The 282266-nt window shown below is 41.4% G+C and overlaps 1 protein-coding gene across 10 annotated transcripts; it reads right to left on the bottom strand.

Annotated features, from left to right (window-relative positions):
- Positions 1-66185: 66185 nt before the first annotated feature.
- TGFBR3 (transforming growth factor beta receptor 3) lies at positions 66186-261366 on the bottom strand. 10 transcript variants are annotated; one of them, XM_057713136.1, is made up of 18 exons: positions 261198-261366; positions 244994-245042; positions 235774-235953; positions 178861-179045; positions 139235-139372; positions 115227-115410; positions 110695-110863; positions 108452-108599; positions 103491-103680; positions 101400-101737; positions 100836-100988; positions 98253-98393; positions 97922-98080; positions 93482-93781; positions 89822-89942; positions 82100-82141; positions 79589-79696; positions 66186-69579 (listed from the first exon to the last, which is right to left on the bottom strand). In XM_057713136.1, exons 3-18 carry the CDS (start codon positions 235859-235861, stop codon positions 69461-69463), a joined length of 2583 nt encoding a protein of 860 aa, XP_057569119.1. In that variant the 5' UTR covers positions 235862-235953; positions 244994-245042; positions 261198-261366; the 3' UTR covers positions 66186-69460. The 10 variants fall into 10 exon arrangements, with proteins under 10 accessions (XP_057569119.1, XP_057569103.1, XP_057569129.1 ...); XM_057713120.1 differs by lacking the exon at positions 261198-261366 and adding an exon at positions 260969-261101; XM_057713146.1 differs by lacking the exon at positions 261198-261366 and adding an exon at positions 247852-247956.
- Between the last annotated feature and the right edge of the window lie 20900 nt (positions 261367-282266).

Genomic DNA, 282266 nt, shown 5'->3' with positions numbered 1-282266 from the left:
TGAAAAAAGCTTCAAAAACACCCATCAAATTGCCTGTGGTTCATCACTGGCTGCCTGTTGGCTGCACATCACAGGTCAGGTTCCTGGGCTCCACAGCCAGGATCCTCTGTGATCCTGAGCTGCCCATCTAACCTCTCTGGAGTCAGCTCCCATCCCCTCTTCCATGCACTCCTTCTCCAGGGGCTCCCGAAGGCTATACCCAAAGGGGTCGAAGGGGCCCCACTGTGGTGGTCACAGTGGAGATGCTTCAGAAGACCAAGGTGACAAAAAAGCCTCATCAGACCATCCACCCAAGGTCAGCTGCAGAGAAACCCAGAAGACAGTGTCCTTGGCCACCCTGCGCCATACCTCCCCTGATCTTCAGCAGGCATTTGCCTCATCTCTCCTCTCCCTTGTTCTTGATCCCACTTTGCTGGGGTCAAAGCACTCTGATCACGCACGTTGTCTGTCGGGTTTGCTGAGTGCTCAACTCCCAGCAGTAGCAAAAGGCATAGATTTGTCTACACGAAGCCTGAAATGTGGCAGAGACCAGGCTGCCGGCAGATTGCCAAAGGCGACCTCCGATGAAGGTGTTATCGTCCCTATTTCTCAGATGTGGAAGCTGAAACTCAGGCTCAGTACTTTGCTTGAGATTATAGCTAGAAGGGGATGGAGCTGAGATTTCAACCCCAGTCTAATTCCAAAGACTGCTTTCTTCCATTATGCTAATTATATTGTGTTTACTATGGACTCAATACTCTTCTCAGCAAAGTGCTGAGAAGAGGTATACGAGGTATAACAACTCATTTATACCTCACAACATCTCTAAGAGGAAGTGACTGTTACCGCCATCTTTCAGAGGAGACTACTAAGGCCCAGAGAGGTTAAGTAACTTGCCTAATGTCACACAGCTAGTAAGTGGCAGAGACAGGATTCAGCCCGGCAGCCTGGCTGCCCAGTCTGAGCCCCTCACCCCTGTGAGCCACAGTCTCTCCAAGCTCCTGCCTCCTAGGTTGTCAACAACCAGCACTCCTTGAGCGCCTGTCATGGGCCAGCACGGCTTGAAGACACTGAGAGGAATGTAAAGGGATATGTGTCCTCGGACCCAAGGAGCTTGCAAAGTCCAACTAAGGTCGAGAGGGCATGCGGTCTTTACAAAGACATGCTAAGGGTCATGTCTACCCTGCATTTCCAGGTTTACTTCTAAAAGCTGTAACAGTTCTTTTTTGGAAATCTTTACAATGTACAGGCCTCTATTCTGTCAGGGGAGGCTGAGAAATAGCAAAAGCCTGCCTTTAGCTTTATCTCCTTAGATAGAGGAGAAATCTACAGTTATGTGAGATCTAAGCAGAGCCAGGCTTTTGATACTGTCCAGCTCTGCCTGCGGAGAAAGGCAGCAGCAGCCAGAGCCGAGGATGACCATGGAAGCTTGACCAGGCGCAGCTCAAGAGCAAATGAGAAAGCCAGGTGCCCCCTGCCTGTGCCCTAGTCTTCTGTAGGCAGCTAGAAGCCTTGGTCTAGACATCTATTTGGTGTCTTCAGTCCCTCTAGGCAGAGCTGGGGCTGGGGCAAGGGCTGGGAGCTGCTTGGGCCAGGGACTGGTTTCTGCATCTGTTCTCGCAGGGATTCTCTTGGTCCGCCCCTGGCTCGTAGTGCACGGTCAGTTAAGGATGCAAACTTTGGAGCCAGACATAGTGGGAATCAAGCTGCGAGGCCTGGGGCAAGTTCTGAATCCCCATGCCAGCAGTCCCCAACCTTTTTTGGCACCAGGGACTGGTTCTGTAGAAGACAATTTTTCCACAGACAGGGTGGGGAGGTGGGTGGATGGTTCAGGTGGTGATGTGGGTGATGGGACGCAGTGGGGCGAGGCAGATGAAGCTCCGCTCCCTCGACGCTTCCCTTCTGCTGTGCGGCCGGGTTCCTAACAGGCTGCAGACCAAGGCCCAGGGGCTGGGGACCCCTGCCCCTCGCCCATGGTTACTTTATCCATAAAATGGGCTAATGGCAGTCCCTCCTCATAGGACTCTTGTGAGGGTTAAACGCAACAGTCTTACAAAATACAGGGTCTGGCACGTAGCCAGTGCTCTGTAAATGTTAGCTATTAATAATAAAAGTCTAAATCCCAAGTCAACTGTTAACTCTTTTCTGAATCCTCCTGCCCTTCTCTACATCCTCCACCCCAATTAGTCTCTCCCGTCCCTGGGCTTGTACCGTACTTTTTATATATCTCTGCTATGACACTTATCACACTGGTGTGCAATTGTGTCTGTCTCCTCACCTAGACCATGAACTTTCATCTGAGGGCTGAGCCTTACCTGTGTTGCCCACACAGAGGCACTGTCAGTGTCGGCTGGAGTAGTTGATGAAACAGACACCTATCCTGTCTGACTTAATGACCCAACCGGCCTCCTCCCTACACTTTGGTCCCACAGTCCGTGACTGGAGGCCTGAATGGATGTGTCTGCTGGTCCAGGGAATGGTTCCCTGTGAAGACCCTCTTTGCTGCCACATGGGCCTACATCTAGCAGTGGGAGCCAGGTAAGGAAACAGATAGGAGCTCAAACCCTGAGCCAGGTTTCCAGGTCGGGTCAGCAGGAGATATATCCTTAGCCTTCTGACTGCTCAGCCTCCCTGAGTCCTCTGTATTGCAACACTTTCCTAAATTAGCTCCTGCATCTTTTTCTCTCCAATTTTTCCGGTATACCAGTGCTTCTCAACATTTAACATGCACACAAACCACCTGGAGATCTTGTTGGGATGAGGCCAAGGTGCTGCATTTCTAATAAGCTCCCGGGAGATGCAGGTGCTGCTGGTCCTCATTCAACGCTTGAGTAACAAGACTGTGCTCTCCTGCCAGAATAACCTTCCTAACGCAGAACTCTGATCATGTCACTTGAATGGATTTGAACAGATCTTTCACCCAAAGACATGGGAGAATGGCAAACAAATATGTGGAAATATGCTAAACAGCATTAGTCATTAGGGAAACGCAGGTTAAAACCACAATGAGATTCCACTACACACCTATTACAATGGCTAAAGATAAAAATTGCAATACCAAGTGCTGGTGAGGATGCAGAATAACTGGAACTTCCATACACTGCAGGGGAGGATGCAAAATCTTCCAGCTGCTTTGGAAAACAGTTTGGCAGTAGTTTTTTAAAAAATAAAGTTAAACATACACTTATAAACATTTATTTGAACTAGCAATCTTACTCTTATGTGCTTAGAAATTTGCCCAAGTGAATTGAAAACTTATGTTAATACAAAAACCTGTATATAAATGTTGTTAGTGGGTTTATTCCTAATCGCCTGAAACTGGAAATAACCCAGTGTCCATCAAGTGATGAAAGAAAGCACAAAGTGTAATACTACTGAGTGAAAGAAGGAAGAAATTGTTGACACACAAAAACATGGGACATTCTGGAAAAGGCAAAACTGTGGAGACAGACAACAGACCAGTGGCTGTGAGGGGCTAGAGTAGGGGAAGGATTGGCTGCAAAGAGACATCAGGAATTTTGTGGATGATGGGAATGTTCTACAGCTTGATTGCGGCTGTTTACATCACGACATACATTTGCAAAATTCACAATGATAAAAAGAACAAATTGTATGCATGTAAATTGTACTTCAAAAACAATGACAGCAACAGAAAACACTTCGTGACTCCCATTTGTCCAAGGAACTAAAGTCCAAACACCAGACCCCCTACCCTTTCTAACCATTTCCACTCTTCATTTTGTTAAATGCCAGCTAAATTGTGCTGTGTCCCACACATACCTTGGGTTTTGTTCTTCTCTCAGTCTGTCTCATCTCCTGGAACATTCCCTTCTTTTACAAAATAGGTAGGTAATAAACACTGAATGAATAAATGAATGAATTTTACCCATCATAGTCCTTGATTTCCCACTGACCAAAAATGGTGACATGGAAAGATAAACCTGCAACCCCGCGGCTTTCCGTCAGTGAGGCGCTCAGTCACTAGTAAGGGTTTTGTTCTACTCTGGTTGATTCTTTGGACACAGGCAAATCAAATAAAAAAGCCCCAAGGGTGCTCAAGAGGCAGCGGCAGCGAGCAGCTTGCAGCGTTGGAAAGGCCCTGCGCGGGCACGCATCCCACCCACTCAGGACGCTGCCAGCTCCCCGCCCCAGGTGAGGCGAGAGGCCAGTCCCGCTGACAGGAGCAGCTGTGGCGGTGTCACCCGCTGGCCGCGGTGATGGCGTCCGCTGTCCTCACTCACCGTGTAGCCGAAGGGCTCCTCACGTCCCCACGTCCGCTGCCTTCCTCTGGGGAAGGCGTCCTCCCTGGCAGGTCCGCCTTCCCAGCGCCGCCTCTCCCAGGGCCTCTCACCAGTTCATCAGTCTCACCACTCTTTCCCCACAGCCCCGGAGCACGGACAGACAGGAGGAACATACGGGGGGATGAATTCTAGGAGCTGACTCCATGGTTGCTAACACTGAGATGATAGTTTGGGGGTCCCAACCAAGAACCCCAACGCTGACCAAGTCCCTGCAATGAAGATGTCTTGAAGGATGTACACGTACACATACATATACACACAGGGGAGGAGGTGTTACCCTCCTGGTTGGGTCTTTGGCCACAAGCCCCCAAATCACCTCCTGGTGAGCTAAGAGGAGCCAAGTTTTTCACAGGCTGTAAGCAGGTCTGCAGCCTTAGTGAAAATCTGTCTGAGGGCAGCCAGCACCTTCACCCAAGCCCTCTAGACTTTAGCATTCTTGAGAAAAGGAAAGATAGATCAAAGACACAACGAGGGAGGCTGTGTGTCCCATTCAGGCTCCCTGACAACATGGCCTCGCTGCATCTGTGCTCGGTCCATGGTCCAAGCATCTCTTTCTCATGAGGGGGAGGTGAGGAGGGGCCTCCCCTGGGGTCCAATGATGATGACATGGAAAACAATGTTTAACCTGTAGCATGTACATAATCTTCCTGCCAGGGCCAATTACATAATTTGTGGGGCCTAATGCAAAATGAAAATATGAAGTCCCTTGTTTAAAAAGCAGGAGAAAAATCTTTAAAGGTACTAAAATATAGAGTTTTTCATTTCATCCATTGTCTCTATTTGCCATAGGGTTTTTTACATATTTTATATTTTATATAATGTTATTCTAAGTAAAGAAAAATTAACATTTTAAATTACTATCATGAATTTTACCATTTCTCCCTATATTGTCTAATACCTGTTTTAAGTACAAATATAAGAGCACTTAATTCATACGTAGAATCACTGAAATTATAGTTTTATTTCATAGTTTGTACGTAGCTATGTATTTCATTCTTCCCAGAACAATGGAGACACTGCACAAAACTAATGCAATCATTTTTATTTCACATCTTACTGTGTACACTCTATGTTGGTAGAGTGTTCTACCAACACTCTACCTTCAGCTTACCGATGAATAGGAACAACTGAAAAGAAAAAGAACCATGATTTGGCCCCTTTTTCTTTTCCCTTCTATGTCTCCCTCTTTCTTTTTCCTTCTATGTCTCCTTCTTTCCCTCTTCCCAACTTCTGGTAACGTCATTGTCCTGACCCGGCTGCCCTCTTGGCTTCTCAGGGTGGCTCTCCTGTGAGAAGGCTGATGTCTGCACAAAGGGCTCAGGCCTTGGATCTCCCCCCATCCCCACCCCAGAGCTGCAGGCCTTCCAGATGCCCCAGAGCCTCAGCACTAAGCCACGTTCGAAAATGAAATGTCCCCCTTCCTAATGCTGTCTCAGCTTTTATCATTAAAATAGCAGTAATAATAGTTAGCATGATTGAGCATTTAGTATACTGGACACAAAAAACCCACATAACTCGAGGGAGGGTGGGGGGGGCGTCAAGGGAGGGAGGGAATACGGGGATATGCGTGTAAAAACAGATGATTGAACTTGGTGTACCCCCCCCCAAAAAAAAACACCCCACATAACTGTACACAATCAGAACTGCTATGGCTCTCTGCCGCTCAGAGTCCTTGATGATAGACGTTTCTCTAGCGTCAGTGTGCAGCCCATCTCTCCAGAAAGCTCAAACATGAGTTCATCAGGCTGGGGCCATGGGGGTGAGGTAGGGAGGTGTGCAGAGGAGATACCAAGCCAGACCCCTGTTGTCTTCTCCATCTACGCAGGACACTAGTGCTCTTTTGAACTCCTTCCAGTCTCTGAAAGACTCACATGAAATCACCCCATGGGTCCTCCTTACCAGTCAGTAAGACACATTTCTAGAGGAGAAACAATTCAGGCTATAGTGGAGAGCCCAAGTACATGATCACACACACACACACACACACACACACACACACACACACACACGGTGCCCTAATTTGAATTTTAACACCCTTGGCAGAGGGGCATCGCCTACTTTACTGAGAATAATTTCCCTCTGTCCCCTCATGGCCCCTGAAGAACATTGCAGGCAATATGCAGGAACCAGCATCCCTGACCTCAGGTACTCTCTATTATATCATGAGGTTACACCTTCATTATAACACTTACCAGTATAATTTATTATTTACCTGCGTATCATCTCTCTCCCATCACCCTGGAATGTCAGCTCCACGAAAGCAGGGCCCTCATCTGCTATAACCCCAAAGCTCACAGTACACCCTCATTATGCATTAGATGAACACATGAATGAATGAATAAGTGGTATCTTTTGTTGCTTTTGCTACTTTAGCACCTGCACTGTCCACGTGCCCTCTAGGCTCCCAAAAGCCAAATGCTATACATCATTCTAAGGGTTAAATCCCCTCAGAAACCAAGACATCCAAAAGGGACGGGGCCTCATGCTTTGTCTCTTTGGGAGGGCAAAGAAAGGGGCTTTTATTATGTTGAGCATCTGGACAATGACCAGTGGGACTTTTGGCTGATGTGAGAGATGCCTGGGACCCCCTGAGGATAGCTGGCAGGAATCCCACACAGTCCCCCCCCAACCCATCACCACCAAGGCAAACTGGGCACCTTGCCATCCAGCCTTTTCCATATCTTTCAGGCTGAGTGGTACCATCTTGTGACTCCTTTCACCCTTCCAGCTCGCCCTTGGGAGTCATTTGGTTAGGGTATTAAGGTAAGGGTAAGCAGGACCCTTTGCCTCTAAGGGTATTAATATGGGTCAGCAGACCTTGGCCACCAGCAGGTGTTGGAGCTTGTCCCTGAATGTGGACTATGTGGTCTGGGCTTCAGACAAGAGGAGCAGCAAGGCAGAGGAGCAGACCCGCAGAGGCCTGGATGACCTGCAGAGTGGGTTAAGAGTGAGAGTTATGCTGCCTGATAACAAAGTGTATTGTTTTACTTTGTTGGTTGATTGAGGGCTAATCAGCTCAGGGCTGTGAAGGGAAGGTTGCAGCCGTGACCCTGGCCATCCTTGGCCTGTGGTCCTTGGGCCCAAACCACGTCATCAGCACTTCATTTCAGTGCACAGTTTGCGTGTGTTGGTAGAAGGTCCAGGGTCTTACCCCATGAGTTTCCAAAATTTACAATTTATGTGTCCTTTTTAAAAACACAATAACATTTTAAAAGTTAAAAATTAATACATAACCAATGGAGGAAAACATAAGAAAGATAATTACGCAAATATTAGTATATACGAGTTTAGTATTTTTCAGTATATATACATGTGTATATACCTATATAAAACATTGCTTTTTATTGGGTTTGTAGGGGGAGGGGTTCAAAATACAGTTCATACAGAATTTTAGTCTGTTGTTCTTTTTTTTTTTTTTTTTTTGGCCACACCGCACAGCTTGCAAGATCTCTGACCAGAGACTGAACCCCGGGCCCTATCAGTGAAAGCGCCAAATCCTAACCACTAGACCACCAGGGAATTCCCATAGAATTTTAGTCTGCTTTTCTTACTTAGCAAAATATAAGTACTTCTCTATGTCATTATTCTGATCTTAGTGGCTACAGATTGTCTCATTGTATGATGTACCATAATTTACCTTGTCATTTCCCGTACATGGACAATTACATTAACTCGTGATCTATTAATATAACAAAAGTACAGCAAAAAAATACTATGAGTCAAAAGTAGGCACATATATATGAAAGATGAGAAGCTACTTAAAAGCTGTGTTCTTGTTTCTAAAACTTGTGCCCTTCAGTATCCACCTCAGAACCTGCAGAATTTATATGTAAAACATCTATAAATTTATATATAAATATGCAAATAATGATAGCTTTGGAGATCATGGAACTAATGGGATCCTGTCTGCACTCAGCATTTGCTCCTCCACTTGAGAAGTTCCTGCAGGGAATGTCAGTGTGTGCTCTGCACAGACGGTCTACACTCTTGTTCTCAGTTACACTCAGCCAGATCTCAGCTGAATCTAAAAGCAGGTCTTCCAAGATGTGCATGGCTGAAGCTTGGAGTAGACTTTTGACTCAGGGCTTCAGAAGACATCTTGGTGCTAAATCACCCCCTGAGGGAAGGAGGTTTCCCATTCAAGGGCTGTGTCACCTGTGGGCGAGAACAGAACTTGCTACTCAGCTTGAAGATCTAGGGCTCAACTGTATCTGAGCACAAGGGACTGAAATCAGGAAAGACCCCTGGACTGAGGATCAGCTGAGTGCATACACCTACAGTGTGTGACTGAGAACCGTGTCCACTGTCTCCTGCAGGGAGGCCTCTGAGCTATGTAGACATCCCCCTTTAGCCCTAATCCCATGTACACCACCTACCCTTCTTCTCTCTTCTTTGGTTAATAAATTAAAAATTGGCTGAGAGGAGAGGGTGGTCAAGGACGTGACTCCCCACAAGGAGTCTTCACAAATGTGGCAATGTCACTATATTCTGGTTGGAACGTAGTAGCAAAATGCCAGTTCCTATTGCAAACTCTGGGATGAAAGTGAAAGCTTGGGTGGAAAGGTCTAGAACTCATGTCCGGCTCACAGGTGACAGCCCTTCGTGTGAAACACCCTTTCCTCGGGAAGGCTGGCGGTGGTGAGTTAGCACTGAGGTCTCTTCTGATACTCTGAGTCACTCTACTCCGGGAATCATGGGTGTGGACCAGACTGGGAACTCACTGGATCCTTTTCCGTGTTACTTGGACCCACCCTAAGCATCTGAGGGACCTGGCAGAGGCCCATGTCATCTGGACTAGGCCCCAGTTGCAGGCACATGGTAGACAAGCTTTAGACTTTCTCGATTGCCCACAAGGGAAACCCAGAGGCTTAAGAAACTCCAGAACCACCTTGGACTTGCTTCACTTTCTGGCCCTGCCAAACAGCCAAAAAATCAGAATGAATGAACAAATAAATCGTCACCTCCCTTCCTCTGCAAAAGCAGAACTTGACAGTGTCCCTCTGCCAGGGCAAGGTACTTAGGGAAGGCTAAGATGTCCAGAGAGTCCTGAGGACACCCACAGCAGAGAGACAACAGCCTGCAGTCAGCATCCTGAACCAGGATTTAGGAGACCACCTAAGCTCTGCCCATGGGAGCCCAGACAGCTGCATCTGTGTTCCTCAGTTTCCCTAGCTCAGCAAGGGGAAGAAGAGCCACAGCTCCCACACTTCATTTGTGAGACAATAAAGGCCTAAAACATTTTCACTGAAAAACTGTCATGTGTAACCCACAACCCCCTGCTGACTCTGGGGCTGGTGAGTAGCCTTTCCCAATGCAACTGTGGTTCCAGAACTTAATTTAATGCATGTGATAAGCAAAACCATATAAAAAAATTAAATCCCGTTTTTGTATTTTTGTGCAGGAGCTCAGAGAGAACTCATGGTGGGAAGCGTGAGCAGTATATCGATGAAAGGAGAGAGCTGAGCTCTTGAATGAGTCACTGGCCTTGGGCTATTGCAGAAAGAAGGGCAAGTATTTGAGATAAAACATCAAAAGCGTTCTCAACAGAAAAAATTTGCCTCTGCTGGTAAGTTTTTCATTAATTTATTGGCTCGCTCATAAGCGTATTTCGTATGCAGACCCTGCTACTCTTGCTTGAGGGGTGGGAGAAGAGAAGTAGAAAGCTGGATTTTGGAGGACTTGGCTGTGGCCCTGAAGGCCTTACATTAGAAAGGCAGTTAATGAGGCAGTGTAGCTGGTAAATGAGACAGGACATGAGGTGCCAGACTGCCTGGGTTCAAATCTGCCACTTACTGGCTCTGTGACACTGGGCCAGTTACTTAATCTCTCTGAACTTCAGTTTTCTCATTTATAAAACAGGAATAATGTTAGTAATTCTTTCATTAGGCTGTTGTGTGGAAAAAATGATCTAATGCCTGAAAAGTACTTAGAACAGACCCTGACACATAGTAAGCGCCCAAAACATTAGCAATTGTTATTTCCTAGAAAAGGAGTCTAAGGGGTGGTGTCATCATCCAATATTAGCAGATTATTCCATGCATCACAAAGTCATATTTAACATTTTCTTTTTCCTAATATACGTACATAATGGCATTACTTGCTCCACTTCTAACGTTTGTCACTTTCAGCCTCCATTGTTACCTGCAGACTGGGCCCTGACTTTCAACCCTCTGTCCTTAAGATCTTTGCCAACAAACAAAATCCTTCTTAAAAAAAAGATAAAAGGGCAAGACCCTGAAGTCTGGCACTATAGCAACCTCCTCCCAGGCTCTGAATTTAAACGGATTAGGGCGGGAGGTTTTGCATTCCTGTTGTGTTTGGTGAAGGTATATGGCAGGAAGTAAGCGGCAGCACCTGTTGTGGGATCCCAGCGCCTCAGAAGTCACTGTGCTCTGACTCCTTGGTGCTGTGCAAGTAAGCAGAATGGTCCCCTACCTCACGGTCACAGCACATTGCAAAGCACACCCCTGCCACCCAGGGCACCCACAGTCTCTTCCAAGCACCGTCTTGTTGCCAGACTGTTGGAGTGTCTGTCTTAGATATAAAGAGACAAAGCACATGGGCTTGGTTCAGGGTCCCCCCACTTCTCAGTGTGCTGTTGTTTGTGACCACATATGTGGGGCCACTCTTCCCCTGGGGGCATAGACATTGCAGCCCAGGAGCTCATCAGGAGAAGCTGCTCAGAGAGGCATCCTCCCTTATGGATGAGGGCCAGGAGGGAAGAGGGCAAGGGGCCAAAAAACTCCTTCCTTTGGAGATGTGAGGACTGCCTGTGCCAAGCTTCCTTCCTGCCCTCCTGGCCATACATCCCCTCCTCAACCTAAATCCCTATCCCCCTACAATGCAGAAATGAAGATGAAGGAAACAGAGGGAAAGTGGGACATCCCCGAGTAGCTCTTCCACAAAGTGTACCAAAGAGCCAAGCTGGGGTTCTTTGAGTTTGATGGGGCTGGTTAGTAGCAACGAAGATGTCCCAGCCCTGTGGGCCATGGCCAATGAAGCAGATCATAGGGACAGCCAGGTCAACTTTTCACGGAGTCTAACCTTGTCTGGTGATAGCATCCCAGACCCAGTCTGGAAATGAAGGACATAGTTGAGTGAGAAGTGGACTGAGTGTTTAACAGAAGCTCAGCATTGCCAGGCACGCTCGAACCCTCACAAGCAGGGCTCACCTCTGATATGCACGACCACCTGGTGCGTGTCCCTTCTAAAGCAACCTGACCTGGAGGAACATCACCAGGATCATCAAGTGTAAGCGTCTCTTATTTGAAAAACTCATATAAAAATATTAAGGCCTAGTCTGCTGGCTCTCACATTTAGAATAGTAATAGCTATTGTTTATGGAAGGCTTACTATGCATTAGATAATATCTAGCCATTTTGCATGTATTAGCTCATTTAATCATAAAAAACATCCTTGTTTTTTGTTGTTGTTGGTGGTGGTGGTTTTATTCCATTTTTATCCCCCTTTTTCAGATGACAAAATTGAAGATTCAAGAAATCAAGTAGGGAGTTCCCTGGCAGTCCAGTGATTAGGATTCTGGGCTTTCACTGCTGTGGCTCGAATTCAATCCCTGGTCGGGGAACTGAGATCCTATGAGCCGCATGGTGCTGCCAAAAGAAAAAGAAAAAAAAAGAAGAAATCAAATAATTTGTCCAAGTTTATCTAGTAAGTGGCAGAGAACGGATTTTAAACCAGGTCTGCTTGATTCCAAAACTCATGCTCTCTCTCCCCCAAGAGCCCCTCATGAACCACACAGTGGCCATGTCATTATAGTTCTGATAAGGACTGAATTCTAGGGACAAGAAGGAAACAACGGAAGGACCTGGATTCCTAAGCTTTTGACTCCAGTGACTCTGGTTCCCTTGTGGAAAGTTAATGTAGGGATGTCCAGTTACCAAAACCTGGGTCTAAAATCTGTCCTTCAGAATACCACCAGCCTCCAGCCTGGTGCTGATGAAACCACGGGCCCACCTGAGACATAGCTATGGCATAAACTCTAATCCTCTCCGCTGCCCTGTGCCCCTAGGACCAGGCTTCGAAGTTGGGCAGCCATGGTTTAGAACATGCTATCCCCCTGAGGGTAGCTCTTTCCGCTAAATCAGAGCACAGACAACGGCCACTGAAGGAAAACGTGCCGATTACATCCACAGTGATTTCAACTCTTACTCTCAGATGTTGGCTTCTCTGCCTTGGAGGATTTGACTAAGTTGAGTGGAAAGAATAACAAATATTTTTAGAGTACTTGATTCAGTTTACATGGAAAATTGCTGTTTTTTGTAGGTCAAAGCAGTCAAATATCAGCAACTTCATATGGTTCAACTTTACACAAATCTTGCTGATTGAATCAATCCATTAATCATCAGTTAACCCAACCAGCCAGACAGTGAACTGGAGAAACAAAACTAACTCGTGAAGCAATTATAGGACTAAAGTATGTAGTGATGGCATTGTACAAAGCAAAATTTACATATGTTACTGAGGTCACTGAGCTTCTAAGTGGCAGAGCCAGGTGGGTGGCAATGTCCTTCTAAATGCCTCAGATCCTCTAAGGTGGCCCAGCTGGCTCCTGATGGTGTCAGGAGAATGCCTGGGACTTAGATTGGCAGAGGAGAAGGGAAGGGGATTCTGGACAGGGGGAGTAGCATGGCACAGACACTGGGTCCAACACTCAGCATATCTGGGATCGTGAGAGAAAAGAACCTGATGGAGTAGAGGAAGCATCTAGGACAGTGCGGGTTGGAGAAAGAAAGTGGGGTCAAATTTTGGAGAGTCTTTAAAATAGGCAGGGGAGCTTCCATTTTTAAAATCATCAGTCCTAGTGCTGGGAGGAAACAAAAGAAATCATCTATCCTAGCCTGCAGATTTCAGACAGGAAAGATGCTACCTTCTTAATTTTATAAAATAAACAACTGAACCTCCGAGATTTTGTTAGAGATGGAGAGTGAGCTAGAATTATGATTTCTTGCTTCCTGTCTGTTGCTTGTGATGCCTCACCACACTGAACTTGACTTGCCCTTCAGATTAAAAAATAACTATTTTGCCTAACAAGCTGTCTTATTTATAGGCTGTTACTATTTAAAACTCTTTCGCATTTCTAAAGTGGTAACAAGGAATCATAGGTTCTTAAGGAGAATTTCTTGGCAGTGATATAATAAAAGTGTTTTAGGAAGATTTGCCTGTCAAAAGCACTCTAAATAGATCAGAAAAGAGGGAGAGACTGGAGTTAGGAAAAGGGACAAACCAGGGAGGCCTCAGAGATGCACTGGCTACGGGGCCTGGAGGAAAGTCAAGAATTATAGATGATGCCAGAAGAATGGTGATCCACTGACAGAACTGGGGAGGACCAGAATGAGAGCCAGCTCTGGATGGGGAAAGACGTTAGGTTTAGGGAAAGGAGGCTGATGTTTAGGAGGAAGTTGGAGATACAAGACTAGACATCTACGTGAGGTTGATCCTGGAAACAGAGATTTAGAAGTCATGCTGAGATAAAGATGGAAACTATGAAAATGGATGGGTTACCAAGGGTGAGAGTCTTGTGAGAAAACTCGAGGGCTATGGCTGAGATGGCAATTGGCCTCCAAAATCCATTTCCCTTACCATAGCATAGAGCTGTTGCTGGGGAAAGGGCTTCCCCGCCATGAACGATATTTTCCAACTCCCCTTGCATCTAGAAGTGGCCATATGACTAGTTCTCTCCCACAGAGAATGAGCAGAAGTCACTTCCAGGCCAAAGTCTTAAAGCAGATGCATGTTCTCCATTCTTGTTTTCCCTTTGGCTAGCGGGATGCAGGTAACATTGAGGGGGATGGTGGGGTCATAACTGGAAGGATCCTGGGTCCCTGGGTAGAGGAAATCCACCTGCCAATAAAAAAAGCCACTGTGGACTAAAACATGAGTGAGAAATAGACTTCTTTTGTGATTGGGCCATCATAATTTTTGAAAGTATTTGTTATCGAATGTTGACCTACAACAAGGGCTCTTAGAGAATGTCAGGTCGAAGGTGAATCACAGGGTAAAGGGGGTGGAGGAGCAGACTATTTAGCTAAAGAAACAAGAGGGGTGATTAGAGAAATACAAGAGCTCCCAAAGTACAGTATTACAGAAATCAAGGGAGGAGCAACCTCGAGCAGAAAAGACGTGCTCGGCAGTGTTAAATATCCCACGACAGGAGAAGAGGATTGATAATGAGGGCAAAAAACACTAGACCTAGCATTAAGGACACTGTTCACAACCTTCCAGAAACAAAACACAGACCTGGGCAGGCATTTCAGAGAAGACCCAAGACCACATGGTCAGTATTCTCTTTCTTTCCACTTGTTTTGCTGTTGGGCTTTTCTCTCCTGGCTCTGAAAGAGCTTGAACTTCAGAACATCCCCAAAGGACTATGCAGCACAGTCCAAAACCAATGGAAAAGTGACGTGAACTCTGCCATTATGTAATGCGGTGGAAGAGCCCCTCCGTTAGGCTGCTTTACCAGAACCAACTTCTGACACATCTGGGACTGCAAGCCCAATAGGACAAACAGGGGAGGAATTTTTGTTTGTAAGAGGAAAGGAAAAAAAGAATTCAGCCTTGACCCAGACTGACTGCAGTGTCTCCCTCGCCGGGGAAGCAGCAGGTGGGGATCCTCCTGTGCGTGTTGCAACCAGGGGCAGCACCTGCAGGTCGGAGGCAGCGGCCAGCGCGAGGCTGGAGCCAGCGCGGAGCAGGAGTGAAGGCGGGCCAGCCTCCAGCCCGCTTTCTGTATTTGGGGAGCCTTCAGGAAAACAGGCCAAATCATGCAGTCTGCTTTCCTCTGCCTTATTTAGTTATATTAGTTTAAATGAAGTACAAACAAACAAAACAAATCCCCAGTAACATTTAAAGAGGTTTTCTGCTCATCATGAGGTCAGCCTGAGCTTTGGAATCAGACCAGGGTTCAAATCTTGACGCCCCACATGATGCCAAGGATCGCCTGAGGGTGGAACGGAGGGGCTCCATCCATCTCCACCTGCCCCCAAGAGCCACCCCAGAGACAAAATAAAAGTAGCATCACGTATATCAGCCCTGTAAAAGGTGACTAAATGCATCATTAGAAAATGCAAGAGGCAAACGCAGCTTCCTGATATGTCTCCAGGTGCTCATTACAACCCGGTGGTTGCCCCTGAGCCCCTCTTAGAGCAAAACTCTGAGGCCTCCATGGGCTCCGTGAATGAACGTCCTCTTGCTCTCTGCAAGTTGTCTAGCCCCCGTGGTCTCAGGTCCTCTGTCCGGGAAGCGACCTCCCAGGGCCGTGGTGAGGACTGCATGAGATGACAGAGAAACCACCTGTTTGCTTCCACTCCCCTCTTTTCCTAACAGAAGCTTGGTCCCGGGCTGCTTCTGAAGCAGCCCTCGCTACTGTGTGCGCTGGGAGCTGTAGAGCACGGGAGAAAGTGGAACTTGCCTCTCCTGGGCCCTCGTTTGTCTGGATGGAGCCCAATACTCAGAGCAGCTGGGTTCTCACAGTTCAGTGCTTTCCTTGCAGGAGAAGCAAAGTCACTCATCCAGCTGAAAAGGCAGAAACCTCAAGGGCTAAACTCCAAAACCAAGATGATTAAAATATGCATCACAGTTTCACCCAACTTCCCACCCAATATCGGAATTTCTCCCAGAGCTTCCTCTGTTGGGTGATCAGCCAGGATCTTCTAGAAACAGCCAGGTGGTTCACAGCCTTCCTTGTAAGGTGTCCACTCCATCGCCAATCAACCTTATATTGAGCCAAATCCACTTTTTTTTTTTGGTAACTTCTTCCAACTGACCCTTGTTCTGCACTTTGGAGCAAACCAGAATAAATATAATCCCTTTTCTACATGACCACCATTGAAATATTTTACTGCAGTTATCAGGTCTCCCCCATTCCCTATCCATGTCTTCCCTTTTTCAAAGTTAACTACCTCCACTCACTCAACATGATACATAGACTTTTAGCATCCTATTTATTTACCTTTGAACTTGCTCTTATTCATCAAAGTGTAATAGGGAAGAACCTTGTGTATTCTATTACAAGTTAATCACTAAAGGGATGTTGCCTATAAGCTTAAATTATACATAATGGCCCAGCTCTGAGAACCCTGCCTCCCTGGTAATGAGCGTTAAGCTAAAATACCTTTGTTTAGTTCAATCCTGACCAGGCCCACCTATGAATGACTCTGGAGGCTGACTGGAACCAGGAAAGGTTTGACTTTCCCCTCTCCCCTTTTCGTATGAAAGAAGCCTGAATTCTATCTCAGGCAAGATAGTTCTTTGGGGCACGCGTCCAACATTTTCTTGGTTTGCTGGCTTTGCGAATAAAGTCACTATTCCTTGCCCCAGCAATTCGTCTCTCGATTTATTGTCTGTCATGTGGTGGGCAGTATGCAGCTAGACTCAGTAACAAAAGAAACTTTTGAGATTTTATCAACGGTAGGGGCCATAAATAAACCCAAAGCTCCCAGATGCAACTCAAACAAGGTAGAGTGTAATGAGAATACTGCCAACGTTGATCTATATATTAATACAGCCTTTTTTTTTCCTTTTTTTTAGCAGCCAAGTACATTATTGGCTCATATCCAGATTAGGTCAACTAAAACTATTGGTTTTTACTTCTGATATTAAACAGCTGCAGACTGACTGCCCTGGTAGAAACTTGCCTCAATTTCTTCTAACGTACCCATGAAACCACAGAAAGATAAAAATCCCATTTACCACTGAAAACTAAGACCAACAGAAAATCAGTTGCCAAAGTCTAGAAAGAATTTAAACTTAAAATTTTAAAATGAGCAGAGAAAACAATTGGCTATCAGTCTGGTTTTTTCCCCCAAGGAAAAGAGGATCTCTGACCATTTAAAAGAAGGCAGGATGAGGTTTTGTTCCTCCTGGCTGTTCACCTAATTAGAGACCTGGGGTCTATACCACAAGAAACCTGGCAGCTATCCCTTTACCACGTGGGTGTGACATTTCAAGTTGATATAATCATTTTTTGCCATCTCCATCTTTCAACATTCATTTAGAGACTGATTCTAGGAAGGGTACGAGGCTGGGGGTGTTGGATTCATTGCATTCTCAAAGGAACGATCATGAGAAATCAAATGCTGTACCTGATGATATGAAGAAGAAGTGTCCCAGTAGCAACACACAGGAAGGTATCAAAGACCCAGATGTGGAGGTAGAAACTCAGCTCAGCAGAACCATACTATAGGAATGCTAGCTAAATTATCAGAATTGGGCAGACACCCAATTCTCATCAACTCACAGATCTGAGACGATTCCATCACTACCCCAAAGTCCAATCAATAGGACCAAATAAAGCCTACACACCATGTCTGTGGGTGAATCTGAAACTAGCTCTTTCTCTTTTCATTCAAAAATGAGTAATCAGAAAAAGAAAAACTGTCATTGGAAACATGAAAAACCATTACACAGAAGAAGACCAGATGAAGAACATTCCTCTGAAAATGGCCTGCAGGGGAACTAGAAAACATTTTTAGAAAACTGTGTAATATCCTCAGAAAGATGCAAGAAGACATGGCTTCTAGGAAAGAGGAGCAGATAGTCACAAAGAGACAAAAGGCTGGGATGCAAAGACAAGAGTGAGGCAAACAGCAATGAGAGATAGGATGGGTAAATAAGAATATTAACAATACCAAAAAAATATTGTTTCATGTTAAATAATATAGCATGAAAGTATATATTGGAATGAGTAAAGAGCAGCACTAGCCCTGTGCAAAAGTAAATTAGTATTCTGGAGATCACACTTGAGACATTCTTCTCTAATATAGAGGAAAATGAGAATATAAAAATGGTGGGTGAGGAGATGGTAGACACAGAGGACAGAAAACATGATTCAATCTAACAAGCGTGATAAGAACAAGAGAAACTGAGATAAAGCAAAGACATAACTGAAAATTGCTTTCTTGTTATGAGAAATATTTGAATATGCAGACCGACAAGACATGATGTTCTAGGTAAAACTAAAGAAAAATGACCTATATCTAGATGCAACCTAAGCACATTTTTGAATTAAGAGAATAAAGAAAAGAACTTTTCAGGCACTCAGGTTAAAAAAAATAATAATTTACTTATAAAGGAGCAGAAACTAGTCTAATCTTTGACTTCTTTGCAGTGCTAACTACCAGAAAACAGTGCAACCATATGTATAAACTTTTGATGGATAAGTGAATTTTGTATCTAACCATGTTGTTATTGATTAATATAGGCGACAGAAAGACATGCTCAGATAGTCAAGGACTCAGAAAACAGATCAGCCCATGGTCTTTTCTTGGACATTATTTGAAGACATACACTGACCAACTGATGAAATAATCAAAATTAACAACACATACACAAAGGAGCCGGGCTTCCCTCACACCAGTTGGAACCATACTCAGGAATTCAGTAGTTGTGTGTGTTGTCTGGGACGTTGTGTAGCTTAGAAACTACTTAGCCTTTGTGAGAGACGTTGTTCACCACTACCCAACATCTTCCTTCCTTCCTCCTTCCCAATACCACCCCAATTTTGTTCATATCCATCTCCTTACATAGCCATGAGCTTGGAAGGAAGCTAGCCTCTCCCAGACACAGGGTGTGGACTGTGATTGGTCTACCTCCAGCCTATGATTGGTTCAGGTATGGACATACAACATAATCTTGGCCAATAAGACAGAACGGAAGTCTGTAGGTGGATAGTTCTAGGAAAGTTTCCCCACTCTTCAAAAGAGACACCTCATAGAAGACAGGTTCATCTTCCCTGCTCATTGCCATGTCTGGATGTGCCATGTCTGGGCACTGCTGTAGTCATCACACAGCCTTGAGAGGAGCTGGCCTGAGGACCATGCCAATGTATGTAGGATGGCAAAGTTGGGAGAGGAAAAGAACCTAGGTCCTTGCTGACATTATTGATTAGCCAAACCTGGGCCTGCAGTGTAATATGAAATGTATATATTATTTAATACAAATGAGCTAGATTTTTCTGTCAGAGTCAAAAAAGCAATCCAAGTGAAACAGCCCTGAAGTGTTAACTTAGCTATTCCTCTACTGCTCCCACTCCTCTCTCAATACCAAGAATCATGTTTCTTGAGCCATATCCTTTAACCTACAGTTCATATGGAATCTCTTGCCTTATTTGATGATCACTTATAACAATAACTGGTGCTGTTCTTGTCTAGATTTTTCTAACAATGGCTAAGCTTATTACATAATGAAGACCCTGTGCCAAGAAAATTACTAAACAAAAGGTCTTTTCTCTCCCTCTTCACAAAAGCAGCATTGCATAGAATGACATAATGAAGTTTTTCATTGCTGAAGAACTTGAGAAATGATTTTAATGCATCTTTAAGCCTCATGTTAAATGACCTAACTCACTGAATTTTTTTTTTTAATGAAGAAAGACAATAAATCATCCAGGGACAGACGTTATATATCATTAAATGCCTCTTCTTAAATTATATGATTTGTGAATATTCCTGTATTAAATGATACTTAAAAACCAGCATATATTATTATCTCAACCCAGTAAATGCATAGAAACTAAGAAAATAAATTGTTTATGATAATTCTCTCTGGATGTGGGGCATGGTTGATTATTATTTTCTTCTTTAAACTTACACAGGTACTTGTATTCACTTTTGTTGTATCTCTTCCTTGTTTTGTGAATATGTGACCTTCCTTCACCCAGGAAGCACATGGCAGTCCCTCACTTTCCTGAAAGGAGCCGAGTGGGCCCATTCCCCCTCCTCTCAGCTCTGCAGAACAAGTATATTTTCTTTCCCAATTCAGATTTCCCTGAATTAGATTTACATCTTCTAGCGCAAGCAAGATCTCCTACACAGAGGCTGCAGAGGACTCGTCTTCCTTTGGTGCCCTTGATGCATTCACCCATAGCTCGGAGGACTGTCCTGCCATAAACACCAAGGTCTGCATTTCACCTCTGCTCTAACTGCCTCTGATAACTAGTTTCTTGACATTCCGCTTTGGAATTCTTTTTCTGGCTTCTTTCCTGGATTACATCCTGACTAGAAACCCTTTATTGTTTGTGGTAAATTGAAGAGCAAAGAGAGGGGGGCATTTTCCAGGCCTTTCATCTTTAACCAAATGAAAGATTACCTTGCATTGGTAGCACTCAGAATGTAAAACACCTCAGGCAAGAACATTGGTCTAGCATACAACCTGTAGGTCAACTTGACTATTCAGTGATTGTGTTTACTTCTTACATCAACGTGGTCCCCAGGAAATTGCCATGGTGAATACCTATTAGTTCTCTCTATTCACTGTCTAGACCTCTTAAGAAAATGCTTTTAATTCTCTCCTGGTACATGTGTACCTGGAGGAAAGAGGGAATGGGCTTTGATCACCTCGTATTCTGGTTCCTTCAAGGGTCTCTCCTAACCCTCCTTCATGAGATGCTGAACACCATTTGACCCCAAGATTGGCAGGGCCACTCCACTTGGGCAGATTCTGACTGTAACAGGTATAAATAATCATTTGTTTTGAGGATGCCTATTTTGATGTGGAGAAACAGAGGTTTGACTCAAGCCAGTTCAAAAAAGGGGGAATCAACTTTTAAAGATAAACATGAAGCAAAAAGGGATCAGTAATGGCACAGGAATTCAAGGCCAGAAGCTATAGCATAGCTGGGCCCCCTGGGAAAAGGAACCAGGAACTGGAAATCTACAAGGAGCAGAGGCCACTTTCCTCAGACAGGGCATCTGCCTCTTTCTGAATGACTGCTCCATTCTCTTCCCTAAGCTGACCAGCTTCCTCTTGTTACCCATAACTTTGGAATGCCTATGGCTTTTCATGGCCACCTAGGACCGTACCTAATGGCAACTCTCGATATAGATATTTGGCTTTTGTCTTCACTATTCATTAGCTTAGTTTTACAATAGCTATAATTTTTTTAAGCTCTTTATTGGAATATAATTGCCTCACACTCTTGTACCTAATAGCTATAATTTAAATAGACAAGAGAGCTTCCCTGGTGGCACAGTGGTTAAGAATCCACCTGCCAATGCAGGGGACATGGGTTTGAGCCCTGGTCCAGGAAGATCCCACATGCTGCAGCGCTACTAAGCCCCTGTGCCACAACTACTGAGCCTGTGCTCTAGAGCCTGTGAGCCACAACTATTGAGCCCACGTGTCACAACTACGGAAGGCAGCACACCTAGAGCCCGTGCTCCTCAACAAGAGAAGCCACCATAACGAGAAGCCTGCACACCACTACAAAGAGTAGCCCCCGCTCTCCACAAACAGAGAAAGCCCGTGTGCAGCAATGAGGACCCAATGCAGCCAATAAATTACTTAATTAATTAAAATAAATAAATAAATAGACAGGAATAGAGAGAGAGTAGATCATGAAACCCCTAAAACTCATCATTCAGCTTGCGATTTTCAACATGTTGCTGAACTTCTGCCTGTCTCTCTTTTTCTTATTAGAATGCTTTAAAGCAAATCCCAGAAATCATTTCATTTCACTTCTAAATACTTTTATTGAATTTCCATATTTTAAGATATTTAGATATTTTCCCATCAAAAAGTAATCTGATTGGCCTAATCCCTCACCATACAACTGGACTGCCCACGGATTGGATGTCTTTGGGTTAGGTGACAACCCAGTCCAATCAAGAGTGACTGGGGAGGACTGCAGTCACTGACACAAAATGACTCTAATGCCTCTGCTCCATAGGTCAAGAGTGGGACAGTTTTAAGGGGATCAGGCATAGTACACGCTGTATAAGCGGATCAGGCATAGTACACGCGGTAAAACCTGCTTCAATCATCCTTGATCACAGATTCGTCCACCAGGGCCAGGATTATGGTGAGGCACGTGAAGTACCTGGGTTGGGCACAGAATTTAAAGGGAGCCAAAACACTTAGTAATCAAGATAAATGATATCTTAATGCAATGTTTTAAATGAGCAAAATAACTTTTAGAAAACCTACAATAAGCAAAATATTAAAATGTTAAATAAGGACAAGTTTGGCTCATAACAAGAGTAATGAACATCCTACACTGAATGACTGTCTTGTGTATTTCAGGTCCTCGAATTCATTAGAGCATTTACTCCTCCTAATGACCTCAGGAGGAAGGTATCATTAAATATCTTATTAAAATTCTTGATATCGAATTACATTTTCAATCTATTTTTAATAAAAAGCATTTATTGATAAAATTCAATGTAAGGAAACAGAAACTCAGTCAAGGCATATGCAAAAAAGTGACCATAGTTTCTGTTTTTAAAATGTCTTCTTTAATCTTCCTTTTTCCCGGTTTGCCCAGTTCAATGACCTAACTTGCTTAGAAAAATAACAAACCCTTTCCAAAAGAAACAACATTTAAATCAAAGAAAATCCTTACAACAACAGTGTTTTCAAACGTGATTGTTTTAAGGCTCTGATATTTCCGACAGGCTGAGTTTTTGGAACCTTGAATTGGGGTGCTTCATCACTCAGGGGACTCATCCTTCAGGGGATTTGTATAGCTGCATTTGGGAAGTTGCTGGGAGAGGTTATTTTGCCTTTGAACTGTGATACCTCTTTAACAAAAAGGAGGATTCCATTACTGTTATTTCCACTGGAACCTTCGTGACAGGCAGCTATTATTAATCATTTACTTAGTCTACAACTCTTCATTGGGTGCCAGCATGGTCCAAAGCACTATGCTTTGGACACAACTATGAAATAAGACAACCAAAATTCCTGCTGTTGTGGGACAAACATTTGATTTTTAGTATCATGGCAGCTCAGAGTGGTATCTGATTTAGGGCCTGATTTTACCATATTTAAAAGAAATAGACAATTTTGATTTGTACAATTATATGAAAAATTGGAAATACCTCAACTGGTTATAGTTTGAATGTACTGGAATATCCCCCCAATCAATAAAAATCCTTAGACCTATAGTGTCATTCTTCTAAATATTCTAGCTCATCCCCAAATAATGGTTTATTAATCCCACAGCTAAACATTCAGTGATTAGCAGGTTTGCTTGTGCTACATGGTTTGTGTGAATAGGGAAGTCATGATTTTCCCTTTCTTCTTCTAAACTGCCTTTCTGAAAACAATTCAAGAAAGCAATAAAGAGTTAGTGAATTCTGCCCTTCATGATTTTATCATCTAAATGCTTAAGGGTGGTTAATTTTATGACAATTTTAATCTCCTTTTCAAATTATTTCTGCCCATAAAATATTCCCATACATTATCTGATAACTCTCAGCTGCTCTATGGGCTGAGACCACTTTTTTGATAATGTCATGAGACTCCAGTGGTGGGAATCCCAATACGCAGAGATGCTGCCTCTAATTTTCCAGGTTGGTAAGATAATTCTTAGGAATTGTGTTCCAGCACTGCTAGAACAAACCTTCATTAAGACAGGTGATTTATTGGTTCCTTAGTTTACATTATTCCTTTTGAAATCTTACAAAGACATTTGTTTTCTTGACTAAAAATGTCTGAAGTTTCCATAGTTATACACTTTCTTTGCATTGAAATGCAATTGCAGCTACAATCAGGAATAAAAGAGGGCACATCACTACTGATCTTAGAGAACAAAAGAATTGTAAGGAAATACCATGAGCAACTGTATATCAACAAATTAGACAACTTAAATGAAATGGACAAATTCCTAGAAAGACACAGACTATAGAAACTGACTCAAGAACAAGTACAAAATCTGAATAGACCTATAACAAGTAAAGAGATTAAATTAGTATTAAAACTTCTGTTAAAGAAATGCTCAGCCTTAGGAAAAGAGGGAGAAAGGAATCAAAGCATACCACTACAAAATTTCATCAAATCACAAAGGAAGACAGTAAGAGAGAAAGAAAAGAACACAGGAAAACTATAAAACATCCAGAAAACAATTAACAAAATGACAACAGTAAATCCTTACCTATAAATAATTACTTTAAATGTAAATAGATTAAATTGTCCAGTCAAAAGACATAGAGTAGCTGGATGGATTAAAAAAAACAAGATCCAATAATATGCTGCCTGCAGAAAACTTGCTTTAGCTTTAAGGACATACATAGACTGAAAGTGTAGAGCTGATAAAAGATATTCCATGCAAATGGTAACTGAAAGAGAACAGGGGTGGCTATACTTATATCAGACAACTAGACTTTAAGTCAGAAACTGTCATGAGACAAATGAAGTTACTATATAATGATAAAGGGGTCAACTTATCAAGAGGATACAACAATTGTGTGTGTGTGTGTGTGTATATATATATATATATATATATATATGCACCCAACATCAGAATACCTAAATATATAAAGCAAATATTAACAGAAATACCTAAATATATAAAGCAAATATTAAAAGAGAAATAGATAGCAACACAGTAATAGTAGGGGACTTTAATATCTTCTGTTCAACAATGGATAGATCATCCAGACAGAAAATCAACAAGGAAATATTGGATTTGAACTGTACTTTAAACCAAATGGACCTAACAGACATAAAAGAACATTTCATCAAACACATTCTTTTTAAGCACACATGAAACAGTCTCCAGGATAAATCATATGTTAGGCCACAAAATAACTGTTAGCCAATTTAAAAAGACTGAAATCATACCAAATATCTTTTCTGACCACAATGGAATGAAATTAGAAGTCAATAATAAGAGGAAATGGAAAAGTCATAACCATGTGAAAATTAAACATTACACTTCTGAACAACCAATGGTCAAGGAAGAAACCAAGAGAGAAATATAAAAATATCTTGAGACAAATGAAAATGGAAACACAACATACCAAAACTTACAGGATGCAGCACAGTTCTAAGTGGGAAGTTTATAGCAATAAATGTCTACATTAAGAGGGGGAAAAGATCTCAAATAAACAGCCTAACTTTGCACCTCAAGGAACTAGAAAAAGAAGAGCAAACTAAACCTAAAGTTAGCATATGGAAGGAAATAATAAGATCAGAACAGAAATAAATGAAATAGGAAAAAACTCAATGAAAATTGTCACTCTTTGCAGATGACATGATATTATACATAGAAAACCCTAAAGACTCTACCAGAAAACTGCTAGCACTAATTGATGAGTTTAGTAAAGTAGCAGGATACAAAATTAATGCACAGAAATCTCTTGCATTCCTATACACTAACAAAGGAAGAGCAGAAAGAGAAATTAAGAAAACTCTCCCATTCACCATTGCAACCAAAAGAATAAAATACCTAGGAATAAACCTGCCTAAGGAGGCAAAAGATCTGTATGCAGAAAACTTTAAGACACTGATAAAAGAAATCAAAGACGACACAAACAGATGGAGGGATATACCATGTTCCTGGATTGGAAGAATTAACATCATGAAAATGACTGTACTACCCAAAGCAATTTACAGATTCAATGCAATCCCGATCAAATTACCAATGGCATTTTTCACAGAACTAGAGCAAGAAATCTTACGATTTGTATGGAAATGCAAAAGACCCCGAATAGCCAAAGCAATCTTGAGAAGGAAAAATGGAGTTGGTGGTATCAGGCTTCCTGACTTCAAACTACACTACAAGGCCATAGTGATCAAGACAGAATGGTACTGGCACAAAAATAGAAAGGAAGATCAATGGAATAGAATAGAGAACTCAGAAGTAAGCCCAAACACATATGGGCACCTTATCTTTGACAAAGGAGGCACGAATATACAATGGAAAAAGGACAGCCTCTTCAATAAGTGGTGCTGGGAAAATTGGACAGCTACATGTCAAAGAATGAAATTAGAACACTTCCTAACACCATACACAAAAATAAACTCCAAATGGATTAAAGACCTGCATGTAAGGCCAGACACTATCAAACTCCTAGAGGAAAACATAGGCAGAACACTCTATGACATCCATCAAAGCAAGATCATTTTGGACCCACCTCCTAGAATCATGGAAATAAAATCAAGAATAAACAAATGGGACCTCATGAAACTTAAAAGCTTTTGCACAGTGAAAGAAACCATAAACAAGACTAAAAGGCAACCCTCAGAATGGGAAAAAATAGTTGCCTATGAAACAACGGACAAAGGATTAATCTCCAAAATATACAAGCAGCTCATGCAGCTTGATACCAAAAAAGCAAATAACCCAATCCACAAATGGGCAGAAGACATAAAGAGACATTTCTCCAAAGAAGACATACAGATGGGCAACAAACACATGAAAAGATGCTCAACATCACTCATCATCAGAGAAATGCAAGTCAAAGCCACAATGAGGTATCACCTCACACCGATCAGAATGGCCATCATCACAAAATCTGGAAACAACAAATGTTGGAGAGGGTGTGGAGAAAAGGGAACTCTCCTGCACTGTTGGTGGGAATGTAAGTTGGTCCAGCCACTATGGAAAACAATTTGGAGATTCCTTAAAAAACTACAAATAGAACTACCATATGATCCAGTAATCCCACTACTGGGCATATACCCAAAGAAAACCATAATCCCAAAAGAAACATGTACCATAATGTTTATTGCAGCACTCTTTACAATAGCCAGGACATGGAAGCAACCTAAATCCTCATCAACAGATGAATGGATAAAGAAGATGTGGCATATATATACAATGGAATATTACTCAGCTATAAAAAGGAATGAGATGGAACTATATGTCATGAGGTGGATAGACCTAGAGTCTGTCATACAGAGTGAAGTAATTCAGAAAGAGAAAGATAAATATTGTATGCTAACTCACATATACGGAATCTAAAAATGGTACTGATGAACTCAGTGACAAGAACAAGGATGCAGATGCAGAGAATGGACTGGAGAACTCGAGCTTTGGGGGGGGCGGGGGGTGAAGGGCAAGCTGAGATGAAGTGAGAGAGTAGCACAGACATATATATACTACCAACTGTAAAATAGATAGCCAGTGGGAAGTTGTGGTATAACAAAGGGAGTTCAACTAGAGGATGGAAGATGCCTTAGAGGACTGGGACGGGGAGGGTGGGGGGGACTCAAGGGAGGGTGGGGGGGGGGGGTTGAGGGAGGGAGGGAATATGGAGATATGTGTATAAAAACAGATGATTGAACTTGGTGTACCCCCCCGAAAATAATAAATAAATAAATAAAATTAAAAAAAAAAACTCAATGAAAATGCGTTGGTTTTTTTTAAAAAAATAAAATAGATAAAACTTTAGCTATACTAAGAAAAAAAAAGACAAATTATAAGTGAAAGAGGAGACATTATAATCAATACCACAGAAATATAGAAGATCATGACTGCCATGAACATCTATACACCAACAAATTAGACAACATAAAAGAAATGGATAAATTCCTAGAAATATACAACCTCCCATTGAGGTTATAAAGACACTGAATAATGAAGAAATAGAAAATCTGAACAAGCCAATAATGAGTAAGAAGATTGAGTCAGTAATAAAAACCCAGCAAATGAAAGCCCAAGACCTGGTGGCTTCACTGATGATTTCTGCCAAACCATTGAACAAGAATTAATACCAATCCTTCTCAAACTTTTCCAAAAAGTTGAAGAGGAGGAAATACTTCCAAACTAGTTTTTATTGAATAGTTGGATTGTACTCAACTAAAAAGCTTCTACACAGCAAAGGAAACAATCTACAGTGTGAAGAGACAACCTACAGAATGGGAGAAAATATTTGCAAATCATACATCTGATAAGAGGTTAATATCCAAAATGTATAAAGGACTCAAAAAACTCATAGGGAGAAAACAAATAACCCAGTTTTAAAATAGTCAAAGGACCCCAAAAGATATTTTTCCAAAGAAGACATACAAATGTCCAACAGATATATGAAAAAGTGCTCAATATCACTATTCATCAGGCAAATGCAAATCAAAACCACACCTGTTAGAATGGCTATTATCAAACAGACAACAAATAACTAGTGTTGATGAGGATGTAGAGAAAAGGAAACCCTTATGCAGTATTGGTAAGAATGTAAATTTGTACGACCATTATGGAAAATGGTAAGCAGGTTTCTAAAAAATATTAAAAATAGAACTTCCATGTGATCCTGCGATTCCACTTTTGGGTATATAACCAAAAGAAATGAAACCAGGATCTTGAAGAGATATCCGCACTCCCATGTTCATTGCAGCACTATTCACAATGGCAAGATTTGGCAACAACCCAAGCATCCATTGATGAATGAATGGATAAACAAGATGTTATATGCATGTATATTTTTATAAATAAAATTTAACTGTGAGAAAGGAGGAAATGCTGCCATTACAACAACATGGATGAACTTGGAGGACATTATGCTTAGTGAAATGTCAGACAGATAAAGACAAATGCTATATGATCTCACTTACATGTGGAATCTTAAAAAGAAAAATGGAACTTATAGAAGCAGAGACTAAAAAGGTAGTTACCAGGGACTGGTTTTGGGGGGCGGGAATTGGGAGATGCTGGTTTAAAGGGTACAAAGTTGCAATCATGTAGGATGAATAATTCTAGCTCTAATGTACAGGCATGAGGACTATACTTAATATTGTATTGATCACTGGAAATAAGCAGAGAGAGTAATTTCAGGTCTGCTCATCACACCCACAAACAATGGCAGCTGTGAGATGATCTGTTAATTGCTTACCTGTAGTAATCATTTCACTAGGTTTTAGTATCAAATCACTATGTTTTATACCTTAAATGTATACAGTTTTCATTTTTTAAATATATAAATTAAAAAAAAAGAAAGAAAGCCAGATTAGCAAAGCTGAGTGATAGAGATGTAAGATAAAAGATGATGAGGTCAGAGGGTAAGGTGTTTTAGGAGAGTACAAAGGAAGAGTGGGGCATGTAGAGGCATGTAGAATTTTATAGATTGTTATAAGGATTATGGCTTTTCTTCTGAGCAGGAAGCAGAGCTATAAGAAGGTTTTGAGCAGATTAGTAAAATTACCTGATTTACATTTTAACAGACTGCAGGCGCTTCGCAGCAGGAAGACCAATGGTAAGGCTGTTGGAGTGGCCCAGGCTCAAGAGAGTAAAGTGGCTTAGAGTGGCAGCAGGTGGTGAGGAATGGTAAGCATCTGACATGTGAAGGAGGAACGGACAGAATTTGCTGACACATCCACTGGGACGTGTGAGAGAAAGAGGGAAGTCAATAAGGGAGAAATAAAAATGGGTTAATATAGGTAAAATGTTTACTTACCGTAGAGCCTGGTAAATAGAACTCAGTGAATCAATTTCAACTGTTATTATTTCCTGTTATGGGAGTCATGGAAGGTAATATATGGAACCTGTAAGTAGTATCTAGAATAAGGTGCTTATAAAGCTATTAAACTCTGAGAGAGAGGTCCCAACAGGAGACTGTGCTTCTCCCCAGGGCTGGGTGATGGGCAGGTAAGGAAGCTTTAAGCCTCAGAGATGAATTAAATGATTTATCCAGATCCTTGCTAAGGCTGTTGAGTGAGATCAATAAGTGGCCACACTCTCTGTTTCCAGGACTTAGAATCTTAGTTACTCACCCCCCACCCCTCGCCCCTGCCCCCGGCCACACTGCACGGCTTGTGGGATCTTAGTTCCCTAACCACGGACTGAACCTGGCCCCTTGGCAGTGAAATCACAGAGTCCTAACCACTGGACAACCAGAGAATTCCCCTTAGTTACTTTCTTGAGTACTGCTTTTGTAACATTTATTGTGTGCAAAAACAAACACATATTCAATGCAGCGAATTTAGAAAACATAAAGGAAAAGATTTTTAAACTACCTAGAAATAATATCACTCTAATAGTTTTCTCAGACATATACGTATTTTTAAATTAAAACTAGGGTCATACTATACATACTGTTTTGAAGCCTATTCATTTAACAATACATTGTTTCTTTGACAGTCCTCTTCCACAACATCATTTTCAGTGGCACATAATGAATACATTACAATCATCTATTACTTATTGTTCAATGTTTAGGCTATTTCTAATTTTTTGATATTAAAAGCAACCCTGTGGTGAACATCATTAACTATTTCTTTGCACAGCTCTAATTTCACAGAAGAGCTTCCTGGAAGTAGAGCTTCTGGGTCCAAGTGCATTCTTAGAGCTTTTGTTACATGTTGCTACCAACTTAATATTGATGGTTGGGGACACACATTTTTACAACTGAAGACCCCAGGCCTCCTCCTTGAGGAACATGGTAGAACAGAATTATGAACTTAAAAAAAATTTCAAGTCCAATCTTTATTTCCTATTCAAAGCTACGGAATGACTTTACCTGTCTATTTTTCAATGCCTCTGTTTCTCAGATGAAGCTATGGCACTTTGTTCAACGCAGTGAAAAACCCCTTAAAGATTATGACTTCCCAAAGCACATATTACCTAAACCAAAGAATCCTTAGAGATCAGGCTCTGTCCTTACAATCATCCTTCATCGGGAGAAGGAGGAACAAATCTCCTTTGTCTTCCAAACCATTTTCTCCTGTTTTGTTTTTAATCACATCTGGAACTTTACTGAATTGAGAATTGGGAACAAGGAACCAAAGAGTTCCAGAGCTCATTGTTGGGAAAAGCAACCTTCATCTACTGTCTGGCGTGAGTGGGCATTTCAGCCAGGAGGCCATGGGAGGAGGCCGAGGGCTCTGTCCTCTCAGCCACAAGAACTTGGCCTGGTGTTGAATAAAGTATGTGTTGAACTTGGAGCTGGTAGGCTAGGTTGAGCCAGCTGAGCCAGGGAGGATGTTCCTACCCTCACCGCAGGCGGGGGAAGGTGGCGTTGGGCTGCCTCCGAGGGGGTGCTAGGAACCAGGAGCGGTCAGAGCAAAGGGGGAAGCCAGGGGCAGTGGCGCCCCCCATAACTGTGGAACAGCCCTTCCTCAGATCTCTCCCCCCACTCCCCCCACCTTGGCTCTTAGACCCGAGTGAGTCAATATCATTGGGCATCCAACTCTTCTGCATTCAGCTGACGGAGCAGTCCTCGCAGAGACCACAGTTTCCTCATCGTGGTGGAACTGAGTCCGTTTACTTGGATGAAGCAGCACTGGAGTGCACCACTCGACTTTTCCCTTGTCCAACTCACAAGGCTTCCGAGGACTTGCTGGATAGCAGTGCTTTCCCAATATACAGGGTCATCCCAGAGCTTCTAGGCCATGAACTTCACAAAACCCTGAGCAGATTATCTGAGACTTGGGAAGAAAATCCCTGACCAAAACTCAGAACTCTCCAGGAAATCTCAATAAATTTGGATTCCCCTGGAAAATCTCCAAGCTCCTCCAAGGCACATGGTTTCACAGTACCCCGAAAGGACCCACAATTGCTTTTTTCTATGGAGCCCACAAAGGTGCCCAATTGCACGAGGTCACCTAGGCTAAGGGGTGCAGCAGGATGGCTCCTCTGATGGCAAAGCACCATCCTTCCCCAAAAAGTGCCCACTTTCCTCCCTCCCAGGTTCTCACATGGCCCACATTCCAGGATGGTGCTCCTCTAAGTACACCAGTGGCCCTGCATGTGACCTGAAGTCCCGTGGAAACGATAGCGACTGCAGAGACCCAAGGAGCCGCAGGCACATGTGTCATCATGATCTCAGAGATCCACCCCTCAGGCAGCTGGCTGGATGTCACAAAAATTAATTAAATACATTAAATTGACTGCTGGGGTGTTAACCCAGAGCAGGCACTGACATCCATCCCTCAGGCTTCGCAGGGCAGTGAGAGCTGATCTGAGTCATTGTACAACGGATCCCAGTGGAATCCAAGCGTAAACAGGGAGGCGCAGGTCTGGCCCACGCCCCTCTGAGTCAGAGCTGGCCTCCCTCCGAGGATCCCCCAAACCCGGCTGCCCCTCCTCCCTTGTGTGGGGCTCCCTCCCTGCAGCAGTTCACCCTCCTGCAGTAAAGGACAGAGGGATGCCTGCTGGAGAATCCCGGGGCTGAGGGAGGGGACAGCGGGTAGTCCTTGGGTGGTTTTAATGCCACACCTACATTTCTGAGTAGATGCATTTTTCTTTCTCCTGCTCCTTCCCTCCTCCTTTCTTTGCTTTTGCTTTGCTTTCTTTGCACACCTCCCAGCTGGGAAGTAGAAGTTGGCAATTCTCAATGACCATAGAGGCAGAGAAGGATAGAAAGTCTAGAAAGATAGGAACATCCCACGTATTATTTGGAAAGTATCTGCTATATCATATACATATACACTACCACATACACAGATATACACATCAGAAAAAATCATAGCTTGGTTTAACTTGTTGACCCTTTCTTTGTGGTTTACTTATCTTTTGAATTACGAGGTTGTGGGGGGGGGCGTCTATGGGCACAAACTGCATCCTCTTTTCTTCTCTTTGGAGCTTGGAGACACTAAAGTCCTGTGGGAGAGGCGAGTTTCAGGAAGCTGTGACTGTGATTAGTATGGACAGGGGGAGACAAGCTTTCAGACCTAAAGCCACATCCAATACTACCGTAATATTCTCAGTTGTGGGGAGGCAGCCGTAGAGCGTAGGGTTCAAAGCACCAGCCTTGTGGTCACACAGGCAGAGTTCAAAACTCAGCTCTGACATGTACACCCCACGGGGTCTCAGTGAGTTATTCAGCCTCTCTGAGGATAGTTCTATCACTCATAAAATAGGTGGTCCTGAGGACTGAACCAGCTAACGTGAGTAAACGTGATACATATCGTAAGTATGCAGTAAAGGATAGCTATTGTTCTGCAACTTACATTTTTAAAGCAAATCTGCTGGCTGTATTATTAAGACTTGCAACATGGTAAATTATGTTGTCTTTAAAATGTCTTCTTGTAAGTGAACTATTGGGTTTAAAAAAAAAAAAAAAACTTTGTTTTTTAATATAGAAAGACCCTCTAAGCCAAATACGTTCTTAGGTTAAGAATGTAAACCTCAATACAGGTATAATTTATTAATTTTCTCAGTTGATGATATTATGATTATCATCATGGAAGAAAATTAATACATCAAGTTCATCTATAATTTTAAAAAGAAAAAGGATCTAGAAAGAGTGGAAACACTTTCCTTACCTAGACTCTGGTCATTACCGTCTTAAGTTGACTCATTCCCGAAGGAGGACCCAAAAGATGAGACGTGAAAGGCAGCTGACCCAGAGCGACAGAGGGTGGGAAGCTGGGGGAAGGACTTCCATCTTGGAAAGGACCAAAACGAGAGCTTCCACGGAAGTAAAGATTCACACAGGAAAGGCCTGGAAACCCCACAGCTAAGTGCAGGGCTCCCACCGTGGTTCTTATCCCCCGATGGTGACTGATAACTCCCATTGTGTCCAGGCCTGGTGCTTCCGGGCAGGAAATCCCAGCCCCCACACCAGGATAAGGCCAGCCTGGGAGCAGGTCCTGTGGGGGCATCTCACTGCCACTTCCCACTCTCCTGACAGGGTCAGGTTCAGACTCCCTTTCCCAGGACCTCAGAGGTCCAAGAGGTCAGGACTGATGCAGGCTGGCATGGAATTCAGCCTCTTCCGTGTGGCGGTCAATCGTTAAAGCCAGGCCTAGGAGCTGGAGTGGGGTGCTGGCGGAGGGTAGAGCTGTGAGGAGGGTGAAGGATGAGGAGTGAGAGAGAAGACACGAATTTGAAGGTTCACAAGGTGGCTTATGTTTGGGGGACATACGGAGGTCAAGGGTCATGGTAGAAGGTGATCTGAGGGTTGAGATAGGAAGAAATATCTTTCCCCTGTATCTGGATTATTTTTCCTGTTTTTAACTATTCAATATATTTTGGTTAATTTGGCTAAAAAGAGGACGTAATAAATCTGAGTTTTCGCAAAATCTGCTTCTTTTCATGGTGCTACTGAGCCCTGGGAGGCCCAGCTGGAGCTCTTTCTGGGGTCCCTTTGGCATATCCTAGTCACACATTTGAACTAGAATCCCGAATAAGTAGGATCTAAAAGGCCTGACCTAGGCGTGCTCTGCCTATGCATTTTTAAAGATGGGATAAGAGAATTTGGGAGAACTTCTAATGATAAACTAACAATAAACTCATGCAGACTGTTCCAAATGCTTTAGCTAGAGTAATTCACTCAATCCTCATAACAACTCTTTGAGGTAGGAAGTAATCTCTTCTCCATTTTACACATATAGAAACTGTATCACAGATACGTAATTTCACCAAGGTCACACAGCTTATAAATGGTACAGATGGGATTTGAACACTGGCAGTCCAGCTCCACTGACCATGCTCTTACTAGCTACACTGTGTTGTCTTTCATTAAATTATAACTTCATATCTTAATTTTAAAACAAGAATCAAAATCTGATGATAGCTGTTTTTAAAAAAATCATGTTATTGCTTTTTTCTGAATATAAAATTATTGCAGAAAACTTGCAAAAAAATTTTAAACATCACAAAGAAGAAAATTAAAACCATCTATACTCCTGCCACACAGAAATAATTACTATTAAATATAAAAAATATAATTTTGTTATATTTTCTTTCAGACTTTTTTCTATGCATAAATATGTGTACATTATTGAGCTAATGCTCTACAGTCGTATTTTGTAACCTGTCGTTTCCCCTGAATAATGTATCAAGAATGTGTTTTATGCCATCTGGTGTTCTACCACTTGATTTTTAACAGCTGTTAAGTATTCCATCATTGTATCCCATGATTTATTTAACCAACTCTCCAATGCCATTGGACATTCAGTAATTACCTTTTCTTTCCACTTTAAAAAATACCTCTGTGATGATCCCATAATCACCAATTTTAAATATGTATTTTCATTCTGCTAAAACAAAGCGGGTTTGTTACCGTGACAAATGTCCAAGCAGTTCTCAGTTTTAACAGAAAGTTCTGAGAAGTTTGAGAGGTCATCTAAATGTAGCTTTCAGGTCTCCCTGACTTGGAGAGCACATTGATCCTAACTCAGGCCAAGGCAGCATGGAGTATTCATAAATTCAGCTGGTTAATATTTTAGGGGCACCTACTGTTTGCCAAGCACAATTTCAGGAGCAGGGGATTCAACCTCCAGGGCAATCATGGAGTTTTAAAGAGATAGACTAGGAGCCCAGGGTCCTGGCGTCAGACTGCTTGCTCTGGCCCCAAGAAGTCTAGCTGTGTGACTTTGGGCAAGTAACTTCATTACTCTGAACCTCAGCCTATTGGTCTGTGAAGGAAAAATAACAGTAGCTACACCTCAGGGATTTTTATGCACATTAATTGAGGTAATACTTGTGAGGTTTTCCTACAATGTCTGATACATACTAAGTGCTCCACCTATTATTATTAACTCTAACCCTGCTCTCCTGCTTTTACCGTTGAAGATTTTTTAACTAATTAATTAATTAATTAATTTATTGGCTGAGTTGGGTCTTTGTTGCGCGGGCTTTCTCTAGTTGCAGCAAGCGGGGGCTACTCTTCATTGCAGTGCGTGGGCTTCTCAGTGTGGTGGCTTCTCTTGTTGTGGAGCACAGGCTCTAGGCATGCGGGCTTCAGTAGTTGTGGCACATGGGCTTAGTTGCTCCGAGGCATGTGGGATCTTCCTGGACAAGGGATCGAACCCATGTCCCCTGAATTGGCAGGTGGATTCTTAAATCACTGTGCCACGAGGGAATTCCCACCATTGAAGATTTGTCCATCTGAAGCACTTGTCTCAATAATTCTAAACTTCTCTATTACCTACTGAAAAGAATTCATCTACTCTCCCACCAGCAGCCTAACTGAGGCAACTGTCTAACGTATTATCACTTGCGTGGTGCACACTGTCAAGGAAAAAGGAAACATGCAGTTAACAGATAAAAATACAGTTCAGCAGTTAGCCTTCCAAACTGCAGCAGATACTTGATTAGTCTTGAAACTTAGCATCAACAAAACACAATTGCTTAAAGTTTACTCTGGACAAAGAGATTTCCTTAGCAAGAGAAAATCCTGCCCAGTGCCTCATGTTCCTTAGAGTTCAGTTTACATTTGGAAACACTAAACCCTCCAGTTACTCTTCTACAAATTACATCTGCTGTGGCCCACACAGCAACTGTATCACTAACACTAAGTGAGGACGGCGAGAGGAGCACCCAATGCTTCATTCCAACCAGGGTATTTGCAATCTCTCTTGTGGTCAAGAGCTTAATGAGAATCCAGGACTGCAAAGCAAAAATGCACTGGGGCCAACATTGCAATGGTTGCTCTACCCTTTTTATTCCCTCCCTCTGCAAAAAAATCAGCATTGCATTCTCATTCCTGTAGGGTTACAAGACTAATCTTTTTTTTTTTTTTTTCTTTTTTCCTGTAACTTGTATTATTTAAATGGCAAAATACAATCCAATGCAGTGCTAGCTGGAGCAGAGATTTGCAAGGGCGGGGAGGGGGAGGTGAGGGGGGGTTGCCCTCATGCATGAAATCACAAGAGGCCTCAAATTAGCTTAAAAATCTTCCCAGCTATTTATCCCGTTTTTAAAAAATGCTGCAAATTGTGGGAAAATAAAGGTGACTCTCTGTAATCCCTGAAAATGGTGATTGTGCAGGAAATGTGACTTCGGGGGGAACCAAATTTAGGAATAATTGAAGGGGCTGCATAATCTAACAGGTGCAGGATCAAACTGGGTTTTCTGTTCCTTCATCCATTACCAAGAGTGTTCTAGAACTGGCTTTACACGTCACGTCTCGATCCTTTAGTTTTGTTTTTTGTAAGATGAGAATCACGCTACTAGGTAATCTCTAAAGTCCTGTATAAGGATCTATGAGATGATGATGATGATGATGATGATTTGGCTGCATTGGGTCTTCAATTCTGTGCATAGGCTTCCTCTAGTTGTGGGGAATGGGGGCTACTCTTCGTTGTGTGCACAGGCTTCTCAGTGTGGTGGCTGCTCTTGTTGTAGAGCACAGGCTCTAGGCGTGCAGGCTTCAGTAGTTGCGGTGCATGGGCTCAGTAGTTGTGGCTCTCAGGCTTAGTTGCTCTGCAGCATGTGGGATCTTCCCAGCCCAGGGACTGAACCCTTATCCCCTGCATTGGCAGGAGGATTCTTAACCACTGTACCACCAGGGAAATCCCTATAAGATATTTTTTAAAACATGTTTTGCACATTTATTAGAATTGGGAAGCCTGATAAATGTATTTATTAATACTGTGGATGGGCAAAGAGGGTGAACAGACAATTCATAAGAAAAGAAAACAAATAACTAATGAACATTTCCAAAGAAGGTTAAAGTTACTAGTAATCACAATTTTCCTCTTATCTGAATAAAAACTCTTCAAAAACAAGTTCACACTAAAGAGGTTTAAAAGAGTTTGGTGGCGAGTTGAGATAAACTTGCTTGCTTGAAAGATCATGGAGATAACAGTAAGCTCTAAATCAGGACCGGCCTAAGCAAGGTGGGGCCTGCTATCTCCCAGCCTGGCCCGCCCGCTCTTCCCTGTGTGGACTCCCCTGGTTTTGTTTGCCTGGAATCTGGCCCCTTCTGCTTTCAGCACTTCTTGGGCAACCACTCGTCCCTGACTTTCAGGCCATTTGTTTGGGGGATGCTGGCCAATCCCTGGTCACTCCAGTGGAACAATCCTGGGACTTTTGTCAGAATTATCAGGAAAGTAAGGTTTCTTTCTGCTGCCACTAATAGCTATGAGAAAATAGCAGAAAGTAGAAGGGTGATTGCCAGGAGCTGGGGAGAGAGGGAAAGGAAGAGCTGTGTGTAATGGAGGTAAATTTCCATTTTGCAAGATGTAAAACCTCTGGAGCTGTGCTGCACAACAACGCGGATAAACCCCACACAGCTGAAGTGTGCACGTCAAAATGGTTGAGATGGAAATGTCATGTGGTTTGTAACCATGATTAAATTTTTTTTAATAAGAAGGAAAAGAAGGAAGGAAGGGAAAAAAGAGAGAAAGAATGAAAGAAAAAGAAAGAAAGAGAGATAGACAGAAAAAAAGAAAGAGAAAGAAAGAGAGAAAGAAAGAAGAGAGAAATAAAGAAAAGAAAGAGAGAAAGAGAAAGACAGACAGGGAGGGAGGGAAGAAAAACATAGGCCAGGGGGTCCTATGCCCCATGAAAAGGGCCTAATTAAAAATTAATTCAAAACAGAGAGCAAAGCTGAGAAATCAACCTGATAACTTTGTATGATTTTTCTGGATCCCGTCATGCCTGAAGCTGCTCCTATACATGGACTTTTTATGTCATAATTATTTATTTTTTATTGAAATATACTTGATTTACATATATCATTATTATTATTGAAGTAATATATATACAAGGTTTTAAAAGACAAAGAATAATATAAGGTATATAAACAACACCACAAAAGTCCCACTAACTCCTCCCTGTCTCCTTTTTCTTCCTCTTAAGTATTTTCTGCTACATTGTACGCTATTTATGTCTGAATTTCTAACCAATAGGGTTATATGGCTACTTTTTAGGTCAATACTTTTATATGTTACCTATTGACTTTCTATACAGAAGATGAGAATTTGGCACTATTGTTTGTCACTATCCCTTAACCTACTTAACTCTACCAAAACAGATATGTTACAGTTTTTTGGTTAAATCACTAGTTAGTGATTACCTTTCTTTCCTTGACTGTTTTTTCTTCCTTCCTTCCTTCTTTCCTTCCTTCCTTCTTTCCTTCCTTCCTCCCCTCCCCCCTCCCTCCCTCTCCCTCTTTCTTTCACTCCTCTCTTTCTTTTCCTTCTTTCTTTCTTCCTTTCTTTCTTTCTTTCTTTTTCTTCTTTCTTTCTTTCTTTTTCTTTCTTCCTTTCACTGGGTCTTAGTTATGACATGCGGGATCTTTTAGTTGTGGCATGGGGGCTCTTACTTGCTGCATGTGGGCTCTAGTTCCCTGATTAAGGATTGAACCAGGGCCCCCTGCATTGGGAGCACAGAGTCCTGACCACTGGACCACCGTCCCTTTTATCATCTGTTTATTTTTCACTATCATAATTTCTTGCTACACTAACAAGAACATTGTAGAAACCCCTCAATTCAAACTTTCGTTTTCAGTTAAACATCTGATAGTGTTTCAGTTGCATTTTCTCGTAGAGACATTCCCTCCAGGAATCTTCCATTGCCTGCTGTAATCTGAACTAGTTAACTGCCAGGCCTTCTGTGAGATTCCCTGACTTTACTTCCAGCACGTCTTGTGGTAGACATGAAAACATGTTCCTTCTCCCCGAGCACAAAACTGATGCAATGTCAGCAGAAGTGATGCACGTCACTTACAGACCTGATCATAAAACCCTCTAAGGGACCCTCTTTCTTTCCCCCAGGGTAACATCGGAAGCTCGGTGGTAAAGGTGGCACAGACTTTGTCAGCTGAGCCCTGAATAACTTTGTGGAGTAGGAGTCTCACCTCATTCTGCTGACTTTTTACCACGGATTGGACTCATGAATGAGAAATAATTTTCTTATGCTGGAATTGTTCCTTCATATGGCATTCAGTTCTTATTTCAATAATGCAACATCATCTGCATCACTTTGAGGACACTGAAGGGTCTTTGTTGTTTTTAGTTTTCTTTTGCTTCCTGCATCGTCTCTGTTTCCTCTGAGTTCTTTTTGGCATCCATTTTGCAACTGTCTTTCATGTTGAGTTTTTCCCCAAATATATGAGTATGATCATTGACTTTCTGACTATATATGAAACCGAAGCATTAAAAATCTGATTAAAAGCTTTGGGACCATGGGTGAGGTTTATTGCCTGGTAATCTTCATTAGGGTGATAAGGTGGACTGGCTGGCTTTTTTATTTAAGAACTCCCACATCTCAGTATGGTAGGTCTTTTCTCCTGGGCTGGCCAATCTCCCTAGAGATGAATTTCCTGTCTAGACTCCTGCCTAGTCTCTATAAGCCTGACTGTTCAAGTTCTGTGAGCTAAGTGGGGGGAGGGGCTGGAGGGCTCACCATTCAAAATGTGGAATTCCCTGTTTTCTGAAGACTGTCTCCAACTCTTTCATTTTCAGGTGCCTCCCCTGCAAACCCTTGCCATATTTAGTGTCTCGGGGCCTGGAACCTCTCTGGTTAAAGCCCTCCCCACAGTAACTCTTCAGTCCTCTGCCAGGGTTGGAGAGAGGAGAGTGCCTCCTCATGTACATTTCGGAGCATATCTCTGTTTTCAGCCCGGCGCCTCCCCCTTGCCGTCAGAGGCCCCTGCATCATCAGTTCCTGAGCCTTTCCAGGGCACTATGGCATGAATGGGTTTGCCTCGCCTTTGAATCTCTTGGTAATGAGTGTTGGGGTGCACCACTCAGATGCTTCCTTTTTGATGGAGATACTCACTTCCCAGCAGCTCGAAGTATTTTCTGATGAAGGCTTACCGCTGAGCTCCTCCCCAGGAACTGGCCCTGGATGAAGGAGCCTTCCTTACCCAAGATCATCTCCCTTCCAGAGGCAGTCACATCCAATGACTGGTCCACAGAGGGGTACCAAGGCCCAAGCCCCTTGCTCCAATTTGGGACCACTCTGAAGAGCTTCCTGTGGGGTCGGTTAAAACTGCTGTGACCACATTCCAGTTCTACTTCTCTCTCTGCCCAGCCCTGGATCTTTCTCTCCCCCGCAGGTGTGGTTCCCAAGAGCTCTGCCCAAAAACCCTCCTGCATCAGATCTCCATCTCAGGGTCTGTTTCACAGGGAGCTCAGTCTAAGATCCCTTGTAGCTCTCTGACTCTCTTTTATATGATTTTCATATTCCAAATATTTATTGGCATTTCTCAACTGCTATTGCCTCCCCTCTTTGGCTTTGTGAGTTTATACATATTTTTGTCTCCTCTACTCTCATTTCAGTGATATTTTTATGGTATCTGGGATAAACACGTGTGTTCAATCTCGTGTGTTTAACCGGAAGTGTGAAAACTTATGCCTAAGACCATGGAACATATAATGAATCCCCCAGCTTAATATAGATCAAGTGAAAATTATTTAAAATTTTTGAGCTCCATTTGAGATGGATTATTAAGAAATAAGAAAGCATAGGGTAACTACAGATCCTAATCATCTGTGGAAAAGCTACAGAAGAGCCCCCCTGCTCTCCTGCCTCACCCCTCCCAGAAAATCCACACCCAGCTCTGAGCTAGCTCTCCCTCCTTCCTAGACATTTACACCAGCTGCTTTCTTGGCCAGGAATGTGCTCCCCTTCATTTCACTTGGCCAAATCCTCCTAGCCTCCCAGAGCCCAGTACAGAACACCATCAAGCCCCCTCACACAGCACCAGGTCAGGTACCTCCCTTGTGTATCCAAAGCACCTCACACTTACCTTTATAATAGCACTTAGTGCACCAGGATTATAATTGCCTGTGACTTTGAGCTCCTCGAGCCCAGAAACTATTTTTCATCTTTTTAGACCTAGTATCACACTATCTAACAGATAGTAGATACCCAATAGTGTGTATGGAATAAACAAGTAAATAAATGCATTGATAGATGGATGATTCAAATACACTCTCCCTGGGGGTCAGCCATGGAGGAGGGGAGCCCTCAGGCTTGGGGAGAAAAAAACTGTTCAATCATAAATGGGTTTTCCCTGTCCAGCCCTCACCCAAACTTTGGTGAAGCAAGGCCCAGAGATTCTGGAACAAGGGAATCAATCTAGCCAAGTGCTGATCTGGGTTGACAGAAAATGGAAGAAAACATACCAGATTAGCTGTTTTGGAGTACTAATCCAGAAAAGGCAGAAAGGGAGATGCCATACATAAAAATCATCATTACCAGCCTGAAGTTGCAAAAGTCTACAAAAAGGAACCTCCCTAAGTGTCTACACTATCAAGAGCACTACTACTAACACATATTTTAGGGGTTTTTAAAAATCTGTACATGTTTGAACTCATTTTATCTTCACAATAGTCATGAATTAGGTGCTTATTTATATTTTATAGATGAGGAAACCGAAGCACAGAAAATTTGCCTAAAGCCATTCAGGAAGTGCCAGTGCCAGGATTTGAATCCTAGCAGTCTCTTAACCACAAGACAAAAGCTCCCTCTCCTCCCCTTTCCCGGATCTCAACAATTCGGTCTCCTCCCCCAAGTTACTAGAAAGGAAATTCACCCTTTGGGATGGAATGGCAATATTCCTGCTTTGGCAGCATTCCCAGCTGCATTCAGTTTCATAGCTCAGGTGTAAAAAAGTTATAACAAAAGTTAAGGGAAGAAAGGGAGTTGGGCTGGAGAAAGATCCAGTGGGATGGTGCTTTTAGCCTCATCCCTCGAGAAATGAAATCTGAGAATCAGTGTAAAGGAAAAAAGGGAGAAAAAAGAATCCTTGGAGGGAAGGGCCAACTGGCTGTGCCTCACTGCAGAGCTGTCCCCTCCAGGTCTTGTCACAGGGACCTGGGGATCTGCTTCCAGATGATGGGCTTTGGTTTATGGACCCAGGAAGAAGGGGCCCACATGCAGCAGGGATCAAGCCAGAGCCAGTGACTCACCCCACACAGAGGCCCAGAGGTCCAGCACACATCACAAGATGCTGAGACACGTCTCAAACACTTGCCAGCTGAGTCCATCTGGAACATGAGTTCTGAGCACGAAAGAGCAGGAGCAGGGAGACGAGGGGAGGAGGCCTGAGTGTGCGGGTCGATGAGAGCTGACTCAGAGATGACTTCCAAGGCCAGCCGGGATGATCCCGCCACGTCTCGGACCAGTCCCAAAGTGCTGTGAGCGGTCATGAGCGTCGTGAGGCTGAACCTCGAGGCTAGTTTCCCAAGTGGGGAGGGAAAGCAGCGCCAGAGTCGCCCAGCTTCTCCCCATGCCCTCCCCTTAGGTCTCCTTACTCACGTCAGGGCTGTCTGTTTTCTCAGGACGGCCCCTCCCTTAACGTGGGAGGCAGAAGAAAGGGACTGCCTCCGAAGTCCCTGGGGCAGTCTCCTCACTGTTCCCCTGAATCCTTTCAAAGCTCGGCTATGAAATTGTTCCCACTTGATTAAGCAGAATGTTCACACTTGTAATTATTGAATTTGTGATGTGAAATAAATTATTTATTCCGTGTCTGTCTTACCCCCTGAGCAGTAAATTTCACCAGAGTCCATTTAGTCTTTTTCACCAGTACCTAGGAGAGTGCCTGGTGCACAGTTGGTGCTCAATACATATGTGATGATTGATAATATATTAACAAATAATAATAATGATGATGAGGGTAATAAGTGTATGGACGTATTCCAGCCCTTAGGGATTATTACGAACAAAACCCTCCCCACACCTCTTTGCAGGGACCAGCCTTCAGAGGCTCCAGATGCTCTATGCCCCCTCCCCCACTGACCCGGGCCTCCTTTCCCATTTGCAGAGCTGGCAGTTAAGGCTCCCCCAGGGAAGGACGGGGGCTGGAGCCCAGGTCACGTGGCTCGAGCCCCAGTTACAGCTCAGGTGTCAGGGCTGGGCGGGGGGCTGGAGTGGGAAGCCTGGATCTCTGGGAATCGTTTGGGGTCTGAACGACTCGGGTGAAGAACTTGAGAAGTAGAGGAATCAGCTTTTGAAAGGAAATGTCAGTAACTCCGGGGAAAAACAAGGAGAAGGGCGAGCTCCTTGGCTACGAGGAAGTATACTGGCTCCGAGTCAAACTGGCTCCCTTCCAGGTTTTTATTTCTGGTGTTTGGTGGTTAAATAAAAAAAGCTTATAAACTTAACTCCAGTTAGAAAAAAAATACAACTATTTCAAATATTGATCCCGGATAATCCCTTCAAACCCGGCCGGGAGACCACCCGGTATGAAGGGGGGGTGGGGTGGGGAGGCCCAGAGGGTGGGAACCGGGGTGGGAGAGTGCGCAAGCGAGGCTGGCGGCTGCCGGCCCGGCTTGCACATTCCTCACTGCGCCGGCGGTTTATTGGTCACCTCCCTCCCTCCCGGTGGATTTTAAGGACCAAGGGAAGAAAAAGTCAATTTGCAGGCATGTAGCCTCCAACAATGATTCTCAACCTTTCCGTGCTGCTCAGATCCTGACACTGAGGTGTGACACTTGGTGACTCTTCCTCTCTTGGCAGAAGTAATGTAAGAATATTTATTTCTGAAGTGGAAATGAATTTAAAATACTTTTAACGGATCAATGAAAATATGACAAATCCCAAATAGAAAAACTGGCAAGGGGATATGAACTGGCACTTCACAAAAGGAAAACAAACACCCAATAAACACCTGAAAAGGTGTTCACCCCCAATGTTGTCAAAGAAATGCAATCAAATCAATGAGGGACCATGTTGTGTCCTTCAGCTTGGAAAGGCTTGAAAGAAATAATGTCACTGGCAAATTTTAACTATTGGAAAACCGGAGAGAGTCAACTGGAAGATGCAGAACTGAGACCTTAGTCAAGTGACTGGTCACCACATTCCCATCAAAAAGTATGAATATACAGGCATAGCTTGGAGATATTGTGGGTTCAGTTCCAGACCACTGCAATAAAGTGAATAGCACAATAATGTGAGTCAGGAATTTTTTGCCTTCCCAGTGCATATAAAAGTTATGTTTACACTATACTATAGTCTATGAAGTGTGCAATAGCATTATGTCTTCAAAAACAATGTATACATTTTAATTAAAAAATACTTTATTGCTAAAAATGCTAACCATCATCTGAGCCTTCAGTGAGTCATAATATTTTTGCTGGTGGATGGTCTTGCCTCGATGTTGATGGCTGCTGACGGATCAGGGTGGTGGCTGCTGAAGGCTGGGGTGGCTGTGGCAATTTCTTAAAATAAGACAACAATGAAGTTTGCCACACAGACTGACTCTTCCTTTCACAAATGATTTCTCCGTAGCATGCAATCCTGTTTGATAGCATTTTACCCACAGAAGTTTTTTTCAGAATTGGAGTCAATCCTCTCAAAACTTGCTGCTGCTTTCTCATCTCAGTTTATGTAATATTCTAAATCTTTTGTTGTCATTTCAACCGTCTTCACAGCATCTTCACCAGGAAAAGATTCCACATCAAGAAACCACCTTAGACTTCCTAGGTGACGCCGTGGTTAAGAATCCACCTGCCAATGCAGGGGATACAGGTTCGAGCCCTGCTCTGGGAAGATCCCACATGCCGCGGAGCAGCTAAGCCCGTGCGCCACAACTATTGAAACCCACGCACTTAGAGCCTGTGCTCTGCAACAAGAGAAGCCACTACAATGAGCCCGTGCACCACAATGAAGAGTAGCCCCCGCTCGCAGAAACTAGAGAAAGCCCACATGCAGCAACAAAGACTCAACGCAGCCAATAAATAAATACATTTTTTTAAAAAAGAAACCACCTTCGCGCCTCCATAAGAAGCAACTCCTGATCTGTTAAAGTTTCACCATGAGAGGGCATCAATTCAGTCACATCTTCAGGCTCCACTTCTAATTCTAGGTCTCTTGCTATTTCCACCACATCTGCAGTTACTTCCTCCACTGAAGTCTTGAACCCCTCCAAGTCATCCATGAGGCTTGGAATCAACTTCTTTCAAATTCCTATGGATGTTGATATTTTGACCTCTTTCCATGAATCATAAATGTTCTTAATGGCATCTAGAATGGTGAATCCTCTCCAGAAGGTTTTCAATTTCCTTGGCCCAGCTCCATCACAGGAATCACTATCTATGGCAGGTATAGCTTTATGAAATGTATTTCTTAAATAATAAGATGTGAAAGTCGAAATAACTCCTTGATTCATGGGCTGCAGAATGGACGTTGTGTTAGCAGGCATGAAAACAACATTAATCTCATCGTACATCTCCAGCAGAGCTCTTTGTTGACCAGGTGTATTGTCAAAGAGCAGTAATATTTTGAAAGGAATTTATTTTCTGAGCAGTAGGTCTCAACAGTGGGAATTGAATATTCAGAAACCATGTTGTAAACAGATGTGCTTTCATTCAAGCTTTGTTGTTCCATTTAGAGAGCACAGGCAGAGTAGATTTAGCCTAATTCTTAAGGGCCCTAGGATTTTCAGAATGGTAAATGAGCACTGGCTTCAACTTCAATTCACCAGCTACATCAGCCCCAAACAAGAGATTCAGGCTGACCTGTGAAGATTTAAAGCTAGGCATTGACTGCTTCTCTTTAGCTCTGAAAGTCCTGGAGGCATCTTTTAATAGAAAACCATTTCATTTACATTGAAAATCTAGGAATTCTCTAGCAGTCCAGTGGTTAGGACTCTGTGTTCTCACTGCTGAGGGCCTGGGATCAATCCCTGGTCAGGGAACTGAGATTCCACAAGCCACGCAGTGTGGCCAAAAAAAAAAAAAAAGAGAAAAAAAGAAAAGAAAAGAAAATCTGTTGTTTAATGTAGCCACGTTCTTTAACGATCTTAGCTACATCTTCTGGATAACATGCTGCAGCTTCTACATCAGCACGTGCTGCCTCCCCCTGCACTTTTATGTTATGCAGATGGCTTTTCCTAAACCTCATGAACCAACCTCTGCTAGCTTCAAACTTTTCTTCTGCAGATTCCTCACCTTTCTCAGCCTTTGTGGAATTGAAGAGAGTTAGGGCCTTGCTCTGGATTAGGCTTTGGTTTAAGGAAATGTGACTGGTTTGATCTTCTATTCAGACCACTAAAAGTTTTCCCCATTATCAGCAAAATGGCTGTTGCACTTAATTATCATTCATGTGTTCACTGAAGTAGCACTTTTAATTTCCTTTAAGAACCTTTCCTTTGCATTCACAACTTGGTTAACTGGCACAAGAGGCCTAGCTTTCAGTCAGTCTTGGCTTTCAACATGCCTTCCTCACTAAGCTTAATTATTTCTAGCTTTTGATTTAAAGTGAGTGACATGCAACTCTTCCTTTCACCCTTAACACTTAGAGGCCGTTGTAGGGTTATTAATTAGCCTGATTTCAACATTGTTGTATCTCGAGGAATAGGGAGGCCCAACAGGGGAGGAAAATGGGGGGAAAGGCTGGTCGGTAGGCACTTAGAACACACACAACACATCGATTAAGTTCACCATCTTAAAAGGGCCTGGTTTCTTGGACTTGAAAACAATTACGATAGTAACACCAAAGGTCACTGATCACAGATCACCAAAACAAATATTATCATAATGAAAAAGTGTGCAATATTGCAAGAATTACCACAGTGTGACGCAGAGACACAAAGTGAGCAAATGCTGTTGGAAAAATGACACTGATAGACTTGCTCGAGGCAAGTTTGTTACAAACCTTCAATTTGTGAAAAACGCAGTATTTGCAAAACACAATAAAGCACAATGCAATAAATAGATGTATGCCTGTCCTTTCAGTCCTTATGTCCTTCACACTTGCTGTTGTTTTTACTTAGAAAATAAATATTCCTTCTCTCACCACCATGGGCAGCCGCCTCTTTCTTCAGGCTTGAGCTGAGGCCTACTTTAACCAGTCTAATTCAAGACACTCCTTATTCTTTATCCCACCAACATGTGCAGTTCCTTTATAGCATTTAACAAATGATTGCAATAGAGAGTTACATCATACGGGCAACACGGAAAGATGCCTACCTTTTATACCAGCATAAAGCAGTACTTGGCACAGAGGCTGGCATAAACCAGGAGGCAAGGCATATTTGCTGGATAAATAAGCACCCCTCCAGATGTTGGAGATATAAGAGAAAATAAGATAGAGTCCCTGCCCCCTGGAGCTGACATTATAGGGATTGGTTGGTTGGTTGGTTGATTGATTGATTGGATGATGTATGGATTGGTGAATGAAGAATAGGCTTGGGTAAGTCTTTCATGATAGTATTCTATAAGAATTGCCTACCTGGTTTTTGCCTCTTCCAGGGACCAGGGTTGGGTTTGAGTTCAATAAATATATTGGCTTGAAGTGGGGTCCAAGTATATTTATTTAACTTAAACCCTACCCTGGTCAGTACCCACAAGCTCAGCCCCAAAGCACTGCTGCATTCCAGGAAGCACAGTTCAATGAAAAAATTATTGAAAAGGACTTTTGTTTGTTCCTCATGTCTTGACCTTCAAGGGAGTCCAATTCATAACCCCTGCAGGACTTCTCATACTCTCTTTTGTCTACTCCAATTCCATCCAGCCCCACAAGAATCTAGATCAATCTAGATGTTTCTTTACCACCTTCCTCACTTCCCTTCTTTCCCAATCCCACCCCTAACACATTTCCATCTTCTCTCCCACCCCAGCTATTTATTAGGACTTAATCCTTTCAAAATCCTTTCCTCCCTTCAGCTCTCTGGTCTGGTCTCTTGTGTCTTCAGAACTTCTGAGCACAACTGTCTCCACCAAAGTCTGACTGAGGCATTCTCTTGGGAAGATGGGGGCAGGGCTAGAAGAGAAATGATCTGGAAATTACTGGAAGTTCTTTGATGGCCTGGGAGGGGGCAGGGGGAGAGGGGAGGAATCTTTCTATCCATCATCAATAAAATCCCTACATCCCCAACCTCTTCTTTGATCTCTCCCTTCACGACTTGCTATACCTGAAGGCTGGCTGCACACTGAGCACTCAGCCTCTCCTGGGCTGTCAGTCCTGCCACCGCCTGTTCCACAGAGCATCGGCCCTTACTCTTCTCTAAAAGCTTCAGCTCCGAAGCTCATGACTTCCGATGATACTCCCAACTAGCGTTCCTTCTTACAGCTGGGTCCCTCCACCTCATTTCTTTGTCCCACCCACCTCCCTCCCTCTCTCTCTCTCTCCCTGTCTGTCTCCCTCTCTCTCTCTTCCTCTCTCATTAGGCCAGTGATAAACCCTGGCTTTCTCATCTCCTCAGTCTCCAAATGTTGGAATGCTCTGGGGCTCAATTTCTCTGACCCCTTCTTTATCTATACTTCCTCCCTAGGTGATGTCATCCAATCCCATGCATGGTCTGTACATCCATAAGCTAATAACTCCCATGTTTATACCTCTCCAGACCTCTCCTGAATTCCAGACTCACATATCCAACCGCCTATTCACATCTCTATTTGAATGTCTTACAGACATCTCACTCTTAACAGAACTCTTGATTTCCTCATGTTAAAAAACAAGACAACAGACCGAAACTGGGGTTACTTATGCTAAGCCCCACATCACCAGACTGAGACTTCATTACAACTTCAGTGATCGCAGGAGTGGAATTTTAAACCAGTCAATCAGGAATCACCTGCTCAGCACTAGTTAGGTCATCTGCCTGCTAGACCCCTGCCATCCCCTAAAGTAACCCTACAATAACCAAGCTGCTCTCTTGCCTGGAATAACTTACTTGTTCCTGCTCCCTTCTGCCTGTAAAAGTCTTTCATTTCATACAGCTCCTCAGTTATTCTGTCTGCTGCATTGGATGCTTCTTGGTTCATGAATCACTGAATAAAGCCAATAAGATTCTTAAGATTTATTCAGTTAAATTTGTTTTTTTTTTTTAACACCCACAAAGCAGATTTCCTTACAGTTTTCTTCAGCTCAGTAAATGTATTCTCCTGTTGCTCAGTCTCAAAACCTTAGTCATCCCTTATTCCTCTCATTTTCTTACACTCTACATTCAACTTGTCAACAAATATTGTCCAGAATCCATCACTGCTCACCACTCTGCCACTCTCTCCCTAGTCAAGTCACAGGCTCTGTAGCAGACACCCAGCATCCCTCTCCTTCGTGCATTCTTGTCACTTTGGTAAGCACAGTGTCCTCGAGGCCCTTCTGAAGAACAGAGCTGTTGGGTTCTCTAGCCTTTTACGAGGTTGCCCCTCCTGCATGCCCACTGCTCTGAACCTTCTGGTCCTTTCTTCCACCATCTGCCACAGCAGTGTGACACTTCTACTTCACTTACTGTGGGACATGGCTTTCTCTGAGCAGCATGTTGGCACTATCTCCCAGAGTCCTTGCCGGGGTATTCAGTCCTGTATCATAGGAGAATGTTTTCCCATATCAATAAACTCTCTGTGGCAAGGGAGACTCGCGATGACCCCCACGGTCCCACTTCCGGTGCTCACACACTTGTGTAATCCCTTCCCTGGGGTGTGATCCGGACATGTGCTGAGATATGTGTGGTTACTTTACACACGGTGATGATATCTGTCTTGCTAGGAGACTCTCTCCTTAGCTGGCTTTGAAGAAGAAAGCGGCTGTGTTATAAGCTGTCCCAAGGATGGAACCACAGCAAAGAGCTGAGGCAGACAGCCAGGAAGAAACTGGGGCCCTCAGTCAGACAGTCAGAAACAACCTGAATCCTGCCAACAGCCACGTGAGCTTGGAACTGTATCCTTCCCCATTCGAGCTTTTGGATAAAATCTCAGCCCTGCCTGACACCTTGATTGCAGCCTTGCAGAAGACCCAGTTAAGCTATGCTAGAACTCCGGACCGATAGAAACTGTGAGAAAAATAAACGTGTATTGTTTTAAGCCACTAAGCTGGTGGAGTATTATCATGCAACAAGAGATAATATACTTTATCTTGTCCAACCTTCTGTTCTGCCCAGCACCGCCGCATCACCCCCTGCCTTGATCTAGCAGGCTCGGGACCCAGCCCCACCCACACTCTCTCAGTTTCTAGCAGTACCTACTGGCCAGGTCCTGAAGCTCTGTTCTTCCTTTAGCAGGCCCAGCACTTCCCCAGCTGGAATTTATTACAGCTTGACCCTCGTTATTAGTTTTAGCAATTGACTGCTACGTATTGCCAGAGGCTATGAATACGTCACCTACTACCAGTGATGGGGTCTTCATAGCCAACCTGCCAATGAATGAGTCCATTCCAAATCCCATTTTAGAGCCTGCTTCCTAAGACTAGTTTCTGTTCCAGCTGTCAGCTCAGGTACACTGAGAAACAGATGACAAGACTCTGAGATTTGCAGACAGGAGGTTAATTAAGGAGCCTTCTCGGGCCAAACATCTGTGAGGAGTGAGGGAGGCAGGATTGAGCAAAGGGAGAAGTTGAACTGCCATGTTGTTGTAACAAGGCTTTCAGCTGTACCTATAGGGAACCATACCCAGATGGCCCTTCAGAGTTGTTCTGTCTGGAGGCCAGGGGCCAGGACTTTATACCCTACCTCATCCAGTCTTTGAATGCAAGCTGCTCCCAGGGAAGGGGCATGACCTTGGGCAGGTGACTCTTGGCTGAGGGAAATTCCCTCAGAGGAAGTCAGCTGCGAGCTCAGGCACTAACAGACGCCACACCTGGGGGATGGGTACCCAGACCCGGAGGCACATTCCTGCAGCCCCTACTTTCTCCCTAGTGGTCCTCCTTAACTTGTTTCTGCCCTACCTCACACGTCTTCAGCCATCCCACACAGATACCAGTCTCTCATACCTTTAGGACAATTCTGTTGTTATCCCTGTGAAATCAGGCTTTGGTGTCCCTATGAGCTGGCAAAACAACCAGCTCCCGGGGTCACAAACTAATTATCATCTCAGAGCAGCTTGAGAAATGATTCCATCTGGATCCATAATGTTCAGGGCAAAGAACACGGGGGAAGGAGACACTGGGAAAAGAAAAAAAGCCCTCTTCTCTCCCTCAATGGGCTGCAGATGGCTGGGCCAGTACTTGAGCTCATGTAACCATCTCAGCTGGAGTTATTATCTCTGCTCTACAGAGGAAGAACCTGGGGATCGGAGACAATCAGTAACATGAGTGTTAGTGTCTTTGCAGTAACTGCTCCATCTCAGTCTACCTGTTGCATCCTCCTTACCCTGACCCTAAATACTGGAATAACTCACTTACTAGGGAGTCTCACCCTGTTCTATGGCTTTACATACCATCTTTATGTTGATTCTAAATTTGTATCTCCAGCTCAAAATGCTGCCCAGAACCCCAAGCATGAATAATTATTTGCCTTCTCAGCATCTCCACTTGGATAGGTAGACATGAACTTGATAGTTCAAAATAGAATTCTTGACCTTCTCTTCCAACTCTCACCACCCCCATTCCATCCATTCCTACCAAGAAATGGCACTGCTATTCTTCCAATTGCTCTGGTGTCATACTTGATTTTGTATTTTTCTCTCATACCCCACGTCCAATCCGTTAGCACATATTGTCAGATCTTCCTTTGAAATGTATGTAGAATCTGACCCCTTCTTGCCAACTTGCTGCTACCATCCTGGCCTAAACCTCCGGCAGCTCTCTTCAGTACTATTGCAAGAGGAATTTCACCGGTCTTCTCACCTGTTTCTTCTCTACAGCAGGAGTGATCCTTTAAAAATGTAAATCATCTCCTTCTGCAGTTCACGTTCCAATGCTTTCCTGTCTCATCCAGAATAAAATCCAAAGCCCTTGCATGGCCTACAAGCCTACCAGATCTGGTGCTCTCCAACCTCTGTCCTCGTCTCTTAGCTTCCTCTCCTTTACACCTCCCCCTTTCTTTATTTCGCTCTAGCCATTATGGCCCCCTTGCCCGTCCTCCGCACACCAGTGACGTTGCTCCGCCTCCGGCCTTTGCGTTTCTTGTTTTCTCATTGATGTTTACTCGGCTCCCCCTCCCCCTTCTTTCCTTTGGTCTCTGCTCAAGTCCGCTTTTTTTGGGTGCTGTCTCCCAATATCCAAAAGGCATTTCTTACCAGCCTAGCCCGTTCCATGACACACTCACCTTGCTCTATCTCTCTGTACAGTATTTGCTTATTTGATAGCCTCCCCTCATAAGTTCCCTGAAAGCGGATCTGCCGTTCACCGACGTGCCACCAGCACGTAGACTAGTACCCAACACACAGTGAGAACTCAATACATATTAGGTGTATGAATGAACAAATGGAGGAGTGAACGGCCATGGACGAGACCTGACCCAGCAAGCCCCTTTCCAGGTTCTTGGAAAATGTTCTGTGAAAACCCAAGGGGCAGCAGGTAACCACAGAAACTGGTACATCGGCTGCCTCTTTTGTGCTATCTAGGGATTTCCCATCCTATATTTGTTATTGTCTAATCATCTCATTCAAAATACAGTTCTAAAACCTCATGGTTTATACCCAAACCAACAGGGTTTGTGACACAGCACAACGAAACCCCTTCTTTCTTACCCATTTCCCAAACACACATTTATATTCACACCCATGCTTAGCCTTAGCAAACAAATTCCTCACAGAACACATTAAGCCAACCAAATATATTAAAAAATCTATTTACAAAAAGATTAGGAGGAGTTTATGCATTTCACAAAAGGATCCTTTGCTTTAGAAAAGGATTCACCACAGGAATCTTTTAAATAACTAGTTCACCAAATGATTTTAAAATAGGACTTGACTTCAAGCGTCTCCCATAGAAAAAAGAAAGAAGACTACACTGATCAAATACCTACTTATGTTCCAGTCACTGGGCTTGTCCCACTCGTCATTATTTTGTTTAATCCTGATACTCCGTGACTTAGTAGTTTACACCGGGTGTATATCTAGTTAGTACATCAGTTTGGTTGTATCTTTTGAGCTTCTCTGATCTTTATAAATCATCATATTCGTTCCTGAGAGAAAATATAAACATATATAGCACGCTGGGGTCATTTTGTTTGCTGGCAAATAGATTTTACACACCTTGAATGCACTGAAGGAGGTAACTTCCATTTCTAGCCGTTGTGATACTAGACTAGCCTCTCATTGTAAACAACTCTTAAAAGTGGCCAACATGTATAAAATAATTGCTCAGACATTAGACAGGACTGTGGTCCTCAAGAGAAGGAAAACAAATGAGATAAATCTCAATTGCCCTACCTTTCTTTCTGGAGGCTCTTTACCTAGGATGGTACAGAAAGGGGGCATGCAAACAGAGCACAGTCCTCTTGCTGAGCTGAAAAGACAGTGATCAGAGTTCAGGGCTACTGAGATGGATGGAATTTGTGGGGCAAAGCACTGAAGAGGAGGGATCTCTGCAGAGAAAGAACTCTAGACATCTGCTTAGGGGTCCCCATGAATCTTTGGCTGAATGTTAAATGGTTTTTGTCTGGGACAAGACTCCACAAGGCTGGATAAAGAACAATGATCAGGGAAAGAAAAAACCACTGGGGTGCTGTGAACTAAACAACTACTGAAACTCAAACAGGACTGGGAGACATTAAAGTTCCGACCAGCCAGATGGAGAGATATCACTGAATACCCCAGACAGTCAGTAAAGACCCAGGAGCAGAGACCCACATGAGTAAAGGCTACTTTAGGCTCACCCTAACAAGGCTTAAAAACAACTCTTAAAAAGACCAAATTGATCCACAAGTAAATTAACTGCCTGCTAGAACAAATTTCAACCCTCTATTAAAGAAGACAACAAAATCCAGAATTCAACAACATAGCATTCATAAAGTCCAACATCCAAAGATTACTAGACATCTAAAGAAGCAGGAAAATGTGAACCATAATGAGGAGATATATCAGTTAATGGAAACTGATATTCCCAGTGTTTTCCTTGCAACTAGGTAGAATATTTGCTTTTAGGAATTAGAACTTTGATTCAATAGGAAGGTAAGTGATGTTCTGGTTATTTTGTTTAAAAGTTGAAAATTATGATACTTTTTAGGATTTATGTCCATCTCAAATGGAAAAAAAAAGTAGAAAAAGAGTTTATACTGAGAGGGGTAAATTTCATCTCTTTGAAAATCACTCTTGGATGATATGAAGAATTTATAATTTCATAGAGTTAGCATACTGTAAGGGGCCACAGAGAGTATCCATTTCCTTACTTGAGAGAGGAGAAAACCAAAGCCCAGTGACTTGCTATGATGTAGGAGCTGGGTTATCACTGAGTCAGGTTAGCTTCCTAGGCCGATGCTTTTTCTATGTTGCTTCTAGAGCCATCTTGTTAATTTTAAAACTTCACAGTATTTATTACAGATCTGCTATTCTAGACACTGGACATATAGCCATCAACAATTTGGATAAGGTCCCTTTCTCGTGGAGCTCACATTCTAGTGTGAAAGGCATGCAACAAGCAAGAAAACAAAAATTCCAGATTGGGAGAAGTACTCAGAAGAAAATAAAAGCAGAAAAACATGATAGAGAGTGATTGGAGTGGGAGAGGTGCCTAATTTGGTTTGTGTGGTCAGAAAAGTCTTCTCTAAGGAGGGCATGTGCCCTGAGGCCTGAATGATAACAAAGAGCTAGCCATGTGAAACTCTAGAAGGAAATAATTCCAGACAGCAGGAATAGCAAGTGCAAAGGCTCTGTGGTGGGAATGAGCTTGGCATAACCAAAATAAGAGGGAGTAGGGAGGAGACTCAGGAATTACAGATTTGCATCCTGGACCTAATGCTGATTTACTGTACCACTTAGTTAAGTCTAAATGACCATTAAGACCCTATCAGGCTCGTAAATGTCCATCAACAGAAGAATGGATAAAAAAGATGTGGTGCGTATATACAATGGAATATTACTCAGCTGTAAAAAGGAACGAAACTGGGACATTTGTAGAGACATGAATGGACCTAGAGACTCTCATGCAGAGTGAAGTGAGTCAAAAAGAGAAAAACAAATATCGTATATTAACACATATGCAGACTATAGAAAAATGGTACAAATCAACCGGTTTTCAAGGCAGAGATAGAGACACAGATGTAGAGAACAACCATATGGACACCAAGTGTGGAAAGCAGGGAGGGTTGGGGGGAATGAATTGGGAGGTTTGGATTGCCATATATACATTACTAATAAGAAAAAAAATACCAGATTTTACACTCTAAATATAGGCAGTTTATTGTCTGTTAACTGTATCTCAATAAAAGTTCTTAAAAAAAAAAAAAAAAGACCCTATCAGGCTCTGATATGATTCTCTGATTTAGTGAGCATGTACAATGTGCCAGTAACAAGTGGATGCCATGCAGAAATTTAAGAAGTAAGATAAGGTCCTAGGTATGCTGCAATTAGAAAAGAACAGACTTTGAAATCAGCTGGCTTCACTTGGACTTGCATGTATAAACCACATGTTCTTGGGCAACTTCTTTGGGGGCTTATTAGAGTCTCAGCTTTACTCATAAAAGTGAATATAATGCTCATTAGCTCAGAGCGACCAGAAGGATGAAATGACATGTATAATAAAATCTGGCCCAGTGTTTGGCACATATTGATATAAAAAACAAAACAAACAAACCAAAAAACCACGTTATTTTCAATCTTCTTTCTAGGGGATATGTCAGGCAATGCACATTGTGAAGGCATGTGAAGATGCCTGGAGAGAGGATGAAAGGATTCAGTAATCACACAATCTGTCTGACATAGCTACTATGTGCCAGGCCCTGTTTTAAGCTCTGGGGATAGTGTGATGGGCAAGACAGACCTATTTCTCTTGAAGCTAACATTCTGAATGGGGAGAGACTGACAATAAACAAACTAAAATAAGGAGAAATACTAGTGAGAAATAAGAGTATGCAAAGAAACCTGAAGGATGTGATGTGGCAGAATGGGGTTGTCTACAGTAGACTGTGATCCAGGACAACCTTTCCCATCAATACTTCAGCAGAGCTCTCAGTAAGAAGGAGGACCAGTTGTGCAATGATCTGGGGAAGAGCATTCCAGGCAGAGGGACAGCAAATTTAAAGCCCTTCAGGCAAGAAAGAGATCATGGAACATCACAGTTGGAGCCTAGCAGATGGGAAGGAGATTTATATTAGCTGAGGTCAGAGATGAGGTCAGATCCCTGGGGCTTTAAATGCCAAAACAATCACAGATAAAGGACTAATCTCCCTAAAGAACACTTAGAAATTGAGAAAGTAAAGGATAACAACCCAATAGAAAAACAGGTGAAAAACAGAACAATTCACAGAAAGAGAACAATAAATGATCCATATATTGTGCTGGCAAAAAAGTTCATTCACGTTTTTCCATATGGGAAAACCCAAACGAACTTTTTGGCCAACCCAATACATATCAAAAAAATGCACAATTTCAATCATCATAAGAAAAATACAAATTAAAATTATATTGCCATACCATTTTTTACCCACCAGATTGACAAAAATACCCAAGTTGGATAATACGCTCGCCTTGTGCAGCTGTAAGAAAATAGGCATTGTTGACAAAAGTGTGAAATGGTGCAACTTCAGTAGAATATTGAAGTTTGGTAATATTTATTAGAAATATAAATGCATCTACTCTTTGGCCTGGTAATCGTACTTCTGGGACTTTATAATCGAAACCTGCCTGCATACAAATGGAAAAACCTACATATGAAGCTGTTCAGTGCAGCTTGTTTGTAACAGCAAGAGATAGAAACAAAGCACGTGTGCATTGAAAGGGGCAGGTTAAATAGATCATGGTATATTCCCATAGTAGAACCCTATATGGCTATAAAAAAAGAAAAAAAAAGGGAATGAGGAACTCTATATTCTGATATGGAAACAAAATGTATTAGGTGAGAAAAGCAAAAGTCAGAGCATGTATAGTGTGTTGCTATTGTGTAACAAAGAAGAAAATAAGAAGCAATTCTTGCTTGCATTTACTTTAAGAAATAGGACAAACTTGTAAACGTGGTTACCTATGGGGAGAATAGAATGGCTAGAAATAGGAGTAGAAATAAGACTTGCGAACATATACTGTTTTCTTACATCATTTAGATTTTCAAATCATGTAAATTGCATTTTTATTCAAAATTGTAAAAATAAAAAAAAGTTAAAGACAAAAATGAATAAGTAAGAAAACATACCGATTGAGCAAAGAAAAAAATAAAGGAATTTGAAACTTTTTCTAAGTGTAATAGGAAAAATTTGGAATTTATTCTAAGTGTGATGGGAAGTCGTAGAGCTTTAAACAGGGGCTCAGCAAGATTTAGTATATTTTGAAGAGAGTGCTCTAGCAGCCAAGTGGAGAACAAATTGTAGTGAGACCAGAAGGATGCAGAAGTCTGAGAGATGTGTTGGTTTCTGTTAGAGAACAGGATGACTTAGACCAGGATGAGGTGGTGTGGATGGGGAGAAATAGAATGTGTTTTGGAAGTAAAAAGTCAACAGAAGTTGCTGCTGATAGATCGGCTGTGAGGGAAGGGAGAAAATAAGAGTTTTGTGCCTTGAGCAATGGGTAGCATGATGGTGCTACTAGAGCTCTGAAGTGATAAAATAACTCACAAATGGGGCAGCTCATATGCGTCCATGGAGAAGGTTAGGTAATAGCAGAACCATGAAGGATGTTGGAATCCAAGGAGATGGTGAGAAGGCAATGTAGATGGCTAGGAGGGAATGGAGCAGGCCGGGGGCACAGGGCAGGGGGCAGGGGGTACAGGCTGGGGGGAGGGAGGGGGAAGGGGGAGGGGGGCCTCTCTCCTAACAGTTGCTTCTGGTTTTTCTCCACTGCAGCTCAGCTCAGACCCACGGGCATGAAATGACTTGAAACCAAATCCTCCATTTCCATTACATGCTTCTTTTAACTGCTTCCTACACTTCCTGTGACTGTCTCCTTGCAGAAACTGAAGAGTTTCTATCACACACATTGGCATTCTGAGAAGTATACTAAAAGGGGAAAATCAGCCAGTCACAATGGGGACTGTCTGGCTGGGTTAAAGATCTGTCGATTTTTCCTTTGCTGGCACAATAACTGAATTACCTTCTCTTGGAATGTAATTGTAAACTGTAAACTGAAATGAAATGGTGAAGAATGGTGGATTCCCCTGGAGTCCAGGTTAGACACTCCAACAGATGCTTCAACTTTTAAGACTAATTGATAGGCTAAGAATCTTTTTGTTTTCACCTCTCCACTCCATTTTAAAAAAAGACTTAATAACTAGACTCCTCAAATGGAGAGACTCCTCTGTGGATTCTGTGCTTATCTTGAAAGAGCAGTGGCTCCAGAAGTTTGTGTTTCTGAAAAAGAAGATACTTGAAGCCCTGGTTTCCAATTTTGGGTGTCTGTTATTACCTGGGCTGGGTATTAACACCAACAATCCATCTTTCTCTCTTCCTACCCTTGCCCTCCACCAAACAGAATCCATGTGTTTTTCCCCTTTTAAAATTCAGTATTATTTCAACACTCTCGTCAAGTGCACTGTGCTCTTTGGAGGAAATATGTCATACGCAGTTAATGAACCGGGACGAGTAACAGACTGGCAAGAGCTGCTCCACCCAAATTACTTGAGAAGACTTTCAGCTCTGGATCTTGGGTTGGTCAAGTGGAAGGAACCCAGTTGGTTTTTAAAGCTGGGAAATTCATGTTCTCCTTGCCCATCCTTCCTGTACAGATGAAGTGCTGTGGTCTATAAAAGGATCATCAGTTCTGGGGCTTCTGAGCAGAAAAAAAATATTGAGAACATGTTAATTTAAAAGAAAATGAGGAGGGACTTCCCTGGAGCCTGTGCTCCACAACAAGAGAAGCCACTGCAATGAGAAGCCCGCGTACTGCAATGAGGAGCCCCCACTTGCCACAGCTAGAGAAAGCCCGCACACAGCAACAAAGATCTAATGAGTAAATAAATAAAATAAAAACGAATAATTTTTTTTAAATGAGGAAAACGGTTGAGGTGCAAGCGTGTGTGTGTGTGCGCGCGTGTGTGCGAGCATACGTGTGTGCTCATGACCCTCATTTTTCTTTAAGTCAAGGTAGAGTTAACTTCAGTCATGTAGTTCTACTTTGAAAGCTTTTTTTCTTTTTTTTAATGAAATCTCAGAGGCAATAAATGGAGAAGGTCATTAAAAATCAATTCAAGCTGTGATCTTCTGCAGAAGGGGAGGTGATGTCATATGACCTTTATTTTAAGTGTGGAATAAAGTCTGCGTAGTGTGCAGTGTTTAGTTCCTCTGAAAGAGCTGAGATTGAAATTTAGACAGGAAGGCAGAAAATATGCAAAAACTCAAACTGTAGATTATTGATGACATCTATAAAGCTTAAAGCAGCCACTTGCCCATTTTCAAACATATTGTGTTAGGGAAGAGAAATGCTATAGGTTTGGCTTGCTTTGACACAAAAAAAGATGTCTGCATTTTCCTTGAAATTGGTATTTGGTAATATTTCTTCGCTTTACAGAATTATTGCAACATTCACAAGTGCCTGGAAGAAACCAACACTTTATAAATAACATTTGATTAGCTAATATTAATTTTTCTATTAACATTTATTTTTGTTTTGTTTGTTTTTGACCTGGGTTTTGATTTTATTACTCAACATAATATTCTGAGGTTTATCTGTGTGGATGTGCCACATATCTATTACATTCTTTTTTTAGTTTTTCTATAAATGTTCATGTGGAAGGAGAAAGAGGCAGAGTAGCAGTGAATCATCATGCAAATCATTGATTTCTATCTACAACAACTACCACAGAATAAATGGCTTAAACAACACACATTTATTTCTCACAGTTCTGGAAGCTGGAAGCCCAAGATCAAGGCCCTGGCAGATCTAGTGGCTGGTGACAGCCTGCTTCCTGGTTGGTAGATGGCTGTCTTCACCTTGTGTCCTTGCATGACAGAGAGAGGAAGCATGCTGCCTCCTGTCTCTTCTTGTATGGGCACTAATTCCATCGTGAGGGCTCCACTGGGGATTAGGGCTTCGACATATGAGTCGTGGCAGGACACAACTGTTCAGTCCATGACATTTCACTCAGCCCCCCACCCCATCATATCCTTCTCACATTCCAAATACATTCTACCCATTCCAACAGCCCCCAAAACCTTAACTCATTCCAGCATCACCTTTAAAGTCCAACGTCTCATCTAAATATCATCTGATATCAGTGAGAATCAAGGTAGGTACCATACATCCTCAGGCAACTTCCTCTCCAGCTGTGAACCTGTGAAGCCAAACAAGTTATGTGCTTCCAAAATACAGTAGTGAGACGGGCATATGATAGACATTATGAAGGGTAGCAGAAATGCTGCCCCTAGATATGACTGTAAAAGTTCAGGAGTCATACTACCCCGAAATATGTAGCTTTGGTATATTGACTATTTTGAGCTGTAGGCACTGGAAAGACAGCAAACGCAGGAAAAAGCTTACTCTGCACTGCCCCTTATCTGCCCAAAGACAGATCCTCTAAAAGGAACTCGTGATAAATCTTCTCCCCAGGAGTTTTATCAACCAAGGGGAATGACTCATCACAGGAAAGGAGAATAGAAATCAACATCAAACTTAACCATGGTCACAAACTCACCTATTCATCTATTTATCCCTCCTAAAAATTATTTAATTATTTTCCTCCTCTAAAAGGCCTACATTCCTCCTCTTCTTTCCCTAGGATGGTGTATAATTCTGAATTCTAAGGCCACCTCCTTGCACTACTCATTTTTCCCTGGGTGTCTCCCATGTCTATATGAGGCATACATGTTAATAAACTTCTGTTTATTTTTCTTTTGTTAATACATCTTTTATTAGAGGTCTCAGCTAAGAACTTAGAAGGGTAGAGGGAAAATTTTTTTTCCTCCCCCACAATTCTCATTCCAAAATGGAAAAATAAGAAAAAAGGAAGGCATGACAGGACCCAAGGAAGTCCAAAACCTAACAAAACAAGCTCCATGAGATCTTAAGGATCCAAAACAATCCTCTTTGTCTTGATGTTCTGCCCTCTAGACCCAGCGGGGTGGTAACATCACCCCCACAGAAAGTTTAGGATAGACCTAACATTAATCAAATTTTTCTCTTCCAGACAACTTTTTCTCTAAATGTTTTAAAGAATTGGGCGGGGGGCGGGGGGGGGGTTAAATCTGTTTTTTTATAATTAAAATGGGACAAACTATAACTCATGTTTTGGGTCTTGGATTTATAACTATTTGGGGGTCATGAAATCTTTTAACAACCAGATGAAAACTGTGACTAGTTGTTCTATGTTAAGGTCTCAATGAATTAGATCTCTTGTGAATGCTCTACCTATCTGTTTGAAAAATCTATTGGTTCCCAAGCTAATATACTATTTTTATTATAAGATTTTATGCTAAATTCTATCTGCTAAGGCCAAAGCACAGTCATCATTCTTTTTCAAAATCTTAATTCAATGGGAAATGGATGAACTTTTAAATAAATGCTTCTGGTAGAAGTGAATAATCATCTGGAAGAAAACAAAAATAGACCCCTACCCTCATGCCATCACGAAAATATGGAATAAAGATCTAAATTTGAAAAACAAATTAATAGAAGTATTAGTATATGTCTAGAGAGACCCTAAGCAAGACAGGAAACCCAGAACCCAAGAGGGAAAAGTAGACATATTCGACTACATAGAAATTAGACATTTTATCTTGGCGATATCTACTATAAATGGAATGAAAGAAAAAACCATCACAGATTAGAAAAAAAAATTTGTCATACATGACATGTGACATACAATATCACTAATATGGAAATTATTAAGAAAGATACAACTCAATAGAAAAGTGGGTAAGGGAAATGGAAATCTACAGAATAACCTGGAAAAGGCCAATAATTTATCACAACTTAAAACTCATTGGTTATGAGGATGAAACAAATTCAACCAAGGAGATACAATTTTTCAACCATCAGATTGGCAGAATTTAAAACATGTAATGCTGGTAACAATAATAGTAGGTGATATTTATGAAGTGATTAGTATCTGCTGAACACTTTATGTGGATTATCTCATTTAACATTTCATGACGATGCTAAGAAGTAAATTTTTTTAAATTAAGGAAATAGCTCAACTAGCAAATGGCAGAGCCGAGATTCAAACGGATACAGTCCAGGGGCCCAAGCTCTGTTTCAACATGCCCCCTGCTGACGGGGAGGCCTGTGGCAGTGTGATTTGTTACAACCTTTAGAAAAAGTTATGTGATAACAGTAATAATAGATGTTAATATTTTTAAAAAACTCATTCCCTTTGACCTGCCATCCCCGAAATAAAAAAACCACTGTGATCCTGCAATTATCCATTATCAATTCTTTGACTACTTGGTAGAGGTTACCTGTACAATTATCTGGGCTTAGCAGCTTTTTTTTTTTTTTTTAATTTTATGTTCTATTTTGTTGTGCACAGATTTTAATCCCCTGATTTTCCTAATGGTTGAAGATACATTTTCAATTTTCTGTTGCTTCTTGAATTGGTTTTAGAAAATTGTATTTTTCCAGGAAATCACCTGTGCCATTTACTAAGCTTTTGTCTCCCAGATCCCAACCTATGCTTCTCTACCTGCCTGATGATGCTGGTGCTGGGACTTGGCAAACCACCCCCCATTTCACCTTCTGACAATCCCCAGTCCCAGGGATGCAGTTCTTCCTACATTTATTAACTCTGTGTTACCTCAGTGTCCTCTCTTCACCTTTTCAGCCACCCAACACCTACTTAACCAATTCCTGATACTGATTTCTCCCTGTTGAAATAACCAGTGTGGTTTCTGCTCATCCAATAGGACCTTAACTGATATATTACCCATGTTGTCCAAGTTTTCAAATTTATTAGAAGATTATTTATGATGATCCCTTATTTATTAAAATCTCTGTAGTACCTGTTGATTTGTCCTTTTTCTTTTCTTTTTTCATTTTATTTATTTATTTACTTTTTTTTTTGAGGTACACCAAATTCAATCATCTGTATATATACACATATCCCAGTATTCCCTCCCTCCCTCGACTCCCCCACACCCTCCCCGTCCCAGTCCTCTAAGGCATCATCCATCCTCGAGTTGAACTCCCTTTGTTATACAGCAACTTCCCACTGGTTATTTTACAGTTGGATTTGTCCTTTTTCATTTCTAATGCGTGCATTTGTTTTTACTTAATTTTTGGCTATTTCTGGTAATCTTTTAAAGTTTTTGGCATTTTTTCCTAATTTGCTATGAATACGCTTTCATTTTCAACCTTTCATTGCTTCCCAATATAAGCATTTTACAGCTTTAAATTTCTCATAAATTACTACTTTAGTTGCATGTATGAATTCAGTATTTTAATTCTTCAAGTCTATATATTTTCTAATTTCCAAGTACTCCTTTGAACTAGGAATGTGTTTTAAAATTTCCAAATATATTATTTAAAAATTATTCTTTTCTTATTCAATTCTAAATTACTTGCATTATGGATAAAGAACTTGGCCAGTATGATTAAGTTCTATGATATTTGTTGAGAATTCCATTATGGTCTATTAGTGATTAATTTTTATAAATATTCAAATTTGGGGTCACAGATTCTAAGTGTGCTCAGTAGATCAGGCTTAATTTCATTGTTCAAATCTTCCATATTCAAATCTTTTTTGTTTATTCACTTCTGAGAGTGATATATTAAAGTCTTCTACTGTGATGAATTTGTCAGTTTCTCTTCATGATTCTCTCACTTTTTTTTAAGTACTCGAATAGCAGGACACATATACAAGGATGTTAACTGCAGCAGAGTATCTTGGCAAAACCCTGCAAGTGACACTTCTAAATGTTCATCACTAGTGAATTGGCTGAATTCATTGTATGAAATATTATATAGCAATTAAAAAGCATGAATTTGTTCTATATCTACTAACTCGAGGGAGGCCCATGTTAAGTGAAAAAGGCAAGTTTCAGAGTATCTATACAGTGTAAACAAACAAAATTTCCTCCATTTGTGAACATGTATTAATATGCTTGAGTTAGAAAAAAGGCAGTTCCTCCAGGGAAGTGACTAGAGGGAGTGGGAAAGAGCATTCACAAATAACTTTGTTTCATTTCACCTTCTTTAATAGCCACCTTTCACTTTGGCAGTTTAAGGGAAGTCTAGTGCAAAAGTGATGGATGTCACTCATGAAGCCTGATAGGTAGATATGCCATGAGGAAAAAGCAAGTCACAAATGTTATAATGCGGTCTTATTTATCGTAGTGACATTAACATGCTGATATGAACATAAGGAAATGCCTGGGAACACATTCACTAAATCGGTATTATTATCTCTAAATATGAGGATGGTGGGGGCTTTTTCATCGCTACGTATGTCTATTGTTTGCATTCATTTTTTACATATATATTAACCACGTGTGCAAAAAAATTATTATTTTAGACAGTGTAACTGTAAAAGGGCTATGGACCCTTTCAACAAAGAAACTCAAAACTAGAAAAAAAGTCCAGACATGCAAAAACTTACATGCAATTTCAGGGAGTTAATAGACCCTTGGAAGCTCATTTACGGATCACCTAGGTTTCTGCTCTAGTAGATACAAAAAGAGTTTAAGAGCAGAAAAATTGGTTAACCTGCTAATTTCTCCCTTTTTCCTCTGAGGGAGGAGCTGGCTCCAGGGCACAATCTGGGTACTGGACATTGGCTGGGCTCTCATCTGTAATGAGGACTCCAACCTCACCGGAGTGAGCTGCTGTTTAAGCCCCTCACACTGCTCCTGCTGTGTGGACACTTATCTGTGTGAGGTGTGAGGCGTGGGCCACTGGCCTTCATATCTTTCTGGGTCTGTTTCTAACCATCTAGGTCACTAATTCTCAAAAAGGGAGGAGAAGGCAAGGATATGAGAGCGCAGTTTGTAAACACACATTCAATGTTATAATTTCATCTTTGATAGTAAAAGAAACCTATTCTTTTCAAAATATAAATGTGTCTGTTGGGGGATATGAAACATAGAACTTGAGTTCCAGAGAGGTGACAGAAGTAGCTGGGAAAGTAAACAGATTATTCTTTTTGAACCGTGCTTAGGAGGTTGAACTTTATTCCGAAGGCAAACAGAGGAATTACTTAAAGGCTTTAAGCTGGGAGGTGACATTACTTGAGACTATTCAGGACTCCTTTGGCTGTGTGGTGGAGAGAGAGTTGGAGGGGAGCAGGCTGGGCTTGTGCAGTGATTCAGTTTAAGAGATAATGGGCCTTAGATTCTGGGTAACAGCAGAAGGAGAAGAAATGTGTATAGTTTGGAGAAAGATATTCGAAAGATAGAATAAACTTGGATTTATTAATTTGGGGGTGTGGGAGCCAAAAAGGAGTCCAGAGAGATTCCCAGGTTTCTGGCGTGGGCAGTTGGTAGATGGTGATGGCATATTGATAGAGAATGCTGGAAGCAGCACTGGGGTGTTTGGACGGGATGGAAATAGTAGATCCAAAATACATATTATTTCTCATTCTGTGCCTCTAGGAAATTGACAGAAAGCTCCTGAGCGGATTCCAGGGCTGATATCCACTTCCAGGTCTCCTGCCATGTTTTTCTGAGAAGAGTGGCAGCTCTTACATGCCCCCTCCAGTCTGTCTAACGCCCCCCCCCCACCCCTGCTGTGAGCCTTCTCCCTTCCCCTCCCTTCTCCTCATCAGCACAGTTGTAGCAGATGATAAGTTTAGGAGAAAAGCGCAATGAAGAAGGGTTATATCAGCCTGAGGGTAGAATTTAATGATGACCAGACAAGACACATATTAATAATTGATATATATCTTTTTATTATGCACAGATAAAGGACTTAAAACTGTGGTTATCAAAACTATACATCTAAGCATGTTCACAAAATTGCCGACACACTGGACAGAGAAAGGAGTACAACAGGGTTGCTCAAACTGGCCACAGGGATTTTCAGGGTACTCTTTTTACCCTCATAGATGAAAAACAGCAACAAAATCAGGCTCATTCAGGAAAAACCAGAAGAGAGAAGTATTGTATTTGGAAACTGATAATAGTCCTTTTTAGAAAAACATCTGTCAGTTTCATGAACAACCCCCAGCTAAAACAAACAGGAAAAAAATCACACTCACGAGTCACCTAACAAAATGTGCTCTGTTAACACAATCAGCAGTACAACCATCACTCAAACCATGAGGTAGTTACAGTACAAAAAGACCGGCACGCAGGTGCGCACCCCCACACACACTCACAACCACACCCACTACAGAACACACACAGGAAACGGGTTTACAATCTCATTACAGACATGGAAAAGACCTTTTGTTTTGTTTAGAAAATGCTATAGAAACAGCTTTGACAGAAGGAATCTGACTTTTCAAATACAGAGTAATGGCTGGTACATACCACATGGCGAAAAGCTATCGGGTATTATTACACAGACAATCTGCCTTCAGTTTAGAGCATTTCAACAATAGCTTTAGCATCAAACAAAACAAAATGGCCTCTGCAAATGAAGGGTGTAGCCTGCAGAAGTAACAAGAGACTTTGCAGACAGAGGAATTTAACTGGAATATAAAAACAGTTTTAAAGAAACCTGCAGGATGTGTTATAAAGTAGAGCTTATACTTTGTATTAAAACTGTGAAGTATGAAGCAATTGGAAATGCTATAACAGGAAGCTAGGGAGAAAACACAATTTTTTAAAAATGTTCACTTTGGGGAAACATTTCAGGAGTACTTAATGACATTCACTCTCTGATTAACACAGGATCAGGTTTCATCAACATGAATTTCTTGATCTGAATAATACTTCTGGATAGTAAGACCCAAACAAATAAAAGTTGATTTCTTCTTCTCTTTTAAAATCTTTTAGTTTGCACCCATAAATTTGTAAATTAATTTTATATTATTTATAAAATCATTGGCAATGTAGCATCTCTCAAAAATATACATTTAAATATATTACAAAAGGTTTTAACCCTGTCCATCTAAGAACTGGATCTTTTAATACCTCTTAATAGCTAATCATCTTTTTAACAGGATGGATAGGGATTTTTAAAAAGCAAAGAACTGATCAAAAGAATTCACAGTAACTGAAATTAAACATTTCATATGGAGTAACTTAAATTTATCTAAAACACTTAAATATATCTTTATACACAGATTTTTGTAGTAAAATATAGCTATAAGTGACTTAAAGACTCTAGTCTTCTTTGAAGACATCTTTAAACTTTTTTATACATAGAATATGCTAAAACAATACATTCTGCTGAAGGTTAGGCAAAGCGCATTATTTTCAAACACAGGTAGCGTAATCTAGGTCCTCCACTCTGATACCTTTATGTTAAAAAAAGTTAACTGAAGGCAAAATTTTTTCTAATCTCCTATCTTCATTTGTCTGTTGAAATCTGCAAAATTATCAACATAGATAGCCTGGAAATCTTAGCCGTCCATCTGTTTTGGTGCAAATCATCCCAACTGAACGTCTGTAACTATCAAATCGATCAGAGCATGACTCTATGATGGGTTAACAATGCTTGTCAATCTCCACCTATTTGCCTTGTAGACACTGCCCTCAGGTCTCCGGTGACACCAACATTTCCTACTTAAGGTTCCATCCACAGAGAACTAGGCACAACTTCCTTATTTCAAGAGGTTAGATTTGCTTATGAATATTTTGGGTGTAGAATCTAGCCTGTCCTATTTGTAGAATTCTGAGTTGTTTGGAAGAATTCTGGAAAAAGAATAATATTTATTTGCAGTGAAGTTATCTTCAGTAGTAAATGATCTGGCATGGACATTTTCCTCTGGCATTTTTTTTTTAACATAGAGGTATCAGTTGAGCTTATTTTAGCTGCAAAGTGGCATCATATTATTCCATTTAATAAAATTCACCTCAAATTCTTTTGAGTTGTGGGGATATATTTAAGTCAAGAGAACTAAAGCAATCCAAATGAGTGCCTTTTTCCATATCTCACCACTTTCTTGGCAGAACTGGTGACACTGTTCAGATAACCGACAGGAGTCCAAAAGGAATCTACCATACATTTGCATCTTATAAAAGCTCGGTGTTTACAACGGGGTCTATTAAAAAGGTTGATGTGTTTTGCATGGAAACACTAATTCTCCCAAATATATTTAAGAATAAGTTTCAACTGTGAAGGTGTAGGACATTTTAAAAAATGGCAATGAATTTTCTCTTCTTCAACTGAAAAAAACGAATGTGCCAAATGACATATTACATACTTGTACTAGAATATATATCACTGTGCAAATTCCTCCTCAACTTTACAACTGAATTTCGCCCCCATTTACACATTAATTTAGTAGAATGCAAAATCTGCAGTCCCAGATTTTGGCCGTTTTCAATTTCTGTATGCCTATAAAGAAATGCAAAATTTGCATTAAGACATTTTTGCAGTTGGTGTGTGAGTGTGGGGAGAGGAGGAAGCTGATAAGGAAATCAGCACTGGTTTTGGCCCAGGGCATGAGAAAGGAATGTTGCCTTGACGCGTGTCAGGATGCAGTCTGTGAGGGCAGCACCCGTCAAGCCGACACAGCGGTCCCCACAAGTGTGGCAGCAAGTGAGAAGTGTGCATCCAGAAGGTGCAAATTAGCCACAGAGGAACACACTTAGAAAGTCTTGAAGCATTTCTTTTGTTTTACCTTTTGGTTCAGTTATACAAGAACCTTTGGCCGCATCCCTTCACTGGTTCTACCATCTGGCTATTATCCTTTTACCAACTCCTTGCATCTGGGTAAAATGCAGGGCTCCAAATTACGGATGTTCTTACCTGGACAAAGCAGCATTTTAAAAACTGGCATGTGTTTCACATTGAAAACCCCCAAGCCTGTGAGGGGCTGGTGGAGAAGGCCACCACCTTAGCTTTCTCACATGAATCTAGTGTGTTACGGAAGTCCAGGGGTCACCTTTACATGATCCCTGGGTGGGGGGGTGAACACAACAGGTGATTGCTATACTGCAATTCACTCTCTTTACAAAGGACCCACAGTCAAGCCTTCCGAGCCTGCAGTCTGGACACAGGCGTCAGCCCCCAGGCCTGCCCCTGGCGGTGGACGGGGAGGGCTAGGCTGTGCTGCTGCTGGAGCAGGGCGTGCTCTGGGTGCTGCCGATGCTGTGCGCGGCGCTGCTGTTTTCCGAAGCCGGTGGGGAGGTGGGGACTTGCTGCCTTCCTGCAGTCTCTCCTGCAGTGAACAAAGGAAAGGGGTGAAGAGAGATGCATGTTACACGTGTGCATTTCTGAAAAGACCATTTTATCTGATGACAGACCAGAAGGCCTTAGATCTAAGGCTGTTTTGCTTGCAGGTGTTTTATTCTGTTTTTAAAGCCTCTTGCATGGGGAAAAGAGAACTGGTTTCAAGCTGACTGACAGACAGGTCATAGGGGCAAAGACCCCTAAGAGTTGAGGACAAATGGCCCAGGATTTCAGTGCCTACAGCCTTCTGAAGAAACCACCATCGTTCGTACTGTGTGATCCAACTGACCAGCACCTGTATTCAGGAAACAGCTCCTCTCATAAAGGCATTATGGGAGAGCGAGATCTTCAAACTGTAATAAGAGAACCTTGGCAATTTGGAGGCCTTTTTCTGAATACACTTGGTCAAAATACGGGTGGTGACACCTAGGTTCTGCACTAGCTGCAGCAGAGAGAGCTCTGTGTGTGGAGCACGCGACCCACCTGAGAAAGGGAGGTGGGAGGAGCCTGCTCGCAGAAAAACCTTTTGAAGAAGGGGTTTAGCTGTCGCACAAGGGGACTGTGGTTGCCAGGAACACCCCCTCCATTCTGAGGTTCAGTGCAGGGTGCAGCCTGAGTATCTTCTCACACATCAAGCACCCACTTTTCATTACACACTCCACTGCATTTCAGCTAAGCCCATACCTCATGCCAAGTGTGCAGGGCTGTGGGGAGGGAGGAAACCTTGGGTCACACACATGGTTTGCATTTAGCACTGCAAAAGGCTCTAGAGCTGTCTTTTCTTCAACAAAACTGGCCTCAGGGCAGCCCTCAAAAAGTGGCTGTAGGTAGGGAAAAGTGATCAAGGCTCTCCGATGACAAATACTACATTTTCTTTGAAAAGTCAAAGCATAAACTTCATAAACTTCTGGTCAGTGGTCCCTGCCCCCCTCCAATGTGGGAAGCCCCAGAGGGCCAGGTCTGTTTATGAATGAGCCTCCTCTTTCCTGTCAGGCTGAAATACACAGCTCTCAGCCGGAGATAAGCAACCCTCTGGCCTCTTGGTTAAAACAAAACACACCAGCAAAAGCTCTGCCCTTCAAGCACAGGAACTTAGCCCGTTCCTTCCATTCCCCTTTTGGGGCCCCTCAAAAGCTTCTGCCAAAACAGCAGTCCTACAAAATGTAGAAGCGCCTCATGCCCCCGGGTCTGGTTACAGCTTTCCCTGTCACCCATTTAGGAACCACACAGCTACAACACACATTCTGGCCTCGACGTCAGGGCCTTCATACGCTTGCTGCATATTTGGCCCTTGCTGTATTTCCTCTGATTATCTATTCCTCTGGGATCAGTAGGATGGAGAGGGGAGAACGGGTCAATATTCCTCAGAGGCAGAGAAACAACGTATTTTCACTCTTCTTTTTTTGGCAATCGATATTTTGAGCCCTTTCCAGCTTTGCCCTCTACCCTTCATGTGTGCATTTAATTAAAGGTGGGGAAGTTTGCCTCAATGACAGTGACTTTCTGCCAGAAATCCACTTTCCCCAGAGTGGGAACTTTATTTCTAAAAGGAAATTAAATCTGTTAGCTATTCTGAATTCTTATGTCTACCCCCTGCCCCCTCCCAAAACCCAAAACCTCCAGAGACTAGAACTCGTGATATTCTTTAAAAATTCAGCCCCCTTACGAGCCACATGTTGATCCACACCCGGCTGGATTCTCATGTTATCAATTAGCAGGACTAATGTGGCTGTGTGTGAAGCGCATTTTAAAAATATCCTTTCCCCATTTCAACAAAGGATACACCAGGAAAGCAGGAGGTAAATCAATACCCCACCTCCCTGTTTTGGCTCACCTGGGCTTCGTTTGTTTAGCCTGATAGCAGCTAAAGCAAGATGGCTTTGGCTCATCTGTCGCCAGTGAACAAGTCTGTCTCATCCCAAATGTGACATGTGCTTGATTATTCACATTCAGGAAAAGTGCCAGTACTACTCCCTGCCCAGGAAGTCTGAATATTTGCTTTCCGATGTCTATTTGCCAAATATAATTTGTTGCCATGTCAGTTTATTTTAATCATTGCCCATTAGAAAGGTCTTTCAAATTTCAGAGTTTTGGAAACTCTTGTGCTGCTAATACAAAACACTGTCCAAAATGAAACCCCAAGCAAAACAAAACAAAAGTCCCCTACACTCAAGACCACAGGATACATTTCACCAGGGTGGACAAGTCAATCTAACAATCTACTGACTTCGAGCCAACAGTGTGCCAAGAAGAATCTTTGAGAATCTGCTTGGAAATGTTGAAAATACCTTCTTTAGACTATCCCTTCTAGCTCTGTGGCTATTTTCACATCTAAGATGTGAGATTTCTCAGTATAACCAAGTTGTTAAAAACTTTTACCTTTTGAGAAACCAAGAAAAGTTTTCTCATTGTCAGATGCAAGTGGCACTACAGAAAAGAGTAGTTTATGAGAAAGAAAGTTTAATGTGCAGATGTTTCTGCTTAAAAAGCCAACAGAGTCCCTTAGGTTTTCTAAGATGCGTTCTTTGGCTTTCTGCTCTCTATCACAGTGACCTCTGATTTCTTGGAGCACGGACTTTCTCTAAAATATCCCTTGCGTGACAAATACAACCAGCCTACTTCTGGAGAAGATGGTCAGGGAGGACCGTAGGGCTACGCAGAGCAGGCCCAATTAGCGAATGCAACTTCAAGGAAGGCTCCCTATTCATAAATATCAAACTCGGCCACCAGAAGAAATGTGTTCTGTCTTCATGCTTTGCTCCTAAAATCTCAAACCACTGAGGAAGAGATATTTGGGAAGGAGAGTGAGTAAGGGAAAGACGCATCTGGCAAACGGGGTTCTCAGGAGGAAGGTGTGTTAGGACGAGGATTCATGCCACCCAGCTCAGTGTGCGCTGGTAAGAGTGGTGAGCACAGCTGCCCTGCATTCCACCCGGCTCACATATTAGCCTGTGGCTGAGTCTAGATATTGCCAGAGATGCTTTTAGAAAAAACAAAAACAAAACAAAACAAAACAAGAAAAACCCCACATATTTTAAGGGATAACCTGTTTCTTTTCTTAGCTTGGCATGGAGCTGTCCAGATCTGATTTCCTGTCACCTCTTTGGCAGTCTACTTTACAACTGGATTCTTATCACTAAATTTTTCACCATCGCAGGTCCTGGGGAAGAAACTTTATCTAAGAAAGATGTGAGTAACATGGAGAAGCTCTACAGGAAAACAAAAACTGAAGAATTTTAAAGAAAGGTGAGAGGAATCTCAATTATTTAGCCCAAAGCAGACAGTTTGCAAATATTGCCCACAGAGGATTATTACAAAGAGGAGAAACAGGTGTTCTTTATCTCCCTGGAGAGCAGTGCATGAGGAAATGAGTTTAAATGGCAGTGACAGAGATTGAGGTCACATAGAAGGGAACTTGCTGATTATGAGGATTGGTTAGTTATAGCAGAAATTTATGGAATTTCTTTCTTGGGAGATATTTAAGCATTGGATTGAAAACCATTATGCCCGGGGATGATTTAGACTTAATATTACTCGATGCTACAAAGAAAACAAAGATATTTTCCTCTAGGCCTATGCGTTGGTTGCGATTTTGTACCAATTATTGTCTTTTGATATCCTAATTTGTAATATTTCACAAGCTCACTCCAGTAAGGAGAGTGAACTAGACCACCTTTAGTTTAGAGAACTTTCAATCTCTATCCATCATTCTCAAAAATGGTCCCTCCTCTCTTTTCAAGCTAAAAGACTTCCTATGTAGGCAAAACTCTGCAGGAGGGGTGAATTAGATATTGTTATAAATTATGGAGAAAGGGAGAAATGTTCCAAGGCAGAAAGTAAAATCTTTCAAAATGTTCTGCCTCCTACTTTCTTTCTATATTTCTGCAATAAGGCCAACCTGTTCACACCTGCACTTTGGTTTTCTGCAGGCATCTTACTTTAACTTAACCTGAGCACTTGGGTGAAAAGAGTGGATCCTGCCTGCTTTCCAGTCATACCAGGGTTTCCATCTGTCCCACCTGCATCTTTCTGATCCCTGGGACTTAGTCTCTTGTCTCCTACTTTAGTCACACTTTAGCTGATCTTCTTGATGTTTTCTTCTTTTTCTGGACTAAATTTGGGAGCTTGGAGAAACTTCAGACTTCTGAAAACATTTGAAGCCTCCAAAGATGCTCCTAATTAAAAGCTCTTACCTGACTCGGGTGGACCTGGGTGTGTACCTGACTTCTGCTTTAAGAACACACGGTGTGTTCAATTAAGGATTGTTGAACAGAAGTCTGAGGGATTGGGACAGGCACACCTAATTCAACACCTCAGCGTTTTACTTTGCTCTGTGAAACATAGTGTTCTTTCCACTCTTAGATTTTTTTCTGTCTGCACATCTGGGCAACCTTACGTTTTTTTTGGAGGACTTTGGAGTTTGGAAAACTTTTCACATGTACTTCTTGTTTAAACACTCTCACCTTCATAAACTTGTGAAGTAGAGATCATCTCTATGTTTGCTAAAGAGAAACATGATTCTTATTTCTGACTCAGGTAACAAGATTAGCAGTTGAACAAACTAGTGCTTCAAGTCCAGTTTCTGACTATAGCCCACACCTAAGGTGGTACAGATACACATAGAAGGTGGCCTCCTTCCTGCTTTTTCCCTCTTCTTTTTCTTCCTCCTCTTATTATCATCAGATTCTGAGTACATCCTGTTCAGGGACCACAAAGGCAAGTTAAAGTAAAATAAAGATAAATTATAACAGCATCTAACCCACCCTCTCATACACAGTTTTGCCTGCAAATGGAAGGTCTTTTATCTTGGAGAATGGAGAGGAATAATTTTTGAAATTGATAAAAAGGGACTTGAAAACTTCCCTAAACGAAAGGTAGTCTAGTTCACTCTTTTCACAGGAGCTTACAGTATTCAAATATCAAGAATCGAGATATTAACTGGTACAAAACTGCAACCAACTCGTAGGCTTGGGGGAAATCTTACCAAAATGATAATTTACAGATTTTTAAAAGGCATAAACCTATAAGAAGAAAGAAAATCTACAAGAAGAATAAAGAAAACAGGAATGGCGACAACAGCAATAAAATACTGGAATCTGGTGAGGAAATGGGTGAGCAGTAACTGACTTAATAGATTCAAGAGAGTCAGAACCTAAGCCATCAGTAGGAAAAGCTGAGAAACAGTCAAGATGTAACACAGAACCTCTCAAAAACTCAGGAAATGGTGGCATCAGGTACCCCTAGACAAGAGGGTGAACATGGAGCTATAAGCAGTTGGGTTGGCTAAAGTTCTGTAGGAGAAGTAATAACATTTCTCTAAATTCCCTTCTTTACACCATGGTGCTAGGACCCTGCCCCTCCTCATCTGGGAGGAAGACAGGAAGTTTGCTCTCTAAAAAGGATGAAACTAGGGTTCCAAGAATGGCCAGCACCAGCACAATTGAGGGTACAGAACCACAATGACAGAGAATTAAATTAATGTCTACATGTTGAATGTTGTGACCCCCAGAATGCTGACAGCCAGATCTACAACCTCCAGGAAGGAAACAGGAAAACCTGTTTCATAGAAAACCTGATGAGCTCAAGAGGAAAGATCCAAAGATGAGATATCACAAGTTCCTCAATAAAAGGCCCAGCCAGATCACCCTAAGGGAAGTTCAAAATCAATCTGTTCTACCCGCAAGCTCAGAACTTCCCTAGTCTTAAATAATTCTATATTAACATTCTCAGAGAGATAATATATTGCACCCATAAGACAAGAGTAGGATTTTTTTTTTAATTCATAGGAAAAACTTCTTGGAATTAATACAGTTGAAAGCAGTATTAAAAATGCAATAAGAAACCGAAAGATAAAGATGAAGAAATCTCCTAGAAAATAAAGGAAAAAGATGGAAAACAGAAAAGGGAAATTAGAGTTTCAAATAAAATGATTTCTACAATGAAAGAACAGAAAAAACAGGGGCAAGAAAAAAAATAGATCTAAAAAATCTCAACAGTGAAGGACATAGTCTCTAGACTGAAAGGGCTCAATGAATGCCCAGCACAATGTATGAAAACACACCTAAATCAAGAACTATCATTGCGAAACTTCTTCCAGAAAGAAAAAAACAGGTCAGGAATCTGAACAGCTCTGCATTTCCCAAAAGCAATCTTCAGAGCTAAAAGTTAATGAGGAGTGCTTTCAAAATTCTGAAGAAAAATAATTTGTAATCTAAAATTCTATACCTTGCCAAACTATCTACCAAGTGTTTATATAAAATGAGGATATTTTCAGACATGCAAGGTGTGAAAAACATTTACCTCTTATGTTCCCTTTAAATCAAGAAGGAAGAAGACATAGGATCCATGACACAGGACCTCCACAACTCGAAAGTACGGAGGAAAATGAATCAGTAGAATATCTGATGTTTCAGCGTGTATGTGTAAGAGGAGATTGAGACAACTGGCAGAGAGTCAATGAATTAGTGATAAGCATATACAAAACCAAGGGAACGTGGGGGTGGGAGGGAGAGACAGTTATTAATTCCAGGGAAAATTAAGTCATACAGGAGAAGCAGCATTATTATACTTCATAGCTAAAGTGTGGTTACTGTTTAGGCAGGCATAATAACGCAAACGCTAATCCTGATCTAACCAAAATGTCAGTATAGTTCTATTTGCAGGATGGTAGGGATAAGGAGGACAAAAAGGGCATGAATGTATAACTGGGACACAGGGCTGAAAGAGAACTAAATTTTCATTTTCCATAGTAAGAGGCTGACAGAAAAGACCTAAAATTTTTAAGTCAAGAAGTAGCAATAGATTGTTATTTAGAGATATGGATTGATGTCCAAGAGAATCAGCAAGAGTCAAAAATGGTGCTCTGAGGAGAAAGGAAAGGGAGTGGGGCAGTAGGGGACTCATGTTTTTCATAACAAGTCTTGTAAAACTATTTCAGCCTTTAAACTATGCGCATGTTGTGATAAAGCTTAAAAGTTTTACTAAAAAAAATTTAAAAAAATGCTTTTGCTTCTCTCCTCAAAAAAAAAAAAAAAAAAAAGATACAATGTTGCACATGACCTTCATGAGCCAGGTTAGGACCCTGACCTAGCTAGGCTCCCAGGAGTATGAAGATTCTATGGCCCTATTCCAGCACCATTTCCACCCTGACTGCCCTCCTCTCTGCACCATGTAAATTTTAGAAATGGAGTTTTCCAAACAGAGTGAATATAGCCCTAAGGAAGTATCCCTTATTGTGCCCAAAGCTGTCATATGATAAAGCAGGGATCCAACTTTTTTGGACTAACATGCATTCCAAGTATGTAAGTAGATCTCCACTATTCAAACCTGTGGCTTGGTTCTGCGCTCTGTGCTGCAGATGGAATGGACAGCACAAAAGGAAGTTGTCTAAATTAAGGATTGTTTTAGCCACAGAGACAGATGCTGCCTGAACCCCCAAATATACCATGTGAGGTCTCAGTTCCACAGCTTAGAGTACTGTGGAAACGGAATGGGCTGAGTCAGTGTTTGTACAGACACCTCTTCCTATTGGCCACTGCATTATGATCTTCTCTTTTTATCTAAACTTGCTGCTAGCTGATCCAGGTAAGAAACTGAGGGATTCTGGATAGGAAACTATCATTTGGTCCTTTTTCTTGCTTGCATGACACTGGTATTCCTTACGAGCCGTCTTTAAAATGAACCATAGGCTATGTATCGTATGATGCTCACAGGTTTAGATCCCAAATGACAGTGTCTATAAACCTTTCAGCTTCCAAAACAGCATAATTTATTTTGCTGGAAACCATCACAGGAAGGGCTTTGGGGTTTGTTTTTTTTTTAATCTCCTTACAAATCTATTTCTACATCAAAAAAACCTTTAAAACTCCTCCTCAAGTCTCTGGTTTGGGGGAGAAGGGAACAGTAACAACACCTCAGAATTTAGTGAGCAACAATACGTGCCATAAAACCAGGCTTTGCTTTTTCCCAGGTTTGTGAGCGCAGCCATGGACAAGAGTCTGGGATTATCAGAGGGAGTTCAGTGTGGTCTGTTCCCATAGTGAGTGCCACCTGGTTGCTCTCTCTGCCTTGACCTGGCTTCCTGGCCCTACTGGCCTGAGCTTAGCTTTCAGGGTTTGAGCTCTATGACTAAGGCCAGTCATGGCTCAGCAGGCACGTGGTTAAGTGTCTGTGGGTGACTACCCTGCAGATATTCTCAGGGCTACAGAGTCTTCTCAGAGTACTTTCAAGTTCATTCCTAATATATACAGCATAAGCTGCCAACAGCTCTAGAACCTACAGCCATGCAAGGGATTGGGGAATGCTGCAAAGAACTGTGAGTCTGAGATCTGAATGTGTCAGTACTCCTGTGACAAAGTTGTTAACTCTAAAATGCTCCCCTGCTAAACGCTGTCCCTTCCGGGGCTTGAATAAGCTGTTCATGAATAAGAACGTTCCTAAACTGATTCACAGATGTTCATACATCCTCAGAGTCTTACACTGAAGAGACTTATTTCCTTTCTCTCACATGAAATATACACTTGACCCTTGAACAATGTGGAGGTTAATCTGCATATAACTTACAGTCAGCCCTCCACATCTGCAGTTCCTCTGCATCCGCAGATTCAACCAACCATGGACCGTGTAGTACTGTAGTATTTACTACTGAAAAATATCCGCATATAAGTGAACCGTCGCAGTTCAAACCTTGCTGTCTAAGGGTAACTGGCTTCACTCAAAGGTTGCTGATTAGAAACAATAACCTGAGGACACAAAGCCCTACTATTAAACTCCTAAACTTTTGTTTTGGACTCTGAGACTCTCCCGTGCTAGGCACAATAGGGTTCATACCTCTCCTTCTGCCATAATTTAAAATAACTCAGTCAGAGAACGCAGTGTTTGAAGGGAAGCTTCTGATGAAGATTAAGATACGACTTTTCAAAATGCCCTTCCGTGCTTTTCTTCCCTAAAAAGCAGTCATTGTTTCAGCTTGGCTAGTTGGATGGCCCAAGATCATGGCATGTATTGGTTCAATGGTGAATTAACGAAATTCTAAACAGAAAGTCTGTGCCTGCCACTCGCCTGAATGATCCATCCAGCAGCTTACCTAGGTTCACAGTGTGAACAAGCATCCAAGAACAGACAACACTAACTAGCTTGCTAGACATGCCTCAAAATGCATGTCTTTCCTGCTCATATTTGCAAGGAACCTGGGAAAGAAGCAATGGAAGGGCAGTCCACTTGTTCCTTCCCCTTGCACTACAGACTCCCCGAGCCTGGCCTGCATTCTCTCTTGGGGTCAGAACAGCTTCTTTGTTCAGGCCAGAATGTTTCAACCTTGGGACTGGGGGTCAGAGGCAGGAAAAAAGGCTCATGAGAATTTTTAGGGGTAGAAGAGCACAACTTGAAAACAAACTGCTTTGTTTCACCATTTTTATCTGTTTACAATTCATGAAAATATATTTTGAAAATTTAAATAACTTTCAAGAAAGACATGAGAATTGTACGTTTATCAAAGAAGACACGGTATGGGTTTAAAAAAGGTCAAGAAATTCTGGTTTAAGCCCTTAATTAGGGCCTCTGGTGGACAGTGCACAGCACCTTGGCAGATATGGTAATAAAATCTTGGCTTCCTTTTGTACTTCCTGCCCATTTATATGTCTATTCTGAAGTTTTTAGCTTTGGGGGAATGGTTTATGTTTCCAGTTTGTCTACATTAACTTTCTTTAATTAAACCCTAACCACAAAATAGCCATATTAGAAGATAAACTTCAGCAACATCTCAAATGCAATTAACATAAATAGTTTAGACATTCTTTTTGTAAAACTGCTTAACGCAAATTACATTTTTGCAAAACCCAATTCATGCCACATACATAAATGTGAAAATAGTGGGAATGAACCTTCTCTCTCTTTCATTCATTACTTCAACCATTCATCCATGCAATGAAACACTGAGTGTCTATAGTGTGCCAGGCACAAGGGATGTGTGCCAACTGATATGCAACAGTCACACTAACCTGTGTGAGAATAGATGTACCACAAGGCCCCAGTCAGCAGTGCGCCAATCACAAATGCTGCAAACGCAATGCCCATCACGGTCAGGGTGTCCAAACCATGGAAAATCTCTATAATGAAGAGAAACCAATGCAAACTTTGAGTGAGTCTGCGTCACACACTGCAATTTTATATTTGTTTCACAAGTACCGTCAGAAAGGCTGAGCATCAGCTAATAAAATCTGAGGATAAAAAGTAGATTCCAACAAAATACACTGTATGTGTAACTTACAAATATTTTCTCAAGAGAAAAATGAAATTTTCAGATTTCCAAGATACCCTCAGTGTGCAATTTATTTTGAGAAACAAACTTACTAAAAAATCAGATTTGTCAACTCTGTAAAACCTTAGGTCTACAGTTCATTCTCTCAATTTGAGGACCCACTATTTAAATGGTAAAGCGGCTTGAAAAGTCAAAGGTTAAGATGCTTGGGAAAATAAGGTGAACTTCCATTACCAAAATCTGACTCATGGCTTCTTATTCATTGAACACTGAGACACTACACAAAAAACGAGACACTACCCAAAAAACACACTCCGAATACTTTACAAACATACTTTAATGAACATTTAAAAGTATGAAAGATAACAGGAGGAAAGGTAGTGAGATGGAGAAAACATAGAATAAGGATAAAGTATTCCTATGGAGTATAACATTTCACTCATCTCCCCACATTAAACCCTCCATCTCAACAATTACCTCTTGTGTCATTTAACACAACCTACTTTTTCACACTTTTCCAACCATGATCTTCCTACGAGGGGGTCGGAAATACTCCTCAGTGGGGAGTGATGTCAATTCTATGGTCAGCAAAACACAGAAATAGAACCAGTTGTTCCTCCATTTGGCAAAGATTTTTATATTTGAAATTAATTCCAGGCCACAGAAATAGAACATTTCCTTTCATTGAAGAGAACTATCTTCTTTGAATCACTTATAAAAAGTAAAAATCAGTTTCCAAGGGAGAGAGGTTTTCGGTGGAATAAAATTTCTAAAGTCTCCTTTTTTAAATATAAATTGAGGGTACAGGATTTCTCATTATTTCAATACTGTTTCTATGCTCCTCTCTAGTCAGAAGTGACTCCAGCTGATTTCTATGTAAATTCAACCACTTCAGTGTAAAAGATACAGGTGTAGACAAATGTGACCCTTGAGCAGCCCTGGCACTCGAAAGGGCTCAGGAAAAGTATGATGTGGTAGAGAAGATTCTGAAGGATCCAAATTTCCAAGTTCTGGTCCCTGCTCTTCTAGCCATGTGCCCTATGGTGTTCATTTAAACTCTAAAAAATAGGACAGCACTACCTCACTTGCTGAAGGCAGGGGGTAAACAAAAGGAGTTTGCAAAGGGGCTGGAGATCCCCTAGGAGGAGTAAGAACTGGGAAGAACGTTACAGAGGTTAAGACGAACCAAGCCATCAACCTGATTTAATTTAATCTAGTCTGTAGGACAGATATTAAAAGATGACTTGTCTTTTCATGCCGACAAATGCAAAAGTGGGGCATAATTAAAAGTTTTTAATGAAAATATTCTAAAATTCTAACGATGGAGGTGCCATTTATGAGAATCAGACTAGGTAAGTACAGGAGAATGTGTCCATATGCATCTCTTTCTGGGCTCATGCTACTGTTCCGTGATATTGTTAAAATAACGTGCTTAATAGAATGGCTTATAAAGTACTTAGCATAAAGAAACTCTCCAGACTGACTTTTAAGTGTATGTGATGGGGTCAGCCAGGGAGACTAATCTGGAAAGTCTTAAGGAAGAAAAAAGAAGAGATTCTCCTCACAAGGCAACATTATCTAGAAGCGCTCTGGGTGCACAGCCAGAAAGCCCAGGCTCTAGTTCTGCCTCAGTGACAGTTATCACCATGGGGAAGTCACTTAAATACTTCTGGGTCAGAGTTTTCTTCTGTATAAAGCAATGAAATTGGCCCAGATAATTTCCAATGCATCGTTTTGCAGCAGTTGGTCTCTCTTTCTTTGTCTTACAAGCCTTCTCAGCGCCCCTGGGACTAATGATTGTCTTAATGGTATAGCAACTAGTTCCTTTAGCACTGCTTCTCTGAGCAGGCCAGACACTGTTCACGATACAGAAAGCAAACCGCTCCCATAGCTGTATGTTAATGCTTTCAGATCACAACCAATACACGTATGCAGGTAATGAGCTACTCTAAAACCAAGAAAGCGACTCCATTCTCATTAAGGTGATGCACACCAATGGGGCAACAAATTCATACCAAAAAATGGCAAAGGTAGAGAGGACAAAAGAAAGGAGAATGAAGGAAGGACAGAGGAAGGGAAAAAAAGAAAGTACGAGAAAAAAGGGGTGAGGGAGAATGAGAGCAGAAGTCTTCTTATCAAAACTCAAAGTTTGGCAAATGTCCCATAACCAACTCATTCTTATAAAAGCCTAGGGGGCTTTATTTCAAAACAGTTGCATTAAAAAAAAAAAAACAGTTGCATAAAGACTTACGTGGAGAAATTGGAATCGGTTCCTTAACGCTTGGACCTGTTTCTGAAACAAAAAACATAAATCACAATGTGTTCTACAGAGAAACCAAGTTCTAAGCAGAAGGTCACCAGAATCTCAGCAGAGGCTCACACTTTTCTATCTGTTAATAAATACTCACTCTCTGAAAGCTCTGTCAATTATCCTCTTTAGATATCAAGACTATAATGTGGATTAGTCAGAAATTTTAAGGGCTGTACTTTGTTAATGATCAATTGTACAGTTTCTCCAATTTGAAGAAAAACTGAAGGTAAACACCTTCAAGAAATTTGAGCCTGATAATTCGTGTGTGTGCGCATGTGTGCATGTACCTTTCTGTTTATTTACAAAAGGATCCAATATCTCTAAACACTATTTCTCCAGTGTATTCAATATTATTCCACTTTCAAAAAAGTCTTTCAATTTAATGTACACAAGTGTTGTAAAAGTCATTCTTCCATCCTAATGCTATCATCCTAGAGTTCTGCTCCTTGTCACACACCTGCACTATTACAGAGCTTTTCTAACTGGTCTCCTCATCTCCACTACTGCTCCCACCCCAAATGTTTCTCTCCCCACATGTGCCCCTGGAGTGACTTTTCCAGAACTCAGAGCTGATTATGTTATTGCCCTGATTAAACCACTCAATGACTTCCCTTCATTTATGAGAAAAAAAATCCAAACTCTCTAGCACGGCACAGAGGTCTGCCTCCCTCTACCCACCTCTCTCCAGCCTCTTTTCCTAATGGGTTCCTCACCCAAGCTGGGCTCCTTGTAGTTAAGTTCCCCCAATTCTCCATGTGGTTCCATGTCATCACAAGTTGCAAGACATTCCCTTCAAGTACCCTCCTCACCCAGACCCGCTTCGCTGGCATTTTCACAGGGAGGCCTTCTCTGACTTTCCCACAGCCCCATGCCCACCCCAGCAGGGCAAGTCTTTCCCACCTTTGCTCATTCCCTCCCTCTTCTGTTATAAACGTGCCACATCACATCAGAAGTCTCTCAACTTTTTCTACCCCAGGGCAGAGTCTAGATCTTATTCATCTGTATATCCTCAGGGCTCAGCCTGGCACAGAACAGCATTACCAGAAACGCTTGGTGAAGGATGGTTAGAATATTGAGGCACTTTTAAAAAATAAAGACAACAGAGGAAATTTGGAATAAGACTACATGAAAATGCTTATTTGCTTTAACATTTCTATACAATGCCTTTGTTGAGAAAGTGCTATACAGTCTGATCTCATTTGAGATTTCAACCAGCCCCATAAGGGAGGCAGATAAAGAATTCTTATCACTATTTCACCAATGAGCAGCCTGAGACTGTTATCATGTGACCAGCCCAAGGTCACAGCTGGAAAGCATCAGGGTAGGGGCTGACCGAGGAGTCCAGATTCTGCCTAGTAAGCTAAATGACTGGTGAGTGTTGCTCTGTCCTTAGCTGGGGAAGCACTGATTAAGAAGCTACTTGTGCACAGCTACCTGTTATTCTCAACAGTGAGAATATCACAGACCAGGGGGTAGCATATCACAGCCCACCACTTATTTTTGTATAAGTGAATTAAAGATAAATTTTATATTTTTAAGTCATTGAAAAAATCAAAATAATATTTTATGATGTGACAATTATATGAAAGTCAAATCTATTCCATAAATAAAGTTGTATTTGAACATAACAAGGTTCATTCATTTATATATTATCCACAGCTGCTTTCATGTGCAACTGCTATTAAGTAGTCGAGACAGGGACTCCACAAGCCACAACCTGAAAATATTCACCATTTGGCCCTTTATGGAAAAAATGTGCTAAGTCCTGGCACAGACTGTTCTTGAGAGTTTAAACGTGATGTGTTTAGTGCCTCTCTTCATCTCCATTTTCATTCAATAAAAAAAGAACACACACCTTGTGTTGGAATCCACAGTGAAGAAAAAACAAAAATTGTGAAAAACTGACCAGAACAAGCAGCTTTGGGTTGATGTTTATAAAAATAAAAAGCTAGATAGGATTGTAAATTCTCGGGATTAACGATCTCAGCTGGTTGATCACATTCTTGCAGCATGGGGTATCACGTTCTAGCTCTAAGGAAAGGAACGCTATGGGACGAATCAAAGCCACTACCATTGAATGGTGCCCCCTGGAGTTGTGCAGCACAGTGGCCCTAGCATTAGGATATAGCAAACGTTATATTTAAATCTATTTCAGTATGCAGAACACACACCAACTACACAATGCACATAAGAGGTTGTCTCCTGGGAGTTTGGCTCCACCAGCCTTACTGGCAGCAATAAAGTAGCAACAGTGATGCTTTACATTTGTATATGTGTATAGTGTTTTACAATCGACAAAAAGCCTTTACTTACATTTTCTTATTTTAAACTCCCAAGAGTCCTATGAAGTAGGGGTATCTAACCACAAAATTCTGCAAGAAGTAGTGGTTTGATACACTGAACTAAGTCCAAAGGCATTTAAAGGTCTCTATGGCGTTCATCATGCGAGCAATATACACACTTCTGGGAAGAGTTCCATCCAATCAACCACCCATGGTCAAACTTTGTCATTCAGAATCCCCAAGAGGTTTCAAATAATGATCCTCCCCTAAGGAGACCTCATATGTGAGAATGCAGGTTTTATAGCAAGGCCTGTGTGATAGATGACAATGTTTTAAAATTCTTAATGGCTTTACATTATGACCTAATCCTTTTACCCCACCCCAAATAGGGGCCTTCTCACAGAGCTAAGCAGAAACAGTTGTTGCTTATTTCCCCAGAGGTGACGTTCCTCCATGCTTTCTGTGCATAAACAATAATAAGCACAAGCTGCAGAACCGAAGTTAAAGGATTTTATCCTCTAACATTTTTGTTCCAAAATTCTCCACAAGCCCTGGGTATAACTAAAATAGTTTGATCTCCACCAGAACCCTATAATCGAGTTGGCATGCTGAAAGGAAAAGTAGTGGACAGAACAATATTTACTTTTGGTTTAAGGGTACGATCGCAAGAAAGGAATTCTAGCTATTGCTGTAAAGAGAATTTTAACAATAAAGATTTCTTTACAGAAAGAACAAACTATAATCAACATTCTGAATTAAATATTTTCATATACGCTGAGCAAACTTTGGTCTGCCTCTGGAACCAAAATTTCCCTCCTCAGACTGCTAGGCATGGTTTTCATAAAAGGGATATTTCTGGGGTTATGCATGAGTAACTGACCACAGCTTCTGGCCTCTGGCTTTCAATTCAGTTCTCCTAAACATGGCAGGACAGGGCAGGCCCACAGGGAAACGAGGTGTCTAACTGGTACCCACATCCATTAGTATCTGGCACAGAAGGAAGGATGGGGAGATAAAGAAGCTTGTGCAGGCCATTGAAGATACACGTTTTACTAACTTTAATGCACTGTAAGTTAATCCCTTCTCGGGATTCTTTCAATATCACTGCAATTATCTATTCACTTATCTGCATCCTTCTACTAGATCTGTGGTTCTCACCTAGGGGTGATTTTTGCCCACTCAGCTCTCCAGGGGACATTTGGAAATGTCTAGACACATTTTGGGTTGTCACAACTGGTGGTGGAAGGGTATGCTAAGGACATCTAGTAGGTAGAGGCCAGGGATGTTGCTCAACATCCTACAATTCACAGGACAATGCCCCACAGCAAAGAGTTATCCAGTCCAAAACATCAGTAGTGCATTAGGTTTCAAAGACAGGAAAATTTGTTTACTATATGCCAAACATGTAGTAGGTCCTCTACTACATAAATATCATCTATATCTTATTACTGCATACATACCCTAGCAACTCAACACCCATGCTGCTTTAAGAGTAGCCTTCCTAAATGATCTGACCATCGGTTCTCTACTTGAGATCTTTTGATGGGTCTCAACTTTTAGAGGTGCATATAGGAATATTTGTGAATAAAATGAAATGTCTGGGTTTCCTTCAAAACAACCCAGGGACAGGAAGTGATAAGACAAAATTGGCTATGAATTGGTGATTGTTGAAACCAGATGAAGGGCTTGTGGGAATTCATTCTACTATTAACTCTGCTTTTGTTTCTATTTGAAATTTTCGAAGGTAAAAAGTTTTCAAAATGTGAAGCACATTGAATGAAAAAAAATCCTATGATACCTCTTCCTTACTGGATAGAGACTGAATGTCTTGGTCTGTTAATTAAGCATTTCTACCATCTTTCTACTCACCTTCCCCTCATCCCTACCTCAGCCTGAGGACAAAACCTGGCTGGTGCTTTAGAGTATTTTTACTCTGGAAAAATCAAATGTGTTCCAAAAAGTAACGCCTCTCTTGGATTAATTTCCAACTGACGTTCACAACTTTCCCTTCCACTCCCCTGTAATCCCCCCAAAAAAGCCTAGTTTGGCTGAGACGTTAAGAGGAAGGGAAGGAAATTAACATTTACTGAGTTCCTATGATATGCCAGGTGCTGTCCTGAGCACATGTTAATCTTTAAAAAGTTATGCGGTGGAAATATGGAGAAAATTCAGTATTTTAAACACAACTTGCTAAGAATTATATATTGTATATAAATCATGGCAAATTTGGGGATGCTCTTTTGTGCCCCCAATTTTTTTCATATATGCCCTAAATTTCATAAAAATGATTATTTTCCCTTTCACCATTAAAAAAAAATCATCGCTGACGTGGTGTAATCACTTTTATTATGTAAGCCCAAGTGTTCTCAAATGCTGTAAAAAGTGGTCACAGCATCCAAAGCAAACAGCACTAACATGCCTATACTTCAAATATTTCAGAAAATATGGTAGGATGGCACCACCTCAACTATTTTAATTGTTTTGCCATAAACCATAACGTGCATAAACTATATTCATGTTTCCTGGGCTTTTCTGTGAGTTACATTTCAAAGTCACAGAACTTGTCCTAAATTTTAATACTCTCTTAAACAGTTTACATGTTCTCCAACGTCTTAACCCTTTGGGGGAACAGACTTTTTTCCTAAAATTCTTCATCTTCTTTTCATTTCATAATGAATTATTAGAGTACTTGGGTGCTAACTTGCACACCAATGTGATACGGCATGAACTGGGGAAGGGGCCAGGAAGAGGGGTATGCAGAGATAGATGCCTATGTTGCTTGCAGTTTTTATTAAAAACTAGAATCAACCTCCATCTAGGATAAGGCGTAGGGTTTAAGAGCACAGGCTCTGGAATCAAAGTTCCTTGATTTGAATCCCAGACCCACCATTTATTTATATGTGGTGTGACTTTGGCCAAGTTACTTACCCTTGCTCTATACTATACTTGCCTCACAGAGGGGCTATGTGGATTAAATACTATCAGCCACATAGAGTACTTGGCACGGAGCCGTGTACTAAGTGAACGCTCAGTAAATGTTAGACCATCACCATCATCACCTCCATCTCCATCACTGCCACTGCCATCATCATCTATTACTGAAAATTTAAGAAGCAAAAGGATTCTAATCCAATGTTGGCTCCCAGGGGACTGAGAGAGCAAAGGTGGCAAAGATGTGCTTGCAAGTTCAGGAAAGTTCCATTAAAACAGTGGCCCAGAGGAGGCACCCAGAATTATTTCTTTAGTCTTGATGGCCTATTCAATTTGTCCACAGAAGGAAGAAACGCCACCTTAAATGTGTCCATGCTACTGGCAGTGGTAGCCACAGAGCAGCTCTCTGGCTGGCTGTGAAGCTGACAACCTCTATCTGCTGCCCCAGAAAACCCAAGTGTTGAGAAGTAAGACGGACCAAATGGCCAAGGAGAGCTAGAACTTTGGCCTGGTCTCCAAAGAGCACCCATGTAGTAAAACCGTCCCACTGGTGGGGAAATTTTTATTCCAAAAGTTATTCCCAACAAGAGATCTGCCCACTTCCACAGATACTACAATATCTGTTATCTTACTACAGTAACACATAAGGCTGTCTGGCAGCAAGAACATTCATAATCCTGTTATTTTTCAAAGAAACCAATGCTACCAGGCAAATGGTCACACATCCCTTCTAAATCATTATTCCAATTCACGGAGAGGTAGAAGGAAAGCACAGACTCCAATGGCCTGCACTGAGGAGAAATGCTCCTAGAGTCAAAGGAAAATGAACATAAAAGGTGAGAGGAGTCACCCATAAAGCTGAAGACTGCCAGAAAACCTACCCATTCAGTGTAAAATTAGAAAGAGTATTTGCATACAGTCCCTGGGAAGCCAGCCTACAGTCTAGCCTTCTCAATTTGTTTAACGAACCTAAGCAATAAACTTTCTTCACCCTGTGCTTCTCCACTAAAATCTAGTCTCAATTAGCAAATCTCATGAAATTGCTTTGATAGTTGGTAAAACTTTCCTCTTGAACTTTTATGTAAAAAAAAACATTGAACTTTCAAGATAATTACACTGTTTAAATAAAAGTAATTACCTAATTTACAAGAGGAATTACTTAGAAAAATACCACCAGACTTAAAAGAATGAATGAATGAATTACTGGAAGTTATACCGCTGCAATATTAATGCCTAATTATTGTCTGGCACAGGAAAGAGCAAGTTGCTGCCTTCAATTACCAGCAGAATTACCTCTCTCAAAATAGGTAACAGTAACAGATGGAGGAGGAGGTGGCTGTTGCTGTTGTTAAACCACTTTCACAGTACAAAACAGAGCCGGCTGTCACCCAATTATGATATATACTTTGCAACACAATTAATTTATTCTTATTCCTTTCCCTTGGACCCAATAACAAGGAACTATTTGGGCAATCCCTTTATACAAAGGCTGAGGCTGTTATAGCTGTTTCAAAGAGTTGAAAACCAACTAACAAAGTAAAACAAACAACAACAAAAACATTGATGAGGAACCAATAAACGTCTAATACATACATTTCACAGCAGCTTTAGGATGGCTGGGAAATGAATGAAAAATTGTTTTTGCTTCTTCAAACAGTACAGCTGAGTGTTATGGCTGAAAGGGTCATCTGGTCCAAACCCCTCTTTCTCCAGATGAAGAAAATGAAACCCAAGGATCTGAGGGGAGAGCTCCAAGTTCCACAGCCAGGTAGCAGGGAAAGCCAAGAGCCATGCAAAAATTCTAAAAACTAAATTATAAAAATGCACTTGAACAGTGGTTCTCAACCTTCTTTCTGCTGTGACACCCAAGACGGATGGTGTTCACATACACAGTGCCCTCCCCAAAGGCAACTGTGATCCTGACAAAGTACTCTAATAGCTTGTAGCCAGCACAACCTTTACCAGTGTGTCCCGGAAAGATGGGCTGTGGACTGCATGCAATTCTAGCAGGAACTCTAACCCTCTCCTACGCTTCCTTGAGGAAGCATATTTGCACACAAGGGAGAGTGACATGGTGATGTGACGGAGACAACCTAGAGTTTGATCTAATACTTAAAGAGGAAATCATTGGGACTTCCCTGGTGGTCCAATGGTTAAGACTCCGTGCTTCCACTGCAGGGGGCAGGAGTTTGATCCCCGGTCAGGGCAGTGTGGCCAAAAAGGGATAAATAAATAAATAGGAAATCATTTGCAAATGTATCACTAACCACATGGCAGCAGGAGAATCAACTAAATAAAAGACTCCTTGAGCAAAGAATTCTTTTCTAAAGTTACTAACTGGCCTTAATTTATCTTTCAAATAAAACTGGACTTTGATTTACAGTATAGCAGCTTCTTCATGAGCAACCCTCAGGCCCCTGTTCTCTGACTGAGCCTTCCCGAAACGCACCTTTCAATTGTACTTCATGGTGGATCACAGCAAGGGGCTTGGTGAACGTCTTCTTATTCTGCATCATAGCCCAGATCATCGAGGCGTCCAGTGAGGTGCAGGCTTCATCAGGAAGCACACACTGCAGAGAGGCAGAGCAAAGCAGAGTCGGGGGGTCACTTGAAAGGGCCTGCGCAGTTGTCCTGTGGCCCCTTATCAGACAGCTCACAGCTGTTTACCCCAGAAAAACAGGACATTGGAGTTGTTTTCAAAGAACCACAAATAAGCTGGGAGATATGAGAGCAGGCCCAGTGCATTCTCAGCAGCACTTGAAGATGCAAACATTGCTGGACGGCTTCCCACAAAACAACTAGAGGTTTTAGTGTTATTTAGTCTGAAAAATTAAAAAAAAAAAAACTATATGATGAATGTTGGCCCTTCACCAAGCTGGCTTCACATAAATGGTTCATGTTTGTGATTTGTGATTGTGGGAAACTTCATGTATTGTATATGAGGGTGACAGCTTTTACAGTTGTTGTCCAAAAAGATAATCACGCTGTCGAGTGCGTTGATTTGTTAATTCTGGTACAGGGTCATGCAAAATGAAGCTTTCTAGGGTCATCTGCTTTTAGTGTTCCAAAATGAAGTCCTGGGGACTTGTGCCCAGGTGTGGCGGCCATGAGATCAGCTGTGTCTAGCTATTTTAAGCCTCCAAACTTAGAACCAGCATGCCCAACCTAGTGTATCTGTTTCCATTACCTTTTTCTTTAAAATAACTTTGGTTCCTTGTCTATGCACATCAATGAAACTCTAATGTCAGTGACATCCATTCACTTTTGCTGGATGAGAAACCATATCAATTATTTTACAAGTCTATATACAGGAAGGCGCCCAGAAAAGATTAGCTTCCAGCTCTCCCAATCACAAAAGAGCAAAGACCTATGACTTTATCGTCATCGCTGCTCTGAGCAACATGAAAGTCAGATTCACGTTATAAGAAGACAACTGCCCCTCTCCCCACCTCCCCAAAACAAACAAACAAACAAGAAAAACTTTTACAATAGCCCTCTTGCAAAGGGAAACAATGGATTTTCTGTGGAGAGGCATCATTATTGAAAAGATTTGCATTTTAGGAAAAGCCTTCTTACTTTCCTACTAGTTCTTTACTTAAGCAAGAGTCTACGATTCTACAACAAACTCAATGCAAGACCCTGGGCAAGACACTGAACTCTCTGGCCTCTATTTCATCAGCAATGGGCAGAATTGGACTCAACGGTCTTTGAGAACTGTTCCTAGAAGATGCTTTGGCTCTATCTATTGTCATAGAAAGCACTCATAGGAATGTGGAAATATTAACCACAGGTTGCAAACAGAAGGACAGTGGTAACAGCTCTATAAATGGCTCACTGTCGTTGCATCTACCATCTCATTTGCTCCTCCACCCGAGGGAAGCCGGTACTCTTACTTCAATGGTACAGATGAGGACACGCAGGTTCTGAGAGGTCAGGGACTTGCTAATATCCTGTTAGTGAGCAGCAGCCCTTCCTTCTCGGCCCCCATGCTCTTTCCACTCTACTTGCCTTGGATATAAATAGCGGCTTTAGGCTTACGATCACATCCCATGTCATCCCCTGGGACTTAGAACTCTCCTTTGAATGTTCTAGAAGGAAATATTAGGACTAATTTTCACAGATGAACACGCTATGAAGCTGGGCTGCTACAGGCCAGGCTCACTGCAAGGTAACAGCTACAGCCATCAGTAAAGACCCCTGGTAACTGCCAGGCCGCCCCTCCTAGATCCCTAACTCCTAAAGCCATCCTCTGGGTCCCAGCCACATGCGAAGTTCTGCATGGCTCTCTACCTCTCTCCACTATGCCCCAACCTTGATGGCCACTGGAAGGTGAAGGCCCACAAGGCTCCAAAGGCAACCTAAAGAACACAGCCTAAATCACCTTATATATACACGCACTCCCCGAGGACTATGAGATCAGATTTGCTATATTCTCAAAGGCATTATGAAATTTCCTGTGGTCTTATGGAGAAATGGATGCCCAGGGGAATATAATAGAGCAAAGGATCCAGATCAACAGTAATCCATCCAATAAGAATAATTTTTCTACCATATGATCCAGTCATCCCACTGCTGGGCATATACCCAGAGAAAACCATAATCCCAAAAGAAACTTGTACCATCATGTTTATTGCAGCACTATTTACAACAGCCAGGACATGGAAGCAACCTAAATGCCCATCAACAAACGAATGGATACAGAAGATGTGGCATATATATACAATGGAATATTACTCAGCTATAAAAAGGGATGAGATGGAGCTATATGTAATGAGGTGGATAGAACTACAGTCTGTCATACATAGTGAAGTAAGTCACAAAGAGAAGGACAAATATTGTATGCTAACTCACATATATGGAATCTAAAAATGGTACTGATGAACTCAGTGACAAGAACAAGGATGAAGATACAGAGAATGGACTGGAGAACTCGAGGTATGGGAGGGGGCGGGGGGTGAAGGGGAAACTGAGATGAAGCGAGAGAGTAGCACAGACATATATATACTACCAACTGTAAAATAGTCAGTGGGAAGTTGTTGTATAACAAAGGGAGTCCAACTCGAGGATGGAAGATGCCTTAGAGGACTGGGGCGGGGAGGGTGGGGGGGACTCGAGGTGGGGGGAGTCAAGGAAGGGAGGGAATACGGGGATATGTGTATAAAAACAGATGATTGAACCTGGTGTACCCCCCCCAAAAAAAAAAAAAAAAAAAAAAGAATAATTTTTCATTCTCCCTCTACACCCATCTCTTATAAACTATGTATCAGGTGAGAAAATTCCATCCATACAATACACTATTAATGATACAGCTCGATTATCAGACTTTTAGACATTAATTGATATGTGACTATAAAAGGATTAGGAGTCAGCTTATACTATGTGAGATATCTAAAAAATAAATGCACGTAAGAAATTATACATAATTATGGCAGACCACAGAAATAAAACTAGGCAGAAGATACCCTTTGTGCAGAAAGCCAAAATGACGAGGTAATTATCCTTGCTGATCTCCCCCTACCGTAGCCATGCCAGCAAGGTCAAAGGGCTCTGATTTCTGTTGTGGCAACAAAATGTACTGGTTCAATGTTGGGAGTGACATGAGGTAAACATGACGAACCGATGTGAAAGCAAGAGAAATTAAAATATTTGTTAGTTTCCCTTAGAAGTTCTCATGAGACAAGTCAACCTTATAACTCACACACAGAAGGTCAAAAAACAACTGCAATACAACTCTCAGTGGGACCTGGAAAAATTAATCCTCACACTGAACTTGTCCTTCAGCTCTGTGTACTCTTGGCACTGCATACTATCTGAGTTGCAAAGATAAAGCCAGACCTCTCCTTCAATGGAAAACAGTCTTGATTTATCATTCGTAAGATACTACTGAATAGCACGCATGGAAAAAAAAAAATCACACTGTCAGAATTTATTCTCTAAAACTCCATAAAACTCACAGTTCCCTGCTAACGTGAACTTTATGACTTCAATTGGGCAGTTCCCAAAGCCAAAACCTCAACCTGCTGTAACTTGTGATTAAAATTCTCTGGTAGGTCACTGCCTCACCTAAAAATGTCAAAATAACAGTACAAATGGATGAAGGCCCACTAACCTTCGGTAACTTCTGGGGGTGCTTTTCCTTTTTGGTACACAACGTGAGCTCACACTGCAGAAAGAGCAGGGAGGTGTTGAAGATGTGCTTAAAAATAAAGCTGAATCGTTTCTTATCTATCTCGGCTTGCAGGATAGGAAAGTGCACTCTCTTGGGATGGTAGAATTTCACAGATTCATCTTTAGGACAAATGTTCTCAATGATAGTATAATCAGACATCCTATCAGGGTTCGAATAAGGAGAGATAAAGCACGTTTGGATGGCAAATCCCAGCTCGTGGTCAGCCTTGGTAACAGACACCTACAACAGAACAGAAAGATCAATTCAGAAACAAGTTAGCATCTCACTTTCACTCGAGGCACAAGGGGAGCATACCAACATGGCCCTTCTGATGGGACATTTGCTTTATTTTCATAACATACCTACACAGGCTTCCTCCTAATTACAAAAGCAATACACACTCATTGAAGAAAGAGATGTTTTCCATTTAAACTTGGTATGGATGATGACAGTGAACTATTTATTTAGTTCAAGTGCCAGCCTGGAAGAGTCTAATACAAGATAAATAAGTCTCTTCAACCTCCCATAAGTCTTCTGGGAAAGGAAAATAAAAGTACATCATGCACCTAAAGTGGATTTTCCAAAATAAATAAAACACCAGTAGGCAAAGCCCCTAATGTCATTAATAATGTATCACCTGTAAGGCAAGCTCTTTAAAAAAAAATTACTCAAAAAGTAAAGGACAGGGGTAGACTCTATTTAAACTAGGCAGGGAAGACCAAACTTCTAAACTGCAGCAAGTCAAATTGAGCCTAAAACATTGCAGTAAAACTATAGATTTGTCTGAAGTCCTGCTTCATGGTGAGCAGGCAGAGCTGGCCTCTGGGGTTGGATGTCAGGGATGGTGCAATCTGGTGGCGATCACGGGCCTGGCAAAGTGTCCCAGCTTCTCAGAGGTCCAAACCAGACCTTGCCAAGTGCTCTCCCTTCACTCTTTAAGCCCAAGGGTATTTTAAGGGAAATCTAATCTGGAAACGTTTCCGACTCATTTACACTTCCCTCTTACAAAACATTTGTATGGGCTATGTCCAAATCTTGTTAAGGTTCTTTTCTTTAGAAACAGGAAGTAGTGCTTGGCCAAATGTAAAGAGAGTTTAATTCTCATCTCAACTACCAATTCAAATCTCAACTATCCTGAACTCAGTTAAAATTCTCGAACCAGACTGGATCCTCCATTTGGTGACACACAGATCACTGTGTGAACTGCCTCTCTCCACTATTGCCTCATTGCTTGACTGAATTAAGGATCAAAATAAACTTAAACACTGTAGGAATAAAGTTAGTCCTTAACCGTAGGCCAATAGCCCCAGAATCCTTTCAAAGACATGAAGATATAAACACACTTTCCATTCTGAAATACCCAGGGGAAATCCCTGACATTGCATGGGGCTTTTAGTCCACAGCACTATTTTGAAAGATCCCAACGTGATTAACTGCAAGATGCTCAACAATGAAGATGATTATGAGAATGATGTTTTGTTGTGCCTTAAAGCTTAATCCCTCAGAACATTCTATGAGATAAATATTTTCCTCTTCATTTTATAAATGCAGGAAAAACTGAACACATAGGATAGATGACTTGTTCAAAACAAATACTGGGTAAAACCAAGGCTTGAGCCCAGGTGTTCTGAACCTGTCTATTTTCTCTTCACTATTTCACTACAGCTACAGGGTCAATTCAAGCCACCCATGATGTAGCCAGGGAGGGTGCTTGGTAAGAAGCCTTTCCGGGAAGTAGTATTTGGTAGTCTGAAAATATTCACACTTCATTATTTTTAGAGTATTTCTAAAAAATGAGATATTTAATCTTGGAAAAATGGCAAATTACATATACTTTATGTACTAAAAGGTGCCCTTTAACTCAGAACTCAAAACCCATAATGCAAAAATGTGTGACAGAAGAAATGCAAACCTCTTCTCTAATCTCAAACAAAGCATGCAATGGCAGAATGTCTACGGTATTCCAAAAAGTTGCTTGAGAGGAAAAAATACTGTCAACAAGACTTTTATTCTGAAATGCACCGGAAATGAGTGGTGGCAGGACTCTGCTGCTCACACGCATGTCAGTGCTAAACCTCGGCTTCTCCCCCTACAGAACAAGCGCACTAACAGCGACTAGACACAGTAATTGTGATGACCTGTAAAGTCAAAATTATATGCACACAACACAGTTCCCTGCTAGTTAAGAAATGCCAGCTATTAGTAGTAGTACTAGTCTAGATTTAAATTTGGGGGGTTATATATATATAGATATATATTTTTTAATTTCACAAGACAAATGAGCTAAAAAAAATCTGCCAACTGTGTGACCAACCTCCACTCAAGGATGACCAATGACCTGGTGGCAAAACTGAAATGTCTTGGATTAAAGGAAGAGACTATGACCTGGAGGAAATAGAAGATTCTGGGAGGGGATGTGATAAGGATGGCCATGAGAAGAAACATAGAAATAGCTCTTCAGACCAATCCAATGATTGGGTAAGTTTTACTTACTTTCCCCAAATAAAAGTTTTTCTTATCCGCAATGGAGTCCAAACTGGGAGACAAAGACCAGGCATGGCTACTATCCTATTTAGCAAAATATTTATAGATTCTCTCTCATATTTTAGGTGGTTTAAAACAACTTTAAAATAAAGCAATTTATAACATCTTCCCCCTCCCCAAATTCTCTTCAATGTATTATTCTGTATTACTAGCACGTATAATGATATTTAAAATGGTATAGCGAAAAGATTTGGTTCACTTTTTTCCATCACTTGACAAGGTCTTTGATTAAATTTAATTATGAACAATATAGATGATATATAAATGGGAAAATAAGAATGGGAAAGAAAAGGTATTTCAAGTAAGCCAACACTGGGGGTGGGGGGTGGGGTGGCGGAAGAAAACCCAGAACACCCAGGGTAGGATACATGAGGAAGATTTAAGGCAGCAAAGCCATAAATTGGCAAAGCCAGGCACACATCTGGAAAAGAACAAACTGCAATTAAGCAGCACCCCTAAAATCCACAGCACAACAGCGAGTCACTGACCACCCGCACATGCAGATTGTGCAGCTGGAAAAGCGGGAAGAAAACAACGCATCTTGGATTAGGAGAGTGCTCCAATTAGGGACGGCATGTAGAAAGCAGCATATTTTCCCCAGCAGAGAAAGAAGGTGTACCCAAAGAGAGAGAAGATCTCTCAGAGTGGGGAATCAAAAAGGAGGAGACGATCCAGGAAAATGTCTATAGCCAGTGGGCTCCGTCCCAGAATCAGTACAAATGTGAGTTATTTGTCTTTCTTAAATAGAAATATGTGCACTGAAGTCACTTTTAATATATGGAAGTATCCCATTTTGGCCCCTTAAGCTTCTCCCTCCTCCCACAGCGAAGGAGAACACCAGCTTGCAGCTTAGCACCAAAACCAGCTCAACAGAGGACAACTTCCCTGTGAGACCAGCAGACATTCTGGGGCCACGAGAATACTTAAATTCTCTAGAATCCATTTGGTAAACTTGGATATTTGCACTGCTAAGAGGTTACATTTTTCTCCCCTTTCAAACGGTACTTTGAGGATAAATGACAGCATCCAGTGGATAACAGTGTGGACTCTTGAGCCACATGGTCTGAGTACAGATTCTGACTCTGAACTCTAGTAGGTACTGTGTGACCTTAGACAAGTTTGTGCCTCAACTGCCTCATCCACAAAATGGGAATACTAATCGTCCTGTCTCATAGAATTGCTTTGAAGAGTAAATTACTATAATACTTACAACTGAGCTTGGCACAAAATAAATCTGCAATAAATATTAGCTGTTGTTGTTTCATTATTACCACCACTACCTAATATTTTTGTAGTCATTCCATAGGTTTATGTTATGTGTGGTTATTACTATTATATATAGGAAATCATTTTAATGAATTTATAGATACATTTAGATGATAATCTAGAAAAAACAATTTTCATGAGATGTGGTAACACACAGTATTTCACTCAAAAGTATGCACAGTTTAAAAGACAGTTTCTGAGGTGGTCTGAAATATTCCTTGGTTAACTCTGATATTGCAACTACTGAACAACTGTCCTTATCAAAAATCAAAAAGGACAAAGTAAGGACAGGGCTTTATTAGAATTCACAGCACTGATTTTTTTTTTAAACATTTATCCATTCATCTACAAAATATTCTCTCCATTTAAAATAATTAGCTAATCCTGAAATTTGCTGCTTTGGTCAGCAATTAACATGGAAGCATTTTCTAAGCCAAGCCGTCACCCAGAGCTGGTCAAGGCCATGAGGAAGAGCAGGAAGAGGTCTGCCCCAGGTGCTTTCGCTCCGGCCCAGCAGCTACTATGAATCTGCACTAGCCTAACAGCCCAAGGCTAATATTTGGGTCTCACCTCAACATAAACATGTCCATTCTCTGCCACAGAGAAGACCCCCTGGGAGGGCACCAGAAAGAGGTCAGTGTTGAACAGCTCCATGCTGAAGGTAACATTCCTGTTGGGTGGGTCCTGGAAGCTATTGGGATTCACCACCTGCCGCAGGCTACAATTAAACTGGGGGAAAAAGAAAAAAAGAACAGATGGAGAGAAATCACAGTCAAGTGAAGCTTGTAGCTTTATGAGCTTTAGCCTTTAACATCTGATTTTATTTTCCAACAGTCCCTAACTAGAGCCAACCAAACAGACACCATTCTCTACAAACTACCTACTACAAATAAACACATACCACCACAATTTCAGGTCGGCTGAAGAAGGAAGCATCTCCTTCATCCATATCTCCTGGAAATCCATTATCACCCGACTCCAAATCTTCATAACCATCTGGCCAGCCACTACTATCCCCAGGGGGTGGAACTTGTATCACAATCTAAAAGGCAAGGAAAGCACAGCGTTATAAAAACACCACAACACATGCTTTTGGTTCTACCTCACACAAACACCCATGTAAGAATTCAGAGGCAAACTGAAAATCTGACTTAAAAAAAAAAGATCAACTCCAAGTATTTTTAGGATTTCATCCTCAAAGAGATGAAAAAGAAGCCCAATGCATGTTCAAATTAAGATTTAAAGTAAAATATGTACTTTCCTCTGTGACAGAATATAAATTATTTCAAACAGGAAAACACCGGACACTGAAATAGGGTCTTCTGGGGTTGTCAACAGGCCCACCTGTACTGCGGGGGATGGCGGTGTTCACCTTAGGAACCTTTATATTGAAAACTCTAAGAAATGCTGATGTGGCTAATCTAAGCAGCTCTTGTAATTTACATGTCAAGATCTGATAAAGTTTGGTTTGAGTTGGAAGCAAAGGACCTGATATTTACTATTGAGCCATTCTCTCCTCACCTCTTCTCCTGCACTCTTCCATCCCTCTAATACATCTTTTGTACAGTGTATAGATGCAGGAAAGAACATCACGTTTTATGCCATGACAACCTATCTTAACACTGGTCGAAATGATTATTCCTAGGTTAGTTCTAGATAAGATGAAAAAATTCTCCCAAGGACCAGGACTCCATACATTAATTCCTAATTTCTTTGCATATGTGGGATAGTTATACTTTTTGTTTGATTTTCTGCTCCACATCCTTAGTTCTGAATATGTTGCAAAACAAAAATATTTTTAAGTGTGATAATTACTACAAGCAATGAAAACTGGAAGAAACAGTTAAAATAACCACTGAAAAGGTGAGTAGAATGGGAAGGGATTGAAGGAAAACTGCTTCTCTATTTTTTACCAGGTCCTCAAAAGAAAGTAGTGATGAAACTGAAGCAAGTTAGGTTATTACTTACATAATTAAAAAAGAAAGAAAGAAAGAAAAGAAAGAGAAAGGAAGAAATTACCTTTCTCTCCTGAGGCAGATGGCACTTTTTTTTTTTTAATTTAACAGACCGATCACCATGGCCTTTTATTGGCATTAATTTAGATAAAAGTTTAAAATTTCAAAATCAAGTATACCAGTAATACATGACATTCATTACATCTGGAAAAACTGGATAATTGCAAGAAAATTAGCGTTGGAATTGGCAGAAGAATATTCATCATAGAAGTCAAAGGTTAATAAATTATTTCAGTAACAAAGGGAGAGTAGCTGCTCCAGCCTGGTGCTGGGGGAAGATTAGTGGACAGAGGTCAGGAGGCTGGATTCAGCCCTGGCTGTACTGTTAACTAGTCTCTCAAATCCAAGTAAGCCTCTTTAACTCCCTGGAGTTCCATTTCCTCACCTGTGAAATGAGGACGTCGAATGAGATCATCTTAGGGTTCTTTCCAGCTCAACCATTCTAAGATTGTCTGAGGAACAATAAACTTGGCTCACAGGAGAGTCAGTCCCCACATGAGCCATGCTGAACGGACAGCCAGTCTCTTCTCTGGCTGAGCTGAGCCTGTTTATCTACCGGCAGTGGAATAAACAGAGCAGTCGGGGCCTCCCGTCGCAAGCCAAAGCTGGGGCAGGTGCTGAGTGCAGACACCCACACCATGTCAAAGCTGGACACGGGGATCTTTGAGCCCTATTTCTATCATCAAAAGTACAACTCAAATTGCAAAATTATCACTTTAACATTCTTTTGAAGTTTCATGTTCAAATTCTTTTTAACGTTCACTGTTTAGTTTCTACCTCTACAAGAACAGGTTTGGATGAACTGACAGGAATCGTGTCTGGAAAGTGAAGGGTAGCTAGTGCAATGCATTATCACTGGGGGAATATGTGGCATCTCTCTCTGGGTAACTTCAAAAGTAGGAGATTATCTTCAATTTAGGGTCCTTCTTAGAGATGGAGAGAGATTTAACAATTTCTCAAAGGACGTTTCCAGACGTCTCCCTTTTAGTTCTTTTGTTCATGAGGGAGGGAGAAGTTCTCCTACTTCTGCACAAGACTCAGATGAGGTCAGAGAGACCACGGGTCTGGTTAGCTCAGTTGTATAGAGGTGCTCACTCACAGCCCAAGGGCTTGTATTTTATCCTCACGTGGACCAGGCCATCCGAGCCTGGAGCTTAGCCAGAAAAAGTCATAAACACCTTGCCAGTGAACCCACCGCCACGAGGAGATGGAAGGTAGGGTGGGAAAGATCACCACAAATGCCCCAGCCGAGAAAACAGGGCCTCCCAACTCCCACAGACTCACCAATGAAACAAATAATCAAGTTCAGGGTCAAAGTACATCCCATCTTGTTGAGAACTGACACTTGGCTTTGTTCTGACCTGGGGTATATGGCCCTCCTCACTTTCACAGACATCTTAAAACTAATTTTAAGGTAACACCCAGCAAGCCTCCGGCAAAGGGAAAGCTTTGTCCTGGAGAACACTCACAGAGTTGTAGTAAACCACACCATCCGGGGCTGATCGCCGGTGCCGAGTCCCACAGCCATTCAGGGGAGACTCCAAAATGAAGTGGGTTCCATTCATCTTGGCCTTGCATGTGGGATCCAACAGGGTGAGCTCCATCCCAGAGTAGCTGCTGGCCTGAGACAACAACCACCAAAGACATAAAGCGGGGCCCACAGGCTGCTCTACAGCATGCAGTTAACACACCTTGCCTGGTCTTCCAAATAAAGGTTGCTGGAGGCCTGCACTTCCCCTCCCCCTTCACCTCCTTTCCGCCTACCATCTCTCAACAGCCCCAGAATTGTGTTTGTTGGCCTTGGAAATTCAATAGCAAAATATTGACACACAAGGATCTGGAACCCCCCTCACTGAGAACAACAGGAACTGGGTGAGAATCACAGCCAAGGGGAAGTGAGCCCATCCAACTGAGAAAACAGTATCAAATCTCCGGAGTTCAAAAGTGAAAGAGCTGGAAGTAAATAACACAGACTGAGGCAAGATGGAGAGGGAGGTAGCCTTCCCTTCTCTCCTTTAAGAAACTGCACCAACCTGAAACGAATCTTTCTCAACAGCCACAGTCATCTTTTCATTGTCACATTTGACTGACAGGGCAACATCCACGCTCCCCTGCACCTCCTCGGGCTCTCTGGGACCGGGAAACAGTTGTATGCTGGGGATGGCAGGGTCCTTTGGCCGAGGGATCCTGTCTTCTCCCCCTTCCTTCCGGCCTCTCCTGGAGATATCGGGGAAGGGAAAGGGGAAACCTCCATGTCGGCCTCCCCCTCCCCGGATGGGTGGGGTGTCCAGGGCAGGCAGGGTGCCAGGGTCCAGCAGGATGCGCAGCTCAGGAGGGATGGTATGGACTTCCTCATCTTTCAGCTCCTCTGCTGGTACGAGAAGAAGGCAAAACATCATCAGTGCTGGATGCCAGGCCACAATCCTTATCATTAGAGGCAAAAAAAAGGAGGAATTAGCAAAGATCTAGGCACGTGTAAAATTGCTCTTAACAAGCAAGGTATAAAAGAGATGAGGCGTCTGGAAGCCTGAATTCTAGTCCTGATGTTCTTACTAACCAGTTGAATGGCTTTGGGTAAGTGGTTTACTTCTCTATGCCTCCGTTTCCCAATATTTAAAATGAAGAGGTTGGATTAGATCAGTGGTTCTCAACTTTGGCTGCACATTAAAATCACTCTGGGAGCTTAAAAAAAAAATCCCTATGTTCAGGCTGCACCCCAGGCCAATTAAAAACTGAACTCTCTTTAAATCATTATGTTTTAAAGCTCCCCATGTGATTCCAACGTGCAGCCAAGATTAAGAACCTCTGGATTAGATGATTTCTAAGGCCCTTCAAGTGATAAAAATCTATTTGAATAAGTTATGTGGGACAATATTATTCCATCCAAATGCCAATGAGATACTTTCCTTGAATCTAAAGATTCTTTAGAGCAGTTTCTCTAAAGATTTCTTGAAACAAAATTGGTATTTTGAAATTATTTTGCTACCTCCTTCCTTTTTGACTGCTAAATTCTAACAGGTATCTGGGAACCCTGGCCTTTTAAAACCTAGTCCCAAAGGAAGAAAGTAAAAGCTGCTTAGGCACCATTATTCCGTCAAAGGGAGAGACGTATTTCCATACAGTCCATACTCAGTATTGTCATATTTTCAACAATTTAAAGAAAAAAAAATTGCCAGTATTCTCTACATCCACTATCCAAAGCCAACTGACGTATGCTTGTGGTCAAACCATCTCAGTGGGAGCTGGAAATGAGGATGACAGGAGACGTCAGTTCTCCTTCAATACTATTTTTTTGATAAGGATGGCACAGTTGTATGGATCCAAAAGAAGTCAAAGGTTTAGAGGTTTTTAATTTGTACACTGATAAAAAAAAAACCCTCACAGCCACCCTGCGAGGTGGGTCCTATTGTTTTCCCCATATGACTGAGGAGGAATCTGAGGCTCAGAGGTTAAGCATTTTCCAAACAGTGAACCAATGGCAGGGCTGGGACTTGAACCTGTACTCCTAACCTTCAATCTACTGGCACTGCACTCAGTAGTATTACCATGTGATAAGCAAGGGGTCTGGGCATCAGAAAACCTGGGGTTCAAGTCTCACTATCTATAAGACTCTGGAGAACCTCCAGAACTTGTTAAGCCTCTGCTTCCTCTTCCACCAAAGTGGGGCAATAACTCATGCATTCCCTCGGGGTGAGAATGAGAAAGCACAAGTATGAGTCCTCATGACCATTTTCCTATAAGATCCAGCCTGATCTAAGACTTCTCTCCTGCAGGCCCAACCCCTCTGTATCTCAGCCCAAAGTGATCAATAGACACCTCTGAGAAAAGAACCCAAGCTAATTTACCCTTAATATAAGCAGAGCGAAACTGATCTATAACAAAGTTTTCCAACACACAATCAAATCTGTTATAAAAAAATCTACATTAAAGTTTCCCCAAAATAATCCAGCATAATTCTATATAACTTTAAGCTTTATAGTAAAAAGTATTCAAACGAATTATTAAAATTTGCAACAGAAAAACAACACCATATAAGCTGAGATGAGAGTTCTTCATTGGAAAGCTCCTTTTGGGAGACTTTTTTTATACCAAAAAAAAAAAAAAAAAAAAGAAATCATACTTACCATTGTTTTCAAGCCCAAGATGAAATCTATTGGCCACAGGAGCCACTGTGTAAGATGTTACTGGACTATAGCCATTGTCCATAGCCCACTTGACCAGACTCTCTTGAGTTGAAGGAATGTCATCTCTTATTGATTTGGTCATTATCATGGATCTTTCACTTTCTTTCCCAAAGCCAATACTGTTAGGAGACTGAAGATAGTAGTAAAATTTCACTCTTGAGTCTATAAAATTAATCAGTGCCTTAATATCTGAGACAAACAGATTCTCTATTGCGTATGAAAGAACTGTTTATTCTTTTGATCCCTACTTTCCTTGGGCTGAGAATGCTAATGTGAAACTCTGTAACAGCAGATTAAGAAACATCTATTCATGCTGATTGGTCATACCATTTGGGTTGCTTATGTTGATACAAATGACATAACCATTTTTGTCACTGGCTGATAATCTAATTATCATAAGCATACCTAGTATGTCACTACAGAGTTAATATTTAAATTAACACACACATACACCAAATATGATACCGAACTTTTCCTTATTTTTATTTAAAATCATACATAAAGTATACAGATGTGCATGTTATATTGCCCCAAAATCCTATACCCTAGAATTAAATGAAAGAAGGCACAACTTAGTTACTTCACTGTGGAGACTATCCCATCTTTGTAAACTATTGAACTCCATATGGTGAAACAACCAATGTTTATATTTCATTTATAATTTACGATCCATTTACCAATCCTGTAATTGTATACATTTGCCAATTCTATTAACAGAATATGCTTAGATTTTATGGCCTAAAATATTAATTAATGAAGTTACCATCCCTCTAACTACAAATATTTTTATCCAGCAATACATAAACTCCTAACATTAACTTTCACTTGGTAATCAGCTACAGAATTAAAATTGAATGATAGAAATCTTTCCAGGAAAGGATATAAAAGGACTCTGAGTCACAAGGACATGAAAGGTAAATTTCACATCACCTTCAGATCCTATAGCAGTGATCTTCTCAAATGGTGCGGGAGCTGAATGCTGCAGGTTGGACCCCAAAGGGAAGTCAACACATTTTCAGCAACTGCTCCAACAGGGCTGGAAGGCCCTTCCAGCAAACAGATTATGCCATTTCATGCCATATAAAAATCACTTTAATTTCCATGCCCAATTATTTTCTTCTGCATACATGCAGCATTTTTCCTAAATTCCCCATTTGTTTCCTGTTCTGTTTGCCCCTAACATGACTAAATATTAATCCTTTCCCACCGTAAAACCATAGAAGATTCACAGCCTCTAAGTTCTCTTGGCCTCTCTGGCTGTGGGATATTGGCTGAGAACACACATTTTCAATTCAAAGCTTAAAGGATCTCACCCAGTATATTTCTCTACTACTCAAAGTGCTTATCTGAGGAAAAACTGCCAGACTAGTCAGTCACAATGACGCGCTCAAAGGGACCGGAGAGAGCTTTAACCAAATTCTGTAGCCATCTGTAAAAATCTCAGTTTCACAGATCTGGATTGTTCTACTCTTACTGGGATTCAGAGAAAACTCCTTAGGAAAGGGAAAGAAGAAAGGAAGGGAGAGAGGGAGGGAGGAAGGATGGAAGGGAGGAAGGAAACTAAAATGAACTAAAGAAGGATCCAATTTGTTCTTAGAACTTCTTATTCATTGAGTCAACAGCAGTTTCTTCAGCACAGCTTCTTCCAGCCTTTCAAGGCAGCCTGTCGTTTTGATTGGCTGGAGTTGCAACACTGCCTAAACAATACTGCTCGGCCTCATCTGCCCTCGTCTTTCATGTTGTTGGACAGCTGAGAAAATACTGTATTTCCAGAACACTATCCTCATAACTGCCACCTGCCCTTTTTGTAGTAATATGGGATGACTTGTTTACACCTTTCCATATTAACTCTAGGAGCTGTCAGTACAACTCATATTGATTACACCTCGGGACTTACAGGGCTAGAAATCTACATCTTTGTAAAGTAGCAGGGTTTGTGACGATGGCAGGCAAGTTAGTTCCCAGCAACGAGTGAATTCCTTACCCTGTATTTCTGCGAGTCCCCAGGCTCTTCTAAGGCCTCCGTATAGCTTCTCCATATGGGAGTGTTCAAGGTCTCAAATACCACCACCATCTTTCCCAGTCCTACCTTCATGAGAGACAATGAGCCAAGTAGTCTGAGTGCCTTCCCCTCTTCCCCATCACGCAACACACCTGCATCAAAACTGCTGGTGTCTGGGAGGGGGCCTCTGGGGGAAGGGTCCGGCAGACAGTGCAGTGCGTACTCCCACTGGGATTAAAAAATGTCTTTTCTAAGAATAAACTCACCATTTCCAACACTGAAGCCCTGAGGCCATATGAAATGGTACAATGGGAAATTTCTAACAAGTTATCTCCACCCATCCTTCTATGTTTTGGAGGTTCTTCCCAAATGTGATTATGCGTGGTCCGTAAGGGCTCTGAATGAAAAGCCAGAGCTGGGCATGGCAGTGGAATGTGGACACTTCTGGTAATCCCATCTGGCCCCAGCACAGTGTTTCTTTGGACCATCCTGTCTTTTGGAGGGTGCATTCTGCTCGTGTCCCACGCCTCAACACACACACACACACACACGAGCGTGCACGTGTGCACATGCATATCTCTTGTTTAATGGTTTTCTTCTTTAAATTCACTCCATCAAGTTGTGTACAGTTCCTTTAGTAGACATTTGTCTTTGTCTTCAGTTTGTTAATTGCTCCTACAGACAAACTTTTAAAGAGTTGCTAATAGAAGGAAGATGAACCCCCCTCCTTTCTATGGCAGGCACTGTGCTAAGAGCTTTACATGTTATGTACTTCTCCTCCAAAATATAAGGAATAGACATTACTATTCCTTCCTAGAGAAGGGGAACCTGAGGCTCACAGTAGTTAAGTGGTACATATAGCTGAGAACTCACCATGTACAGGCAGTATGCTGAGTGCTTTAGATGAAATACCCAGGACACACTTAACAAATATTTGTTGAATGAATGAATGAATGGATTCTGCTAAACCTCACAAGAACTCTCAAGGTGAGTATTATTATCATACCCATTTCACAGGTAAGGAAACAGATTCAGAGTTCAATGAGACTGCCCAATATCAACTGGGAATAATGGCAACTGGAAATGGGATTTGAATCCAGCCCTGTCTGGCCCCAAAGCCAGGATTCTTTCCACTCCACCTTTTACTAGCAGGTAACTTTCCCTCCTAGCACAGTCAGAATTCACATCTGAGAGGGGAGTTAAGAAATCACAAAGCATGAAACTGGGAGAATAAAAAAGAACAAGATGAAACATTACCTAATTGTTTAGTAATGTTGTCATGCATTGTCCAAAATTGGCCTGGAACAGGAGTACAGCCAAGGAGAGCAATATAAACAGACCTTGCACTGGGGTGAGCAATCTCATTTCTAGCCTTTCTGATTCATATGAGAAGTGGGGATGTTCAAAGTGAACTCCAGGGCTGCCACGGACCAGGCACACGTACTCAGGGAGAGCAAGAGCCGTTGAAGGGCCAGGGCCAAAAGAACATTTACACAAGAACTCCAGCAGGGAATTAAAATGTACCGTATGTTTTTGCCTTTCAAAGCATGATTCCCTTTCCTGTTTTGTTATTTTGAAATTAAAAACATTTGGTGGGTGTGCCAGGCAGCAAAGGCTGCAGACACCCTGGGTCACCAACACCCCTCAAGCCATGCCAGGGAGGGCAATCAAAACAGCTCTGACTTCAGAAAATCACTGCTGGGTTCTGTGCTCAGTACCAAATTAATGTATCACCATTACACTTGATGGCTTATTGGGATCCTCTCAAAATTAAAAAAAAAAAAAAACCCACAGGAACCAGAAATGATTACTTTAAAATTAAGATGTGTGTGCTCGTGGCTTTGCCTGCTGCCTCTGGCAAATGCTTGTACATGACGTTGCCTAGGGGACCGTTGGCTCTGTTCACTGCGTTATCACACAGAAGGTGCCATGAATGAATCATACCGACGCCAAAGGCATCCCTCTCCCAAGATAATGAAAACATAAAACCCACTCCAATTGATTCAATGCAGGTACTGAAAGAGGAATTGGCCATAGTTTCTAAAAAAAGACAATGCACAAAAATTTGAGCCCACAAAAGAGATGCTGAAGAGTTAGTTATCTTCTCAAAAATAAGGAGGGGCAATTCTTCTTTAACTTTCAATATAAGTTGTTCCAATATTCTGTCAAATAGTTATCTCCCTAAATGTAATTGAAGTAGATTTATTTTACCAAATTGTAACATTCAATTTTTCAGGAAACTAGCTGCTGTTTGCCCACCATGCCACCCAGCTAAACCTCAAGTATATTTCTTTCATGAAACATAATGCTTAGGGGACAGGCTGGGGGATACTTCTCCAGCATCATCTCACTAACCTCTCCATGGCTGTAATTCTTTTATCAGTGTTTTACCCTCAGAAGCAAGCAAAAAGACATGCTAATACCACGTATTTATCTCAAAAAGAAAAATGAGCTGGATTCAGCTGATTTCCCACATCTTCCTTAAACACCCAACCCCAAAGTGAGTGCTCATATTCAGGACCGTGACACTGAGGCCCCTACAGGGCTCTTAGCCATGAAAGGCTTGTGTTCATTATGTCATACTTACTAAGACTGGAAAGCACACTAATACACTGCAGGAATTTCACAAATGAGGCAAGTAGGGTCCAGACAGGTTAAGGGACTTGCCCAAGGCCACAGTCTGTAAATGGCAGAGTCTGACCTTAAATCCAGGTCTACACGGACCCCAAAGGCCACATTTTTCACCACCAAACTGCCCGCCCTCGTCAGGAGAAGCCAAGGAGCAGCCTGTTTTACTAAGTGAAAAATAATGGAGAGAAACTTCACAAAAAATAACACAAACAAACACAGCTTAAATGATAGCCATTCATCACATCAAAGAAACGCTTAACCAACTTACAATAACTTTCAGGTTTCCTTTAATATCGAAAGATTTGATCACCCAGTTGACAGACTTTTTGCACTTCAAGATCAGGATGAGATCTTTGACCACCTCAGGGTCCTTTTGAGAAGGTCTTATGTCAATTATGATATCCACCTGGAAAGCACTGTGAATGGAAAACAAAGGCAGAGTTAGGACCCAAATGCCAGAAAGCTGCAACTATCTCCCCTCTTCCAAGTCTTCATGTTTCCAGTGTCTGGCCAGTTGATTAAAAAGCTGGAGTTGATCCCAGGCAAATGACATGTGCAAAACAGATTGTTAGTGCGCACACAACAAACGGTTTTACATAACAATAGAAAAATACACCTGTGGATAATTAGCCACTAAACTTTTTCTCTTCTTTGAAAGAAAAGAAAGGGTGGTTACTTAACACAGCCACTGTTTGAAATGGACTTGAACAAACCAGAAGAATTTACTTTTGAGGCAGAATTGTTGCTTTCTCAGCCTCCAACACCTTTGATGTGTAACATTCTCATTCCCTATATGCTCAAAATCCTTCAGACCAGGAGTGGGTGGCAGTTTGGTGAGTGGAGGGTGGCAGGGTGGACAGAAGAGGGAAGCGATAAAAAAAAAAAAAAGTGAGGAAACTTCAGAATAAAATAAGAGGCAAAAGTCTAGAGAATTTCTTGACTTATATGAGGTTTGCTTAAGCTATTAACATTTGTTACAAAATCATATCTGAATTTACTTTCCCAAACTTCTGGGTATACAGTTATTAAAATAAAAAAACAGATGGTCAACCAACTGATTACTGGAAAATTAATGAACATAATCCAAACTTCTAAGAATCCAGTACAAAAGACAATTTTTTATCAAACAATAACATCTCTGTCATTCTGGATTTAGGGGAAAGTCTTTATTTCCATCTTGGTTTTACACACTTGTAAAGCATAAAATAATGATACACAATACTCAAATGAAGCCTTAGGCTTAATATCGAGCACATGTGCCAGGTTGCTTCTATTCCTATTCCCTTTTAATTTTCCACAAATTCTTCACATGGGACAGAATTTCCATTTCCACTCTTACCAAAATCGATCTGTAATTTATGCACTTTTGAAATAAAATTTTGATTGGAATTTTAACTGTGAAATCCTTCTATAAGTTTACATTTTAACTCACTAGTCTCCATGATATGCAGGTGAAAGTGGGAGAAAGGCCTACTTTCCCTCTTTTCTTTCTTTTTTAAATTCCCTAATCACTCTTGATAGAGTTAAATTTCCAGTCCTGGGGCAGGACGCTGAGTGTGGGAGAGAGAGAGGCAAGTGGTATCTCATGGCTCTTTGGTGTGTCACCATGAAGGGCCACTCCTCTGACACACACACATGCACACACACACACTCACACATACAGTCTCACAAATACACACACACACATTCACACACAGCTTTAAACAGTTATGAGTGCAAAAGTGCTCTGAGGACACTATAAATAGAAATTTGTTTAAAAACAAGATATTGTTAAAATGGTAATTATGTTCATAAGGCACATTTTGTAATTTTCTTATCAGGGATAACCTCAGTCAAGGAGATAATAATGGAGTAAGAGTGCTGTTCTATAACTAGCACAGTCCACCCTCTGCATCTGCAGGTTCTACATCTGCAGATTCTACCAACCACGGATGGAAAATATTGGGGAAAAAAAAATTCCAGGAAGTTCCAAGAAGTAAAACTTAAATTTGCCATGTGCAGGCAACTATTTACTCAGCATTTACATTGTATTTACAACTATTTACATGCTGTATTAAGTATGGTAAGTAATCTAGAGATGATTTAAAGTATACAGGAGAATGTGCGCAGGTTATATGCAAATACTATGCCATTCTTTATAAAGGACATGAGCGTCTATGGATTTTGGTATCCATGGATTTTGGTATCTGAGGGGGATCTGAAACCAAACTCCCGCAGACACCAATGGACAACCGTACCAAGAAGTTCAGATTAGGCTTCAGAACTCATCTGGGATATATGGGATCGAGAGACAGATGCAGAAAATAAAATACAACACTGGTACCTTTACTCCCTTCTTCAAAGCTTCTGTGAATCTCACCCAAAGCATCGGTGGCTCCCTCCCTCTCACACAAGGGAGGGCCGAGCCTCTCCCCGCCTCAAGTCAGAATCATATCAAGTCATATCAGTTCTTTGTTTTCATCTCTTAGTTCAGAAAACACACACAACACACACATACTCACACTCACTCACCTGTAGGGGTTAGAGTTGGGTGTGATTAACTCAATGATGTGTACTTCCTTATCCTGGGGCTGGCTGGATATCACACACCCTTCCGCAGCTTTGGGCTGAAGGTACTCGGCAAGGTAATTGAGGGAGAGAAAATTCTTCCCTATGCTGCACATGGGAGGGAACACTTGATCTGAAAGTAAAAAAACACATGGAACTATGTGGTAACCAGACTCCAAGGAGAGAAGGTAACAGTGACACCGGGCAAGTACAGGACACAGGGAACCACACGCTTCTGCCCTGAAATGCTTCCTCTATGGTCACCAGTGGCCTCCTACTGACCAACTCTAGTGTCCTCTTTCGGTCTGAATCCTCTCCTTTCCTGTTCTCTTTGATTCTGCTTTGTTCTCAACCCATTGCCTCTGACCTATCTCTCAGTCTCACTGGCTCCTTCTCTGCTCCTCCTTTAAACACCAGTGGTCCTCAATCTTCGCTGCGGATCAGAATCCACCTGTTGGACCCCACCCCAGAGAGTCTGATTCAGAAGCTCTAGGTGGGACCTAGGAAGCTTCCTTTTTGAAAAGCTCCATAGTTAATCCTGATATAAACTAAGGCCAAGAATCCCACTTCTTTCCTCAACTCTCTTTTTATTTTGTTCTCTTCCTAGATGATCTCCCACGTGATACATAACTCCCACAGCTTCCACCTATACCTAGATCATGACTCCTGAGCTGCAGACCTGCACTGTCATCTGTCTACCAACCACCTTCCACCTAAAAATCCAGTAAATATTTCAGTCAGCATACTCAACACTGAATCCAATGACCTATCCTATCCCCAAATATGCTCCTCTTTGGATATTTACTACCTAATAATAGAAGAACCAGCAACCTAATTAATCCTCTGGCCCATGGTGTGGAATTAACCCTTCCTTCTTATTTATCCCTCAAAGCAATTCATACTCTAAAGACTAAAGGTAACAGTTTGAGGGAAACAATGAGGGCAGACTTCCACTCTTTCTCATCATCTTGACACAGACAGTGAATGTTTATATGGCACTTTACAGTTTACAAGGTGCTTTCACAAACATTATGTCATTGTGCTGAGGGCTGTTCATCACCTCCACCAGGGAAAGTGATGCAATTACTAAGAGTCTGAAGATACTCCCCCAACGGCACAGGCTGCTTACACAGCACCATGGCTGATGGGATTTCCATCTAGCGGTTTAAATGTTTAAACAGAACTTGAAACCGCTGGCAGTGTGACAGCTGGGACTAATGTCAAGGAAGTTCTAGGTGTAGCAAGCTTCTTTCAGAAGGGGTAATTAATCAGACCCCTGGCACTTTGATGAAACAGACTTCTGCCTTTTTCATTTAGTGGACAGGATGCCAGGGTTCAAATTCATATGCAAGTCTCAGGAGTGAGGAATCAGCCCAGGAGTCCCCAAGACTGGGTTGGTACTGCCCACCCCTGCCTGCCCAACTGTGCAACCTCCCGGGTGCTGAAGCTCACAACACACATTGTGGCCTCCTGGCTCCGTGCACCATGGCACCCCCAGGGCCACCCCTAGAACAGAGGGGACAAGAGGAGTTCACGAGGCCCCTGCTTGGAGCCTCACTTCAAGAAAGTGTTGGCTCTGCATTCTGTATTCTTCCCTAATGACCCTCTCACAGAGAACAGGCCCGGGCTCTGCCGACTCAGGCTGCGGCAGCAGCCTTCCCTCCACATCTGCAGAGGGTTTTGCCAGATGAGCAGATGAGGAACGCACACCCTGCAGCGACAGCCCTGCGGATGCCTCCCCCAGATCACAGGATGGAAAATGATACTGAGGTGGCAAGGCTAAACTTAATCAAGAATCAGAGGGTGGATGTATGGGCCACGGACAGGCCAGTCTGGAACTCAAGAGACTAGCACCCTCCTGGGACTCTGGCCTGTAGACCCAGTTCATAGGTGTGCCTGGGGGGCAGCTGGCACACCTACAGCAGGCACAGGGCACAGGTTTCCTGAATTAACAAACAATGGTGTGAGATTCAAGACAAGTAACAAAAAACTCACCCACACTGTGACCCTCCAAAGCCACTAAGAAAGGTTTAATCGTTTAAAAGTTGCTATTATTAAGGGCTTAAGTTCCAGATGCCATTGTTACTAAGTTGAACAAGCTGATCACTTTTTGCTGTGTGTGCATGCATGTGTGTGGTTTTTCTTTTTCCCCCAAATGACCTTCCGCATGCCTGGCATCAAAACTTACATCAACTGCCAAGCAGAAAGGAAACCACAAAGGGGAATCCCCGGGTAGAAATCTGGCAAGTTTGGGGGAGGGGGGAAGTCACATGCTTATTTGTATTTTAGGAAAGGATTGACAAACCACTTTGAGAGCTAGAATAATATACTCTGAGAACCTGGGAGGTAATGTAAACACCTCATTTTCCTGCTATGGAAACTGAGCCTCTGGTGGTAGGTAAATCAGTGTTGCTTGAAGCCTCACAGGTAACGAGACCAGCTGGGATAAGAACCGAACGTCCTCAGTTCTTCCACTCAAACGTTAGCAAGCCATAGAATCACCTTGAGTGCTTGCTAAAACATAGACGGCTGGACCCTACCCCCAGAGTTTTCAATTCAGTTGGTCTGGGGTGGGCCCGAGAGTGATGAGGATGCTGCTGGGGTGGGGACCACACGTTGAGAACCACTGGGGATAGAACAAGAGGAGGCTCATAGCCTAGGATCTCCAACTCAGTTGGGTAGAGACAGGTCAGGTTCTGGCAAACCAGTGGATGAGGTTTGCTCAGCGAAGTCCAATGCATGGTGATAGACAACATCGCCTTGTGGTCCACCAACCTAACCAAGGACCCTCACTCCCACAGCTGCTCCTCTTCCCGGTATTGGCCAGTGACTTATACCCAACTGGTGACTGCAGTCAAGTTTCAGGGGCTCCAAAGGTGTTGCCAAGGAGTTAAACTGCTTTTACTGGGTGGGGCACAAGGTCCTTAAAGTTCTTCCCTGATCCAGTGTGCAGCCTTAAGGAAGTCATGGAACCCCTCACTCTTGTACACAGAAACTCATACACTGTCGAGAGAAAGGAGCCCAACATTCTACATGTTACCATGACACATGTTCTTATTCTAACAAATTCCAGGGGGGTAATCAAAATTCAATAAATATGCACTAGAATTCTGCTTCAGAAATAGAGACTATTGGTCAGGGCTTAGAACCTTTATTAAAAGAGACTTTTTGTTTTGTCCCAATAGGACTTGACCTCTATGCTTAGCTACCTGAATACCATGAGAGTTTAGTAACAAACTTCAACCTTTTGAACCCAGTTCTTATCTAAAACTCCTCCTCCCTCTACTCAATTAAACAAGTCTTTCCATCCAGGTAGCCTACTTTCATGTTTAAGTTATGCTTATTTGGCTAAGAATTAAAATGCAGCATCAGTCAATAAGCATTAGACTCACAGGTCAGGAAACCTAAGTTTGAGTTCTAGTTTGGTCACTTGCTAGTAATGTGAATTTGAGCAAGTTAGTTTAACCCTCCACCAACCCCTCTGCAAAATGGTGGAAAAAACAGCTTCCTCCTAGGATTCCTGGCAGCGTTAAGTGGGGTGCGTGTGAAGGCACCTGGCATGGCCTCTGCGTGTCACACACACTCGACTTCAGTGTCCACCTCTTCCTGCATCCACCTAACATCCCAGATCCAAAAAGGGCTGGGAACGAGCATTTAATAATTCGCTTGTGCTGCCACACTGCCTGTGGAGGAGGCGACGACTGCTGTAGAATGCAAAAGAAAGCAGGTGGCCCCCGAGGACCGGAAACGCGTTTGCACACAATCACCTGACTGTAACAAGGACCCATTCACAAGAGTTCTTATTTCTGGCAACGTATTTGGGAGTTCCAAATATATTCAACTAAAAATAATGATAAAGAAGTTATTTAAGAAATAATAGGCTTTCAAAATTGAGTCACCAGATATTCATATCCCTCTGCAAGGCAAGGAAATTAAAATGGGCAATTTCTTATCAAGGCTAAACAGTTCTTTTCTCCAATAATTTGTCCCTGTAACAGGCATTAGTATTAAAAATATATCCAAACACTTTTCCTCTGCTATGTCCCAAATTTAACTGATGTCTCAAGGCCATAAACTGACTTTGGCTTCAAATGTTTGCAGAATAATAGGTGGGAGGAAACTCTAACTGTTGACCCATCCTGCTGGCTCTTTCTGTATTCCATCAGTTATTCCCTCCTTTCCCACACCTCAGTTTCTCAGCCTCCACTTACCTCTTCTGACTTCTGTGAATGGGTGTCTTCTAAATCCTACGCAACAACCTCCTCCTCTCTCAGCCAGGCTCCTCCCCACTTCTCCCCCATTACCAGGCCTGTCTCCTCAGAAGGAAAAAGGGAAGGAGGGGACGTGGTGGGGAGCTGGCCCCAGTGATCCTTCAGGTCCCTGCCAGCTCCAATCATCTGTAATTCTATGATTCCCTGCCCTAACCACTTGGTCTCAGAAAAGAAAACAAATGACTGTCATAAATCAGTCATTAATTGAAACCACATAAAATTTACCTTCCCCCACTTTAATATAGATGTTTCTTGCTATCCTGAGTTCGGTGAATGAAGTGACCGCTCCATACTCCTTTCGGGCCCAATTTAACAGATGTTCGTTTCCATGGGGGAAGCTCCTTTCTGCTGTTTCTGCTGACAAGGAGAAGTTTCCTGATGAAAAATGGACCACAGAACCCTCAGACACCTAGAAGAAATAGAATTGCATATTTAACGTGGTGCAGCCACCCAGAGCTGAACCATAATGCAAGAAAGCACTTATCAGACAGTTAATAGGTATTTGTCAATTCAACCTCTTCCCTTTGCTATACAGGCACTTCACCTTTTTTCAGCAGCTGATTCAAGAAATAATCGAAAGCCTACCTTCTTCCAGATGATGACAAAACTACAGACAATGCAGGATGTCCCTTTGAATTTTTAAAGAACTTTGTGATGAGACACTGCAGCGTGCATTGTGAGAAATCATGAGACATTGCTATTTTCCAGATATCTAAATTGAAGGCCAACCTTTCAAGTAACGACTTTCAAGTCAAATAGGAAGCCTTGGTGAGTGTTTTCATGGGCTTGTCATGCGCTTCTGGATCAGTGCTAGTACTCCCAAAGGCCTGCTAGCACCAGAACGATGCTCGAGTCTTCCACAGCTGCAGCCTCTGCCAACAGAGGCACCACCATGGGAACACAGTAAGAGTCCCTTTGGTTTAATGTCTCCTGAGCACTGAGATAAACAATGGCCAGAGCTGGCCAGTCTTCTACCACTTTGTACTACTTCCTCACAGTGAGATGAATGTGTATTATCGTTTATTTTGTAAGACCCCCAAATTCCCATAGATAATGAAGTCAAGAAGCTGTTAGACTGATTCTCATAAAACTTTCGAGATGATTTATGCAAGTCCCACATTTTTGCTGGATGTATTTAGACCACTGCTGACCTAGCATATCATGGTATATATAATTAACACAAACAAAGGGGGGAAATTATCATCTTGTTGCTGTACTATAATTAAATTTAGTTGCTGGTGAAAATATGCATGTCATCTTTATTGGCTAACATTTATAACTGATTTTATCAATGTCAGGGTAGAACCCAAAATGTGAGCAAAAAGCCTCAAAAATTGCCAAGCCATAGAACTATAAATGTTTTGTGTTAAATTTCACATTAACAACAGAACTACCACATGCTCCAGCAATTCCACTTCTGGGTATTTATCCGAAGAAAATGAAAATGCTAACTTGAAAGGATATATGCACCCTGCAGTATTATTTACAACAGCCAAGATATGGAAACAACCTAAGTGTTCGTCAATGAATGAATAAAGATGTGGTATATATACACAATGGAATATGTTCAGCCATTAGAAAGAATAAAATCTTGCCATATGCAACAACAAGGGTGGACCTCAAGGGCATTATGCTAACTGAAATAAGTCAAACCAAGACAAATGCCATATGATCTCACTTACGTGTGGAATCTAAAAACAAAACAAAACAAATTCACAGATACTGAGAACAGATTGGTGGTTGCCAGAGATGGGAGGTAGGAGGTGAGTGAAATGGGGTCAACAGGTACAAACTTCAAGTTATAAAATAAATAAGTCATAGGGATGTAGTGTACAGCATAGTGACTATAGTTAGTAACATTGTATTGCATATTTGAAAGTTGCTGAAGACAGTAGATCTTAAAAGTTTTCACCACAAGAAAAAAATTCTGTACCTATGGTGACAGATGTTAACTAGACTTGTGGTGATCATTTTACAATATATACAAATATTGAAGACTATGTTGAACACCTGAAACTAATATAATGTTATATGTCAATTATACCTCAATAAAAAATGTTTTCACATTAACTATCATTAACAAAAAGCAAGCAGTTTCTGAAGGGGTTATAGCCAGTCTAAGAGCAGGTTTGAGGGCAGGGATTTTGCTTAGGGGTTCTACGCTTGCCAGCAGTGTTTTCAACATCAACATACATACAAAAGAGTATTTACCCTAACTATTGTGCTAGGCATTAATATTTTCTCTTCAACTGTATATGCATATGCCAGCAAAGAAGTACTTCACCAAACTGATTCCATCTTCTGCTTGTGCTGTGGTCTCCAGCTTGGCTGAAACCTAGATGCATCTGAAGAGTTTCTAAATATCCTGAAGCCCAAGCAATACCCCCGATCAATTGGAACTCGGGGGTGGGAGCCAGGCATCAGGACTTTTTATAGCTCCCTGGATGATTCCAACGTTCAACCACAGTTGAGAAGCCTAGCCTTAATGGGTACTGAATGATCCACAGTTTGAAAAGCCCAGGGCAGGCACCTCACAGCTTCTTCTACACCAGTGGCTCTTAACCAGGGATGATTCTGCCTCCCAGGGAATATTTGTCATTGTCTGGAAATGTTTTTGATTGTCACAACTGGGAGGGAGGAGCTACTGGCATCTAGTGAATAGAGGCCGGGCTTGCTGCTAAACATCCTACAATGCACGGGACAGCCCCACAGCAAAGAATTATCCTAAATGTCAACAGCGCCATGACTGAGAAATCCTGGTTTACGCTTTGGACTTACCGAATGTTACTGCCCCTCGAAAATCTACAGCATCACCAAATTGGATCCCCAAATTGACAGCTCTCTCTGTCCTAGAAATTGGGTTGTTTAGTACTTAATAAAGAATAACAGAGGACTTCCTAGGTGGCGCAGTGGTAAAGAATCTGCCTGCCAATGCAGGGGACACAGGTTCAAGCCCTGCTCTGGGAAGATTCCACATGCCACGGAGCAACTAAGCCCATGTGCCACAACTATTGAGCCTGTGCTCTAGAGCCCGTGAGCCACAACTACTGAATCCATGTGCCGCAACTACTGAAGCCCACGCGCCTAGGGCCCATGCTGCACAACAAGAGAAGCCACTACAATGAGGAGCCTGCGCACCACAATGAAGAGTAGCCCCCGCTCGCAGCAACTAGAGAAACCCCGTGTGCAGCAACGAAGACCCAACGCAGCCAACAAATAAAATAAATAAATAAATTTATTAAAAAAAAAAGTAATAGAACCTCTCTGGTTTGTATTGGCTTGGGAAACCCAGAACTAATCATTAATAAGCTGGGTGGAAACTATGACAACCAGCAACAGTTACCATTTACTGCACACCTACTACGTATCAGGCACCATAAAGTGCTACCAAGTGTAGTAATGACATTTGCTACGTGTTCCGATGCCAGTTATAAGCAAAGCCTGGGGGGATAGTTTAGCTCTGACCTTGTTTTGACATCACCTCCTGAACCAACTACCTGCCAACAATAACCATGCCAACCTATGCATAAATCCTCTGAAGCTTAGCTAGTCATCAACACTGAACTTCAAACAACGTTTATCTGATTTTCTGACTTAAGCACTGCAGTAAGATCTTCTTTTCACTGAAAAGCACTTGTGCTAAAGAGTCATTTTTATTAAGCCTGTCACCGAAAAAACCCACGACAACCCAAAGGCCTCTGTCCCGCTGCCAGCACAGTTCTGAATGTTTAGGCAAGCATCCCTGTATGTTCTGCTCTTTATTTCTCATTCATGTTTCAGCCATAAAATAAAACACTTGGGCTTTAAAAATGTTATGCAGAGAGCACACTTCTTCAGAGTGGAAGGTAGGATATATCATCACCCTGGTGCATTCCGGAGGCAAGAATGTGAACCGTGTAAATAAGAGAAGAAATGGGGAGCAACTTGGGAATGTATCCTGCGGTAATTAAAAGCAATGCCATTGTGTAGCTGCTTCCTCAAGAAGGGGCAGCTCCCTCCACGCACCAACAGCTCCGCTTGTCTGTCTCCTCTAGGGCCAGCAGCAGCACGGATCACACACTCAGGGCTGAGGAATCTGGAGAAGGAGTCAACTGCCACTCCTCAGGCGCATTCCAGTGAGAAGAAAGCAAAGCTGCCAGGGGCAGCAAAGCGTTCCTGACTGCAGGTCAGTGGAAATTTTCTGCCGCGGCAAGAGGTTAGTCAGCGCTCCTCCTGACCACCAGTTCTCTGACTCTGACACAACTGGTCTCTGACGAAGGCCTCCCCCAAGCCCCACTGAGTTTTACAAGGTACTGTTATTTCCACCTGATCCTCAGGATGACCTGTGAGGCAGGCTACTCTGATTTCTACGGTAGAGAGGAGTAAACCTCAGAGAAACTGAAGGCCTACCCCAGGGGTCAGAGAATCAGGCTAGATCGGAACAGGGCACTTCTGACTCCTGGTTACAGCTGGCCACTGCCTGAACTCTGCCAGAAAGAAGACCTTGCGTGCTCCCAAGGCAGAAGATTTCTCTTCTTACTTTCTACCTGTAAGATTTGCCTTCCATTCACTTGTCTGAGCAGGGCCTTCCAGACCAAAGAATTCCTTCCTCTTTCTTCCATGAGATAAGCCTTCACATGTTTGCAGACATCACTCAGCCCTGATCACGACTTCACTTCTTCAGGACAACAGTCCCAACTCCCCCCAACTCCTCCCCAGACACCATGGTTGTCAGATCTTTCTTTATCAGCACAGTCTCTGGAATGTGGTGCCTGGGACAAGACCCAGGGTTTTGAGTGTGGTCTGATGAGAATACTGTGATGGTTAGTTTTAGGTGTCAATGTGACTGGGCTACAGGGTACCAGACACTTGGTCAAACATTATTACGAGCATTTCTGTGAGGGTGTTTTTGGATGAGATTAACATTTAGATCCGTAGACTAACGAAAACAGATTGTCCTTCCTAATGGGTGTGGGCCTCGCCCAATCAGTTGAAGGCCTAAATAGAAGAAAAGGCTGACCCTTCCTCTGAGGAAGAGAGAATTCTCCTGCTGACAGCCTTTGAACTGGGCATCGGCTCTTCCCGGTTCCACAGCAGCCTGCTGCCTCTCAGGCTCAAACTGGGACGTCGGCTCTGCAGAATCTGGACGTGCTAGCCTCCGTAATCACGTGAGCCACTTCTTTACGATAAATATCTTTCTATATCTATGTGGACACTGCATGAGGCCCAAGATCACATCACAGCTTTTATACCAGCTGAACCCAACTATTACGTCATATCCATTAATTTATGCTTTAAACATACATCCAACAAATATGTATTGAGTGCCAGGCACTTTTCTAGCTGCTGGGGATATGGTGGAGGAGGCAAAAGACAAAATTCCCTGCTTTGTGAAGCTTACAGTCTAGTAAAGAAGTCAGAGGAACAAAATATGAACAATTAAAATATATGTTAATAAGTGTGAAGGAATGATATAAACTGAAAGAAGAGGAGAGGGGCACTAGAAAGTGTTGTGATGGTGAAAGTCTAACTGGGAAAGTCACTGAGCAGGTAAAGACCTGAAGGAGATGAAAGAGCCAGCCATGTGGATGTCAGGGGAAGAGGGCTCAGGGTGGAGGCGGCAGCCAATGTACGGGTCTGGCATAAGGAGGGGAGAGCAAGGAGACCGGAGTGGCTGGAGCAGAGGGGTGAGGGGGAGATGAGTAGGACAAGAGGTCAGAGGGGTTACAGAGGAGACCAGTAGATCCAATAGGACCTTACAGACCATTGGTAAGGACTGTGGTGTTTAGTCTGGGTGAGATGGGCCACCACTGAGAGTTTATGAAAATATCTAACAAACATTTTATTAACAGGATCACTCTGGCTGCTGTGGCCAGTCTAGACTGAAGGGAGACAAGGAGGAGGAGATGAGTAGTAGACTTCTGGAGTAATCCAGGGGAGAAAGAACGGCAGCTCACACCAGGGAGGTGCAAGTGGAGGTGGATATGATGGTTCCTAAAGCCCCAGGTCTTTATGTTAGCAGCTCAAGGCTCTCTGCATCCTTCCCTTACACCAGCGCTTCTGTAATATAAATCAAAGTCTTTAGATCCATATTTCAACTCTGTAGAGACCACATAAAAATCCTTATTCTGTTAGTTGTCAAAAATTTCTGAATTTCATGTGTGTGCCACCAATGCACTCCCACACTTCCAAGCATACTACACAGCACTTGTCCGGGGCCCAGGCTGTTCACCAACTACAGAGCGACCCCATGGAATTGTCCTCGTCTTGTCTGTGAAGACGCCACGCTAGAACCTGTCAAGAGCCCTCCCAAAATAAAGACATGACACGTCAGTGTCACCACTTCTCTACCAGTCAGCGCTGCAGTCCCTGCCGAATCCTCCTGGTGTGGTATTCTTAGTAGAGTCCGGCTTGGGTTAAAGTTTGTGGAAGAACAGAGATATAAAGAGAGCACCAGAAAAACAAGAAATAGAAGGAATACAGTATTTTTCTAATAGGAGGAGGGGTTACAATCACTATTGCAAGGATAAGGACTACATGACTGAATATGGAATTGTTTTAAAAAATGTTAAGAACAAGGGTTTTATATTTGGATAAAAGGGCAAAAACTTTCCAAGGCAATTCATGCCATCCCCCACCCACCCCCTTATTTGTAGGTCCTTGCCCTGCTACCACCCCATTTCTGGCCCTTATGTCTCAACCATCCTCGATTCTCAACCATTACAGTAACCGCCTGCTGTCCAAGCTGCCAATCCGGTCTCCCTCCATCCCTCAACCGTACTGTCACCAAGGAGATCTTTCTGAAAAGTAAACACATGCTGATGCAGGAGAGCATCTAAACGTCTTAACTGGCAGGTGACCAGAGAGGGCCTCTGCCCACCCCACTTCCCACCACTCCCCCAAGAACTTGCCATATGGAACCACTCACAGCGGCAGAACACATCATGCTGCTTCCGATCTCCTGGGTCCTTTTACATCCTGTTCTCCACCTGGCTCTCTCACTTCCTCTTGCTCACCTGGTAACTGCTCCTTGTCCTCCACAAGCATCACCTTCTCTGTAAAACCTTCCCGACTCCCTTTCCTTCCTTGGGATGGAGCTGCCTGCCGTGCCGTGTGCACACCTCTAGCCCAGCCTCTCTCTCGCATGAACTGCTACTGTTTACCAGCAAACCTGCCACCCCACTTGACGAGCACCTTGAGAGCCAAGAAAGCGCCTGGTTCGTTTTGAATCTCCTGGACCTGGCAAGGTGCTTGGCACAAAGCAGGAACTCAGTGATTGCTTGCTGAATGAAACCTCAATGGTGTTACTTTCAGGAAAGGCTATGCCATGATTTCTTCATTCACGTAACCCTCACTTCCCTCACTGCCCAGGAAATGATCTTTCGGCCAGGCTTTAAAGCTAGTAATTGACTTTTCACCTAATAACTCCCCCTAAAAACCAATTATTAAATCATTTATTAGTTCCACGTCTCCCCACAGAATCCACTAAACTTTCCTCCTGCTTGCTAATTAAAACCCAGTCCTTTGACATTCCCTGATATGACAAACGTCTTCCTCTGGGAACAAACAGAGCCCCGAGCTCTGACAATCCTGAATCTTAGCAAGTGTCCACTGAAGAGGCAAACGTGAAGCAGTTGACTGTCCAACAAACTCCAGGCTTCAAAATGCACTCTGAGCCACCCCCTCTCCCAACTGCTCTTCCCTACTGAAACCACGCACAGCATTTGTATTTTAAATTCTGGTTATGCTACCAGACTTTTTTAAAGAGCAGAACATTACTCTCTCTGCCAGTGCTGGGAGTTTTATTACAAGAACTTACGGCTAGGCAACAAGAGCCAAGTTTATTATTTTTTCTGGATCAGATTCAACAACCTTGTCCAAAAGAGCAAGAAAAAAGCAAAAGAGGCAACCAGCCCTTTTGTTTCCACACCTGTGTTTAAGCTTTAACTCTTAAAGTCCTAAGCAGACCCACTGAAGCCTCAACATTGATCTTCCAAGCCTCAGTGAAGGGAACCAAATGTCAGGTAATGGGTGCAGACATCATTTTCCTGGAACTGAGGTTCTTCTTCTTAGCACTTATCTCAGCACATCAGCTGACTCAGAGGCCTGGCGGTTGCCTCACAGTCTCTCTCCAGCCTCCCCCAAGCTGGTGTGGTCTTCAGTGAGGAGGGAGAGAGAATCTTTGCTGAGGATAATGCCATATTGTAAGGCCTCACCTAGTCCTACCCACCTCCTCCCGCCTCATCCACTCTCCCAGATGAAAATGCAGGTTGCACTTAATTGCATGGGTGGCAATTAAGCTTCCTCTGAAATCTCCCCTCACCTCCTCATGTCTACTCACATGTTACCTTCTCAGCGGAGTCTATTTAAAAATCACAATCCAACCACCCTGCAGCCTCCACTCCAGCACTCTGATTCCCTCAAACCTGCTTTACATGTTCTTATCACTGTGGGAGAGTATAATATAGTCAGCTTCTAAACTACCACGTCATTTACTTACAGATTATGCCTATAGCCCATCTCCTCCCACTAGAATGTAAGCTCCTTCAGAGGCTGGGATTTCAGCCTGCTTTGTTTATGGGCATATCCCAAGCACAGTGTTGGGTATAGAAAAGACACTCAATAAGTAGTGAATGAATCCTGAGGTCCCATTAATTGGCAGCGGTTGCCTAAAGTTCTGTGCTGGGAAGAATTCTGAGGTCATATTCAGGAGCAGTGGAGGAAGGGGAATGAGTGCCACGGTCAATCGTGTGTCTGCCAGGGGCTCAGGGCAGGCTCTCCTCGCTCTACGGCTGTCCAGTACAGTAGCCACTAGCCATTGAGAGCTTGAAACGTTGCTAGTTGAATTGACCGGTGTCATAAATGCAAAACACACACCAGATTTTGAAGACATAGTAAAACCAGTGTTAGGAAGAAATCTCACTGCTTCCCGAAGTGTGATCCTCAGACCAGTGTATCACAGACAAAAGTATGTTAAAATGCAGATTCCAGGGTAGGGTGGGAATGCAGGGTCCAGGAAACTGCATTATAATCCTCTGCCCACCACCCCAGGACTCCCAGGCATACTTGAGGATCACTGCTCTAGGCCATAGATAAAAATATTATGTAAACTCCAATCTTTGCAAAGCGTGAATAAAATTGCTTGGAGAACAAGCAAGAATTTTCTCTTCTGCACTGGTTTAAAAAAAGCCAAGAGGGAGAGAGTAAAGCCAAGTCATTTTTGGAGTCATCTTCTTATATATCTAAAAAGATAGAAAATGGGCTCTGTGAAATGAGGAGGCACAGCTCTCCTATGATAAAGAAATGCCTGCTGAAATCTCAGAGGAAAATCTGTTCCAGGAATCACTCCCTTCCCTCTCCCTCTCTCCCTCTATTTCTCTCCCCCTCCCACTCTCTCTCTCTCATGCGCGTACGCACGCACGCGCGTGCACACACACACACACACACACACGCCTGCATGCCCAACAGCAGGGCCGTGGTCCATTTGGAGCTTGAGTTATCACTTGGGTGAGTGCCCGCTATTTAGGTTACAGCTCTAACTTGAGGCTGCTCTAACTCGCACACCCAACTTTACACATTTACATGACTTTGGCATTGCTGAAAGTTCAACACTTGCACAATCAGGATCAGCTCCCTTCCCTCTTCTGTCCTGCCCTACACTCAACCTTTACTACTCCTATTCCTTTTTCCTGACTCTTGCACCGACACATCTCTTTCTGGAAATGCCTGCTGAGGAGAACTGAAAGAGGAAAACAAAGCAAAGAAAAACATATGGGCATTTCAGAAACACCTGCCATGCCAAGAATTTGCTAGTTCAATTCTCGGGGAGAAAAAGACTTACGGTTAAAGTAGAATAGGCATATCTCTAGAGTTTAGGTTTATGTATAAGTAGGACGTATGCAGATTGGCCCTAGAACTCGTAGCAGTGCCCACACAGAAAGGCACCGAGGAGATTATCTTTTGATGTATTTTGTGCACCAAGTCCAGCAAAAACAAACTTACATAAAGTGCTGGAACAGTACTGAAATATTTACCTCCCAAATGAGGACAGAACCCTACATTCCGAAAGAGGAAAATTACACTCCCTACCCCAGTTCCTGGGAGGACTGTGCTCGCCTATTTCCTCCAAAGTCACATGATATGAAATGTGATCTGAAACATGTTTTCTATTAACCATATATCATGACTCAATGTTTTTTTCAAAGTTTGTTTTAAAGAAATAATAACTTCCATGCCTATGAACCTACAGTAATAATTTGCAAAGCTACATATTCATAAGCCATGTGATTGTGGTCTCTGCCAATAGTGCACTCAAGAAACACAAATCCATGCAACCATTTCAAAATTCTTGGATGTTTTAATTTCGTATCCACAACCACATTACTCTGTCCAACAAAATGACTTAAAACATATTCAACAATTTTTCTGAAAACTTTCATGATGATCATCCTCTGCTTTTAATTTTTATTTCTGTTGAAATACAAAGAACCAAAGAATCGAAAGTGCCCTCTGTTCTTAAGGCCCTACATGTTTACACATGTCCAAGAGGAAAGCTCTGAGATGCTACCCTCTGAACAGAAACACGCACAAACTTGAACATGAGCCAGTACAAAAGCAATACTCTAGTCTCCCACGGAAATGTTACAAAAACGACAGTATATGTGAATACGTATATACACAAAGACAAGCAAAATAACTCACTGCATCTGAAAGATGAATTCAGTCTCCACAGGTTACCAAATTAATGAAGCATAAGATGCTTTATAATATAGAGTTTTCCAAAGTAGAGCCCCAGGCCATATAGGGGTCCTCAATGACCTTACAAAATCACCTCTTGAGACTCTTAAATTTACTCTTTCCCATCTTCCAATGTAGCATGATATTAGAAGGAGCCTGACCCAAAATTTAAAGTGTATTTATCATCAAAAGGGTGTTTTTCAAGGAAAAAAGCAATAAAATGTTGGCATCATTACCAGTACTTGCCATGATCCTCAGTGTACTGTGGCCCTCCAAATGTGCTTCTGGGAAATCCCTCACTACGTAGGATTCTTTCTTCTATTTTTCTTTCAAATTACATCTGCCAACCCAGGTTCAAGGGCACAAACTGAATTTTATAAACACTTGGCTCCAAATAGGTACCTAGAATTCTCTTTGCAGAGTTTCTCTTCATCAAGACTGACAATCTAAGTTCAATTTTGCAGACAAGGAAATTGAGGCTCAAAGAAGCTAAAGAATCTGCCTGAGGCACAGAGTTGGTAGAAAGCAGGACTGACAACAGAATCAAACACCTTGTTTCTCACTCTCGAGCTCTTTCTACTCCACCTCTATGGAGTAGTTGCTATTAAGCTCAAGAAATCAGTAGAGTAGGGTAGACAGGAGCCCCCTCAACCCTGGATTAATAGAACACTGGGAGAGAAAGTCATAAAGGCGCTTACCAATCAATTAGTACACGTTTCATAGATTCTGAATCCTCACATCTGACAACTGAAGAAACTCTGTGGTCATAGTTTCTTCTGAGAGGTTAGGTAAAGCCCCAGATTACATAATTTTAGCAAGGGATGAGTGCACACTCATCTGCAGGACTCCAAAAACTATGCAGTACAAACCCAGGCTTTTACACGAGTGCCACGGGAAAGCAGTAAGGCAGAGTGGGGGGGGTGTGCACAGAGTCTCTCCATCAGGTTGTTTCCTTCTCTCTCTCTCTTTCTCTCTCTCTCTCTCCCCTTCCCCAGAGGCTGGAGGAGTCGTGCTGGTGAAAGTGGAAGGGAAAGGGAATGGAAGGGACAGACAGAAAATCATAATGGCTGTTATGGAAGCAAAAAATGGCTTGGCTAGAAGGAGAGAGATCTGTTATAGTAAACAACAACAGCAACAAAAACTGCCAAAGGATCTGAAAACAACTGAGCAGAGATTATAATAGATCTCGCATGACAAGAACATCAGGCTATAAAAATTTTAAATATAAATGCTTCTGTGACATTCAGGGGTTTTTTTGTTTTTTGTTTTTTTTTTAGACTCTCAAAACAATTTAATGAGGAAATGTACAGGCATTCTCCCGGCCACTCCGCGCCGGACATTCAGTTTTATACGTCAATTTGGCTTAGCTATAGTCTCTAATTATCCAATCAGACACTAAATCTAGATGTTGCTGCAAAAGTATTCTGTAGATGTAATTAAAGCGCACAATCAGGTGTTTCTAAGTAAGGGAGATTATCTTAGATAATCTGTGTGGGCCTGATTCAATCTGCGGAAAGGCCTTACGAGCAGGGCTGAAGCGTCCCTGAGAAAGAAGAAATCCCACCTGCGGACAGCAGCTTTGGCTCCTGCCGGAGAACTCCAGCGGCCCTTCCTGACTACTGGCCCTGTGGATCTCTGCCTTGCCTTGCCTGTCCCCACAGTGGCATAAGCTGATTTCCTGCAATCATCCTCTCCCCGTACATACCCTCTGCTGGTTGCCTTTCTCTGGATAACCCCTGACTGAAACAGCGTCTGTGAATGGCTGATGCAAGCCTCCAGAGACATGCAGCTGCATATTCTGGCCCAGACACCACAGACCCAAGAACACTTTGGGGAAAAAAGTTCTAAAGGACGTTTCTCTGGGGGGCAAGATGGAGCTGGGGCCCCCAACCCAAAACACCTGGCCGGAGCCCTCTTGAACTTCCTAAGCGTAGCTTTCAACCAAAGGCAGGCCGTGTCCTTGTGCGCACCCCCACTTTCCAGTCCACCTTTCACAGTCTCTGAAGAAGACTAAGGTGATCTCCTATCCCAAAGCCAAGAAGGCTGAACGGGACACATGTAACGTCAATGAAGAAATGATCCCCAGAGGGCTAAACACAGATGCAGGTATGAAAGCAGGGCATCCCAGTGGAGATGATCCAAAGACAGGACAATCAGAAGAGCCCAGGGACACAATGTTGCTGGGAAAGCGGCCAAGAAGCCGTTTTTAAATCCTTACCTGAATGACATCCCTCAGAAGGGTCACCCGACTACCTTCCTTGCACTGTCTGTGACCGAGGGATACTGGCAAGGGCTCCAAGCAAAGAGGGGAAAGAAGCAGAGAAGAAGGGGTTCAAAATACCTGGAAGGTTTAATCACTTTCAGAATGCTTTGCTACTTTCAGGGTGGCAGCCACTGTTGCTAACGTCCAGCCGTTGGTAGGGCAACGGCAGCACTATTTCAGAAGCTCCACATGGTGTCTAGGAATGCTGTTGTTGTGTATAGTCTAATGTGGTCCAGGACCACCTTCCGCATCTAGGTCTTGGGGAAAATCATTTATCCTAGGTAGTTTCCTCTGCAAAGGAGAACCCTGGGCCAGATGACAGTGGATAATTAAAATCTAATATCCCTGCCTCAACTACTACTCCCACTCAAAGGATAATTTCATTCAATCCCAGGATCAACATCTGGGATATGTTATGTGAAGGGAGAAAGTAGGGGGAAATCTAGCCCAAACTACTAATCCCCATCATTTTACAAAAAAAGAAAAAAAAAAAAATAAGGACTTCCCTGGTGGTGCCATGGTTGACAATCCGCCTGCCAATGCAGGGGACACGGGATAGATCCCTGGGTCAGGAAGATCCCACATGCCGCGGAGCAACTAAGCCCATGCACCACAACTACTGAGTCTGTGCTCTAGAGCCTGCAAGGCACAACTACTGAGCTCGTGTGCCGCAACTACTGAAGCCCATGCGCCTACAGCCCATGCTCCACAGCAGGAGGGGTCACTGCAATGAGAAGCCCAGGCACCGGAACAAAGAGTGGCCCCTGCTCACCACAACTAGAGAAAGCCCTCACGCAGAAACGAAGACCCAACGCAGCCAATAAATTAGTTAATTTTTTAAAAAGATTTATTGAACACATTTTGTGCCAGGCACTATTCTAAGCACTTTACATGGGTTATAGCTACCACTTACTGTGTGACCATGCACAAGTTAACCTCTCATTATGTCAGTTTCCTCATCTTAAAATGAAGGTAATAAAAGTACTTACTTCATAGGCTTGTTATGAAGATTAGAAATCAAATGGGCAGTGACCATGTGGGCTTTTGCAGAGACAGCAGATGGATAAGCCCCTGACTTCCAGGTACAACCTGCTTCCTCGTACCACAGCTATGTCGTTCACCACCCAACCAGGAGGAGGCAGAAGGAAGCAGACCAATGATGACTCCATGGTCCAGTGGTATTAAAAGCCTAAGTCTGCAACAAAGACTCCAGGTAATCTGGAGATAGGGTGTAAAGGTCAAGGGCAAAAGCAGATCCTGAGAGATAAATTCCACTCTGGACAAAGAAATTAGAAAGACTAGAGGGGCTCCTTCCTCCCCTGTAGAAATCTGCTTCCAAGCCAGGGAGCTGGATGATCGAGGCTTTGAAGTGCCAGAACTGGGTTGCCTCAAAGAAACCCGATGACTCTGCCTAGGAAGGAGTCAGGCCATCCTGCAGTCCTTTTCAGAGACGGGGAATGTCAGCTACCTGTGGGGAACACTTACCAAGGGCCTCACACTCTGCAATTTATGAGAAGACCAAGGCAACGCTTTCAAGTCAGCTTCACTAAAAGTTCCCAGGAGACAGATTTCCCCCATCCCATGACATTAAAAAAAATTCTGCAATCTCCCTTAACAAAACATTTGCTTTTTCTACCAAACAGATCCCTGGAGTCTGTCCACCACATTAACCAAGGGCACTAGAGATGTAACATTTGATACAATTGCCCAATGCTTGGGAAGGGCAGATTCATCAGATTACCAGATCAGCCTTAAACAGTAAAGCCTTCAAGGATAGCATGAGACTCTACACAAAGAAACATCAACCTTCCCCCACACAGACATGACACAGCAAGTCCAGCAGAGGCAGGAAAAGTCTATGCTTGCGTGAACCCTTCAGGACAGGATGTCTTGATCAGGAAAAATACACCCAGGCAAACCTCCTAAGGCCAAGGGGCCACTCACTGGTAACATTCACCAGCTTTCAAATGAGTTAGGATAAATCCTAGGAATTCTTTCAAAAACTCTTTCTGGACCAGCTGAAACTGGACTCTTTCCAATGCTCTAATTACCTCAGTGACATTTAGGAAGAGCTCTCTCACCACAAAAGGGCCAGGAACTCACTCCTAGGAAATATGGTAGTTGACCGACGCTAGTTCATGAGAGGATCGAGCCCTGTGTAATTAAGGCTCTTACGGACAAGCCACAAAACCAAGAGATAAGCAGCCCCTGGAACAAAAATGCCGGGTACACAACCACTTGGAATATCCCACAGGACACAGTGAGTCATTCCACAAGAGATATTTTTAAAAAAGAAAAAGGAAGAACCAATCTTGAAACATTTAGTTATTTAATCTGCCTTTAAGAGAGAATTTATTTGGGGAAAGACCTCACTGGAAAATCCAAAATGGTATATCCAGACCCCTGGTATATAGGGGTGACGCTTCTGGTTGAGCAAAAAAGCTGTGCTTGGGTCTGCACCCCTGAGCCCTCGACCACACGCTGCTCCCTGGTCAGCCTCACAGAGGGAGCTGCCTTAACTGCACTTGGAATAAGAGGATTCTCATTTTCTCCAGTTTTCAGGATCCAGCAATGATACTTCCCAATCTCGTAACCATCTCTCCCACATCACAGGAAGCTGCTTCAGGGCAGCAATCCACTCCATTTCTCTCTGGAGTCTCCACACTTAGCACAGTTCTCAGTGTCCTGCAGGCACTGAAAACTGGGTGTTGGATGAATGAACAAGTAGATTCAGAAACCATCATACCAGGTGCGCTAATGTCATGTTTTCCAAACATGGGGAGAACTGCCAAACAAGGGAAAGGAGGAAATTCGAAAAGAAAACCAAAAACCAAAAAAACACATTTCCAGGTTTTTAAATGCAACAGAGTAGAGAATACAGAAATTTTTCAAAAGTTCCCTCCTCCATATGCAAACTTGAATGCCTGAGTTATTCAGAGGGCATTTTTGGATGCTCAGTGTTCAGTTACACATCACTTGGATTCAGAAAAGGAATTTCTGGACATGCGCTGTGGTACAGGCTGTGCATGTCCCTTCCTAGAGCAGCACTAAGCATACATCTGGGGCTATTTAACAACTGATTGGAAATTTCGCCTTCTGATTTCCAGTTAAATACTGGGCACAGGAAAACAAATAGCACTTGTTTTTCACTGAGCCTTGTCAGTCATCCAAACTGCAGTGCAGACCAGAGAACTGCCTGTGGTTTGGTGGCAGAGCCCCAACACATTTGGACCTTTTCCCCCCCAAGTTAAGTGAAAGGAATAAACCGATTTTGGCAACCTCAGAAACACACCCACCCATCCCTCAGAAACACAAAACTAGGTTTTAAATATTAAGCATGTTCCTGGTATTAATTTACATTTTTCATTAGGATTAAATTTTTATTTGTTTTTAATCCAAAGCCAAGAGGTTAGAGTTTGGTTTCTCTCATTTATTTCAATTGCCCTGCTCTGATATTTACTTGGATTTGCTGAAGAAGCAATGTTCAGATTACCATTTTCTGTTTCCAGTTAAACTGGGATATAATACGTAGCAGTTGTACTATCAAAGAATGAGAGTTTGAAAGCTGGGAGGAACTTAAGAGATTGACTAGTACCACCTCCTCACTTTAAAGATGATGAAACTGAGGCTTGGGTAGTTAACTGATTTTTGTCCAGTGATTGATGTATATAACTAGTTAGTGGCAGAACCAAAGACTAGTACTTGGGCCTCCTGACACCCAGGCCAGCGTGTGAACTAGAAACAAAAATCTGAGTTACCTCTAGGTAGAACTGCCAGATAAAATCAGGACACCTAGTTAAATCTGAATTTCAGATAAAACAATGAGTAACTTTTTAGCATAAGTATGCCTCAAATATTGGAAACTCTACCTCGAAGACCAATATCCCTTCGACTCCCCACCTTCATTCAAAAACACACACATTTACATGCATTTCTTTCCTGATTTTACTGATAAATGGCTGGAAAACACAAACCATAGCACTGTAATCCCAAGAGTGAGTGAGGCTGGAAGAAGTTGTTGCTTATTTCTTGAGACTTTCCTAATCTTAAAATACCTTTTTCCCTCGCGAGCATGCAAAGCAACAAGCCTGATGTCAAAGGGCTGCAAAGCCCTTTGGATTAGACATTTCATGTTATTAGAAGCCAGGCATTAGGATCTCATCTCAACGATTTCTGCTTGTCCCAGGGTTCTAAGTCTGTAGACCTTTCAGGAGAGAGTGCTCAGGTTTGTCATACAAATAAAGCAAGCTTTTTTTTTTTAAATAAAACTCATGGAATAAAGTAAAATGAGTTTAAAGTTTGGTTTACCAATTTTACATCACTTTTTTTAAAAATAAATTAAAAAATAAATAAATAAATAAATTTATTTATTTATTTATTTATTTATTTATTTATTTATTTATTCAGTGGCTGCATTGGGTCTTCGTTGCTGTAAGGGCTTTCTCCAGCTGCGATGAGCAGGGGCTACTCTTTGTTGTGGTGCACGGGCTCCTCATTGCAGTGGCTTCTCTTGTTGTGAAGCACGGGCTCTAGACACATGGGCTTCAGTAGTTGTGGCACATGGGCTCAATAGTTGTGGCTCACGGGCTCTAAAGTGCAGGCTTAATAGTTGTGTCACACCGGCTTAGTTGCTACGAAGCATGTGGGATCTTCTCAGACCAGGGATCGAACCCGTGTCCCCTGCATTGGCAGGCGGATTCTTAACCACTGTGCCACCAGGGAAGTCCCTACAACATCATTTTTGAAAACAATGCCGCAGCAAGTTTCTTTCTAACAGCTTTATTGAGATATAATTTAACCTTAATTATAATTCTATTATATAAATTACATAAACATATATTATAATTCACCCTTATAATTCACTTTATTGAGATATCATAATATTCCTCCTTTTAAACTGTACAAGTCAATGTTTTTAGTATATTCACAATGGTGGTAATAATCACCACTACCTAATTTCAGAAAATTTTTATCACCCCCCTCAAAGAAATTTCATACCATGAGTAGTTATTTTCCATCTTCCCCTCCCACTAGCCTACTGATCTACTTTCCATCTCTACGGATTTGCTTGTTTTGTTTTGAACATTTCATATAAATGGAATCATAAACTATGTGGCCTTCTGCGTCCAGCTTCTTTTATTTATGTTTTCAAGGTTCGTCCATGTTGTGGTATGCATCAGTACTTCATTCATTTTAATGGCCAAATAACATTCTATTGTATGCATATACCACTTTTTAATCCATTCATCAGTTGATGGACATTTGGGTTGTTTGCACTTTCTGATTATTATGAATAACACTGTTATGAACATTTGTGGATGAGCTTTTCTATGGACATATGTTTTACCCAACTGTCTTCCAAAGCACCATTTTATCTTCCCACCAGCAATGTATGAGAGTTCCAATTCCCCTACATCCCCAACACCACTTGTTCTTACCTGCTTTTTATATTATAGCCATTCTAGTGGACGTGAAATGGATTCTCATTGTGGTTTTAAATTTGTATTTTCCTAATGACTAATGATATTGAGCATCTTTTCATGTGTTTACTGGCCATTTGTGTTTTTTCTTTGGAGAAACGTCTATTCAAATTACAGCATGTTTTTAAAGACAATCTGGTATTGTGGCTCTTCCCAATCTTTGTTAGCAAACTCAGGTTAAAAGTTCAGACATCTATTGCACAGTTGAGCTACTACTTTTTCTTCAATGCAGAAATAATTGCATAAATAAAAATAAGCTTAGATGATTCTTCTAAGAGAGTTTTACTTGTAGTTTCAACATGACACTGAGAGAGTAGGATTATTTTTATTTCTAATTGCACTGAAGGATAACTCTAACCTCCCCAATTTTCTCTAGGCTATCCCTACACCCTGCAAAAGAAAGCCTATAAGGCTGTGAGAACTCCATCGTGTGTGTGTGTGTGTGTGTGTGTGTGTGTGTGTGTGTGTGTGTGTGTGTGAGAGAGAGAGAGAGAGAGAGAGACACATACTCAAAGATCCACTACTTGACACTCAGCCTGAAATAACTACTCTCATCCATTCCTATTTCCTAGGTAACCAGAACAACCAGATAAAGGAACTGCACTTGCAGAGGAAACTCAGTCCCACTTTCTCCCTACCTGACACACTCCCTCTTGCCTGCACTGTGGAATCAAGAGAAGGACTTAAAAGATTTGACACTAGAAAACAGATACCTTTTATAGACAGTATTAAAATACAATGTTTTCAGTCACCCTCATGGGGGCTGAGACATTTTGAGTAACACAAGGTCCTGCTAACTAATAATGAAAGGTTTCCTTTTCTAAATTGGGCAGTTATAATAATGCAGACATGACAACTTAAAAGGTCACCCTGATAGATGAGTATCTGCCATTACTTGAACTTTTCTCACAACCCTACTTAAAGACAATAATAATAACCATTGGGAATTTCCTGGAGATCCAGTGGTTAGGACTCTGCACTTTCACTGCTGCAGGTGGGGGTTCAGTTCCTGGTTGGGGAACTAAGATCCTGAAAGTCGAGAGGCACTGCCAAAGATATAAAATTAAAAAAAAAAAAATAGCTGTTAAGGGACTTTCCTGGTGGCACAGTGGTTAAGAATCCACCTGCCAATGCAGGGGACACAGGTTTGAGCCCTGGTCCGGGAAGATCCCACATGCCAGGGAGCAACTAAGACTGTGTGCCACAACTACTGAGCCCATGTGCCACAACTACTGAAGCTCGTGCACCTAGAAGCCCATGCTCCGCAACAAGAGAAGCCACCACACTGAGAAGCCCACACACCACAATGAAGAACAGCCCTCGCTCACCACAACTAGAGAAAGCCTGCATGTAGCAACAAAGACCTAACGCAGCCAGAAAAAACAAAAACAAAAAACAAAACTGTTTAAGTATTGTAACTCTACCTAGAAAGTAGACAGCTTTAGGACAGTAATGCAAATCCTTCAGCAATATATGAGGAAGGAAGCAAGGACATGCACATCTTGGACTGAGAGTCAAGGGACCCACCCTCTCTCCTCAGCTCCCTTAAGCTCTCCAGGTAACCTTGGAAAAGACACTGATGGAAATGGCTAAGCCTCAGTTTCCAAAGATTCCACGGGCCTTTTGAAGTATTTGGATGAAACAGTTCATGTAAAATAATTTAGTTATCTTTTTCTAACCTTTAAGACTTAACTACAATAAACAGATAAATGAAACACACCACTGATTTTCTATCCAGATCCCTCTGCCGCAATGGCTGTCAAGTCATTCATTTCAGGTTACAGAGCGCAAGGGAAGAGCTTGCCTTGCCTTCTTCCCTTCAGCACAGTCTGTTAGGGAGAGCTGCCCAGCCTGCTAGAGAACTTGTATCACTCCTTGTCTAATGATCTGAAAACCTGAACGAACAACAGATGCTCCACTATCCCTCCTAGGCCATGAGGAAATGTGCAAATACAGAAAACCATGTCCCCTAAAGAAAGCCTGCTGGACAGCAAGGCAGAGTTCAGGTGTCCCACAACTTAAATCCTTGACTTCTCCCAATGCTGCCTCCCTTGTGTTGGTAATTTGAGGTTTATCACTTGATCTACAATCTCCTTACATGGGATAAACCCCAAATAGAGTCGATGGTCAGTTGTTTACTAAAACCGTCTCCTGTGGTTCATTGTTAGTGTGTCTTAAGCTGATGGCCAAGAAGCAGTTCTTACAGATACTAAACAAAATTAAAGAAAATAAATAATAACTAGGAGTAAGATACTTTCCCTTAAAAGTCACAGAGAGGCAGTTTGAAGAAAGAATCCAGAAAGTGACCAGCACAACTATGATATATGTGGCCCATACTTTTCATCGGGACCTACAGACCAGAGAAACGGGAATTCTTTTCAATCTGGAGTGGCCAAGCTAGACATTTCATAACTAGAAATGTAAACTGAACATCCTTCCCAAGTGTTCTTTACTATGACTAATAATAGATAGTAACAAAAGTGGTAGGTAATGTTTAGGAAATTATCAGTGCCAGGTCCCATACTAAACATTTTATGTGTAATCTCACTTAATCAAGAAAACCACCTCATGATGTAGGAACTATTATCATTCCCATAACAACTAAGGAAAGTCAGGCTTAGAGAAATTAAATACTTTTCCCAGGTTCTGCTTCGATTCAAACCAGGGTAGGCAAGGCCTTTGCTCATAACCTCTCTATAACCTGCCCAATGTGGTAGCTACTAGCCTCACAGAGCTATCCAGCTCCTGAAATGGCTAGTGCACTTAAGGAATTGTATTTCTGATTTTAGTTAATTTAAATTTAAATAGCCACGGGCTTCCCTGGTGGCACAGTGGTTAAGAATCTGCCTGCCAATGCAGGGGACACGGGGTTTGAGCCCTGGTCCGGGAAGATCCCACTTGCTGGGGAGCAACTAAGCCAGTGCACCGCAACTACTGAGCCCATGTGCTGCAACTACTGAGGCCCACGCACCTAGAGCCTGTGCTCCCCCACAAGAGAAGCCACCGCAATGAGAAGCCCACACACTGCAACAAAGTAGTCCCCGCTCTCCGCAACTAGAGAAGGCCTGTGCGCAGCAATGAACACCCAATGCAGCCAATAAATTAATTAATTAATTAAAAAAAAGAAAGAAAAGAAAAACATTTTTAAAAACATTTACATAGCCACACATAGCTAGGAGCGCAGTTCTTCATGATAAGGGCTGAATGAGTATATGACTTTATGATCACGGCCATTAGTCTTACTGTCACAGATGCCTTTAATTTCAGGAGACTGACAATGTTTATAAGTATGAAGGGAGCGAGTTTAGCATAAGAGCTTGTAGAGTTAAGTCCTATCTGGGTTGGAGGCTCAACTCTGCCAGTAATTAGATGAGTGATTTGGGTCACTTCTTAACCTCTCCAAATCTTAGTTCCTCATCTGTAAATGCATCTGTAAAATGGGGTAAATACCCCCATCATCACAAGGTTATTGTGAGAATTAAATAAGATAAAGTATTAGACCACTTACACATCTGGAATGTACTAAGTGCTAAATAAATGTACAGAAAATAGTAATGACAGCAACTAATTCTGACTTTTGGCCTTCTGAATTTAGAAGTAATGAGAGTTTCAATTCTCAGAAAAGGCTATAATTTATTAGTAATGCCTATCTTGTAAATGTACTTTTGAGTTTAAAAAGGTTTTATTTTGAAGGACTTTCCTGGGGGCTCAGTGGTTGAGAACCTGCCTGCCAATGCAGAGGACACAGGCTCAATCCTTGGTCCGGGAAGATCCCACATGCCTCGGAGCAACTAAGCCCGTGCGCCACAACTACTGAGCCTGTGCTCTAGAGCCTATGCGCCACAACTACTGAGCCTGTGCTCTACAGCCCGTGCAACATAACTACCGAGCCTGTGCTCTAGAGCCCTGAGCCACAACTACTGAAGCTGCGTGGCTAGAGCCCATGCTCCACAAGAGAAGCCGCTGCAACGAGAAGCCCGTGCACCACAAAAAAGAGTAGCCCCCGCTCGCTGCAACCAGAGAAAGCCCGCACGCAGCAGGCAATAAGTGATAAATACATTTATATAAGAAAAGGTTTTATTTTGAGAACTCACATTTACCATGTTGCAAATATAGTACAAAGAACTCATGTACATTCTTTAACTAGATTCCCCAGTTTTCAACATCTTGCCATATTTGCTTTATAATTCTATCTATACATTAATTTTTTTCTGATTTCGCCCTTTAACTCTTAATGCTTAAGTGCAATATGCTTCCTAAGAAGGATATTCTCTTATATAAGAAAAGTACAATTATTAACTTAACGAAATATAACATTGATACAATACTTTAATCTATAGGCTCAATTCCAATTTCTCCTTTTGTCTCCATAATGTCCTTTATAGCAACAGTGCCATTCTCCACCCAGGGATCACGTGTGTCTTTTTAGTCTCCTTCAGTCTGGAATGGTTCCCCTGTCTGTCTTTCATGACTAATATTTTTGCAGAGTACAGGCCAAGGTATTTTATAGAATGTCACCCAATTTAGTCTTCTCCAGTGTTCCCTCATGATTAGACTCAGATTATGTGCATTTCTGGCTAGAATAACTAATTTAAGACTATGTAAATATACTGTTCCTCAAACTCCTTCTACCACCATTAGATTTTGCATCTATTGATGACTCTTGCCTAATCAACTTTTACTATGATGGTTACAAACTGATGATTTCCTAACTCCATCATTCCTTCTATATCAATCGATTGGTATTCTTCTATAAAGAGGAGATTTCCCTTCTCCCCTTTTTACTCATATATTTATCTACTTTTTAACCGCATTGACTACGGATTCTTTATTAAATGGGTGCCTTTGAGTTTTTAAAAGTACTCTTCAAATACAAGAGACAAGAACTACAGATCTGAATTAACAATCACTAATTAGGCAAAATGTACTCGTTGTGCAAGGCGAGGACTATTAACTGAGGCCTCTTCTTGTTTTGACTGCTTGTGGGCAAGAGAGGTTTCAGAGTCCAAGGCTCTGCAGTTTAGGACATTAGCATGTAGCTCTAGCAATAGACAACGTGAATTATCACTGTGAAGTGCAGCGTTGCTCATCATCAGACATGACATCATACCCCAAAAATTCCATCCAAACAACCCATCAATTTCTCCACAACTAGCAAACTTGAATGTTCTGGCAAACTCAAAAGGACATGATTTACAAATAGTAGGTAATATTTGGATCCTTCCACAAGAGCTGGGTTCCAGCTTTTTTATAAAATACAAATGTTTTCATTTTGGAGCTCACTGTGTCACTTTCTTAACAAACAAATCCTCACATCAGAAATTAGCCCTCCCCACCCAAAAAAAGGAAAGAAATTGGGCCTGTGTTATATACAAATAAAATGGGTTTGTGCATATTTATTCTGCAGTCAGAGACCACACACCTAATGGCTATTCACAATATTTACATTGCTCCTAGGATACTCTGGGGGGAGGGGGGTGGTCTCAGAGCAGAGACCAAAGCTCAGGCCACACAGATATGACTGTGGATCCTGGTCTAACGTGCAAGCGAGACCACACTCTCCATCCACAGAGGAGGACATGTGAATGGCATCTGTCTTCTATGAATGCTTATCGATGCCACCCAAATATCACTAAGAACAAAATCCAAATTCAATACACTGTGGACTCTGGTATTTATTTCTATGAAATAGGCCTTTTTAAAAGCCTTGCAGAATTTTAGGGTCATTGTTTCCTTATGCTAAGGATCACTTTGGGAGGGTTTCAAACACTTACCAAGAAAAGTCTGGAGATCCCAACTGCAAGTCTCTCTGTCTTCAGATGCCAAACCAGGGGCTGTGGGGAGTTGAGCAGGAACACGACAGGCTTGTGGTGAATGTGGACTGAGGAGATGGGATTCAGGTGCAGAGTGACCTAGGAAGAAACAAAGGGAAGTCTTAGTACTGGCTTGCCATTAAAATCACTTAGCATCTGGAATGCTTTTTCACAGCTCACCATTAACAGAAACAAGCCATAAGCTAGTTCAGATTCTACGGATAAGATATATTAGGTTGAACTAGATGATACTGCCAATATTTGGCCATTTTTTAACTACAAAAAAAAAGCTATATTGTGTGGTTCAACCCACACTAATCTCAACCAAAACATGAATCAACTCCTAGCAATAGCAGAATACAAATAAACAGAATACTTTTTTTTTCAACGTTGGCAAAGGCAAAAATAAAAGTTGCCTTCCCTCAGGACTGCTTTAGCCTTCAAGTTAAATGACTAAGTTCAAAACTGGAGTATAGAATCACCTGGAGGCAGGTCATCCCTCTGGACTGCCAAAGAAATGACTTTGTTCTCTTCCAGGTAAGCTCCAACCTCTCTCTATAAAGTTAAGTGAGTTCTGCCAAAGAAAAGTGCCGAAAGCTAAGGGAAAGGGGCTGCCACGGGGAGCTGCCAGTGCTTTCATCATCCCAGCTATTAGCTAGAAGGGGTTTTCCAAAGAAATGAAGCACAGAGAACACACTGAATAAAAACTGATTGTATACAGTCCCGATCCAAAAAACGAAAAAACAGGGAAGAAAATTGTGGGTCTGGATAGGAAAACTGTGGCCAGTTTTGATAGCACATCAAGGACTACTGTAGGTTACACTGTCATCACGAGCATTATCCAAAAGCACCTGCGAGGAGATCTGGAAACAGTGGGTTCAACAACATCCTCCCAGAGCACATCAGCCAAGGTCAGTCAACACGAACACAGAAAAGCAAAAGGATGAATAAAGAAATACTGAACAGACGCTTTCACGTAAACATGTCTCACGCTGGCTTTCTATACAGAGGGGTGAGGTGAGACCCAAGAAGCACGTATTTAAACAAGCTGAATTCACCAAAGAGCACCATAAAGTGATAAGGGAGGGAAAGAACAGAAAAGGACTTTAGCTTTTTAGCTAGACACAGACTGAGAGATACACTGGGAATAATCGTCCATCTCTGCCATAATCCTTATGAGGATTAGACGGTCTAGATCTATGATCTGAATCTACACAACCATCAGGGGTAGAGCACTCAAAGCTGCATTACTTTACTTGACATCTTCCCAGTGGCTGCTGGCCCACTCTGATCTCAATGTATCTCCGCCTTTCATTGTAGGGACTGCCTAGGACACCAGTGTCACTTACTACAGCATACTTTCAGGTCACTGATAATAAGGCACTAAACTTAACTTTCAGTACCCATGCCTTAGAACATGGTAGGCACTCAGGAAATGCCACCTGGATGTCTAATTCTCTACTGTTCAAGGCTACAAAAGTACTTTATTCTATGAATACTTAGCACTGTGGTATATAATACCATCTCGTTCATTTACTACTAAGTATATATGTCTTAATTTTCAAAATAGACTGCAAATACTCAGTAGGCAAAGATAGGTCTTACGATTAATATTCTGCTTAATACAGAGTAGACAATTTTTTAATGACTGATCACAACAAATTCACAAATTTATGTTACCTAAAAAGTTTTTGAAAACCTCATTAATAGGCTTAAAGGAATGTAGCTAGCTAATTTACGAAAAAGTGAAAAACACACACGAGCAAGACTCCAACAGTCATGAGCTATTTCAACACTGCTAGGATCATTTTAATATTGGCATAAGCATAGTACTAAAAGCAGAGTACTAATGAACAGTGATATCAAGTACAGCTACAACAAATTAACATGTTCTTTGTACAGAGTCTACCTCACAGCATTTTGGAGATGCTGTCCACATCTAGAAATAATCAGACTGGGACTTCCCTCATGGTGCAGTGGCTAAGAATCCGCCTGCCAATGCAGGGGACACAGGTTCGATCCCTGATCTGGGAAGACCCCACATGCCACAGAGCAACTAAGTCTGTGCACCACAACTACTGAGCTATGCTATAGAGCCTACAAGCCACAACTGTTGAGCCCGTGTGCCATAACTACTGAACCCTGTGCGCCTAGAGACCATGCTCCACAACAAGAGAAGCCCTTGCACCACAACAAAGAGTAGCCCTCGCTCTCCACTACTAGAGAAAGCCCAGGCACAGCAACAAAGACTCAATGCAGCCAATAAATAAATTCTTAAAAAAGTAGAAATAATCAGACTGATCGCCACTATAAACAGGAGAGGCTGTAGAAACAGACAAGGGGCAAAGATTCATATTGCAGCATTAACTAAACAGAGAGATGCACACTATAGAAAGCACACACTATGGAGAGTGAAGAAAGGAGAGATGAAATCATTACTTGTCCAAGAGTACCTGAAAATTGCAAAGAAACACTCTGTCACTAACAGTACATGAAAAGTTTCCAGATTTATTCATTCCAAAACTGTTTCCTGAGCACAAAGAATAGCAATGTACACCCACAGAGGGTATATCAACTCTTTTTCGGATGATTTTCTTTGCAGCCCTCAGGCATATGATTCTTCTCAGAGCTCACAGATAAAATAGTAATAAATATATATCTCAAATGAACAAGAATTTAAAAGGAAAAAAAAAAGCCTTAGGAAATGAAAAGAAAAATATGTATGAGACAGATCTTGGTGCTCAAGTCCAAAAATCTCCAGATGGTCAAAAGTGTCGAGGCCTGGCTCATACCATCAAGGAAAGATTTCTAGAAGCCACGGCTCTCTGAGCTTTCCTGGAATCGGCTCCCTCTTCAATATGTGGCAGTGTCTGGCCAAGATGAATCCCCGACTCTGGCACATGGGGCCCAGGCAAAGCCCCAAAAACCATTGGCAAAGAAGAATTGACACTACAATTGGGAAATTAAAAGAAAAATACTCAATACTTCTTTTAAAAGGTCATTTGGCAGGAACAGAGCGTCCCCCAAGCACCTGCTCACCTAATCCCTCAGTAACCTTCCTCCGCTTGAATAAATCTTGCTGAAGGGAAGACAGAGGACAACCAAAAACAACCAACAAAAGAATGAAGGTAGAAAAGCTCCCAGAAATGTGGGGAGAACATACCTGGAATAGCTCTTAAAGAATTCCTGGCTAAGGTGCCTAATTTCTCTCAGGCTGAAAAAAGAAGAAGGAAAAAAAAGAAGAAGGGAAAAAAAAAAAAGAAGGGGAAAAAAAAAAGAAAATCCTCTTTAAAACCAATTATACCAATTATAGATCAGGATAGACTATAGTTACAAAAACAAGAGCATTCTGCTAAAGTTTTTTTCCCCCTGGGTAAACAGTCCAGTGACCATGGTCTGAAGACCAGAGCTGAGACAGACTGCAGCAAAGAAATAGCCCACAGAGAACTGATACAAACAATATCTAATAATTTCTAACTTGGAAATCCAAACAATAAAGAGTTGACTCGCAACCCTATGTCAAATTTAAACATAAAAATAAGGTTCATCACTCAGTCCATAGGCTTCATAAGTGATAACAAACTGAACCCAGAGGCCACGTGGCTATGAAGGCTAATGGAGCTAAAGGGATTGCGTCTCAAATGAAGGGACAATGACTAGTCTCTAAAGTAGTGGCTTCTTTCTTAACCTTTGGGAGTCACAGAATACTTGAGAACTTAATGCAAGTTACAAACCCTCTGCCCTCCCCCCCCCCCCCCACCTTCCACCCCCTGCCACACACACACACCAAAAAACCCCACATGCACATAAAACTTCCTGACCGTGTCAGGGAAATACATCCACTGCAGGGCCCATGAACCCCAGGTTAAGTAACCATTAACCCAGGTTAAAGAATCCATTGTAGACAAGCAGAAAAATTCTAATGACAGAAACAGAAACAAAATTATTCCCTCTAATTAAACTAGAAATTACACCTCTAGTCTTAAGATATCATGCCCTCAGGGAAAGAACATAATAGATGACAACTCAGAACTAAAACATTTTCACATGCAGTTTCTGGGGTTTCAGTGACTTCTTGAAATCATTTGACCACATAGTGGTCCATAAGGCCCTGTCCAAAAGTTCCAGCTCTAATCACGTTTGTCTCAAACAGTGCTGAATGTTCAGTCTTCCTAATGTCGTGAGAAAAGACAAGTAAATATCATGTCACATCCCAGATGTGGACACTGTTCCTCATACACTGCTGATCCCTCCCCAAAACAGAGGACAGCTAATTGGTCTAATCTGTTCCACGACATCTATTTATATTAGGTCTTCTGAGGCTATCTGTGCACTTTAGCAAACTACGATTTTAATTAATGCAGTTCTCCTATTCTACAAAGAAATTCAAAGTAAATCTTTTTTGAGTACTCTTCTGGGGAATCTGAACACAGTTCTGACCAAAGTCAAAGCCAACTCTCAGGAGCAAAAAGCCTCGGAGTGGAAAGACAACCTTCCTATCTCCCATTTAGGAAGCATGTCCTCGCCCACACTATCACCAGAAAACCACAGGGAGGGTTTTCACTGCAACTGGTTTGGGTGAAGACTCTCAGTTCTCCAAAGATTATCTTTGATAAGCAAAAACTACACATTGTAGCAAGCTCTGTAAATCACCTTATCTAAATGAATTGTGTACTTTCTTACAGAAAAGAAAAAAACACCCTACTCTCTTGATGGAAAAAGGCCATATGAAAATTGCTTTGAATTTCTCAGGATTCAAAGTAGAGATGCAAGATATTTCTACCACAGTGACTTCAAACTTTTCTTATGAGTTATATCCCCTACTCCTGGGGTTTGTTAAAACAAGCAAAAGAAAAGCAAGCGAAACAACTGATATGAGAGTCTAACAGTTGTCTAATTTTGCTAACGTGTCAGTGAAGTTCCATTTCAACGTGTCTGATTCTTGTAAGAGCCCCTGTGGACCCATGAAACGGTGAAGTCATCCAAATCACTACCAGAGGGACTCCTGTTCTCTAAAACCAGACCAAATACTGCTCTGAAATGGATGATCCAATAATCAGTTTACACGAAGACAGATAAGAGAAGCACTCAGCACTGTGTCTATAAACAAGACCCATAAATTCCCACCCTGGTGTGTGTATAGCCATATCTATGCCCTCTTCAGAGGTAAGCAGACATCCACTTAGAAACAGTGTTGGCAGTAACGGAAAACATCCGAAATCTGGGTCCCGTAGCACTCATAACTTACACAGCCGGACAGGGAGACATGAACCTACGTCAGGACACTAGGGTAACCGCAGCTGAACTCAAATTTCACTTTGAGTTCAATAGGCAATAGGACTTTTAGGAACTCAAATCTGGCCCAGATGCATCTGAAATGTGTAACCAATTGCTGGGAGTGGGGAACAGCAGTTAGTCAGTTGCTCCGCAGTGCTTTAAAATGTATGCCAGTCTGAGGAACCCCTACAGCTGACATTTTATTTACCATTGCTTGTCTTCTGCCATCTGGGAATTGGTATAAAAAGATTCCCTTAAAATATTCTCTGAGGGGTGGATTCGGAACTTTAAAAAATTTCCTTACGATTTTATTTTTACATTTCTCTGAATTTTTAGAACATCAGTTAGTGTTAAATTCAAGGAATCTTGACCCCCTCAAGTGTCTCCACCATACCCGGGAAGTCAACTGACCATTCACCCTGGTCTCAGCAACATTAAGGTCAAAGGCTTCACTGCCGTGACAAATGATATCAAGCTCCTTCCCAATGGTTTTGTCTTGAAACACTTAACGTGATGAGAGGGACACAGCCAGTCAATTCTAAAACTAATTCCTCCTCCCCTCAACAAGGACAGGATTCAGGATTCCCTGAGAGCCTCTGAGAATAATCTAATAACACCACAAAATGGGGGGGAAAGCCCTAAATGAAAGTCTGAAATATAACACAGAAATAAGTCTGCCCTCTCTGCTCTATATTTTGAATGCTCTGGAAAAATAGTCGGAACTAAATTTGGGTTGGGGGTTGAGAGACAAGAGCGCATATAAACAGAAGAATATTTCTGAAACTACAGGCCATGACCCTCTAAAGGAGTCCTGGGAGAGTTGCCAGGGGATTCCAGGGACCCTGGCCCTGCCTTCCCAGAGTAGCCCACTGCTTAGTCACTATGGGAAGGGAGGCTGAGAAAGGAGAGACCCCAGGTGTGGGTATGTTCAGATGGCAGATGCTTAACGCTCAAGGACCATGGGAGAGTGCCTGTCGGTGTTCCCAGACTTGCCACCAGCAGCATCTGCCATCTGAAAGTGGGACCGTCTAATGAGGAACCTTTCAGGTTCTCCCCTGCAGCTCCTCTCGCCAGCCTCTGGACATGCGTGTCCAGCTCAAAATGCAGCCTCCGGTGAAATCTTCCCTGTCCCGCAGGCAGAGCTGGGTCCAGCGCCGCCCCCACAGACCATGCTCCTGTTTCTACCCTGGCATGGCACGGCAATGATCTGGTCAGATGTTTGTCATTGACTCCCCGCCTTACACTGTGAAATCCTCAGGGCATTCTTCAAGGGCAGAGACTAAGTCACACTCATTTCTGCATCCATGGGCCTAGCACGGGCTAGACATCTAGAAGCAGGCAACAAGTTTTCTGAACGATGAATAAAAGCAAGCACCGATAACAGTTATTCATGCAATGTGACTCAAGTAATGGTTACAGAGTCACAGGGCTGCATTTTCCTGGCCAAAAAATGATGGGGGGATGCATCTAGTAAAGAGAACATTAACTTCACGATCAAGCCCTACTTGAGCTTTAAAACAGAGTCAAGAAAAGTAAACAGATTCCAACTCCTGCTACCGAAACACACGGCAGGGGCTGCCTGGAACGGTGCTGCACAGGACTCCGAGGCCACGCCCAGGCTCTGTGAGGTTACCAGCCTCTGCTGTGTGTATAGATCAGGGTGGAGCAGCATCTATGTCATTAGGGGAATCACACTAGGCAAACAAAGAAAGCAATGTTTTTGCTTATCATCTTCTACAGTTATGCAAATACAAATATGTGAACCATGAAGAAAACTTTGGAGCATGCGTTCCTTCTCAGGGATAGGTAACAAAGATAAAAATTTGACTATATGTTCTACTATCTTTTAGAGGCACAGAATTTTAAATGATTTTCCTTCAGGCAATGAAGTATGTTAGAAATTAAACTTCTAGACAAATCGAAGGCACTCAATACTGGCAAATTGATTAACATAAAAAAAAGTCTGCTTTTATTTTTTCATATTCCTTATCACACTTAATAAACAGATCGATTCCAAACACGTTATTATTGTTTCTAACACTAATATATAACCAAAGCTCCATATAGTGTGGACTGTGTCAATTTGTTTCCTCTCAATGTCTAATTTTTATAATGGGCTTGAAATTGTTTTTGCTACCAGTTTAGTGAGCCAGTCCTTTGACATGTATGTGTCTATAATAAAAGGATGTCAGGATAGCATGCTTGTCAGTACTACGGTAAACAGAACTGTATAATAAAGAGAATCACAGTAGAAGCCAATTGAAAAGGTAGGCACAGCAAGAACCCAGTTTCCACATGATCTGAGTATTGGATTAACCATTTCCATCTGCCAACTGCAGTTACGGACCTCAACAAACATTGTTGTTTACACACCATCTTAAAGTTCGCAAATGCACCAGTGTTCAGGTAGTGATTAAATTTAATTTGATGCTTTAAGCGTCAAAGGACGGCATTTGGATTCCCCTAGGCTAGTACGTTAACCTAAAGCTGGTAAGGAATTCTGAATGGGCATACAAGTGTTACCTTTCTAGCACAACTAGAAACCTAGAGAGGAGTAATTACTAAGATATGGATGTTCAAAACCACTCCACTTGGTTACTGTTGTTGATAGGAATAGTGGTGCCAGCAGCAGTGACAGCCATTAGTATCACCTCCCAAAGAAAGACAATAAGAAGACCCATGGGTCCATCTACTGACTTGCTACTCTCATCAAAAGAGTAGAAAGAGATAGAGAATCATAATTACCTAGTTATTCCCATTTTAAAGATGAAGAAATCGGTGCTTAGAGATAACTTATCCAAAGGTATATGGCTGGAAAGTGGCAATGCCAAGAAGAGAATGAACATCTCTCACTCATAAGAATATTCATATTCTAATCATAAAAATAGAACGTCTGTCTCTTTTTCTCCCTACCTTTCCACCCCACTCTTAATCTTGGGTGTTGGCCATAGGGCATGGGGGGTGATGGGGAGCTGCTCTACAGAAGTAAGAGGCAGGAACTATTTTGCTTCTGGAAAAGAGGGAAAGATAAAGAAGAAAGGAAGGGGATTGAGTTGTAAGATGACAGGCGGCCAGCACAAGCTGAGAGGTCAGTGAAACTCCACAGGGATGGGTCAACAAGTATTTTTATGAATAGTGATATCTACAGGACAGCTAAAGTTGTCTGAACTGCTTTGATGTAAATCCCCCTCTATCTCCTCTACAAAAGCTTCAATAATGCTCACTGTTCTCATGAACAAATACACTATGGAATTCAAGATAGTACTGGTCGCATTTCAAATCCAAGTGAATCAAGTGTACCTCAGACACGTCACATGTATAGTTATAAACCCAGGAAGTGGAGAGGGCCACGAGAACGCTAAGGCTCTGGCAATCTGCAGAAATACACCCTCCTCTGGATTTCTACAAGCCACGGAATTAGCAGAGGTATGAGCCAATCATTCCTTGAGCTCCAGGGCCTCCCAGCTGAGGTGTGGATTAGACGGAATCACTCTCTAAGGAAGCTAAATTCTGGTCACGGTAGATTTGGGAATACTGTGAAGTCTGGTTTCCTTTGAAAGCTCTGACAAAAATAGCTCCTGAAATTCACAGTACCAGCCCCCTAAGGGTATTCTGGTCTCATCCAGTCAGGTTATAATTTTAAGTGGAAATGTTTTCAGAGGAACTGTAGTTTCAACCTTACATGGCCTATCTGGAGAAAGGGAGAACAAATAACCCGGAGGTCAAAGGTGGGAGAACATGTTATCTGTCTGTGTTTTGGGAGCATTTTTCCTGCAAAAGCACTATTTTCTTTGATCACATGTTCTACTATCTCTTAGAGACACAGAATTTTAAATGCTTTTAGTTCAGGCGATGAACTGTGTCAGAACAGCCTACTGCACAACAGACCAAATGCAGTTTGCAGTGTTGCCTGCTTTTCTCCTCAAAGTCAGTTTTCATGAAGCCCTGCAATGAGTTTTGAGGGTAAGACCTATGATCACAGAAAGCAGAGGGGAAATTGCCAAAATATGCATTCAGAACTTGGCATGCTATAGTTGATAAGTGTCTAAGATGGGATCATATCTTCCTAAAGCCAGTATTGAAGGGTTTAAATTTCCTATTTTTCTTCAGGCAGCATTAAAAGTAGTTCAATACATTTGTTCTAATTGGAAACCGACAAAGCTACAGTAAAGAGTTGGACACCTGGTAACAAATTCAGTATTGTTACATTATACCCTTAAAAATCCTTTTAGCACTGACTTAACAACCTGAAGGAAAAAGGAAAGTAAGAAGTAAAAGAAAGAAAGAAGCAAAAGACTAAGTTGTAAGAAGTCTGAACAACATTCCTTATTTAGATCAAGAATGATCCTTTCGACATTTACTTACAGGCAAATCAGAATTGAGTGTCCTGGCAGAGACAAGGAATAGATTTTACCTGGGAATGAAACAAGTGCAAATTCTAACACAAACCATCTGATTTTCAAGTCATATAACTTGCACACAGTCATTCGTTTCCCCCTGAAGAAGATACTGTCATTCTGTCAACACCATACACACGGGTCAGCAAATTTAAGCCCTGATAAGTCAAGTCATAATACGTGGAATTAGTGAACGTACAGAGCAGCAGAAAGGGGAACAATATCAATTCGTTTCTAAGTGAATAATTAAATTGTTTTCCCTACCTGACATTAGGAAATAGGAGGTTCTGCCTTAATATCTGAAAATATTGTCTTAACTCTTTATACACAGTCTCATTTTTCATACATAAAATGACTCTTTTAAAAGCTTATAATCGCTTTCACCCAGTATGTTAAACATGGGAGGTACAGCTGGAACACTTGTATTTAAAGAGAGTTTGAAAGTACTGCAAAGGCTTAGTTTCCCATGCAAACAGAGACGTACAGCTACTCTTCCGTAATATATCTCTACAGAAATGTTCTAATCCTGACCAAAGTCTAGAAGATCCTAAAAGATATCAACATCAGACAGCTTAAGCTCTATTTCATAATTCAGTGACGACCCAAATGCCTATTAAGTCAGCAGCCACTAGTCTTCTACTTCTCCTTTTCAGCAAAACTACTATAGTTCACCATTCTGTCTTTCACTTATCCTTTAAACATACCACTAGTAAGCAGTAAATAGAGCCAAAATGGGGAAAGTAGAAGTGGTGGGGGGTGTTGCGTAACAAAATAGTCAGCCTTCGATTATAAATTTAAATATTCCAAAATCACCAGGATCTTGCAGCTAATAACTAAGATTCTCTACCATTCACGACATTTGGCCAGAAATAAGAAAGGTGACTCATAATGACAAACCTTTCTATAAAAATATGATCTGAAATAAGCAAAATGTGGCATATCTGTACACTGGAATATTATTCAACAATAACAAGAATAAAGTACTGACACATACTACAACACAGATGAACCTTGAAAATATGTGAAGTGAAAAACACCAGTCACAAAAGGCCACATGCTGTATGATTACATTTACATGAACTGTCCAGAGCAGGCGAATCCACAGAGACAGAAAGTAGCTGCCAGGGCTGGGACTGACTGCTCATTGGTACGGAGTTTGCTTTTGGAGTGATGAAAATGTCCTGGAACGAGACAGTGGTGAGAGCTGCACTACTCTGCAGATGTACAAATGTCACTGAGCTGTACACTTTAAAATCGCTAAAACGGTAAATATTATGTGTTTTTTACCATACACCAAAAAAAACGTGATTTGAACTTTCATACAGAATGAACCTGACCAAGCCTTGAGTTTCAATACTCATCTAGAAAGAGCTTCATGTGACAGTATAAGGAACTCAGGGTATCTTAGAAGGCTGAAGGGTCACATCAGTCCTCAGGCTTTCAGATCTAAGGTGATCGAAGCTAAGGCACATGCTAAGCTTCAGACAGTTACCACGTGTCCTGTGCATGTTCTTCATTTATTCAAACAGCATTAAGTAAGTCCTATGACGTGCCAGGCACCATGCCAATTACTGGCAACAGAAACATGAGTAAGAAGCCTATCTTTCCCCAGTGTGCTCACCACAGTCCAGAGGAAGACAGACACTTGAAGAGATGGTGATAATACAACACCAAGACTGAGATATGTCCAGGGTGTGCGGGGAGAGAAGATGTCAAGGGTGGGGAGAGGCAACAGCAGCTTGTCCGGGCGGGGCTCCCCAGCAGGACAAACTGGACCTAAACTTCTCTGAAAGAAACAGGCAAAATCTGTCAATGTGATACATTTTCTTGTTTCTCCCACTCCTTCCCAACTTTCCAAATGACTTGTATTGGCTGGACAAGCGCCTGTCAGAGATATTTTAGAAACAAAGTTCACAAACAAGGATAAACTGGACTGGATGACCGCTAAGGCCCCTTCTGACCCTAGAGTCTACGGATTCCATGACTTCATTACTGAATACTCTTCTTAACACTTTCAGAATCACTTCATCCGCTTCCTATTTCATTTACTCTCAAGAAGTTCGCTACATTTATTTTTAAAAGTCCATGTATTTAGTAAGCAATACAGTAATACTTGAGAGTACTTCTCAACAGTAATTATTTCAAAAGAAAATGATACTAGGATAAAGCAAATCTATTAGAGAAGTGATGACAGTTCTTTACTATCTCATAGAGAGTTCAGAATACTATCCTGGTAGGTTCAGGTCACATCTGTCCATGTCTTGGTATATTTGAGTCTGTGGGAGCCTGTTATCTCTTGCTTATAAGCCCAGATTCTAAAATTAGAACTAACTTTGAACAAGCCATTATTCTTCCTAAGATATTAAATTAAATCTCCTCTAATCTTAAAAGAGATCAGAGCGATCACATAGGATAGTTGAGAAGGTTAAATAATTTATATTATGACAAATATAACTCTTTGTAAACTCTAAAGTATGAGGGAAATATTATTCTCTGAAAGAAAGAGGATGAAAAGGTAAATTTTTCAGACCCATTTTCAAGGGATAATATTCTAAAATAACTGTTTTTAAAATAGAGAAACCTAACAAAGTTAAAGTCACCATCAGATTCCACATTCTTAAGCAAACAAACTTTTCAACCAGAGTTAACAAGTAGCTAAACTCTATAATTTTTGTTTCTTTTTTCTATTAATTATCCAATTACAATGGAAGGTTCCCAGTCAGCACTGAGAAATAAAGCATGATGTGCAAAGTGGATACCATCCCTTTTAGAATAGTGAATAACCAGATGTTTCATGGGGGGGGGGAGGCATTGTCTGACATTAGCCTCAAGCTAAACTTTAGAATGCCTTAGCATTTAACAGACTACCTTTATGGCTTAAAATGAGACCCATAAAGTGAAATATGATTAATCAGCATAGCATAATGATTGAGAGCATGGATACTTGCACCAAACTCCCTCTGTTCAATTTCAGCTCCATTAATTCCTTAGCTGTGTGACCTTGGGCAAATTGCTTAACCTCTCTGTGCTGCTATTTCTTCATCTAAAAAACAGAATAGTGGGCTTTCCTGGTGGCACAGTGGTTAAGAATCCGCGTGCCAATGCAGGGGACATGGGCTCAATGCCTGTTCTGGGAAGATCCCACATGCTGTGGAGCAACTAAGCCTGTGTGCCACAACCACTGAGCCTGCACTCTAGAGCCTGTGAGCCACAACTATTGAAGCCCGTGCACCTAGAGCCTGACCTCTGTAACAAGAGAAGCCACCACAATGAAAAGCCCATGCACCGCAACAAAGAGTAGCCCCTGCTCACCACAACCAGAGAAAGCCCGCACAGCAACAAAGATCCAGTGCAGCCAAAAAACAAAATAAATAAATAAATAAATAAATTTATTAAAACAAAAAAAAAACAAAAACAAAAACAGAATAATGCCTACTTTTTAGAGTTATTACAAGGAATAAATAAGTTAATACTTGTAAAGCACTAGTAACATGCTTGCCCTACAGTTAAAAATTATGTACTAGTTACAGACAGGCCCTCAACATATCTCAGGAACTTTGCAAAGTCATCACTTGAGGCATGATGGGAACTTCTTCCTATAAAGATGGATCTCCCAGGCCTTCTCAAACACTTTCCTTCCTGTAAAGTGCTCTTCACTGCTACCCTGGAACCTACTCCTACCACTGCTGTTTACAAATTGGACATACTGCTCTTCCGTGGCTTGGAAATCCTCGAGGGCAAACTATATGCAACTATATGCAAACTCAGAAAATTAGACCTCTCAATTCTATTTAGAAAGAGGTATAGGTATGTATTAACACACTGAATTTAACTACAGTTTCATATTTTCACCTGGGACCAATTGTGTTCACCTCACAGAAAAATACCACACTCTTTAGGAAGGCTTCATGTCATCGGTGCCCCTAGAAGGCAGAAGGAAGCTCTTCCCAGTGGATGTTCCTGACTTATATCCAGTTGACTCTTCTAACAGCATCTACACCTGCTGCCTTGTATTAAGTTAACATACAAATTATCCTAGAGGAGGGAGTGGGACTTGTCTTTGACCACCTTAGAGCCTAGTCTAATACCTGGCACTTAGAAGGCACTACATCATATTTAACGATGAATGAATGAACGAACAAATAAATCAAACACATTTTAGAGCATAATTTAATTTCTTCCAAGATCTACCTTTTCTTCCAAGTTGGCCAGTATCTCCTGTAATCCAGTCCTTTGGGTCATTCTGCCTTCCTTCCTAAATTACAGGCAGTTTGACCTAGTGGTTAAGAGCAGTGACTCAGAGCCAGCTGGACTCCCGGCTCTCTCCTTCCAGCCTTAGGGCCTTGAGCATGTTTAAACTCTATGGGCATCAATTTCAGCACTTGTAACATGGGAATAATACTGGTGCTTATTCTATCAGATGTCAAAGGATTAAACATGTCATATGTGTAAAACACTTAGAAGAGTGACTGGCACATAGTAAGTCCTCTTTACGTGTTCGCTGTTATTACTTCCACCCTCTAAAACCACGGCAATTTTTCTCCATTCCCTTGGTTCCTACGGAAGGAAGGTTTTGTCCTTATTGTTCTCCACTGAAGTTTAAAGTCAAAACAGTTTTTCTCACAGTTCCCTAAACATCAAACTGCTGGCATTCTCAGACTCAGCCCGCCTCTCTTCCTAAACCAGCTTCTCCTGTCTGGGCACACACAGCCCAGTCACGCTTCTCCTTTGCCACCACTTTCTTCCACCTGGCAACTCTACAAACTTCATCAGTCATTCTCCCAAGCTCTTACTCGTATCATTATCACGACCAACAACATCTCCATGGCTCACTAAACTCTGGCTTCAGCCCGACTTGGAGATACTTCAAAGTCCCCATATGATTTGGGAGAAGGATAGGGGAGCTGTTTGTTTTGAAATACAACATGTCCTGAATGAGATGTCCTGTTTCCACATATTTGTTTACCCTGACACAAATCAACCACTCTCGGGCTTGCTACAAGCTTGGTGAAGACCTCCACTAGATACAATACCAAAAAGGTTGAGACAGCTGCAAAGGTTTCTGTTTCCCTGGAGATGGAGTTTCATGGAAGGCTAAGAATCACCACAGCAACCAGACTACAAAAACAGTCCATGGGCTTCAGCCCCATAACTCTGGTAAAGCAATTTGTACTCCGTGAAAGGCTGGGGCACAGAAGTTGAAAAATGATCAAAGTAAACACTACTCTTCGAGCACCATTTTGTTGTGCTGATTTCAAGGCATCAAGTCACAGCATCAAAGTTCTGTTATGAAAGATGCACATCAAGTGCCAAGGATTTGCTAGGCTGAACTGCTCTGATGCGAAGGTCTAGAGATAAATTCATAGCACATTTTCCAAAACAACCATTTCAAATTTGCTCTAAGAGCAGACCAGGGTAAAAATGTATGCCATTATATCAAGTTACCCCACCCATGCAAGAACAGCTGTTGATCCCAACACTGGATTAAAAAAAAAAAAGAGAGAGAGCGAGAGAGAGAGAGAGAAGGTGCTTTTTCTGATAAAATCTTAAATAGACTTTATTCCATACTGACCTTACCTGGACTAATTCCTATATATTTAAGGGAAAATTATCTAAACCTTACTTAACACGAAAGAAGAAAATGACCTGTTCTAGAGTCTCTGATCTACTACCATCAACCTATGCTATAATTTAAATAGGAAATAAAAAACTATAGAAGAATAAGAATATAGTATATTATATCTATACTACATAGAAGCAGCAACTATAAAGTATTTCTTCATGGATTTATAAAAGCCTTCAATTTGTATTAACATGATTGAAGTTAATTATTAACCATGTTTACATTAGTTTTAATATACAGAACATTTTTATTTTAAGGAACTCAAAATGATACACCTGAGTAGCCTTACAGCATCCTCAAGAGTTAGGTAAGAAAAATATACAATTCCTATTAGCAACAATATATGGAAGAAATTCTCAGAACCTCAATTATATTGGTAGTACACAAAGCTTTAATAAAAGAAAAACATTCATTGGTAGGGAGAAATCTGTAACTCAAACTACCCTGAACAGAACATTTAGAAATTTGATTAGAACAATGTAATGTGTACACACATATCACATTACTCTTCTCTAGATGCATCCCATGCATAGTGTGGCTTCCTGAATCTATTGTGAAGAGGGGGTCCACTTGCACAAGTGGATCTGAGCAAGATGCTCAGATGTAAATGTGTCTGTGGGGAGCAGAAAGGGGGTGCTGCTGCTAGGCCCTGAGGGTGAACAGGGCAGAACTAAGGGGAGAGGGCAGGAAGGAGGCTAGGGAGAGCCTTGAGAGAAAGGTCAAGACAGGGAAGGCAGCGTGGGTAAGTTTGGGGAACATTTAATTCAGATACAGCTGAGGAAATATACAAAAGAATATAGAGAAATAATGTTGGAAAGGTAGACTGGGGCCAGATCTCAATGGGGCGTGAAACCCAGGCTTAACTAATCAGTGAAGGCAATTGAAAGAATAGCATGTAATATAATTCACTGAGATGTGACCATGGCTTGCCTCCTGATAAATAATGGGTACGTCAACTTCTGGCATAGCAAGTGTGGCTTAGTTAATCACGTTAGTACGTTAATTTATTAAACCCCCTTCAGTCACCTCACTTACTTGCCCAACAGAGTATACCTCAGTAATAGAAAATTTTTTTAAATCCCATTTTGTATAGGATCCCATTCCAAGTCTTATTTGCTATGATTATTAAGGAATTAGCAAGAAGTATCTCGCAAGGGGAGAAAATTAAATCTTAATCCTCAACCTCAAGTCTCCCAGACCTGAGGAGTTTGTTCCCCAGCTTTGTCCCCAGCTTTGTCCCCAGCTCATAGGCCTTCAATAAACACTTGTAGAGTCTGGGATATATTTTAACCATAAACAATGAATAAACCAGGCAACTACTATGAGTTACTAGCCTTGAGCATTTTTATAAGGAATAACTCATAGACCTGGTAATTCAGTCTTGATTATAATATTCCGTTCAAAAATCTTTAAATCTCATCCTTAGTTCTCTACTGTCTATGAAATGAACCAGATCATTTACTCCCTCTACTTTACTACACCTAAAGTGAAAACAAGTCTCCATTCTTCACCCTAGGAATGTTTTCTTGAGATGCCCTCCTAAACCTTGGCAAGATCTAACAATAAGTTTCCACTATTTCCAGTACACACCTGAAACAAATTTGGTTTATAATCTCTTGTACAGAATTCTTTTCAGAAGAGAAAGCAAGTAAATGGCTGGTAAGCAATTTTGGAAAGAAGATAAGATTGTCTGATTTACAGAAAATGATTTATTGTCTACCCTCGGGGAGAAGTTAATTATCCTTGCCTGAGAAACAGAGAAAAGTAACTTTCGCTATAAACCACAAACACTGGTGCTTCCCAAACTTGTCTTCTTCCTAGTCTAAGATTCTAGACATATCACTCATTTAAGGAAAAAAAGTTCTGCTTAAGTATCTTACTTTGGGATTCAGTTTCCCCATAAATGAAGGGGCTGAACCAAAGCCTAAAGTTCTTTGAGCAACTGGTGGAGTCAGTAACAGTCTTCAAGACAGATCCCTAGGAACAGACTTAGCTGAGGAAAAGGATGGGCTGATGTGACTGAGTCATCAACTCACAAATGCCAGGTCACACTAAATGATTTGTGCACTCAATCAGAAGGAAAGATTGACAAAAGTTTAGTTGAACCTGCCAAAGTGAATACATGGAATAAAATAGAAGATTTTTCTCCTTTTAAGAACTGAAAATATTCCAAAATGAATTTTTCGAACTTTTCAGACCAATATGAGCATTTTTAAAGAATCTCATTCTTTTCTTTTTTTTTTTTCACTTTAACTCTGGGTCAGTGTGTGCCCTTTAGTCTTTTATGCTTGGTACAAGCAAAATAAATCATAAAATACTCAAGGCTAATCCTAAAGGTAGATCAAGATGTACAGTGTCTTTTAGAATAGGTAGTGTTGACAAGATAATAGTCCTTGGACAAGTTAATTTATTTGGTTTTGCTAATTTCTTTTAGATACACTTTTGAATAAGAAAGCTGCATGATTTATACTGATTTTCAGGAAGACTGGCAGATTTTTCTTTTTTCTATCTTTGCAATAAGTCAAAATATGATTTAAAAACAAAAAAGTCAACACAAATGTTACTACATTGTCAGGTTCTAAAAACACTATTTTGATGCGATAATCCCCCTTAATAAGGGCAATAGTTGCTCTTGGTTAACCATAAATCATTAGGCTAAGAACAAGTCTTAGTCACTACAATTAACTCATTCAATGACTGTGGCCAGCTCTGGATTCAAGGTGTGAAGTTATGAAATTCTCTCATTTTCTCCCTACTCTTTACTTCTTCCTGCCACTTTTTCCCCCAAGTACTTCACTGGCTGTTCAAGAAGCAAAGGAATAGAGAAAGGGATGAAATCAGAACCAGTGGACTTGGTTACTGTAAGCAGTGCTGACAAAAATCTGAAAGAAGAGGATAAAACACAAAACAAAATTTGTATATAATAGAATCATTGACCTTTAGTGATATAGAAGATTTTAGATACAGTCTACTCCGAACATTTATTGTGAAGGAAATTGAAGCCCAAAAAGGTAATGGCATGCCCAGATTCCACAGCTGGCATCATTGGGACTAGAACCCAAATATCCATTCCAGTGATCCAGCTTCTACTCATCCTGCTAGTGGAACTTTCCATGTCTCTCCTTACAGAACCAATTCTCTGACACTGGAAAAGAAGTTCTCCCTGAGACTTTAGAGTTCAGAGCCAGCCTTCTTAACCACTGGATAAGAACACAGAAACATAAGGAATGCCAAGAAACAACTTCTCCCCGTGCAAAGTACCATATGATCTGACCCTTGACTAACTAATCCAATCTCCCATGCTTTCTTCCTTGCTCACTAGATTCCAGCCACACCAGCCTTCTCATTCACCTCCAACAAGTCACTTCGAAGCTTCGGGCCTTAACATAAGCAGATCTTTTATCCACTCTATTCTTCCCCGGGATCTGTGCATGCTTCACTCCTTTCCATCATTAATGTCTCTGTTCAAATGTATCTCCTCAAGGAAGCCTTTCCTATCCACCTTAACAACCACCTCTTCATCTTACTTGAATACCTGGGTATCCCATATTTAAAACAATGTAAGCATTACAAAGGCTGAAACTCTGCCTTCTTTACCACTGTATCTCCAGTCCTAGAACAATGCCCATACATGGTAAATACTCACACATTTTTAGAATGAATCAATGAAAGAATGTATGAAAGACAAAGGAAAGATGAACCAACACATGGGGTGACTCCACAACATGGTGCTGGGAAATCTTTCCATTTATGTTTCTATAAAATTAAAGGTAAAAGAAGGTAGTTGATGATACAGAGAGTTACCAGAAAGCCTGTTGGCTTCTATCTAAACCATATCTCACAAATATTTCTGATAAAAGGTCATTGCCAAGAAAACAAAAATAACCAACTTTCAGCCTATTCCAGATATGCAAGTATTCAAGATCAAGTCATAATATATCTCAAAGTTCACCTGATTCTGCCAGCAGGAGCCCTGCAGCACTCAATTTCTGAGCATGCGAATGATATATTGTTTTACTGAAATATTTTCCAAGATTCCTTTCCAAATTCAACTCCATGGTCTTTTTTTTCCCCCTAAAGGGCAAAACACTAACCTGTTTCCAAGCTATTTGGTAATATTTGGCACAGATAATCCAGTAAAGAAAGCTGTTTGTATGGAACAGAGCTATCGGGGTTAACAGGATGCCCCAATCTGCCCCTCTTTCTAAGCTCTTAACCTATAGATGACAACCCAGCAAGTCACATGTAATTCTTACCAGCTGGCTATTTTATTGAAGCTCAGAGTCTTACCTCCAATATGATTAAAGTTAACAAACAACACTGAGAGCAACACTTAAGCCCACGGTCGAGGAGAGCAAGGAGGCTGAGATCATCTAAACGGGAGCAGGAACAGGGGGAGAATTCACTATCCCCTCTACTTTTGCTACCTTTGGCAAATTCTTAAGGGGCGTCAGGACTGCCTAGTAACAGGTGCTTAATAAATACTGATTTAATGCTCAAACATCTAAACCTTAGGAAAGCCCACCTTGCCCACAGCCACTCACTGCACATCGACCCCAACTGCAGGGGATGTAGCATGCAGATTCAAGCTCAGGCTCTACCAATTACTTCCTAGCTCATGACCGTGGGGAGAATATTCAACCTCTCCCAGCCTCAATTTCTGTGTCTGTAAACTACTGTTAACAACTCCCTTGCAGGAGTGTTCATGAGACTGACCAGAATGCCGGTTTTCTTAATTCTCCGAGAAAGCAGTTTACCAATGTTTGACTGTGGCTCCGATCAATGTGGTACCATTACCTCCTGACCCTGGATTATGAAGCAGGCTGACAAACTGATTACAGCTGCGTACACAACACTTAGCTTCCCAATAAAGAACTAGTGGCTTTTTTGCCATTTCCCAGCTTTCCCCTCGAGCTTTGGGATTCGCGTCTCATCAAAGACCACGTCCAAAAGAAACAGCAGAAACAGCGCAAATGTGATGGATCATCTTCACCAGTTACTCCTGTTCAGGTAAGGCTAAGCTGGGCAGGCTCAAGTCTTGCTCTCCAGATTTCACTGCAATTTGGGGGAAATTTGTTCAGAATCCAACAAAGAACAGTCCTGAGAATACCACATTCACTGCACGCTTGACCCCAACACCACACCTGCTCTAAGGAGGCCCCAAATTTCTGAACAAAAACTCAATCACCTGCCTTTCCATCTTGGAGTATGACTTCCAGAGACACAGGAACACAGGAAGTGTTAAAGCCATGAACTCCTTCCAAGGCAGTTGAAGTCACTGGATGAGGTAAAGCTAGAGTTTTCTCCCAATCTGTGGCTGGGAAGTTTGGGGACATTTATCTTTAGAGGTCTACCTAAATTGCCCTTTCCAGCACTAAAGACTGAATCAATTCATCTGGCTCCGAAGACCTGCATCAGTACAGCTGGGCACCCATTCTCACACCATAAACATCAACAGGCAAGGCCATGAGACACAAGCTTCCACAGCTGCCAAGGTACTTGCTGTCCTAACATTTCATACTCCTCAATTCGGCTCTGTTGTATTTACCAGCCTCCTCCCCTAGTCTTGGAAAATTTTGCCTCTAGCCCTCAGCCAAACCACATCCCTATTTCAAACCTCTCCAAGTTCTCACCTCCAAGCAGCGCTGCCAGGCTAGCACACCTGGCTCCAATTACTCCAGCAACGCCTCCCCCAGCCCCAGATCCTTCCAACACGCCTGATTCCTTAGCACTTGTGTGTTTATCTCGGCCCAGCTGCGGTTGATTAAATCTATGTGGTTACGATTCTGTCATGCGTGTTTAAGGCAGTAATATGTGTCTATGTCTCTGTCCTCTCTGTTCACAGGTGGTGTTCTTTGCCGGGTTCCGCACAGCGCAGCCCGACCTCCGCGAGCTGCAGCCTTCGTCACTCCCACAATGCTCTGCGCTGGGGGACCGCTCGCGCCGGCTGCCGCCCGGGCTTTCCAGCTGCCTGGTTCTAATTACGTGGGGAGGGGCCTTCGCCCAAGCAAGCTGAAATGATCAGTTCCTCTAATCGTCTGTATTTTAATAAATAAAAGAGAGAGGGAGAGAGATTCTTTGTGTGTACTCTGTCCTGGTGAAACAGTGAGCTGTTTGGGAAATCATGAAATTTCTACTGTGCAAGGCAGTAAAAGCTCAGCAGTGAACTCAAAAGCATTTTCCCGTTATCTGGAGGCCAGATTTGCCCCCAGATCTGTAAATCCTACTTAATCCTGGTTTTAAAAGGCAAAAAACAAAAAAAAACATAAAACATCAGATACCATTCGTTTACATTTCAGCTTTTAGGTGGTTCCTATCCCACTGCATGCTGAGGGTTTCTTTAAGGATGTTTTCTAGTTTAACAATTCCAGAAACACTTTCAATTCCACTTCTCAACTGGTATTTTTCACTAAATGCAAGTTATACTGTTTTTCATTTTGGAGGCCTGGACTAATATATCAAAAAAAAAAAAAAAGCCTTTAACTCTCAATGTAAACTCAAAGAAACAACACTGAAAGAAATCTGAGAGCTCAATCTTCCCAAACTTCATCATATCGACAAATGAAGAAACTGACTCACATGGGTCTACAGATTTGCTCAAGTTTAAATCTTGATAAATGAAGGACCATTTATTAACACGCACAATCCAGTGATCTGTTTTCTACACCTTGAAACACAGATTCAGAAATATTACTTTAGGGAGTTTGCTGGTGGTCCAGTGGTTAGGACTCAGCACTTTCACTGTGGTGGCCTGGGTTCAATCCCTGGTCGAGGAGCTAAGATCCCACAAGCCCTGCAGCACGCCCCCCGCCCCCAAAGAAAACTACTTTATGACTAAACTATGTATACCAATATCAATAACTAGACGTTCCAGAAAATATAATTAATATAAGAAATTTCCAAATGAAAAAATTCTGTCCATTTAATAAAGCTAAACTGTTACAGTCAATATATTCACTTGTTCATTTAAGCATTTGTTTAACATGTTTGTTGAACACTTACTATGTGCTAGATATGTTCTAATTACTGGAGATAGTGCACAAATATCTCAAGGATATTCTAATGGAAGGGAAAGACAATAAACAAGTTTAAATATAAATATCAGGTGGTGATATGAGTTATTTTTAAAAAGTAAAACAGGGTTTGGAGACAGTAGAGGCAAGGGGATATGGTTATTTTATTTTATTTTGTTGTTGTTGGCCGCACCACACGTCATGTGGAACTTTCCCCACCAGGGATCAAAACTGTACCCCCTGCACTGGAAGTGCAGTCTTTACCACTGGACCACCAGGGAAGTCCTGAATATGGTTAGTTTAAATGGGGTGGTCTGTGAAGCTCTCTCTGTAGAGGTACTGGCTGGGCAGGGACTAGTGGAAGGGAGGAAACAAGTCCTGTGAATAACCTGAAGTGCTCCAGGCAAGGGTGGGAGGCAAGACCATGCTCTGCACCTTTGAAGGACATCTGGGCCAATAACTGCAGTATGGTGAAGATGGTGAGAGTGGTTGGAGAGGGGGTGAGAGTTATGCTGGGGGTTGGGGATTTTACTTTAAATGCAATGGGAAGCCACTGCGGGAAGCTGAGCTGGTGAATTTTGTGACTGGACTTAAGTTTTTGGGTTTTTTTTTTCTTTATGTATGTATTTATTTATTGGCTGCATTGAGTTTCGTTGCTGCACGTGGGCTTTCTCTAGCTGCGGAGAGCAGGGGCTACTCTTTGTTGCGGTGCACAGGCTTCGCTTGTGGTGCATGGGCTCTAGAGAACAGGCTTAGTAGTTGTGGCGCTCGGGCTTAGTTGTTCCGTGGTATGTGGGATCTTCCCAGACCAGGGATCAAACCCGTGTCCCCTGCATTGGCAGGTGGATTCTTAACCACTGCGCCACCAGGGAAGTCCAAGACTTGTTTTTAAAGTATCCTTCAAGCTGCTATGTGGAGAATAGTTCTCTACTAGCTAATAATGATAGTAGCTAACATTTACTGAGTGCTTATTATATTCCAAGCACTGTTCTAAGCACTTGCTACATTTTAACTATTTAATTATCAGAGCAACTTATGAAATGGATACTATTATTATCCGCCTAGGAGGAAAATGAGGCACAAAGAAATTAAATAACTTGCCCAAAGTCAGCTCATAAACAGTGGAACCAGGCTTCTAACACAGGCACTCTAGCTCCAGATCCTGCCCTCGTAAGACACCTGGGTTAGGGGTCCACTGTGCCTCAAGTAAAGATGTGATGGTGGCTCAGACAAAAGATGGTGGTAGGGGTAGCAGGGGTATGGGGAGTGGGGGGGGGGTCAAAGATGGGCAGATTCAGAATATAATTTTACGGTAGAATAAATACAATTGGGTGTGACATCTGAGAAAACAGAAAGTCATGGATAATGCCAAGGATTTTGGCCTTGGCAACTGGGTAGCAGTGTCCTTTACAGAGATGGAGAACACAAGCAGTGAACAAAATGGGGACAGGAGGGCTGCATGGAACTCAAGATAGTCCCCCAAACTGAGGTGAGATAGGGAGTATATTAGTTTCCTGTGGCTGCTGTAACAAATTTCTAAAAACTTGATGGCATAAAACAACAGAAAATTATTCTCCTATAGTTCTGAAGGCCAGATGTCTAAAATTAGTGTTACTGAGCCAAAATCAAGGTGTCAGCAGAGACAGCAGAGTCTTCAGAGGCTCTAGGAGAGAATCCATTCCTTGGCTCTTCCGGCGTCTCACAGCTGTTGATGTTCTCGGCTTGTGGCCCTGTCACTCCAGTCTCTGCCTCCTTGGTCACATCGCCTTCTCCTCTTCTGTCTACATCAAATCTCTGTCGTATAAGGACACGTGATTGCATTCAGAGGCCACCTGGATAATCCAGGAGACTCTTCTCACCTCAAAATCCTTCAGTTAATCACACCTGCAAAGACTTTTTCTAGATCATTCATATAGTAACAGTCATAGGTTTTGGGGATTAGATGTGGGCATATCTTTGGAAGCCATTATTCAGCTTACCATAGTCAGAATACACATAATAAGAAAAATAACAAAATCCACAGGTGTGGTCAGAGAGTTGGCAAAGTTTATTCCTTTTTCACATGAGAATTTGATCTGTTAACTCTTATCTCTATAACCCTGGTAATCTAAAACAATATGGCAACTGTAATAAACGGCAACTTGTTTATAATAAAAATTACCCGTTTGAGAAATTGTATAGGGATTGGGAAAAATTTTAATATCTGATAAGAAGAGATATTTGGAGGCTTCCCTAAGAATGGAGACTCTTGTAAACCAGGCATGTCCTTTGTGGGCACCATGGAAACTATTCCTATAGAGCATAGTTACCTAGCAGCTCCTGGGAGGTATAAGACTTCTAAATCAGGAACACACACACACACACACACACACACACACACACACCCCCACCCACACACACACACACCCACCCACACACACACCATGTAGATCTAGCATTGGAACCATCAATTGGAGAGCTCCAGACAGCTGTATGAACTCGTGTATACAGCCACAGACATCCAAAAAAAGAGGAAGGCCATGCTGCCCTGCTCCAAGCTGTGGCCCCTACCCTATACCTTTCATAGACTGAAGCCACCTGTGGCCTGTGATAACCCCTTGGGTCTGAATGTTTATTTGAATCCAAGAAGACCCCCTGGATATTTGCTGCCACATGTAATACAGATATCATTTCAGTTTAACTATTTCCATTTCTTCCTCCACCAAACCCTTTAACGTAGTTGCCAGCAGGGAAAAGGAGTAGCGTTTTTGTTCCATCGAGTCACCCTCTGGTGGTCTCACTCATGAGCAATAAAATGGCTAAAAGGGGCAAAGGGAAAGGAAAACCTGGAAAACACAAATTAATAAATTCACAAAAACTGAGTTGACTGTTTCCTCAGGGAGGAGAAGTGAGTAGAACCCTAGATGAATATGTCATGCTTCCTGCACTGTGCCTTCAAAAGGCCTATACTGCAGGATTAAATGCAAAAGTCCCAACCCACATCTCTGCTGGAAATGTGCAAGTGGGCTCATTACTCAGAGCCAAGATAAAGGATAAATCTTTATGAGTACCGTAAGTATGAGTCATAAAAAATAGGAAACACATGTAGGACATATACTCAGTAATAGTACCAAACCAGGGAAAGTGTTTAGGAAATGCGTGTAAGAACACATGGCAAAAAGAGGACTAAAAATTACCCTTGTACACTGCTCCAAAAACATCAAAAAACTCACAGCAAATCAGGGGTCCATATCACTCTGGTCTCTAATAAACATAGGTCATTTTCCTATTTGGAAATGGGCTTTTTTTTTTTTTTAACACAAAAAGGAGGAGAACTGAATCAAGAAAAAGTAACTTGGAGTAGGCTTTGAAAGATTTTATGATTTGGGAAATCTGAAAAGCTTCCAACTAAAACACTGGGAATTAGATATTAACGGCATTAAAACTGAACAAAAAAGATCTTTTTCAGAGAAATATTTGTTCAAAATGGTAATATTACCATTGCATCTAGATTCTCACTATCTTAACAACCAGGGGTGATAAGGGAAAAAAGAGTGGAATCTTCAACCCATATGAAAGTGGGAAACAAAAAGAAACAGCAACACATGCACTAACAACATCCAAAGAGCAATAAAAGGCTAGTAGCAAAGCCTCTAAAGGCCTCTCGGCTCAGCAGAAAGAGCTCACACTGGGGAATAGGCAGAACCCTCTGGTCAGCTGCACCAGATGACAATCTGGGGGGTGTTCAGAGAATAAAGCAGGGTAACTGGCTCCCAAAAGTCCCCTGGGGCAGATGATGGAGGCAAAATGCCCAAGCATGACTCCACTGCAAATTAAGCTCTTCAGTCACCCTGGATTTTGGAAGACACCCCCAAATTTGAGGTTCAGCATGGAAAGCAAAGGAGACATATGTCTCACACCAAAGCATGCATGTCCGCAGCAACACGGATCCTGGGCTCCCTCGGACTTCAGCTTTCTCCTTTATCTTCAGAAACTACTCTCTCCCAAGGAAAGCCTTGCCTATGTGTCTATCTACTTGAGGCTGAGAGAAGGAGGAGAAAAATGTGTAAAGTATTGTGTTTAACTTCATTAAGGTTTAAATTTACTGAAGACTTCAAGAAAAGTCAATATTTTTTAGGAGCTATTCTGAGGCAGGAATCTCATATAACATCCACCTCACCAAAAAAAAAAAAAAAAATCCAACTGTAGGCTAGAAAAGACCACAGAAGCACGACCAGAGCCTAGAAGCGTGACACCTCATTCTCCTCCGCCTGTCACTCCTCAGTCCTCTCAGCAGCTGCCGTATCTCTGTATTCCTCCCTCCCAAGGCACCTGCTTACGCACTCACATCTCTAGGAGCGAGGCCTTGTGGGGAGCTCACCTCTTAAGATATGAATGCAGCTTCCCTTTAAATCAGTGCACAGGTGCTAGGCACACGAAACTTACAGCCACATCACCAATCTGCTGCAGCAGATTCAAAAAGAATCAGATGTGTGTACACCTGTATGAACAAATAGAAACTTAAACTTTAAAGTGCACAATGTGGTATTTGGGCTCCAGGCAAGAATTAGGCTATTACAATGACCCTGGATCCTACAGCTGACTCTCCTTGGCTTATAGTTAGACCCAGTAACATCTAATCTAGTCTCTCTATCTTCAAAAGAAGCCAAATCTTACCTGCAATTTCCCTCTCTTCCACTAAAGGATGTAAAAATTCTAGATCTAGTCAAAGGACTCTGTAGTTCAGGTGGAAAATGCCATAAATATAAAGCACTATTGTTGGGTATCTTGGACTAGAACCCAAATAATGCCAGGTGATTGTGGGCAAAGAACCATGCCCAGGAGTCAAAAGTATAGCCATTTTATCTTAGTTTTAGCATTATAAGTCAGGAATGCACTCAGAGCAAAATTCAATCAGAATATTAGAAAATAGTGCTAAACTTATACAAGACAACTTATTTTTTTTAAAATTTATCTCATTTTTATGAGTTTAAAAGGGCTATCTAGTATCTGGACGTCAATGTTTTAGCATTTCACACGAGGCCAAGGAGCTTCAGGGAAAGGACTACTTCAGTTAACTACCCGTCTAGCTGAGGTGCCCTTGCAGCCTGGAAAGGAAAGCACAGAGCACACAACTGCAATGGAAGCCAAAGCAGCAGGTCTTCCAAACAGATTCAGATTCCTGTGTCTTTAAGACCAGACCCGCATAAATGGATTGCTTCTGCTGGACACCATGCTCTAAATAAACAGACTCTTCTGGCCGACACACAACTTCCTGTAGGGTTTTGGTGGGTAAAGCTTGAAAAGACTGCCAAATCCAATGACCAGCAACGTTTGAGCTGACTTAGAAAACAAGCTACAAAGACTTGAGTCCAGAGTAAACAAAGGAAAAAGCCACATTAAACAGGGAACAAATTACTATACAGGCAGGGATATTTTAAGTGCTCACTGAGCAAAAAAACAAAATAAAAAAATCAAGTTATTAAGTATTTAACGACACAAGGTAGAGTAAAATGTCTTCTTTCAGTTGGAGGAATTGAGGTTAATTAATTCCAGCAATATTAAGAATTGGCTGGGAATCACCCCCTCCATCATGATGAGGACAGAGTGTTCTCAATGGCCTGACTTCAAACCCGGCTCAGATCAAATGAGCTCCCCAAGGGAGCAGCACGGAGTCAGAAACCATTTATAGCTTTTACCCATCTGAGGGAAAGGACTAACTAGTGTACTAACTGAAATCTGTAAAAGTAAAGGAAAACGTGGCACTTCCCTGGTGGTCCAGTGGCTAGACTGTGTGCTCCCAATGCAGGGAGCCCGAGTTTGATCCCTGGGCAAGGAACTAGTTCCCACAGGCCATGACTAAGAGTTCACGTGCCACAACTAAAGATCCTGTGTGAGGCAATGAAGATCCCACATGCTGCAACTAAGAGACAACGCAGCCAAATAAAAAAATTAATATTTTTAAAAAAGAAGAAAGAAAAATGTAACAAAAACTCAGAAACGGGCTGAAAGAGAGATCTGGAGAATACACAGTAAACTGCAGTAGCATGAGATTTAATTAGGAAAAATAAAGCAGTAATACAAAGTGGAGCATACCTGCTCAGCAGTAGCAGTTAAGGGGGGCTGGGGACAAAACCCCAAGTCCACTGATATAATGAAATCAAACAAAAGTACTCTGTGAAGGGACTTCTTAGGTGGTGCAGTGATTAAGAATCCGCCTGCCAATGCAGGGGACACAGGTTTGATCCCTGCTCCAGGAATATCCCACCTGTCAGGAGCAACTAAGCCCATGCGCCACAACTATTGAGCCTGCGCTCTAGAGCCCATGAGCCACAACTATTGAGCCCATGTGCCACAACTACTGAAGCCCATGCTCCTAGAGCCTGTGCTCCACAGCAAGAGAAGCCACAGCAATGAGGAGCCCGTGCACCACAATGAAGAGCAGCCCTCACTCGCAGCAACTAGAGAAAAGCCCACGTGCAGCAACGAAGACCCAATGCAGCTAATAAACAAATAAATAAATAAATAGTACACTGTGGGAAAGGGGAGGAGTTTAAGAAGCCTTAAAGTGTTACTTTAAATAACATCCTCAGCACCATGCAAAAACCCAATATCACAATGCAAAAGAGTCCGGCTTCGCTCCTGGCCTTAAGAAGTCAACTCACCAGCTGGCTGCGCAAGATTAACACACGTGATCCTGCAGCGAATAATACAAGAAAACATATAATCCCATACTCTGGGGAGGCTCAGGCTGTGGTGGAGGAAGTGGGGGAGGAGGGAGGAATTCAGAGCAACATTTAGAAAAGAGGGAAATGGAGGTGGACAAAGGAATCAAGAAAGGGTTTGCTGAAGAGTTAAGCCTTAACACGTGGGCTTCAAACATGGCCAGGATTGAGAGCGTTAAGAAGTTCAGGTGGAATTCAGAAAAACCTGTGGGGCAATGGATTCAGCTGAAAGGTCAGAGGTGAGGCTCAGGAATCTGCACTTCAGCATTTCCAAGGGATTCATATGTAGGGGGTTCACATACCACACACACTTGGAGAAACACTGATCGGCAGGATTAAGTCCAAATCCTTACTCGTGCCTCCTCTGCAGTCTCGTCTTCCACTTCCAGGCCCCAGCCCACCCCCGTCCCTGTTCCCATCACTGCCCCATCCTCTATTCCAGGGGCTGGCAAGCTTTATCTGCAAATGGCCAGAATGTAAATATTTTAGGCTTTGTTAGTCTTGTTACTCTCCTCAAGTCTTCCACTGTGGTGAGGAAGGGGCCGCAGACAATATATAAACAAATGGACATGGCCATGTGTCAATAAAACTTTATTCCCCCCACCCCCCACAAAAACCTTTATTTACAAAAACAGGCATCAGATTGATGAATGGATAAGCAAGATGTGGTATAACCATGCAATAGAATACTGTTCAAGAATAAAAAGGAATGAAATAGCACATGCCACACCATGGATGAACCTCAAATGCATTACATTAAGTGAGAAAGCCAGTCATAAAAGTCACCCACATTGTGTGGGTCCATTTACAAAAAAACATCCAGAATTTCAAATCTATAAAGAAAATAGATTAGTGGTTGCCTGGGGCAGGGGTGGGAGCATGGGGAAATGGGGAATGACTGCTATTGAGTACCAACCTTCCTTTTGAGGGTGCTAAAAATGCTCTAAAATTAGACTGCGGTGATAGTTGCACAACTCTATAAATATACTGAAAACCGCTGCCTTATATGCTTTAAACAGGTAAACTTTATGGTATGTAAATTACATACACACAAAAATAGGCAACAGGCAGGATTTGGCCCAAGGCTGTAGTTTGCCACTCTCTTATCTGTATGTACATCAGCCACAGCGCATGCAGGGAAGAACTTTCTTCCACACGTGGTTTCCCTCTCCCCTCTGGGCATGTTGAAGCCTCCCTTCTCTTCGGCCCAGTAACTTCAATTTGACATCAAATACTCTCTTCTGGGAATCCTTCACTCCCTTGCAGATAGAATTACCACTCCCTCTGTTGGGCTCCTGCAAACTTCTGTTACTTTTAAAACAAATAATGGTCACATTGCTGGTCACATTATATTGAATTTATTCTCCCTCACCCTGCAGCAAGTGCTAAAGACATAAGGATGAGCCAGAATCCAGCAGTGTCCACCTAAGCACACAGCAGGTTCTCAATGAGTAACTCATTGAATAAGTCTGTAAATGAATGGACAAATAAATCCATTAAAGGAGTATTATTTTGAGAAGAACATTTTTATGAAGTGGTCCACAAGCTGGACTGAAAGAATTGGGTCCTAATGTTGAGGGCCCCAGTCCCAGGAGACTGGTTAAGGAGATGCAGATAAGTGGAGAGGGGCATAGAAACTTGGGACATTTCAGAGGAATGTCAGTAAAACTTGGTGATTGACCAAATACAGGGTTTGAGTGAATGTGTAAGTCCAAGATGGTTTAAAAGTCCCAAGACAGATGATAGCTGTGCCATTGATGGGACAGGGAAGTTGGACTGATAAACACATGCCAGCCCTTAGGGGGCCATAGAGACTTCTCTCCATTCTCAGTGAACTCTCTAAAGAACTGCTACTATCATCTCCATTTTACAGATGAGGAAACTGGGGCTCAGAGAATTAAGTAACTCACCCAGAGTCACATGCTTGGGAAGTGACAGAGCTGAGGTCAGCCCTCTATCTGACACCAGGTAGAACCACACTGATAGCTACTCCTCCACAACACAGCTCGGGCACCTGGGAGCCTGAGGTAAGACTCAAGAGGTAGGTGCTTTGGAGACCCTAGAGAGAGTTTTGGGAGTCGCTGGCATGGAGGTGACAACCCAAATTCTGAGAAGAGACAAGTCACCTTAGGGAGAGTAGACAGGCGAAAACACAGGCCAAGAACTGCACTTCAGTCAAGATCCCCTGAGAAGGAAGAAAGGGCAGCTGGGAAAGAAACAGAAAGACAGATGGAAAGATAGAAGGAGAACAAAGCTAAGGTAATATCCTGAAACCCAAGAGAGAGATGCCAGAAAAGGGGACACAGAAAAAGAAGCCGAGGAGGGGTAAAAGTGTGGAAAGGCGAGGTGGTAGAAAGAACTCTGTGATAGGAGTCGGGCTCCCTGGGGTCCAGTCCATCACTGGCACCAATTTCTTGCTTGACGGTGAATAAGTCATCACTGCACTCCCTGCCCCTGTAAGGTGGTTAGGACTAGGCTGTCTCGAGGGCACCTCTCCAGTCCCAGCATCCCATGAGTTGGTCAAAAGGGCATCACCAGAGACAAGTTCAGGAGAGCAGAAATCAGGTAGCAGAGAGGAAAGAAGGGAAAGGCAGGACACACAGATTCGCTCATTCAAGGCGTGGGATAGGCAAGGAAACGAGAAATAAAATGGTACAGAGACGTGATCAGCAGGGCTAAGTTCATACACAGCCTCTTCACTGTGGGAGAAAGGAAAGCAAAATAATTAAACGTGTCTAATTTTCACAGAAATATTTAGAAAACACAGTGGGGAGTGGGACTCGAAAGTAATAAATACTTCTGCAGAATTTAGGTATTTAAATCAGACGTATTAGCAAGTAAATTGACATTCTCAAATAAAATGTCAAGATAGCAAATCAGCAATGGAAACAAGAAAATACAAGTTGGATATCTGGATACTCTGCAACACACACAAACTGGGCATTTGCCCAGTCGGCACATCTGGCTCTCAGATTTGCAGACCTGCTCCTTACTTTGGTCTATTGCTTTTTTAAAATACTCTCCAAAAAGTTCTAAGAGCAAAATGTCACATTTTCAAATGTGGAGGGTGCTCCTAGAAAATGCTAGAAACATTTCCTAACGACATTTTTGGGGAATTATACAATTTTTTAAAAGTCAGGAGACCTTACCATGGCAACAACAGTATGGGTCAGGGTTGTAACCCTAACCTCCTTAAAGACAAACACCACTCTGGTTGGAAAACGCTGCTGCTGGACAAATTTTAGAAGGAGTCAAGGCGGCCTCCCCTCCAGACTGGAGAAGAGGCAATAATAAGAGAGGCTTTTTCAATCTGTCAGCTCCCAGCCAGCAAAAAACATAACCAGCATTACCTCATGCTAAACTGAAAGAGTCCAACCAGGCTCAATCCCTCTGTGGGGCAGGGGGCGTGCATTCCTAGGGCAACGTTACAGCATCTGGATGTTACTGGAATAAACGGCAAACGTTAACCACGTGGCTAGCCAGCATGTTGGCAGGAACGTGTAACTTCTTCACTTCTCCTTGTGTCCCAATTTGTTTGCTGAATCTTGATGTTTACTCTTATCACTCTGGTTTCTGCTTTCACTTCTTCTAAAATTCAAGACTGGATTTTTGGAGAGTTCTCATTTGAGAGTTAGCTGTAGCTTCACACTGAACATCTTGCCCCAACATGTTAGAAACCATCACTGACTAGTGTGGCCAGGTCTACCCCGCCTGCACTGTCTTCTGTCAAAACAGCAGCCGGAGGTCTAGCTGCCTGGCTGGCCCCACCCCGCTCCTCTATCCGGTCCTGGCCTGGCACCTGCACACTGCCCTGCACAGAGCATCTTCAAGTGAAGGGGCAATTCGTGTTAAATGATGTGACTGTCCTATTCACTTAGGGCCTCCGATCCTATGTGAGAGCCACGTTCAGTTGCCTTTCAAGTTAACGAAATAATTTTCACAGCAACGCTCGAATGGGGAAAGGGAGGAGGAGGGGAGAGAGGGAAAGAAAAAGGGAGAGAGGAGAGAAGAAAGGGAGAGGGAGAGGGAGGACAGAGAGAAAGAAAAAGGGAAAGAGAAAGAGAGAGAGGAATGCCTTTAGAGAAATGTGACCCTCGTTGTCAGTGTTACTTTCTGATAAATTTGCTGTAGGTCTGTGATGAAATGGCCAGTTCACAGATAACCTTACTGTCAACCTGGGGTGATTTCCAAAACAACTTCCGTTTAAACAAACACCAGGCAGTGTTTACACATGCAAGGTGTTTGTTTAGTAACTGAATCTCACCAATATACACTGTCTGTGTGTGAAGAGTTTACTTTGACACTAGCTTACTAGCACATGCTACATATAAGATCTCTGAAACATAAATAGCCTTGAGTTTGTTTGAGGTTTTTTCCCCAGCATATACACAGACTAGCACGGGGAAGTCATTCATGAATAACAGCAGAGGGGAAAATGACCGGGATAAGAGAAGGAAGGTAACTAGTGTGCTGGTGTTCATTTGATATTTCTGCTCTCACATGTGTACTCTCCAAAAAGCCAGTCTTGAAATTTTGCATCAGTTCATTCAGTGGTGACAGGTAAAGGTAAGACAAAGACACACATCCACTCCCCGTAACGCTGCACTGTTTCGTCTATATTTTATTTTTACTTTTTTTTTCTTTTTTTTTTTTCGTCTATATTTTAATAACTGAGAGGGAGGGGAACAAAAAGAGAGAAGTTGTCAACCTACTAATATTGTGGAAACAGGGGAAAGATGACAGGTAAGTAGGTAGGTAATAGGGCTCTCCAAAATGTTTAATCCCTGAACTGCAAGATTCCTGAAAGTAAGCAAAAAAGATGTCAAATCAAAAGGCAAAGTCCACCTATTGAAGCTCCTGCATTTCACTCCTAGCAGGAAGAGTCCCTTAATGTGTTTGTTCTCCCTTATCACACAGTTCAAGCAAGTTTGGTTACAAGTTGTGGATTACTAGCTGAAGACAGGTGAGTTACTTTTTGTGGAGGCAGTTGAAAGATTTATGGGGGCGGGGGAGGAAGGAGGAAAATGATCAACTGTGACAAACAGATGGGAGGTGGCATTTAGTGTAGGATTAAGAGCCACAGAGAGTGCAAGGGCTCCTGGGCTTAGTCCTGCATTTTATAATTACTGACACTTGACGTGATCATCTTCTAAGCCAGAAAGGAAAAAAGACAATGTCACACGCAAAACCCCCCTCACTACTGCCCCAAAGCCACAAGGAAGGGAACGAAAAGGAACTCTGAGCATCGGAAAGAACTATCAGAAGCCTAGCAGGAAACCCAAACCTTCAGTGGGAGATCTGCTGCCTCATGAACAGGTAGAGCCTACTGAGAGAGGGTGGCAGCTTTCATGGCTGGGAGCAAGGTCAGAGCTAAAGGTGAAGGGGAAGTGGGCCGACATGTGGGAAAAGCGTGGACTATAGAGTCCAACAGGCCAGGCTCAGAGGTGGGCTGTGTGCCCCAGGGTCCACTGTGTAACCTCCCTAAGCCTCCCTCCCTTTCAGGCCAACAGTGATGATGAGTAGACACAACAAAGGTGCCAGGCAGGTGGCTGGCCCACAGCAGGCACTTCACCACCATCCCTATGGTCGCTGTTACTGTTATTCGGGGCCTAAGGGAGCTGTTAAAAGGCAAGCAGAAGTTAGCAGTTTAGATGTGTTTACTTCCTTCTCTTTCTCCCAACTGTGGTCTTTCCTGCCCTCAAAAAGAACCAGGACAGGAACAACTGTACGCCACAGTCCTCAGAGAAGGTACCAAGGAAAAGTGACTTGGAGCCACATGTGTGATTAACCACACATCCCATTTGGCCCTGCCTGCCAAGAAGCCTGGAGCCAAACTTCAGACTCAATCATACCAACCCCATTAACGCATATGGCCAACAAACTACACTTTTCTAACAAACTACACTTCTCTTTGTCCTCATTTTGCTTTTCTGCTTACACTGTTGGTATGACTATTGTTGTAAGCCCATCTCAAATCCCTTTTTGGAATGAAGCAGAGAATAAGTAAATACATAAAAGAATGGAGGGTTCTGAGCTCTCTGACGGGTGAGGATACAGTTATTAAACCTGGCCTCTTTCCCATGACAGTGGATCCTCCCAGGTCCTCACTCCACCCCTACAGCCAGTCGCTGGCATGGCACGCCCATTAACACTTGTTTCTTTAATGTCAAAACAAATACATAAATTTAAATGCCCGTATCTGTTATACACATAGGTACTGCTAACGAAGGGCTTTTCATAATAAGTGAGCCGTTAGATGGGAGATAGAAGGGAAGCATCGCCACAGAAAAGCAGGTCACAATAAAAATTAGATGACAGGAAACAAAATCACTGCCATTCCAGCAACTAATAAAAGTATGTTACTGTAAACAAGCCTCTGGTGGTGCTACAACCCTTCTCAGGAATCCGGAAACACCCAGAGGGACCAAACTCAGGGGTAGGGGCGGGCGCAAGAGGGGGTCATCGGAAAAGGGGGGGGGGGGAGGAAGAGAGGGAGGGGCAGGACATTTTACCTTGAAGTTAAAGGGCACAGGCAGCTGGTTTTTATAGGATGACACCAATGATACCTACCCGCTTATTCTAAAAGACAAAGCTGATCTCTCAGGGCTGTTTATCCTCTTCTGCCCTCCTCTGTTGCCAGGGAGTCTTTTTCCAGTTTCCTGTTCACTTCCAGGACTGTTGTTTCCAAAACCAATGATTACAAATGAGAGGTGTGGTCTCAGATGAAAAATACAACTACAGGTCTGTGCTGTCCTGATGAGAACCCAGCAGGGAAGTCAATGGCAAAACCATGCTTTGCCACAGAGTGCTCTGTATACATTATTGTAGCAAGTATGTTTCTGATACAAATTCTCTGCTGGCCTCTCAGATTGTTTCTCTAATTTAAGTACAACTGTTTCCCCAAATCTTGTCAACCTGCCAGGATTATTACTTCCAGGTGTAGGCTCTGTCACCTCCTCCACACAAGAAAAGCAGCAGCCTCTCCTCAGCTGAGGAAACTTAAGGCATCTGGGAGGTAGAAATTTAGTCAAAGGTTAGAGAAGGGATGATTTATAATAGATCTTAATGCTGATACTGCACCAATAACAAGCCAGAGGGAGGGAGTGGGGTTAAGGCTGATTCAGTAATTCCCTCACATTCAAGGAGGACATGGTGAAAAACAGCTACCTCAGTCATAAGAGTCAAAGGAATTACGGCTTGGAGCCCTGAGGGCATTCTTTTCTAATTTATAAACAACAACATTTATCATGTCATCTTGAAAAATATTTACTCTTAATATTTGGTAGAGACATGTACAGAGGCTGCCTCTGGCCCTCGCACCATCACCCCCAGAACCAACTGGCTGTGACTTTCAGCACAGACCCTGTACAACAGCATATCTATAAAAAATAAAGTTATCCATTGAGAATACCAGAAGGAGTTAGATGGGTTTAGGTTGGAGGAGGAAGCAATCTTAGTTTAAACAGAAAAGAAAAAAAAAAAAAAGTGGATACAGTTAAGGTAAATTTTATGGGTAATTAGAATATTGACAGGCTGAATTATTATTTATAATAGCTAACTGAGGTAAAATCCACATGCCATAAAATTCACCATTTAAAGTACAACTCAATGGTTTTTATTCTTTTTTATTTTTTAAGAACTTTTATTGAGATACAATTGACATACAATAAACTGTATATATTTAAAGTGTACGATTTGATTTTTTTTTCCTTATTAGTAATGTATATATGGCAATCCAAATCTCCCAACTCATCCCACCCCAATCCCCGCTGTTTTCCCCACTTGGTGTCCATATGTTTGTTCTCTACACCTGTGTCTCTATTTCTGCCTTGCAAACCGGCTGATTTGTACCGTTTTTCTAGATTCCACATGTATGTGTTAATATGCGATATTTGTTTTTCTCTTTCTGATTCACTTCACTCTGTATGACAGTCTCAATGGTTTTTAGTTTGTCGCATCTATTGACATTTATCACTGGTATTTAGTATATTCATATTCAATTGTGGAACCATCACTATAATTTAATTTTAGAACATTTCTGTCCCCCCAAAAGAAACTCTGTACTTATAAACAGTCAGCCCCCCTTTCTCTCTTTTGCTCTTCAGCCCTAAACAACCACCAGTTTACTTTCTATCTCTATAAATTTGTCTACTCTGGACATTGCCTATACATGGAAACTGACAGGATGTGTCTTTTGTGTCTGTCTTCTTTCACTGAGCATAACGTTTTCAAGGTTCATCCAGCTTGCAGCATGTACCAGTATTTCATTCCTTTTTATTGCTGAATAACATTCCATTGTATGGGTATATGTCCCACATTTCATTTATCCATTCATCAGTTGACAGGCATTCAGGCTGTTCCCACTTTTTAGCTATTATGAATAATGCTGCTGTGAACAATTGAGGACACGTTGTTATGTGGACGTATGTTTTCCTTTCTCTTGGGTATACACGTGGGCATGGGACTGCTGGGTCATATAGCTCAAATGATTTTTAAAAGCTGTTGGCATGGCTGCAAGTAATGTATCTTCCGAGTCCCAGGTGAAGAAGGTGAGAGATGCTTAATATTTCTCCACCCCCATCTTATCCTCCATAAACAAACTCTCCTTCACTCTCTCTCTGTCAGGGCCCGCCTGCTCTGCATCATCCTCCACACTCACTCTGTACACACAAAAGACTTCGCATCTACGCTGTGAGAGGAGCTCAGAGCCAGAGAGGATTTCCAAAGATCACACGTCCCAAAATCTTGTTTTCTAACAAGACTGAACGACAACCATCTCATTCCTTAAAGTCCCCCAAAGGAGGAAAGAATGCAATTTCCCTCCATTGCCTAGCCTCAGAAATATCTTCAAACCACTAATCCAAAATCATACATAGAGTAAACAAATACTGAAGGAAGAGGAATAATGTTCAGGTTTTTAACCAAGTTGTAGAGACTACCCCCCACTTTCCTTCCTTCTTCGCCGAACATACGACATCCCTTGATGGCGGCTAATTTTACATCTCTTCAGCATAGCCATGTCCGTGTTCATCGAACACAGTCAACACAAGTGTGGGAGAGCTCTGCTGTCCTGCTTTGAGGTATTTTTCCTTTGCTTCAGTCGGCTCACGTGACTCTGTTTTCAGAATCAACAACAGTACCACACAATTTAACACGCAGAATGTCTGCCGCTCCTGTAAGAGCTCAGACTTGCTTCTCTCCCTTGGTTCTTCTGAGAGAGCACATACATAAAAAAAGTAATTATTGCTGCTAGAGAATTGCTAGAGTCAGCAATGCTTCCTAGGAACTGCACTGCCTCCTCCCCTCCTGTCCCTCCCACCACAAATTCTCCCCCCGTAAGTTAGGAATTAAAGACACATTACTGGGATAAAGAAATCTGACTTGAAATATGTGTTGCAGCAACCGTGGCAGGCAACCAAGAGTATTAACAATAATTTCCAATGTAGCTGGAAAGGTTAGATGATTTGTCTTTGAAATGAGCCAACTCTGCACACTTTCGTAAGATTAAAATCAGTTTGCTTTTCCTTCTGGACACCTCCGCCTCTCCTATTCCTGCTGCCCGCAAAACGAAGGGTGGTTGAGGCACAGAGACAAATGGTTCTGGAAATCAACTTTCTTGACCAGAAGAAAGCTCAAAGATAAATTCTGCTCTGCGTTAGTTTTTCTACACTTCATTGTGATCGTGGTTTATTGTGGTTTCTCTCTCCCTGGAGAAATAATACCTGAGTGATAACATTTCGGACACAGAAGCTTAAAAACAGAAAGAATGACAATTGCGTGTTATCTTAAAAGAAGCAGGATGACCATTATCCACAACCCAGGTCATTTCTGAGCCACATATAGAGGAGGCCACTTCTCTTTTATGGTAATAACCTTGGGCAAGTAAGTTAGCATTGCACCTGTCTGTCACCTGTAAATTGAGGGTAGTAATAGGACTTCATGGAATAAGTGTATGAGTGCTTCAAACAGTGCTGAGGACAGAAGAAATACTGGGTCACTATGAGCTTGGACTCATCACCGCCACCAAGACCACCACCATCTTCGAGAAGCTACCTGGATATTGTAAGGAGCTACCCACCCCCAGGGCTTTCATGCAGATACAAGGTACTGCCATCCTTATTCCAGAGTGTCCCCCTTTCCCCTGACGTATCCTGCAAGAGCAATACGTTCACAGCACAAAGCAAGAAAAGAAGAAAGACAGGGCACCGGAAGAGATGGGAAAGACATTTTACAATAACAGAAATGGCACCTTGTTTTGTTTTTTCACAACCATGTTTTAAAAATGAAATTCTTAAGAACATTCTTTCCAATATGGGGGGGGGGGGGGCCAGAAAAGTTGAAAAGCTGAAAAATCTCTCTAGAGAGAAGTCCTAGAGTTGCCCAGTCCAGAGAGCAATCCTTCTGGATTAATTGAAATCCTTCTCTCTCTCTCTCTCTCGTGTACTTTGTGTCCTCCTCTCCATTCATGTCCATCCTCATTAAACCCAGAAAGGAAGAAAAGGATTCTTCATCCAGAAAAGCCTCTTTACAAATTCTTAGGGTCAGTGGGTAGAAAGCTGGCACCTGTGCCTACCTCTCTCTGCGGTTGGCCGGGTCCCTGGTCAGCAGCGCGGAGGTTCAGGACGTGCACCTCCTGTGGCAGCCCCACCGTGCCCCTGCTGGCACATCCCGACAAGACAGTGAAGCTCTCCATCAAGGCCTGGACTGGATGGGAGGCATTGACGGGCGACAGTTCACACTGGGCTCCACGCTCTGGACCTGCAGAGGGAATCACAAACACGAATCTCTCAGAAATAGTGATTAATTGCGCCACAATTAAATGAATTGTTCTGGACATACAAACCACCGCCAACCCACCCGAGGTGCCTTTCCAGGTAAGTTGTTTCCAGAACTAAATGGCAAAAAAAGCTAGTCTATTTTTCTAAAATCCCAATCTCTTAAATTCCTTTTAGATGATTTTGATGTGTATTTGACTAAATTCCTTTTTAGACACACAAGTCATGAATGTATTCCTCTGTATGGAGGAAACCTCCCATCTGACATCTGTGTTCAATTCTTCCTTCCCCTCTTAGAAGAAAACCAGAGATAAACGGAATAAATTGTGTAAAGCCCCAATGATATTATGCATAAATACCATTAAACACCTAAAATTGCACCCTGGACTTCCCTGGTGCACAGTGGTTAAGAATCCGCCTGCCAATGCAGGGGACATGGGTTTGATCCCTGATCCCACATGCCGCAGACCAACTAAGCCTGTGCGCCACAACTACTGAGTCTGCACTCTAGAGCCCCCAAGCCACAGCTACTGTGCCCACATGTGGCAACTGCTGAAGCTCGCACTCCTAGGGCCCATGCTCTGCAACAAGAGAAGCCACCACAAGGAGAAGCCCGTGCCCCGCAACAAAGAGGGGCCCTCCCACCCCCACTCACCACAACTAGAGAAAGCCGGCGCACAGCAACGAAGGCCCAACACAGCCAAAAATAAATAAATAAAATTTAAAAAAATTAAAAATAAAAATATACTATGGCACCCAAAAAAGTATAAGATGCAGATCCTACCTTAAGATTTAAACAATCTTAAGAACATACAAAAGCAAGATGCAGTGAGCAGAGGCAACTGGGGCCAGAGTTGTACAGCGAAGTTTGAAAGAGGTCAGAAAGATCGTCCCGAGAGAGGTAGGAATATGAGCAGAGCCAAAGACAGAAAAAATAGAACCCTGGTCATGCTTCCTCATTCTCCCTTCCCCTAATCAACCAGAACTCAACTCTGAAATCCACCCTTTCCTCCCCATCTCTACTTCCCGCAGTCCTCAGTGTCTCTGTCCCTAGACGATTGCAGATCTCCCTGAAAGAAGCCTCTGGTCTCAAGCTCTCCAAGCTGCCTTCCATACAAGCATGGTTCACCTAACCCCGGGTGGTCCTCAAATAAATGGTTATTCCAAATGCAAAGACCAGCCCCTCCCATCCCTGCAGGTATGTCCCATCCCTTGATAACTGCTGGCCTGCGCTCCTTAACCTGGCACACAAAGGCCTTTCTTGATCTAGCCCCTTCCTCTCTCTCCAGCCTAACCCCTCCCCCTCTAGCAACCCCAAGTGGTTTAAAGGTCTCCAAATATACCATGATGTTTCTCACTCGGTGTCTTTACTCAAGCTTGTTTTCTTTTCCCAAATTCCTCTTCCACTCTCTCCACCCCCACAACAAATATCCCAAGCCGAGGAATGTGCGCTTCCTCTGTCCTCCCATAATTTCTCTGCCTGTCTCGGCTATTTCATTTCTACACTGTAACCACCAGCATAGACATCTGTCTCTGCCAGTCCAGTGGGACATCCCTGACAGTTGTGGGTTACTAGCTTTGTATCCTCAGCACCCATCACAGTGCCTCATATGTAGGAGATGCCCCCAAAATAGTTATTAAATGAATCATTAAGCTTAAAGAAAAAATTGCCCTCTCTCTGATCAGTGATTAGGGCACCATTCTGGGGACTTGGATTTGTCTGTAAGGAGCTAATATGGGAAACAGACTGCTACAGTGATGTGACATACATTAGCTGAACTGATAGGGAGAGACATACAGAAAGAAGAAGGAATCAGTGACACTTAAGCCTCACATACCTCTGTAAGTTTGGTGTTGTCCTCCATTAGCTGAGGAGACTGGGATTTGAATATGGAATTTATGGAACCCGATAAAAGACCTGAATGCACTCCAATTAGTTCTTCCTGACTTCTACATAATAACAATACTCTCCAGGATTACAGGCCCGGTCTAAAATTCAAACAGAGTTCAAACCAGACAATCCTGGGTCCCCACTGCTGAACTATAAGCAGACATCCCGCCTGGTGTGCCAAGTCTATTTCAGAACTCAGGGAAATTATCTAGGTTGATAACAGTTATCTGGTCTGAAATGAAGTATGTACCTTCTCAAATAATCACTGCCACCCTCTGCATTGCTCTCCTGTACCCCGCTGCTTTCTGAGAAAGAGAGGTGGTGAAGGAAGATATCATGGCAGTAAAGTCAGGCGGTACAGGAGGTAAGATTCCCTGAAGTCCCCAAGCAGGGCAAACAAACAGTATGACCAGGTGCCCCACCCCTCCTCCTGCCCTCACCAGCCACAGTGAGATATCTGGTATCTTTCACACCCCAGAGCTCCAGAAAAAGTCTCCTACTCCTATTCAACCCTGGGCACTTGCAGTGGCTATTGCTACCCACACTGGGAAACCCTTCCACACTGGTTTCACAGCCTCCTGCCATGAATTTGCCATTATCACAAATTAAGCACAAATGAAAATACTTTTCAGTTCCATTTTTGTAAGTATGTGCAAAGCTCTGATCAGGCTATCGTTCCACCCGAAACACATCTGCAAAAGTCTTGCAACCTGCTTGACTTGCCCTCCTCCTTACATGCCACCATCACCCATTAGGGTCCTACCACACTGCTCATCTCCACACTGGGCGAGAGCAAAAACTCACAACAAATCAGAGGATAAGCTCTTACCCAAAGAGGGAGGGAATCACAGAGGGGATGCCCCCAGCACTGAAGATGGGCACTCTTCACCTTAAGAGTGTCTGTTCTCTGTCCTACCAGACTCCAAGACAGGGCAGACCCCCACTTTATGGGCTGTAGCTCCAGCCATGAGTTGTACAAGTCAGTCCAAGGTCAAAAAAAAAGAGAAAGTAATGCACAAGATGCACTCTGATCAAGTGATGGGAGAGTTGCACTTTACAGAGACCCACTGGCGTCAAGCTTTAAATACGCTCAGTATATAGTATCCCTGACCATCAGACACACTAGAGTAGTATTGGTCATTGAGGTGCCTTAATGAATTTTTTTTCTTCCAAGTTTAAAAAAGAAAAAAGCTACAACATATGATTAATATATCCTTAAGCCAAAAGAAAGGAAGGAAGGAAGGAAGGAAGGAAGGAAGGAAGGAAGGAAGGAAGAAAGAAAGAAAAAAAGAAAGAAAGAAAGAAAGAAAGAAAGAAAGAAAGAAAGAAAGAAAGAGAGGAAGGAAGGAAGGAAGGAAGGAAGGAAGGAAGGAAGGAAGAGAAAGGAAGGAAGAAAGAGAAAGGAAGGAAGAAAGAGAAAGGAAGGAAGAAAGAGAAAGGAAGGAAGGAAGGAAGAAAGAAAGAAAATGAAAGGAAGGAAGGGAAAGGAAAGCAAAAAGAAAAAAAGAAAACAGGAACTATCTACCCCATCCTCCAAGGGTATATAAGAAACGGTGCCTTCAACAGTTCAACACACAGTGTCAGTCTGGTCTAGTAAGTAAGTAAGTAAGTAAGTAAAGTAAGCAAGTAAGTAAAGTAAGCAAGTAAGTAATAAGTAAATAAATAAATAGCTCCCATTAAGTGCCCACTATAGGCTAGGCAGTGCTACATGCTATACATCCTTCCAATACCACCATAAGGAGGTGCTATTACCCTCATTTTAAAAAAACAGAAAAGTAAGTTCAACGAACTTAACTCTTCTAAGCTTGCTCAGTCACTCAAGGCCTCCGGCTCACACCTGCCTCCAGGGCTAGTATCTCTGTAAGGTGAAAGTTTTCATTAAAAAATGTGGGCCCAAAACAAAATAATGCCATTTGCGGCAACATGGATGGACCTAGAGGTTGTCATACTGAATGAAGTAAGTCAGACAAAGACAAATATCATATGATATCACTTATATGTGGAATGTAAAAAAAAAAAAAAAAAAAAAGGCACAAGTGAACTTATTTACAAAACAGAAATAGAGTCACAGATGTAGAAAACACCATCCCAAAACAACAGAATACACTTTCTTCTCAAGTGCACATAGAACATTCTCCAGGACAGATCACATCTTGGGCCACAAATCAAGCCTCAGTAAATTTAAGAAAACTGAAATCATATCAAGCATCTTTTCCAACCACAACTCTATGAGACTAGATACCAATTACAGGGAAAAAAATGCAAAAAATACAAACACATGGAGGCTAAACAACACTACTAAATAACCAAGAGATCACTGAAGAAATCAAAAAGGAAATCAAAAACAAATGACAATGACAACACAACAACCCAAAGCCTATGGGATGCACCAAAAGGAGTTCTAGGAGGGAAGTTTATAGCAGTACAATCCTACATCAAGAAACAGATGTAGAAAACAAACTTATGGTTACCAGGGGGAACGTGGGGGAATACACTGGGAGATTGGGATTGACATATACACACTACTATGTATAAAACAGATAACTAATAAGGACCTACTGTAAAGCACAGAGAACTCTACTCAATATTCTGTAATGACCTGTATGGGAAAAGAATCTAAAAAAGAGTGGATATATGTATATGTATAACTGATTCACTTTGCTGTACAGCAGAACATTGTAAATCAACACAACACTGTAAATCAACTATACTGCAATTAAAAAAAAAAAAAAAAAAAAGGTGGGCCCAGATGGGCTAACTGGTGAATTCTACCAAACATTTAAGGAATAAATTGAACCAATTCTCTACAAACTCTCTCAGAAGAGAGCAGCAGAACAAATACTTCCTAACTCATTCTAACTCATTACCCTAATACCAAAGCCAAAGACATTGCAAGAAAAGAAAACTACAATATCTCTTGTGAATATATGTGTAAAAATTCTCAACAAAATATTAGCAAATCAAACCCAACTATATATACAAGGAATTATACACCACAATCAAATGGGATTTATCCCAGGTATGCAACATTTGAAAATCAGTATAATCCATCTCACTAACTGGCTAAAGAAGAAAAACAAGAAGAAAAATCACACGATCATATCAATAGAAGCAGAAAAAGCATTTTACAAAATCTAATAGTCATGCATGATTAAAAACTCTCAACAAATTAGAAATAGATAGGAACTTCCTTAACCGGATAAAGAATGTGTAAAAAAATCCCACAGCTAATGTCATACTTAGCGGTGAGAAACTAAAAGCTTTCTCACTAAGATCAAGATCACTAAGATAAACAAGAAAAGGACATCCCCTCTAACAACTCCTTTGCAACATTGTACTGGAAGTTTTAGCTAATGCTTACAGCTAGGTATGGCCATGTGACAAAATTCTGACTAATAAGATATAACCAGAGGTGATATGTGCAATTTCTAAGAAATTTCTTAAGAAAGGAAGGAGTTATGTTCTTCTGCCCTTTCCTCCGTCCTGCTAGCTGGAATACAGATGTGATGAACAGAGCTAAAGCAGCCATTTTGGGCCATAAGATGGAAGCGACATGCTAAGTCAGGCAAAGCAATAAAACAGAAGTTGCCTAGGTCATTGATGAACATGGAGCTGTTGGCTTTGCTCTGGACTTTTTTTTTCTTTTTTAATATGAAACACATGTTACTTTTCTCTTATTCAAGCCAATATTATTTTGAGTTTTCTGACATTTATAGCTCAACCTACCTTAATTAATATACTAGCTTTGTTTTACTTCATCAAAAGTACCAGCCTTCTTCCCACCAGAACCTGCACTTACAAGGTTTCTTTCAGCACCACTTTCCCCACCATTCCTATTCCTTTCCTCTGCCTTGGTGTGATGAATTCCTACTCAGATCTCTCAAGGAAGCTTCTCTTACTTCTTTTACAACACGAGACATACATTTTTTTGATACTCTCTATTTTTCTTCCCTGCACTTCACGTGGTTGTACTTATATAATTATTTGTTTAACGTCTGCATACACCCAAAGACTACAAACACCACAAAAGAAAGGAACCCAATTATTCTGTTTTTGCTGTATCCCTTATCCCAGCATAATGTCTGGCACATAGTCACTCTCAAATATTAATGAAGGAAGGGAGGAGGAGAGGAAAGAGGAAAGAACCATGAAGTGACCCATACGCAAAGGATTTCATACCAAGAGGAGACTCTTATCTCAGAGTTCTTCCTTTGACTCTTTACCTAGTAGCCAAAGCTTCGATATTATGCTGAAGGGAGAAAAAAAAATCGATCACGAGCTGAAGGAGGTGACATTTTTGGTTGCTAAGAATCCAGTCCGCATCAGAGCTTCCCCACCCTCAAATGTCACAGAAGGCAGGAAACAAACCTGTTTTTGTCCTCTCGTCCCAAACACGCTCTGGCAAAACCCTTCTCTACAGGTGGCATAACAATCCCCCCTTTCCCATCAGCACAGTACAACCCGGCTTCATCCTGCCACCCCCTGGGTCAGCCCCCAGGCCTTCCTGCCCCTCTCCTGAAGCACAGTCTGCCTCCAGGAACTGGGCTCCCATCCCTCCCCACCGGCCTCACAGTGGTGTCCACAGCAGGCTGCCCACACAATGCCAGAGCCATCTCCAGTTAGAAGAGCTTCCACCTGGGAAGAGTTGATCCCTCCCCAGGCTCCACCACACAAGTGTGAAGCAGGAAGGTGGCCATGATTCTCGCATGACCACCACGGGGCCCAGGGACGGTACCTCATCGTCACAAAGGCTCGGAAGCCGGGAAAACATGCTCCGAACTCCTATCTGACTCATGTGCTTACTTTTGTGGTGACCTGTGAGCTCTGCGAGTGCAGGCTCTCACTGACAGCCTCAGAGGGCTGGGAGTTTCTCTTGTGGCCACTGCTAGAAACCCACAGCCCTTCCTTCCCTAAGCAATCTCTTCCCCACAGTCCAGAGGCAAGTGAGCACGTGCTCTGGTGATGATGCTGAGTGGCACAGCAAAAGCTATTTTACCACAGTAAGAATCAATAGGGCACAGATGATAGTGGAAAGAAATGCCGGCTGAAAGCAACAATATTTATAAGCAACACTCCTGTTAACCTTGCACTGTACTTTATAATTCAAAGGCATTTTACAGAAATTCTGTAAAGTGGATAGAACAGATATAAGTACCTGTCCCAGTATAAGTAAACTGCTGCAAGCCACAGAGCTGGCTGCATATTTCAGTAAAATGCTTCCTGACAGTAACACCCTGCCATAGATGCTCCTCACTGTTGCCTCCCAATCTGGCTATTTCTGTTTGTTCTGGACATCGAGTCCACGGCCTGTCCAGAATCCTTTGGGGGTAATTCCCAAAAGCATCTAACTTAAGTCAGACTCTGGTTTTCCTGCTCAGTACGTCCTCCTTGGCCACCAGGACAGACACACAGCCCCTATTCACCCACAAGATGCTACTTCTATTGAGTAAAAACATTTACTGACCTGAAGGCAGCACAGATTCAAGTAAACCCTGTTATGAGAAACTCCCCAGATGGCCCTGACCAAGTGACCTCCTTCACCAAGCAGGGCCCTCTGTTCAGCAGCTGAGCCACCTGAAGCAACGCTGTGAAGCATATGGTGGGACCCCCGTGATAAGCCAGGGTTTAATTCTTCACGCAAACAGTTACCATGCACCTTCTTTGAGCCACATGCTGTATACATATTGTTTCTAATCCTCATAACACCACTGTAAAGACTGTGCTAAAACCCCCACTTTAGAGTGGTGGAAACTGGGACTCAGAGAGGTTAAGCAACTTACCAAAGGTCACATACCACCAGTAAGTGGCAGGGTGGATTCGAACCTGGATCTCTCAGACTCCAGATCCAAGTTCTTCCCATGACAAGACATTGCCCGCTTCTACCCTGCAATCTGCATTCCTTCACCTCAGGACTTGATGAACAGGCCTTAGCCAAACATAAACATTAATTCATGTCTGATAAAATAAAATATAATAAAATAAACTGCTTGGTTCACACTTGCAACCTTTTGGTCGACTTAAAAGACGTCATAAACTGAATGAGAAAGCACAAGCTCATTTCTCATTTCACCAAATGTCTTCCTCTTTCTCACTAATGCTTGCTTATCTGCACACACGGGAAATGTTCCTAAGGTCTGGCTATAACATGAATGTCTAACTTCCCAGTTCCACTTAAAGAAAAAAATGCAAACAGACTCACCCTTTCATTATAGCCTTTAGCTACAACACAGCATTCCAATCTCAGTTACAGAACCCCCACATCCCCACTGGCTGCAGGCCAGCCCTCAGACTTGACAAAATGCAGACAAAGCATTTGGGAACAGATGCATTTGTTGCACACACTTTAAATTTAATCTGTCCCCAAAGAAATTAATATCACACCTCATGCAACACAGAGAAAAATATTAGGGGTTGGGGAGGGGGAGAGATATTGTTTGGGGGAAGGTATAATAAGTAATTTTCACATTTAATAAATGTGATTCTTAAGCATTCTAAATACGAATGCATACCAAGTTGACACAAACATCTGGTACCTATTCCACATAATTTCCAGCATCACACTGATTCCCCATATCACCCAGAGTACTAATGAGGAGCGTGTGTTCAGCTGTAATAAAAGTGGTAAAGATGCAGAGGGAATCAACAGGTAACATTATAGCCTGGGACCAAGACACTGCAGTGGGGAGATTTTATCCCAACAACACCATTGGCTAATAAGGGTTTCTGTTATTGTCCCACAGGGAATTCCACAATGCCGTCAGCTGCGAAGAGGGACAAACTCCCACAGATTGTGGGACTGGGCACTGCAGGATCTATTCTGCTCCTGAGCTGAAAATCCCTTCTACCCCCACAGGATGCAAGAATCTGTAAGAAAGGGCACCCAAGGTGATTTCTCAGCAAATAGCACAGCCAGGCTCTAACTGAGCTTTACGAGAGGGAACATGACAAGCATCAGGATATGATGCAAAAACAAAGCTCCAAGAAAAAACACCTGGAAGGCCCCGAGCTCATGCAGTGTACACAACATATGTTCGTGTTTATACCATCTCAAATTACAACTCATTGGAGCTTCAGCCCCTTGGGGATGGTGCTGTAGAATGCACCACCATTAAAATCCAAAGGGAAACCTTCTACCACAGCCCCCACTTGAGTTTTTCAACAATAAAACTTGGCTTACGGCTGAAGTTTATCCTTGATAGGAAAAAAGACAGGCAGAAGAGTGTATAATGTTCTAAAACCTGTAATATGGATTTCTCAGGAAAAACATCCGGCTTTTTTTTTTTAACAGCACAACTCCTTAGGTATATCTTACCATAGTTTCATTCATTCTCCAAGTGAATCTCTAAATCCAGACTTTTCTCTTGACAAACCAACCCTCTTCCAAGAAGTCAACCACCAACTTCTTGGGCCAAAAAGCCAGTGCATAGCTGCATATTGTTGTGTTGAAATCATGATACAACCATGTTGAAGAACTTCCTGTGCTCAAGTTGTGTTTTTCAATGTTCAAAAGGAAACAATGGGCAGAGCTTCTTTAAGAATCTAAATTCTCAAAAAAAAAAAAAAAATCTAAATTCTCAAAGTGAGGACTTCCCTGGTGGTCCTGTGGTTAAGAATTCACCTTCCAATGCAGGGGAGGATCCCAGTCAGGGAACTAAGATCCCACATGCCGGGGCAACTAAGCCTGCATGCTACAACAAAAGATCCCACATGCCGCAACTAAGACCCAAGACCCCCAAAAATAAAAATTAATTTTTTAAAAATTCTCAAAGTGTTGGGAAGTGCCAGGCCATAAAGGGTACCCTACTCTTCCATCTAAGCAAGATACCACTATACAAGCAAGAAGTATCAGCAGATTTATGCAGCTCTGTGAGGAAGTGGGGCTGTTTTGTTTCGTGTTTTTTTTATAATCTGAAGAGAAAAGGTAGCAGAAGGAGCATGTCCCAGAAGTCACCACTGGGCATCGCAAGAGAAGCGTCCTCGCATTAGAGACATAGTGGTACAGGAGGAGCACTGGATCAGGAGATCCAAGAGCTGCATTCTAAATCCAGGTCTGCCTCTTATTAGTAGTTTGACCTTGTCTTTTTAAGTTTCCCATAATCTCTTTCTTTTACTTTATGACAGGCTCCACTCATAGATCAAATAAGACCCTAAACAAATTTGCAAATACTTTACAAATTTCAGTTACTATTAGAGACATAAAGCCCCCTGGGAGGAGAAATAAATGAATGAAAATATCTTCTCCAATTGAAAAAAAATGTTTTCTTCATAAGCTTTTTGAATGCTTAATAAAATAGCTAGATGTCTTTATACTATTCCCCAGCCATTACTCCCCAAAAATTATTTCTAAGAATTGCACTGGGAAGATTTAAAATAAAACTATGTTCAATACTAGAGTAGAAATTCCTGTTCTCTGAGCACAATCTGGAAGTACAACTCCCAAGGGTGAGAAGTGGCCGTGTTTCTGCCTCCAGGGAATCCCCACAATCCAAAAAGAGGGTAATCTGGCACCATCTTGGCCAACTTCTTCATTGCTTACTTTCCATCGATAAAATGGTGCACTTGTTCCTGTTTTTTTGACAAGATCCAAAGGGAGTTGGGAATGAAGGAGCGCCAGTTACAGAATTCCTTTTTGAGGAGATTAGAATTTATGGAATGTTATTGCCTAAATGGTTCACCACAGGGACCAAGAACAGATCTGAAGACTTGAAGGATGAAAGAAAATGGAATCTGTTTTCTCCTACTGTGTTTCTGAGATATACAAAATAATTTTTTTTAAGTATATGTCTTTATTAAAAGGAAACTAATTGATCGGGAGTCAAAACATTAAATTCAATTTAGGCACGTAACCAATAAAAATTATAATTTAATACCTACAAATGCAATATTTTATGGTAAAGGGAAACGAGCAGGGCTGCAAAGCCCCTCCTCATTAGCCCTGAGGGATAACATCACCAAGTCTGCGCAGCTCTCAGACTTTGACTTATACTTAAGATAGTCGCAAAACTAATTTTCCTTTTTTATTTTTACCTCTAAGAGACTGGTGTCCGATGAGGAAAAAGAAGAGGGGAGAAGCAGAGGTAAGGACGTGCACAGAAACACAGAGGTGCGACAGGTTGCGACAAGCATTCTCAGGGACTGGTGAGCCCTCAGTTAGGGCTGGGGTGCAGGGTCTGGGTCAGCGGCAAGACAAGCATCTGTAGGTTGAGGACGCAGCAGAAAGGACCGAAGGGGAAACCACAGCTGTTCGGGAGTTGAACCACTGCTCCTGATTACAGATAGGAGGCAAGAGATTAAAAGAGGAAAATCTACCAACTTTTGGTTTAGCCATGCAACCTATTACTAATCACAGCCATGCGTACAAACTGGGCCATGAACTAAAATTAAAAAATTACTTTACAGGTTTTATATACAGTCAGGGCTGTATATAACTCAACAATTGGTTGTTAAAGCAATGCAGGAGATGCTTAACAGGAATGCCAAATTACCAAGCATCAATGATACGTCAAATCCAATTACAATACTAAACCATAGTCCTTCCTCTTCGAGCGAGCTAGCTCGCTGCTCAGGTGCTTCTGTTAAGAAAGAAACAGCTCATCGTCTGTAGGGAAATCTATGAAAAACTAATGTGCTCTTGCTGCTTTCACAGTGAAGCTAAAAGGCTCAGGAGTATCTCAGGAGCTGGGATTTCCAGGGTTCACAGTAGTTATGGGCCAATGAAACAGCACCATTGACAGGACTTCTCAGTGTAGACCGAGGGACAACGGACCTTCAAAAGACAGAAGGACTGTGCCCAGCTAAGCAGCCCTGGCCCAGAACCACATTTTCATACCTGATTAAATTCAGAGACTCCATAAGCCTGTTATACCTATTACACGTTTCCTTTATAGCCAATATCAGCTTTTAGTTATAAACGTATTGTTTCATTTATTTTGGCATGTGTTTGTGTGCCTTCTACTTAGCTGGAAACCCCATGAAGGCAGGGGCCATGTTTCTTTTGCCAACGCTCTAACTACCCAGGTGCTTAGCACAGTGCTTGGCATGAGGCAGGTGTTAACAAAGACTTGTTGAGTAATGGATTCTGCAGCCAAACAACCAAAACCTGTTGTTAGAATTAACTCATTTTTATTATCATACAACTATAATTATTATTACCATCTCTCCAACTATGGAATATGTCCTGAAAAAAATTATTTTTAACCTATCTCAACCTCCTTTTGTATTAGCAATTACAGAATATTAGAACCTAAAGGAACTTTGGTACCATGTAGTTCAATGCCCTCACTGTCACCCAGAGAGTCTGAGACCTCTATAAAATCATTGGTACAAAGATCTTTGCTTCCAATTCCTCCTAATTTTCAGACAAGTTCTGCCATGGCTTTGGGTCCCAGAGATGCGAAGTCAATGTACCAAGATAGGTATGACCAGAGTCCCCAGTTTTGATGGGATCTATTCCTAGAAAATTCCTGATCCAACCAAAATGTCATGCTATATATTGCTTTATTATTTATATACTCAACTACTTCTAGAAAAGAAATTGAGGGGCTGATAATAAAAAATTTAAAAACAAAAACAAAAAACCCCCAAAAAAACAGGCCCAGAAAACTTCAGCTAACAATCAATTAAAAAGTGACTGTGGAAAAAACAAACACAAATAAACAAAACCTTATTGAAGAACTTAGGAAACTTCATTTATAAGACCTCATAAAAAAGAAACACATTGGTTCTTTGGATAAGAAAACATTCTTCCTAAATCTGAATTTAAGAGGCCTATTACAAAGCAAGGATCGGTGATTTCAAGAGTTATTTTACAAAAAGCAAAGGTGCATAACTTTTCTTATACTGCCTCATTAAAAATAGAGGAAATACACTCTATAGTGAATTTTATTCAGGGATGCACGTAATTCTCTCTAGTACGCACAAAAATTCCTTTTCTAGAATTAGGAGATTTGTTGTAACTTTTTAAACCAATAATTTACGTTAATGTAGGTATGAAGGTGAAAAACAAAATGGCATTGGTTTGCTAAAGGTATTTAGGGAATTTTGTGATCTCAATTTTTAAAAACAGGCCATGCAATAAATCAAAAGTTTTGGATATTGCTGTGCTGGGTCAATAAGCAACTTCTGAAAAGATAAAATCTAAATAGAGGTATCAGTTTAATAAAAGGCTGAAAGAGAAGGGCTTAATTCAATCACATTACATTTTACCTAAAGATAAATATAAAATAAGTTAATGTACTGTTGTCTAATAAACTATCCCCTCAAATTTTAAAACTGGAATAAATGAGATATCTGTTTTAGAAAAACATCTACCGAGCATGCTCATGACAAAACTTCACACACAGTAAAGTACTGTAAAACACACAGCTGTATCTGACAAAGCAACCTTTCAAAACAGATGTGTCATATGATGTTTCAAAGCTCAGCTTTTTTTTTTTAGTTTGTCACATTCAATCAAAGCAATTTTTGTTTTCCTGAAATCTGTGTGTTATTTCGGGGAAAACTTTTCTTCGGTGTTTTTCCACTCTGGATCAACTAGCTCCTCTCTTTTCCTCTCAAGTGAACGTTCGGAAACCACTCTGCCAGAAGGAATTCACCTTTTCTCACGTGGAGACAAGTGCTAATACTTTCAAATGGTCAGTTTGAAAATAAAATCTCTTGCATGCCAATTCCTAAAACAAAAAGGGCTTTGTTTCAAGATGTGCACAGAAAAATGTACCAAAACTACACTAATCCATTATTTACAGTAATAATTAATTCCTTCTCTCAGTATTTTGTATCATTCTCCCTCCCTTCTTCCCACCTACTGCTTCTAGCGCAAAGAACCACCTCACCACCACACAACCAATGCCTCATTTAGCACTGACTAGCAATGAGATAGCCCACATAAGTAAATCTTTCAAATAACTAAGGTTTTTACTCCTTTTCAAGAAAGAAAGGGACTTCAGTGATTTCTAAGGTAAATCTACCTAAAACATACTACGTACGTAATTACGTCCTAGCCATCTTAAATATTTTGAGTATCCTAAATATCACTTATTTTTTTTGAGGACATAGGGTCATCATTACGAAAACTAGTTTATTAAACTTGGTACGGTATTTTAGTTTTTATCTCTATACCAAATGGTCCCATATTTCTCTGTTTTATAGTTCTGTTCATACTTTCTGTACTTCTGTTTTTCTCAACTCTGGCTTCAAGCCTGTGTCTCTGCCTCAAGCCCATGACATGCCATCTTTTACACTCAATTCTAAGTCAACAAGTTCTGGATGAGGGCCATCCCACCTCCAGAGTAACGTATATTGGCTTTTGACAGCTATCTTCCTTATATCTCACCAAACATTTTGGCTTCCTTCATGTGCTGCAGATACACAAACCTGCTATAAAACTGACCTTGTATAATAATATGAGTGACAATATTAGCAACAATATTAGAGACACTGTCCATACTAATCTAATTTGAATGGCAAGCATCAAAGAAAGCGAAGCTTACACACTAAGGGTGAACTCTCGGGAATTTAGTTCACACAAAAACTTCTAAAAGCCCTACTTTCCTAGTGCTCTAGGGCTCCAAGCATTTTTGAGATTCTATCTTTTCAAGAAGAAGAGAAAGCAAATATATGATTAGATCTAATGCGTATATATGTAAAGGTCTCATGGTATCTCCTCTTCTTTTTAGTTTTCAGGATGAAGAGATATTTAACCTGCACATCCCCGACTAATTACAATTTTCACATTATTTGCACATTCGTCCACTGCCGTTCCTCAATGGAACATGTAACCACCATCCCTTCCATCTTCACTCTCCCCTCAATGCTCAGGCACCGTCAGGGAGATCAGACAGTCCCACCAGTGGTCCCTATTCCCCATCAGTACAAATGATCCACAGTATTAATACAGTACAGGGCAGGCTATGTGCTGGACAGTGCCATTTCACAAAGAAAGTACACAACAAAGCCACTCAAAAAGCCCCTCTACAGGACAGTGATACCATCATGCAGCTTTCTAAAATCAAGTCATGACATGACTCTTCCCTGCCTTTTTACATTAGTTTGACTTAAGGATCAGACTGAACTCCTTGCAAACCATGATTCTGTAAGGAAAGACATATACTGAGGACAACTGCAGTTTCAGACTGAGGGAAGCTCACTTTTTTAAGCTTTTTCCTGAAATGAAATAGAGTTTCTTTGCTCCCAGAGATAACCCATAATTTATCTTCAATTTCAACCTTTTTCTTCTGTGACCAGTATAGGAAGTTGCAGGGAAACAATGAATGGAAGTGGCCTTTTTATCAAACAAGAACAGGAAACTTTCAGTAGTTTATGGTAAAACCACCTACTTGAGCCAAAGATAAAAATTAAACTAAGCTCTTTTAGCATAACTTTTCATCCTCTCTCATCCAAAACATACAAGAACATGCAAAACTGGCACCCATGACACAAAACTTAACACCAAGCAAAAATTAACATTTACAGAGTTCAAAAAGATATTTCCCCCAAATTACTTAATGAGCCTCTTCAAACAGGCCTACACCTACTTCTTCTATTATTGGATGGCCAAAATGAGTCATAATAAAACTTTGGAATATTAAAGACAATAAGTGAGGAAATTCCAGAAAATATAAAAACTATTTCAGGGAGCCAAAACAGAATTGTATTTATTTTTCTATCCTAATGCATAGGAATGAATAAACCAGCAAAAAAAACAGGCACTCACAAAAGTAGACATATATCTGGCTGTTGTTCTATAACATAATGTCCCCCAACTCCATACTAGAGAAATGATTTCCTTAAACAAACTAAACCCCCAGCACCACCCCACAAACTCTAAAAACCTCAGAGATACTGTGAGATGTTTTAAAACAGGTATTTTTTTCTTTTTTCTTTTTTTAATTTTTTTTAATTGAAGTATAGTTGATTTACAATGTTGGGTTAGTTTCAGGTGTACAGCAAAATGATTCAGTTATATATATATATACATTCATTCATTCTTTTTCTGATTCTTTTCCCTTACAGGTTATTACAAAATATTGAGGTTAATTCCCTGTGCTATACAGTAGGTCCTTGTTGGTTATCTATTTTATATATAGTAGTGGTATATATTGTTACTCCCAAACTTCTAAAAACAGGTATTTTTGAATCCACGGCATCTAACGTGGCAACTGACACAGTATAGAGGCTCCATGTACATTATAGAAAGGAAAGGCTCATATTTAATTCTCATTCACTTTAGTCTTAGTCCAACCTGGTCTGGAGTGTGTCTCCAATTCAACTAACAACATATCACTTCCCTGAACCTCAGTGTTCTCATCCTTCAAATAAGGATAGCGAACTTCCCTGGTGGTCTAGTGGTTAAGACTTCGCTTTCTGATGCAGGGCTTGTGAGTTCAATCCCTGGTTGAGGGCTAAGATTCCACATGCTTCACGGCCAAAAAACCAAAACATTAAAAAAATAAAAAAAGCAGTGTTGTAACAAATTCAATACTTCTCAAAATAGTCCACATCAAAATAAATACATACATACATACATAAAAAATACTTGTCCTAACTAATCCCCAGGATTGTTAGGAAAACAAATGAAAGGGTTTGGTTTGTTTGTTTGTTTTTAATTAAATCAGGAAGCTCTATACAAATATAAAGAAATTACTAATAAACATAAGAAAAAACAATAGGAATGAACCACCTTTCTCTCTACCATCCTACATTCTCCCTCCAAAAAAGAAGTTCATAACTTACAATACGGACCATAGAAACACAGAAGAAAGAAGGTTGAACTTGGATTTAGAAGCCTTGGGTTCTACTCTAAGCTCTGCCGCTAACAAGCTGCTTGACCTGGGCCACCTCACTTAGTTTCCTCCCTGTAAACTGGGGCTAACACTACCTATCTTGCCAAGATGCACTAACATAATGGGTAGCAAAGAATTCTATAAGTTTATAATTCTTTAAGAACTCTATAATTCTTATAAAGTGAGACACCCACATAATAGATTAATGAATTGGATTTGCCTAACAAAGAGTTTGGACTTTAAGAGCTTCGTTATAAAATCGACTGACAAGCACTCCCTCTTGCAAGAGCACCAGAATTACAACTAACTGCTGAACAATTATCAACAGAAAGACACTGGAACTCACCAAAAGAGACACCCCACATCCAGAGACAAAGGAGAAGCCGCAATGAGACGGTAGGAGGGGCGCAATCGCGTTAAAATCAAATCCCGTAAATGCTGGGTGGGCGACTCATAAACTAGAGAACAGTTATACTGCAGAAATCCACCCACTAAAGTGAGGGTTCTGAGCCCCACATCAGGCTTCCCAACCTGGGAGTCCAGCAATGGGAGGAGGAATCCCCAGAGAATCAGACGCTGAAAGCCAGCGGGATTTGATTGCAGCACCTCCACAGGACTGGGGGAAATGGAGACTCCACTCTTGGAGGGCACACAAAACAGTGTGCTCACCAGGACCCAGGGGGAAGGAGCAGTGACCCCATAGGAGACTAAACCAGACCTACCTGCTGGTGTTAGGGGGTTGCCTGCAGAGGTGGGGGGCAGCTGTGGCTCACTGAGGAGACAGGGGCACTGGCAGCAGGGGTTCTGGGAAGTGCTCATTGGTGTGAGCCCTCCCAGAGTCCGCCATTAGCCCCACCAAAGAGCCTGTAAGCTCCAGTGCTAGGTAGCCTCAGGCCAAACAACCAACAAGGTGTGAACATAGCCACACCCATTAGCAGACAAGCAGATTAAAGTTTTACTAAGCTCTGCCCACCAAATCGGATTAAAGTCTTACTGAGCTCTGCCCACCCAGCCCTACCCACCATCAGTCCCTCCCATCAGGAAGCACCCAGGAGCCTCCTAGATAGCTTCCTCCACAAGAGGGCAGACAGCAGGATCAAGCAGTATCAGCAGTATTTCGTCTTGCAGAACTGAAAACCACAGCCACAGAAAGATAGAGAAAATGAAAAAGCAGAGGACTTTGTACCAGATGAAGGGATAGGATAAAACCCCCAAAAAACAGCTAAATGAAGAGGAGACAGGCACCCTTCCAGAAAAAGAATTCAGAATAACGATAGTGAAGATGATCCAGGACTTTGAAAAAAGACTGGATGCAAAGATCGAAAAGTTTACCAAAGACCTAGAAGAATTAAAGAACAAACAAACAGAGATATGCAACACAATAACTGAAATGAAAAATACACTAGAAGGAACCAATAGCAGATAAACTGAGGCAGAAGGGTGAATAAGTGACCTGGAAGACAGAATGGTGATCATCACTGATGCAGAAAAGAATAAGGAAAAAAGAATGAAAAGAACTGAAGACAGCCTAAGAGACCCCTGGGACAATGTTAAACGCACCAACATTCACATTACAGGGGTCCCAGAAGGAGACGAGAGAGAGAAAGGACCCAAGAAAATATTGGAAGAGATTATAGTCAAAAACTTTCCTAACATGGGAAAGGAAATAGCTACCCAAGTCCAGGAAGCACAGAGAGTCCCAGGCAGGATAAACCCAAGGAGAAACACGCCAAGACATATAGTAGTCAAATTGACAAAAATTAAAGACAGAGAAATGTTATTAAAAGCAACAAGGGAAAAACGACAAATCACATACAAGGGAACTCCCATAAGGGTAACAGCTGATTTCTCAGCAGAAACTCTGCAAGCCAGAAGGGAGTGGCATGATATATTTCAAGTGATGAAAGGGAAGAACCTACAGCCAAGAATACTCTACCCAGCAAGGATGTCATTCAGATTTGAGGGAGAAATCAAAAGCTTTACAGACAAGCAACAGCTAAGAGAATTCAGCACCACCAAACCAGCCCTACAACAAATGCTAAAGGAACTTCTCTAAGCGGGAAGCATAAGAGAGGAAAAGGACCTAAAAAACAACAAGAAAACAATTAAGAAAATGGTAATGGGGACATACATATCGATAATTACCTTGAATGTAAATGGACTAAATGCCCCAACCAAAAGACACAGACTGGCTGAATGGATACAAAAACAAGAACTATATATATGCTGTCGACAAGAGACCCACTTCAGACCTAGGGACACATACAGACTGAAAGTGAGGGGATGGAAAAAGATATTCCATACAAATGGAAATCAAAAGAAAGCTGGAGTAGCAATACTCATATCAGATAAAATAGACTTTAAAATAAAAAATGTTACAAGAGACAAGAAAGGACATTACATAAAGATCAAGGGATCCATCCAAGAAGAGGAGATAACAATTATAAATATATATGCACCCAGTATAGGAGCACCTCAATACATAAGGCAAATGCTAACAACTATGCAAGAGGAAATGCAAGGCAGAAACAGAGACACAGGTGTAGAGAACAAACACATGGACACCAAGTGGGGAAAGCGGGGAGGGTTGGGGGGGAATGAATTGGGAGATTGGGATACCAAATTGTACACTCTAAATATATGCTGTTTATTGTCTGTTAAAAAAAAAAATCGACTGACAAGCAAAGAAGCTGGCTGTGATAAGACCCTTCCTAAACACCTGAAGGCAGAGGCTAGGCAAAGACAGAGGAATGGAGAAGCCTTCACAGTGGCACCTGGTATATTTATTACATAAAGAAATGGGGGCTTTAGAAATTGGAACTTAGACACAAGAACTGGATTACAACCCCTTTGAGCCCACTTAAACTTGTGAATTGAAATATTGGGTCAGATTTTCTCTGTTCCTGGCTAAGATAGAGGCAGGCAAACCCTAGTTCTACTTGTGGATGCCCAGCGTTCCAGAATAAACAGCAGCTCATGCAGAAAGCACTAGAAAGAGAGTAAGAGGAGAAAATAGATCAACAAACTACAACAGATTGGTCGCTTGGTAATTAAAAAGAAAAAAGAAAATAACGTATCTCAAAGTTCAACTCAAGGCTGAATTCCTATCAAAAAACTACTGGAGGCCAAAGCCTACATGGACATAATACTTTAAATCTGAGGCTGGTCTTTGAGAACATATTTGACAAAGATTATCAAAACATCCATTTTTCTTTCTTTCTACTCATTTTCATCAACTATCTTTCATACCTAACCTTTGAGCTTCACTTACCACTCCTGCTTTCTCAACTGCAGAAAGCAAATAAATATAAATGTGAACTTAACATTGTATAACACATTGCTTTTTCTTTCCCTTTTTTCTTTTTTTGGCTACTTTGCTTTTGTCATTGCGTGAACAACAAACACCCATACAACTAACAGCCAACAACACAGGTTGGTGCCCAGCGGTGGTGCTGGCATCACTTCTGACAGCAATGAGACGGTGTCAGTTTCTTTCTGGACTCCCAAGTGGAGCACACCACCTGTTCCAGTTGTGGGGTCTCTTTATCTTCATGGGATTGTATTTTGAAAATCACTAGAAACTGTGGTTCCCGTTTATTGGCTGCAGTTGAAACTTTAAACTCACACTATAAGTGTTAACATTCAAGTATAATTTTACCTGGTGCGAGTACATCAAAAGCAAAATGAAGCATTAGGAAATTTAATTACAGAGCTTCCCTGCTAGCACAGAGGTTAAGAATCTGCCTGCCAATGCAGGGAACACGGGTTTGAACCCTGGTCTGGGAAGATCCCACATGCCACGGAGCAACTAAGTCCATGCACCACAATGACTGAGCCTGTGCTCTAGAGCCCGCGAGCCACAACTGATGATCCCATGCACCACAACTACTGAAGCCCACGTGCCTTATGATATATGTAAGTCAAATCATTATGCTATACACCTTAAACTTACACAGTGCTGTATGTCAATTATATCTCAATAAAATTGGAAGGGAAAAAAAAGTGCCATCTATTAAAGTGAAAAGATAAAAAGAAAAATAACTTTTAACTCTATCTTAGGCTTTGGACTCTAATCAAAAAAAGCTACCATGAGGCCTAATTCCAGTTAATATTAGTATGGTAAGGCAAATCCTAACCATACGACAATATTTTTTACAAACAAAGCATCATAAAGAACATATTGTTCGAAAGGCATGGAAATTGTGCTCTTTCCAAGGTCCATATTTGACAGTCAGAAGAAGATTGCAGATATTAGCACAGTGTAATAAATGAGATGTAATCCCCTCCTTCATGACAAGGTCATTTGCAGAAGAACACTCGACCTTGGCAGAATTCTCAGAAGTTTAGACAAATAAGAACTGCAAGTTTTTTTGTTCGTTTGTTTTCAAATACCGCCTGTTTTAAATCACCCCCTTGATTTTTAAGCTGGAAGATGCAAATGTCTGAGTTACTATAGTCACCTTCCCCCCACTGCTTTTAATGGCCTATAAAGCAATCCCTGAAGACACCAAACTTAAACTGCCCTGGCCTTGCCAGGACAAATGTTGGCCCATATATTCCAGCAAGGCCATAAGTATTCTGAAGGTCAAACAAAATATGGATTATTTCCAACCAGAAAGGAAGTCTGTGCTTTCTGGAAGGTGGCCCCCAGCTTAGCCTTGACTTGGTATGCTATGAGGCAAGTAAACCAAGCACTGGAAACGGCCTTCACTTTTAATCAGTACTTTCTGAAGGATGTTACTGATAACAAGGAAAAAAATGTGGATGTACCTGAAGTTCACAGCTTCCTCTGTCTTGTCTTTTCTCCTTTTATAGATGCACATACAGATGTTTGAAATAATACTTCACTAACAAATCCCTCCACTTAAACTATAGTATGTAAATTTGGATTTCTGCACCATTCATGAAAAAGCCTTGACACATCACTTAGGTTTTTTTTCCCTATTTACCAAATAAGTTTCCATAAGCCCACCTTATAGCAAATAGTATCCTAGTGATAAAGGTGCTAACATGAGAAAATTAGAAAGACAGGGTGGGGGAGAAAGCCTTTTGACGTCCACTTTTTTATAAAGGGCTAAAATCCTATTTGTTTTCCAGCTCTAAGGCCTAAGACCAGTGGCAGTTGGCATGCCTGGCTACAAACATAATCCTCTCTTTCTTTCTTTGGCACACTGAAACAAAAAGAAATTTCAACCATCTTTTTTTTTTTTTTTTTTTAATTGTTTGTTTATTTATTGGCTACATTTTTGTTGCTGCACACGTGCTTTCTCTAGTTGTGGCGAGCAGGGGCTACTCTTCATTGTGGTGCACGAGCTCCTTGTTTTGGTGGCTTTTCTTGTTGTGGAGCATGGGCTCTAGGCATAGCACATGGGCTCAATAGTTGTGGCACACAGGCTTAGTAGCTCTGTGGCATGTGGGATCTTCCTGGAGCAGGGATCGAACCCGTGTCCCCTGCGTTGGCAGGCGGATTCTTAACCACTGCGCCACCTAGGAAGTCCCTCAACCATCTTTTTTGCAGAGGAGGAAACTGAGGCCCAGAGAAATTAAGACAGTTTAGCTTGATGGTCAGCGCCTACCAAAACAGAGCCTCACTGTCTTCTGGGGCCTGGTCATCCAAAAGGCCTTGTGCTTCCCCAGCTCTGGCACTTAATCTTCACTCCCCATCTCTAAAAGCCCACCCAGCCTTTAAAGCTCACCTCAGTGGTCTTCACTGCCTCTAAGAAGCCTCTTTCAGCGAGCCATGACTGTTCCCTTTCTTCTGAATTCCTGCAGCAGGCTGGTTCTTCCCTGATGGGCACACACCACAGCAGCAAGCTGCAGGCTGAGCATTTTTTTCATGATTCCCCCAGCATCTAAGCATATTAAACTCACACAACTTGTTTTCTGATTGCTCTAAGCTTTCACAGCATCTAGATAGGGCCTCGAACATAATCAGCATTCCGTAAATATTTATTAAATGGAATTATTTGATTAATGAATAAAAGCGACATTTCCAAGATTCCACAGCAAGTGGGCAACTGAAGCAAAAATAAAACTAGTGCTTCATGATGACCAAATACAGCTTGTACCACACCGCCATGAAAATCTATGACTGCGTGTTCATACTTACGTGTGCAGGGAGGTGTGTGCTGTGTGGTGCGCACATACACGTGAGTCTTCACAACCAAGCAAAGAACAGTGAGATTTTTCACCACTGATTCAGTTTTGATTTTTTTTATAAGTGTTTCCACAGTCCTAGCTGCTATCTGATACCTTCACTCTTTGGATTTTTAAAACTCAATCATTTCCTCTTTTCCCCTGGACTTTTTTTTTTTTTTTTAAGGAAAGTTTAGGACAGCGGGAAAACTGCTGAGCTGAGACACAAAGTAAAGCTGACTCTGCACATGCCTCATTGTTTTCTATTTTCATTCCAGCACAGTTGTGGCTGGAAACCAGCGTTTAGGATTCCCAGTGGACCTGCGTCCCTGGTGTTTCAAAACATTACACTTTATACACTACTCAGAAAGGTGTGAGTCAATTGACTATGTTTCATCATATATATCACATATCTTTAAAGAAGTAACCAAAATATGTGTTTGAGGAAAGGAGGGGGAAAAGTAGACCAAGCGAGTATTCAGAGATGTAATTCCACATACACAAGTGGGACCTTCTGTGGGTATGTTTTGGAGGTGGGAGGCTGAATGTAAACATTGACTACATTTGTGCTTTTGACTTTTATACACACACTGCATCACCACAACTTGAGTACACTTCTGTTAAAAATGCTAACACATTCATTATAAGAATGTTATTTACTCTATTATGGGTTTATGTTCTGTTGTGTTGTGCTTTCAGATTTTCTAAGCTTTCTTCCTCAAATACTTCTGATGACTTATTTTCAAATTTTTTTACCGCCAACAGGATTGATGGTCACAAGTCATTTTGCCAGAGAGCAGAACTGATTCCCTTTACCCAAACTGCTCAAATTCTGCCTCTGGGAGAAAAGGCTGCTCCCGTGTACTTCTGGGAACCTACAAACACCGGGTCCAGGAAGAGCTTGAAACAACTCTTAAATCCTGACCATCTCCCCACTCCACTGTGCCTGTAAAAGGAGCCACTTCTCAAAGACCCAAGCCATCCCACACGCTGAAAATAACCCTTTGATCTACACAGAAATTAAAACTCAAAGGAAGCTGAGACAATTCATCCACCGAGGGCCGTTCTCCTGTTGGGAGAGAGCCTCCAGGAGTCGGCTGCATCTAAGCACACAGCCTTTCCTGGTAGTGATTTATTTTTCTCAGCATAATATTAAATCCACAGCTTACAATAGCAGGACATTGCTGTCAGGGCACCAAGGCCTCTCGGTGTCGCCACTACCACAGCCTCCTGAAGTCATGAATCTCAGCTCCAAGCCTGATGACAGGGGCAGAGGCCTCCCTGCCACCCCCACCCCCAATCTAGAGGATGCCCTCTCTTCCTTTCCCTCCTCATGCTACAACTCCATTATTTCAAAGACATTTTACCTTCTATAATTTTTCTCCGTAAAAGCTCATAGAAGGAAATGGACCAGCTTCAGAACAATGGGGAAAGAGACACTGAACTGGTAATCAGAAGATGAGGTTCAAATTTTGAACCGGCTTCTTAGAAGCCATGTCACATTACACAAGTCACAATCTTTCTTAGTCTTAGTTTCAGAAAATGGTGAATAGTAGCACATTTTTCATGGGATTATTAAAAGATTTAAATGAGATAATACATAAGAAAGAACCTATCACATATTACATACTTACTAACCTTTTACCTATAAAACAATGATAATGCTCAATCAATGCTTTTCAAAGGGTGTAATCATTCAATAATAAAGGCCAACAGGAACATTCTGAACCTGTTAAAATCTCAGATAGGGTTGGGTAGTAACTGAAGTGCCCACCATCCCCATAAAGGTGTTCTACCATAACTGTAATTACACCATACCAATTACAACTGGTATAGTCGTAAATACACCAACTGTATTACACCATAACTTTATAGCATAACTGTAAAGCTATTACAGTGTTACACGCATAGGTGTTAACTGCCATAGTATTTACAATAGAGAAATACTAGAAATAATGTAAATGTTCATGCGCATACATCTGTACTATGAAATACATTTGCAGCAGTTAAAATAGTCTATTAGTACTGACAAAAATATCTTAATGGCATATTTTAAGCTTCTATAAAAATTGAAAAAAAATACCCAAAGAATGATACAATTTATTAACTCCCTAAAACAATATGTACATGTACATAAGTGTATAGAAAAAGGATTGAACACATAATTCTAACTAAAAATAGTTCTTACCTAAGATGGGGATGGGGCTAGAGGGGAGTCAGGGAAATGAAAGGGAACTGTGACTTTGCTCTCTGTCTTTCCATGTTATTTAACTCCTTGACCACGCAAATGTTTATTCAGTATTACTTGTATAATGAAGACAAACAGTTTTACTTATATAATTAAAAACTAAGAACATATACCATACTTTATCATACAAATAACTCTGATTAAAGCCAATGCTGATGTCTTACTTTTCTGCTCTGGATGTCTCTATTTTGTGACAGTACCATCAGTGGCTCAGAAAAACTACCGCCCAGTGTCTAAGCAGCAGAGGACCCTGGTCCACTCTACTTGTGTGACAACAGCCTCTCCTCTACTTGAGGACTTCGGCCCCATTTCCTCCTTCTCTGTGGTCAGTGACCCTGCAGACCTAGGGTCTTGCCTGGGCTCAGCAGGATGCTATACTGAAAAGATCTGGCTTTGACTCCTAGCTCTGCCGTGTACCACCTGAGACTTGCCTGAGTTCTCTCATTTGTAAAATGGGGACATATCTATTCTTTGTAGGGCTGTAATGGGGATTATATGACACACTAAGTGCTCAACAAATGGCAGCTTTTACTATGACTATTGTTAACCAGGCAACTCTCTGGGTCTCAAGATCAATTCTCATCTGTTAAACGAGAGCCTAATATTTGATTATTTTGGAAGCTCTAATATTCTATGAACATGTGTTAAAAAAGAAACATGGACAAGTACACATTTAGTGCACTAAAAAGTGCAGCCAGGTGGCTGGGACCAAAGAGATCAGACAACCTCCCAGGCAGAGCCTTGGCAATGGTGGAACTTGGGTGACCGTTACCACACGGGGTAAGAGGAAAAGAGGATAAAAGAAGCCTTTTTTCTCCAGTCTAGAAGACTTAGAATTTGAAGAGGTAATAGACAGACAGGCAGACATATTCATATTATTCTACTGCCAAATAAAAATATCCCCTAGTGCCTGCAGTAGGCTGGGAATAGCAAGGCATTACAAAATAGAGAATCTTAGTGTAACCTTCCCAAACACAGCCTTCATTTTCCAGCCTCTCAATCTTTTGAACAGAAGTTCAAGTCAAATCCCTTTAGAACCGATGTATAATAATACCTCTGTACATCTCAATCTATCATTTGATCATTTGATGCTTAGCAGAAATTCCACCTCCCTTATTAACCTTCCCAAATTCTCCTCGTTAAAAGTCATCTCCCAAAAAGCAAAAAAAGTCATCTCTCTCTTTGAATTCACGTAGACTTTGTTCTTCAACTCTACCAATTTCTACTATACATTACAGTTCTTTGCATGCCTGTTTCAACTCCCATACAGGGCTGTGAACTCCCTTCTAAGCCAAATAATGTATAATTCAGTCACCTATTCACAAACATTTACTGAGCACTTAGCTAGATGATAAGTATCCCCCTTCCTGGGGATACAGAAATAATAACACATTCTCCATTTTCAAGGAGCTCACAGTCTAATGAGAAAGATGGGCAAGGGAACAATTTCAATAATCAAGGTGCAATAGGAGCACAGAGGAACTACCTCCCCCATCCATCTCAAGAAAGGGAAAAGTGAAAGGGTCAGAAAAGGCTTCCTAGGAGGTTATGTCTCAGTTAATTCTTGGGCTTTTTTTTTTTTTTTTTGCATGCAGGATCTTAGTTCCCCAACCAGGGACTGAACCCGTGGCTCCTGCAGTGGAAGCATGGAGTCTTAACCACTGGACCACCACAGAAGTCCCTAAAGTATCTCTACTTTGGAGAACTAGGTGGCAGTTTCTTATAAAGGTAAGCATACATTTACCATGCAACCAAGCAATTGCACTCATGGGTATAAATCCAAGAAAAATGAGAACATATGTGCACCAAAAAGACATGTTTGCAAATGTTCATAACCACTTTTTTCATAATATTCAAACGGACCAACCCAAATGTCCGTCAACAGGTGAATGAATAAACAAGTTGGGGTATATCCGTTCAATGGATACGCTCAACATCACAAAGGAACAAATGACCGATACATACAATAATCCGGTTGTTAACTCAAAAACATTTTGCTGAGCAAAAGGAGCCAGACTCAAAAGAGTACCTGAAATTCTGGAACAGGCAAAAGTAACCCACAGTGACAGAAAGCAGATCAGTGAGGGCCTGGGACTGGGGATATTGACTACAAATGGGCATAAGAGAATTGGGATGGTGGTGGGTGGCGGGGGGTAGAAAAATACCTACATCTTTTATATCTTGATTGCTGTGGTGGCTACAAAGATATACACATTATCAAAACTCATCAAACTGTACCCTTAAAATGTGTGCATTTTAATCTATGTAAATATACTTCCATAACACTGATTTTAAATATATATTTATATATATATATTTTTTTTTTTATTTTTTTTGGGGGTACACCAAGTTCAATCATCTGTTTTTATACACATATCCCCTTATTCCCTCCCTTCCTTGTCTCCCCCTCCTCGAGTCCCCCCCACCCTCCCCGCCCTAGTCCTCTAAGGCATCTTCCATCCTCGAGTTGGACTCCCTTTGTTATACAACAACTTCCCACTGACTATCTATTTTACAGTTGGTAGTATATATATGTCTGTGCTATTCTCTCGCTTCGTCTCAGTTTCCCCTTCACCCCCCGCCCCCTCCCATACCTCGAGTTCTCCAGTCCATTCTCTGTATCTGCGTCCTTGTTCTTGTCACTGAGTTCATCAGTACCATTTTTAGATTCCATATATGTGAGTTAGCATACAATATTTGTCCTTCTCTTTCTGACTTACTTCACTCTGGATGACAGATTGTAGTTCTATCCACCTTATTACATATAGCTCCATTTCATCCCTTTTTATAGCTGAGTAATATTCCATTGTGTATATATGCCACATCTTCTTTATCCATTCATTTGTTGATGGGCATTTAGGTTGCTTCCATGTCCTGGCTATTGGAAATAGTGCTGCAATAAACATTATGGTACAAGTTTCTTTTGGGATTATGGTTTTCTTTGGGTATATGCCCAGTAGTGGGATTACTGGATCGTATGGTAGTTCTATTTGTAGTTTTTTAAGGAACCTCCAAATTGTTTTCCATAGTGGCTGGACCAACTTACAGTCCCACCAACAGTGCAGGAGAGTTCCCTTTTCTCCACACCCTCTCCAACATTTGTTGTTTCCAGATTTTGTGATGATGGCCATTCTGATCGGTGTGAGGTCATACCTCATTGTGGCTTTGACTCGCATTTCTCTGATGATTAGTGATGTTGAGCATCTTTTCATGTGTTTGTTGGCCATCTTATATTTATATATTTAAAAATACAAACTCTAAAAAAATAAAATTCAACAAATAAAATTAAATTAGAAAGAACACAGACTTGGAGGCAGACTGCTAGCTCTATGACTTACTGGCTGTGTCAGAATTACCCAGTATCATTCCTAGTATTTGCATCAGCATTCATATTCCAGGCACAAGGAAGAGCACAAGCAAAGACCCAGTGGTAAGAAACAACGGGCAGTGTGGGGACTACAAAACAATTTAGTGTCTTTGGAATATGAAGTAAGAGGAAAATACATGAAAAAGATGAGGCCAGAAAGATGGAAGGGGTCAAAGGTTACTGAATGTCTTTATACCTAACAGAGAGCTTCTGACACATCAATTTAATTGATGAACACACGACGAGATACCACTTGACACTCACTGGGATGGTTGTAATCAAAAAGCAGATAATAACAAGGGTTGGCACGGATGTGGAGAAACTGGAACACTCAAACATTGCTGCTGAGAATGTAAAATAGCACAATATTTTGGAAAACAGTTTGGCAGTTCCTCAAAAGGTTAAACATAGAGTTACCATATGATCCAGCTATTCCTAAGTATATACACACACAAGAGAAATAAAAACATATCCCCACACAAAAACTCGTGCATGAACGTTCATAGCAGCATTATTCATAATAGCCAAAACCTAGAAACAACAAAAACGTCCGCCATCTGATAAAGGATCAATAAAATGTGGTACATACTGACAACAGAATATTATTTGGCCATAAAAAGGAATGAAGTAATGATACATGCTACAGCATAGAAAAACATTGAAAACATGCTAAGTAAAAGAAGCCAAACACAAGAAGTCACATATTGTATGAGTCCATTTATATGAGATGTCCAAAACAGAAACAGAAAGCAGACTAGTGATTGCCAGGTCTGGGAGAAGGTGACAGTGGGGAGTGACTGTTAATGAGTATGGAGTTTCTTTCTGGGGTGATGAAAATGTCCTACAATTGATTGTGTTGGGGACTGCACAGCTCCGTGAACATGTTAGAAACCACCGAATTGTACACTTTAAATGAGTGAACCGTATGGTATGTGAATTATATCTTAATAAAGCTGTTATAAAATAAATGAATGAACAATGTCAGTGGTCCACTTATTTCGAGGAATGTTTGATAAAAGTTAAACACAAAGGAATCTGAAGCAGCCCTTTTTATTAAACCTGTTCAAACCCCATGGTAAGTCCCTACAATGTGCCAGGTATGGTGACCACCAATACTGAATAAGACAGAGTGACTTAGTCTTAAGAAGCTATACTCTACGAGTGGGGAGACAGGCAGGTCCACGGTGCAGCACCACATCAGAAGGCCCCATAGAAGGATATCTAGGGTACTGAGGGAACACAAGTAAGGGCCAGGGCCTTCTCTCCATTACTTTGTCCTTGGCCTTTTAGCCCTCTGTCAGTAGGAACTAGACGCACATTGCTTCTATTGTAAGGTACATCCATGTTTACTTTGGTAGGAGGCCCCTGTGGCCAGCAGTGTGACTGATTCTCCAGCTGATGGGTCTAAGCCAATCACAGCAACTCTTTGCCAGTGACTGGCTCATGGATGAGGCGGATTAAGTCGATTCAGCCAATGAATGCAAAGAGAGGCACGATGGGCATTTGGGGGAAAAGGCTCTCACATCCTCAAGAAAGCTGAAGGCAGCATCACTCTTCCTTGAACTATGAACAAGCCCACAGCCCTGATACCTACTGCCAGCCATTCCTACAACTACCAGTAGATCCATCTCTGGTTACAAGAACCCTATGGCCAGGAAAGCGGAAACAAAACAACCTATGAAGTGAATAAAGTTAGTCGAGTTTCCGTTTTCTCCTCTCCACCTTAGGTTTGAGAAGCTCCTGACAATGCCGCCTGATGTTTTTCCTTCCCTCACTAGTCAGGAAGCACCTACAGAGCCGAGACTAGAGGTGACATTTCTTGTTTCATTTCCTCCCTCAGAGTTTAGCATGTAGTCAACAATTGCAATTCACATCTTCTGGAAGAACAGAAAACAACGAACAGAGGTGTTACTCTGTTCTTGTTACACTCAACCCGAGACATTTTAAAAAGCGGAATTGAAGAGAAAAAATTTTTACCTAAATAAAAGCCTTCCCCCATTAAACAGATAAACACCATTCCCTTGTTTGATTCAAGCAAGGACCGCGTTTCACAAAGGGAAGGTTCCTGTCCCTTCCCCTCGACCGCTTCCTGTGGTGCCAATGTGGAAAACGTCCTGGGCTTCTAGGGAAGGTAAGCTGCCTGGAATAGGGACCCTGTAGGTGTGATGTAAAGTGGCGGGCTAGTGACTGGCATTTGATGTGAAGCCTCATAGCAACAATCACAACAACAGAACCAGTGGGGCATGTATGCACTGGCGATTACAACATGAAATGGTACTAGCTTCTATTCTCAGCATGTGTCACTGACTTACTGACAAGACAGTTAAACATAAAAAAGGTCCACTATCAGTGGTAACTGGGACAGAGTTCCTAGGCAAGAAGGAATAAGAAAACTCCAGCAGTAATCCCCAAACCTCCTGTTTCTCAATAGTTTCAATTTCCTTCTCCAAACCTTTTCTAAAACTGATATTACCAAAGTAAACTAATTTAAGTTGACTTCCCCTTCCTTTCCCTGGTGTGAAGGCACCAAAGGATGGGCAGGAAGAGACACACAAGATCCCAATTATCCTCCTCTTCTTAAGGCTTCTTTGTATGCTTGCTGCATGAGATCATTCATTAACTAAGAATAAGTTACTGGTTGTGATAACACAGCCCCTGGCACACAGTAGGCACTTGATAAATGTTTACCGACTCACTACAGGAAACTAGGAGAAAACATCTGAGTGTTGGACAAAGAGAAACAAAGCCTTGACTCTTCCAGGTTCACTTCTTAGCCAACCTGTTAACAACAATAATAATACATGTCATCCAAAAGCTGAAAAGGGCTGATTCTGCAGCTAAGGCTGCTGTTACTCACTGCTCACTGAATGAATACATCTATTCAGTTTCTCTGACCCCCGTCCAGAATATAAATGAGTTATGACCAGTGCGGGCACTGACTCCCAGCTAACTTGTTATTAACCTCACTGGCTAACTATGAATAGATACTAGAGAAACCTGTTCTGCTTCAGACTGTCCAGAACATCATTTTGGTTCATGGCTTCATCCAGTCCAGGGTACTGGCTTTTCAGCTCACTCTGAGGTCTGCTTTTCAAAGCCTGACAGCACCAGCACAGGACATCCTCTAACAATCTTCTTCCTTATTCTTCCCGCAAGGAACCCGAATGCCATGATAGTTAGAGAACAAACCTGGAAAAGTCTCCTTCTTCCCCCGATCACAACTACTCAGAATGAAACACAGGATTCACCTGTACCAATATTCACGCCTATGACGAACTCTCAAACATAGCCAACCAATCCATCTATTTAAGCTTCACTGACCAGCCAAAGGAAACACATTTCATACGGGTATCTCAGCCAGGACAACTCAGAAACATCAGCTCCACAGCCCAGTGTACAGAATGCTCAGCACTGACGTGAATGAAAACCAACAGGATCCTTGTGGTTACACTTAAACTGAAATCCTCAGTTAAAGGAAAACTACCACTGATTTGGTTTGGTTTATCAACAGGAGAACTCATAAGGAATTATCATCCGCAAACAGTGGCAGCCACCCAGCAGCCGCACGGGCCTGAATACTGAAGGAGCAAGGACCTAGCTTTACTCCCTTCCCTGCAGGCAAGGGTGTCTCTGGATGGGTCCCCCTCAGGAGGGGTAGGAGCTGTTCAAACCCCGGGACACGCAGCCAAAGTGAGGGGTAAGCGGCTACTAGGGCAGAGGTGGACCTGAATTCTTCTAGGAAGGCGCTCTGGTTCGAGCTCACATTCTTCTCTCTGCAGTCACAACCTGTAGTACTCCCACCCCGGGTCCCTCTCCCCCTTTATCCCCAACTCCTTGACATCTGATCAGATCAAGAAGAGCAGGCGGAGGACCTTGGGCCTCCTCAATGCAGCAAATGGGTGTTTCAAAATTTAAAGCTAAAGCTGACTTACACGGATGTGGAAGAGTCCCTCTTTCTCTGAACATGTGTCATGTTTCTAAGCATCTCTGTCCTGTTGGCAAACCATCAGTGCCAGCCCTCTCAACCTCCCCAACTCTCCCCCGTCCACTGGGACACTTTGGCCAGAGCCCAAGCAGACCCTCACAAAGATGAGGCATGGTGTGGGGAACAGAGCTCTGGAACAGCATCAGAAGACCCATGTGCTGGCTCTGGCTCTGCCTCTGCCCAACTAGGCCCCTGAACTTCAGCCTTCGCTTACATATCTTTAAAATAAGGAAGTGTGGTTTGATGATTTCTACTGCCCTTCCAGCTCCATATCTATCTGTACTTCAGTGAAGTACTCCAGGGAACATCTAAGTGAGGCCAAAGGACACATACGCTAGATGGATCCAGCCATGGAATCATAAAACCTAAGAATGCTAGAAGCACCCAGAACATAGCAGACCTCTCAAAGGAAGCTCCGGTTTCAAAGCGTTCTCAAAGCCATCCATGGTTCACCATTTCCCATGGAGCGTTATAACTACTAAGGGTGCTTTGGACACTGTGAAAGCAGAGACTCAGAGGACAATCTCCAACCTCAGTTGTTCCAGACAAAGGTCCAACCAAAGGTGCAGACCCAAAAATAGCTTTACAGTTTAAGTAAAGGCAGGACCTAAAATAAGATTTTCAAAAAGTCAGATCCCTTGGTACTAAACACTGCTTCCTTCTAAACCCACAGCTAGAGGCCAGGCCAGTGCAATGCAAGGATGAGCTCAGAGAACTGCCCAGACCAGGTCCAGGGTCTTAGCCTCAGTCTTCCCCTAGCATAACCAAGATAAGCTCACTCTGGCGTGGTTCTGCTTGGTAAGGGAGGATAATTAGGCAATTAAGCCGTGGCGCATGTCCCCCAAGGGCAGAACACTTCCCTGGCTACTTTTGTTTGGTTCATCTTTGTTTTGGTTTAGCCCTGGCAATCTGGCAGGCGATGTATTTCCAGGGGGAGCTCTGTCCATGGTGTGGATGCCCCAGGCTTGAGGTCCTCATTCATTTTCATAAACAGAGCCCAGTTGCCACAGTGACTGGTGCTAGGAGCAGCTGCTAAATAGCAAAGGTCACCCAGAGCTTTCTTTGGGTTCTACAGTCTGGGGCTATCTGTTCCTATGCCTCTGTGAACAGAGGGTCAATGGGAGCTGCAATCACGCCAGCCAGTATTTCAGACAGGAGTCCGGGCCCTGAGAGGGAACTGTCAAGCAGGCTGCTAAATACAAATGTGATCTGGGGTGGGGCGCAGACCCACCAGACAGATCTCAGTCTGGGAGCACAGGAAGGGTGAAGGGCATAAAGAATGGCAACTTTCTCCCTGCAGCTTCCCCCATCCCCAGAGCTGTGAAAGGGGGCAGGGCCAGAGCTCAGGGCAAAGGGAAGGATCTTGGAAAAGTGAATGTGGAGTTAAGAAGTGATGCTTCTGAGTCACATGTGACAATCAGACGCTTTCTCCCTTCCCCGCAAGGGTGGGACACCATTCTCCCCACCCCTACAGCAGGACACACATCCTACTTCCCACCTGACACACACAGGTCAAAAAACTTCTGCACTGGAGTCCCAGAGGTCTTTCTAAGTTAGAAACTAACACGCTTGTGTTTCCACCTTCCCAAAGCAGCCCTGTCCAAAGGCCACAAGATCTGCTTGACCAGTAGCACAACCTGTGTCTAGAAACACGTGTGCCCCTGCGCACATCTCTGGTAGCTGTCCATTTGTTAAGATCAGTCATAGTTGTTTTTTACTCTGCAAGGTAGAGTTCTGTCCCTGAGGTAGATATTTCCAGATTAAAAACAGATATAAAAAAAGAGTCTGCTCTTTAAGCAAGGCCTTCTTGGCCCTTACAAAACAAAGTCACCTTGGCTGGGGCCCAAGGAAGCTACAGAATAGAATTGGACATAAACCTCACTTAACGTCTTTCAGATCCATTCCCATGTTAACAACATGGAAGTAATAAACATTCTTTGGTCCCTGTGCCAGTTCCAGAGGCAAGTGATCATTTAAAACTTAAACAAATGAAGGCTTACCTTTCCCAGAAACACATGCTTCTGTCTTTATCAACCATGAGCCAATTAAACCGCTACAAGGGGAGGAAAATGGGACAAAAGTTCCCTAATCATCAGCGTAACTCAAAGGGAAACCTGAAAATTTAGATCAAACACGCTTTGCAAACAGAACCCAAATGTTTTACACATAGAATGTTTTTGTATTATTCCCACCCCTGCAGTTTATTATAGGCCAGAGGAAACCTAAACAGTTAAGAAGTTTGTCCTGAGGCAAACAGTTCAATAATTTAGACTTCAAAGACGCCATATTAACCTCTGTTTACACAAAGTAATGTGTTTCCTTTGCCTGCCAAACATCAAAATACTTCACAATTAATTACCTCTATTTTTTTAAAAACCTAAATCCTGTTAAATATAATGCCAATATATTTTAAGGGGAAAAAAAAAAGGCATGTTCAAAATCTGCTCCATTCTCTGCATAAACAAAGTGATGATTCAGATCCAACATCCATGGAATTTGATCAATATAGAGAATTATATTTTAAAACTTTTCCTTTCAAAACTTTTCCCCTTCAGGACTTCCCTGGCAGTCCAGTGGTTAGGACTCCAAGCTTTCACTGCGGAGGGTGCAGGTTCAACCCCTGGTCAAGGAACTAAGGTCCCACAAGCCATGAGGCACAGCCAAAAAAAAAAAAAAAATTTCCCCTTGAATTGTCTATTTCACGGAATTGTCTATTTCAATTCCATGAAAAAAGAATAGACAATTTTGCCTATGAATACTGTGATTCTAAGAATGGAATAGAGTCTTTTTTTTAATCCCCTTACTTAGAAATTCTACAAAGTTAAAATTCCAGGTAAAGGTATAGCTTAGAAAATTCAAAGTTATTCCATTTTCTAACTAGTCAGTACTTGAACTTCTTTTCCTCAGAGCATTCCTGGCTCAGGATTAAGGAAGCACCCTAGGAATTAACTGCACACCCTGCAGAGAGACGTGCAAAAGGAAGCCCTAGGTGTGAAATAACTTTGCAAATACTAAGGTCACCATGGAGACAAATAATCAATACTCCTTTGAATTTGTATAGAGATTTTAAATTTCCAAAACTCTTTTATCTATTTTCCACTGTATCACCTTCACAGTAGCCACATTTGACAGCAATGATATTACTATCTGTGGGTTGTTTCCAATGTCCCACGCTCTCTTCTAAGCACTTTACATGTGTTTATATATGTATTCCTTACAACAACCGTGAGATACAGTAGTATTATTTCCATTTTACAGATGAAAAATCTAAGGTAGAATGATGTTAAGTAACTCACTCAAAGTCACAAAGTTATTGACTTCATAAGCTAAAACTTAGTCAAATGACTAAGCCAAGACCAGCATACGGAGGAGGGTGGGACCTGGGTTAGAAGACAGGAACCAGCCTTCTGGTTCCAAAATCAAAGCGTGTTTCTTCCCAGAGAAGATGTCAAATCAAGATATCCCAAAGAATATGCGAATGAGTTTTGACCTAAATATATATCTTCAAGCTACAGAAAACTTGGCTACTAGCACATCAATGAGAGATACACCAAAAAAAAAAAAAGGAGGCTCAGATTTCCTTAAATTATCTGTTCAAAGTTCTGAAGTAATGTTATTTTAATTTTACATATATTTTCTACAACCTCAGATAGTCTTTGCAAATTACCTAAGAAAAGTTTTAAAAGCCTTTAGAAAAAGGAACTACTTTTGACATTAGATGTTGGAATTTTCACTACATTTTTCTTCTACGTTGTAATGTTTTGATGGCTTTTTACAATTCATGTGTCTGACAAACTTGTTTCATTAGCACTCAGAGTAAAGCTAAGCTCATATAACATTGCCCAGGCTACAGTTTGAAGCTGCTATCCAACTGCGCTGATTTAAAAACCCAATTCTCATAGCATGATATACCTCTGGCTTTGATAAGATTAGAAACCTCTATTTTCTTTCTAGAAAATCCTCACATATCAAAACAGAAAAGATACTGTTTTTTAAGTTGCAAATAATAACAGATACTTTCCCCTTATAAAATCTCAATTCTATCCTCCGATGGGTTCTCCTTCAGCTCAGGCCCAAAGAATGGACCATGACATAAAAGTGACCATGACATTTATTTTACTGCACTAAATTGAAAATATATCCACATTTGAGTGTTCAATCTTTGTTTTCATCATTTGAATATTGAGCACCTACTATACTGCAACTTCTTATAGCTGCTAGAGATACAGCAGTGAACAAGGTAAGCAGTTTCTCTTCTGCCTTCATGGAGCTTCCATTCTACATAAGGTGAGAATTCGACAAAAATTTTAAAATACGGAAGATCAGGTTTTTAAATACAAAGAAGCTCCACCTCCAGGAAAGGACATGCACAATAACGCATGGGGGTATTTTGTACAAGGCTCCTAGGCAGTGCCTTTCCCCTCGCTGGTTCATAGCCCCACCACAGGCTCAATGGGACAAACTTCTATGTCAAATGTGTTCCCAACTAGCTCAGGGCTACTCCATCTACAAACAGGAACTTTACTTCTTTTGCCAACAGGGAACAAAGTCCATTGAGCCCCCTCGACTTTGAATTACACTATCTGGTCACTTCTAGACAATCCTGAATTGTCCAGAATCCATTTGTTTCACAGTCACTATTCAGATGGATTATTTGTTAGCCAAATTCTTCATAGCTCTACTGCGCAAAACTCGGAGCTGAAAGTGGAGGTTACAGCCAGGTGGATTGCACAACACAAGGAAGAATTTCCCAAGAGTCAGAGATATTTTAAATTCAAGCAAAGGCTGGGGGCTCAGTCAACAGGATATTAGAAAGGTGATTTATGTATCAAGCTGAGTTGGACCAGGTAATCTCTAAGGAGCCTTAAAATACCAGCAACATACCACAAATCTGGAACTCTAGTGTACCCTGTGAATGTAAAATCTTTCCAGATGTAACTTTTCCTAAAATGTTACTTGAGGATAATGTCATTAATGAGATAAAAATTCAGATGTCATGAAGAAATAAGCAACCAAAAATACACCATGTATTAGCTAAGCAATAATTTTAAAATCACACAAATACTAATAGCTATGGCCTTCTTATCGTTGCTTAATAAGCACCAGGCAGTGTTTTCAGCACTTGAAGCATATTATCTCATTAAATCTTCAAAATAACCCAGTGAGATGGATACTATTATTAGCTCCATTTTATAGATGAACACTGAAGCAAACAAGGCTACACAGCTACTTAATGGCAGACCTGGGATTTGCACCCCAGCAGTTGGTTCTCAAGTCTGTGCTGTGAAGCTCTGTGTTCTGCTAAATTGCCTTGTTGGGAGCTGGGGAACATTTTCCTCTTAGAGTGAGTGACATGAATATCCTAAAATAGTTAACTATAGTTAAGTATTCATAATACTTAAAGGAACCCTTAAAATTGGATGAATGAAATTTTTTGATATAAGAGAATCATAAATTTCTGTTCCAGATATAATACATACTAAATTCACCTTATTATGATTTACTAAATCATAGACGTGCTCAGAAAGTTAATTCAGGTTCCACATCTTATTTCCAAGTCTAGCTTAAACACTAGAAGAATCTGGCTCAAAATCAGTTACAAAATTTTCCTATGACCGTGTAACAAACACACACTGCATTGGATATTTATATTTCTGCTAAACATCAGAGATGCCCAAATCGGTGATTATGACAGAGCTGGCCCTCAAATGTGGCAGTTTCCATTACAAAATCCACTTTACAGGAATGCAGGATCCTGTTTAAAAACTGATTTAGACTGATTCTTAATATGACAACTTGCTACTGGCGTCTCCTTCCCTTCTGTTTCCTCATCTTAAAAAACTAAGCCATCAAGTCTCCTTCCATTTAAACTAAAAAAGGAAAGTGTTAGTTCCAAAATTTGGGATTCTTAATACATTCCACCTGGCATTTTTCTAAGTCTATATTTGTAAATATCAATGATGTCTAGAGTCTGAATAATCATATTTTTTAAAAAGCAAAGTACCAAAGTAACCAATTAACTTCATGAAGATTATCAGTAAGTATATAATGGATATACAACTTGAGCCTGCTTCAATATAGATATCAGTGATACAGTAAGAACCCTAAACAATATTTCTGTACTTTGTGTTTGGCAATCCCTATTGGCAGAAACATATGTTGTAGCTTCAGTTTGAGCTTCTTTCTGTTCTTTAAATATGAGCAGATAAAGATATTAGATATGCAATTTAAAAAAAGAACCCTAAACAAATAAAAATGATTTATGCAAATACTTATAAACATTTACACAAAATAAGTTTACACATACACAGAGAAAGAAAGAACATTATAGCAGAAAAATTCTAGGAAATCATGCACTTCTAAATTGGTGATATACATAAACTGACAAAAATATTCAGCAACAAAAATCTTTCCTTTACTCATTATAGTAAAATTTAGTAATAATTAAAACTATAATTTTTTGAAGGGGACAATGAAAGAAATAATTTTACAGGCCCAAATAGTCGGAACAAAGTCCTCACAAATATCACTATGGCACACCCTCCAGATGAGATCATCATCTTTAACCTCGTGAATATGTAGAAATTACCCATGTTGTTCCACAATGCCCGTGCTTCCAGCATGGCTTCTCTGACAGCAACAATGATTTGGAGTCATAGTTTGCGAGTTACGAGAAACTTGGAGATCCTTAGGCCAACCTCCCTCAATCTGACAGGTGAGGAAACTGATGACAGAGATGCTAGATGAGCGACTTCCCTCAGGGCCATGTCTCTTTTGAATCTTCATTTGGGCCAGAAGACACGATCCTCCAGGTACTCCCCACCCCCACCCAAAGACAGCTCCTCTTTAGTATTCAGTAAATAGCAATTCTGAAATTTTTTGGTCTTAGGATTCATTTATGCTTTACAATTACTGAAGCCCCCCAAACAGATTTTGTTGATATGAGTTCTATCCACCAACATTTACTGCAAAAGAAACTGAAACAGAAATTTTAAAAATATTTATTAATTTATTTTAAACCAATAATAATAAACCCATTGCATGTGAACATAAATAATATCATTTATGAAAAATAACTATTTTCCAAAATAAAACATAATTTAGCGAGACTAGCAGCATTGTTTTTCGTTTTTGCAAATCTCCTTAGTGTCTGGCTTAATAGAAGACAGCTAGGTTTTCAGATCTACTTCTGCATTCAATTTGTTGTGATACATTGCTCTGGCCTCACACAGATAGGTAGTTGGAAAGGAGAGGCAAATCTTATTAGTCTCTTCACATACTTATGGCTATCTCTTGGATATTATACCTAAACTCAATGCATAAACAGTCATTTCTTAAAGATTAGTTGCAAAGTGTAATCTGAATCACATAATGAACTTTTCATACCTTATTACATTAAAATCCATTGTTCTCCCAAAAATACTGAGTAATTACAAAGGGAAATATAGTAACTTTATGGCAGAAAATTCTGGCAGACACCACTTTAGCCAAGTGGTCAAAATTAACATCACCAGTAATAAGCTACACCAACATAATGTAAACCTAATTTGATGCCCTAAGAGGAGACCATCACCTCTGTGGCATCCTTCCCAAGAATACATAACTTCAACACAATCATGATCAGATAAACTCAAACTGAGAGACATTTTCCAAAACTGACCAGTATTCTTGAAAAAGTGTCAAGATCACAGAAAGACAGAGAACTGTCACGGATTGGAGGAGAGTAAGAAGACATGGCAATTAAACGAAACATGAGATTTCGACTTCGGTCCTGAAATATTAAAAGAGCTTTAGTAGGAAAACTGGTGAAATTCAAGTAAATCCTACACTTCAGTTAATAATATCAAGATCAATTTCTTAGCTTTGATAATTGCTCTATCGGTATATAAGATGTTATAAGGTGAAGCTGGGTGAAGGGATTATGAGAACTCTCTGTAGTATTTATGCAACTTTTCTGTAAGTTTAAAGTTATCTTGGGAATTCCTTGGTGGTTCAGTGGTTAGGACTCCATGCTCTCACTGACGAGGGCCCGAGGTTCAATCTCTGGCTGGGGAACTAAAATTCCACAAACTGCAGGTGTGGCCAAAAAAATAAATAAATAAAATAATCTCAAAATATGAAGTTTTTAAAAAATCAATTGTTCTATCTTATACTATCAAGATGTGGGCTCTTTTACCCAAACATGATTTTGTAACATCATGTCTTGGTCATCTGGAAAATAATGGTTCACTGAGTTATGCAAATATGCCAAATGTTGAGGTATTTCTTATATGATATCAAAAAATTACATTTGTTAATATCTCCATTGACCTCAGCAGAAAAGCACTTAACTATTGAGAAACTGCCATGGTCACGGTGATGGATATAAATTTTCCAAAATTTTAATTTTTACTTGAAAAATAAAACTGTATCATTGGCAACAAATACTCAGTTGTTTTCCGTGAAATAACATGCTCCCTCTGTTTATTTCTGAATAATGTCTGCCAAATACCAAAGTCTAGATAACCATCTAGACCCTCTGTCACTGGTTTTTTCAAGCAAAACGGTATTCAATGAAAAACAGACTAGTTCAGCTCACAATTCAAGCAATTGCTTAAGTGCTTTTCCTCCAGACAACCATTGTACTTTGGAGTACTGAAGTGCTATCTGCATACTTCCCATTTCATCATACAGAATATGAACAAGACGTGTATTGGAAGGGTTTTACTGCTTCATCAAGAATATTCTTAATTGAAGCTGGTGTGTGGCAGTGAGACACTGCCTCAATCCTGATAAGGCACCAGCAGTATTAGCCAATATTGCTTTTATATCATCATTGCAATATTAACCCAGGGAAAAAGACAACATCTTAGAATTATTATAAAAATAGTTCTGACCTCACAGACATCCTGAAAAGGTCTCAGATCCACAGTTCACACTTTGAGAACCACTGGTATAAAGAGTTAACCTTCAGCTCCTAAATGATATACATCACCACTACTTGAGCCAACATGTAGAATACTAAAAAGTGTATTACGCTAAGTTTTATAGAATGTTTACCAAGAAACAATAGCTTCTTGCTGTCAAAGACTCATAATAATCTAGTGACAGATTGAGTACCTGTCTTTAAATCAGTGACCACATGGCACTCAGACACTGTTTTATCTGAACATGGAGTAGCCTTCATTCCACCACTGCCTCTTTCCCCAAAACAGAATATATACATTAAGATTCAGATTTATTATTTTAGCAAAGTTGTTTCAATTTATTGTACTTTACAAACAAGAATTATAGTTATTGATTTATTCAATAAATATTCAGCACCCACTATGTGCTGGGGATGAGGGATTTATCAGTAAATTGTCCCCATTCTCTCCCTCGATGGTCACATTCAAGCAAGGTCAGACAGAGACATAGAAACTCCTCTACTTGTGAATTTTCATATAGATGGAAGACCTGTACCAGAGCAAAAGCAAACCAACCTGACTTTTGTGGAGCGTACACTTTTGTGGAGCGTACACTTTCGTGGAGGAAGACAAGTAATAGACAAAATAAATAAATCATGAACATGTTTTAAGATAAGTGCCTATGAGGGAAAAAAAATAAAACATTAGAAGAATGGGAATACCAGGGGTTGGGAGGGATTACAATTTTAAATAAGATGGCTGGGGTGGGACTGAGCCCAGGGGTACCACACAGATGAGGAAAATTACTGACAGGTGGTTTCACTCCATTGCTTCTAAGTTCTCCTGTCCCCAGCCAGCCACAATCCTTGGTGCCACTACTACCTTTCTTGAAGATTCATACTTACCCTCCAACTTCCAGCTAAAGGCCAAGTTCATTCCTCAAGAGGAATAAGGTCTTTTTCTATCCAGGCCCCAGATTTAGCTCTTCTCATTTCAAAGCCACCTTAACCCTGGTTCAGCCAACAGCAAATCAGCCGTCTCCCAAAGAAATACCCCGACCTGCCTTTTCTCTGCTAGGAGCACACAGTTAAGCAGCAAACTCATTTTGCCCATGCTAAGTTTGTTCTAGCTCTCTTTTTTTTTTCTAAACACACAGATTCTCTAAATAAGGAATAACTTTTTGAAGACCTACTATGTATCATAAACTACTGGCTGCCTTACATATTATTTAATTCTCATAACAATCAACAAAATAAGTATAATTAGCAATATCTATAGATAAGGCAACAGAAGCTCTAAAAGTCATAAAGGTGGGACTCAAATTCAGATCTTCAAAACATGAGAAAAAAAAAAAAAACCAAAAGCTTTTTATTCACAACCTCCTCCCAGCTTCATCAGTCTCACTGTATTTCTTTGAGCAGAACATATAGAAGATAAAGAAACTGGGCACTGATAGAGGCTATCTGCAACACTGTATTTCAGGATCAGATCTGATTTTCACACTAAAAATACGCCTAAGTAATAGACTTCCAACTGGGTAAATATGCTCAATGTGCTCATATTTTTCAAAGAACACCATTTTCTATAGTTTTATTTAAATTAAAATGACCCTCTGATTTACACATATTATCTCACTTATATTCCTCACAAGAACACAGTGCAGTGGATATAATCAATATCTCTATTTCATATATGAGGACACTGAGACTATGGTCATACAGCCTGCAAACAGCAAAGCCTGGGCCTGAATCTGTGTGTCTGAACCCAAAGCCCAAGGTCATAACTACTGTAAGATCCTAACTCTCTGACTTTAATACATCTCTGTCAAGCCTGAATATTGTAGTAGCGAATTACTTTTCCTACATAAAAGTGTAACAGAAATCCTCAGGCATTGCTCACATTTGGAGGGTAAAATCTCTACAAAATCCTTAAGTTGCAAGTCCCAAATAAAGTTTCACTGGTGACTATGCTCCAGCAAAAATCTTCTGGGAAAACCCAAGGGCCTGGCAAAAGGGTACAACTTTCAATCTTTGAGCTTTGAGACTGTCCAAAGGAACAAGGATGCTCACTTTACGATAGTGAAGCAATTCAATGGTTTCTCCTGCTCAGCAACATCAGTTTGCACCTCAGCTAAAGAACATATTTCTTATAGTACACACTGAGCTCTAATTCCTACAACTTAGGGCAAAGCCAGCAGGCCAATAACTCACTTTAGCAGATGGCCTTAGTTATTTGTGACTGAGCTCACTCTCCAGATGGCCAGAGGGAGTATTAGTTTTTATCACTGTTAATCAAGGGTAGTTTAAACAAGATAGAATTACTATCTCTAAAACAGAGGTTCTCAAACCTAATTCTAATGAAACAGACACGCATAATGAGTACTGTTCACATTTGGACACACTACAGTCTTCAAAATAAATTCCTGAAAACTCCAAGGAGTACTGAAAGAAATTAAAGAAAACTTAAACAAATTGAGGGGTGTACTATGTTCATGGATGGCAAAACAGATATGACATGCTACAGATTCTTTGCTCTTTTCATTCTATCAGTGGCAATCCTAAGCCCTCTCTCTCCCACTCAATATATTTAAATGCAAATCACCATGGTTAGGGCAAATCTGAATTTCGTCTTTTTAAAGAAAAATCACTCTTTAAAGTCGTTAATTTAACTGTTAGTTGTAACATTATTCATGGCATCTTACAACTTTACTGGGATACACCAGTAAGTCTTGACACTAGCACAAAATTACTTTCTAAAATAAAAGTGTAATGAGACTGGAAAAAAATAAAGCAGCAAAGAAAAATCACAGTCATTTATTGGTTCAAAGGCTTTATTCCCAAGTTTAAAAATATCTTTCATGATTCCTCACAGCTCTGAGATCAGTTGCCCAGGGACCATCTGCAGAAAGGGTTAAAAGTCAAAGTGGCGACTCCAGGCGTGCTGGCTAAGGAGGAGACAGGTTACCCAAAACCTCAGGATGGCCCGCCTCACACGAGTTAACAGAGGCTGCTGTGCACTCAGGAATAAATTCCTCAACTAGCACATACTCTCTGAGGTTTTCATGTAAGCTTTTTCCAATAGATTCCAAGTTGAGTAATAAACAGAAATAATAGATTGTCTTGGGCCTTCCTTGAGTTCAGGAAGATCTGACAATATCATGAAATAGCTCAGCACAGCCCTCTGAAATTTTTCATTAGAATTCTTTTCTCCTGAATCATGTTAATAAAGTACAATTTGGCCTCGGATTTATACATAACTACTTACTCACAAGGAGCTCAAGCCCAGAAACACGGGGAAAGACACTGAGGCCTGTCAGTAGGAGGCAGGGCCAGGCCTGGGCCCAGGAATTGTAAGATTTCTGGATAAATGTGTTCCAACAAAGCTATGTATTGCTTAGAAAAGAGCTCCCTTACAGGACACTTGACTGGCTCTGAGATAAGTCTGAAATACTCTTCTCTGCTTTCATCTTCAACTGCCTACACTGCTCTCAGAGTCACCAGAACTGGCACTTGGCTCAACAAGCCTCAAATCTCTCTCATCTTTAAGGGGCAGAGACTTTCATTATTTTTCTATAATTCATCAGGCTGAGCTAATTCTAGGTATTATTATTCTATAACATATGTCAAATATAGCAAAATAATGCAAGTCTATTTTTCCCCTGCATGCATACGGTATACTCTGAACTTATATTGTGTGCACTTAATTTCAAATTGAGATTTTTGAACACCATTTTCCAAATGCAGTCGCAGTCTCGGCCAGCTGAACAGAGGAAATGAGGAATCTGATTTGTTTAACTTTAAGAGGAAGAAAAAAAACTACTTAAGGCCTGATCCTGGTGCCTTTTGAACATTTAACACTTACAACCTGAACTGCTTCATAACAAGCTAGAGCTCCCTTTCCTCCCTCCAAGAAGAGGCCCTTGGGAAGTATTTACTTGGTTAATGAATGTTAAGTAATTGTGTTTTTCTCACAAAAGGAAAAACAAACAAAACTTCTAGATGTTCTTTGGGCTCCCTGGCTCTGCAAGGTCCATATGAGCTCCATCAGCCACAAGCCTGGAGCAGTAAACTGGGAATTTAGGGAACAATGTGGCCACAAGCACTTCTCCAAAAAGAAAAACAACTCCCCTCTTGGCCCTACTCCAAAAGGCAATTGAGCTGGGTAAGGTCCAGGCTAATCTCTGAACAGCCTCTCTGCCAACTTTCTCCTACAGTCATTAGGTTTTTCAGCATGGGCTTTGCAAATGATCTAAAACAATTAATTAGTGCTTTTGAATTCACCCCGTACCATTAATGAAACTTTGCCAGACAGCCTTTGATAACATATTTCCAGAGTTAATTAAATGTGGCAAGCCAGAGGACACAGACTCCCCAGGTACCCAAGAGGGCCAAGCTGAGACCCGGCTGGTGACAGTGAAGCCATCCTTGCAAACAATCCTAGGGTGACAAAGTGAGGGGCTGCTGGGGTCAAGCCCTTCCCTTAGGGTCCTCCACAACATGCCAGACCCTGCTCTCAAATTATATCATTATCAGGTTCTTAAAGTTCAAATTATTCTTCCACCCTAAAGACTTTTATTTTCTTCTAATGAGTGGAAATTCTTAATTTGATACTTAAAAGTTTTGTACTGCTTCTAGTCCACACCTCCACACCTCCACCCCCAAAAAGATTGGTTTTAATCTTTTAAAAGAGGGGGGGATAAGTAATAGTTTTTAATACTAACTATTAAAATAAATCTCGTCCCAAAATTCCCTTCTTCCAGTCAAAGAGTCCTGAATAATCCCAGATTTCCCACTCCTATAACCTCAGTCACGTGGGAAATCTTTCTATTTTTTTCCACTATCTTATGCCACACAGAATTCCAGGCTGCTCTACATGCATGGCCAGCAAGATAAACACATTTTGGGGAGGCCTAGAAAAAAAGCTAGCAGGGGGCAATAAGTAAAAATGTTGTGGCATTCCTCTGGACTCTTCTGTTCCAGTTTTAAAAACAGAACGACCGCCACCTGGGGCTTGTGGCGAGCTCCACAGCGGGATGTAAGCTGCTCATCGCCCATCCCCCACCCCACCCCCAATGATGAGATCTGAGAAAGCAAATCAGAAAACTATATCAACTACTCGGTGGCAAAATAAATAGAAGTTATTTTAAAAGAAGTTTTCAGGCACAGAGGCTAAATCTTCTCAGTGTCTTATCCCAATTTTTAATAAATATGACGTTGGGGTGCTTAATAAATATCAGTGACAACTTTGGGGGATTTTTTTTCCCTTCTGAAAGATGTTAACTTTTTCAAGTTCTAGCCTAGAATCTGATTACAGGAATAAAATACGAATCAGTGAGGAAGCCAGAGCTAAAAACTAGAACAGCTCCAGAAATGGGGTGTACCCCACTTAACATTCACTTTTTTTAAACACCCTTGTTGACCTACCTCAATTCCCCCTTTTATCCAGTCAGCTGGTACCATCCCACATTACTTAGAGCCTCCTCAGCCACAGCTGCCTGTACCAGTGTCCCCACGCTCCACGAAGTCACAAGGCAAGAAATGGGAAAAGGCAAAAGAGGCACATTAAAGGAAGAATTGAGGGAAGCCTCCTTCTTCTTATAGCTACAGACATTATGTCAAGGTGTGGCCCCAGCCAATAAAGATCCACCTGGGGACTTCCTAGGTGGAGCAGTGGTTGAGAGTCTGCTAAGCTAGAGAGCTGAAGATGTCTGTGGAACTCACTCCCTCGAACCAACCTCTTCTCCAGTACATGGATTCCTCTGGCCCAAATGAGTTCACTGAAAGGTTTCAAGGCAGCTGTCTCAAAGGCATGCTAAAACCAAGCTCTCTTTATGATAGTAAGACTTTTCTAGCAGGTGTTCGCAGGTTCTGTGTTACAATTTGTGCATAGAGAAAACAGATGATCTGTGCTGTCAAATGTGGTCCTCAGACCAGCAGCATCAACATCATATGAGCGTGTGAAAAAATACATGCATTGAGGGGCTTCCCTGGTGGCGCAGTGGTTAAGAATCCACCTGCCTATGCAGGCGACAGGGGTTCAATCCCTGGTCCAGCAAGATCCCACATGCCGAGGAGCAACTAAGCCTGTGCGCCACAACTACTGAGCCTGTGCTCTAGAGCCTGCAAGCCAGAACTATTGAGCCCACGTGCCACAACTACTGTAGCCTGCACGCTTAGAGCCCATGATCTGCAGCAAGAGAAGCCACCACAATGAGAAGCCCGTGCACCACAAAGAAGAGTAGCCCCTACTCACCGCAATTAGAGAAAGCCCATATGCAGCAACGAACACTCAATGCAGCCAATAAATAAATAAACTCATTTTAAAAAATTACATGGGACTTCCTAGGTGGCGCAGTGGGTAAGAATCCGCCTGCCAACGCAGGGGACATGGGTTCAAGCCCTGCCCCAGGAAGATACCACATGCCGCGGAGCAACTAAGCCCGTGTGCCACAACTATTGAGCCTGCGCTCTAGAGCCTGTGAGCCACAACTATTGAGCCCATGTGCCGCAACTACTAAAGCCCACGCTCCTAGAGCCCGTGCTCTGCAACAAGAGAGGCCACCGCAATGAGAAGCCCATGCACCACAAAGAGTAGCCCCCACTAACCGCAACTAGAGAAAGTCCATGTGCAGCAACGAAGACCCAACACAGCCAATAAAATAAAATTAATTAATTTATTTATTTTAAAAAATTACATGCATTGAGCACTTTATTTAAAAAAGTAATAAAGCATACAATTCAATGGTAAAAAATATATATATATGCAGTCTGTTACCCTACAAAAACTGAATCTGCATTTTAACAAGACTCCCAGGTGATTTGCATGCACATTAAAGTTCAGAAAGCATTGGTCTGTCTGTCTGTTTATAACTTCCAATTCCAAAAGCAAGATGGGTATACCACTCTCAGGCAAAAGCAATATGAATACCCATACTACAAAACACATTTTAAAACAATTATTTGCTTTACAGAATAAAGTTTACTATAAGTATCCAGCTCCTTGCTCACATCTAATATGTAATTTAATTTATAAAAAATGAGTTTACACACAACATACATTTCCTATGTAAAGCTAGATGCAACTATCTGTCTCTGAAATACTAGTTTTACTATGAGAAGCAATTCTGCAAAAGGTGGTAAGACCTTCAAAATCCATAATCCTGAAAAACAGACCATGTGGTAAATGAAAAGGATAAGACTTGGAAATCAGTATGGTAGGTAAGTTGGGAAGAGAGGGTCCAAGCTTTTAAGACAGTGATTTTTCAAGGACAGTCATTCACAGTGCAAAGAGATTTCCTTTAGACAGTTTGGGGGGTTATTCTGTGTTTGTTGTTGTTGTTGTTCGGTGTTTTAAGATACAGGTTTACTGTTACATAGAAGTAAATATCTTTACTATTAGGTTATGGGTAGCCTTTATTCTCTTTCCTCCTCAAAAGGAACAAATTGAAAGAAATCCACAACATCATTCTTAATCTCATAAATAGTTCACTCCCAAGAAGGGTCTTCCCTTCTAAAATCTGATCCTGGCCACCAGCATCCGCGCCTCGATTATTACAACAGCCACCAACCGCTATCCCCAAATGCACCCTTGCCCAACAGTCCAGTCTCAATCCTGCAGTCACAGTGATCTTGTTAAAATATCCTTCAGATCGCAGCATTCTGCTGCTCAAACCCTCTAATGGATCTTTCTCACTCAGAGTAAAAACTTTACAATGGCCTAGAAGGCTATATGCAGTCCTACACCTGTCCCCCAGGTAACTCTCTGACTCTCCACTCTAGCAGCCACCTGGTCTGTTTACTATGGCTTGAGCACTTCAGACAAGCTCCCACCTCAGGACCTTTGCACGTGCTTTTCCTTCTGCCTAGGGTGCTCATTTGCCCAGATATCCACTTAGCTCACCTCCTTCAAATCTTTGCTCAAATATCACTTTCCCAGTGAGGCCCTCCCTGATCACCTTACTTTAAATTGTACTACCCCACAAGTAACTCCTAGCCCTGTTGCTTTTTCTTCACTGAATCTGCTAAAATGTGCATAATTTTTTGTTTGGTCTCTCTCTCTTCACTAGAATGTAAGCTTCAGGTGCACAAGGGTTTTCATCTGTTTTGTTCACTGCTGCATCTCCAACAACTGGAATAGTGTCTGGAGTGCTCAGTAGATGCTTGCTAAATAAATCAATCAACACTTTAGGAAACAACCATGTCAGAAGGTGGAAAAAAACTCATTATTTGCACTAACTCCAAAGTATCCCCTTTCTGTACCACAGAAGCTAGCAAAGTACCTGAGACCTGGTATGCACTTAAAGCTAATTCACCAGACTACAAGCTCCCACCTAAACACAGCAGTATTTAAAAGTTGAAAGAAATGGTGAAATGATAAATGGTTCTTTCCTCTAAAAAAAGAAAGGGGTGGGTGGGAGCTATGTGACATTTTGCTTCACCATGCAGCAACAAAAAGCCACAGTGCACCACACGAATGTGTCCCACTGGAAAAGCTCATTGCAGGAAAGTGCTGCAGCAGCTTGGTGGCACCACTGATAGACACAACAGAGCAAGAAGTGACTCCAGAAGCAGGTGCTCTGCTCTCTCCTGAGGCCTTTGCTACCCGAGCATCCTTCTCGATGGGGCAGGAGGATAGAGAGGAAGGGAGGTGTTACTCCTGATGGCTCATCTATCTTCGAGACCAGGACTAAGTTATTCAGGCACGTGAGGACAAAGGGAAGCAACACAAAGAACTCAGAGCAGTCTTAGAGGAACTTTTTCCTTTTGCTATAACTATACCACTTATCACTATATGGTCCCCTTCATTGCCAACAGAGAGAATAACTTTTTTTTTTAATCACTATTTTCCTCTGAAGGCAGTAAGATTTTCCACATTCTACTCTAGTGTTTTTGTTTGTTTTTTTTTCTTTGTTTGTTTCCTTACGATTTCTACGAGTTGGCAGGATAGGGCAGGACAATAGCTGGGCCTCAGTCCCCAGAGCACCTGCTGCCTAGTCCTTGGAAGGAACACTCTGAGAGCAAGTGCATTTTTAAGCCCTCTAGAGTTCCGCCTGATTTACGGTGTCCTCTCAGAGAACAAAAATATGACTATATTGGACTTCAGGATAGATCTTTTTTTAGGCCACTCTGGCAGAGAACATTTTAAAGAAAATGAAAGTCAGCAGTTCACGTGGATGCAGTGCAGCCCGAGCCAATCTTCCGAGACAGGCAAACTCCTCCACGCCTTGATGCCCCCACGTGCAAGGCTGGTCCTGAGGGAAGGCCTCACAGTGAAACACTTTCCAGAACACTCCTTGTTCCCACAACGCTTCCAAAACCAGCACTCGGAGCTCAGAGCTCTAGCAATGATTCAGGGTGGCCCCAGAGTAGGAGGGTTTAGTTATCAAAGCAAACAAGCTGAGAAAGCCTAATTTCCCATATCCACAGTGTGTGAGAGTGCAAGCCTTAAGCAATGAAATAGCTACATGGTCACACACAGATAGTTCTGTCCTGACGGAAAAGCTGATCAGTGTTTACAAAAATATACCATCAATTGGTGTCCTAAAATAACCCAAGTAAATCAAGAATTCAGAAAGCTGTGTGGCAATTATACGGTCTAGGATAAGGATGCAAAGAAGAGAGAAACCTGGGTTCTGTGGACTTGTCTGACATCAAACCTTTGTATAATCTTATTCACACTCTTGGTGAATATCTTTCTTACACTATATGAATACCCGCTTACCCAACTATCTATTCTCCTTGCAAATGAAAAAAGAAAAAGGCCTTTTATTTGATATCGTATCATATTCCACCTCTGTGGGTAGAATATGCAGGGCAAGGTAATCATGTTTTTCTTGACTACAGCTAACTGTCCCAACTGTGTGTGTGTGTGTGTGTGTGTGTGTGTGTGTTGTTTCTGTGCAAAAACCAAAAGAAAGAAAGGCAAGGACCTCATCACGCTAGGGTGTGCACAGTCTCCCCAAAGGGATCACTACCTAAAATGCAGGTCACTCTGTTCACTCTGGGACTTTTAATAACATTTCTTCGCTCTTTAAAATAAATAGAATGTGGGCACCCTGGTGATAGCTGGCATCACGACTGACAATATCTTTTCCCTATGTTTCCAAAAGTGGAATTAAACACAAAAGTGGTTATAATAACCACCTAAAAACAATAATAAACACAGACCAAACCAACTAGCTGTGTCCAAAGACTTAAGGGTTTATTTATTTATTTTTTTTTTTTGGCACACGGGCTTCGTTGCTCCGCGGCATGTGGGATCTTCCTGGAGCTGGAATCGAACCCGTGACCTCTGCATTGGCAGGCGGATTCTTAACCACTGCGCCACCTAGGAAGCCAAGACTTAAGGGTTAGCAAGAGAAGATCGTTTTGAATTTGCTTTGAACCTTCAAGTCTACTCCTCCTCTACCCTTTACATCCCCTGGTGGCAGCCCCCACTGGCACCCTCCCCACCTTCCTGCCATTATGAGTTACAGCCTCTGACCCCTCAGCTGGCAGAGAGGGGAAACTATGGCAGAACCACCTCTGCGGTCCTCAGGCCATTGATCTCAAGGCCAAGAGAAAGAGTGCCGGTTCCCTTTGGGGAGCACAACGGAAAGCACGTGAACTCTGGGTCTGCTGCCATGCTGCACTAACGCGTCATATGGCTATTGTTATATAAAGGACCGTTTTAACTTTTTAAAAATTTGTCTCTCATCATAGATGACATTTTTCTTCTCTAAGCCTCAGTTTCATCATGTATAAAATTAGTATAAGAATAATGGTAGGCGTGGTGGCAGTAGTAATAATTACAAAAACAGTGAGAATGATAAATATCTACCTCACTGGGTTTCTGTAAGGATTAAATGAACGGATTGGCTCAAAGTACCCAGCAGAGTGCCTGGCTACACTGTTTCAAGAGGTGCTGAGGGGCGCCCTGCAGGAAAAAGACCCTAAGACTCATCAGTGCAGTTTGTCTGCAGAAGTGTGTTGGGTTCAGGTTCAATCAAGAGGTAGACCAGCTTTCTAACTGCTTACTTTCTCTAAAGCCCCTTACCCTCATTCCATAAACGCAGAAAACAATCCCGGCCACCCAGGGACTGCTATGAGAATCAAATGAAACACTAGGCATGAAAGCGTTTTGAAAACAATAAAAATAAAATGATATTATTATGTTTAGCCTCCCCGCAAGGCTGCCAGATTGTCCTATTCCAAACCAAGTATTAACCAGATGGTTAATACTGCTGTCCTTCGGACCCAAAGAGGTCAGGGTTTTCTTAGCAGGAAAAGAGCTCCAACTAAAAACATCTCTATTTTCCTGTGGACTATAGCTGGAATTCCAGGTACAGCCAATAAAGATGAAAAGAACTGTGTCTGCTCAGTAGAAACGTGTGTGGGGGTCATAGGCAACTCTCCAAAAGGATGCATCTCGGCACCGAATGGAAACCACCGAATGAGGGAAATAACCATCCCATCAACACCTGGCTGGCACAGAGGCCAGCAGCGTCTCTGCAGAGTTCCCCTCAGCAGCACCCCTTTGTCCTGACACAAGGGACAGTAGGGTGCAGACAAGTCCATCCCTTCCTACCAAACCGATTTCCCTGAATTCTCCATGCATGCCTCTTTTTCTCATTATGTGCTCCTGGCAACACAGCCCTACCTAACGCTGGCAAGCCTCAGAGGCAGCAGTTAATATTTTTTAAAGATGTGCAGCAGAACAGTTTTTAAAGTGAAAACTTAGTGAGCCTTAAGCCCACAGGAGCAAGCATTTACCTTTTTAACTTCCCACTTTTCTTAGATACATTACAGGATCTAAGATAAGGCACCAAAACCCTAAGGTAATTTCTAATCAGGAGGCATTATGGTCCTCACACAGCTCTTGTTCACCAAGAGTATGGCCCTCCCTCCCCACGATGCTGTACAATAACCGAGGAACAAGGGAGGGAAGGAAAAGCATGAGGTTTGTCAAAGCAACCACTAACCCTGGGATGTAGCTTGCTGCCTCCTGCCTCCTTCACCCTCAGCCACAAGGAAAGAAGGAAGGCTTTCACTGAAGGCCCACACGCAAGCACCTACTCTTCTAACTGAGGCTCATTTTATGTGCTGTGCTGTGCTCTTCTCCTCCCTGGCTGCATATCTAAAGGAGGCCTTCACTCCTTCTGCTGCCAAGAACTCTAGAATAGAGCTTCACAGCCGTGTCAGTGAAATAAGAATGCAAATAAAGAAGGCCCATTACTTGAGGGTCCTTCCACTCTGATGACTTGCATACATCTCTTCTGAGGCCAAAGGGGTTTAATCTGGTTCCAGGATGTCTCACTAGTGGCTACTCACCCGGTGTTGACTGAGGGTCTCCTGTATAGAGGCTCCAGTGGAGTGATGGATGGGCTGGATTCTAGAGCCAAACTGCCTGGGTTCAAGTCCCCACTCTGCCACTTATTACTTATTGAGTCTCAATTTCCTTGTGAGTAAAATGTGGGTGATGGTAATAATACTAATACCACCTCACAGGGTTTTCTTATAAAGACAAAATAACTTAGCAGAAAGCAAGCCCTAGCTGCATGTCAGCTTATGTGCCAGGCACTGTTGCCTTCGTAGCCAAGGAGGCCATATTCTCAGCCTCACTTTCCGAGGCCGCACTTTGAATTCTAAGATTAAACCGTGCATGCTTTTGGCCACAGGAGGATGGAAGAAGAGAGAATCCAAACCTCCGAATGAAATTCACAGCCTTGTCCTGACATTTAAGGTCCTCTACAATCTACCTCCATCCTTCCTCCCAAACAGACCTCCTCTACATTCCCAACCAGTTCTCTGGATCATCCACTCATTAAGACAACATCAAGCACCTAAGTACCATGTTCTGTGCTAAGCGCTGTTCTCCCCTCAGCTCACCTCCATGTCTTTCCCTTTCTAGATTCTGCCTGGTCTTCAAAACAGAACTCAAGAAGACCTAGGCTTCCACAAAGACCTCCACAGCTGCTCTAACCCACCCTTCTGACCTCTCTGAGGTCTTCTGGCTTTTACTCACCATGCATTGATTATTTTGTTATATGGTTATATTTTATATGCTGAACTAAAATGTAAGCAACTTAAAAGAAGAATGAATCTTACATTTCTTTGTATATCCCTAAGTGACTAGTACTGTGCTTTGCACTTGGCAGGGACTCAGTGAATAAGTGATTTACTTGATACTTCAAGAGGGCACAGATGACACACAGCAAACCCATTATCATTTTTTTAAAACACCTTTCTAATCAAGACTCCCCCATAGTGTAGAGATTAAAGGCTCAATCTGTAGACCTAGACTCAGAAGATTTATGGTTAAATCTGCCATTTAGTAGTTGTATGACCTTAAGGAAGTTACTTAACCTGTCTATACTTCAGTTTCCTCATCTATAAACTGAGGATAAACAAAGAACCTACACTTCTTAGGGGAGTTATGAGGATGGAATGAGATAATACATTTAAAGCACTTTGAACAGGGCCCGATACACAGTAATTAATTATTATAAATATTCATTATTATACTATCTTCTACTATCTTCTTGGAGTTCAACTCATCCAGAGTGCCCCAAAAAAGTATTTTGCCAAGTATGCTGAACCTATACAGAAAGCTATTGGATGTCAGTATATACAAAACATTTCACCTTTCTTCTTCATTCATTTGGCCCATTAGGCTGTTCAAAAAGACATGTTCTACCTCTGTACTATGGATCAGTTGCCTCAGTTTGTTATAAAATCTGTAATTCTATTATACCTTCAATTTTACTGTATACTTCAGCAAAGCTTTGAGTGTGTACACAACTCAAAAAAATATTTTACCAGTGGCTTGAAAGAGGAAGGAAGGTCTTAAGCAAAACTGATTCACTATCAAATACATCAAGGCTACACAGAACCACCAAACTCACCACGTTCCCATGAAGTACCTTCTTAAGTTATGTTTTTCATCAATGAAAGCAGAAAATTCTGCCTCAAACCCACCAGGTGTAATTTTATACATCTTGTCATCAAAACAGCACATTTTCCATCAAGCCATTTCTCTTTTTTCTACTACTTTTCAATGAGATTTTAATTAAGATCAGTTTTAATACACATGCTAAAAGGCAAATAACTTTTCAATCATGAGACAAAATGAAACTGCTGACACAGAGAATGGGCAGTTCAAATTTACACACCAGCACTGGAAAAAAAAAAAAAAAACCTAGCAACTTTCTCTCAACACATTTGCAACAAGGGGGACATTCTGCTTTCCAATCTCATAAACCAGTTTTTGCAAACTGCCTTCCACTCAGTCTGTGCCTACATATGACTCCTGGTCTGAGTCAACTGGAGCTTTAATGGTGGTCCGGCTTCTTCAGTAACAGAGGTGAAGAGCAGAGTTGCGACTAAGTGTGCTCATGAATGAAGAATATCCTTGCTCATTGTTAGCATCTATAATTGTTTAGCACAGTACCTGGCCGTAGTGCACACTCAATACATGGTTATTACCATCACTCTCATGTCATCTGTGTGTGCAATTCAACAGCCAAAACCAAAAGGCTAATCATTTTTTAAGTCAATGTGTTTCTTCTCAAGGCCAGCCAGTTTTCGGAACGGGCCCAACAAATCAGTTCTATGCAGCTCATTATAGAGAAGAGACACAAAGCAAATTATAACAAAATAGTGCAAATTAGTTTCCAAATTTGTTGAGTAACCCTGACTGCCAAACACTAAGATGCAGATATGTGGGATCTGATACTCTTATTTAAGCAACAACGTTTCAACCAAATCATTTGCTTCTTCTCATCTCCAACCTCACAGTCTGATGGCCTGTAGGAAGCACAGTATATTTCTGGACTTTTTAAATTTTCTTGTTTTGTTTTGTTTTGTTTTGTTTTTGGCCACACCATGTGGTTTGTGGGACCCCAGTTCCCCAACCCAGGCCCTCGGCAATGAAGGCACAGAGTCCTAACCACTGGGCCGCCAGGGAATTCCCTCTGTACTTTTTTTAAATTATATATTAAAATACCTGAAATAGGCAAAATTAAATATTTCCTCAGTAGCCTGTGCCAGGAGTGTCACCCCTATGTAAAAGATCTATATATTTTGTAATAAAGAACAAAAAGCCTTTCTTGAAATTCTTATTTAGGACAAGAAAGTAAATGTAATCCATGCACATAACAAAATTAAGTGACATTAAATAGCATATTTGTTCTCTAGCCACCTCAACACTAAAGGTTGGTTATCTGTGTCACTGACATTAGAACGTCTAGCATTTGTCTAGTAAAATATAACACAGGCAAACATACTATGTATCTGTAGAGCAGTCATATATTTTATTTCCTTGAAGAACATAGTCAAGTTTCGTATAAACATCGCATGTCCTAAATTTTTCTAAACTGAAGACACTGAAGAAAAATATATCCCAAGAACATAATGAACATACAATTTACATTATGCAACTTACCTGCAGTTGCTAAACAGGAGCTCATCAGGGCAAACATAGCAATCACACACTGAGTAGTCATTTTTATTTCTCCAAAAGCGTGTCCCATTCAGTCACTTCACCCTGTAGTTCTTCAGATTATAGATAATCTTTCCAAATCAGAAGTGGCCTTAATATCCTTCTTTCCAATTTTCAAATTGCCTGTAAAAGTAAACATTTTAAGAAGAAAACTTAATGCAGGAATTTCTTTTCATAAATACACATTAAAGTGAATTGAAGAATTTCTAAAAAGTGTAAGATAAATTTATCTTTAAAGATGCCTAGGGGACTTCCCTAGTGGCACAGTGGTTAAGAATCCACCTGCCAAAAGGGAACGCTCTTGCACTGTTGGTGGGAATGTAAATTGATACAGCCACTACGGAGAACAGTATGGAGGTTTCTTGCAAAACTAAAAACAGAACTACCATATGAACCAGCAATCCCACTGCTGGGCACATACCCAGAGAACACCATAATTCAAAAAGACACATGCACTCCAATGTTCAATGCAGCACTATTTACAATAGGCAGGACATGGAAGCAACCTAAATGTCCATCAACAGATGAATGGATAAAAAAGATGTGGTACATATACACAATGGAATATTAGTCAGCTGTAAAAAGGAATAAAACTGGGACATTTGTAGAGATGTGGATGGACCTAGAGACTCTCATACAGAGTGAAGTGAGTCAGAAAGAGAAAAACAAATATCGTATATTAACACCTATATGCGGAATCTGGAAAAATGGTACAAATCAACCGGTTTGCAAGGCAGAAATAGAGACACAGATGCAGAGAACAAATATATGGACACCAAGTGGGGAAAGTGGGGAGGGTTGGGGGGGAATGAACTGGGAGATTGGGATACCAAATTGTACACTCTAAATATATGCAGTTTATTGTATGTTAAAAAAAATAAGAAGGAGAAGAAGAATCCACCTGCCAATGCAGGGGACACAGGTTCTATCCCTGGTTCGGGAAGATCCCACACACCGAGGCGCAACTAAGCCCATGCACCACAACTAGTGAGCCCACATGCCACAACTACTGAAGCCCACGCACCTGGAGCCCATGATCCACAACAACAGAAGCCACTGCAATGAGAAGCTCGCACACTGCAACGAAGAGTAACCCCCACTCACCGCAACTAGAGAAAGCCCATGCGCAGCAATGAAGACCCAATGCAGCCCAAAAAAATAAAATTAAAAAAAAAAAAAAAAGCCTACACAACACTTAAGCAAACTTGGGGGAGGGGGTAATTACCTAATAAAGATTGTTATAGCAAATACTTTTGCAAATATATGCTCGTTTTGACATTTCAAATCTTTGGTTTTATATAAAATTTTCAAGAATATAGAAGAAAATCAAGGTACACCTATAACATTATCAATTATGTTGGAGCACTAAAGTAATCAATGACATCTGATACATGAACTTCCTAGTGCCAGCAAAAAAAATAAATAAAATAACTGATTAGAACTCAATCTACGACGCAAACTATTGTATATAGGATGGATAAACAATAGCACAGGGAACTATATTCAATATCCTGTAAAATGGAAAAGAATGTGAAAAAATATACATGTGTATCACTGAATCACCTTGCTGTGTAGCAGAAATAAACACAACATTGTAAATCAACTATACTTCAATAAAATTTTTTAAGAAAAGAACTCAATCTAATGTTATAGTGACAGAGTTATCATAGGGATCAGATTAAAACACATTTAGAGTCAATCTGAAAAAATAAAGAACCATTAAAAGGCAAGATTCTTATTTCAACTGTTTGCCAACATTTTAACAGGCCAAAATGTTGTCTCTCCCTGTCTCTCAACCCCATCTGAGACTATCTGGTTACCTGACTAGAGGATCCAGAAGGTCTTTTCTAAACTTTTCCTACCCAGAGCCTTGAATGATGAGTTTTGTGAAGGTTTTCTGAACTGGAATATCCTCCTATGGCCCTAAAGATCACCTCATTAAGACACTCCAAAGTATATTTTCCAGCCTTATCTCGTTGAGCCTGGCACAACACATAGAAGTTGCAATTCAACAAAAGTTTATTGAGCACCTTCTATGTTCCAGGCGTTGTGTAAGGACATGATTTCTGTTATTAGGAATAAAAGTTATCCAGCAACTGGATAAACATATAAAGACCCTGCCTGATCTAAGCCCTGGGAAGGCGATATCACAGAGTTTCTAAGAACTACCCCAAACAGCTAGAGATTGCAGCCGTGTTACCCTCACCCAGAAAACTGCATCCGCAGAGCCAGTTTGCTACCTTTAGAAACAAAGCCAGTTTGGGCACTTGTAGATACAGCACAAAAATATGAAACAATGGCAAAATGAGTTTCTAATTAAATGATCTTAGTTCACTGTATAGAGTGTTAAGAGAAAGATATTTAAAATGACTCCCTGTAGTAGTAACACTAATGGCCCCTGAGAGGGAGAGAAACAGGGTGATTGGGAAACAGCAAGGGGAAGGGGCAGGAACCTTTTCACTGAACCCCCATTTGGGTTTTACAAGTATTACGTCCCCAGAAATAATAACAATAAAGTTATAATTTCAAAAATAATTTTTAGGTATGCTTTAAAACTAAAATATTATGTATGCAAGAGACACTGCGGTTCAATCTTGGTATGACAGTGATTTTAAAAGCCTAGTATGGGACGTCCCTGATGGCACAGAGGTTAAGAATCCACCCGCCAATGCAGGGGACACGGGTTCGAGCCCTGGTCCGGGAAGATCCCACAAGTCGCAGATCAACTGAGCCTGTGCGACACAACTACTGAGCCTGTGTGCTACAACTACTGAAGCCCACGTGCATAGACCCCATGCTCCACAACAAGAGAAGCCAGCACAATGAGAAGCCTGCGCACTGCAACGAAGAATAGCCCCAGCTCGCCACAACTAGGGAAAGCCCATGCACAGCAACAAAGGCCCAACACGCCAAAAAATAATAAATAAATAAATAAATACAATTCTTTAAAAAATAATAAATAAATAAATTAAATAAAAGCCTAGTATAAGTAAAATATAGATTATGATGGTAGTTAAAGGTCTGTCTAGGTGTGAATTCACTCTGCCACCTACCTAACTGGTGATGCTGACCAGAATACTCTTCATACATGAAAGTATCCTATAGATACTTCACTGTTGTGAAGATTAAATGAGTTAATATATATATACTGCTTACAACAGTGCCTAGCACATAATAAGCAATGAGTAAATGTTAGCTCTTATTATCATACTTGTCCATTCCCTTTGAGGTATATTTATACCAAGAAAGTGGAGAAATTAGGGTGCGACTGTTTACATAATTTTTAGCTACTGGAAAACTAGTTTAATCTTTTGTTTGCTTCAAAATAAACATTACAAATGGACAGAAAAAGGAGATAAGCTAAAGAGTGGAATCACTAAGAGAATAAAATTGACAGTCAAATTGAGGCACAGTTCACTGGTAGCACAACGGTCTTATCTCAAAAATTGACTAAACTGTAGACACAATTTTGAATGCCATAACATTGACTTCAATCATCTCTTGAAGTCCAACATTTCTGTCACCATAATTCCACATCACCTCAGATGTACTGGAAGTCTCCTCTCTGTTAACTTAAAAATCAATGACAGCAAAGAGAATTTGTCCCTATTTTCCTCCCTCCAAAAAATCAGATTTCCTGAATGGATGGCTCAGGGAAACTCTAAAAGAATACACTATTTCAACAAATGCTAAGGGCAACTTTTACAAAGCAAAACCCTGTACGGAGATTTCAGAAGATGACTTCCCAGAGAATTTTTATGGTGCACACAAACTATATGACCAGCACGAGGCTTGTGGGAGTATTTAACGAGCTTGTGTCACCCCTGCCCGCAGCTTCAGAGGGTCTGTGGGGCTATGCACAATTAATCGGGGGCTTAAGCCAGGTCCGAATGAACCTGCGGAAAAGAAAGGCAAATGGTTCTATGAAAAATATAGACGGCAAATTGTTGACAAGAATATTGGGTAATTATTAAAACGCAGCAATTACAGATATGATAGAGCCAAGCTAAACAGTTTGATGCCCAAAGGCAAACCACTGCAAGTTTACACCGGATCTTAAAACATCTCCGAGGAAGTCCAAGACAAGTTGAAACTTACACACTGCTGCTTCAAACAAAGAGGGAGCTTTTCTTCTTTTAGCTTAAAAGTCCCTCCATAATGTAACTTGTTCAAAAAGAAAATAAACTGCAGAGAGTTTTTGTCTAATCTTCCCAATGTGGTGACAGGATCCTAAGGCGGGGGAGAATAAAAAGGGAAGCGTGTCGTTTCATTCAGTGTAACTCCAGTTTGGGCCAAGACTTGCACACATCAGCGCCTTAACACACGACTTAGGAATCAGTTCCCCAACTAGAAGAACGCAGGACGATCAAAGGCTTCAGAAAAGTCGCAGATCTGGAATAAAACTAGGGAAATACAAACTCTTCTCCTGCTTTGAGGTTAAATCACACTCAATCTGCAAAGATCAGGGACTCCCCACTCTGGTTTTCTTTTTTTTTTTTTTCCACTCTGCCTTTCTAACCTCACTGTATCTCTTTGGACTTTAAGAACTAAATGCTTCCTTTAGAATATAAATAGGGTACTCTGAAATCCTGAAAGAACAATTTGGGGTCTACTGTGTAATAGTCATTTTGCCCGCATTTCAAAGTAATGTATTCCACTCAAAGGGTACCAGAACTTATAGTATCCACAAATGAACAGAATATAATTCTGAGTGAGACTTTAATGGATTTTTTTAAAAAAGAATATGAGGGGCTTCCTAGGTGGCGCAGTGGTTAAGAATCTGCCTGCCAATGCAGGGGACACGGGTTCGATCCCTGCTCCAGGAAGGTCCCACATGCCGTGGAACAACTAAGCCCATGCGCCACAACTATTGAGCCTGCGCTTTAGAGCCCATGAGCCACAACTATTGAGCCCACGTGCTGCAACTACTGAAGCCCATGCACCTAGAGTCCATGCTCTGCAACAAGAGAAGCCACAGCAATGAGGAGCCCACGCATCACAATGAAGAGTAGCCCCCACTCACCGCAACTAAAAAAAGGAAGCCCGCGCACAGCAAAAAAGACTCAACACAACCAATAAATAAATAAATTTATAAAAAAAAAAGAATATGATACTAATTCTTCTAATTTCTCCTGCGTCTATTTCTGAGGCCATTAAACTGAGTGTGCTGCTCCAGATTCTGTAGTGATCCCAACAGAATTCACAGGGAAAGACCAGGATAAGCTGAAAACCCCCGCCCAAAAGAGTCCCGAAACCCATCACAGGTTAAACTAATGTTTGAAAGGAATTGGTTGGGAACAGTATTCCCTGGGTTGATGAGGATGTTTTTTAAAGACTAAATCTTGCTCTATCTTAGAGGAAAAATATGGTGAAATGATGTCTGGCAATAGGCTAAAAGCCAGCAAGAAAAATCACTAACTTCCCCTTGGTTGGCTAACACAGTGGCTATGAACATGAGAGTATTCAAAACCAGAACTGACAATTAGCTTCCAGCCAATCAATTTCTCAAGAATTAGCATGCTAAAGATAACACGAACAGCTTTTAAAGATAGAAGAGGTCAACAGAATTCACGGATGAAGAGGAGCCCAATCTCCAAGCCCAGCACTTGCCCAAAATAATAAGGCAGAATCAAGACTAGAAATCAGGTCGTTCCACAACCAGCGTTCTGCCTTGCAGTTCCAGGTCTGTTGCCACAAACAAGAACCATTTTCTCTCCCTGAATACTCCATCTCTGGAAACAGAATGTTTTTTCCAAGAGAGGAAAAAGCCTGCCCTGGCTGCCATCAGGCATTGGTACTTCCATGTTGACATATGTACTCTGCACAAATCATTACTCATCACAAACTGTGACTTGACTTCAGGACTGTGGGTAGCAGCTACAATAAATAAACAATCCTTGATGCTGTATGACTCAAGTTCTTTAAAGAAGAAGCACAAATCTTTGCATCGTCATATCTTAACACTAAGACTGTTCAGCCCCCAATAAGGAAAATATTTAACAAATGTGATGATCTTAAAGACAGAGGTATATTGAGTGGAATAAAAAATGACCATTCCCTAAACTCAAACAGTAAATTACACTTGATTTTTGGTACCCTCAACATGAAAAGGTTTTCTAGCAGATCATTAAAATGTTTCTAGTCTGCCATTTAAGTGAATTTTTTGGAGAAAGGTATACTGTAAAGTCTGCAAGTGGTTAAATTTAAGCTGGTAGGAGAATTGTTCTGGTGGATATTCAACATGTTATTCAGGGAATTTAGAAAAGAGGCAGGATGGATGACTTCAATATCTAGCTTGGCAGCCTATAAAAAGGGGTGTACAGGATATAGAACAGATACTGTTGTTTGTCTGATGACATTTGGATGCCCTTTAAGACCTGTACACAGAGAGAGCAAAGCCACCTTAGTCAGTCACAACAGCAACTCTCAGATTTCTCTACTACACAGAGAAACTAGCTAATTCCAAATCCCCATTTTCAGATGATCTGGCGCAAGGAGAGGAAAAGTCCTGGATTTGGATAAGAAATCTTTGGAACTGCATCCAAGTAAAATCAATATTCAATAAATATTTACTATAGGAGCCAGGCACTGTCGAAGATACTAAGGATATAGCAGTGAAAAAAAGGAGTCAAAAATCCTGCCCTCATGGTATTTACATTCTAGTAAAAATAACACCATTTACTACATTAGGCAAGATATTTAATTTCCTGAGATTCATTTCTCCCTTCAGTAAATCTTTACTTATTGCTTACGCTGTGCCAGGCAATGGGAATATAATGGCCACGAAAACAGACATGTTCTTTTGCCCTCATGAACTTAAAGCGTGGTGGGATAAATCAACAATAATCACAAATATGTAATTACATGCAATGATAAGGGCTCTAAAGAAAAAGTATCCACAACCCAAAGGATAAGTAGAGATTTAAAAGCTCTGGTATGGGACTTCCCTAGCAGCGCAGCATCCACCTGCCATTGCAGGGGACATGGGTTTGATCTCTGGTGCAGGAAGATCCCACATGCCACAGAGCAACTAATGCCCATGTGCTGCAACTACTGAGCCCACATGCTGCAACTACTGAAGCCCAGATACTCTAGGGCCCGCATGGCACAACTACTGAGCCCGCATACTGCAACTACTGAAGCCTGTGCACCTTGAGCCTGTGCTCCGCAACAAGAAAATCCACCACAATGAGAAGCCCGAGCACCGCAAGAGTAGCCCCCTGCTCGCCACAACTAGAGAAAGCCCACGCTCAACAACAAAGACCGAATGCAGCAAAAAATCAAAAAATAAATACATAAATAAAAGCTCTGCTGAGAGATGACATTATAGATAGAGGAGCCATTACAAGCCACTGATGCTGAAGGGAACATGGCTGCAAAGTCAAAGGGAAAGGAGAGGAAAAGGTTCAAGAAAGAGTTTAAGCAGGAAAATGGAATGATCCGATTAGGTTTTTAAAGTTTCCCTGGTACAGGCACAATGGAAAACAGTATGGAGTTTCCTCAAAAAATTAAAAATAGAACTACCATACGATCCAGCAATTCCACTTCTGGGTATATATCTAAAGGAATTTAAATCACTGTGCTAAAGAGATATCTGCAACCCCATGTTCACTGAAGCATTATTTACCATAGCCAAGACATGGAAAAACCTAAGTGTCCACTGACAAATGAATGGATAAAGCAAATGTGGTAAATACACAATGGAATTATTACTCAGCCATAAAAAAGAAGGAAATCCTGCCATTTGCAACAACACAGATGGACCTTGTAGGCATTATGCTAAGTGAAATAAGTCAGACAGAGTCAAATACTGTAGGAGCTCACTTATATGTAGAATCTAAAAAACCGAACTCAGAAACAGAGAACAAATTGGTGCTGCCAGGGGTGGGGGTGAAGGGTGAGAGAAACAGGTGAAGGTGGTCAAAAGGTACAAACTTCCAGTTATAAGATAAATAAGTTCTGGGGATGTAATGTACAACATGATGACTATAGTTAAAAATACCGTATTGTAAATTTTAAAGTGGCTAAGAGAATAAATCTTAAACATTAACACAAGTAGGGAATTCCCTGGCGGTCCAGCGGTTAGGACTCTGCACTTCCACTGCAGGGCGCCTGGGTTGGGGATCTAACATCCCGAATGCCACGTGATGCTGCCAAAAAAAAAAAAGTTAACACAAGTGAAAAAAAAATTGTTAACTATGTGAGGTGATGGATGTTAACTAAACTTACTGTGGTGATCATTTTGCAATACATACACACATCAAATCACTATGGTGTATTTTATGTGATGTTATGTTTTAATTATACCTCAGTAAAACTGAAAAAAAGTTTTTAATTAAAAATAAATAACGATTTCCCTGGGTACCGTGTGGAGAAGAGACCGAAGAGAGCCTAGAGTGCTTGGATGATTAAGGCTCTTACAGCAGGTTAAATGAGAAAGGTGGTTTAGATCAGAATGGAGCCCGTTTCTTCATCTGTAAAAAAATAAACTAACATTACCTACATCACAGGGTCGTTACAAGAATCAAATGAAATTATAACAGCATAAAAGCTATCATTACTTATCATTAGCAGTCTGTCTCTACCAAAGAGAATTATTATCCTGAAGCCTAAGATTAAGTAAAGTCCCAATATTCTATGGCTGCCAGTGGAAGCAAAAAAAGGATTACTCTTGAACTACCCATACTTGTGGATAGGAATTCCACATTAAGACCCAGTAAAGGAAGGCAGGAAGCACAGAGGGTACAAGATGTGCAAAGAAGCTGGACTCTGCTCTCTCCTGCCCCTCCAGGCCCTGGCCTATCCTCACTCCTGGCTGAGAGTGTAACCAACACCATCTCTGGTCCCAGCATCCTTAGTTTCCTTGGGGCTGACCTTCGGTCAGTCCTTAAAAGCCCTCTGTCTATCCCAAGCACAACAGTCCTCACTGCCCAAGCAAAATACAGCAAAAAGAGGAGGGTGGCATGTACACATCTCACAATGTTGTGAAAGACCAGGTTTTGTTCAAGTTCACAAACCAGGACGGATTTTTTTACCCACCCTTGCAGTATTCCAAGAATCACCTTTCACATTTAATATTTCTGGATCCAAAGATTTCAGTTGCTTATAATTTTAAGTTAGAATTAATAGAGAACTACTCTTGGGGGTTCCAAACCTGGCTTACCTAGATGTCTTACATTGGACAAGTCATTCAGCCTCCATCACCCCCTCATCTGTAAAATAGTAATGATATTTTGATTGTAATATATGAGACAGAATATGGGCATGATACCTAAAGCAATACCTGGCCCACACAGTACATTTTTTTTTTAAATAACAGTCACTGGAGTTTTTATGGTTAAAACACACCTGGTTTTTCAAAAACAAAAGCAAAAAAACAAGCAAACTACCAGTAACAAGATGATATAAATAGCAGTTTACATCAAAGTTTGTATTAATTTGGGGATTAGACTTTGTCATCTAGAATTTCAAAAATTCCCTTCATCACCAAAAAATAATGATTCCAAACCTGATATAAGTCCTAAAGACAGTCATAATATTGCAATGCTGTTCCTAATGGGTAGTAAAGCTATTGCCTCAACAGCTCTAGCGTAAGTTACAGGGATCCCGCTGCACGGCCCTCCTCAGTTCTACCTTATGATTCCCAAATTAAGCTTCAGGGGTTTAGCCAGGGGGCTGCGGAGCTCAGCCTGGCACTGCCCCCAAACCAACCCAGCTGCCTAGAGAAAGGCATCAGCTATCACCAGAAGGGCTTATTAAATCACGAAGCTGCAATTATTCCAGCAAAAAGCAGCACAGCTGAATATTCTCAGGCCCTAGCTAGCATCAAGCCATTAAAAAAAGCTTTGGGGAAAAAATTTAAAGAGAAAAAGAAAAAAGAAATGAAAAAAAAAATCAAAAAGAAGCTTCGGGGAAGCTACATCTCCTAGACTTCCAACAGACTCTTTTTGTACTATATATACCAATTTGCTAAAATATTTGATTCACATCTTTATATTCGCAGGGATTCTTCAAATACATGAATTCAGAATAAACACTCCAGCAACAGACTATGTTGCTAATCACAATTAAACACATTTTTTATTCTCCTCACTGACTTCCACAAAATTCTTTCTCTTGGGTGGGGGTAATCTCTCAAGAGATACATTTCAATCACTTAACCGATATTTTTTGGCAAGGAAAGGGCTCAGCAGCCCAGGCATGTGAAACATTAGGAATTAAAATCCTTAGATGGTTGCCCACTGCTGCAAGACCAAAACGCTTTGCTTGGTTGCTGCATATTATCAACTTAGTCCCACTTCATCTTCTGCACCTTCTCCAGCCACTCTCACCTTAATTCAGTTCTACAAAAGGGCCAAGCCCTTGCTTCCAGAAGCAACATTCACTGTTTTGGAATTCAATGACCTTCCACAGTCCCCCTAATATGTCCAATTTCTAATATCTTCAAGACCTCAGGTCTTTGTATAAGCATTACTTCTTTAAGGAAGCCTCCTCTGATTCTCTCAAAGTAGAATGTAGTGCAGTTCAGCCCTGTCAGTAAATCTCCATGTAATTATTTCCTTCCAGGTATGGTTTTCCCACTCATCTGTTCACTCCAGAAACAGGAATGACAGTCTCCCTGGCTCATCTGGCATATATTAGGCATCCAATGAAGGTACCATATAGATCGCAAGTATAAAATACTATCTTGTACATTACAATAAAAAATAGTATGAAAAGATGGTGAATTGTCAGAAGACTTCTCAATAATAAATGATAAGCAAACACGTTAGCACTGTATATAAGAAAGAACCTACACCTCGGGCAGCCTCAAAGAGACAGGAGAGCAAGAACTATGGCATCAACATGCTTTACAAGCTCAGAAAAGTCACTTCATGCTGAGCTTTAACTTCTTCATCCCTCATATGAAGAGATTAAACAAGAAAGTATTTTATTCTCTACCTTACTTATAATTGTCATTATAAGGGCTAACAACTAATCCTGAATCTCTCCTACAAAATGAAATTTCCACACACGTGGAAATTTGAAATGCACGATCATGTAATAACTAGCAGCAATGACAACAAAACTGGAAAGTATTACCCCAGGAAAACATTCAACTTGGCAATACAAGTATACATACAATACTAATAATACACTATTTTTAACACACAATTTACATAAAAAAAATATTTACATGAATTATTTTACAAGCAGTGCAAGCAACCACAAAACCTGAATTTTGTCAGATCTGCCCATTTCACCAGAACTGCCATTTTTATTCTACGCAAACGCCATGAACTCTATTCATTCCCCTCACCTCATTCCAAAAGCCACTTCTGATTAATCCCATTCCACTGTAAACGCTGTCTCCTTAACACTTTGTGTATAATTTGTTCCATGTTATCTTCTACTCAGAGTCAACTCAGAATGTTAGAAATAGATAACATCTACTCCAACCCTTTAATTTTGTAGATTAGCAAACCAAGAATTAAAGGCTCAATGACTGGCCCACGAATACACAGCTAGTTAGCAGCACAGCCAAGACTTGTCCACAGGCTGCTTTGTAATTACTCTGTGGTCATTCACGTGTTTCTTCCTATTAGAGGCTAACACCCTGCTTTCTCCTTCCAACCTCACAAAACGTCTCAGTTACCATCTACTGAGCACCTTCTCTGTTTTTCACAATTTCTCATTTCAACATCTTAACAACCCAAGGAGATAGTGGTCCTTAACTCCACTTTATAGTGAGAAAAGTGAGGCTTAAGATCCTAAACCACTCCCCAGGTCACCACCTAATAAATCCTGGCACCAGGATTTGAGCCCAGGTCTGTCTGATTCCACAGCCTGTGCTTTTAACCACTACAAACAGGAGCTCCCCCACTATGGACACCAACTATGCCCTGCACAGTCACTTTCTGGTAGTGGCAGTCTGATTAGATCTGATATAAGGGATAAGTTATTTTGTTTTGAAACCATGGAGGCAAGATTCAATCAGCAGTTTTATTTTACTTCATTCATTCATTATTTATTAGCACCTACCATGTGCCAGACACCGTTCAGAGAGCTGGGGACACAGCAGTGAACTAAACATGATACTGCTTTTATGGAGTTTACCTTCTAACGAGAGAGACAGAAAATATATAATGTGCCAAATGGTGGTAAATCCTGTGAAGGAAAAATAAAGCAGGTTAAAGAGAAAGAATGCTGAGAGAAATGTTATTTTAGATGGGGTGGTCAGGGAACATGTGATATTGTGATTTATAAGAACTACGTATTTGGCCTTCATCCTGTTTCTGGCACAAAGCTCTTAAAACTTTGGAATTCCCTAACTGACAAGAGAGATAAAGGTGTCTTGGACTTCCTAGGTGGTGCAGTGGTTAAGAATCTGCCTGCCAATGCAGGGGACACAGGTTCGATCCCTGCCCCAGGAAGATCCCACATGCTGCAGAGCAATAAGCCCATGTGCCACAATCATTGAGCCTGTGCTCTAGAGCCCGTGAGCCACAACTATTGAGCCCATGCACCGCAACTCCTGAAGCCCTCATGCACCTGGAGTCTGTGCTCCGCAACAAGAGAAGCCACTGCAATGAGGAGCCTGTGCACCACAATGAAGAGTAGCCCCCGCTTACCACAACTAGAGAAAGCCCGTGTGCAGCAACAAAGACCCAATGCAGCCAATAAATAAATAAAATAAATAAATAAACATTTTTTTTTAAAAAAAGGTGTCTTTTGTTATGTTAATAAGGTCAGTTTTAGACCCCACCTAAGGACGGGGCCTGGTTGTCTGGAGAACTAACCATGTGATTAGAGGACTGGAACTTTCAGTCCCACCCCCTACCGCTACCCACCCTGGGAGGAGGGGAGAGGGGTCAGAGGTTGAACCAATCACCGGTAGCCGATGGTCTGATCAATTGCGCCTATGTGAAGAAGCCTCCATAAGAACGCAAAAGGACAGGTCCAGAGAGCACCTAGTGGTGAACACATGGAGGTGCTGGGAGAGTAGGGCACCTGGAGAGGGCATGCCGCCCTTTCCCACATACCTTGCCCTATGCATCTCTTCCATCTGGCTGTTCCGGACTTATATCCTTTTATAATAAAGTGGTGATCTAGTAAGTTAAATGTTTCTCTGAATTCTGTGAGCCACTCTAGCAAATTAATCAAATCCAAGGTGGGGTCATGGGAATCTCTGATTTACAGCCAGCCTGGTCAGAAGTACAGGTAACAATGTGGACCTGCGACTGGGACTGGTGTCTGAAGTCCAAGGAGGAGGTCCTGGGAATCTCCCGTCTGCAGCCAGTGGGTCAAAATCCCAGGTAATAACCTGGGCTTTCGACTGGTGTCTGAAGTGGAGTCCTTAACCTGTAGAATCTGATGCTCTCTCTGGGTAGATAGTAGACAGTGCCAAAGCTGAGTTGAATTCTTAGACACCCTGCCAGTGTCTGAGAATTGCTTGGTGGTGTGGGGGGAAACACACTCCCCCACAGTGGAATCAGTGACCAGAACCCTTTTTAGAAGTCCTCTCAGATGAGATGACATTTGAGCACAGAGGTGGGAGGCAGAGCTATGACAATACCTGAAGGAAAAGCATCCGAGGCAGTGGGTATAGCAAGTGCAAAGGCCCTGCACTGACAGCATGTTTGGTGTGTTCTAGGAGCAGACTACAGTATAGTATGGTGTAAAGGGTAGGGACCCGGACTTCCTGGTTCAAACACTGGTGTAACTGTGGGGCAACTTACTAAACACCTCCATGCCTTGTCTATAAAGCAGAGATAATGATTCCATTCCCCTAATGGGGTTTCTATAAGAATTAAGTAAATTAATAACATATAAAGCACTTAATACATCATATGTTCTTAGGGTTCAGGAGATGGTAGCTTTGATTTTTAACCAGGTCATTGACAACAGCTCCATTCAAGACAATTTACTTTCAATTTGATGGTTTTGAATCCCAGGGTTAAATTATGCTGCAGCTTTGTTCATGCCCAATAACATCCCCCTAAGCCTTTGACTTCCTTGGCTGGGCTTCCTGTCCTGATGAGGAGGGCTCTGTAGGAACCATATTGATGTTATCATGAAAAGGGGGAGGCAAATGACTCTGCCATCACTGTTACACTAATATAAATTAGCTCTACACTCAACCCAACCCCCTCCCCCTAAAAACTGGATGCTTCTTCAGAAGTATAATTTACTGCCCCTTGGATTTAAGTCATGAGTTTCATAGGACCAGATCTCCCCATCAGCACCACTGACAGAAGCAAGTGGCAATTTCTTTTTTTTTTTCCTTTTTAGCCGTACCTCGGGGCACGCCGAACTTTCCCAACCAGGGATCACACCTTTACCCCCTGTCGTGGAAGCAAGGAGTCTTAACCACTGGACCTCCAGGAAAGTCCGCGAGTGGTAATGTCAATTGCTGTCTTAAAATGGGTTAAAACCTCTCTTCAAAATTAAGACAGTAATTTAATTTTTAAAAAATCCTTTCTCCAATGTCTTTTTTGTCTAAACTAAACATTTCTTTTCAAAGAAATTAGAACATCAAAGCAAAACTCAAGAGTCTGGCCCAGCAGTCTCCAGACTGTTCCTTAGAGCACAGCCGGGAAGCAACTCTAGAAGGTACGGTAAGCGGCCCTGTGGATGGGCCCAGAGCCAAGGGAAGATGTCAGGGCCACAAGGAAGTTCTGTTCCTCTGCCCCATACCCTCTCCTCCAGCTCTTTTCTTTAATGCTGTGTTTACTTTTCATCTTTGCAGTCTGGTGGGTTAAAGGGCAAACCACAGGCAGAGAGAAACGACAACAAGCCCTAGCCTGTTAGAGGTAAAATGGGAGTCTTCCCAAACCACTTTTTTTTTTTAAATTTAATTTATTTATTGGTTGTTCGTTGCTGTGCGCGGGCTTTCTCTACTTGCGGCGAGCAGAGGCTACTCTTCATTGCAGTGTGTGGGCTTCTCATTGTGGTGGCTTCTCTTCTTGAAGAGCACGGGCTCCAGGCATGCAGGCTTCAGTAGTTGTGGCATGTGGGCTCAAAAGTTGTGACTCATGGGCTCTAAAGCACAGGCTCAATAGTTGTAGCACACTGGCTTAGCTGCTTCGCAGCATGTGGGATCTTCCTGGAGCAGGGATCGAACCCACGTCCCCTGCATTGGCGGGTAGATTCTTAACCACTACACCACCTAGGAAGCCCCAAACCACTTTTAAGGCTGAGGAGAACCCATGGGTGCTGCTTCAAGTCAGAGAGTTAAAGAGGTCAGTGTTCTAGTCTGACAGGTCTTGAATGAGGCTTTTTAAAAATCAGACTCTCCTTCCAGACATACCTGATGGTTATTTCCTTTTTAATGCCATAAGTATACATTTAACTAGATTTATAACAAATCCACAAATCCTCTTCTTCTCACTTATTTATACACTCAACAAATATTTATCTAGTGCCTGCTCAGTCAGTGCCAAGACTGTTCTAGGTGTGGGGATTCAACAGGGAATAAAACATATAAAAATCCCTGCCCTTGTGGAGCTTACATTCTAGTGAGGGCAGACCAGCTATAAACAACATATATAATTATACATGAAGTAGAGATAAATGCTAAGAAAACAAAGCAGAGAAGAGAGAAAGGAAGTATTTGGGAGTCTTCTTTGGTTTGTTTTTTTGTTTCTGTGTTTGTTTGTTTTGAGTAAGGACCTGCAAGAACTGAACTCTGCAGATATTTGGGAGAAAAACATTCCAAACAAAGAAAACAGCACATGCAAAGGCCCTGAGACAATATGTCTAGTATGGGGAAGGTAAAGCAGGTCAAGCAGCCAGAGCAGAGTCAACAAGCCAGAAAACACAGGAATGAGGTCAAAGAGGTAACAGGCAAGGGAGTCATGGGCTGCTTACGTAGGGCTTTGTGGATCATTACAAGGATTGGGGTTTTTACTCTGAGAAAGACAAGAACAAGAGCATGTTTTAATCAGAGGAATAACAGCATCTGACTTAGGTTTTATCAGGACCATTCTGGCTACTGGGTGGAGAATATTGCAGAGGGGCAGAGGGAAGCACTACTCCCAGCTGTGCGATCTTGGGCAGACCACCTAACCTCTCTGTACCTGGCTGTCCTCACCTTTAGAGGGACTTGAAGAGGATTACTTCGAAGCCCCAATCCAATGCTAAACTCTGTGATTCTGAGTTGATTTCCTTGGGCTTTTCTACAGTTATATTTTATATCAACCGTAAACTTGTTCTTTCCCCCAAGCTTTAACAGAAATGGAACCAAGTTGAAGAATTCAGTTTGACAACATATATGCCATGCCCATGCCACACACCCAGGATACAAAGATGGTAAAACTCAATCCTGCTCGAGAAGTCTAGAATCTGACAGAGGAAGAAAGTTAAGTTCTCACGAGGCAGCAGGAGAAACACTGTAAGAGAAACACAGGGAGGAAGCAACAAACCACCTGCCAGGGAAGAGCCATGCGAAGCTTCACCAGAAAAGCTGACCATGGAGATAGCCTGGACGAGTAAGCAGGGGGCCACCAGGAAGAAGGGAAAGGAAGGGATGCTAAAGAAGAGACCAGTACTAAAGGAACAGGGCATGAGAGAACAGGGCATGCTCCAGAAACCATACGGAGTGTAGTACGCGTACAGGGAGGTTCACGGAAGAAGTGAAGGAATGATGGCTGAGGAAGTAAGCTGAGCTACACTGTAAATAACCAGACATGCCATGCCAGGGATAATGGAACAGCAGACACTTTTAAAATGTAAGAAAGGAAAACACAGATCTGTATTTTAGAAGGCATCAATCATAAGAGATGAACAATTTGAGATAGAGATGCTGAAGCCAGGAAAACCAACTGGAATGTGTCGGCAATAGTCCAGGTGAGGTGATGATTTGGAAATGGAGAAGAAAATGCCAATTGCAGGGTTTGACCTACAGGCCTAGTTTGCCAATCCCTCCTCTAGAGCTAAGATTGGCGTTTGTTGAAATGATGGAGAAAAGTCAAAGCAATAATAATACGTCAAGATACGTTGAAAATTATATGAAATTCCAATTTCTGTGTCCATAAATAAACTTTCCTGGAACTCGGGGGGGGAAAAAGAAAATGCCAGTTGAGATTTGCTAAAGGTAAGACACCATGGGATTGGTGTGACTTAGCTCGGGGAGGGAAGCAAAAGGAAAGTGAGTGTGCCTGAGGCGCCTAGCTTGGTAACTGGTGCCACTTACTGACATGGGAAATAAAGAAGTTGAGACTGAGGACCACAGAAAAACTGTATGTGGGGTTTCGGACTTAGTTTTAACAGAAAAACCGTAGAATAGCGAGCTAGCTGCTGGAAATAGTGTATAAGGTATAAAACTGGGAGTTACTGGCATAGACATGGCCACTGAGGCATGGAAATATAAGCCACTAAACGACAGAGGAGCGCAGGGAAAGGGCAGATGGAAGCCAGAGAAGGAAGGGAAGGCCCGCACGGAACGAGCACTCAGAAGGAAACCTGAAGACAGATCGGGCAGGAAATGGGGAAACCAGGACAAGGAGTTCCAGGAAACCAAGGTAATAAAACGTGGGGGGAGGGTAAAGCAGCAAATGCGCCAAAGAGAGGGCAATGAAGATGCTGACTGAAAAGAAGCGCGGAATTTTGCACTTCGCACCTTTTCTGTCGCCGCCCGTCTTGGGGTCACGGTGCTGTGGGCGTGGGAGCCCGCCTGCCGCAGGCCGAGGAGTTAACCCAAGGTGAGAAGAAAAGAGCCAACAGCTGCACACCACTAGCCCCGACGGACTACCTTGTTATCAAAGATTCTGTACCATCAGGAAAGTTTTATTCAACACTCTGGAGGTGTAAGGTGTGAGAAACAGGAACTAAGATCTGTTGGTGGTGATCTTCCGGCAGCAGAAAGGAGATTTCTTAGTGAACACCTGGGTCTCACGGGACCACTAATCCTGAAACTAGCAGCAGGCTTTATTTAAGAAAGGCTAGTTGCTTCCGACAAGTGCTGAGGACAATATCTTCACCCACACATCATCCAACTCCCAGTTAGGCTTCTCACCTCTGATTCTTCTCACACTAGCATCCCCAGTCTTTCTCCCCAAGCAGAGTAATGCTAAGCCGCAGGGACTACATCTCCTTTCAAAGCATCGTACAAAGTATAACAAAAAACCATAGCACCAACTACCTGGTATGATGCTGGAAGCCCAAAACCTGGCACCATTCAGACAGGAAAAGGCTTTACCAGTAATACCAGCTGGGTCCACAACACTGGCACCAAGCCCCTCAGTGTCAGCAGAAGCTGCCTAACTGCTCTTTTGTTTGCTCTCTGAGAAACAAAAAGGAGCTGAAGGAGGAAGAGTCTTTAATCCTAAAATTATTCTTAATTTCCAATACAGAATGCTTGCAAAGATTTTGAAAGCCAACAGAATAACTAGCAGAGTTTTTTTAAATGTGCATCTATGGTCCCTTCTCCTTTACCCTCTGAAAAAAAGCAACCCAAACCCCAAATGATCATTTTTCTTGGCCTAATTTCCCTATTTTTGTGATTTATAATTGGAAACAGACTGCTTTTTCCTGGCTTCAGAGAATGGGATCTTCAGGGTTATAAGTGTTGCCAACTACAGAACCTCAACCTTAGCAAAATTTCTTTTGCAAATCTCTTACCTATATAACTACTTGAAATATATATTAATTCCAAAGAAAACATTTAAATGCCTTATTATTACACAAAAGTGAATTTTCTTCTAATACATTAGACACTCCCCTCTCTCTCCTAGCCTCCCTACTCAGGTAAGCTAAGTGGAACCCTGCTTTGTGTTCAGTTATCTCCCATTTGAACATTACCAAAGCCTTACCCAACAAGGTATCTATGCAGGATAATTTCTGGAAGCATTTTTTGTTAGTTTTTTGTTTGTTGTTTTTTGGGTTTGTGTGTTTTTTTTGTTTTGTTTTGTTTTGTTTTATTTAGTAGAACTGCCTCTACAGGAAACCTCCCTGTTGGCCCACACACTGAATGAAATTAAAACCTTGAATATCTTAGAGAGCAGCCACTCTAATAAAGAAATAAAGATGCCACAAACTGGAAAAAAGGCAATAAGTACCCCCCCACCAAATATGAAATGTATCAAGTAGGTCATCCTTCCCCAGCTCCTGTGTCAAAAATGATCCATCCAATGGCTACACAGCAGTGTAATGGATGAGTATAAACAGACTCAAAACAAAAAGGCAGGTGCTATGTATTTTTTCATGATTCAGATAGTGTATTATTTCTATAAAGACACAAAAATAAGAAAACTAAGAGGAACGTCTGCTCAGAAAGGATTTGACAAAAAGAGATAGGCCAGCAATAGTAAACATTCCCATTTAGAAGATCAGAAACTTCTCCCACACACATAGGGAAGACCTTACATTGCAATGATGCAAAATGTATATAATGAGTCAATGGTGCTTTCCCTCAAAGTTGAATTTCATTTGCCAGCCAATTGCATAAAGCAGAATATAACAAAATGAGACATTTATTCTTTATGGACACTCAGAAGGAGGGTTTCGTGTTTGAGTATGTTTTGTTTTAAAGAAAAAAAAACCAGAAAAAAGAAAACTCAAAACAACACAGGGAGTATCACACAAAAGTATTTAGGGTACCGCATGAACACCAGGTTTTGAGATTGGAATCTAAGTACTTCACCTCGAATAACCTTCCAAGTATTAAAAAAAACAACAAAAAAAAAGCAACAATCTGCTCCAGCAATCATCATGCAGTTAATTATGAAATGAAATTTGCAAATAGCCACCAGTCTTTTTGCATCCAATGACCAATTTCATATGTCAAAACACATAAATTAATAAAAATGCTAACAGAATTATACTCCCAAAAGGGAATCTTTTCACACACCAAATGAAATTAAGTATTCATCAAGTTTCCATTAATAAAATAGTATAATAAGAATTTTAAAAAAGGGGGCTTCCTAGGTGGCGCAGTGGTTAAGAATCCGCCTGCCAATGCAGAGGTCATGGGTTCGATCCCAGCTCCAGGAAGATCCCACATGCCGCGGAGCAACTAAGCCCGTGTGCCAAAAAAGAAAAAACAAAAAAAAACAAAAAAAAACTAAAAAGAACTCCAAAGTTCTACTAGACCCGCCACCTGGTCCACTCGGTATTCTTACCCATCACTGATGGTTAGTCATCCTGCCTGTAAACTCCAGACCTTCTCCCAGGGCAATCTGATCACAGGAAAACTCAAGGACTAATATCTGTAAAGACTGTTTTCTAAAGATCTTTTTTTTTCAGGGACTAATCAACTTAAATGTGTTTTTACAAATAGTCCATCTGCAAATTCAAACAAAAACCTGACCTTCAGCATGTACTAGGAAAATGAAAAATGTGCTTGGAAGGACATAACAAGTAGCACCCAATTTTTCCTTCTTCTGCAAACAACACCCAATTCCCAAGTCCCCTTTCTCCCCAGAGCCCAGTGTCCAAGAGGTAGGGAAAGTATGTGCTTCTGGATTACCATCATTTTCCTTAAAGTGAAGACAGAGCTAACACTTCAGACTTGATTCTAAATTATTACTGTGGCAACAATTTAACATTAAATCCTAAAAATGAACTTTGCCAGGCTCTATGTATCACTCAGAGTCCTCTTCCCAGACTTGAAGCTTTCAGCGTTAAAGGAATCACCAGCACTAATAACAGACTTTAATCTTTTTTCTCCTACAATTATCCTAAACAGGAGATATCAAGATAGCCTAAGGGCATACTTCTGGAGCCCACGTTTCACCTTCAGGATAATCTCAATTTTAAATATGGTCTCCATTCCTTATACTGCTACTTGCAGCCTATTAAGTCTTGGCTGTCTGGCCTGGAAAACTGAAGAATATAACATGTAAAATAAGGTCCAAATAAGAGGGGCCTCACGCAGAAATTTTATGAATATTGCTACAAACACTAAATATTGTGCACATATTGGTTGAGAAATAAAAATAATTTCTCCCTAAGAGAAGGAAGAATGCTCAGAAATCTGTGCTAAATCTTGAAACTTTGCAAACAGAGAAAATAAATCTCAATGTCAATTAACAAACAAATGTGCTATTTCAAAAGATATAAAACAAGAAATCTAGAAATGGACAGAGCCCAGGAAATGGACCCAAATCCTTTTTTGTGAGGCACTTCCAAGCCCTGTTGATTATTTCAGCTTGACTAGAAACCAAACAAATTAGCAATTGCTTGTAATTTTAAGAAATGCTACAAAAAGACAGTGCTAAGTGTTACTCTGAAGATGTGGAACTGGAGAAATTACTGCCATGAATCTTGGTGCACTAATTTTCTTCCAAAGCCACAAATGCCCTAGATTTACTCCTTTATATTTCAAACTATCCATATTCCTAAAGGCAATATAAGATTGCTTTTAAGTTAAAGACCCCTAAAAACATTATCTAACTTGTCATGCAAAGTTCAAAAAGTAGTTAACATTTTTTAATTTTCAAAATTTCAAAAGAAGTTGAAAAACATAAGAAAAACGCTCCAGTGGACAGACTGAAACAGCAATGAAATCATTTTCAAAATAACTGTTGAGTAAAAAAGAAAAAATGAAGACTGTCCTCATTAACTAATGAACCTGACAATTATAATTAGTTTTCGTTCAATAGCAATGAAAGAAGAAAAAAATACATTTTCAAAATGGATTATCAAGAACAGGGGTAATTTAAAATGACCACAGGGCAAATTCATCCAGGAAAAATATTACAGCAATGGTAATACTTAGCAGTCATCCTCTCAAGTTTAGTGGTTCTGTCTTTTAAGCTTAAGATGTAAAAGCAGGAAGTCCCACAAATTTATGATCCCAAGAAATTGGTCATCACTTAGGTACTAAAGAAATCACCAGAGATCACCTTCTTAGACACTCAAAGGAAATCTGAGTTCCCTGGACGCTTAAGCCCAGAGTAGGCCCTCAGAAAAGCAAGAGTCACCTGACGTTTACAAGATACAATCAAGTTTGCATGCAAAAAAGAAAGATTAATTCCTTTGAGTCTTCAGAAGAATGGGACAATAGTTCCCTTTAAGCAAACCAATTTTGTCAATGTGTATAGGCTTTCCTAAGCCCTAGGAAGCCTTAAGGCCTCCCACTATCAGAGGACTGAAAGAGGATGGCTAGTTTGCCAAACTCCAACACCAGGAACCTTAAGCCTATTAGGGAGTTGAGGGTTGATAAATGTTTGCTGAATAAGTAAACTAGATGAGACCATGGAAAACTAAATTAGACTCTAAATAAAATGCTACTCTGAAGTATAACTGCAATGCTGAGGTTTAGAAAGAAAGGCCTGAATTTGAAAGTTATTTTAAAATAGGATCCACCTGACCCCTAACTTGGTAAATAAAGTTAAGTCCGTACTACCTGATACTCAAGAAACAAGAAAGGAAACTGGCCTACAAAATTGCACACGAAGATTGAAAACCTTTCTTAAAAGTCGGTTTGTTTTTCCAAGCATGTTAATTCTTAAATACTGTTTATGTATTTATCTATAGGCACAGTGCATCTATACTAAACAAATATAATACTTCTGAACTATTACCATACTAAAATATAAGCCTCTGAAGAATGCACTGGAGTAGAAATGCTGTTACTCAGCATAACAATCCCTTATTATCTTGCACTCAGGTGTTAATGAAAAATGATAATGACAGGATTGTGAGTACACCAACCTCCCTGAGAACACATTCACCATATCCAGTTTTCTACAAAAGACAAATGAGCATCATGACAAAAGGATTCACGATGGATCTCTCTGGACTCCCAGTTCTCCCAGATAATTTGAAATGTTATTCAAAGTACACAAGATTATTTTACATATGCCTCTTAAGGAAAACAAATGAAAATAAACTGTGTGTGTACTTAATATCCGTCCAGAAACCAGAGAGTTCTTGGCATATATCCCCTATATAGGCCCTGTCCTCAAAGTCATTCTTACAGTAATCGTTGAAATTAAACCCAGTCCTCCACAGTCAACTCAGAAAGCAACTTGGTTATTTTGCTAGATAAAGCCACAACGTTTTCCATTCCTGAAATGTATGTTTAATACTCTAAAAACTGGTTTAGGTGCCTAACAGACATCAATACATAGTGTGTCATGCTCCCCCTATTGGCTAATATTCAAAATAACAATGAATTCCCCAGGGGTTGCCTTTGACGTGCTGGGGTTCAAAAGTAAGTTGGTGATTTTTATGTTTAAAAACATGAGCTGGATCAACCGTTGTTAAGCAAAGCTGCCATGTAATGGTCAGATTCCATCAAAACAGGAAAAATTAAAGTTGACAAATGACAAAGACAAACTGAAGAGCTGAAAACATGCTGAAGCCTTGAAACACTAAACAATGCAGAATTAAAGCCAAAAGCAGAGAACATCAAGAAACATCCTTTAACTGACACAATGGCATGAAATCAATTTCATTTTAATGGCCCTTAAGGGGGTAAGAATGATTTCCCTGCCTCCTGTGCCAACCCCAAGCTGCTTCCTAAGGAAGTCAAGTAACACTGACCAACAATGTCTGGAGAATTAATAAAAGAAATGAAGATTAAAGATCCAAATTAATTAATACGAATCAGAGTTCTATTTATAATTATTTGGAGTCAGTTTCAGAGGAACTGTAATTTGGCGCCCCCATGGGTAGATCACCTAAATTAATCACAGATACCTGATTCGTGTTTCAGGAGATTTGTGTTCAACTCAGATGGGAAGCTGAAGGATGGGAGGAGACGCCTGGACTCACTGCACACAAATCTTACTGCACTTGCTGCTCTCTGCTGAATGACGAAACTAGCTCTGGAGTCAGACAGAACTAACAGTTGTGTAATAGCTTGGACAAGTAACTAACCTCTAGTGTCTTATCTGTAAAATAGGGCTATTAATAATGTTTTTTTCCAGAGAGTCGGTGTAATGATTGTGTCCATAAGGCACTTAGGAGAGCATCTGGCGCAGAGCTTCGGCGCAATAAACGTGAGCTATTATTATTAGCGGAAAGAAACAGCTAATTTCACACTGAAGTACCTGTTTGCAACCTAAAGTACCATTTGAGGAAAATTAAAAGGTCTTGACATGTGCTTTGCTACTTGTAGAGACTTCTCTCCTCCCAAGCTGCTCGCTTACTTCTCTTGGAAGGGATGTGAAGAACAGAAAAAGCCTGGTTCCCCATCTCGGTCTGTCATTCCTACCATCCCCTACCCTCCTGGCTCTTCTCCAGTCTCCACTGGGCTCAGGACAAGCACCGCTAATAGCCATGCTGCGCTTGCTTGACGCCAGGCACTGCTGTAGTACCTTACATATTTTAAATCATTCAATCCCCACAGTACCCTTATGAGGCCAATAGTATTATTATTATTCCCATTTCACAGCTAAGGAAATGGAGTGATTTTCTTCTCTCAATTCCTTTTGTGGACGCTAAATCCATTACGTTCTACTCTGTCAAGGTAATTCACGCTTGACAAGCCTGTTCCCTACACTAAATGATTCTGGAAAGTGGGGCAAATGCCCTAATAAGAACAAGACTGCAAGAAGATTCTCCTAGCAACAGTCTAATAGTTTCCAGCTTATTCTAACCAAATGAGCATGCCATGGGAAGCCTTCAAAATAAACTGGGTAAGGTGGCTAAAAAGTTAACGGGGCAAGAGGATATTCTGCCGGGCTCTGGGCTGCAGCGCTCCGCGTCGCCCGCACAGCACCCCGAGGGCGCGGCCCGCAGGGAGCGTAGCTCACGTCTGTGCGCGGGTCCTGCGGCCGCAGCCTCTGCAACGGCAATTGAGTGCAAGCCCAGAACAAATCTTTCCCACCGACGCCGTCACGCGCCCAGTGAGAAGCGGCCAGCGCGCCCCGCGGAGGTCAGAAGAAACCGCGGAAAGGAAGAGTGAGGGCAGGCGCGAAGCAGATGTCTTCCCCAGCACAGCGCATCGCCCCGAGCGCTGCCCACCCGGGGCGGCCGCTCCCCACGCACGTCGGAGTGTCAACACCGCCGACCAGCGCCGCCCCAACAAGCCCGGGGGTCCGGGCAGCCGGGGCGACCCCGGCCGGGAAACAGGCGCGGAACCCAGCGCAACGCCGACAGGCACCGCGCAGCCTGCGGAGCCCTCGGCCGGAACGGGTGCTGGGCTAGCGGAGCGGCCGAGGGCGTCCCGGCGCCGGCTGCAGCGCCGCGGGGCCGAGCCGGCACGTACCTCGGAGGCGGTGTGTCAAGCGGAGATCCACCCGCCACAAGTTGGAGGAAAGCAGAGCAAAGTTTCCCCGCCCAGCGCCCGGCGGCGGCGAGCTCCGGCAGCTGCTGTGCCGCGGCGCAACTACGCCATCCGGACCCGCCGGGGACTTTCTCCTCCTGCAGGGAGCTCAGGGAATCGCGCAGGCAAAGTGGCCGCGCACGAGAGCCGCCGACTTCCCTCCCTCACTCACTGGGAAGAGGAAAGCGCCACTCGGCGTCCCCGAAACCCTCGATTACCCCCATCGGGCCGACCCAGCGCGCTCGCTCCCCCTCGCACACGCGGGCGGGGACGGGCAGGACGCCACAGCAATCAGCGCGCGGGGGGAAGGGCGCTCCTCCTCCGCGGTCCCCACCGGAGCTGCGGGCCGCGGAGAAACTCCTCCTCCCGTCGCCCGCCTTCTCTCTCCCCTCCCCCTTTTCCTCTCGGGCTGATGGATGAACCCCGAGCGCTGCCAGAGCCGGCGTTTCCCTCAGGACCGAGGAGGGTGGGAGAGGAGAGGAACCCCGGGAACGGCTGGGCTGCTGCGCGCCCAGGCTGAGGCCGCGGGTGGGGGTCCCAGTCGTCGGGGAAGACCTGGATTGGGGCGAGGGGTGGAACGTGGGCGCGAGCTTCAGGGATTCCCTCCCTCAAACTTGGTCCTGCCAACTTTTCAGGGCTTTCTGGAGGAGTTAGATTATTTGGTTTCCTCTGTCTTGATATAAAAATTCTAAAACCTCCAGTAATCTGATCATTCCCTCTTGCCTACTCCCTAGCAAAGGCCCCCACGCACACATTCATCTGTCCCTGGTGTTTTGTTTGCTTGTTTGTTTTTCCCACCTCTAATCCTGCTTGCTACCTCAAGATGCGCTCTGATGGTGTCTTGCCTCCTCGCTAACAGCTGAGAGTGCATTACGCAGCCATTCCTCCTGCTCGCTAAATAAATTAATACAAATAAAGGAGCTCGGTCAGCATTATTGGCATTACTCTAATGTTGGTGCGATATTACCGAAGGTGTTCTCGGCACGCAACTCCCTGCATACATGTGCGGGTGAACTGGTCGCTGCTAGAACTGACGAATGCTGTCATCAGAACACCACTTTGATACTCCTTTTTTACACCCGGTTTTTCTATTTAAAGATATGCTTAAATCAAAGGACGCTGTTTTACCAAGAGGCTGGTGAAATGACTCAGGGCTGACAGGTTTCAGAGACCAGACTTCCATTCCTGACTCTGCTCTTAGACTAGCTGTGGAACTTTGGACAATCGGCTTAAACTCTCAAAGGCTGTTTTCTCCTCTGTAAAATGAGGAGCTTGGCCTAAGAGACTTCTTCCAGACCTAAAATCTTATGGTCCTAGGCCTTTAAAACGTTGGAGTGTAGAATGGGGTGGTTTCTGTGTGTGTGTGTGTGTGTGTGTGTGTGTGTGTGTGTGTGTGTGTGAGAAACCTTCCTTTTTTTTTTTTTAAGAACTTTTATTGAGATACAGTTAACAGACCATAAACAGCATATATTTAGAGTGTACAATTTGGTATCCCAATCTCCCAATTCATTCCCCCCCAACCCTCCCCGCTTTCCCCACTTGGTGTCCATGTGTTTGTTCTCTACACCTGTGTCTCTGTTTCTGCCTTGCATTTCCTCTTGCATAGTTGTTAGCATTTGCTTTATGTATTGAGGTGTTCCTATATTGGGTGCATATATATTTATAATTGCTATCTCCTCTTCTTGGATGGATCCCTTGATCTTCATGTAATGTCCTTTCATGTCTCTTGCAACATTTTTTATTTTAAAGTCTATTTTCCTGATATGAGTATTGCTACTCCAGCTTTCTTTTGATTTCCATTTGTATAGAATATCTTTTTCCATCCCCTCACTTTCCGTCTGTATGTGTCCCTAGGTCTGAAGTGGGTCTCTTGTGGACAGCATATATATAGGTCTTGTTTTTGTATCCATTCAGCCAGTCTGTGTCTTTTGGTTGGGGCATTTAGTCCATTTACATTCAAGGTAATTATCAATATGTATGTCCCCATTACCATTTTCTTAATTGTTTTCTTGCTGTTTTTTAGGTCCTTTTCCTCTCTTACGCTTCCCGCTTAGAGAAGTTCCTTTAGCATTTGTTGTAGGGCTGGTTTGGTGGTGCTGAATTCTCTTAGCTGTTGCTTGTCTGTAAAGCTTTTGATTTCTCCGTCAAATCTGAATGACATCCTTGCTGGGTAGAGTATTCTTGGCTGTAGGTTCTTCCCTTTCATCACTTGAAATATATCATGCAGAGTTTCTGCTGAGAAATCAGCTGTTACCCTTATGGGAGTTCCCTTGTATGTGATTTGTCGTTTTTCCCTTGTTGCTTTTAATAACATTTCTCTGTCTTTAATTTTTGTCAATTTGACTACTATATGTCTTGGCGTGTTTCTCCTTAGGTTTATCCTGCCTGGGACTCTCTGTGCTTCCTGGACTTGGGTAGCTATTTCCTTTTCCATGTTAGGGAAGTTTTCAACTATAATCTCTTCCAATATTTTCTCAGGTCCTTTCTCTCTCTCGTCTCCTTCTGGGGCCCCTATAATGTGAATGTTGGTGCGTTTAACATTGTCCCAGAGGTCTCTTAGGCTGTCTTCAGTTCTTTTCATTCTTTTTTCTTTATTCTTTTCTGCATCAGTGATGATCACCATTCTGTCTTCCAGGTCACTTATTCATCCTTCTGCCTCAGTTAATCTGCTATTGGTTCCTTCTAGTGTATTTTTCATTTCAGTTATTGTGTTGCATATCTCTGTTTGTTTGTTCTTTAATTCTTCTAGGTCTTTGGTAAACTTTTTGATCTTTGCATGCAGTCTTTTTTCAAAGTCCTGGATCATCTTCACTATCATTATTCTGAATTCCTTTTCTGGAAGGGTGCCTATCTCCTCTTCATTTAGTTGTTTTTCTGGGGTTTTATCCTGTCCCTTCATCTGGTACAAAGTCCCCTGCTTTTTCATTTTCTCTATCTTTCTGTGGCTGTGGTTTTGAGTTTCACAAGACAAAATACTGCTGACACTGCTGTCTGCCCTCTTGTGGAGGAAGCTGGGGGAGGTTTCTTATATTATTACTTATGCAGTATTGTTATTTGGAAAGTTATTGGGTTTCCCTACTTTGAGAGAAGAGGAAGTGTTTCTCCTTTTTCACTTGTACCTGTACATAGAGAACTTACCCAATTGGAGATACTTTCATAAAAGTCAAATCATTATTGGTCACCTGGATTACTGCAGAAATCTCTAAAATTAGCAATTCATTCTTTACCGATATTTATTGAACACCTACTATGTGAGAGGCTTGAGTGAAGCCTTGGAGAAGCACATAGGCATGATGCCCTGTTGGAGCCAACAGACTAGGTGGAGTTAGCCTCAGCTGTGATATAGTCTCTCTAGAGTCAAGGGCTTAGATTTCTCATAGACTGAAATTACATAGTATTCGTACCTCAGATTGTCAAGTTTTAGTTTCAAGAGCAGACATGAACACTTGAACTGGGTTTGAATATTTAATCCTACATTTAAACGTATCAATCACGTTAAGGCTTTTTAATTTCTAAATAAAATGGCACAGAAGAAGAGAGAAACACCAAGTCCTAGATAACATAACAGTGTCTTTTCTTTAAAGAGTGATGAACACAGTAGTCAGATTCTCAATGGTGTAACCAATTATGTGTAACTCAACAGTGAACAATTACCCTGTGCCAGGCAAAGTTCTAAACATTCTGTACTTATGAACACATTACCTTCTCACGCCCTATAAGACTATATACAAACTGAGGCCTGTGTACAAATCTACCTATATACTGAAGGCCTTACAACTTGCTAAGATAGTACAACTAATAGGTGGGAGGGTCAGAATTCAAACCCACATCCATCTAGCTCTGAGTCCCAGTCTTCAACCACTAGGACATACTACCTGTCATCAAAAGCTTTACATTATTGGCAAAATGAAAGGCTTGGGGGGGTTGTTTGGTTGGTTTGGATTTTTTTTTTCCTCAGAACATCTTTAAAATTTAGGTCTATTTAATTAGTTTCTGTAGATGATATGGAAAAACACAAGAAATTATATCAGTATTTGCAGTACTAACAATGTCTACATTAGTGTTTGCTCTAAATCTTTATGCTAATAATGTGATATAATTTGCAGACATACAGACACCAGAAGCATAGAACAAAGGTTTAAAACAAACTTAAGATCCTGGTTCCCCAGCACAGCTCTAGAAAAGGGATTCCCCTACATTTTAATAATGCAGTATTAATTGATTTCGGGGGGGGGAATGAATCCTCTCCTTTCATTGGTCTCTTACAAATTAGGACTTTGTTCAAGTTACAGTATTTGTTACCGTAAGATACAAACTTCCTTTGGTTCAAAGTGGTGTCTTGGTCATTTGTTCTAAATTTTTTCAAAAAGAATTGCAAGCAGAGGGGGTGAGCTAAAGAGGTGCCCTCTATCACACTTGCATAAAAACGTTTGACAGCAGAGCGTCAGATTTACTGAGGCTGTATTTCTCAAAAGGAACTACCCTTCCTATAGGTATGGACCCACTTCTTTACGGCAGTAGCAGGTGCCCAGATTCTGTTGGTTAGCAGACAACTGAACAAATTCTTAATAACCTGTCTGTGTTCCTTCAGATGCAAGCACCTCAAAGTTCTAAAAGACTATATCATTAGAAAATCATTTGGTTGTTTTTCTTTTTTAACAAGCCCTCATATAGTACTTAGCATATGCTTTGCACTTTACAAATCCTGACTCATTAGACCCTTATAACAGCTCTATCATCCTCATTCTACAGATCAGAAAATGATGCAGAGAAGGGAAGTCACTTGCCCAAAGTCACACAACCAGCAAGTGTGACTTAGCTGGTTGACTCCAGAATCTGCTCTGAACCTGCACTTTATGCTCTACAGGTAAAAATAAGCCTCCTGCTACTTAGAGAGAGAGTCTTATATTTTTAAAGTTCTATTCTTTAAAAGTTTCAAAAGATAAAGTTTGTTGAGGAGAAATATTACCCTCCACCACCACATAAAAATCAGTTCCTTTCGCTTAGGAAAGAGAGGCGAAGGGACACTAACTTTAAAGTTTGTCTGCTTACAGCCAACATCTTGGAGGCAATTGCGTAACTAGTCTTAAGAATGTGTGACAGAACAAGAACCAAATGTTCCAAAATTGTTGTGACAGGATACTGGTCTACAAACTGCAGTCTGCGCTCCTATTTTCTGCTCAGTTGACCTATTATTACAGACAGATTTACTACCTTATTTCTAAAATTTGCCCATAAAGATTGCAATTCATACCTGAAGGTGTTTTATATATCACCATAACCTAAGGCCATAATCTAAAGCCACATTTTCTATATCTATATCCAAGATTAGTATATGGTTTTCACTGATAAAATTTGCAGCTGGCAAGTTTCAAATTAATGAGGAAAAAAATACTCTCTTGTGAACCTGTTTGCAGAGCAGAGCCCAAAACAGACACCTGATTCAAGCCTGGCGGATTCCTCAGAGAATTTTGAAATAAAAATCCAAAGCAAGTTCCCCTACAGTAAGCCAGAGTTCCTGCAAACTTGTCATTTCCTGTGCCTGTGCAGAGCCTCCAATGGCAGTTTCCACAATGCACCTTCAATTTCCCCCTCAGCAGGTCTTCTGACAAAGCAGGAAACCTCACACCAGTTCAAAGGAACAGCACCCCCCACACCCCCACCCACGCCCCACCCCTGAGATCCCTGTGGTCTCAGCTCCATAGGGGATGGGGCAGAGCCTCTGCTCTCCCTGCCTCCAGAGCAGGGATTCCAGGGGGAAGGCTTTGCCTTGGCCCCCACCTCCATAGCTGCCCTGCAGAGAACTTTTGTTTTGGCCTGGAGAAGAGAAAAAATCACAAACATGTTATTTTGAGACAGGGGGACCAAAAAAAGACCAGGAACACCCAGGACATATATTAACATCTGTGAATGTTACAAATCTTATTACCTTCATTTAATAAATACAAAAAATGCTGAAACTCCACTTGTGAAAACACCCAAATTTGAAAATTATTATTGCTATTGTTGTTGACCCTCTGTTATTATTATCATTTATTACTCTTTATTGAGCACTCACTCTGTGCAAGTCCTTGTTATAAGTTTGGCCTTATAAAATTTATTTCCCAACATATTTTGAAAATGAACAGGTCCACATATTTGTTAAAAAAAATTACCTGCTGTAACATTTCTTTAGGTTACTCACCCAATGTTTTTTACCATGTAATCTAAGGAGGAGAGTTCTTCAACTGGGTCCTGCAAACCTAGTCTTTAGAATTCAATAATAATTTCAATAAGAAATTTGTTTTCATTTTGTATTTTTGTTTTAATAACCTTAAAAAGTAGCATTACCCTCTTTTGGGGGGCAGGAGGACGGGGATAATTAAAAACCAATAGAGTTTCCCATAATAAAAGACTTTTGTTTCTTAGAGTGATGTTTTTCAAAGTGGGAAACTGCTTTCCAGAGGTGCCTAAGAATTTTTTTTCTTTTTTTCTTTTAACATTTAAAAATTTGCTACAAAAATTTAAATTAAAATTTCCTTTACCATTTCCCCCGCTTACTCATATAATTTCTGGAATATGTTAGCCTCTTTCATGAAAAACCAACCAATATTAATTGACATTTGCTAAGCCATATTAAAAGGTGAAAGATACATATAGAGGTGACAGGAAATGTAATAAAAAGATAACTAAGAAACAGAAAAGTATTATATGTTAAGTACCAAATGTGCTAGAAGAACTGATATGATCTTTGCTCTGGGGTGATCAGAGCAAGATAAGAAGGGAGCTGGGGATCAGCAGATGCAGAGGATGGAAAGAACATTCTGAACAATGGCAAAGGCTATAAAGCAAGAGCACCTGAGAGACTGGTCCCAGAAAGAAGCTAGAATAAGAACAGCCTATTCACCTCCCGTGAAGAGACTGTGAGGACCTCTCAATCCTGTTTCCTTTGGTCTCCATAAGAAATCAACGCCTTCTTAGTTATTGCTCGTTGCCTGGATTCTTACCATATGGCTCTGAACGTTCCCTAACCTATTCAATCCTTCTCCCATTCTCAACCTTCCAAACCCTTCCAGTTTGCCCTCTGGAACTTACAACAAATTACCAGTAAGATCCCTTATATATTCACCTCTGGAAAGCTCTGGCCTCTCAGTTCCTTGACTTTCTCCCTCCAGCAAGCTGTTCTTCCATCCCACTTCAGTCTTCTAGAAACATGATCATGTCCAGGTCGTTTTCAACAGAAATAAGTGCTCTGCCTCCCAAATCTCAATTTCAAGCCTTCCTCTCTGACCACCAATGGCTATTGTTCCAACTCACTGCCTCTAGTATCTTGATTCCAGCAATGATTTGACCCCACCAGAATCTCTAATCCACTGTCCCTACTATTTTTTTTTACCATCTGCAACCATGATTGGTCTCACTTAAATTTATGACCACAATCCTCAATGGGTTCTTAGCACTGCTCAGCAATCCTACTCTATTTTCCTTATCAGCTCACTCGTTCATTCTCTATGAGGTTTATTTTACTTCTCCTCTTTCCTCAAATCTTCAATACCTTCTACCCTTTACCTAAATGTAACTGATGACCTTGCTTCTTATTTACTATTTTATTGCTACTAAGAATATCAAAGGCCTCTGAAGAAATACCCTCAGCTTCCTACCACCACCTCTGCCAATTTATCTGTGTCTATTCTGCTCTGCTCTGATTTATCTCTTGTTGGCCCTTCTCCCTCCATCAGTGCACTGGATTCCATTTCTTCAGCTCCTCAAGGACTTTCATACTGTAGTAATCCCTTTCTTACCTGCATCCTCAGATCTCTCCCTCTCTCTCTCTCTCTCTCTCTCTCAGACCATTCTCATCAACTTACAAACACAATATAATGTTTCTCATTTTAGAAAATTTTACTTGACCCCGCATACCCATCTCAGTCCCATTTCTCTACTCCCTTTGTAGTAAAATTCCAAAAGAGATATTTATTTTTGTTGCCCATGCTTCTTCACCCATCATTTTCTCTTCAACCAAGACCAATCAGACCACACTTGTCAAGGTCACCGTGTGGCCAAACCATCATTTTATTTAACCATTCAGTAGCTTATGACCCAGGAACTCACTCTTTCCTCCTTGAGACATTTTCTTTGCCTGCAGGGATACAGAGCACTAGTGGTTTCTCTCCTATCTCCTGGCTGGACCTTCTAAGTTACTGATGCTGGCTTTTCTTCCTGCTCCCAGGATCTGAATGTTGGACTGTCCCAGGGCAGTATTTTGGATCCTCTTCTCTATTAAGACTCTCTCTCAAGGTATTATCATCTAGACCCATCTCTTTAAATGTACCCACACACTGATAATTCTCAAAATTTTATCTCCAGACTGGACATCTCTCCCGAACTCCAAACTCCTGTATTTAGTTAACATCTCAACATCTTTACTCAATGTGTTCAGTAGGAAAATCAGGTGTTACATGGTGAAAACTGAACTCCTGATTCCCGTGAACACTGCTTCCATCTCCTCATCTCAGTAAATAGCTCAACCATTCATTCAGTGGCTCAGGTCCAAAACGGGTCTTCATTGCTTCCTCTATGTCCCTCACACCCCATAACAAATCCGCTAGCTGGGCCAGTTTGCTCTACCTTCTCATTATCACATCTCACTATTTCCACTGCAGTCAAAATATTGTCTAACCTATGCAATTTTTGTCACCTATACAACTGTGATAGCTCTAGTCTCCCCGCTTCTAATCTTGCTTCCCACCCACTTACATACACACATATACTTATTCAGCATTTTCTGTGTACAGTTGACATTAGTGAATAAAACCTGGCTGTCTATGTAAGTTCACACTAGACTACAAGAACCATGAGGGCAGGGACCATGGCTATCTAACCAACATTGTATTCCCAGCTCCTAGCAGAGTACAATGCTCCTTGCCTCTAATAAGTATCCAATAAACATTATTGAATTAATGGATGGCTTCATTCCACAGATAGATAGATTTCCACTGTTAGAGACTGAGAATAGTGAAGTTTTGCAACAGCCGTTGAGACAGATGCCCCTCTAGAGGTTCAACAAGGGCTTTGGGTGATAACACAAGCCAAGAGCAGCAGAATACATCTGACCTGGAAGAACCTGGCACCAATTTGCCCAGGCAGGAAGCAAGTATGTGGTATAAACAGCATGAATGAAGCATGACATGGAAGCCACAGGTTTAGCATAAGGAAGGAGCTTACTGATCTCAACCAGACCTGTTAACAACAAGTAGATAAACCAAGTCCCCAGGCTGGAGCAAATAAGGCTGCTGACTCAAGTTAGCTGAAAGGAGAGAAAGAGCCAGGAGCCACTAAGAGTAGAAATAATGTACAATGCCTTTGCATATTACTCTTATTTTATACCATGTTGATAGAAAAAATCATATCCACACTACTATTAACATTGCTGGACAATGCTGGCCATCTTGAAATACTAAAGGCACAGATACTAAAGGAGAAAGAAGCAGGTCTTTGGTTACTCCTGAAGTGAGAGAGAAAGGAAGGAAGCATTCATTAACTTAAACAGTCTCCTCCCTTCCCACTCACTTTTCCCGTTGAGAAAGGACAACATACTTCCTTCTTTGCCTCTGGTCTCTGACACTACACAGTCCCACTAGGATCCCCTTCAGTCTTCTCTATAGAATATTAAAACAACTTCAACTCTGTTTTAAAAATCAAGCAAACCAGTTGTTCAGACCCTGTTTAAAAATCAAAATCTTCACAGGGTTTTGTGCATTTTATATGGCTTTTTGTTCGTCACTCTTGTTTCTTCTCTTTTCACCAAATTTTCTCTTGCTTTTCCTTAAATGTAATTTTACTGAATTTAAATGCATAAGCAAAGCATATACATTTGTTGAGTTTGTGCACATTTGTAAAGACAAACATACACATTAGTATATTTTATAGATTCTTTTTCCTCATGTACATTATTTTCCAGTTTTTTGTTGTGCCAAATACCTTCAGAATTTCACTGGATATTCTTTCAACTTTTCTCAAGGCCTGAAATATTTCAAAATACAAGGTTTAGAGGGAAGAAACCTTTACTGGGAATGCTGAGTTATAACTTTGCATTTGACCTGAGATTTCAGTCTCAGATTTCATTCTGTTGGATAGAAACCCCTTTCAACTTTTTTTTTTTTTTCAGAGAGCTAAGTGGTATGTACATTAAAAAAACAAAAAACAAAAAAAAAGACACACTGAGGCTCCCAAACTAGTTCTTCAGATATTTGACTTTTCTTAAATAACTCTAAGTTCAAGTGAGCTGGAATTTTGAGTATCACTTGAGTGCACTTGTATCCTTGCCTGGTTAGTTTCCTCTTTCCTGTGTTTTTCACTAACTGGTATTTCAGCTTATGAGATTCTCTTTCAGAGGAGGATATAATGGTGTTTGCAATAGAATTCTGCAGCCCCACTGCTTTTAAAGGTATTGTATTGTCCAACTGTAGCCTGCTAGGGTATGGTGTGACATTTGAGTGTTTATGTGATGGACATGCAGCATTAGCATACTTTGGGGAATATACAACTTGGCTTGGAGAAGAAGCATATTCTTTGGAAAAGGTGATATGCCTGAAAAGCAAGTTTTTAAAGGCTTTGTTATCTTTAGGAAAACCTCGCATAGAAACACCAGAAAAGCATCGTGTCCCAAGGGCTTTGACGTGGCACAGTTCAGGTGACAGCATAGTTTTCTTATATATATTGGTTCATCAAACTCAAACCAACCTCATAATTATGTGATTGTGACAAGATTAACTGATGGACAATCCAAAAGTCCTGAAGGTCAGCTGAGGGGCATTCTATCCAATCATACTTTTCTTCCTCAGTTATTTTTAGGCTGGCTTGGTGAAATGTGCTGGGCAGCTGTGCAGAGGATTATACATGTTTTGTTCCAAGGCCTGTTCATGACTGTTGTGTGGGCTGAAATGTGCACAACTTACCAAACCTAGGCACAAGGTAGAAGAGTGATTTAAAAAAAAAAAGAAGATCTTGTTTATAAGAAAATTTCACTCGATGATGGGTGATGCCTTGGAGGGCCGGGACAGGGAGGGTGGGGGGAGTCGCGGGAGGGAGGGGATATGGGGATATGTGTATAATTACAGCTGATTCACTTTGGTGTACCTCAAAAGCTGGCACAAGAGTGTAAAGCAATTATATTTCAATAAAGAGTTAAAAAAAACTGACATATTGAACTAATGCTGAAGAAGAAAAAAAAAGAAAATTTCAAAATACGGAAAAACACAAAGAATTTCATATGTCAACACCCAGAATTGATCATTGTTAACATTTTGACAAATGCTTTGTCTTTCTATATAAGAAGTAAAACATTACAGATAAAATTCAAGTCCCCTTGACCCTCCCTCTCAACTCCAGTCTCAACCAATTATCCTGTCAGTGTCTTCAGAGTAAACCACTTTTATGAATTTAGATGTATCCTTCCAGTGTGTTTTGTTATACTATTACATATACATATATGTGTAAGTGTGTGTATTTGTATATTCATATGCATATATATACATATAGAAAGAAAGCAATTCTTTATAATATGAAAGAACATATTTGTCCATTTTAAAATGTTACATAAGTAGCACATAATCTACAACTTTCCCTTTTTATACAACATTATGATTTTTAAATCCATCTCTGTGGTATTTCTCTTAGCAGATAGATAACATTCCACAGAATTACTATACCATTTTAAATTTAAGTTTCAAGTTTCCTGGAGGATGGTCATTGGAACTGTTTCTACTTTCTATTATTACAATGTTCCAACAAACAAGGGATTCTTATACCTGTCTCCCACTTCACACACGCAACAACTTCTCTAGTCTATGATGTATAACTAGAAGTATAATTGTTGGGTTGAAAGGTATAAACAATTAAAATTCTATAGGTTTTACCAAGTGTACTCCATAGGTAATATATTAATTTAGATTTCTGCTGATGAAATGAGCCATTCTACCTGTCCACATCTTTGCCATGGTTGATACTGTCAGACTTTCCAGTTTTTTTAATCTGAAGAGTGATTTGTTTTGCTCTGACTTCTGGTAAAATTGAACATGGTTTCATATGTTCAGCCATTCAGTTTTCCTCCTCTGTGACACGTGTTCATTTCCTACACAGAGTAAATCTTAAAAGAAATTTGAAAACCATTTTCTCAAAAAGCAATCATACTAAAATTTTGATATATAGGTAGTTAATATTTAAACTGATATCAATATATTTGCTTTCATTTTTGTGCATCATGGGGACTAAGCTGTTTTAATTTTTCTTAATACAAATAAAAATATGCTTCTTAGATATGGTAGCAAAACAAATATCTTTAGTGCACCATCCAATGTTTGGCAAATAGTAGGTACTCAATAAATAGCTGCTAAATTAAAAAATCAAAGGAATAGGACAAGAGGTAATTTCAGAAGGAGCATTTCAAAACTAGTGCTCTGGTAAAAAAAAAAAAAAAAAGTTTAAAAATACACAGCCAATACTTCTTTCTACTAATCATGCTGTCTCTTGTAGTGACTTAGATTCATGGTTCCACTTTTCAGCTTCAAAATCAAATGCTTGTAATGCTAATGTCTTAACCAAGATGACTTATCAGGGACACAAGGCTTCCCTGTCCACCCTCTGATGGTGTGCCCTGGTTTTGACTACAAATAAAACAAAGAATATTAATTGAGTGTAGTTGTAGCAACCCTGAATTTTCAGCTGAAAAAGTAATACATATAAGGACTCTCAAAATATCGAGAAACTGCTTTGACTCTCTTCTTGCTCAGTTAACTTGGATTTTGTGTGCAGATACTTGTAGCAGTTGTTTGTTTTTTTAAGATTCTGAAATATACTCCCTCTAGAGATTACTCCATTCATATCAAGCTTAATTTCAACTGAACTGTTAGCTGTTAGATGGGCCATTTCTGAGCTACCATCATTTTAGTAACAGTGACTAAAAATCACTGGAATGAGAATTCAAAATAAGCCAACTATAATTTCCTAGTGTAGTAGCTAGCTTTTTCTTATAAAACAAAAATTATCCCACTGAAGAAACTAGACACTTTGACCATTTTCACCTTGCAATGTGTATTCTTCTTGACTCACTCTTTTCTGTTGACACCCTTGCAATGTTGTCTAATATTAATGCTCTGCTTGGAAAGGAGCTGGAGTTACAGAAAAGCTGAATCATCATATAGCTTTACAGTATCTCAAAACAACAAATACTAAGATTGCAACTGCCCTACTCTCTGGGTATTTCCCCAGTGGTGCTCACAGCAAACTCAGGAGAAGTGAAAGAAAGTTACTATCTTAAAGGAAAGCAGGCAACAGAAATATCATGACTTTTACGATATAGGGCAGCATTCTCACACTGGTATGCTGAGGGCTGCTTCCTTGGTCAAATGGGACTAGGAAAAACATATTAATATATTAACACGGATATTAGTGGATACATTAACATTAATATCAACCTGTTAAATATTCAATATCAACATCTAATAGTTAATATTGGTATAGTAATGTTAATATTAATGTTAACACAGTAAAGCCTTTGAGAACTTCTGGAGTAAAAAAAAAAAAATCACATTTTTAACTCTTTTTATCCTTACATCTTCCATACTTTTTGACCCCAAAACCCTTTTTTAACATGTAATACCCACAGAATGAATGTTCTACAGAACACAGTTTGGGAAACTCTGATATACAATAACAAACATGATTTATTATTTGATTTAAACAATGCATTTCATCAGTGTGTTTCACCAACAAATATTTCCTTTATTGGTGACTGACATCTACTAACGTGAGGTTCTGGAATGCTTTCCCCAGCTCACATTCTTCAGAGAAACAGTTCTGGACCGAAATTCAGGTCCTTTCTCTCCCTGTGTCTTCCTTTCCCCCCTACAAATGGCCTTGGATTTAGTCCTCACAAACTGATAAAAAACTCTCTGACCTACGACACCACCCCCATCCACATCTTGAGTCAAACATTGGGTTTGAGGACCCCTGCACCTCTGTCCCTTGTAATCTGAGGCAAATATCTAAGCTGCTTCTCCTGAGCTTCCATGTGAAGATGAATTATCATCAAGCATGAAAAGATAATAAGGCAGCATTCTGAATCATCCCCCAAATTAAACAGCATTCATATATAGTTGGATTTTTTTAAAATCATGGTAAAAAGCACTTATCATAAAGTTTACCACCTTAACCATGTTTAAGTTTACAGTTCAGTAGTGTTAAGTGCGTTCACATTGTTGTGCAACAGCTCTCCAGACCTTTTTCATCTTGCAAAACTGAAATTCTCTACCCATTGAATAACAACTCCCCATTTCTCCCTCTTCCCAGCCTCTGACAATCACCATCTTACTTTCTGTTTCTATGAATTTGACTACTCTTATATTCTTCATAAAAATGGACTCGTACAGTATTTGTCTTTTTCTGGACTGGCTTATTTCACTTAGCATAATGTCCTCAGGTGCATACATGTTGTAGTATGTGACAGAATTTCCTTCTGTTTTAAAACTAAATAATATTCCATTGTACGTACATTTTTTTAAAATTTTATTTATTTATTTATTATTTTTGGGGGGGGTACACCAAGTTCAATCATCTGTTTTTATACACATATCCCCATATTCCCTCCCTTCCTTGACTCCCCCCCACCTCAAGTCCCCCCCACCCTCCCCGCCCCAGTCCTCTAAGGCATCTTCCATCCTCGAGTTGGACTCCCTTTGTTATACAACGACTTCCCACTGACTATTTTACAGTTGGTAGTATATATATGTCTGTGCTACTCTCTCGCTTCGTCTCAGCTTCCCCTTCACCCTCCACCCCCTCCCAAACCTCGAGTTCTCCAGTCCATTCTCTGTATCTGCATCCTTGTTCTTGTCACTGAGATCATCAGTTGTACGTACATTTTTTTATTCATTCATTCATTGATGTACATTTGAGTTGCTTCCACCTTTTGGCTATTGTGAATAATACTTCAATGAACATGAGTGTGCAACTATTTTTTTGAGATCCTGCTTTCAATTCTTTTGGATGTATACCCAGAAGTGGAGTCGCTGGATTATATGGTAATTCTACGTTTTATTTTTAGAGAAACCTCTATACTGTTTTCCATAGCAACTGCACCACTCTACATTTCCACCAACAGTGCACAAGGGTTCCAATTTCCCCACATGATTACAGCACTTATTTTCTGTTTTTTTGATAATCACATATAGTTTTATTAGGTGTACTTTTATTGGGTCTTATTCTGAGAAAAATATCTAATAGATCTTCATTAATCTAAATATTTAATTACCTGGAACACATACAAGTGGTCTCTAAAGATAAATAAGTCTTTTCTCCAGCATGAAAGGAAAGCACCGTAAGAACCAGTATCTACAAATGTGCAATTAGGGGAAACTACACCCAAAAATCAGAACAAAACAAATTAATGTTTTTTGCAATTGCTTAATCTTTCATATGATTAAGATGACAAGGATCTAAATCTGTTTTCACTTAGCTGTTTATTTAAATAATAGCATTGTACCTTTGAACATTGCAAACACTATTGTATTCTGCATTGAAATGTGTTTAATCATATTAAGTTTTAAACTGACTTTTTTAATGGTTCATGAAATTTTATGGAAATAAACATATCAAAATGAATGGTGTGTGTTCCCTGAAACTCAAGGGATTTCTAGGAAGTTTTCCTATCAATATTAACTTAATTTTCCCAACATCTTTATGGGCTAGATATTATAACTGAAAAACAGATACAACAATCTGCCCAAACATATATATTTAATAAGTGGTTAACTGAAACTCACAGCTAAGTGTTCTCGGGCTTCCCTGCTGGCGCAGTGGTTAAGAATCCACCTGCCAGTGTAGGAGACACAAGTTCAAGCCCTGGTCTGGGAAGATCCCACATGCCTCAGAGCAACTAAGCCCATGTACCACAGCTACTGAGCCTGTGCTCTAGAGCCCGTGAGCCACAACCACTGAGCCCACACACTGCAACTACTTAAGCCCGTGTGCCTAGAGCCCATGCTCTGCAATAAGAGAAGCCACCGCAACAAAAGAAGCCACCACAGTAAGAGTAGCCCCCCACTCTCCACAACTACAGAAAGCCCATGCACAGCAACGAAGCGCAGCCAATAAATAAAATATTAATTAATTAATTTTAAAAAAAGTTGTGTTCTCTCTCCAAATCCCTACTTCTTTTCACTATTTCATTACAAAATATAGTTCTATTTGAATTAGTTCAGTTTTGAAAATATTTTTTTTACATCTTCTTGGGTCTGTAAATACACAAAACACATCTTTTCTTCAAATAAGGGCTCAGTTAATTACATTTTGGACTTGGTCTCTGTGTGGGAAGTTAAAACAAACATGTGGTGCCAATACAGCTCCCAGCTGTGAAGAGTCAACATGAAAACAAGGCGTTGTCACACATCCAGATGTGGGTCAGGAGCACACATCCACACACGGGACTTGGCTTATAAAAGAAGGCTGTGGACAGGGCCAGGGCCAGGCTCTCCACTCCCTGCTTCCTGCCTGCTATGCCTCGGATCTCATTAGATTAGCAGAGAGGAGGCCCTCCAAGTCTTCCAAAACCACCAAAGGTTTGTGCATTTTTGGAAGAAGTAGCAACCCCACGTTCTGCTAGCAGTCTGCTGAATTGGTTGCCTTGCTTTTTTTCTTTTTTTCTTTTCTTTTTTTTCTAAATGCCTGCCTGGGCCTCTTTCTCTCATAAGGGAAAGAATTTAAAATTCAGATTCTGAATTGTTGATGGCAAATTATGGTTTATCCATAAGAGTTTTGAAATAAGATTGTCATGTGAATTAGAAATTCTTATACTTGGCTTCTGGTAGATAATATATATATTTGTATACACACACGCACACACACAAGAACTACTGTATATTATCTACTGTATATTATCTATTCTATCTATATAGATGTAGATAGATATCTACTGTATATTATCTATTCTATCTATATAGATGTAGATATATCTACCATGAGCCAGGTATATCTCCAAAATGTATTGAAAAATCAATAATTGAGCAAATTCTTATGAACTTTGGAGACTTAAAGAGAAAACAGTGGTTAAAAGCCTGGGCTTTGAAGTTAGACAGACCTGGGCTTGAGCACATTGCTGAACTTCTCAAAGATTTCTTATATGTAAAAGGAGAACAGTAACACCCACCTTTTAGGATCTCTGTGAGAATTAAATGTAAAATAATGACAGGGTTTGCACACTTCCCAGCACATAGAATGTGCCAATATGTTGTAGCTGTTATTAGCAATGAGCCTTGGGATCATTTCTCTTGGCATCAATTCCTGTAGAATAACCCTATTAATGTTGAATACGTAGGTGATTAAGTTGAATCTATAATGACACTCTGACATACTCTGAAATTACATCTTTGAATAATCCTTGGGATCAGTTAGTTTATTTAACACTTGTCTCCAGGGTACAAGAAAATGTTAGTTATTTGAGCTTTCTAAATTTAGGATCCAAACCAACAAACACTTACTACTTATCCAAAGGAGATTTTGATAGTATTTTCTATTACTCAGAACTGTTGGCAAGTTTCTTTTGCTTGTACCAAGTTGATCATTCTCACCTCTCAATCCAAAGATCTTTTGTTGAAAATAATAGAGATGCAGCTCAAATTAGATTAAACAAAAGGGAATGTACTGCCTCCAGTAACTGAGAACTTTAAGGGTTGATCTAGCTTCAAATGGTGCTAAATGCTGCCAAAGCTCTAGTTCTCTCCGTGTGTTGGCATCATTCTGCAGAGAGCTTCTTCCATGAAGCCTGGGGTTAGGACCGTAAGCTTCAGGCATATGTGGTTCTTACAGCTTGAGAACCCAGAAAAAAGGAACCCCTCTCTCTCCTAGCAGCTATAAATCTTACAGAAACAAATCTTAGAGAAGATTCTTCTTGTTTCAGAGTAGGTGGGACACTGTAGTCATTTCACTAGGACCACGTGGCCTAGGGAGAGGTGATTCCCAAAAGAAAATCAAGATGAAACAGGTAGAATGAACAGGTAAAAACAATAAACGCCCAAAGCACAGAGTGGATTGTCTGAGAGTTGGATGGTCTGAGACCAAAGACTTCAGCACAGCCATTATGGCAACTATTAAAACACGCAGTATTTCATGCAACCACATAAAAATGTTTCAAAAAGGCATTGGGGTGGGATATTCTTGATTCATGCTTATTCTTCATGCTAAGCTCCACGTGTGGTAAACATCTGAAAAAAAAAAAAAAAAAGAATAGTTATCTTCATATGTTCTGTATCCTAAGTGGTATGGTATGTGTAATTACATGAAAAAAAGAGGGGAAATTTATTTTTCCATATTGAAAAAGCAAATAAGACCATTAATAAATAATAATCATGTACAATTACATTAAAAAAAGGAAAAAATTCTCTGTATTAAAAAAGCAAATCAGACAATTAATAAATAATAGTCTCAAAATAAGAACAAAAGAGTTATTCTCTAATCAATATACATATACTAAAAATAAAGTAAAAGGAAGACATTAGCATTATTTGCATTAGCAAATGACTTGAGTCAATTTTTCTAAGTGAAACAGAATTATATTTGCAATGGAAAATAAGTTATTTTGAATATTAAAAAAATACAAAAAAGGAAAACCTTATCTCCTTTGTTTAGTCCCAATGCTGAAAATAACTTTTAAACTCCTGATTTCATTCTTCAGCATTTTGGCACATGTATGCATAAAATACTGATGCCTCTCAAATTAGAAGATTCTTGCTGAGACCTCAGTGTGCACTGCAAACATGATCTCATCTTTCAGCTTGGTTATGTTCCAAATCCAGGAGTGAGGGCAAGTTTATGATCAGGGAGGAGAAAAAGGAAAATATTTACATAAGCTCCATAATACAACTTTTTTTTTAAACCCCAAAGAAATCCATATTTTACATATGGGGGTACACAACCCAAATAGGGAACAGTCACAGAATATGGGGAAAGAGTTAGAAAAAAGCAAAGTTATCCTTCGCAATGGAAACGAAAAAGAATGAGATGAGCCATCTGAAGATATCTTCTCAAGAGTGACACACCCAAAATTTGAAACCTTAATGCTGGTAACATTAGAGTGTCTTCCTAAATCACCAGGATATTGCATAAAAAATATAATCTGATGCCAATCTCTTAACTTGCAGTTGTGTGGGAAATTGTTTTGTAATGAAAGATCTTCACTGGGGAATTGAGCAGCATTTAATAGTCTATGTTTGTATTTTGCCTTAACAACAACAAAAAATCTCATCTGGAAGGCATCAAATTCAAACATTAACTAATTAATTAATATGTAATAAACTGGCATCCAAGAAATGAAATATTATCAAGACTTTTTTGGTTTATATCCAGAGCCCTTTTGAAGGAGAATGGACATTATATGCCCTATTATACTTGTTAGTTAACTAGAATCACTTTATTAAAATTTAATGTTTCCTCTATTATTCTCAAAATATTTACTAAGTTTTACCATGAGAGTTTCAGTAACTCACCGGTGCTATCCTAATTTATCCAAGTAGGGTATAAATGTAAAATCCTTCAGTGATGATATCCATACAACCAAATGTAAAAGGTTGACTGTGCAATCTATTCATTCAATATAATTAAAATAGATATTTATTCTATTCTGGATAATTCTATCTTAGATATGTGCTTGGATTATCAAGCTTCTTCTCTAAACATTCTAATTTTATTGAAAACTCCCTCTTTCATTTTTTATTTAGATCTTTAAATTCATTTGGATTTGGATTAAGATTCAACCTGTTGTAGACTTTTTCACTTCCTGCAAAGTATGCCTTCATATCCCCCACTTTGTCTAGCACAAAGCCACCTTATACACAAGGTGTTCAGAAAGTTTGCCTTAAAAGAATGACTAAAAGCTCTGAAAAGTTTCCGAAAAGAGATACTGTCCCCAATAGATATTTTCAGCCAGCATTTACACTGCTACCAACTCCCATTTTGCTGTGCACATGTGAGGAAACCATTTTTTGTTCTTTCACTGGAGCATTTAGGAAATGCTCACGACTCACGCAGAGAACTACTCCCTCCTGTTACCTTCCAGGTAAACCTGTTATAGATCCTCACTTCACCCACCCAATCTACTACAGCCAGTCTCTGGCTGAAGTTTCCTCTCTTTAAGTCTCCTTGGGTCAGATCAATGAATCCAAGCATTGGAAAGAAAGGGACAGCCCAACTCACTGTACATCTTACTGAGGATCTTCCTCCTAGGGAAGAAGTTGTCCCAGAGGTAGCAGTGCTCCCTCAGTTGGCCCCGCTTTTCATTTCCTTTGGGTGACATTTATTGAAGAAATGGGTTGAAGTCTGGGCTGTAGCATGCAATAATCTCAAGTTTGAATCCTGACTCTACTGTGTGACCAAAGGTCACAACTTCTCTAAACCTAACTTTCCTCATCCATAAAAGTGGGATAATAATTACTGTTGTGAAGATTAAATAATACATTCCATTCATTCATTCATTTATTTATTTATTTTTTATTGGCTGCATTGGGTCTTCATTGCTGCACATGGACTTCTTCCACTTGCAGCGAGCAGGGGCTATTCTTCATTGTGGTATGCAGGCTCCTCATTGCAGTGGCGTCTTTTGTTGCACAGCACGGGCTCAAGGCACTTTGGCTTCAGTAGTTGCAGCACACGGGCTCAATAGTTGTGACACATGGGCTTAGTTGCTCTGTGGCATGTGGGATCTTCCTGGAGCAGGGATCAAACCTGTGTCCCCTGCATTGGCAGGCAGATTCTTAACCACTGCGCCACCTAGAAAGTCCCAATACATTCCATTTAAAGCACATAGCACAGCACTTATTAAATGTTAGTTATCATTAGAATCTGTTGTTAGACATTAACTTAAATGTTGATTATTATTCCTATTTCAGATTCAAAAGGTAATCTAAATTTAAACAGATGTATTGTTTTCATTTAGCTGTAGCTTGTCGCAGTAGAAAGCTAAAGACCAAGGTTCAAACTTCAGTCTTGTTACCTATTATCTATTTGTGTTCAGAAAAGTCTCCTTCGTGAATTATGTCTGATTATACCTGCTTCTCCACATATGTCAAGTACCTATAGATACTAAATAAATGTCAGTTTCCACTCTCCAACTCAGAACAGATCACTCTAGCAAGGTTCTAAATTTAAAGTAAAGTGACTAATAAGGTTAAAGGGTAGCAGATAAAACATCAAAATCTATTACCAGCTCTACCAT

Source organism: Hippopotamus amphibius, chromosome 1, assembly GCF_030028045.1.
Source record: "Hippopotamus amphibius kiboko isolate mHipAmp2 chromosome 1, mHipAmp2.hap2, whole genome shotgun sequence".
In the NCBI taxonomy this organism is placed as follows: Eukaryota; Metazoa; Chordata; class Mammalia; order Artiodactyla; family Hippopotamidae; genus Hippopotamus; species Hippopotamus amphibius.
Note: the sequence above shows the minus strand (reverse complement) of the source record. Positions and strands in the feature narration are given on the sequence as shown.

Excerpts from the sequence above, each read along its gene's own strand:
- TGFBR3 (XM_057713136.1), bottom strand. The coding sequence starts at position 235,861 with ATGGGACACGCTTTTGGAGAAATAAAAATGACTACTCAGTGTGTGATT. Across the intron at positions 115,411-139,234 it reads GGATCTCCAGACTTTTCTTG|GTGTCTGAGGGTTCTGTGGT; the intron begins GTAAGTGTTTGA and ends TATTTCTTCTAG. Across the intron at positions 103,681-108,451 it reads AAGGAAACCTGAAAGTTATT|TCTCCTAACAGTATTGGCTT; the intron begins GTAAGTTGGTTA and ends TACTATCTTCAG.